The 205,678-nt window shown below is 43.5% G+C and overlaps 1 protein-coding gene across 1 annotated transcript; it reads right to left on the bottom strand.

Annotated features, from left to right (window-relative positions):
* Nucleotides 1–12,625: 12,625 nt before the first annotated feature.
* On the bottom strand, nucleotides 12,626–140,324 carry MBOAT2 (membrane bound O-acyltransferase domain containing 2). Its single transcript, XM_030311689.1, has 13 exons — nucleotides 140,222–140,324; nucleotides 90,021–90,166; nucleotides 84,503–84,580; nucleotides 51,649–51,744; nucleotides 39,369–39,424; nucleotides 37,773–37,827; nucleotides 32,012–32,195; nucleotides 27,209–27,401; nucleotides 26,738–26,841; nucleotides 23,058–23,122; nucleotides 21,251–21,383; nucleotides 18,920–19,071; nucleotides 12,626–16,942 (listed from the first exon to the last, which is right to left on the bottom strand). Exons 1-13 carry the CDS (start codon nucleotides 140,294–140,296, stop codon nucleotides 16,717–16,719), a joined length of 1,563 nt encoding a protein of 520 aa, XP_030167549.1. The 5' UTR covers nucleotides 140,297–140,324; the 3' UTR covers nucleotides 12,626–16,716.
* Between the last annotated feature and the right edge of the window lie 65,354 nt (nucleotides 140,325–205,678).

The following is a 205,678-nucleotide window of genomic DNA, read 5'->3' as shown; positions in this document are numbered from 1 at the left end:
ACGTAGCAGAAAACGGGCCAAAAGGCACTAAAGATCTCACTGAAGTGTCGGCCAGGGAGATGATGACTCAGGAAGGCAGGGTTCTTGAATCCTCATGCGCCTTCCCCAAGGAGCTCCCCCGCCTGTGATAATCCCGCGTGGCACCACCACGCGCCACAGCCCCTTCACCCCATAATTTCTGGAAGTGCAACGGGCCTGCCCGGTTAGCACAACCACCGCTTCCAACAAGCTGGCGTTAGACAGGCCTCAGCTTCTGTATCAGCTGAGCTCTGCCCACCCAGCAGGTGTCAGCCGGGCTGAGTGCCAGTGAACCGCCTCTCCAGAACACCTCTCTGGGGGATACTGGAATATACAACAGCAAGCAAGGTACGGGAGGTGGGGCAGGAAGCTCTGGTCCTCCAGCTTTGGTGGTCCCAAGCACCCATGCACTACTGTGGGGATTTCTCAGTTAAGAGCCTGGCAAATCCCATTCTAGAAGTGCGACGTTCAGTCCCAGACGCCAGAAAGACGATTGCCGATGCTACCTGAATGCCCTTCCTTCCTCTTTCACCCCCCCTCCCAAAAAAACCCTGAAGATACTCAGTGTACAAGTGGTTCTTTTAAGAATCATTTTTAAAACAGTCCATATAACAGCCTGGAAAGAAGCTACTGGAAACAGGCTTTACTCCAGCCCAAATTTTAGTGGAGGATGAGAGGAAAGTCAGATGACAGCAAGGAAAGCAGAGAGGGAGAAGAGAGAAGCACTGAGGGAAATGAAAGATCTTGCCAGCTAGGGTTCCTCCTCCCTTGCAGATCTGACCTGGGGAAGGGAGAACCTTAAATTCAGGAGTTTATTATTATCCAGGCCATGCATTTAATTACCAAAATGAGAATCTTTAAACCAAAAGTGAACAGATAGTTTTATGATCTAAGAGGGAGGAGAAAATTATTTTTTTTAAAGTTTATTTATTTTGAGAGCAAGCGAGAGAGAGAACGCATATGGGCGCATAGCAGGGGAGGGGCAGAGAGAGAAGAAGAGAGAATCCCAAGTGGGCTCCACACTGTCAGCATAGAGCCCAGTGCAGGGCTCCAACTCTTGAACTGTTAGATCATGACCTGAGCCGAAATCAGGAGTCAGACGCTTAACCAACTGAGCCACCCAAGCCCCCCAAGGAGGAAAATTGTTAAGTGATGAGCCCTACTGGATATTTCATCCGCTCCCAGGGGTGGGGAGCGAGGCGTAGCTGTAGAGTTTGTGCAGGTGCGGTTCTGAGGAAAAGAGAGTTATTTTATAATCCTGCCATATCCCATTCTCCTCTATCAACGCAATGGTTACATTTAGGAAATTACATCTGTTTTGATAATAAATATGCCCTAACTCATGCCAAATGTCGTTTATTCCTTTCATGCTTAGGGATTCTAATACTCCCACCTTGCTACAATGTAACTATTGCAAAACAGAACTGAAATTCCTTCTCCTCCGTTTTCTTTCCAGCCTCTCTCTTTTTCCACTTCCCTTGATCTTTTTGCAGTTTATACAGCTTGCCTAAATCTTTCTGGCAAACCCATCTGAAGGCTTTCCTGCTTCAGCAGAAACATGTCAATCACTCTAAGAGTCCAGCCTCTCTACGTGTCCTGTGCCATTATGTGCAAGGAAAACTATGAGGTATCGTTCCACCCCTCACCACCCTCCCCATCAACACTGTAATTTTAATCACCCTTCTATCTTTTTTAACAGTATCAGCATATCGGGATGAGGATCTCAGCAGCCCAATCTCCTTACATGGCTTCAGTTTCATTTTAGATCATATTTTCCATAGAAATCTTAAGAAGTTATACACACTATGTTGCTTTTAAAACGGCCTTCCTTTGGGGTGCCTCTTGGTTTCAGCTCAGGTCATGATCTCATGGTTTGTGAGTTCAAGCCCCACGCCTAGGCCCTGCACTGACAGCTTTGCAGCCTGCTTGGGATTCTGTCTCCCCCTCTCTCTGTCCCTCCCCCACCCTCTCAAAAGAAAAAAATAAACATCTTAGACTGCTTTCCAGGGGTGCCTGGGTGGCTCAGTTGGTTAAGTGTCCGACTTCAGCTCAAATCATGATCTCACGGTTCGTGGGTTCAAGCCCCTGTGCTGACAGCTCAGAGCCTGGAGCCTGCTTCAGATTCTATGTGTTCCTCTCTCTCTGCCCCTCCCCTGCTTGCGCTTTATCTCTCTCTCTCTCTCTCAAAAATGAATAAACATTAAAAAAATTTTTTAATGTTTTTAACTGCTTTCCTTTGATTATAAAAGGAGCATGTGTTCATTATGAAGAATTTGGAAAATGCAAAAAACCTGAAGAGGTATCTCTGCCAATCTCACCACAGAGAATTCTTTAACTTTCTAAATAGATTTGAAACAAAAACTTTATTGACCAAAGTTATTACCTGTTTTTTTTTTTGTAAGTTATCATTTATTTTGAGAGAAAGAGAGAAAGAGCACACACGCAAGCAGAGGGGCAGAGAGAATCCCAAGCAGACTCCATGCTGTTAGCACAGAGCCCAACATGGGGCTCGATCCCACGAACCATGAGATCATGACCTGAGCTGAAATCAAGAGTTGGACACTCAACCAACTGAGCCACCCAGGTGGCCCAACCAAAGTTGTTGCTTTAAACATCCATTACTGAAAAGGAGAGGGGATAACAGGGATGTTGTTGAGATGTCATTTTTTTTTGCCTTAATTAATGATGGTGTCACTGTCACTTCTCTTAGTATCTTTGCCAGCTTCCTCCCTGACTAATTAGTATGTTCCCTCTACATTAAAACACACACACACACACACACACACACACACACACACACACACACACAGAAGGAAGTCTCCTTCACCCTCAGATGCACCAGAAAGAAAAGGAATACTCTGGAACACCGCATTAAGAACAGAAATGAGAGGCAGTGCTGAGGGGCAAATGTAAAACCCTGTGTACAGATGGAGTGGGGACAGAGGGAGAGACAGACAGAAAGAGGGACAGAACTGGAGGAAAGAAAGTTATAACAGAGTTCATTATCAGTTCATATGAAAAAGACTTTGAGTTTTAGTTGTTTGCAGGGCAACTAAAGTCAAACAAGAAAATTAGCAATTCAGGAAACAATAAATGTTGGTGAGGATGCAGAGAAAGGGGAATCCCTTTGCAGTGCTGGTGGGAATGCAAACTGGAAAACAGTATGGAGGTTCCTCAAAAAATTAAAACTAAGACTACCCTACAACCCAGCAATTGCACTCCTAGGTATTTATACAAAGGATACAAAAATACTGATTCCAAGGGGCACGTGCACCCCAATGTTTACAGCAGCACTTTCAACAATAGCCAAAGTATAGAAAGAGTCCAAATGTCCATCGACCAATGAATGGATAAAGAAGATGTGGTATATATATTCGATGGAATATTACTCAGTGATCAAAAAAAAAAAAAAAAAAAAAGAAATCTTGCCATTTGCTACAATGTGGATGCAACTAGAGATATATTATGCTAAGTGAAATCAGTCAGTCCGAGAAAGATAAATATCACATGATTTCCCTCAGGTGTGGAATTTAAGAAACAAAACAGATGAAATAGGGGAAAGGAAGGAAAAATAAGATAAAAAGGGAGAGGGAGGCAAACCATCAGAGTCTCTTAAATACAGAGAACAAACTGAGGGTTTCTGGAGAGGCGTTGGGTAGGAGGATGGGCTAAATGGGCAAGGGGCATTAAGGAGGGCACTTTTGGGATGAGCACTGGGTGTTATATGTAAGTGATGAATCCCTACATTCTATTCCTGAAACCATTACTACACTATAGGTTAACTAACTTGGATTTAAATAAAATATAAAAATTATAAAAAAAAAAAAAAGCCAAACTAGGCTACCAGCAGGGCACATCTTCATGTTACCAATCTAATAAGTTTACTTAAAGGGGCAACAGGAAGAAGAGAAGAGAGAATTCAAGGATGTGGTTAATCTGCAGATCAAATAAGCCATACGTTCACTGAAACCCACTCCAGCCCATAAAAACAGAAAAGAAGTGGTCAAATTACATTTATCAGTGTACTCAAAGCAGTAAGAGAGTGAATCACTGTACTTCTCTTCTATACTGGTGCACAGTCTTTTCCTGAAAGTAATTTTCCTCCAGGGGCACAGGTAGGCCATAAACATATAAAATTAATTAAAACTTTTATTAACTTTTATCAAGAATAACAGAAAAGTAGACAATAGAATGATTCAAAATACCTCCAATATAAGGAAACGGCCCAAATGACTATCATCTGACTTTCTGAATCAGTTTGCTCAAAGAGAAACTGACTAATAATGAAGAACTATGGAATTTTATTCCAATAATCATGTGCTCCCGACATTTTATTCCATTAGGAATTTCGACCCATAAACCACAATGTGAGTAGGTATTTTTGGTGGTGCTTTTTGGTGTAAATTCCTGTACAAATGGCTAAACAATCCAAACTTCATGCTGCCACAGTGATTGCCTGGAAGTTTCTCTCATCTAGAAGATAGCGTTTCAGTATATTTATGTTTGCCAAATCATCTCTGTTTTCATCAGTATTGGAAGAGGAAAACTTGCTATCCCCATGCCGCTCTGTACTGCCTCTCTTCCACACCCTCCCTCCTCCCCCGAAACTGCACTGTCCCGGAATTTATGGCACATTGTTAGTAAAATATCCCCTATTTCCTCAATTGCTTCCCTTCGACATTTGCTCTAATGAAAACCCTTCTCTCTCTTAAGATCATACCTGTCCTTGCAGACATCTTAAGTGTTAGCTGGTTTCCCTCTCTCATCACTGACCCTGGAGATGAGGAAGGTGCCCTCCTTCCTCCTCATTGTCACCTGCAAAAAATTGTCTCTGCTTCCTTCCTAAAACCCTAGCGTTTAGAAGCTCATGCCATCCCTCCTTGCTGCTGACACCTACAGACTCCCCTGGGTCACTCCCTACTGAAAAAAATTGGAACCTGATTATTGTCACTCTCTCCACCACATGATCCTTGATGATTTCAATATCCTTACAGAAGAACATGCCCACACTCTGGCTTCCCAGGTCCCTGGCCTGCCTTCCAACAAAGATCTTGTCTGCCGTTCTAAGTCAGGCCGCCAGGGGGCGTGCTTCGGAGCCTGTTACTCCCCCAGGTATACAGGTTCCATCTGTTCTGACACCACCTTGCACTTTTTCCATGACCTTAGCCCACGTTCTTACTTCTGGTCTGTAATCAGTACTGGAGCATTGCTACAGTTAAAGTACTGTCCTAAAAGCAGAGGGATTTTGATGAATTCTATGTTGTATGATCCAGAAAAAAAAAAAATTCTAGTGCATGATAGTGCATTGGTAACTCTATGCTAAATCACTGAGAGACTCTAAATCTCAGTGATTTAGCATAGAGTTACCAATGCACTATTACACACACACACACACACACACACACACACACGTGTGTGTATGTACATATAAGCTTTTTATTTTAGAATAGTTTTTTTTTCAAGTTTTAATTAATTTACTTAAGTAATCTCTACCCCCAACATGGGGCTCACACCCACGACCCTGAGATTAAGAGTCCCCACATACCCCACATGCTTCCCCAACTGTTAACATCTTATCTTAGTACATTTGTCATAACTATAAACCAATGCTGACACATTATCATTACCTAAAGCCCACACTTGATTCAGATTTCCTTAGCCTTTCTTTTATCCTAATGTCCTTTTCTGTCCCAGAATCCCACGCAGGATATGTGACATTTAGTCGTCGTGTCTCCTTAGGCTCTCTTGACTGTGACAATTTCTTAGACCTTTCTTATTTTTGACGACCTTGGCAGTTTTGAAGAATACTGGTCTGGTAGTTCGTAGAATGTCTCTCCACTATGATGTGCCTGCTGTTTTTCTCTTGAATAAATTTTGACCGGAGAGAACTTCCTTTTTGACCAGGTGTAGATCTTCCGCTTACAATTTTACATGTCTAAGGATGGGAAGAACATTTCAAATACTAGCAAGGCAAGCCAGCCAGCCAGCCAGCTGGCTTCAGGCAGCTCCCCGGCTCACGCCTTGGCCCAGAGAGAAGTGGCTCATGTCTGAACGCTTAGTCCTCATCATTCTGTCTGGCACGTAATATTAGCTTATCGAACATATCCTGACTAGTGACAACGAGGCTGTATCCTGATGATGAAACCAGAGTTAGCTAGGCAGCACAGGTCGGGGCGGTGTGGTATGGAGGGGAATCCTGGGTAAAGGGAACAGCAGGTACACAGGCTAGGAGGCAGGAGAGAGAGATTGGAGGAAGAATAATTATCCAACAAGGCTGAAGCATAACAAAGGTGAGTGTCTCAGTCGATGGGGCTTTTAACAAAATACCGTAGACCGGGTGGCTTATAAGCAACAGAAACTTCCTTCTCATAGTTCTGTAGGCTGGAAGTTTAAGATCAGGATGCCAGTGAGGTCAAGTTCCGGCGAGAGGCCCTCCTGCATGTTGCAGTCTGCTGACTTTTCACTGTGTCCTCCACGATGGAAGGGGCCAGGGAGCTCTCTGGGGTCTCTTTAATAAGGGCACTGATCCCATTTTGAGGACCCCACCCTCATGACCTAAGGCCCCACCTCCTAACACCATCACCTCGGGGTTAGGATTTCAACGTAAATCTCATGGGGGACACCTTCAGTCCGTGGCAGTACGTGTGTATCGGGAGGGGTGTGAATCAGGAGAGAAAAGCACAGCGCAGGATAAGCGGGGGTTGGATCGCAGACTGTATGCCATACTTAAGAGTTTGAATTTATCATAAAGGTTTCGGGGAACAGTTTCCTTTTCGAGGAACATAAAACACGTGTTGATGTTACAAAGACGGCCCAAGGCTGCGCTTTAGAGGGCGGATTGGAGGAAGGCCTGCCTGGACGGTGCAAGATCAGCAAGGTTACCCCCTAGGTGGGAAACGGGGAGGCTGGGGCCTCGGGGAGTCAACTGCGCAGGAGGTAGCACACGCGGAAGTTGCAGACATGTGGCGGTGGGTAAGGAAGGCTACGGGTTGTGCACGCGTTCCTGACTTGGGTAGCCAGGGAAATGTCTGTGATAGTGAATGGGACAGGCATTACGAGAGGAATCACAAGTTTCGGGTGACGAAACTGGGTGACGGATTTGGAGGTCCTAAATTTGAGGTGCCTGTGATTTTGAGGTGGGAGTTGCATGCATATTGGCCAGATGCGGGAGAAGGAGGGAGGGAGAGGAAGCTGGGAGACAGACCTGCCCAGGAGGCGGGACAGGCACTGAGGAACTAGAGTAAACAAGGGTGCGAACGGGGGAACAGGGCGTGGTATCTCAGCAGACAGCGGTCAGCCAGAGGCAGAAGCAAGAGGATAGAAGGTGAGAGATCTTGGGGCGCCTGGGTAGCTCAGTGGGGTAAGCGTCTGACTCTTGGCTTCAGCTCGGGTCGTGATCTCACAGTGCATGAGTTCAAGCCCTATGTTGAGCTCTGGGCTGACAGTGCGGAGCCTGCGTGGGATTCTCTCTTCCCCCTCCCGCCCCCCCACCAGAGAATAAATAAGTACGCTTAAAAAAGCAAAACAAAACAAAAAAACGCAAGAGATCTCAAGAAGAGACTGGTCAACAGAGCCCAATGCTGCAAAGATCATGTGATACCAAAATGGAAAACCAACTACCACAGTCAGCAACAGAGATCAAAAATGACCCTCACATGGTGTTCAGCAGAGGGTTGGGAACGAGTAAGGAAACACAGGTCCTATGTTGACCGCTCTCTTAAGCTTTATTGTAAAGGCTGTGGGTCATGGGATGGTTTTCCAGTACTTGTGTGTTTTTTTTGTTCTTGGCGGGGATGGGAGTAGCAGCTCAATCCTGAGGCAACGTGTTTAGAACATTCTTCCTGAGAGCAGGCGACTCATGCATTTAAAAGGTGTGGGGTGACAAACAGGAACTCAGCTTTCCTGAGGGGCTGGTGGTCCAGTTGGCCAGCTGGAGGGGCCTCGTGGTCGCAGGAGCCCTCGGTCTCCAGGCGGGGGGCGGTGGCCTTCCCCACTGACGGTAGCTCAGATCTTAGGCTCGTCTCGTCACAGTAGTCTCTTACCCACCCCACGAAAAAGGACGGCAACCAGTGAATGGCATCCCTCTCCTGGGCACAGCGCACCCCGCTCAGCCCTGGCCGGCAGATCTGGGCCTGCCCTCGGCTGGTGGCGAGTCTCAGCCTATGCTAATGGATGCCACCGGAATTGCTCTGCAGGACGTGAGCTCAAAAAAAGAACACAAGCACAAAACAAAGCACATTTGAAAAAGAAATGTAGTAAGAAAACAGAAAAGAGCTTACCGGTAAAGAGAAATGCAGTATTTTAATGACAGTAACAATCTGAGCCGACATCTGCCTATAGCAACAAGCTTGAATGAGCCAACGCCACCGTCTTGCTATAGACACCTAGAAAAGCATACAAAATAGAACGTAAATTTTTTTTTAGTATTTTCATATTTATTATTTTTGATAGAGACAGAGACAACATGAGAGGGAGATGGGAAGAGAGAGAGGGAGAGCAAGGAGCCCAACGCAGGGCCTGAACCCACGAGACCGTGAGATCACGACCTGAGCCGAAACCAAAGAGGAGGACACCTACCCGACTGAGTCACCCAGGCGTCCTGAACATAAAAATGTTTTTAAAGCCATGTAGCTAGGTTTACAAGAAAGAAAGGCAACCAAAAAGCTGACAAAAAGAGGCTCATACTGATGTAGCTGTTACTTCTAAAGGAGGGAGAAGAGAAAGGTATGTTGGCCTTATGTGCAATGTGCTTTTTATTTAAGAAAAAAAGAAAAAAAAAAAAGGTTGGGACGCCTGGGTAGCTCAGTTAAGTGTCTGAGTTTTTAGAAGTGTTCTTCAATGTTTGTCCATTTTTGAGAGACAGGGACAGAGCACAAGTGGGGGAGGGGCAGAGAAAGAGGGAGACACAGAATCCAAAGCAGGCTCCAAGTTCTAAGTTCTCAGCACAGAACCGGAGGTGGGGCTCGAACTCACCAACTGCAAGATCATGGCCTGAGCCAAAGTCGGACGCTTAACCGACTGGGCCACCCAGGTGCCCCAGCATCTGACACTTACTTTCAGGTCAGATCACGATCTCACGGTTCATGAGCTGGAGCCCCACGTCGGGCTCTGCAGCCGGCAGCATGGAGTCTGCTTGGGATTCTCTCTCTCTCTCTCTCTCTCTCTCTCTCTCTCTCTGCCCCCAGCCCCACTTGTACTGTCTCTCAAAGTAAATACACTTAAAAAAATTTTTTTTAAAAAGACAAATTTTGAACCTAATGTGGCAAAGCAAAAACATTTGTTCAACGTCAGCAGTGGGCACATGAGTGTCTATTAATTGTGTTCTGTAGTGAACTATATGCTTGAAATATTTCATAAGGTTTTATTTTTTTATTTTTAAAAAATGGTCTAAACTCCATGTCTTCCTATTATTCCTTTCCTAATTGTGGGAAGACAAGTTAGTGTTGGATAGTTGGCACGTAGTGGATTTAACCTTGTTCGTTTTCGTCTATGGGTGTGTAATGCTAGAAAATTCTCCACATATGCTTTTTTTCTTCCTCTAGTTATTGCCCCTCCCACATCTTTCTCCGCCAGTAAAACACTTCCTCACAAACCCTGTGCACAGCTGTCGCAGACTGTTCCCAAGCTCCCCCCTCCTTCTGGTCCCAGAGGCCCCTTTGTGCATGCCTACAATAAAGCTCTTCCTGTACTATATGGTAATCACGTATTAGCTTCTTGAAGCCAAGGGCCATGGTTTAGTTTTCAGTTGCCCCGCAAGTGGTAGGAACTCATGAATCATGGAATGAATAGTTCAAAGAACGAATACAAAATACATTATTACAATATTCATCCATATAAAACAGGAGCCCTTCCACGGGCCTTCCTTCCCGCAAAGCATGTTACCCAAGCTGTTGTGTTTGGGAGGGATGTGCTGGGCTGGCAGGCAACTCCAGGAGCGGTGCCCCTACCACTCGTGGTCGTGGCCCAATGTCAGCACAGCCCTAAATCTCAAAAGGGAGTCATTAAACCTGCCATCACAGTCTAAGGCCTTCCCAGTGAGCAAGTACCAGGACGGGCTTACTTGGGGGTGTCCAGCCTGGCATCTTCGTACGAGGGTTAGCGGAAGACGTTTTTCCCATGGTGGTTCACGACAGAGTCTAGAGGGGCCTCTGGACGCACAGTTCCCTGGAGTCTGAAATCAAGGCACAGAAACCCAGTGGGAGCCCTGGTGCTCTCACTTGAGAGGTTTGTGTTTTGAGGTCTCACTTGAGAGGTACACTCACTTGAGGGGTTTGTGTTTTGAAGCAAGCTCCATGCCCGACGTGGGGCTTGAACTCACAAGCCCGAGATTAAGAGTCGCATGCTCTACTGAGACAGCCAGGCGCCCCTAACTTAAGGTTGTTTTAATTGCCTTCCAAAGTGTTCATGTGACTACAATTTAAGTATTTTTCTTTTCAAATTTTTATTTAAATTCCAGTTAGTTAATATACAAGTGCACTGTTTCAGGAGAATTCAGTGATTGATCACTTACATATAACACCACGTGCTCATCCCAAGTGCCCTCCTTAATGCCCATCACCCATTTAGCCCATCCCCCCACCTCCCTCCAGCAACCCTGTTTGTTCTCCATCCTTAAGTCTCTCATGGTTTGTTTCCCTCTCTCTTTTATTTTCCCCCCTCCCATATGTTCATCTGTTTTCTTAAATTCCACACGAGTGACATCATATGGCATTTGTCTCTGACTTATTTCACTCTGCATAATACATTCACTCTAGCTCCATCCATGTCCTTGCAATGTTTTAAGTCATCTGTAAGCGATTAAAGAGTTAATGATTCCTTAGAATATAATCATCATGTTGAAGAATCCCCTAGTAAACGAAAGACCATGATCTCTCCTGAGGTGAAAGGCCTGGAGTTCACTTCTACAGATGGAATTTAAAGCCTCAGAAATTAGCAAACACACACACATATTTTTAAACTACCGTTTAATCAGTTTTAAAGACACAGAAATTAGAAAAAAAACATTTATACGCAAGTTAAAAACATCTGTAAAACCCAGCAATAAGCCAGCAGCGCCAGGGACACGGACTGGAAAGGAGGGGTTATGAAATCATCACGTCACAGTGTAACCGACACAGCGGGAGTTCAAACTGAGAACCATACAACAAGAAATAGTTTACGGATCTGTTGAAAAATAACCCTTCTTTAAAAAAATATTTTGGAGTAACAAAAACAAAAAAGCACAGAACGCCACATTCTAGTCTTACCCGGGGAAGGCAGACGACAAAAACCGGCTGTTACAGCTGGGGCCCCCTCCCCATGTTCGGGCGACGATGTCCGACCGCTCCTAGGCACAGGTCAAGATACGACTCTTCAAGGAAGGCAGGAATGAGCTCATTCGGTCTCCCTCTGCACGTAGAAGGGTTTCTCTCGTTCCACCTGAATTATCTCTAGTGTCATTCCTACTGCTTCACGCGGTGCCTTTCTGGTTCCGAGAGGCGGTCGTGCATAGGTGACAGACGAAGCTTGGCTTGGAACATGTCTGTGTGGGGTGTTTGATTCCTTTCTCCTTGTGACACAAAGTCAGGAGCAAAGGTACTTTGTTGACCAATCTGCACATACAGAACCAAAAATACTTAAAACTGGGAAGGAGGCAGATGTTGAAGTCTGTCAAACTCTTCACGGGTGTCCTTTAGCGGTGAAGGACAAAACAGCGATATTACCAAGTTAATTTCTCAGAGAAGTTACCCCAAAATAGAGACTGGCCAGGGCACAGTCATTTACGACTCCAGGAAAAGGTAGCTACTCTTTCCACTTGAAACATGTTATTAAGAAAATGGCTAGTCATTGTGTTGGGTGTTGCTCTGTATCTTTTGGTTTTTCATTTTATTTCCATTTCTTTCTGCGGCAGCAAAATCTGACGAAACGTGAGCGGAGAGATGGCCGTGCATCACTGCCTTCAGCTTTAGACAGTGATTCCGCATGGATCTTTCTTTATGTTGTTATTTCTAGGACATAGAGTCTTGGGGTCATTTTGGTTTGGTTTTGCTTTATAAAAGGTTTTCTAAAAGAAGACAGGTATCATTAATTCTAAAGGCGAGACAAATCAGTCGGCATAAAAATGTGTCTTCAGGCGCCATTTCAGAAAGTCTTCCCAATCAATAAACTATAGAGCTTGTCAGTTGTTTACTGGGATTTCCATGTTAAAAATCTATTAAAATAAATATTATTTTAAAACATATAAAAACATTAATAAGCAGCCCACTGATTAAAATGTAACTGGCTGCATCCTCTATACAATGAGAGCCTCAAAAAGCAGCCTAGTCATTGATTATAAGAGCATTCCTATAAAACACCAACATGGAAAATTTCGTTGTAAATTCTCTTCGGTAACGAGAGTCACTATACATAGATTTGACTACACGGTGCTGCAGAAACACACTGTGGAGACCCTCTACTCTCTGATCTTTCCAATCCCAATTTCAGGTACAGTTTAGCCAATCTTTTCCTTCAGCATTAGGAGCGTGCACTGATACGAACCCACTCTCACGAGGACGGCTGCAGAAGGAACTTTCTGCATCTAAGGTACTCGTATAAATGATCAGCCATTCCTTAAATGTACACTTGGTTCAGAGGAAGAGTTTAATAAGGTACTTGAGGGCAGTTAAGATTACATTTCACAGTGTTACATAGAATTCCGCACCTATGTGAAATCTGATGTACTCAATTTCAGCCAGGATAGACCACCAGTGGGTGAACGAAACTCCATCAAATACCGGTTTAGATGTAAAACTCCGGACAAGTCCTCCATTGACGCAACAGCAGGCACCATTCTGAAACAACTATTCTCTCAAGTAATTTTTTCTTTCAGTTTTAACGGAGAACCCTTAACATCAAGTAACTAATGATTTTGAAGTTTATAATAAGGAAACAAAAAAGTGTAAGTGTCCAAGTGGTTTGTGAATATACAAACTAAAATTTACAGGGTATGAATTTTAAATAGGAAAGACTTTTTTTGTCCTAAACACAATCTAGTCCTTGAATAAAAGTATAAATTTTATCATTATTTTCACGGCCGAGTTTTAACATGTCTTCTGTAGTTTAAAGTGGTAAACCCTGTCCAGTAAACTCGGTGGGTTGCACTGACATATTCTAGGACAGATCACCTTCAATTTCACACGGCACAAATGAACAAACAAGCAGAGAAAGCAAAAGGAAGATCTGTTTCCTTCGCTAGAGACTATTTCATGATCAAGGATTCATGTGAAGGGCTATATTCAGTAGAAAGGTTATGCTGCCACGCCTTCTGATTTAAGGGATTGAAAGATTTTCCTCGGTTGCCAAGAAAACCTTTTGAAAAGTCTGGGCTTGGAGCTGCTCAAGTAATAAAAGTAAATGACCATGACAATAGTTCTGATTGTGAATCTGCCTTTGTCCGGGACTCCTACACATCTTGCTAATGGCTTCCATTCATTACAAATCGACTGGTCCTAAACTTTTAGAACTGATCCTTTACTTTCTTATTAAGAAACTCTGACCCAGAGGACAGGCAACTTGCCCAGATCCTAAGGTTCCTTAATAACAGAGCCAGATGAACATTCAGATCTCCCAGGACAATCAGTGTTTCCATGTGCGTTACCTTCACTCTTTAAAAGAGAACCACTCTTTGTACTACAAAGTTTCCTGAAAACTGTCATCTGTGGAAATCCTGCATATGCCTGTCACACACGGCAGGGGTCAATAACAAAAATACTTCTTAACCAAAAGTATGGTGGTGGCGAAAGTGGTGGCTGGACATTGTTGAAGCCAAAGAAACCTTCTCCACTATGCTGGATGTTTTAGAAGCTGCATACATTTCTCCAATTACCCTGAGTTCCAATAAAAATGCTCATTTTTAAAACTGAGATTAAACTACTTGTAAAATGGTGATCACTGAGATACATCAAATTAACTGTTACTGTTTCAAGAAAATGAAATTGAGGGAAGAATAATGTTTTTGTTCCCTTTTTTTTTTTTTTTTTTTCCCTGAGTAGTATAATAATGATGTTCACCGATCATCTCTGGAGTAGTTTCATGACAACTGAAGAGTGGAGAAATAATGTAAATATGGACTGAATCTTACTGTGTTGATTAAAAAAGAAGCAAGCACATAGTACAATGAATCCCTTTATACTTAACAGTAGTAGAGATATACCAGTTTCCACTTCAAGTAGAAGTATTAATCCTTACAACACTCCAAGTAGATACAGTCATTTCACACAGCACAAAGTGTTTCTTCTTGAGAAGAAAAGTCGAGAATTAGATTTCTTTAGTTTTTCTAGATTACATACTTATGAGAATTTCTACAAAATTAGAGAAAAGCTATCCTAAAACCATTTCATACAAAACCCAAAAAACTAGTTGATCCAAACGGATGAAAATCAGTCAATCTGTATAGATAATGTATCATCTTCAAAGTAATTGGAAAATTATTCAATCATCTTGCTTCCTGGATGGCAACACCATGAGGACATTCATTGAACAAGAAAACAGGTAACAATGATTTTAGGTTTACAGGCAGAGAAATGACATAGGTGATAAAAATAAAGTTATTATTTATTAATGGCTAGAGGTGGGCTGAAAAAAAGTTTTATTAAGCTTTCTTATTTTCATTTATGACATGCCTAGACTCGTCCTTTAAACCCTGAATTTGTTTACTTTTGAAAAATAGTGATCAGATTCTCTGCAGCAGTAATTAAACTAAGGAGACCTTTCGGGGGCAGATATTTTCCATGATTATTCTTTTCCATCGTCTCACGTTACACAGCTAGCTTAATTTCAATGCATGGGAAAACAGAGAAAATTTATTTAGCTATCTGTCCTTTCCTGGGAAGTAAGTAGCAGGGTATGGCTGACCTCAGCAGGTGGAAAAATTTTACCTTTAGAAAAATAACCACATTTGCTATAAACAAAGACCAGGATGTTTCTAAAGTTCCAAAAAGATACGCTGATGTTTTTGCTGACTGAGACCTCACCAGTTCCAAGGACGCTTGCTGTTTCTCTTTAAATGAAATGCTGCGCAGCTCAAGCCAGACAGGTGTTCTGCTTTAACTTCACTTACAAACTTACTAACGACAAAAATAAAAGACACACCACACCTAACCAATTTGCATTGCATTAAAAATGTAAGGCAGGAAGGAAATGAACTGGTCAAATAAAGGTGAAGTCAAATCAAAGATTGGTCAAATAAAGGTGAAGTCAGAAGGCCGTGTCCCCCGCTCTTCTCTCAAACCCCATGATCCCGTGATTCACTATCTGCGGCCGAAGCCCTACACTCCAGGATGGCCTCGCAGTCCCCTCCTCTGCTTTCAGCTTACCACGCCCGTCACCAGACTGTGGCATTAAAGGAGACATCTAGTAATTCAAGGTGAGATCAATTATGGGGAAAATGGCCTGTAAGATAAAAGCATACTCTTCTACTTACAGAACCTAAAACTCATTAAAAAGAGTGAAGACAACATTTTAATGTAAGGATTTAAGAGTCTGGAAACTGATTTATTTTATTTTCTAAAAATGTGGGCCAGACCCCACGACTTTAAGCTTTCATCTCCCCCCAGAACTTTCCCAAATAGGAAGTAAGCTGTTAAGGATAAGAAAGTGACTAGACAGTCACCTTACTCAGTGATTTCTCTTCCATAGCCCTCACACAATCCACCACTATTGTTTCATGATCCCTCTAACAATCCTATATAATTTATGCTTGATAAATTTCATTTCAAAGTCCACCACATTAAAAAGTTATTACATTTTGATGTCTTACATAATCACAAAGAACTCAGATAAGTAAAGGTGAAAAGCACGTCTGCGGAGCACGTGGTACCTACACTGTGCACCTGTGCCCCATCCCAGCAGGCTCTACGCCAGTCCTCGTGGGGCCTCCTTCATTCATGCCTTCCTTCCTTCCCTTGTCATCTTCTCTTGCTTTTTTTTTTTTTTAAGAAAATAAACTTAAAATATCCCATTACCCACCTTTAATTGTGTTGAAGAAATTCTTCCTTGATGGGCTCTGACTGACACAAAGTAATTAAATTCTCCAGGAAAATAAGCTACGTATAATTTGGCATCCGGTCCTGTTTGCGGCTTCGCTACGTACTGTAGTCATCTGAGATACTCTAAGAAAACCCTTCCAATACTGAGATGTTTATTGCGTTTTTAAAGTATCCACATCTTAAATATCCTGTTTCAAAATTCCTCCAGAATTCCTTTACAGCATATAACATCAAATATTGAAATAGTGTTCTCACAATATTACACTTGAAAATACCATTTAGGAACGATATTTCAGGAAATAGAGGGTTTAAGGCAAGACATTCATTTGGAAAAGTTAATTTCTCTCAATCATCCAGATTGACACAATTACCTGTCCACCTCTTCGGTGCCTTGGGATACGCAACATACATTCAGCAACAGGGCACGCATATGACCGTGTGGACATATGCTGAGGTCCTGAGTGCCCATTGAAATAATGGAAATATTTTTATATAAGGCGTGGCCCACAGGGACATGGCCTGGGAGGGGTTATTCACTCCGTTTCCAATCTGCTATACAGGAAATTCCCTACCTAGATCTGTCAGATGTCCCCCCACTTAATCTCTTTTCAAACAAACACAAATCCCTTGAAAGGTGCTAAGAGTGGTTTCTGTTAACATAGAAAAAATAGCCGTCAGCATATTTTCCCCTTCACTGTTTTAATGATGAATGTCTAGAGGCTATTTCTTGATTCTGATTGCAAACATTGTTTGTTGTGGAAAAACTATTCTGTCCCAAGGAATTTTCTCTTTCATCAAACTTTTTGGATCGTGCCAGCTGAACATTTTCCTGTGTATTCTTTCCTCTTTGAGTTTTTTTCACCGGCAACAACAATAATACTAAGATACCAGCAATGTGCAGGCCGTAATACCAGGAGCTAGAAGAAAAAAAACAGAATTTACTTTATTAGATTTTGATCACGGATGCTTAGCAACTGCACACTCGTCAAAATGTTCCAGGCCCCACTCAGGATGTGTGCATTCACCACATCTCTTGCATTCCTGTCCCACCCCTGCCCCATGAGATGCAGCTCTAAGGCGTATGCTAGTGGGTTTTCAGAAAGCAGCATATAAGCCCAGACCGCTTCGGAGCATGACTCTAGGCATCACATTACATTCCTCTGTAAGGGTCATAAGTCCATGGCTACACAGAGCAAAAACAAAAAGGTACTGATTAGCAGCTGCAGCGACCTAAGAATAATCTCGCAAATCCACAGAATCGAACACTGAGTGAACAAAGAGAAGGCAGAGATAATAAAGACCTTAAATGCTCTGGCCTCTTCTGCTGTTTACGGCCCCTGATTAAGTTACAAATATTCCAGTGATGTGAGTAATAGATAATACTGCCTCTTGATGGTCACTGTCATATAATAAAGGAAAGTCACATTACTAAGAATATTATTAGAGGCATTATTCCTGAAATTAAGTATAAATCAAGCGTGACCGAGGCCACTTTTTTAGCTGTAAGTTCAAGTGATCATGAACAAAGTACCTGGGATAGAAAATCTAACCAACAGCTCGATCACATTCAAAAACAAGTAATCATTCTGTGAAAAGGGGACATTTTAGTGGAGTTCCTTAATGTCTGTCCGTATGTGTCGCCATATTCCATTCAACAATTTTTGACCACGCGTTCTGTGTTGCCGTTTCTAAACACTGGGGTAATGAGGACTTTATGAAAGATGAAGTGTCTGATCTCAAAGACCTCGCTAACACAGCGAGAGCGGAATTTGGTGGGTGAGGGAGACAATAAAGAGATAAAACATGGAATTTAAGACAAGAGTTTCCATAATACAGAGAAGACAAAGTACCCGTGAAACATAAAAGAGTAAGAAGGGAACAAATTCATGAAATACAAGTAATCTATTTCCTTTTGACTAAAGCAATGAAAAGGATTAACAATCCCCTGTTAAGAACAAACTACGTTTTAAAACCGCTCTGTCCTATTTTTGATTGTTCATCTTATTTCAAGTTCGCCTATCCTCTCCTTTTTGGAGTTAACAGTCTGACAACCCGAACTCTTGGTGCACAGACTCAACCAATACTTACTCGTGATTATCTGGAAGATATTATTTTGCTTCCACCCCCAGAATATCCCGAGAGACACAAAAGCCTTTGCTTCAGCTTATAAACTCCTAGCCCTTGACCCCAGGGCAGGGGTGAGCAAACGCCAGCCCACGGGCCACATCTAGCGGGATGCTGCTTCTTTTATTTGGTTAAGTGAGGTACAGCTGACCTAATACGTTACAGTAGCCTCAGGTGTGCAACATAATGATTCGATACATGTACACATCGTGAAAGGATTCCCACGGTGAGTCCAGTTACCATCCAGGTGTAAAAGGAACAGCTACATTTTCTAGTTAAACCTCTGCGAGACCTGAGGCAGCGGCTGCCCAGCTGGCACATCTCTTAAGTCATATTCGTCTGAGGGTTAAGTGGTGTGAATCATTCCATAAAAATCTTGGGACTGCTTGGTTTAAGATGAAAAAGTTAACTACAGAAAGTAAGGCTAGGGCATGATTTTTTTTTTTACGCTACCCAATAGCAAAGAGCTTGCTCTTAAAAATAAAGTTATTCCCGGGCGCCTGGGTGGCCCAGTCGGTTAGGCCCAGTCTGACTTTGGCTCAGGTCACGATGTCGCGGTTTGTGAGTTCCAGCCCCGCGTCGGGCTCTGTGCTGACAGCTCGGAGCCTGGAGCCTGCTTCGGATTCTGCGTCTCCTCCTCTCTGTGCCCCTCCCCTGCTCATGCTCTGTCTCTGTCTCTCAATAATAAATAAGCATTAAAATAATAATAATAATAATAATAATAATAATAAAGTTATTCCCACTGGTATATTTTTAAGAGTGACACTTACCTGTAAAACATGAATGACGGTTTTACAGACAGAAGTACAAATGGCACAACTGTGTAACTTATTGCTATTTGAGTCACTATCCACGTTATAACATCATACAATAATTTAAGCTGGGGAGGTTTGATGAAATAATGTCTAAAGTTATTTCTCATCTGAAATAAAGAAACAAAAATATGTGCTTTATCTTCAGTGTTGCTACAGAATCACACTGACTACATCCACTGCTTCAAGAACGTGCAGTGGCTGACATTCTCACGCATTGCTGGTGCAAGTCTAAGGTGGTGCTGCCATTACGGGAAAAGTTGGTTTGGCAAAAACGAATACATGTATCTGTGAAAAATATGGAGAGAGCAAAATGTGGGAGTGTGGGTAAAAGGCATGTAGGAGTTCTCTGCCACTCTTCTGGAGATTTGAAGTTGTATTAAAATTAAAAGTTTCCCGGGGCGCCTGGGTGGCTCCGTCGGTTAAGCGGCCCACTTCGGCTCAGGTCATGATCTCGCGGTCCGTGAGTTCGAGCCCCGCGTCGGGCTCCATGCTGACAGCTCAGAGACTGGGGTCTGCTTCAGATTCTGTGTCTCCCTCGCTCTCTGCCCCTCCCCCACTCACGTTCTCTGTCTCTCAAAAGATGAAATGAATAAACGTTAAAAAAAATTCTTTTTTAAATTCCCCCCAAAGTTAAAAATAACACTGCCTAGAGCTCTTTAAATCATATTTGGTATAGTATATAAATAAAGTTCTGTCTGTTTTCAATGTTTTCTACTATGACTTAAAGAGACACCCTTCCTCTTCTTGAAGCCCTGGGTTTGTGAAATACAAGTGAAGATCATACACTGAGCTCAGGCCAAACACACTTAGAATAAATGGCAACGACACACATTCTCAAAATAGGTGTTTCCTAATAACCACTATTCAAATATTTTTTTTAGCTTCCAAAAAAGTCAAAACATTTCAGTTTTGAAATGTGCAAACTTAACCAAACATCATTTCCTCTTTTCTACGATCATCTTCCCTGCTTTTCTTGTCTAATATGTTCAGAGGTGAAACACGGCCCCGTGAGGATACCACCGAGTTTCTCAGAAGTGACCTGGTGTGTGGTTAACGGCTCTCCCTACAGCGAGACCATCATTCGTAGTGGCCAGAACGAGTCCCGACACCTACCACATTGCCTGGTTCCCCGTGCAGCACCTACCCACCCTCCCCGCCCCCGACCACCAGGGGCAAATCCACTCTCCTGAAGCACGGCTTTCCACTGGTCATCTCCCTCCTTGGAGACCTTCCCGGACTCCCCGGGCTGCAGGCGGAATGAGGGTTGGGCCCTCTCCTCGTCTGTCAAGTCCTTCTATTATGCCATCCTCCCTCCGCCCCCTGCACTCCTTTCCCCTTCCAGAATTATCCACTATTTAGGGATTCACAAAGTCTCTGCTTCAACCAGATTTACTTTTCGTTTCCAAACACACTGGGCACTTCCAAACTTGGTTTCAAGAATGTCATCTCCTGGCCTAGCATGTCATGTTCTACCCCCACCAAACTTGGCTCACTTTTAAAACGACCTTCATCTTTCAAAGCCCTAATCCAACCACGCTTCCCTAATGAGGCCACCTCTGGTCAACCCAGCCAAAAGGGATTTCTTTCACCTCTAAACAACTATGTGACTTACTATCTATAAAGCCCACGGGATCTATCATATATGCCTCGTGCTGTACATATGCACATATGTACCCCCACCTGAAAATTGACCTGAAAATTGACTAAATCTCTGCTAGTTTGTTAAATGAGGCCTCCTCACCTGTACGTGCTGGAAGAAGCCTGTTCGAGCGCTGTTTTGGTCACGTCACTTTCAAGGACTCACACTGAACTGTCCTTCCTTGCCCACCCATGTCACCAACCTGATTTCTCAACTGTTTCCCGAAGTATGACTCCAGGTTCCAACCAAGCCAACACTCTAAAGAACTGTGTCCTGTCTCTAACGTTGGCACCCGCCACCCGGGGATGGCCCACCGGCTCTGTCCATGGTCTTCGTGCTCCCCTCCTCACCTAAAGGAGGATTCATCGGGGACAGCTCTCGGGAAACGTTTGTGAAATGAACCCATCTTTATTTAACACAGGTTTTAGCTCTCGTTCAGAAAACCGCGTAAAGACAACCAACGCTGTGCAGGTCCCTCCCTCAGGAGCGCTGGACAAACACGCCAGGCGCCCCCCTCGCTTCTAACCAGAGCACGGCTCCATCTGTGGCCACACGAATGAGGCCTTAGGGGAGAGGGTGAGCTCCGCCTCCTCCTCCCACTCACGTGGACTCCCCCTCGAGGACGACGTGGGGTTCTAGATACTCACGGCTCGTGCTGCCAGTGTCATCACCACTCCCGTGAGAAACGTCAGGTAATACCCCGGGTAAACCCCGTGCCAGATGGCGGACAGAACGAACGTCTGGATGGTTGGACTCAAGGAGGCTCGTTCATAACACACCCTGGAAACCATGAACACCACACTGAGTGGTTAGAGTTCACACAGCCCACAGGGATCATTCTTTTCTCAGCCGACAGGGCCCAGGGCAACCAGGAAAACAACCGCAACTTAGCGGTGGCAATAACTTGACCTGTGACCTCAGGGAGGTGAAGGCTATTAGGTATTCCTATTGATCTAGGAAAACAAATTTGATTTTCATCTTTTTCTGGTACATGTAAAGAAATCTATACTATTTACCAAAAAACTTCAACGTGCTTAGTCTAAAATTTCCCTGTAACATGATAGAGAACTCAAATGAAAGTAAGATTTTCTAAAGGTAGAGAACTGAAATGAAAGTAAGATTTTCTAAAGGTGTCTTTCTTATTTATTTATTTATTTATTTATTTATTTATTTATTTATTTATCTAGTAAGTAAGTAAGTAATCTCTACTCCCAATGCGGGGCTTGAACTCACGACCGTGAGATCAAGAGTCACATGCTCCACTGACTGAGCAAGCCAGGTGCCCCCAAAAGTTATCAAATTTAAAATACAACAAAGGGGTACCTGGGTGGCTCAGTCAGTTAAGCCTCCGACTTCGGCTCAGGTCATGATCTCATGGTTTGTGGTTCAAGCCCCGCATCAGGCTCTGTGCTGACAGCTCTGAGCCAGGAGCCTGTTTCAGATTCTGGGCTCCCTCTCTGCCCCTCCCCCACTTATGCTCTGTTTCTCTCTCTCAAAAATAAAGAAATAAACATTTTAAAAAATAATAAAATAAAATACAACAACAACAACCACACAACAGATTAGTTCAGAAAATATGTAGCCACTGGGGAGACTGCAATGTACCACAAAGCGACAATGTCATATGGTGGGTATCTCAAGGCAGAAAGATACGCAACTTGCCATGAAATAAAGGACACTCCCAGAAAAGGCTGCTTTACACAGTGCTTAGAGCCATAACGTTTCATGAAATAAACTCGAGATACAGCAACGTATCTCACTGGGAACAAGGAGACAGAGTCCCTGGGAGTTTCTGTGCAACTCCCTAACTTCATCTTTTACAAATGTTGCCCCACTCGGGCTGCCTGTGGCTCCCCCTCGGCCGTGTGACGAATTCCTCGTCACGGATCCTGGCACCAGCACTTCCTCTCCCCCTGTGCCTCGCTGCTCCTGCTCTCTCTCTCCGCTCTTCCTCACTACAGGGAACGCACAGGTGACGCTGCTGTGTTTTTAACAAGATCGTGAATTCTTTGACTGCAGAGGTTGGGTCTTTCTGTCTTACTCATCGTTGTATCCTGTGCCTAACATACAGAAAGATCTGTCAAATTGAAATATGTTTGCAACTGGAACTGCTGTGGACAATCTAGGGCATCTGGACAGTGGTTGTACCGTTACTCTGTTTTATTTAACCAAATCTCCAACCAATGAGAGTAGGAGGACATTGGCGATCTTGGAAAGATGCCTGGGAAGGCGGACTGAGAAGCCCGTGATAGAAACATTCACCACTCAGGCCAACACAGTTCTCAGATTCGATAGACTCTTGCGTTGGAAGACGTTAACAGTATTTCCTGGTTAACACCAAGGTCAGTGTCACTCAACACACTGTTATTGAATCAAGAATCTGAACTCAGTGAAACTCAACCTGAAGTATTAGACAACACAGCACAGCTAAAGACTGTTCTTGAAGGAACATACCTTTTGAGCCAAAGAGCTGTCTGAATATTCCAATTATCAAGAAACATCTTGAAACTTGTTGACATCTGAAAAACAAAAGAACCTTTTTCTTTGGCCAACAAAATAATGAAGGTTTAGATACAAGCAATAACATGTGGTTGTGCTAAAAATCAAGTACTTGATGCTGACGGTGTACTGATTTATTTCCTTAATATTTGCTTTTCTAATACAGTAATGTGCTTGTATAAATAAAACTTGCTTCTCAGGGAGGACAACTACGAGATGATCCCCATTTTCTCCGATATGTTAACATTTACAGGCGTTGTCGTGGAATTGTCCCAAAGGCATTCCTGATATGTAAATGACCTTTCCATGACCCTTCCGCGACGCTTTCACTGGGGACTGGACGTCCCATCGAGCCACAGCCTCTCCATTCCGTCACCCCCACGCCTCTTCAGCCACCATTTGTGGCTGCTCGGAACCTTGGCCTCACCCAAACTAGTGCCATCTATCCACGTTCCCAGCCTCTCCACTCGAGCCTCTCCCAATGAAAGCTTCCTTCCTCGACCTCAGAAGGACCGTCTGGTCTCCCATCTCTACTTCTTCCCTAAGCAAGTGTCTCCTCCTATGTCTTCACTTCCTTCTCACCATTTAGACTGGTGCAGTATTTATTACGCTCATCAAAATTCTTGATGCGTTTGTTTCTTCTTCCTTTTAATTCATCTGCTTATCAAACTCCGAGTCCCAGATCAACCGTACTTTCCGTCTTCTCTACTTATAACCTCTGAATCCAAGTGCAGAATATCACATAACACTTGAGACTTGTCTTAAATCCATACTTTTTTTTTTATTTGAGAGAGTGCGCACGCACGTGCACACAAGCCCACATGCGAGCGTGGGAGGGGCAGAAAGAGACAGAGAAAATCCCAAGCAGGCTCCACACTCAGCCTGGAGCCCAACGCAGGGCTTGATCCCATGAACCATAGGATCAAGACCTGAGCCAAAACCAAGAGTCAAGACACTTAACTGACTGAGCCACCCAGGCACCCCTCAATCTCTCCGTTTTAAAACAAAATTAAACAAAACTCTCGCCTTCACCTGTTCCCCTCAGCTATGGCCTGATCTCTACCCTCCTTCCTTGTACAGGTAATAAATGCCTAAGAGTTGTAGCATCTGGCTTCTATAGCTTATCCCTCCCATGAAACCGTTACCAAAATCATCACTCAACCGCCAGGTGTTACAGCTGCTGGCATTTGAGTCCTGCTCTTACTGCCCGTATCTCAGTCGCATCCAACCCTGATCACCCTCCCCTCCTTTAGGAAACTAGCTCCTTCTTCGTTATTTTTTCTCTAAAAAAATTTTTTTTAATGTTTATTTATTTCTGAGAGAAAGAGAGAGAGAGAGAGCACACACAAGGGAGGGGCAGAGAGAGGGAGAGAGAGGATCTGAGGTGGACTTTGCGCTGACAGCAGAGAGCCTGATGTGGGGCTCGAACTCAAGAACCGCAAGATCACGACCTGAGCCTAAGTCGGATGCTTAACCGACTGAGCCATCCAGGCGGCCCCTTCTTTACTTTTTCTTAGACCATGCATTCTCACCAAGGGCGATATTGCCCCCAAGAGGATGAAAACTGGTTCTTGGCAAAAAAGGCTTACTCGTTTTATGTATAAAAGCATATGTGTATATACATGATATATAAACGGACATACGTGTATGCAGTATTAAAGTTCATGGGGGGGGGTGGTTGATGAGGTGACACATGTCTCAAAACCTCCTCAGGGTGGCGGTAATGAACAGAAAGTTAGAAACACTGCCATACATACATTCATCACTCAATTTCCACACTTTACGCTTTTCCTTCCCCTTCCCCATTTTCATTACTGACATCGTAGGAAAATTTCAAGGCAAGTATCAGACATCTTATTTCACCTGTACATAGTTCAGAATTTACTGGACTTTCAAAAAACCAAGATCGGACCTAACAAAACTAAGTATTAACTCCTTAATATAATATCATTTAACGCTCATTTTGTGGCCAAATATCCCGACTGTTTAAAAACATGGTTTTCCAGTTGGTCTTTTCAGAGGGTGCAAACAAGTGTGCAATGATGTGTTTGGCTCTGCTCTCTGAATCTGCAGCGGCCCCTCCCTGCCCCCCACTCTTCTGTGGCATTTACTTGTGGGGAAAATTGGGTCCTTTGTCCTGTAGATTTCCTGCTTCTGGATCCAGCATTTAACTTACTTCTCTATACTGCACACTCCCTCTACATTTAGAAAGATCTAGGGACCTAACCACGTTGAACTGTATCGGCAAAGTACTTGAAAGACGGTGCTGTGTTTCCTATGGCATCACCTCCACAGGCGCTTAATGACTGACTGTCCCACTTTTCGTGATGAACGTTCGGTGACGGTAAGGCTCAGCGGCGGGTCCAGCCTGACCCATTCATTATCAAGTTGTCGGTCAACTTTTCACCTTAGGTTTTGGTAATCGCTACTGCTGGAATAATTCTCTCAGGCTTGCAAAGCAACGTCTACTTTTGCTTTTCCTCTCCTTTCTCTGGCTCCTTCTCCTGACCTGCCTTCCTCTGCCCAGCCAAAGGCACAGGTGCTCCTTGGGGGTTCACATCCCTTCTCGGTCTCTCGCTGCTCTCTCATGGCTACTCTCGTGGTTTCCCCCCAAAACCTGAAATGCTATACGCTTCTAGTTCCCCAATTAGGATCTCCAGCTCAGATGTTGCAGCTAGTGTCTGATCATTGGTTTGTCTGCTGGACAACTTAGTTAAGTCTGAAATCTGAACACACAGTCTCTTCCCCTTCAAACCTGTACCTGTTCTTTGTTCCTTCTCCCAGGAAAAGGCATCGCCATAAAACTGGTTTAAGCCAGATATCTGGTCCCGATTTATAACTCATTCTCTCTTGCTGATGCCAGCATATCACCGGGTTCTGCTGAATCTCTGGAACAGTGCTCCAAGGTGCTTATGTCTTTCCGGCCCCACTGTCCCTACTCTAGTTTAGGTCACCATCACCTTGGATTAACACAACACCCTCCTAACAGACCACTCTGTTCCACGAGGGCAACTCATTCTACCTAACATAGCCAGACCCTTCTAAACCACAGCTGTGACCACCTCACTTGCATAAAACCCATCCACCACACTCCATCGCTCTCAGGAGAGCTCAAAACTCTTAATACGGCCTCTGAAAGTATCTCGGCTTGGCTTCTGTGTCTCCAGTCTCCAGTCACCACTCCCTCTGTTATGACCCAACATGAGCCACAAATCCTTTCTCAGGTTGATCACCCTCTACTTGGAGTGCCTGGCAACCTCCTCCTTATCATTTAGGACTCAGCTTAAGACTATTTCCTTCAGGACCCCTCCCTGAGCTACCTCATCTGAGTTGGACCTTATCTTGTAGCCCACACACACCCTATATCCCTCTGACCCCAATCTACCCTTCTGTAGCACCCACTAGATTAAAGCCCCACGATCGAAGGGCCCAGGTCACACCAATCTTACCCGCTAGATCCCCAGCGCCTGGGGCACATGATTGACAACCCACAAATATTGGTTGAATGGAAAAATAAGTTATTATTGTTAAAAAGCCTTCAACATCACTCTTGGGACATCGCGTCATGACCTGTAAAAGCAAAGTGGGGTACGTAAAATATCATAGGGTAACTGACTTGTTAATGATTTACTAACCTCTATTTGCTGAATTCTCAAGTTGGAAATTAAGTCCCAACGAGCCGTTCCATTTTCATCATATCCTCTGAAACCAAAGCCCGCAGCATTATTAATAGCATCCGCTGCAATAAACAAAGTGAAAAAGAAGGTGAAAAACCTATGTAACAATCTACCACGTTCTCTCAGAAGGTACATGTTTATCATATACTAGGATCTTTTATTCTTAAACAGTAAAAGTAGATTTATCCTCATTTTTATCTGATATTATGATAAAATGGGCCTTGAGCCAGTTTTGAGGCCATCCTAACAGTTTGTAGGATATATCCTTGTATTTAGGATACGAGCTGCAAGGTTTGTGTCTTCCAATAGATGACTAATGTTTCTAATTGGTCTTTAACTGTATCTCCTCAAGAGGGCACTCTGCTGGCTAGCCACTGGGTAAGATACACTTCAGCACATGAACAGTGAGGTCTACCACATGTCACTTACCTAATGTCCACGCAAAATAGTATTTGGGTCGGGCAGCCAGAAGAGAGACGTAAAGATAGATGACTTTTGTTGGCCATGAAGCGGTAGCTTGAAAATTCTCATCGATGTTATACTCCACAGGTAAGGTGTTAGAGATGGTCAAGTGAAATAGTAAGGAAAGTCCACAGACTAAGAGCTTCTGAATAACTGCAACCTGACAGAACCAGACAAGACTTCATAAACTTAATCCATTTCCCTTTTCATTCGTTCTACCCACTACTGCTGGATTCATCTTCCCAAATGCAGCATTAATTCTAGAACTTTCCCGGTGAAAAATCATCAGCTACGCTGTGCTCGGCATTTGAAGCCTTCACGGTCTCACAGTAGGACCATTTCCAGCCTTCTCTCCAACTAACGCCTCCGGAGTATGGCTCAAATCACTAGAAATATCAATTTGTATTTTCAAAACTTTCGGTTAAAAAAAAAAATCTGAAAGCAAACACAGGCGCGTAGGTGTGAGTACACGAAAATAGTCACGTTAAAAACTTTTGGTGGTGGATTGTACATTTAATATACACACTCATACGCAGTTGATTACTCCATTGTGCTTTTACCCTGTATTTCCCAAATGCTACGCATCTCATGAGCATTATTTTTGCAACAAACAACTCATACATCTCTTTAAATCTGAAAGTTCTTGGATGCAATTTTGTTCACAAAACTAAAAGAACCACACGCCCGAGAAAACAAAAAAGATCTGCACAGAAGACTCTGATGGGGAAAAGAAAGAAAAAAAGCCATTCTTTACTGTATCCTAGAAAGGCGAAATCACCGTAAGAGAACCCAACTCGTGGTGTTTTTGGATTATTAGTAGGCCGGAATATTTCAATCCGACTCGGTGTAAGGGAGGTGACGGCCCCTGCCGAGGGAGGGAAGCAGGTGGAGGAAAGGAAGGGCTGGCTGTACCCAGGTTATGGGAGGTAACAAAATACTTGCATTTTGAGTGTCCTGCTCAGCAACCTAATAATATTCAAATTAACTAACCTGCAAATGAACGTTCACATGTGAACACTTTCTGTAACACCACCAAAAGAAACGGCTCAGAGGCAGGAGTCAAAGCACATGCCCGGCTCACTGCACTGCTGGAAGAGCGTTATTTGTTCTGGGGCTGGCCTTGCGAGGAGGTGCTGAGTGGTCAAGGGCTCCTCGCTGCAGCTCGTATTCTTATTTCCTCCATGTCTTTGAAAGCCTCCTCCAGTACGGAAAAGGCTACCTTTTCTTCACCTCTTCCCAAAATATCTAACCTATACATTTGAGAAGAGATTTAAAGCAGGTAATTAGAGAGAAATTATAATTACAAATGAGGTGAGCTGGAGAAAATGGCCTGACACATTAACCTAAAAAGTGGGTGCGTCATCTCAGGGACACAGTGAGAAAGGCTGCGGCCTTCCGACTACGTGTGCAAGTTTCCAGGTCTCAGTCTCAAAACAAAACTTCAAGTAGCACACATCGGATCGCAACCAGCGGTAGGCACACTCGCCCATGAGACTCCCCAAAAAGGCTGAGGCAAAGTGAGATCAGGGACCCGGGGAGGCGGGGGTGGGGGCCTGGGAAGCCGGGTACAGGCCCCGGGGGTCAGAGTCTCCTGCTCAATAAGGGGGCACCTTCCATCATTCCAGCAGGGGGGCCAGACGTTAGCTCTCAGAGAAGCTGAGCCAGAGAAGATCAGGCTTAGGGGCACAGGTCCAGGGTGGGGGGCGGGGTGAGTGCTGGGATGGAAACGTAGAGACTCTGGAGGAAGTCTGCGTCCTGAGAGGTGAAATCCTCAGCCCCCTTGACCAGGCCAGCTCCAGAAACCAGCAGTCAACTTTGTATCTACCTCGTGAGACTGCAGAAGACTGGAGGATCCTTCACTAAGAAACTAAGCAGCCTCAGAGAAAAGCCCTACAGACGTCATGGCGGAGGCAGACAGGTGCTCCCCGGAAGCCACCCTCCCCTTCTTGCACAACGATGGAATGTTTACTTGGGGGCACTGAACTCTAGCTGAAGACCACACAGCACAGTCCGCTTCGCAGCTGAGTGTAGCCACGAGGTCCACGTGATGTCGACACAAGTAACGTGGACAGCTCCTGCGGTGAGCCAGCTTAAACCGTGTAAATGAGGGCAACACCCCAAGGATGGCAAGCACAGGGGAGAGCTTAGATCCCCCACCCCCAGGGCCTCCACATTATCCACAGACCACTGACACCAGATGTCCTACCTTTTTAAGCTGCTGTTATCTTGGCCCTTGTTTTAGTACCCAAACCCGTATCTTACCTAGATAAAGACAGTTGGGAGGTCCCCAACAAAAGGGCCACTGGCTACCTGACCGCCCTACTTTGGATCCCAAGAGTCTACCCACGCCACTGATGCACAGAGAGCTTCCAAATACCTTTGAGTGATCTGTAAATCACCACCTCCGACTGTGTAAATTTTATGCCTCTGGAATTTCAATTCCAAATACATTAAGACAGTGAGATCATACATTAAGAGTGTTTGCCATTGCCAACAACCTCTGATTTATGATGTCTATAACCCAAAAAAGGACAGTGACATTTTATGAGAGTGCATCCCATAAAAATTCAGAGTGAGGTGACAGAAGGAATGAATACATTTGTATTATTCTTTGTTGGGTGTGATTTACTACTACTCACATGTTTGAAGCGCTTGAAATTTTTCTAGTATTATATAACATTATGTCCAGGATCTTGAATCCTAGCTTTTAATACTCTTTCTACTACTCCAGGGTAAGATTCTGGAATATCAGAGCTATCTATAATTATCCTTCCTTTCTCTGATGGCAATGAGACTGCTAAAGGGTCAAGTGGTCAGCCTGGAGACACCAAACAGTCAATGGAAGAGATTTGAATGTACTCCATGTCAAGCCTGAAATTCGATCCCGCTTGATACAACGTTTATCAATTAATATGTAACCAGTAATAGAAAGTGGGAAGACAAAAGCACCTTTTGGTATAAAACACGATGGGTCACATGGCAGAGAAGAGACTGGGTGTGCTTTTCTTCATTCACACTTCAGTTTACAGAAACTCAAAGGAGGGTGATCCTTTGCTCAAGCCCCACATTCAGAAAAATCATACTGGCTCCCTTTTTTGTCTCAGACTTTTTGACTGGACTATTTCTCATGGGACTTTTAGATTCTACCAGATCAGCGGCACCTGGGGGGCTCAGTCGGTTAAGCGTCCGACTTTGGTTCAGGTCATGAGCTCACGGTTCATGGGTTCAAGCCCATGTTGGGCTCTGTGCTGACAGCTAAGCCTGGAGCCTGCTTAGGATTCTGTGTCTCCCTCTCTCTCTGCCTCTCCCCAGCTTGTGCTCTGTCTCTCTCTCTCAAAACCAAATAAACATTAAAAAGATTTTTTTTCTAGGACCAAAACAAAAACAGGCAGCTGAGTGCATTTGGCCCATGGGCCATAGTTAGTTTGCCTACCTCTTGTTATAATAACGTCATTCTTTTCTTTGAAACCAACATTAAAAAGGAAGTCACTTTTAATAAAGACAAAAATGGTGCCTGGGTGGCTCAGTCGGTTAAGTATCCGACTTCGGCTCAGGTCATGATCTCACAGTTTGTGAGTTTGAGCCCCACATCAGGCTCTGTGCTGACAGCTCAGAGCCTGGAGCCTGCTTCGGATTCTGTGTCTCCTCCCCCTCTCTCTGCCTCTCCCCAGCTCATGCTGTCTCTATCTCTCAAAAAAAAAAAAAAAAAAAAGTAAACATTAAAAAATTTTTTTTAAAAACCACAAAAGATTCTACCAGATCAAATCCAGAAACTCAGCTGGCACAAAGCCTGAGAGCCCTTCTTGATAAAGGAGCATCACTCCCAGCAGTTCAGAGGAAATAAAGTTCATGCTCCGCTGTGAGGCAATTTAGCACGGACTTCATAGTCAGACTGCCTGGGTTTGAACCCGAGTTCTCCCACAGCCAACCTGGGCAATCCTGGTCAAATGACGTGGGCCTGGTTTCCTCGTCCATTCAGTGGTGAGAGTAACAGCACCTGCCTTGTGCTGGGGGGCTGAGAGAGCAACCGTGAAGTGTCCACGGCAGGACTTGGCACATGGGAAATGCTATCAAAGTGTCAGCTACCATTAACTCTTTTAAAAAGTTTATTTACCTATTTTGAGAGAGAGAGAGAGAGAGAGAGAGGGGAGAGACAGGATCCCAAGCAGGCTCCACACTGTCAGCACAGAGCCTGACTCGGGGCTCAAACTCACAAAGCGTGAGGTCGTGATCTGAGCTGAAATCAAGAGTCAGAGGCTTAGCTGAATGAACGACCCAGATGCTCCATTATTAACTTTTTTATTGTGGGAATCAGGAAAAGTTTTATGGAAAAGGTGGTATTTGATGTAGGCTTTTAAAGAGGAGTAAGATTTCAACTAGCGATGATCAGGAAGAGGACAGGGAAGGCAGGGGAGGAGAACAGGGGAATTAGGGGAACATGACATACAGGTAAGGAAAGAGCCTAGAAAATTAGGTTGCATCAGTTCCAGGCAAACGGCTCTCCTGGAAAATATCCCGTAACTATAAAGCATCACTCTCACTAAGGATCTCAGCATAGCTTGTAAAGTAACCTTCATTTTGTTCTTTGATCATGACTGTACTTCTACTGGGCATCATTACTAGGCACAGTGTGAAGGGTCATTTATCTTAGAAAAATATTTTCAAAGAAATAGATGGGTAAGTTCAAAACTTGAAAACAGTAGAATCTTTAAACAAACAACATTAGTCAATACAAGCTATCAAGGCTCCAGATAAACCTCATGACCTTACATTTGGAGATGGCTCTGCTCTCTGGTTCTGCATTTCTTCTTTTCCGTTTTCGCCTGACCGTGTCATGTGGTACGATCTGCCTTCGATGAAAGTAATGTAGTCTTTGTAGGAGCAGAGTGGGCCTGCCAGGATGCCCATGAAGTTACAGTTGTAACTTAAGTACTCCAGGAGGCTTGGCATGCGTCTGTAAATGGAAAACGCGCAGCTTGTGAGATGTGACATAAGCGTTCAGAAAATCTGATAGGAATAATCATCTTCCTCACTGCCCTTACCATTTCCAAAATAAAACGAGCTTCAATTTTCAGTTGCATTCATACAATAAGAATTTTTTAAAATGTTGACTTATTTTTGAGAGGGCGAGAGAGAGGGCAAGCAGGGGGAGGGGCAGAGAGAGGGGAACAGAGGATCCCAAGCGGGTCCCGTGCTGACGGCAGACAGCCCAAGGCGGGGCTCAAACTCACAAACCGTGAGATCACCACTTGAGCCGAAGTCGGACATTCAACTGACTGAGCTACCCGGGTGTCCCCAAACAGTAAGAATATAAAAGACCAGGATGTAGTGATGCTCACTGGTGTTTCTGGGAAAGGGAGCCTTCATACAGGCCTTCATGACCAACTACAACAGGTTTCTACTTAATTTCTTCATTATAAAACGAACCTAAGACGGACAAGACGTGGCATAAAGAATCATCCCTGACTGGCTAACCATTCAAGCACTCGACAAATCTTATGTGTGCCCCGAGTATATGCCCACCTGCTCTAGGGTCTAGAGATACTGCAGTGAACAAAATAGAGACATATTCTGCATTCACATAGAAGATGCAAAAAACAGATACTTTAAAAACATGTATGAAGTATTTTCAGAGATGCTAAGTACGACAAAGAGAAAGGTTTCTATTATTACTTTTACTATTGCTATTACCATTGCACGAACAAGTCAAAGAAGGCCTCTCTCACAAGACAACATCTGGGCAGAGCCCGGAAGGAGTGAGACGGGGAGTCCTGTGAGTATCTGCGACAAGGATCAGGGCAGAGGGAACAGTGTGTGCAAAATCACTGAGCTGGAGCGTGCCCCGCAGCAGGGAGGCTGCTGTTGCTAGAAGGGGCTGAGACGTGGAGAAAGTCCGAGAGAACCCAGGGGAGATCATATAGGGCTTGCCTTCTAAGCCATGGTAGGAACTTTCGGACTTTATTCTGAATGCGATGAAACACTACAGGAGGGTTTTTAAAAGGCCTATGCTGCAAAAGAAGCCCTGTAGCCCCTGAGGGTGGGCAGGACACGAGTGGAAGCCAGAAGACCAGCCGGGAGGCCACTGGGATCTCTAGGCAGGAGAGGACAGTGGCTGGGAGGCAGCATTGGTGTATGTTCTGGCAAGACAACCTAAGGGTTTGCTGATACACTGCATGTGGGTGTGAGAAAGCAATGAGGGATGCCTTGCAACATTTTCCATTCAAATGCTCTGAGGTCTGTGCAAATGGCACGTGGTATCTAAAGTTTACAGAGCATTCTAGTTCTTACTGCAGGTAACCGGGTAAAAAATACATACGTTATCATACGGGTGACTTTGCAGTCTGCATTTTATTGATTTTCTTTTTTTTTTTTTTTTTTAAGTTTATTTCTTTATTTTGAGAGAGAAAGCAAGCACATGCACACACGTGGCACAAAGAGAGGGAGCTCCAAGCAGGCTCTGAGCTGTCAGCGTGGAGCCCGACGCGGGGCTCGAACTCACGAACCATGAGATCGTGACCTGAGCCGAAACCAAGAGTCGGAGACTCAACTTACTGAGCCACCCAGGCTCCCCTTATTGATTTCCTAAAAGCAGCTCCATTTATCAAGTCTGCTGTCCACTGACAATCATAAACTACCATAAATAAAAGAACAGCTGGGGCACCCGGGTGGCTCAGTCAGTTAAGCGTCCAACTCTTGATTTCGGCTCAGGTCACGATCTCATGGTTCATGAGTTCGAGCGCCACCTTGGGCTCTGCTCTAGCAGTGCTGAGCCTGCTTAGGACTCTCTCTCTCTCTCTCTCTCTCTCTCCCCTTCCCCCACTTGTGCTCAGTCTCTCTCTCAAAATAAATAAACTTAAAAAAGAGAGAGATTTTTAAAAGAACAGCTACACCTGGGGACAGGAAGCAGGCTTCTGGAAGATGTTACCATCCTTCCTTCCTCTCTAAATGTGAGAAGTGCTTTCCTTAAAAAAGCACGCTCTTTGTGGCCAAGAGAAGTTGACAGAACCCCCCTCATATGTGTCTTTATTAAAAAAAACCATAAAAAAGAAAACTGTGCTTCCTGTCCATCTGATACTAGCTAGATCACCACGGAGCCAAACTCCTTTTTAGATTCTTCCAGAATTATTTTTCCACATTTAAAATTGTTTTGAGCTTTGCGTCTTTTCTACTGAAGGCTCAAAATTGAGGCAAGAAACATGCTGCTGGCAGATTTTCTCTTGTCTTTCTTCCCGTAATGCTGAAAGAGAATGCTTTCTCACTGCCTCAAACAAGAGTGCGTGCCCTGCGATCACGAAGTGACGAACTTCCTGTGCTCCCCCAAAACAGCTCCATTTCAACACTGAGTATTTCAAGCCCCGAAACAATGCCAGGTTATCAAGGCGTGCAGCTCAGTCCTCCCAAGTCAAACAGTGTGTCACAATTTGCAAGGACAGGAGATAACTCTGAACCATGACATTTGCTGAAGTTGTCCTGGCTCAACTGTCATAACAAATGACAAGTCATTTTACGTCCTGAGTAGCTAATTATAATATTTGCTACTTGAAATGAGAGGCATGTCCTTTATGACATGAAATGACAGAATCATTTTTCGTTCCATAGGCGTTTATTTGGGGTCAACTGCACTGGGTCCTCGGTTCGAGCTTCTCAATCTCAGCATTACGGGCTTTCTTGGACAATAACTCTTTGTTGCAGGGGGCTGTCCTGCGCACCGGAGGGTGTTTAGCGGCATCCTGGCCTCCACCCGCTAGATGTCAGTAGCGTCACCCCTCTCCACTGTGACAACGAAAACTGTCTCCAGACATTGTCTGATGTCCCCAGGGAGGGCACGCAAGCACCCCCAGTGGTGAGCTGCTATCTCGGCGATGAGGATATAATCATAAACGAGCTCAACTTCTCTCTGCACACAGCTGTTTCATTAAGGGGGCAGAAAGAGGGACAATCGAAAATAAATCTATACTCTCAGACAATAACATATACTGTGAAGAAAAACAAAGGAGGGCCAAGGGACAGAGAGTGATGGCAGGGAAGGGGGGGTTTCTGACAAGGGGGTCTGTGTAGAACTAGGGCCCTTGTCGGGCCCCGTACCTGGCGGTCCTAAGTGTGTTAGTCCACCCCCAGTTAATTCCATGAGGAGCCGCTGTGGGCTTTTCCTCAGAAGAGAGGAATAGTATGATCCGACGCATGTCGGAAAGACCCGTGGCTGCTGAGTGAAATGCAGACTGTGGAGGGCAAAAAGGGAGAAAACTGAGCCCTGCTGGGGAGGCTTTTCCAGTAGGCCCGGTAGAGGGCGAGGTCCGGCTGGGGCGATCTCCGTGGGAATGGTGAGAAGCCAGTCTGATCAGGGACGGTCAGATGTCATGGTCAGATGAGAAACAGGTCTCCAAGGAAGAGGTTAACTTGCCAGAGAAGTGGATTTGCAGTAAGAAAGCATGAGTTTGCCTCGGTTTTTGCCCTAAGGGGCTAGTTTCAAACGGTACTGCTGTTAACTAAGCAGGTAGTGGGCCGGGGAGAGGGAAGAAGGAGACGGAAATCAGGAACTCTTTTTGGAACTTGTCCTATTTGAGACACCTGCTCAGATCCACGCCAGGATGTTGAAATGGCAGATGAGGGTGAGGCTGGAACTCAGAAGAGAGGTGCCGTGGGAAGACAGTTACAAGACTTCAAATAGGTGGACTGTATTGAAGGCCAGTGGACGGCACGTGATCCCCAGAGAACACGGAGGAGCCCGAGGATGGCCTCAGAGCCCACGAGTCTTTAGTGGTGAGCCTCAGAGGGGGAGGATTCAGCAAAGAAGACAGACGGAAACAGCCAGAGAGGTGGGAAGAACACAGGAGGGTGGCCTCCTGGAAGGCACGTGAGGAATGTAGTTCAAGGACTGACGGATCGGCTGGGTCAGATGGTGCTGGGAGGCTGACAATTACATCTGCCGAGGGTAAGGCCACCTGCAAAAACGCTATCAGACCAGTAGTGGGGACACACCCGAGTGCCGTGGGCTGAGGAGAGCAGGGGGGTGGGGAAGGGGAGACGGCGACACAAATCTCTCACAGAGGCTTGCTCTACAAGGCTGCAGAGTACTGGGGAAGCAGCTCGCAGGGAAGGTGAGGTAAAGGTGTTTCTCCTTTCAGTGCGAAAAGACAGGGAGAAATGACGAGTGACAGTGCCCGGGCTGGGGCGAGAAGCAAGATCCTGGAGTTAAAAGCAGGTGGACTCAGGGAGAAGTGAGAAGTTGGCCTTGGGCTGGACTATGGGCAGCGCTTGGGACGGGACAGGAAGTGGAGCATGGCGTTACAGACACAGGCAGCTTGGCAGCTTTAGTGGTTGCAGAATGAAGTAACTTCGCTGCCACCCTGAGTTGGCGGAGGGTGTGCGGGGCGTCTGAGGAAGGAGAGCGCGCTCGCGGGAGCGGACCGGAAGACGCACCGCGGCCACTGGCCACGCTAAGGCCCTAATGTTAAACGTGGGGCCACCCCGTCAAAACAAGTGCAGTCAACGGGGACGAACGTTCTTCCAGTCTGCTCCCTTCCACGGTCTGGGTAGGCGGAGAGTTGAATTTAATAGCGTTTGGGGTTTTGCTAGGTAGGTGTGTAGGGGGAGGGCAAGGCGGAACTGGGAGCTGAGTGTCCATTAACGAGAGGTGGCAGGGATGGGCCGAGGACTTCTAAAGACCCCAGAATCCAGATCAAAGTGCCCGCTCATCAACTGTCTGTTCAAGTGTGTGTTTACTGATATGTAAATACTGACTACGGAGAATATCAAAATGGAGTAATTTTAAAGGTGGGGAAAATGTAAGAAGATTCCCAAGATATGCTGCCAAGAGGGAAGCCTCAGGGTAGGGTCTATCCACTATCACAAACTTAACCTCATTCTTCTGACAGCCAGGCACCTGTTAGTTTTTGATTTACAGAAAGCAAGGGGCTTCCAAGGAATTTTTCCTTTAGGTAAAATGAGTTTTTGATGTCTAATTGTATTAAGATAGACCCTACCCAAGAAATTAAGCTATTCCTTAGATAAGACAACAGAGTACTATAATAAAGGAAGTAGAAACCAACCCAGAATGAATTCCTCAAGGAATACTGAGAATATTTTACTGGTTCTTTGTTGTTTCAAAACATGGCATCTATGTGCTATATTAACATATCTTAACTCAGTACCTGCTATTGAGTTATTGGTCTGTAAATGGAAGTGGAGATTATCACTCATTACTATATGGCAGACACGAAGACTATATGATCTTGCTGTCTTCAGGAACTCAGAAAGTCACAGGAGAGACAGAAAATTTGGTGATACCCTCATGGTACACAGGAGGCACATACTATGTGATGATATATCCAAGGTGCTATGTGAGCCTTAGAAGAGATATGTAGCCTCACCCAGCCAGATTTGGTGGAGGGAGGTGTGCGGAGGGAGGAAGCTTTGGTTTTCACGAAGTCGGTACCTCTAGGAGGACAAGGCAGCCTTAGCCATGAGAGTCGAGTATATCCCAGGTAGAGACAGCGTGAGCCATGGCGGGACACCACGGAAGGGCACGTACCTTACAGCCAGACCTCTCTGTGATGCAGTCAGTTCTTCATCCTTTCGAAACATCCCTGGGAAATAAAAACAGGTACTTTGGTCAACTGTGATTTCCCCCAAGAATGGCATTTTCCCCCATTCTCACTTCTACCATTTTCTCAGTGGAAATTCATGCTATAATCCCAACTTTCGGTGTAACTGGTTCCTTTCTTTCTCATTGTCACATTGGTTCAATCACGTCAAAGGACCACCATGGAACCCAACATGTCTAGGTCTGTATAAGATAAATAACACACATCAAGGCACAAATCCGAGACTTCTCTAGAGGAATTATTATTAACTTAAAAATTCCATGGGTGTTATATGGAAGTGCTGAGTCACTGGATTCTACTCCTGAAGCCAAGACTACACTGTATATTAACTAATTTGAGGATAATAAAAAAAAATTCTAAAATGCTAGCATATTTTATAATAAACACTCTGATTTTCAAAAGGCGGCATTTAAGGGGCACTTGGGTGGCTCAGTCAGTTGAGCATCTGACTTCGGCTCAGGTCATGGTCTCATGGTTTGTGGGTTCAAGCCCCATAATGGGCTCTGTGCTGACAGCTCAGAGCCCGGAGCCTGCTTTGGATTCTATGTCTCTGTCTCTGTCCCGCCTCGGCTGACGCTCTCTGCCCCTCTCAAAATAAATAAGTAAACATTAAAAAAAAAACAGAAGGGGGCATCAAAATGTTTCCATTGTTAGATGATTGACTAACATCAGTATTACGAACCAGAAGCTCAACATAAAGCAAGAAATGATTTCCCTACCTCTCTGACTGTAATGAATGAAAACTGTATACATACATCATCTTTACCTTCTCTCCCCAAAGAGGAGGCTAGGACTTACGATTACACATTACTAGATTCTAAGCCCAATTTAAAGACCAAAGGAGAACTAAATTAAGAAGCAAACAATATACTTAAAACATATCTGTAGGTGTTCCTTAGCAGATGGCACAGGATGGGTGCTCTATGCAGTGGGGCTAAAAACCCCACGTAAAAAGCTCTGTGGGCCACTACGGATGACCAGTCTGACGGGGATGTCCCTCCAGTATGGGAAGAAACCAGAGTCTAATTCATGACTCACAGCCCAGAGTGTTAGCATTTCCTATGGCAAGGTGTCCATTCACTGAAGATTGAAAATATGAATATATAAATATTTATGCTAAAAATACATGTAATTGTGTGTGCGTGTATTGTATACATAAGGGATGAGGGATGGGGGAAAAGCATTCAAATACTAATTAATAAAAATGTAACAAAGACGAAGCAGGGACCAATAAAACTTGGATTGAGACCAAATGTCTATTTCTTTTATATTTTATACTGCCACTAATGTTGGTCATATGACGGACCCCACTCTTACTGTTTTTGTCACTAAATCAGGTGTGAAATTAAGATGAAAAACTGCAAAAAAAATAGTAAATAAACACACTTTAATGAACCTAAGCAGAGTTGAATATTCCTGTCTCTTACCTCCTCTAATGCAGAAAGTTAGGGTCTTATCTCAAGTGAAAGTATATTTGAATAGGATTTCTTTCGGTGATGAAAAGTTAATTTCTAAATTCTTACCATCATGAATTTCATAAGCCAAACTAGTGATCTTCTGGGTAATTATCATCATTGGGCTGTAATAGAATAAAAAAAATAAGTATTTAAAAGGAGAAATTTAAAATAATACTGATGACGTATTAGAGAAGATGTGGTTTATATATACAATGGAATATTACTTGGCAATGAGAAAGAATGAAATCCTGCCGTTTGCAGCAACGTGGATGAACTGTAGGGTATTATGCTAAGTGAAATAAGTCAGGCAGAGAAAGACAGATCCCATATGTTTTCATTCATATGTGGATCCTAAGAAACTTAACAGAAAACCATGGGGGAAGGGAAGGGGGAAAAAAGTTACAAACAGAGAGGGAGGGAGGCAAACCATAAGAGACTCTTAAATACAGAGAACAACCTAAGGGTTGATGGGGCGGGGGGGGGGACTGGGTGATGGGCAGGGAGGAGGGCACTTGTTGGGATGAGCACCAGGTGTTGTATGGAAACCAAGTTGACAATAAATTACATTTTTTAAAAAAAGAAAAAAGAGTTTATTCCACTTATGCAATCACAAAATCCTGACAATTTTTAACATTAAAAAAAAAAAAAAGACCTCCAAGGGATTTCAAAGAGAGAATTCAGGGGCTGCTATGTTTGGGGAAGGTATAGGGGCTAAGGGAGTTAGGGCTTCTCCCTTGCTTTAAAAGGCAGGCAGGCAGGCGGGAAGGAAGGAAGGAAGGAAACAGGGCAGGGAGGGAAGGAAGAGAGAGAGTGAAGAAATGAAAAGGGAAAGCGGCAGGCAGAGAGAGAAAAAGAGAAAAGAAAGGAAGAAGGGAAGAAAGAAGGGAGGAAGGGAGGAAAGGAGGAAGCAAGGGAGGGAAAGAGAAACGCATGCTCATCCCCCACGAGGCCCTGTGTGAGCATCACCACCCGCCTCCTCCCTCACGCACTAAGAGCACTAGGACGTGGGGCCAGAGGGAGGCGAAGGCAGGCATCAGGCTGGGTCCTGGCTTCCCGATCTTGACTTTTCAACACGCCACACTGCTGCCCTTTGGCTCGGCTGACTTAAAGGTGAAAAATGAGTTGGGAAAAGGGGAATAGGTAGAAAATTAAAGTAGACTGGGTGAGAAATGTAGAACAAAACAGGAGAGATGGGGCACGAAGAAACAGGACAAGGTCCACCTCACTGGTCTAGGGCCCAGGGACCAAGGGTCTGGGAGAGCCACCCCAGAGATAGCACCTAACGCGCACGTTATGGAGGGCTTTAAGTCGTGTTACAACTAAGAAAACGGCAATATTTCCCCCTGTTTTGTAATCTCTAATTGAATGGATAACTTGGAAAGGAAAAATAAATAAATCCATGTTAAAAAAAACCACCGGGACACATCTTTATCCTTTATTACGGTAGCTTACTGACGTTTGTATCAAAGAACAATTAATCACAAGTTATTTATTTATAGTTTTGGAATATTCCACCAAAACCAGAAAATCGCGTTTTGCCGAGAGGCAGAGGGTGAGCTCAGGCTCAGATATGTGCAGCCAAGGAAAGGCCTTCAGGAAGGCCAGCCCCACAGCCCACATGCGGCAGGAGGCGGCTCAGACTCCGCCACAGAGACCCCGTGCCTTCCACCTGTCCCCACTGCTCAGAGCACGAGACCGGTCAGCATCAGCTCTACCCATCAGCTCTACCTGTGGCCGAACACGAGCATCCTTCAACACCTAAAAAAAGGAGAATGCCTTCAGGCATTCAGGGGCAATGCGACACACAGACCCAGACCCCTGAGGACTTACAGCTCACTCTCCTCACCTAACAGGCAAGATCTCAGAAAAGAAAAACCTGTCAGATGGCAGGTGCTCTCAAAGTGCAGAAGGGAGGAGATTCCCCGTGGGCTCCCTTAAAAGTCAGCTCCTATGTGAACGCAACTCACTCTCAGGAAATGATCCCTCAGCCAGCCTATCCCCCAGGCTTCTCTGAACACCCAGCTGCCGTTTTAGCTTTCGGGATGTTTTATGTGCCTCTGAGGATTGCAAAAATAATGATTTCCACTTCCTTGGGGGAAAAGAATCATTTTTCTCATCCTGCCTAAGTTCTCTTCATAATATAGCTCAGCAAAGAATTATATAATACTCTTCGGTTCTAAATGCTAATTCCCACTTCACCTCAAGTCATAATAAAAACCGCTGATAAAATAATTATTAAATTTATCAACTCAGTGACGGGGTGCCTGGATGGCTCAGTTGGCTAAGCATCTGACGCTTGAACTCAGTTCAGGTCTTGATCTCAGGGTCCTGAGTTCAAGCCCCACGCTTGGCTCCACGCCGGGCGTGAAGCTTACTTAAAAAAAATATATATATATATCAACTCAATGACAAACTGCTAGGTGCGTATATATAAGATGTTCCAAAAATGCAAATATGTGCTTTGTGAGTGCATGCCCTCCTTGTGCCCTGGCCACCGGGCCTCCCCGTGCAAGTGCTGTGCTATGTGCCGTGCAGGCTGCAGGATGGCTCGTGAAAGCCCTCGTGGTGGTGAATGTGACAGGGCTGAATGCCCCAGGATCTTTCCAAACGCTGCTCCCTCCACTTAGACCACTCTTCCTGGAACTGTTTTTGCAAGGACAGCTGAGGAATCACTTTGCCCAAGAGGCCCGTGGACAGCTCCACCTCAAGCCCCTCTGCCACAATGCCCACACTCGCCCTTCACTTAAACCCAGCTTCTTGTTTTCCTCCTCCAAAATATTTTCACGTTCGTGGCTGTTTCATTGTTGGTTTAAAATCTGTCTTTCCTCTCCAGAAAGTCCACGAGGTAAGGAACCAACAGTCTTTTTCACCACTGAACCCACAGTGCCTAGCACAAGAGAGGTGCTGAGTAAATATTTTAGAAACACTAAATAAACGGACTCCTCTAAGCGTCCGGTCAAGATCTCTTACTCCTTCTACAGGTTGGTCGGACTCCCTCTAGCCTGTCCATTCTCATCTGTGCTTGAAAGCATTTACCATACTGTTTGTCATTTTTCTGTTTGCTTTCCTGTCACCACAAAAAACCCTGGGCTACTGAACACCAGGAACGCCGACTTATTTATCTCTGCACCTGGGGCACTAGACATATACACGGGTTCAAAGGACCGACTGGTTTGCAAAAACGTCTCGGCATCTTCTTGTTCCCTTTACTGGTGATGGTTAGCCCCGACTATTCCCTTTGGTTTTAAATGGGTGGCAGTTCCAGGGCCTCTGGTCCAACCTGTCACGGGGTGGGGTCAGGGGGTGGTGAATGTGACAGTAAAATGCTAGAAGGCAGAAGTAGCACAGAGAGACCCAAAAGGAGTGGGTTATAAGTGAAAGTAAGCCAGTACTACAGTGAAAGTTCAGCAAGGCATGAACAGATCACTGAGAGCTGAGAAAAGTAAACCAGAGGGGGAAATGGACACACGAGGCCAACACGGGCCATGTGCCTGACCAGGAAGCCGACCGGAGCAGGACCAACTTTACCTCGTTACGGCAGAACCCAGGGTGTGGAGAAAACACTTGTAAACGAAAACAACTCCACTGTTCTCAGAGAGTATCTGCTGTGGGTCTTCTTGAGAGGGCACTCTGTTCACAAATACCTGTTTCAGTGACTCACACATTATTTCACTTGGACCTTTACTGACATTTTAACTACTTGCTGACTTCTCATCTACTGGAGTCTCCAAATGCTAATCGCTTCCAGGGTCCTGGGAAGTCTGAGATCACCTGACACGAATCAGAAAGACCCTCTGAGGGGCGCCTGGGTGGCTCAGTCAGTTGAGCGTCCGACTTCGGCTCAGGTCACGATCTCACGGTTCACGGGTTCAAGACCCATGTCGGGCTCTGTGCCGACAGCTCGGAGCCTGGAGCCTGCTTCGGATTCTGTGTGTCTCCTCTCTCTGCCTCTTCCTCGCTCATGCTCTGTCTCAAAAATAATACATAAACGTTTAACAAAAATTTTTTTTAAATATGTAAAAAAAATTTCAAAAGAGACCCTCTGCCTTCCCTGTGGCAGTCAGGGATGGAGGAGGGAGGGGGTGGACGGCCTCAGGATCTCCAACGGGGGAGCTCAGGGCCGCAGACAGAGGACCTGTACCTTCCACATGATGACATCGCTGTATTTAGGTGGAAGTACACAGATTTACTCCCCGTGGCACTCGGCTAGGAATGTGCGGAAACGTGGAATCTAACGTTTCAGGAGAAATACTTCAGCTGACGAGACAGTTTCAAGTAATATTAAACAAGGAAAACAAAAACCCTACCTGCTACAACAACTAAAAGCTCTACACTTCTTGAAATTTAAAAAACAAAAGGATACAAAAATTTAAAAAACATATATTTTTTTGTCTCTACAGATAATGAGAAGAGTTGGTTTAGTTCCTTCATACAGTACAATTCAGCTGTAGTTCAACAGTATTAGAAACTGAATGCTGAGGAGCGCCTGGGTGGCGCAGTCTGTTGAGCGTCCGACTTCGGCTCAGGTCACGATCTCAGTTTGCAGGTTCGAGCCCCATGTTGGGCTCTGTGCTGACAGCTAAGCCTGGAGCCTGCTTCGGATTCTGTGTCTCCCTCTCTCTCTGCCCCTCCCCCACTCATGCTCTGTCTCTCTCTCTCTGTCTCTCTCTCTCAAAAACAAATAAACATTAAAAAAAATTAAAAATAAATAAAAAAGAAACTGAATGCTGAAAAGAACAGTCGCTGCCTCAATTGCCCATTACCTCCAGGAGAGGCTATCTCTAGCGCCATCAACCGCAAGCACCTGCCGGGTCAAAGGTCAGCTTGCCACTGGGTGCAAGTCACCTGACAACAGAGCCCAACTGTCAGCTCTCCACTGTGGTCCTCTCTTTCCTCCACAAACAGCAAAACCCACCGAGGCCAAAATAAGCCCCACATACCGAATGCCAAAGAAAACGCAGTGAGTCGTCACGGAGAGGGCCACGGGTTTCTGAGCCACGTTCATTCGTTCACTTTACTCCCTCGTTCAGAAACAGGTATCTAACAAGCACCTACAAGAAACCAGATGCTGGAGACACAACCGTGCACAAGGTGAAGTTCTCGGGGCCGCGGACCTCACGGTGCATCGGACAGAGAGAGATAATGAAGCAGTCAACAGGTGAACGCATCCTACGCCAGATGCTGCCAAGTGCTGAGCGCAGGCACAAAGCAGGGTGGGGGGAGGAGGGAGGAGACCTGGCCTCACCCTGAAGGTGACACTTCAAGTGAGAACAAGGCAGAGAGCAGCCTGAAGGGGTAAGAATGTTCAGGAAGGAGGAAAGCAGTTCAACAGCAGTTCAATAGAAGCGCGACTAGCACGTGGGGAGACAGAAGGCCACTGGTGGGATGAGAGGAGGTGCAGAGGGAGGATGGGGACATGCAGGGGCAGCGGTCAGGGTCAGACCCAGCAGGCTTCTGGAGCTGAGTGACCCATGCGAGGGAGGGTTTCCGCACGGAAGTAACTTGGTGTTAAATGGGTGAATTCTAGGGGCGCCTGGGAGGCTCAGTCGGTTGAACTTCTGACTTCAGCTCAGGTCGTGATCTCACGGTCCATGGGTTCAAGCCCCGCGTCGGGCTCTGTGCTGACAGCTCAGAGCCTGGAGCCTGCTTTGGATTCCGTGTCTCCCTCTCTCTCTGCTCCTCCCCCATTCCTGCTCTGTCTCACTCTGTCTCAAAAATAAATATTTAAAAAAAAATTTTAAAAAAATGGGTGAATTCTGACTCTGGGCTGAAAAGACTGAGGAGGAGTGCCTGGGTGGCTCCCTCAGTTGAGCGTCAGACTCTTGGTTTCGGTTTAAGTCATGATCTCACAGTTAATGAGTTCAAGCCCCATGTCAGGCTCTGCACGGAAAGCATGGAGGCTGCCTGGGATTCTCTCTCTCTCTCTCTCTCTCTCTCTCTGTCCCTCCCCTGCTCACATCCTCTCTCTCTCTCTCTCTCTCAAAATAAATACAGTTAAACAAAATGAGAAAACCAAACTTCTTAAAAAAAGACTGAGGAGCCACAGGGGGATAAGTGGGCAGGAGAGGGTGGTGGCTCAGACCAGGGTGATAGCACGTGTGGTCTGATGTGGAGCCTGGCCACCATGTAACGGTAAAGACGACAGGATCGGCCGACGGTCTGACAATGGATACGAGGCAGGGCTCGAGACCCGATGCTGCCAAGGTTTTTGACCAGAGCAACCACGCAGAAGGACGGAGGCAAGGGAGAAGGATCACAGGAGGGGCAGAGAGGGCATCAGGGAGTCTGTTTCAGGCGTGTCCAGTGAGAGCTGCCTCCTGGACACTCGGGTGGAGATGTGGGCAGTGAACAGGCAGCGGGACAAGAGTCGGAAAACCCCACTTAAATCCTGACCCCACCACTGATCAATTTGGAAGACTGGGAAGCTATTTCAGCCCCCCTCCAAGTTATTATCTAAAAAACAGATAAAAGTAACGCTGGGTGGATTAAATAATGCAGCAGTATGACAAATACCTCGAACAGTATCTGAGAGACAGCAAATGTTTGATAAAACCTTCTTTACTAAACAGTGGAGTTGCTACTAAAGCACAAGGCCCTGGGGGGGACACGATAATTAGCTGTAAAGTGCAGTCTCTGATGAGGCTTTCTCACTAAACCAGGAGATGAACAGGTATGTGAATAACTATATAAAAAAGTGTCACGAGCCAAACGAGACATCTGAAGAAAGGCGTGCAGGGATGACAGAAAATTCAAACCCAGGGGAAAACCTCGAATTGGAGTCCTGTCATCTGGGCCCGTAAGATTAGCCGTGGTGGACAGGCACCGATGGCTGGACAGGAAGGGCGCCCTGAGCACAGGGAACGGACTGGGCGCAAAGGCAAATGTACTGACAGGAGAGCAGGGCCGTGGGCATCAGACGACTGAGGAAGGCAGCCGGGACGGGGCTGCGGGGCAGAGCCGGGCACACACCGTGAGGGCTCAGAGTCCCAAGAAAACCGAAGACTTCTGATAAATCTCATTAAAGCACGCTGCTCTGTGAACGGATGTAACGGTAGAAAAGGCCTGCGGAGGGCAGAAACCAGACAAATCAAGCCACAGATTATTAGCCCGTCTACTCTTGGTAACTGGACCTACGTTAGTAGCAGCCAGACAGAATGTTTCCTCCCAACAAATGTAGGTCAAGGTGTGGGAGATGCTCCCACGGGACGAAACAGGGTCAATGGAACACTGCCGTTTAGCGGTTGGGCTGAATAATTTACATCCATCCCACTTGCAACACGGTTACTGGGCACAGCGTGAGAGGAGGGAGATGAGAGCGAGAGGCCTTCCAGAGCTCGGCACGCGGCACAGAGAATCTACAATCAGACTCAAACGAGGCTTTCTAGGAGTGCGCGCGACAATCGCACCTGTAGCTCTTAGACCAAATGGTCTGTCCCTTATGCTGGACAGGACTGTCACTTACAAAAGTACTGAGCACCTCGCAAAAGGTAGAGCGTGTGCTCCATAAATCGTAGCTGAACGGACACACAGGAGTAAGCAGTAATGAAACGTCTGCTGAGCATCTGATACCACGTGGTTAGCTCTAAAACACAGCCTTAATTTGAATGGAAAATTATGTCCTGTACATCTCTTTTGGTGGATGCACTCAGCTACCCCTTCAAAAGTCAACATACTCCAATCAGAACTCATTACCTTTCTGCCACACAAGTTTGCTCTTACTTCCGTCTACAAGTTCTTTACCTGCATAGAAGGAAAGCAGTTACCTTCCTTTTGTCTCAACACCATTTACTTAATAATCGAGAAGGGCTTTCCCCACGGATCTATTCTCCCACCGTTTCTATTCCGTCCCTGTATTTCTTGTATCAATGGGTCTGCTTCTCTCCTCTGGCTTCACTGTGTTATCTACTCCCGTGTCAGTCCCGTAATAGTTAAATGACGGCTACTTTACAAACAGGAGTGTGTTTTGTACTGAAATTGCTACTCTCGAGCATTTCTACTTCTAGAGGAACTTTTCAATTCATCTAATTTCCCTCAAAACCCCACCTTGAACTGCATTACACCTACAGATTAACTTGAGAGGAATTCCCATCTTTATAATATTGAATTTTGCCGTCTGAATAACAAGATATTTCTCCCGTTAGGGTTCTTTTATATCCTACAGTAAAGTTTTACAGTTTTCTACACTGAGGTCCCGTGCATTTCTTCTTACGTGTATTCTCAGATAGACATTGTCATGGTTTTCATTGCTTGTGAAGCTAGGATCCTTTATTATACTTGCTAACTGGTTATTGCTAATCTAAAGGGAAGTTATTTAATTATTTTAATGTCTCCTCTATTTTCTAAGGCTACCACGAAAGTCAAGACTACAGTGGTTTTCGACCTTTCTGCAAAAAGGAACTTCTGTTAAGAAACGAGTCCCTTTAATCTGATCAACATTTCAAATGTATCTTGAACTCATGTCCCACTCCCCACCCCAAACACACAGATGTTCACATTCATATACAGGCACAATATCAGTTTCCTGTGCCTCAGGCAAGAAACACTGCCCCGGACGGAAGAGTTCCCATGCGGTTCCTCAGCAAGAGCCTGGTTCCACCTCCTGTGCCGCCAGCTTCAAGGCAACAGCACAGTTCAGGACAAAGGATGGCCACTGTATTCAACTCTACCTTCTTCAGACGCCCAACATTTTGGATATTTACCCTAATTAGGTTCAAGTTAGGATCTTTTCCGCTTGTATTATAACACGCTCAAGGCTTCTAGATGCCTAAATATTTCATTAGGGGGAAAGTCTGCCTCTAGATGGCTTCTTCTCTGTCCTGTGTCCAATAAGAAAAAAAGCCCTTCAGCTTCGTTCTCCCAGAAGGCCTCTTTCAGCTAATTTGTCTCTGCCTAATCTTTATCAGTTTACTGATGATGATCAAATGTCTCCTCCTAATGGATAAAAATTACACATTAAACTAGGAGTTTTGTATCAGGTTTATATTTAAAATGCTATGTTGTTTTCTTCCACATACTTAAACATTTGTAAATTATATTTAAGTATTTAAGTGAAATTTTAGGGGCGCCTGGGTGGCTCAGTTGGTTGAGCATCTGACTTTGGCTTAGGTCACATCTCATGGTTCAAGAGTTCGAGCCCCGCGTTGGGCTCTGTGCTGACAGCTCGGAGCCTGGAGCCTGCTTCGGATTTTGTCTCCCTCTCTCTCTGCTCCTACCCTACTCATGCTCTGTCTCTCTCGAAAATGAATAAACATTAAAAAAATTTTTTAAATGAAATTTTACATTTCAGCAAAGTAAAGCCACACCATATAAAGCTATTTTTAAACACGCGTTTTGCTCTTACTGCAAACTACCCTCTAATTTGTGGGCCACATAAGCAGTCTTTTCCAATCGGGGGTGAGCAGCAGTGGTGAGGAAGCATGCTCTCTCCCTTTGCTCCCCAATAGCGTCTCCATCAGCGTAATCAAGAGAATTCCAGGGGCACCTGGGGGCTCAGGTGGTTTAGCTTCCAACTTAGGCTCAGGGCATGATCTCATGGGTCATGGGTTCAAGCCCTGCGTGGGGCTCTGTGCTGACAGCTCAGAGCCTGGATCCTGCTTCGGATTCTGTGTCTCCCTCTCTCCCTGCCCGTCCCCTACTTGTGCGCTCTCTCTCTCTAAAATACACATTAAAAATAATCCTTTTAATAAAAAAAAGGATTCCAGAGATGCTGACGGAGGTGAAGCCCTAAGAAAGAAGCTTCCCTAAATGACTGTGTGAAGCAAAGGCTCCCTATTCAGTGGACCATCAAAGTGGCTGAGAAATAAACACGTATTATGTTAAGCCACTGAAATTATGATGTTTTAACAGTGTGAGCCTATCTCCAGCTAGACAGTAACAAGTTTAGAGTATCAGGTTTGAGAAATCAGAAAGGTGATGACTAGATCAACCAAAAGAGCAGTTGTGAGGGCCCAGTAAACACTGTGTCACGCACATCTGTACTCACAAGAACCGCATCAATGAACTCAATTTAGCTATGTTAGACTGGTTTTTAAATCTAGCAGTTTAGGGGCGCCTGGGTGGCTCAGTCGGTTAAGCGTCCGACTTCAGCTCAGGTCATGATCTCACAGTTCGTGGGTTCGAGCCCTGAGTCGGGCTCTGTGCTGACAGCTCAGAGCCTGGTGCCTGCTTCAGATTCTGTGTCTCCCTCTCTCTCTGCCCCATCCCTGTTCACACTCTGTCTCTGTCTCAAGAATAAATAAACACTAAAAAAAAATTAAAAAAAAAAATAAAAATCTGGCAGTTTAAAAATATAAGCAGCACAATATTTGTTAAATGAAGTATATGTGGAATCCCAAAATATAAGCTAGAGACACAGAGCAGTTGTGGCTGAAGTGAGACTAGAGGGGACAGCCTCACCTGCTTAGTGTCCCTGGAACATGGCTACAGTGTCCTGGCACTGAAGAAGGCCATTTGAAAATTCGTGATTTTACAGTATTAACTTCTAGCTGCTAATGTTCACATTTCTGTTATCTACATGCATAAACTGAATTAGTCAAGAGTATTCTTTTTGTTTCTATTTCGTACTAAAGGCTTAATTCATTCATTCACTGTAACACAAGCACTAACGCTCTGAATTTTTTTTTTAATGTTTATTTTTGAAAGAGAAAGAGAGAGACAGAGTGTGAGCAGAGGAGGGGCAGAGAGAGAGAGAGAGAGAGAGAGAGAGAGAGACAGAATCTGAGGCAGGCTCCAGGCTCTGAGCTGTCAGCACAAGGCCCAACGTGGGGCTCGAACCCACGAACCACGAGATCATGACTTGAGCTGAAGTCGGATGCTGAACCCACTGAGCCCCCCAAGGTGCCCCAGTAAGCTCTGAACTTATCTTGGATAGCACAGCTTTGCCTGCACTGCTCAGGTTTTCTACTCTGTGTTTGTTGGTTTCCCCCATTTTTCTCACTGTATTTTCTACTTTCCTCTTAACTGAGGTATTATTATTATTGATCCAGTAAGGGTTTATTCAATGTCACCATGTGCTAAACACTACGGATACCGCGATGAACAGTAGGGTAACTGTTCCCAGGAAGATTAAACTGTCTAAGTGATCTTGACTCTTGTAAACATTCACAACTAGGTCCTACTCTCATACCCTAATGACAACGTGTGACCGGGCTTACACCTTCAAGTTCGTGAAGATTTTCAGTGCCCAATATGTTTACTGATTCCATCCATTAGCTCTTTTTGTCCAAGAATATCCATTAGTTATAAGCTAGACCGCCAGCATCTATTCTCCTTTTCCAAATTCCGGGTATATTTCTCTATTCTACCCAATATATTGCTAATTTAACTAGTTTGTAAAGTGTACTTAATCAGTGTGTTTCGGCTTGATTTGTTTGTTCTTTTGCATGCGATCCCCTTTCATCCAAATCTATTTTTTTAATCTGTTTTAAAAAAGTAAAATCTACTTGAATCCCATTAAGGAGAAAAAGAAAATTTCAACTTCTAAAATTCTCTTGTTTCATAGCAGTAATTTTTCTCTAAGCTCATACAACTTTGGTCCATTTCTAACGTTGAATAACTTTTTTTCAGAGATGCCATGACATACTTTATTTTTTCTACTTTGCTTATCCTTCGCAGAGGTCCCTTTATAAGGATGGTAAGCAAGTCAGTCCTTAAGGATCGGCCCATGTTTATTTTGGAACAGACATTTCATCAGCCTGTTGCAGGACAAAGAGTACCGTGGAGCAACCAGGCTACGGTCCCTTTGAAGGAACAAAAAAGCCAGAAGTTCTTTCCGCTACTCGGTTGAGTGCAGACATAAGAAAGCAGAACATTCCATGAAGGTGAAAATGCATGCAACCAAAATACATATTCAAATGTCTGCTCTAGAAAATTCAGAGGACCTCTGGCCCAAAGAAAAGTCTCAGGGGCTGTTAAGAAGCAGAAGTGACCAGATCTTACAGAGAAGCTGGTGAATGACTGTACAGAAAGGGATTCGCTCAAGAGATCAAAGAAAGAGACTCAAGGATACAGGCTGAAGGGGGATGGTTTTCAACAGTTATAACTGATGGCAGAAATTTCTGTAAAATTAGAAAATACTTTCAGATCAGAATGCCATACGACAAATTCAATTGCTACATATTTGGAAATTTTATAGAAGTCAACTTAAAAGGACAGGTTATTTTTGTGACTTATAAGCACTACAAAAGGCCACTTTACATGAAGAAAACGTCTCAGCTCATAGAGGAATTTTCAACAAAAACGTTTGTCAATAGCTTTTCATTAGAACTACTAAATGCAACCATAGGCTGTCCTTCCACCAACGTGACAGTAGATAAAACGGGCTACTGAATCAAAGTTTTACTCTTACCCTGAAAAATCAGCAGAATATTGTCCATAATCAAAGATATAGACTCTAGTAATTTGGCACACTGTGAGGTATCCCAAAGCAAACACAAAACAATATCTGGAAAACAGAAACAAACTAGATTAGTGAAAATAAAAGATTCATTTTATTAGAGAATACATTTTAAAATACTTTATTAACCATATGATATGGTTCAAAAATTAAGTATTTCTAGATCTACTCCACAAATAGCTTTCTTCAATAAATTGTAAAAACTCTTTACTAGTACCTAGTTTACTTGACTTCTGTACCACCTTCAATGGTAAATCCATTTAATCAATGCTTTCATTATTTTTTTTCCTTCTGAAAGACCTCCATAACCCAAATGACAGATTTGAAAGTCATGTTCACAAGTATAAAACTGTGAGTATTGGTAATTTTTCTATTTATTCCTCCTTTTTAGAAAACACAATTTGGCACAAAAATGTGTGGCTAGATCATACATTAAATAAATTCTTGTTCTCAACAGTTTAAAATCATACATCTTTAGTGTGGATCAGGTAGCATTTACTCACATATTACAAGCATGAACATTTAGTGATTTTCACATCTCAAGGTGCTTGGGACAGTTACAATATTTAAACACACAGTATGGAAAATAATTTACATATCAATAGAAGAGACCAGAAACAGATTCTAGAACACTTAACATTGCATAGATAAAGGCTGCAATGCAAATTAGCAGGGCCGGATTATCATCTAAATACTTAACAAGATAATTCCAGATGAACTAAACAATTAGATAATTCCAGATGAACTAAAGAATTACTGTATGACATTAAGGGGCGCCTGAGTGGCTCAGTTGGTTAAGCGTCCAACTTCAGCTCTGGTCATGATTTCGTGGTCCATGGGCTTGAGCCCCAAACTGGGCTCTGTGCTGACAGCTCAGGGCCTGGAGCCTGTTTCAGAGTCTGTGTCTCCCCTACCCCATTTGAACTCACTCTCTCTCTCAAAAATAAACATTTAAAAAATTAAAAAAAAAAAAGAATTACTGCACAACATTAAAACCAAAACACACAGGAAATGTGGATAAATATTCAAATGTTCTCAAATTGGGGACATACTTTCTAAAACATTGATAATACAGAAGGAACCGATAGGGTAAAAAACAATATATTTGGTTAACTTAAAATCTTAAGTTTCTTGTGTAGGCAATTTAGGTAGTTTTATGAAAGAGATCTTTTAAACTTTAGACAAATAGGTAATTTGATCTATTTGAATTATTCCTGAGGTCGGGGGGGGGGGGGGAAGGAGGATAGCTTGCTAATTGAAATGTTTTACAAAGCTAATATACTCCCAATAGCTGTAACTGACAAAATAGCACACACACATACTCATGCACACAGAGTCCACAAATCACAATTTCTAAAAATCATGTGATTGATTGACATCTGGCTACAATATCTCTCATTTCATATGGTCTTCTACAACCTGACCTTTTGCCCCTCCCCCCGTTAAGAACGAGTCTACTTCTCTACCCACTTTGAACCCGGTTGGCCTTCAACTCCTCTGACCAGTAGATTACGGCAGTAACACTGTGCTAGTTCCGAGGACAGCCCGCAATTGGCCTGGCACTTTCTACTTCTTGCCTTTTGGAAGCTGGTGGTCAGGAAAGAAGGGTGACTATGGGGAGATCACCACATGCAGAAGTTCTGGAGGATGAGACACCACGTAGGAGAGAGAGTGAGACAGACACCACGTTGTGAGATGTGTGGGTGACGACGCGGACGCCCTATCAAAAAGAGACGATCTATCCCGTTGAACCTTTCCAGAATTCCTGACCCACAATGTCATTAGCAAAATAACATACCTACTTGTTTGAGGCCACTGCAGTTTGGTAGAGTGGTATAATCAGAAGAGAAATCGGTAAGTGAAAATGGGGTGCTACCATAATAAAAACCTGGAGCACACAGGACGGGCTTTGGGATGGGGTGGCAGGTGGAAGCAGTAAAGGCCTGAAGGGAATTGCTAGTGAACATGTAGAGCAGTCAGGAAATTGTAATCGGAAGCTACAGAAACACTGCTGCTCACTCTGATGTGGAAAATAGAAAACATACCTTCCAGAAGCGCTAACGGGTTCCTTTTAGGCGCATACGACAAAATATGGATACAGAGCAATGAACTAAAAAAGAGAAGTGTTCAGGTGTTTAGCAGAATTTGGAGAGCTCAGGACAATCTTTCCGGTCACAAAATATTCCTCAAGCAATCACAGTGAAGATGAGTCGAGAGGTGCTGTTCCACATGGCACCTCAGGGAGACGTAAGGGCACACCTTTAGAGAACCTCTCAGAAAAAAACAGCAGTTGCCACGAATCTCAAGGTTATGCCTCTTAGACACTCTGCTAGACAAGAACCTGGAGGGTGCTGTCCCACAGCACTTCAGAGCAAAGAAAAGGGAGACTGTCTGAAAGAGGTCTGTGGGTCAAATGCAGGAGATTTCTAGTTGGACGCACGGGAAGCCCGCATCAGTTTTCAAGAGAGTTACACAAGACTGGACTCCAAGGGAGAAACAGTTCAAAACGAAGAGATTTTCACGTCCCCAGTTATCTAGTGGTAGGTAGTGGGCTGAGAAAGTTATTCAACGGCAAAATCTGGCTACCTCTTGTATAAAAAGGAAGGACAGCTCAGGGTGTGGATAAAGAGCCACTGAGACCAACTCACAGGGACTAGATGGGGGCACCACTCAAGGCACGGGTAACAGGTGTCCATCTGGATCCCACAGTTACTATGGACCAGAGACTGCTAAGCGACTTGCATTCTTCTCCTTTTTTTTTAACAGAAGGATCTACTACAGGTATCCTATCACTGTTCACCACGATCTACTGGGTACTGGGGGGAGGGGTGGCCCCATTAGCGCACTGGTCCTCACATGGCCAAGAGCCGTCCTTGAGGAACCACACTGAAGAAGCCTCATCCATAGCAGACCTGACTTAGACGACGAGATGGAGGGGTCACGCCAGATGCCGTAAGGAGGTGACGCTCTGGGGGTCTTGAGAGGAAGTGAGAATATTGTTTACGCAGGATGCATTGTAAACTGCACAGGCCAGAGTACAGGTCGCTGCCCCCAGTAAAAACCCTACTGCACATGCAGCTCTGAACATGAGCTGGAATAGAATTCTCTTCCCCTAGAATCCGGGCTGGACTTAATAACTTGGTTTACCAAATAGAACATAATGGAAATGACTTCCTGAAACTTCAAGGCCCGGTCAGAAGAAGCCTTGCAGCGTTCTCCATCTCAAATGCTTGTCCTTAGCACTCTGAGCCCCACCACCCGTGTGAGCAGATGGCACCCGCGTGGAGAAGTAACAATCCCCGCTGATCTCCCGGCCCACAGCCAACATCAACCACCAGCCGTGGAAGGAAACCACCTGGGATGTCAAGTAGTTAAGCTTTCAAATGACTGCAGTTCCAGCCAACAGTTAATAGCAACCACGTAAGAACTCAAGCAAAAATTGTCCCGCCGAATCTAGCCAACACATAGAACCATGAATAATAATAATAGGGGCATCTGGGTGGCTCAGTCGGTTAAGCGTCTGGCTCTTGCTTTTGGCGCAGGTCATGATCTCATGGTTGTGAGATCAAGCCCCACACTGAGCTCTGTGCTGACAGTGTGGAGCCTGCTTGGGATTCTCTCTCTCCCTCTCTCTCTCTGCCCCTCCCTGACTTGTGCATGCATGCTCTCTCTCACCACTCTCTCAAAAATAAATAAACATTAAAAAAAAAAATCTTAAAAAAAAAAATCTACCAAAACACTAAGTATTCTGTTGGCCTGAGACACTACGGATTCCTGGGAGAAAGGTTATGGAAGTTTTTGAAGTAGGAAAGGAATGGTGTATGTGTTACTATAGATTAACTTAATTTTAGACTTATTTTGAAAATTCCAATAACTTAAAGCCCATTCTTCTGAAATTAATCTCTAAATTTAACATCACAATCCCAATCAAAATCCTAACAATACTTTGGGTGGGACCTGACCAGCTGACTTTCAAGGACTTCTGGAACACTGAGTAAACACGCGGTGAGGAGGACGCGCCGGATCCCAGCAGACAAAAGAGCACGTCACAGTGATTTATGAAGTAGTATTGTTTCGTAAATAGATCAAAAGATTAACCAAACAGACAAGTTCAAAAAAAGACTCATCCAACTAGAAGTTTCTGTTTATGACTATAAAGCTGGCATCAGAAATGAGTGGGAGAAGGAGGAATGAGGTAAAAGAGGTTAGAAAGTTAGCTCTCCTTTCGGAAATAAAAAGAAAATCGTTTCCTGGTTCACACTACACGCACACGTACAAAAATCCAGATTATGAACAGATCTCACTTAAGAAATCAGATTTCACTTAAGAAATGAAGTGAAAATGGATGAGAATGTGAATGAGTAAATTATAGAGTTAAAAAAAAAATTATAGGGGCGCCTGGGTGGCGCAGTCGGTTAAGCGTCCGACTTCAGCCAGGTCACGATCTCGCGGTCCGTGAGTTCAAGCCCCGTGTCAGGCTCTGGGCTGATGGCTCGGAGCCTGGAGCCTGTTTCCGATTCTGTGTCTCCCTCTCTCTCTGCCCCTCCCCCGTTCATGCTCTGTCTCTCTCTGTCCCAAAAATAAATAAACGTTAAAAAAAAAAATTTAATAAAAAAAAAAAATTATAAAGCCAGTCCATTTAGAAAATAAGTGAGGGGTGCCTGGCTGGCTCAGTTGTTGGAGTGTGCGACTCTTGATCTCAGGGTTGTGGGTTCAAGCCCCATGTTGGATAGAGAGATTATTAAAAAAAAAATGAACTTAAAAAAAAAAGAAATGTGATTCAAGATAAAGAATGATCGGGAATTCATAGGAATAATCCAGAAATGCATATTAGAATACTATTTGCCCAACATCACTGCCCAAAGTTTAAAAATAGGCAATATCCAGTTTGGGTAGGGAAAACAGGCATTCTTAGATGCTGTTGGTGGGACAAAATGTTAAACAGCCCTTTTTTGGGCAAGTGATTTTGCGGTACACCTCAGAATCTGTACATGCTCCCTGAACTACCAATTTCACTTTCTGGAGTCTATCCTAAAAAATAAAAATACTTACATATATTCACAAGGATATACGCATAGATATTCACTAAAGTACTATAAGTAATATGAAATTTATACTTCATATAAATATATAAAAATAGAAAACCAACTAAATGTCTCCAATTCAGTATTAGTTAAAATAAATGGAAATAATAAATAGAAAACCACACTATGGAATTCGGTAATAGTGATTAGAGACACCTATATGTACACATAATGAAAGTCACTTAAGCAGAAAAAGTGAACTAAAGAATAATCCCACTTGAGGTACCAGAACCCCCTATGCAGATGTCCATATATACACACATTTGTGTGTATATAAACATATACTGATAATATCATGGAAAAAGTTCTAGAACAAAACTGGAGTAGACATTCTAGGCTGATTTACTCCATGTGTATTTCCATCTCCATTGTCCCCTGCTTTCCTCTACTATAGAGGCCCAAAGGCTAAATATCCAATCCCCAGCCTCTCTTGCAGCTAGAGTGGCAGGACACACAGATCTTGTCTGTGAGACACGTGCAGAAGTCGGATGAGGCTCCTGGAAAAGTCCGAGATCTGTGCTGCCCAATATGGTAGCCACTGTCCTAGATTGGGCTCATGTCAGCTCCGAAAGGCTGTTAGTTTAAGAATTTTTGTAAATTGGTTGTTAAACACAGCCATCATTAAAAATGAAGTGATAGAACATAAAACTAAATAAACAGTATTACAAAGGCATTAAATACTCAAAATTCGTCACTTCTCTGTTCCATCTTATCATTTGCTATTTTCTGTGCTCTTGAGGCTATTTACATCTCCTGCATCTGCACGACAAAAATACTATCTAATGGTGAGCTATGGAGCATTTCTTCCCAATCCCACGTTCAAGGACTCCAAGTTAGTCACTTTAAAGCTACCGTGGTGAAGCATTTACACTACAAAAACTGGCAAATGATATAAATCTTCCTGATCATTGAAACCAAGGATCAACAAGCTAAAGGCTGTAGACCAAACTTGGCTCACCGCCAGCTTTGTAAATAAAATTTTGTATTTGGCCACACCCATGCCCATTTGTTTACATGTGTCTAGGGTTGCTTTCACCCTATAACAGTACAGCTAAACAGCTGTAACAGCAACTGTAATGGTCCTTAAAGCCTAACCAATTTATGGGCAGGTTTACTGACCCAAATTAGAATTAAAATGCTGAACAAAATGATGAAGGAAATGCCCATTAATCTTTTAGAAGGGTGCCATGACTATAGCCATTGTATTGTAACTAACAAAGAAAGAGGAAATACTCTTCCATTATGCAAAACCTATTATTCAATGCAGCAAAAGAAGTTGCTCACATACGGACAGATGAGTGAAATTCCAACATTCATCTTCATGGTCTCGTTTTCATCTTATTTGTTAATATAAACAGAAATAGCAAGCAACATTCCTGGTAGAACGACATTCGTTTGTCCACGACATAAGCAACTTCTTTACTGAACTGGTCGGTAACCAAACATTTATTTGTAGTCTGATTACGTCATATCATGGTTGAACTGCAACCAGAGGTGGTGAGTTATAAGAGTTTGGCAAAAATCAATGAAAGAATTCTATAACAATCAACTGGCTCTATGAAATTTACAATAAAGAGTATTGCATATTTTATTATTTGTAAGTTATGAACTATATATCCATTATATTAGTAACATTTATAGTTAAGTTGTGCACGTGTATTTATGCATCTGGCATCCCTAGAAAGTACCACTGACCAGCCACATGTGATTACGGAGCACTTGAAACGTGGCTGGTCTAAATTGAGATGTTCTGTAGCTGTAAAATACACTTTGCTTTTTGAGGCCTTAAAAAAGAACTTCAGACACACTGTTAATAATTTTTACACTGACTATATTTTGAAATGATTATATTTTGGATACACTGGGTAAAATAAAATATATCATTAAAATTAATACATTCTTTTTTACTTTTTCAACTGTGTATATTGGAAAATTTAGAATTATATCTGTGGCTCACAATGTGTTTCTTTTTATAAAAATTTTTTAGTGTTTATTTATTTATTTATTGTGGGGGAGAGAGAAGCAGCACAGGTGGGAGACAGGCAGAGAGAGAGGGAGACACAGAATCCAAAGCAGGCTCTAGGCTCAAGCACAGAGCCCGACGCAGGGTTCGAACTCATGAACTGCGAGATCGTGACCTGAGCTGAAGTCGGCGCTCAACCAACTGAGCCACCCGGGCGCCCCACAATGTATTTCTAATGTACAGTCCTAGATAGCTTTCCTGAAAGCAGAAAAGGGGACAGACACAGCTGATGTGGCTTTTCACACTTTTGAATTCTTTCTGCCTAGAAAATGGATGTGACGGCTGTCGTAGCAACCCTCCTGCATCCTGTGAGGTGGCAAACAGGCTAAGACAGCATGAAAGAACAAGAGAAGAAACCTGCTTCCTCAATGACACGTTGACCTGCTGCATTGATTCTGAGTAGCCTAATATCCAGAAAGAATCCTAGGTGGTGAATTCTTTTTCCCTATTATCTGCAACTGAAATGCATTCCTAACTGATGGAAAAGCACGGCCAACTTTTGTTGTTCTCTTTTGAGTCAGATCACACAGGGCAAGGTGCTGGGGCAAGCCTCTGACTTTGCACACTCACACAGCAGCAGAGGAAAAGCAGACAGGCCAATACGTGTGTGTGCAGCGTTATCGTAAGTGCTATGCTCAAGGTAAGAATTTCAATGAATGTCTTCAAACGGAAACAGAGACAGGCAAATACACTCCGGACAGAACTGATCTAGATGTAAATGATGGCTCCGTCACTTTTTATTACATCCTGTGTGATGGTAAGAGAGTTACCTTACTTCTGACCCCGATCCTGAGGACTCTAACTCAATCAACTGCAATCTTGTCTTCCCTGCTGGTTTATGGGTAGGCATACGACTTAGGTCTGGTCAGTGAAACCTGACACGGTGCTTTTAGAAAGGCTTCTCTCTGTCTACGGCCATACCACCCTGAACGCGCCCGATCTCGTCCGATCTCGGAAGCTAAGCAGGGTCGGGCCTGGTTAGTACTTGGATGGGAGAAAGGCTTCTCTCCCTCTTTAAGTATGACACTTGCTACTGTCATATCTGTAAGTGCAGCAGCCACCTTTCACCTGTAAAAGCAGCTAGCCGAAGGACAAATCAATACGCCAGGAAGGCAGAATAAAAAAGTTAAGTAGAACTTTTCGATGCCCTCATTGAGACTGAGTTGCTGAACTAATCAAAAAGAGCTGCCTTGCCTCACGACTTCTTGCTCTGGGAGGTAAATCTTTCTACACTGTTTACACCATCGTGCACCAGGAGTTGGGATTTCTGCTCGTTGCAGCCCAGAGCATCCTGATACGATTATTACTCGTATCAAATCAACCGCATTGGGAGAGTTATGGAACAGAACATTTTCTTCTTTTTAGAAATATAAATGTTGGGGCGCCTGGGTGGCGCAGTCGGTTAAGCGTCCGACTTCAGCCAGGTCACGATCTCGCGGTCCGGGAGTTCGAGCCCCGCGTCGGGCTCTGGGCTGATGGCCCGGAGCCTGGAGCCTGTTTCCGGTTCTGTGTCTCCCTCTCTCTCTGCCCCTCCCCCATTCATGCTCTGTCTCTCTCTGTCCCAAAAATAAATAAACGTTGAAAAAAAAAATTTAAAAAAAAGAAATATAAATGTTGAATCACTGCCTCATTTCAAAAAGAGAAGTCACATCTAAAATAGCTATTCATTTAGGTATCAGATAGAGCGTGGAGACTGTTCAGGAAAAGCTCAGAACTCAGGGACTATGGGATTAATGAACCAGAAGTGCTGAGGGGAAATGAAAAAGAATTCTTCCGAAAGGAGGAAAAGAGGTAACATCATCACCAAAAGGTTCAAAATTCCTATCGGGAATAAAGACAAAAAAATCTAACAAATGAGTAATTGTTTTCATGTGCTGAAATCAAATTAAACCGTTCACTTTCCCAGACGTGTGAGCTCAGATGACCTGAAGCTCAGCTTCAGGGAAAGGCTCGCGTATCTGAACACTAACTTACTGTCTTCTTCTTCTGCCTCCTCCTCTGCTTATACTTAGTCTTGAAGTCAGGTACTTACACTGGGTTGTGAAACCTCGAAATGCGCTCCTCTTTCAAACACACTGTTGGCTAATCTGTAGCCTTTGCATTTCTATGCAATTTTTGAGACAGCTTTAAAAACACAGGGGACGCTATAAAATAAAAACCATATGACCAAACAGGGTCTTGGAAAGTATAGGCAGAGGGGGAGGGCAAAATAAGAAGAAAGTCCGTATTCTGATGTGTGAGTCTTATGTAAGGTCAGTCACATGGACCAATGAGCAGAATAGTCTGGAAATAAAGCCACAACATACAGGGTGAGTTGCAATCCAATACAGAGAAGATGGTATCTGCAGTTAACAATGCTGGGACAAGTGGATCTACATACAGAAAAAAGTTAATTTCAACCTTTAACTCATAACACACACAAAAATGAACTCAGAATGGATCAGTGATCTAAGCCTAAACAATACAACTATAAAACTTCTACAAGAAAATGTTCACATATTAGGGCAGATGAAGATTTCTTAGAAAAGACACAAAAAGCTCTAAGCTATGAAACAAAAATTTGATAAACAGACTTCAAAATTTCAAAGTTCTATGGGGCACCTGGGTGGCTCAGTTGGTTAAGCGGCCAACTTCGGCTCAGGTCATGATCTCATGGTTCGTGGGTTCAAGTCCCGCGTCAGGCTCTGAGCCTGGAGCCTGGATTCTGTGCCCCTCCCCCACTCACACTCTGTCTCTCTGTCTCTCTCTCTCTCAAAAATAAATAAACTAGAAAAAGAAATTCAAAGTTCTGTTCTTTAAAAATCACCACCGGGGTACACTTATCATGATGAGCACTGACTAATGCATGGAGGTGTTGAATCACTACATTGCACACCTGAAACATATTAATATAACACTGTTAACTACACTGGAATTAAAATTAAAAGCTTAATTAAAACAAATCACCACTAAGAAAATTAAAAGGCAAGTCACATATTAGGAGAAAATACTCCTAATTCATAAAACTGACAAAAGTCTTCATCCTTTGAACTATAAAATGATAATAAAGTTCAGGTCAAGAGATTTGAACAGACACATCCCAAAATAAGGTGTACATCTGGTCAATAAACACAAGAAAGATGCTTGACATCATCAATCAAGAGAAATCTAAATTAAAATCATAGTGAGATACCACTACGTGTCCACTAGAATGACTAAAATTGAAAAGAATGATAAAACCAAATGCTGGTGAGACTGTAAAAGCAACAGGTTCATATATCACCACTTTGGAAAAGGTTGGCAGTTTATTATATAATTAAATATATTTTTACCCTGTGCCCCAGAAATTCCTCTTCTGCTGCACAACATGCAGGAGAAATGAAAACATATGTTCATAAAAAGACCCGTGCAAAAATGTTTTAGAAGTTGTATTCATAATAGCCCCAATTTTGAAACATCTCCAATGTCCATTAATAAGTAGGACAAAGGATACATAAATTGTAGTACACATATTCTATACAATGGAAAGCCACTCAGCAATAAAAGGAACAATCTGGTAGGTTGTGATCTGATTTTTTTCTTTAAAAAATTACAGTATCTAAGGACCACTTTTGCTTCCATCATGGAATCCTTAATAATTGAGAAGACGGACTCTTTCCATCTGGTGTTCCTTTTTACTTCTAAAAGGTAAGGGGCGCCTGGGTGGCTCAGTCGGTTAAGCGGCCAACTTCGGCTCAGGTCATGATCTCGCGGTCTGTGAGTTCGAGCCCCGCGTCGGGCTCTATGCTGACAGCTCAGCGTCTGGAGCCTGTTTCAGATTCTGTATCTCCCTCTCTCTGACCCTCCCCTGTTCATGCTCTGTCTCTCTCTGTCTCAAAAATGAATAAACCTTAAGAAAAAAATTTTTTTTTAAAGATAAATTATAATTGTTATACTTTGGGGCTCCTGGGTGGCTCCGTGTTTAAAGTGTCTGACTCTCGATTTTGGCTCAAGACATGATCTTGCAGTCACGAGATCGAGCTCCGCATCGGGCTCTGTGCTGAGCATGGTGCCTGGTTGGCATTCTCTCTCCCGCTCTGTCCCTCCCCCACTTGCACACTCTCTCTCAAAATAAACAAACCCTTAAAAATAATAAGTGCTACACTTTGGATCTTTTAAATGCAATTAAAAGTCATTAAAACACATATACCATGTAATACTTCAGATTGAGTCATATCATAAGATTGCATTTTACTACAGGTTATATAAGAAAATTATATAGGAGTGTCTGGGTGGCACAGTCAGTTAAGCGTCCGACTTCGGCTCAGGTCATCATCTCATGGTTCATGAGTTCAAGCCCCATATCAGGCTCTGTGCTGACAGCTCAGCCTGGAGAGCCTGGAGCCTGGAGCCTGCTTCAGATTCTGTGTCTCCCTCTCTCTCTGCCCTTCCCCCACTCACACGCATGCTCTCTCTCTGTCTCTCACTCTCCAAAATAAATAAACATTTCAAAACAATTTTTTAAAAAGAAAATTATATATATTTATATATTATCTATGTGTGCACATATAGAGAAATAGACTGATAGATATGGATCATAAATATATATACATATATAAAATATAAACACATACATACAATTGTATCTGTATATACAAATACAGGCACATGTACATACACATATACACACTGATATATTCTAAGACAATTATGCCCATGATCATAGTACATATTTTAATATATAAATATATTTTAAGTTCACTTTAAGTAAAAACCTAATTAAGATATTCACAGAGTCAGACTTTCTATTAAAAAATAAAGTACAGGGGCACCTGGGTGGCTTAGTCGGTTAACCGTCTGACTCTTGATTTTGGCTCAGGTCATAATCTCACAGTTTGAGGGTTTGAGCCCCATGTCAGTCTCTGTGCCGACAGCATGAGCCTGGTTGGGATTCTCCTATTCTCTCCCTCTCTCTCTCTCTCTCTCTCCACAGCTCCCCCCCCCCCGCCCTTTGCCCCACGCACATTCTCTCTCTCTCAAAAATAAATACAAATAAACACTTATAAATAAACAACGTTACAAAATGAATTTCTTGTTGGTAAATTTCTGTGTAAACAGAAACATTTCCTATGTAAATGTCTTATTAGAGTGTGCTTTGTCTCCAGTTTCTAATTCTCATTAAAATTAAGTAACAAATTTTTTTTAAAAAAGGAACAATCTGTTGATAAACACAATTGACACAGGAATTTTAAAACATTAAACTGAGTTTAAAAAAAAGAGGGGGGCAGACACAAAAGATTACTTACTATATAGTTCCATGTATACAAAATTCTACAACAGGCAAAACTCCTCTCTAGTGACAGAAAACAGATCACTGGCTGCAGGAACAGAGACGGACTGATCACACAGGGAGAGGAAGAAACTTTGGGGATGAGTAAAATGTTCTCTAACTTGATTTGGACAGCAGTTACAGTTTATTTGTTTGTCTAAACCCATTGAACTGGTGGTTTTGTTTTAGGTAAATTACACCTAAAGTTGATTGAAAAGTATTTTGGAAATAAACACATTTTATACAATCTCCTTTGCATATTCCTTCTCAGCCTGGGGACCAGGGCTTGGTTTTCTTCTCCGGTTTCTGATTTCCAAGAGGATGTCACGCTGCCCCTGATTTTATATACCCATTATGTACTGACAGCTCCCAGATTCTCAATTTCCAGCCTGGCTATGCATCCTCCTCTCCAAAGTCAAACAGCCAACAAGCTACCTAACATCTCTAGGTGTTGCCTGGAAAGCATCTGGAACTTAATACGTTCCAAGTAGAAATCCTGATCCCACCAAAACCACCTTTTCTCGAGTTTTCTTGATCACTGTGAATGGCACCATCTTTCAGCTTTGCCAAAAAAACCGGAAGTCATTTTTGATACATGTTTATGACTCACACCCCATATCCCAAATCTCCAAATCGATCTTCACATCGTACATCAGATGACTCATATCCATGCCCAAATCTATCTACAAAATAGACACTGGTTTGGGGTGCCTGGTGGCTCAGTTGGTTAAGCGTCTGACTCGATTTCGGTCAGGTCATGATTTCACAGTTTATGAGTTCAAGCCCCACATCAGGCTCTGCACTATCAGTGCAGAGCCTGCTTGGGATTTTCTCTTTCTCCCTCTCTCTCTGCCTCTCCCCTGTTCATGCTCTCTCTCTCTCTCTCTCTCTCTCTCTCAAAATAAAATAAATAAATAAGTACACGTATACACACACACACACACACACACGACTGAGTAATGCCCATTGGGAAAAGGTCTCAAGTGGGACCAGCTCCCAGTGGGCATTACTCAAGACTCCCCAACAGCTACCCACCACACCTAGAACAAAGTGCACGTTTTTTCAAGAACATCCATTGATGGAGGAGTTAATTAAAAACAGAACAAAACAAAAACCTCTTTGGTTCTACGGGATGAATGGCATGAATGATACACATTTACTAGACTTCTATTTTGATTACAACCATGGAATAAGAATTATTTTAATCTTTTTAATGTTTATTATTTTTGAGAGAGAGAGAGAGAGACAGAGAGCAAGCAGAGAAGGGGCAGGGAGAGAGGAAGACACAGAATCGGAAGCAGGCTCCAGACTCTGAGCTGTCAGCACAGAGCCCGACGTGGGGCTCGAACTCACGGACTGTGAGATCGTGACCCGAACTGAAGTCGGACGCTTAACTGACTGAGCCCCCCGGGCGCCCCTGGAATAAGAATCATTAAAGACTCACAGCATCAGGACATGACTGAGCTTCAAGAAACCTGGCAACATCCAAAGCTCTCATCACGTGCACACGGGCAGATCACAGAAATTCCAGCGATTCAGGGCAAGGACAAGTTAGTTACCATCAGTGTTGGCTCCAGTTGGTCATGATTTTCCATTGGTGCTATTTTCACATTAATTACTTTGGTGAGATAGGGCTCTAGTTCACTTTAAGGATAATTTTGTTCTTATATAACAGTGTGTTGCTAAACCATCCATCTGGATGGTTCTCTCCCTCCGTTTCCTTGGCACCGCTGGGAGGGACGCAAAGCTGAGCGCAGTGAGCTCAGGTTAAACCTGCCAGTGCGTCACAAGAGCCTTTAAGTCAGGGAGCAAGTTTTATTCAAACTGGCACCTGCAGCAACCCTGACCTCTACTCTCCTCGTTGGCAAATTATACTGAAGCCCATAGGATATCGCTGTAATTTTGCAGAGAGATGCTACTCAAACACCTATAAGTAAATAATTCTCCAAACCTGCATTTCAAATCTATTTCTCTCAAAATCTATCCGAAAGCTTCTATCCACAATTGCAAACTTCCATTTCTAGAATATACCATTTCACATTAAATAATCAAAACTACAATTTTCCCAGTCTGCCTAGCCTTTTTTAAAAAATCTAGTTCAGGGGCGCCTGGGTGGCTCCGTCAGTTAAGCGTCCGACTTCGGCTCAGGTCACGATCTCGCGGTCCGGGAGTTCGAGCCCCGCGTCAGGCTCTGTGCTGACTGCTCAGAGCCTGGAACCTGTTTCGGATTCTGTGTCTCCCTCTCTCTGACCCTCCCCCGTTCATGCTCTGTCTCTCTCTGTCTCAAAAATAAAGAAACGTTAGGGGCGCCTGGGTGGCGCAGTCGGTTAAGCGCCCGACTTCAGCCAGGTCACGATCTCGCGGTCCGGGAGTTCGAGCCCCGCGTCGGGCTCTGGGCTGATGGCTCAGAGCCTGGAGCCTGTTTCCGATTCTGTGTCTCCCTCTCTCTCTGCCCCTCCCCCGTTCATGCTCTGTCTCTCTCTGTCCCAAAAATAAATAAACGTTGAAAAAAAATTAAAAAAAAACAAATAAACGTTAAAAAAAATTTTTTTAAATAAAAATCTAGTTCAGTAGGAATAAACATAAACCAAGAACTAAAAATTAAATATTGGCAGGGGGCACTATATTTAACCCCAAAGATGGCACTAAAAGAAATATAGTCTGAAAAGTACTCAATAAATAATTTATAGGAGCTTAAAAACTGACTTTCATAACAGGTAACCGGAAGAATGGTACAGTACTTACAAAATTAACTAACAAGAGACACAATTTCCTAAAATGCTCAGTATGTATATATGTAAAGTTTTTCACGAAAACCACAACAGTCCTGTAAATACACTATAAATTATTAGGCATAATAATCTATTCACCTAGGAATGAATGAAATGAACAAAACAAACTGCATGTGCTATTTCTGAGTATATTTCAAACGAGATCTGAAGTCTAATAAAGTCAGCAGAGACTTGGAAAGATCAGTGCTTAAAAATTCTTCATATTTCTTATTTTAAAAATTTATCATTAAGCAAGTTTTTCCGTTTTCATTTAGTGGTTTTTAAGTGGAAGGCAGCCTGAAGAATCATTTTTCTATGCGACAGCATCTGAAAGTGGCCCCCGGAATGGCATGCTGATAATTCCCAGGTCAACATCCCACAGGGAGCTCACCTCGACTTTCGTCCCCATTTATATGAAAGTCATACATGCGCAGAGTTTCAGTGGCAAAAGGTATGACATGGCTCATGATGACAGAGCCGCGCGCAGTCCCAGAAGGACCCCTGCCCGGGCAGGACAGCTGGGCCCCGACAGGACCATCCTCTCTGCAGGTGCTTCAGGCATCTCCAATTCTCCATCTCTGACTTCATAGCTCTGACATTTTACTCCCGTTTCAGTGGAGTTTCAGGTAAACGTGGGTGTTCAATCTGCTACAAACAACTGGCAGTCTCGAAATGGAGTCTGAAAACCATCGTCAACACGTCAGGCTTCTAAAATCTATTTGAGGGGCGCCCGGGTGGCTCAGTCGGTTGAGCGTCTGACTCCAGCTCAGGTCACGATCTCACGGTCCGTGAGTTTGAGCCCTGCGTCCGGCTCTGTGCTGACAGCTCAGAGCCTGGAGCCTGCTTCGGGTTCTGTGTCTCCCTCTCTCTCTGCCCCTCCCCTGCTCATGCTCTGTCTCTCTCTGTCTCAAAAATTAAAACAAAATAAATTAATTAAAAATAAATAAATACATAAAATAAAATCTATTTGAGAATTTCCTGAGTTTTATTCTAAGAATCCAGTTATAAATGTAGTGGACTCTTAACAAATGTGATACTGTTCTCATTCTTTTTACTGTGTGTGCAGTAACACGTGCTGAGATACGGTGTTTCTGCAGAAGTATTACAATTAACAGTTTAATCTATCCTCAAATAACCAACACGTGATCAATCAACTATCTAGCCACGTGGTCTCTCCAAACCAAGTTTAAAAGCTCCTTCCCCTAATGGGGCGCCTGGGTGGCTCAGTCAGTTAAGCATCTGACTCTTGATTTCAGCTCAGGTCATGATCTCGCAGTTCATGAGACTGAGCCCTGTGTGGGGCTGCACTGACACTGAAGAGCCTCCCGGGGATTCTCTCTCTCTCCTTGCTCTCTGCTCCTCCCCTGCTCTCCCTCTCTCAAGATAAGTAAATATTTAAAAAAAAAAAAAAAGACAAAAGCTCCTTCCACTATTACATTTATAAGCACACCCGCTTAAAGACACACAATAGCCATTCTTCACATTTTAAGATCGCGTCTTATGTTTTCCTAGAGTTGGTTGTTAAAGATGTCATTTTGACTCAATACACTTGCCTTTTATAGAGCAACAGAAAGAACAAAAGATACAACTTCTCCAGTTGTATCTGCCTGCCGTCAAGTCAGGGATATTGTCACAATGTCTGACAGCCAATCGCTGAGTAACAGTGTCGGGTTTTGCAGGATTAGCTCTAACTGCAAGTCCTCCTATCCCAAGAGATACATGGATCTCCTCTCAGAATGGCTTTCCCACCCTTTGTAAAAACCGGTTTCTCAGATGTCCACATCCTCCACCACACCGAGCTCCTCGAGGACCTCAGCCATCCGACTCCCTCAGTGCGTAGCACCGAGCTTGACCAAGAGAAGGCGTTCTGTACGGTTCTGTCGTGTGGGACGTGTGCACGCGAGTGAACGGTACCAAGAAGATGAATACGGGGTACAACAGAATTGGTGTGAAAAGACCACCACAGGCCAGAAAGGACTAACAGCTCCCAGGATGACAATGCGGACACAGGCCCCAAACACAGAACAAGAGTGACACAGAGAGGATGGTGCTTCCCAGCTGAGCTGATGTGTACAGCCAAGAGTCAGTACGTCATGCTGTGGCCAGAATGGCACCCACCTAGCAAAACCTGGGAAAGACAACAGGAAATATGCTGACTTGGTAAAACAGGGTTCAAAGTATTCTGAAGGGCATGAATTTCTTGAATGAGTATTTTGGTCATTTTTCTGCGGGGATTCAAAGGTTTTTGAGCCACGAAGTAATAGGATGAAATAGTTATTCAGATCATAATTAAGACTAATTGATGTACATGATGGATTATAAGAGAAAGGTCTGGAAGTCACACGAATAGTTAAACAGTACGAGGAAATAAGCCCCGGCTCAGGTAGAGAATGTGAAAGAAAGTGCTAAGGATTTCCAAGGAAGAGTAAAAAACAAAACAAAACTCCAACTTCCTATAACATATGATCCATAGAAACTGAGAAGGAAAGGTCAGGTTTTTAAATTAGGGTGTCTCAAGAAAACACAGAAGCTGATTCCGGAGTAAAGAGTGATACCGGTTGGAACACCAGCTTGACCTCTTACCGGCTGTGACTTGAGACAAGTTCAAAGGAAGCCTCAGTCTTCTTTTATGAACAGTGTCCCCCCTGGATGATTACATTTAATTCCAAGGCTCAAGAGCCTTCACTCCGATCGGCAGGCCCATCTGACTGCCGGCCGGACACTGCCATCTCGACCGGCCTCTGCTTCTCCTCCATCTCATAAACACCACCACCCCGCCAGCGGCTCGAGCCACAAGCCAAGTCCTCCCTTTTCTTCATGCCCCACAGCCAACCCTCAATCCGGTCCTTAGTCTTGCCTCTAAAGTCCACCCCTCTGTGTCCGCCTCTCTCTTCGCAGTCCCCTCCCGGGCCAAAGCTACCAACGTGTGTTGTCTGGTGGGGTCTCCCGGTCCCTCTGACCTCTGCTCCTGCTACACATACCCTCCCAACAACCCCAGCTACACGGCTTCGGAACCACAGTCTGATGAAGTATGTCCCCCTGATGGGCTCCCACGGCACCTACAACTACAGTCCGCCCAGCCTGTCCCTCTGACTTCATCTCACACCACTGGCGCTCTTGCTCACAGGCACCAGCCAGACGGGGCCTCTTTCGGGTGTCCGACCACACCGCATGCTCCTGAGAGCCGGGCATGGGCCGCTCCCTCCTGCCCACGGGCTCTCCCCTGGTTGACGTGCATCATCAGCTCTCAGCTCTCTCCAGTGGCACCCATGTTATTTCACTCCTATCTCTCTCTGAAATAATTTCACTTCCGTATTTGTTTACCGGCCTATTGTCTGCCTCCCCCCTGCCCCTCTTTACCTTGAACTCCAGGATGGCAGGAACGTCACGGATCTTGTTTAGAGCAGACTACGGCACCAGCAGGTACGTGGATGTTGAGTGTGTTTGTTGGCTGTAGCCCCATACTACTGATTTTTAAATTGGGTTGTCTTAGTATTGAGCTGTAAGAGTCTTTATATACTCGGGATGCAAGTCCTGAATCACATATATGCTTTGCAAATATCTCCCAGTGACTTGCCTGTTTATTGTTTTGGAAGCGTCTTTTGAAGAGAAAAAGGTTTTCATTCTGATGAAGGACAATTAGTGAATTTTCTGGGTGGGCCATTCTTTGGGTGTCATAGGTAAGAAGTCTTTGCCTAACCCAGAGTCATAAAAAGCTCCCATATTTTCTTCTGAAGCTTTATAGTTTCCAGTATCACAGTGAGGTCTAGGATACATTCTGAGTGACGTTTTATGTATGGTGTGAGGGAAAGGTCTATGCCTACCTCTTCACATTTCAATTGTCCCAAAACCATGTGCTGCAAAGACCATCCTCTCCCAACTGAATGGCCATGGCGCTTTTGCTGAAAATCAACTGACCATAAATATATAAAGGGTTTGTTTCTAGACTCCCAATTTTGACTTATATGACCACCCTTACGCCATTTTCACAGCACCTTTATGACTCTACCATAGCGTACATCCAACTTCTGTTGTGCCTTTTCAAAAAAATTTTTTGTTATTCAAGGTCCTTTGTATTTTCACATAAATTTTATAATCAGCTTGTCAATTTCTTTTTTAATTTTTTAAATATTTATCTTAGAGAGAGACAGAGCATGAGCGGGGGAAGGGGCAGAGAGAGAGGGAGACACAGAATCTGAAGCAGGTTCCAGGCTCTGAGCTGTCAGCACAGAGCCGGACATGGGGCTCAAACTCGGGAACAGGAAGATCATGACCTGAGCCGAAGTCCGATGCCTAACAGACTTGTCAATTTCTATTTTAAAAGCTTTCTGAAATTTTTGTGAGATTGCATTAAATCTGTATATCAGTTTGGGGAAAACCACCATCTTAACAGTGGAAGTCTTCCATCCCATGAAGATGAAATACCTCTCCATCTATGTATGTGTGTATGTATGTATGTATGTAGGATGTATTTATGTATGTATATATTATGTATGTATGATGTATTTATGTATGTGTTATGCATTTATGCATGTATGTATGGTGTATTTATGCATGTATGTATTATGCATTTATTCATGTATGATGTATTTATGCATGTATGTATTATGCATTTGTGCATGTATGTATGGTGTATTTATGCATGTATGTATTATGCATTTATTCATGTATGATGTATTTATGTATATATGTATTATGTATTTGTGCATGCATTTATGATGTATTTATGCATGTATGTATTATGTATTTATGTATTATGTATGCATTTATGCATGTGTGTATGATGTATTTATGTATGTATGATATATTCATGTATGTATGATGTATTTGTGCATGTATGTATGATGTATTTATGCATGTATTATGTATTTATGTATTATGTATTTATGCATGTATTATGCATTTATGCATGCATGATGTATCTATGCATGTACGTATGATGTATTTATGTACGTATGATGCATTTATGCGTGTACATATGATGTATTTATGTACATGTGATGTATTTATGCATGTACATATGATGTATTTATGTACTATGATGTATTTATGCATGTATGCATGATGTATTTAGGCATGTATTATATATTTACGCATGTATTATGTATTTATGTATGTGTATTATACATTTATGCATGCATGATGTATTTATGCATGTATGTATGATGTACTTATGCATTGTGTATGATGTATTTATGTATGTATTATGCATGTAAGTATTATGTATTTATGTATTATGTATGCATTTATGCATGTATGTATATTTATGTACGTATGATGTATTTATGTATTTATGCATGTATGTATTATGCACTACGTATTTATGTATGTATGATGTATTTGTGTATGTATGTATTATGTATTTGTGTATGTATGTATGTATTTGTTTGTTTGAGTATGCTCTACGCCCAACATGGGGCTTGAACTCACAACCCCAAGATCAAGAGTCACACGCTCTCTGGATGGAGCTGGCCAGGCGCTCCCATTTAATCTCCTTTAATTTCTCTCAGAGATGTTCTGTGGTTTTCAAGTGTTACTGCAGTTCTTTTGTTAAATTTATTCCAAAATATTTTATTCTTTTTGATGTTACTATGAACGGAATTGCTTCTGTACCTCCCTTTTTGGACTATTTGGTATACATGGTGTTACCCCGCAGGACTCAGAAGCTGTTTTTCTTCAGTATGTTTTACATCGGTGCTACAGGCTGGCTAATATCTATCGACCCATCTCTAAGTTTACGGACCCTTCGGCCATCGCAAATCACTGTGTAGCACATCTAGTAAGTTTCTTCATTTCAGTTATTGACTTTTCAAGTCGGTTCAATCCGGTTCTTATTAATACTTTCTATTTTGTTAGTGATATTCCCTATTTGTTGACTCATGGTCATCATATCTTCTGTTACGTCTTTGAACGGATCCGTAACAGCCGCTTCGAAGTCTTTGGTAAATGCAACATCTGCATCTATTTAGAGACAGTTTCATTTGACTGCCTTTCCCTTGTTTGTCCTAAGTTTTTGTTTAAAACTGGCCATATTAAATAATACAGTAACTCAATTTTGATTGCCTTTTTTCCTTGAGCACTGCTGTCGTGCTGTTTTTGGGTTTTTTGCCAGGACTTCATCTGCTGAATCTTTCTCACCCATGGCACGTAGCAGCTGACGTCTCTGCTCAGTTTTTCAAAGACTTGGGTTTTATTTTTCAGCCTCGCTCTAGGGGTCACCCCTGTGTCCGCATAGCTCAGTGGTCAGCCAGGGCTTAGTAAGCGCTTAAGTCCAAATACCTTCAGCCAGCAGGGCACTGCCCTCTGCCTATGTATCTACATGTGGGTTGGAGAGCTCATGCACCAGTCCAGCACTTGTGAAGTCGCCTCAGCTTTTACTCTCCGCCAGGCCCTCTCGGGCCTCCCCACAGTGAGCGTCGCGTGGAAATCTTCTCAAGTCCCCTGATGGCTCTCTTATTTCCAGGATCTCCCTGTTCAATGCATGCCCCGCATCCGCAGGATAGCAGGGCTGGAGGAACAGCCACTGTGCGGGGTTTCTGCCCTCCACTCCAAATCCAGTCGGCTGCCTCTGGCCAGCCCTGCACCAGCAGAGTTACTTTGCCAAGGAGCGAGGAGTGGAGGGAACCTCAGACAAGAAGAGCACAGATCCCCACTATGCTGACTCCAAGTTTAGCAGTTTCTTTCAGTGGATAAATGCTTCTCAAAATGTTGTTTGTTTTGTTAAATTTCCAGAGCCCTAAAATGGTTTTGGTAAGTCTGTCCCGTCTTCTAACCGTTTTGGGGAGGGAAAAATTTGCCAACCTCTCTGTTCCTCCATAGCTGGAAGCTCTGTCAGTCAGGACGGGGTTTGGGGAGGCTGGCACAGAAACGCCGTACGTGCGGGAGGTACATCAAATCAAACTTCCAACACAGACCCAGACAAGAAGAAACCTCCCCATACCTGGCGAAGTCTTCACGGCAAGAGCAGATTGCCAGACCTCCCTGAGGACAGTGAACTGAGTTCTGTGCACAGGAGATCATCTCCAGATCTGCTACTCTAAGAGAGGAGTTGTGAAACACCAAAAACCCCACCTGCTTTACAAGCAAAGGGCAGCCGTACCACGTTCACACAGGATTCAGAGGTAGTGGGCACTTCAGATGCTGCTGTCCTCCCGAGGGTACAGTAACCCCGCTAAGGGGCACCAGGTTCTGGTGTCTGGTGACCAGAAGACACTCTTGAGTCCTCCCTAGAGATGTGCAGGCACTCTTACGTTCCTTGAGAAAACTTCACCATCCCTTGGGAAGTCCGGCCTTGCTGGGTGATCGCCCTGCTTTCCTGACCAGGTGTTCTCTCGGCCAGAACAAAGAGATCTCACTGAGCTACAAATGTAATAAAAGTCATGAGGGATTTGGGGTGTTCTTTTACAGAGCCTTATTCATGAGAAACTGGAAAGGAGCTTAGCTGTATTCACTGGACCAGATACAAATAGTGACACTGATATATGAAGTCACCCAGTTCTTTCCTGTCCTCACACTGTTTACAGAAGACTGAAATGAACCAAACCACCCCACTGTTGGTTTGGTTTGTAAAATCCAACTTTTGCTCCCACACCTGGCTCAGTAACATAATGAAAGTCACTTAATCGTTCTCAAAGTTGACTCAAATATACAAGTAAAATTGGGTTTTGGCTGCTGGCATTAAGCGAGATTCTCTCATCTTTCAAAATATAGACTTTTATAGTTTATGTCAAGATTTAAGGCCTTTGGGGGCTAAGTCGGTTGAGTGTCCAGATCTTGATTTCAGTTCAGGTCACGATCTCACGGTTCGTGGGATCGGGCGCCACATCAGATTCAATGCTGACAGCACAGAGCCTGCTTGGGATTCTCTCTCCCCGTCTCTGTCTGCCTCCCTCCCCCACTCACACACTCTCTCTCAAGAATAAATAAATATTTTTTAAAAAGATTTGAAACCTTCGGATTCTAGTTCAAAATATTATCTGATTAGTAGTCCCAACTCAGCCTGTCCTAGTAAGTCAATAATTATGCATAAACTTAAAGCTTTCAATAACATCAAGAGCTACATCTGGCAAACAATGGAATGACAGAATCTTGGGAGCAACTGAGAAAGACAATTATCTACAAAAAAACACATCCAGATTTCAGTCTGTTCTCGTTGCTACTACAACCAGGACTCTGAAAAAAAGAATGCTTGGAAAAGGCTTCACATCACCCCTCCCCGTCCCCAATTCAAAGATCTTGGGCCTCTACCAAGCAGAAGATTAGGAATCTGTCACTCTCTGTCCATCAGGGGCTGCATTTTAACACCGGGTCCCGACCCTCCCCTTTCCACCAACACAAAAGACCACGCATCTTTTTTCTATTACACTTTAGGGTGAAAAAATTTCTGGGAGAAAAGCAGGAAAAGGAAAACAAGTGATTCAATTAATTCTTCAAAGCTCTTAAAAGCAAGAGAGACTGTGAATTACAGTTTTCCATAATCCACATTTTGGCTCAGAATGCCAAAGATCCAAGAAGTGGGAACGGGAAGAAGGCACCACGAGAGCCGAGCCAGAGCTGAGCCGGTCAGGACTTCTCACAAGCGGGGACCTGGAAGGAGAAGTACAGACTTCAGCCTGCCCTCTGGTTGTAGGTTCGAGAAATCGGTCAGCTCGTGCCCAGAGCCCACTCGGCTGTGTTCAAGTACACATTTGGCTCGCTAATCTCTGGCGAGATTCTGAGGTTACAAATCGAAGGCGGCTCAGTCCCTGTGTTCTCAGGTTCCAAGTCTAGCACGGGAGGCAGACACGCACCGGCCACCACGTGCCCGCCACTCGCCCAGCAAGCCGCAGGGGCTCTGCAAACTGTACCTCACTGAATCTGATATGCCTGCATTTTCACGTTTTAACGTCTGTGAAATCAAGAATGCTCTCCCAACCAGCAGCAAGTAATCTTCTTTAGTGGTACATAAAATAACGGTATAATGGCATCTTGTATTTAATGAAATACTGTATACCTCATTCAGTCTCTGCTACGGTCCTATGAGGTACGAATTATCATTGCTCCTAAGGTACAAATGAGGAAAGCGAGGGTAGAGACGGGCTAAGTAACCCAGACGGTGCGACCACGCTACCGAGCGGGTGAGGACGGGGCGGGGTGGCTCTATAGCCGGGACCTCAAGCACAGCGTGACCCTGCCTGTGAACAGATCTGTACAGCACAGCACCACATGCGACCTCACAGGGGCCGTTCAAGGTGAAGAGGGCCTAATTCTGGCAGGAAGGGGGGAAGAGGAAAAGGGGAAAGGGCTTCGGCCCAGAGCTCACACGCTGTCTGACCGTCAGGAACGCAGGCTGCGGTGGGGGCTCCCGGCAAACAGAAAGGAACCGAGCGTGAGATGGCAGAATGTGTGCTCCAACTACGAATGGCTCATCACATCTGGGCCCGTCCGGGTCGGGGAGCGAGAGCCATGACCCAGAGCGGGCAGGAAGGCAGGGCAAAGGCACCGAGGCGCTGCCAAGTGGCCCAGCTGCAGAGAGCCAACGCGGAATCCGAGGCAGAAGGGAGCCACGGTCGGGCAGACAGTTAAAAAGGCCGTCGCGGCAGGAGAGCACGGGCCAGAGCAGAGGGCAGGCCGCCAGCGGGCAGACTAACGTGAGCGTCCAGGTCCAAAGCTGAGGAGCAGGATGGACTTGGGCATCAGGAGGGAAGGGACGGCAGTTAACGAGTGCTCATGACGTGGCAGGTGCCGTTTTAAATGCGTCACAAGTGTGTCGCCCCCAGAACAAGCCAAGAGGAAACCAAAGCACCAAGAGTTCCTAGTGACGGCCACGCGTGGAGGTGACGAGGAAGCAGCAGGGATCCCGGATGGGCCTGGGCTGCTCAGCCGGAAGACGACGCCAGAGAGAGCGTCAGCGAGGAAGCAGGGGGCCGAGGCCCACGAGGCCCTCCGTGCTAACGAGGGCTGGGTGCGGAAACGCACAGGGCAGGGGAAGGGCCAGCACCCTTCTCTGGCCGGGGGTGGAGGGGGGACACCTGCAGACAGCCAGCTCACGCCTCCTCCTCGTAGGGCTCGATCCCCTCCTCCTCCCCCTCTTACTACTTCTAAACACCTCACCCTGCATCCTTAAGGATCATCTGCCAAGAATTATCTTTACCTCCATCTCAGAACTTTTATTTATTAAATTTATTTATTTTGAGAGAGAGAGAGACAGAGAAAGAGCAGGGGAGGAGCAGAGAGAGAATCCCAAGCAGGCTTCATGCTGCCAGTGCAGGGCTGGAACCCATGGCTCGAACCCATGAACAGTGAGATCATGACCTGAGCCAAAATCAAGAGTCAGACACTTAACCAAGCCACTCAGGCTTCCCTCAGAACTTCTAATTTTTTTTTTTTTGATATTTATTTAGTTTTGAGAGACAGAGATAGACAGAGCGTGAGTGGGGAAGGGGCAGAGACAGAGGGAGACACAGAATCCAAAGCAGGCTCCAGGCTCTGAGCTGTCAGCACAGAGCCCGATGCGGAGCTCGAACTCATGAACTATGAGATCATGACTTGAGCTGAAGTTGGACGCTTAAGCGACTGAGCCACCCAGGCGCCCAAAACTGAGAATTTTAAAAATATTTAATTTAAGAACAACGATAAACCTATTACATGCCAACATAAACATTTTTGTGACAAATATATTTTCTAAAACCAAAATAAAATTAACGAGAAGAGTGGCAATGTTTTACGCTTGTGCAAGTCTCTGTAACCCCTGACTTAACAGATGACAGCTGAATCCGCAAGGGCTCTACTGCGGTATCACACAGCAGGCTGGAGAAAGCCCCATCCTGCACCCGTGAGAGAATGAAAACGAAAAAGGCAAATCACATCTAAATGTCGTCACAGAAACCGTCCTGACCTTCCCACCTCCTAGAAGGGTCTCAAGGACTCCTGGGGTCTCTGGACCGCACTCTGCAAACTCCTCATCGAGAGGGGGGCAGACAATGGCAGTCCAGAGGGACAAAGAGCAGAGCAGCCAGGTTAGCCCCCAGATCGGAAAAGAAGTGGGGACGCAAGAGAATCTCTGCCGCGTGTTAGCAGACACGAAAATTAGATCAAATAACAAATTCTGCTGGTGCCAGTTTCGTTTCATTGTTTGGTGGGGGAGGAGGGGTGCAATATATCAAAATCATGATCTCATTCCCCTCAATTCTGATATAACCTCCCTTTATCCGTAAAAAACACTGCTATAGAAAATATTATGCTAATAAACATATGTTCTATTGGTATTGGGGGTAGGAAAAATGACTTACTTACAGAAGCCATCAGATGAAGCCCAGGTAAACTAAGAAACTCACCCAAGAATTAGAATTACAAGCGTTAGCTTCCCAATAGTGTTCAAACGAAGATTAAATTATTTTACTTTTATACACACAGGTTAACAATGAAGGAAAACAGCCCTGAAATAAAATGGGTGGGGCACTGATCATTGCCCATAGAAAATCCACACACATACAGCGGGGGAAGAGCGGGGTTTAGTAGCTGGGTGCATAGGCTCTGGCACCGAACAGATTTGGTTTCAAACTCAGAGCCTGCTGAGGACCAGGGTATAGACCTGGGGGAGGTATGTAGCTCTGGGAAGCTGAGCTTACAGTCTGAGAGCACAGGGCAGTTGTGAGGACCAAATGCGAATTCACTTCTGCACTTAATGTGTATCTGACATAGAATTTGGATTTAATAAATGTTAGCTATTCATGGTAACTTAGCTATTATCAGTTTATTAGCGATTAAAGTTCTGTTGTCCTTTGGGGATTTTACCCTATTCACTTCTTAACTTTTATTCTTCCCTTTCATTGGATTTTATTTGCAATCCTTTAAAGTTTGTTTTCTAACCATTTTAAAGCTCTGGTGTTTAAGAAAAAAGCTCTGCATAGTAATCTAAATAACAGCTCTCTAATCACTGGGGTTTAAAAATCTTTTTTTATGTTTATTTATTTTTGAAGGAGGGAGAGACAGAGCATTAGAGGGGGCGTGGACAGAGAGGGAGACACAGAATCCAAAGCAGGTTCCAGGCTCCAAGCTGTGGGCACAGAGCCCGACGCGGGGCTCGAACTCACAGAGTGCGAGATCATGACCCGAGCTGAAATCAAGAGTCAGACGCTTAACCGACTGAGCCACCCAGGTGCCCCCTTCATGAAATTTACACAAAAGCTCAATTTTCACTGTAAAAAATAGATGCCCATCATTTTTATTACCCTCTATCTTTCCATAATTGCTCTAAAATGAATTATTTAATAAGCTAGCAACAAGTAGGAGGAGGTCAGCACTTTTTTCCCTACACAAATCAATTATTCAGAAGTATTTTAAAATTCTATTTCTTGTCACATTAAAACAGCATTTTAAAATCTGTATTTATTATGTACTTTATAAAGCCATTCACAATACAAAGGCTCAATGGTGGCTGCTATCCTTCCAAAAAACAACTAGGATTTTTGTGCTGTCTGCTAAACAGGTGAACGATTTTTGTTTCTCCAAGTAAAACACACACACACACACACACACACAACCTTGAGCAGAATTTCGGTCAATAAACAATCTAACAACATCCAGGAATTTCACAGATCTCCACGCGTGACAGTTACTGGTTTTGTGACTGTGTTCTAGTGAATTGGCCTTCTGGAACCTCCATTTCATGGTCTGTACATAAATTACACCCTCCCAACCCCTGTTGGGCGGTTAAATGGGATGTTTATAAAAAACACTCCGCAAGGTCACTGGCACCTGAAGCCGCTCCATCATTCAAATGCCAAAGTCAGAGTCCAAAGGCTCGATTGCATCACACTGCTTCTGACACCGTGAAGACAATGCTCACACATGTCAACACATGTATGGTAGAAACGCACCACAGGCGGTTCATCAGTTAGCAAGCCCTGATTTTCCAAAACCACTTCCCCATTTCTTACCTAAAAGTGAAAAAACAAACAACCCAGTCTCTAAAGCTTTTATCCTCACAAAACTTCAACAAGGACCACCTATTTTATGTAAGTTGCATGTGTTATGACGCATAACTGAATGAGTTTGCTCACCATTCTAATACATGGTTATGTGAGCTTTTTAATGTTTCTTTCAACATTCTGGCAAGGATTAAGATCTTAATGTAAAAGTAAAATTAGTTTTTATATTGGGAGGGGGACAAAACAGAAGAGACTCCTAAATATGGAGAACAAACTGAGGGTTACAGGAGGGAGTGTGGGAAGGGGGAGGGGGCTAAATGGGTAAGGGGCACTCAGGAATCTACTGAAATCATTGTTGCACTATATGCAATTTGGATGCAAATTTTAAAAAATTAAAAATAAAATTAAAAAATAATTAAAAAAAAGTAACATTAGTCTCCAGAAGTACCCAAAACCAGAAGATGAGTCCTTACACTTTGCCAATGACAAGCACTCTTATTTTTAATTATTATAATTTTCTAGTTATTTTTAATAATGCAAGAATTATTTTTTTAAAAAGAAGAATATATTCACCTAATTGGATAATATCTCCAAAACTTTTGTTTTTTAACTGATTAATTTGGAATAAGATATTAATCTGACATTTTAGACAGACCTGATGTGGCAGAACCTCATCGAACAAGCAATCTGTGCACATTTCTCTTTATTCTAACACATTCAGATGAATAGCACCACCCAAAGTAACACCTTTATTTACTAAGGGAGGTGTATTAGTCTCATTAGCATCCCTACATTGATGTAATCCCCCTACTTTATATAAAAACCCTGCGTAAGCCTAAGAAAAAAAAAAGCTTCCCTTACTTGCCCAAGGATGACTGAACCATCTTAACAGAGAGATCCAGTTTACGATTAGAAATAAACTTGGACTTCAAATACCTCCAAAAGAGACTGTATTGGTGAAATGGTATAAAGGGATCTGAATCACAGCCTTTCCTGAGTGCAGGATTTTATGGAACGATGCTATGTCCTCAAGATTCTTCAGAAATCCGACAGAACCTGGACATCCGATTACCCATCACCAAGTAATAATTTTTCCTCCCTGTGAGAACTGAGCATACTTAAAATCCTTAGACCCTAAGCACAATATGCCACAAGGCCACTGCACCTTTGTAGATAAAGATACCTGCAACTTTCTTCTACAAAAGAGTAACAAACACACAAAACTCACCCTTTGCTGGGGACCCTCTCCCTGTTGGCTCTCACTACTTTTCCTCAATCAACTTAGGGTATTTCTTTTCTAATGTTGCATCCTCATGATCATAATGCTTAGAAGCAAAAAGTTTGAGTCCCAGGTGCAATCAGACCCACCCACCTAGTTCTAATCCCAGATCCATCACTTACTAACCTGTTTCCCTGTGAAACAGATCTGACACAGTACCTCCAAAGGCTTAAGTGCCGGTGCATGTGCTTTGCACAGTGACTGATACACAATAATTACTGAAGCATTACCTATTATAAACAGAAGGTAACATAAAAAACCAATTTTGGGGCGCCTGGGTGGCTCCATCGGTTAAGCGTCCGACTTCGGCTCAGGTCATGATCTCGCGGTTTGTGAGTTCCAGCCCTGCATCGGGCTCTGTGCTGACAGCTCAGAGCCTGGAGCCTGCTTCGGATTCTCTGTCTCCCCGTCTCTCGGCCCCTCCCCTGATCATGCTCTGTCTCTCTCTGTCTCTCAATAATAAATAAATGTTAAAAAAAATTTTTTTAATAAAAAATAAAAAATAAATCAATTTTAGAATTACTTATGGTTTTACAACTGAAATTCAACTTCTAGCCCAGCAATACCAAAAGAGCCTGTATCTTTATCCCAAACCACTACAAGGCTTCCAAACATGGTCCACAGAGAGCATAAAAGAAAACATCTAAGAGTCCAGTTTCCTTCCTGCCACATGTTATTCCCTCTCATGGGAGGATAAGATTGTCCTCAGTGAAGTTAATATTTTCCCCAGAGTTCCTGCTGAGCCACGAACCACTGCTAATTAACTTCATGAGGACAAATTTTCAAGTGACTTGAGGTTTCTGCCTGCCAGATGCCATTTCCGAGATCATCATTCCTTCCTCATAGAGTTGGGGCAGTTCCTAACGACATTTTTATCCAGGAATCCATGCTGCAGGAGTCTTGTTAGTACTGGCAGGTAATAGGTGGAAACAAACCTGGACGGTCTGCTCTTTGGGGTCCTCCTGGACTGAGATAACAGCCAGAGCAGCTGTAACTGCCTCTTCTTTCCCCAACCCCACCCCGACCCCCGGGGCTGCTGCTCTACAAGAGCCTAAGGGGCAGAAGGACACGGAGGAAGGGGGCAGGAACCAGGAAGAGAGCTGTAAGTCAAGCCGTGGAGCGCTGTAGCAGGAACGAGTATAATCTGTCTGGAAATACGAAACCAAAAGCAGATGAAAAAAATACTCAAAAGCAAGAGTCACAAAATACTTATTCAACAGAACAGAAAAGATAACCTCACCTACCGAGAGCTTCTATCATCTATATGCTCAACAATGGGACCAAAAAATAAGTAAAAGATCCCCACCGAGTTCATTTTCTGGGAAGAAGACAGGATGAATTCCAGCGCACAGCACTCAGCGTGATGGCATTGAGCGCTTACAGCAAGCTCTGACATGGTATCAGGAGGAAAAATCCCCAGCAGAATATCTGTAACTAAGAATGACCTCTGAGAGCAGATCGTCCAGAATGTGAACAACTCTTCCTCCTGGCCGAACCCTGTATGCAAACAAAAGCTCACCTGGACACCCAGAGTACGAAGCAGGGAGGCATGTGCTCTTTAGCTGAGTCACCGGTTTAATCTCATTTAGACCCCAAAAAGTGAAGTGACTTGGCCAAGGTCCCAAAGCAAAGAGTCTGAATTCAAACCCATACTCCAAACCAGTGCTCATCCGGTCAACCACTAAGGCCATCCGGTGCAAGAGTCCGAATTGGGTCCCTGCTCATGACCTAGCCTGCTGTTTGTCATCATCCATAAAGGAGGCAGCTGAGGAAAGTATTTGTCAATACGTCTCAAGTCTTAAAAATACACTTCCGCATAATTTCTACTTAGCACCAAATATCTGTACTGTTTCCAACTGTTTCATTCTACTGAACATGTAGTGAATGGGTGACGCACACACAGTCTGGGTTTGACTACTTTCCAAGCCAGCCGCTCCCCCCTTTATGCTTCCCCAGCCCTGAGTACATTCTTCTTTTCTAACACTCATCGCAGTGCGATTGGGAGTGTGACAGTAAGCATCTCGCTGAGACAGAGCACGTCCTCGTGTGCAGCACTGGGTCCCAGCACAAGCAAACAAGTATCTGTTGTGCGACTGTCTTAACATCTCCAACCCAACGTGCATTTCACAGGGTAAGGACCCTATCTCCATTATCTGTAAGTTTCTGGAAACATCGAGGCAAACAAGATATGTTTGTTCAAATTGGTGGGGGAGGTGGGGCGATATAATGGTAAATTTAAAACTACTTTCCTACACCTCTTACGATATAATCCCATTCACAGCTTGGCAACCCGTCAGACAGGTACAAGTTTACTGTATATATCTACACCTTTTACGTTTTTTTCTCTAGATCATTTGTTTTGTTGAAAATTACGCGCCAAGTTATAACGAAAATACTTCAGGTGAACTTCTCTCAGTTAACGGGCTTTTCTACTCTTCCTGTTGTAATCATCCCACATTTCTGCTCTTTGTATTTAAATAATGGCAGTCCCTTTGTGCTGTGTTCCAGAAGTCTGAGAATTTTCAGAACTCAAAATAAGTTTTCCCATAGAAAAGTTAGAAAACAAAAAACTAACACGAAGGGCGCTTAGGTTCCCACGCCTGTCCACAAAGGCTTATTTAGCACATCAGAATAGCACAGAGCCCAGCCACACAGTGCTGCCTTCTCCGGGAAAATGCCTCCCTAATTCCAGGCGGGTATGCCTGAAACACACTTCTACTGCCCTTCCTCTTCTAAGGCCTACACCCACTCCCCCATTCCCATCCACTGTGCTTCCCTCCTCCCATTCCGCACTCCCCTCCCACCCCGGGGACAGAGATGGAAGGGAAGTCCAGCACCTATGTCCAGGTTCAAGAATGAGATCCGGGACTTTGCTGCAGGTAGAACAGGAGACAGAGCTACTATGCTGGCAGCCGCGAGGTGGAGGCCAGGGCTCTACAGGAGGCAGAGGCTGCAGCCCAGCAGCAAGGGCTCGAGGAGACTACTGGGAAAGAGCTTGCTGTCATGCAGAAGTCACGGTATCATTCATTCATTCATTCACTCATTCATTCATTCCATAAATGCTTACTGAGAACATACAACCTCCTAGGTGCTGCACTATATTCAGAAAACAAAACAGACACCATGTGCCTGCTGTTTTGCCTCCCAAGGGACATTTGAAACTATCTGGGAACATTCATGGGTGTCCCAACTCGAGGGGGAAGGTGGTACCAGCATCTAGTGGGTGGGGGCCAGGGATGCTACTCAACAGCCTGCTATGCTGCCCCCATGTCAGCGTTACCCAGCCTGAGGTGGCAGCAGGGTGGAGGCTGCCGGCTTTAAGCAATTTAGGACAGCTCCTCTTGAGAAAATTATCACAGTTTAGAAGGATTTTTAATGTAACAGAACTGAACTGTGATCTGATTCTATCAGAGTGAAATGAGCATTGATATGTACAAAGAGGGACACTTACTTGTGCATGTTCTCCACTCCTATGATGATCATGATACAGTAGGAAATTCCACTTTGTACGAGAAAATGTAAGGCATACCTATAAAAATAAGAGCACCGTTAGAAGAGGGACACCCACCCGCAGACATCAAGCTGGAGCCATTTAGGCTACAAAGTGCTTCTGTTTAACACGAAACATCCCCAGATAAAGAATAAGGAGTCTCACTTCCGCGGCCTAAAATTCTGTGAACACCTTAGAGGGAGTCCCACATCACAAGCCCCAGAAGAGCTGGGAAAATTAAACGAAACCCCATAAAGGCGCACTCAGTGCCCTGGCATGCCGCGTTTCCTAGCTACGTGAAAGCACTGTAGGGTTATGTGGCTCAAGGATTACAGCTTTTTCCATAACTCAAGGCACAATGACGAAAAGGTAATAAATCTGGATTTCAGAACAGTCCCGACAGAACATTAGTTATTTGTTTTCCCAAATACCTAAACTGCTTCTCCTAAAGCAACAAAAAGTACCAAATGGTAGTATTTACTACAAACCAGGTACCCCCAAATGTATTTATTCTGAAAACACGATGGCTCTAATCAAATAATCTTCTAATCCTTAACCTGCAGTCACCTATCCATAAAAAAATTCTGGCTAACGTGACACAGAAGTCCCTAGTGTTCTAATGTAGAGATCCACCACTGAATGAGAAAACTAACTTATCCATTCATTTCACAACATTCAGGCAAAACATGATGAACATCTCGGTTGCAAACTCAATCCAAACCATCCCTGAGATCACGCATATATGGGCACACACACAAACTTACAATTTCCTTTCCCCATCGGTGGCATGAATAATTTATGAAAAAAATTTTCATACCCTTGTATACAACTTACAATATAAACAAGGATCTTAACCTGTGATTAAAATTACTTTTTAACCTAATCATTATGGAGTCACAGGCACCACCAATGTGGAAAAGTTACTTAAATTTTTGAATAAATTTTTCCATAGATATATTATGAGAAGTAGGCGCCACGGCAGGGCCACAGAAGAAACATATTTTATCCTCTATACAGAGTATGCCAGTCTGTCTGTCTCCACTTCCATCTAACACACACACACACACACACACACACACACACACACACACACACGAAAATGACATCGGCCTGGAATACCACTCTAACTAGAAAGTCATAAGAAAGCAGAAAAACACGTATGAATATAAACTGAAACAGAAGGAAGCTTTAAAAACATTAAAACACACACTTTTCTATTTCTAATTAATTATCCACCTCCTATTTGTGGCCAGCATTGACAATTCACTGACACATCTAATGTGGAAATGCTGAAGAGGACTGCTAGATACATTAAGGGCTTTATTAACTGAGAGTAGAACTCAGTAAAGACATTCGTCTTGGGGTGCCTGGGTGGGTCGGTTGGTTGAGCGTCCGGCTCTTTCGGGTCAGGTTACAATCTCACTGTTCATGAGTTCAAGCCCCACATCGGGCTCTCTGCTGACAGTGCAGAGCCTGCTTGGAATTCTCTCTCTTCCTCTCTCTCTCGCTCTCTCAAAATAGATAAACTTTAAAAAAAAAAAAAAGACACTCATCTTAAAAAAATTTTTTGAGGACTCTTGGGGAAATATGTATTTTTTTCCTTTTCTATGAGTAAATTTCCTTGGAGCATAGGGATAGACAACAACTTTAGAAGCTAAGGGTTTCATTTCTCAAACAGCACCATGGTTCCTTATAGCACCTTCAGATGCCCCGTCCCCTGGCATCACTGTTCAGAAAATGTGCTTGGCGATCTTCTGGGGTGCAACATAACGCTCTGCCAGCCTCCTGTTGTACAAGCTTTTATTACTGTGACAGTTCAAGTTCATCCATATGAAGCAATCTGCGGTCGCCTCTGTTCCATCCACCTCCACGACAAGCATCAAGGTGCTTTTCCACTCACGTATATGGCACTGGTGGACTTCACAAGCACCCACATGCGCTCACCCCACTTGCTCTCCTTAGTAAACTGAGAATAAATACAGAGTGGCCACTTAGTATTTTTCAGGCTTAGGAGGTAATAATGAAAGGCGTTGACTGGGGAATCTGGCACACAATAAGCACTCAACTCTTAAGTATTATTAGTAAAGTAGAAATTCCAGATGGGAGGTATCTTAAAAGTCTATTATAATCCAACCCTCATCATTTTAGAGCTGGGGAAACTAAGTCCTAAAGTCACATACCTAGTTAATACCCTAACTGATGGTAAAACTCAAGTTGTTTCTTCCTGGGCAACTCACCCACTGGCTGACTCTTCAAGGGGCGGGGCGGGAGGGAACCCACACACTGGGCTTCATAGTCTCTCAAGCTGCCCGAGGACTTGGAAAACAAAGGGATCCTTTATCTCAAAAGTTCAGTTTGTTTTTAGATCTCACATCTTACTCATTTTGAATTTCAAATCACACACAGGTATAAATTTTACTTCTAGCAAAAAAGGACACAAGTTGAAAAAAGGTTGAGAAACGCCTCTCCCGATTGTTCAACTGATCTATACTGAGCATGTGTACTTTCTGACAGGCACCGTCCAGGGCACTAGGAATACAGACTCAATAGGACACAGCCTCTGTCCACGGAGAGCTTCCAGTATAGAGAGGAAGATGGGCAACTAACAGACGACGTGATCAATAACATACTGTGTGGTAAACACTAAAAAAGAGATTAGGAAACCTAAAATTGCCAATCTGGACCACCAACTGCACGATAATGACAGATGATAACTATGATGACGGCCTTGACCCTGGGTGATTCTCCAGGTTCACAACGAGCTGGCTACTGGGCTAATAAGCTCCTCTCTGTAGTATTACACCTTTGGGGTCTCATAATAATCACGGATTCCCTTTCACAGATAAGGAAATGAAGCCAAAAGGGTTTGAGTAACACGTCCAAAGTAAAGGGCTCCCGGTAGAACCCAGGTGTGACTTCAAAGTCTAAGCTCTGTTGCACTACCCTTCACGGTTATCAGAGAGGGTTAAATAAAGTGTAAGCAAATTCTCAACTTGCAGATGATGGTTTAAAAAAAAAAGCTGTGGGGCGCCTGGGTGGGTCAGTCGGTTAAGCGTCCGACTTCAGCTCAGGTCACGATCTCGCGGTCCGTGAGTTCGTGCCCCGCGTCGGGCTCTGGGCTGATGGCTCAGAGCCTGAAGCCTGCTTCCGATTCTGTGTCTCCCTCTCTCTCTGCCCCTCCCCCGTTCATGCTCTGTCTCTCTCTGTCTCAAAAATAAATAAACGTTAAAAAAAAAAAAAGCTGAGAGAAAACAGAAGTAGGTAAAGTAGCCAATGATATTTACAAAGTACTAACGTATGTCTTCCGAAAGGGAAGCCGTCAAAATCAATAGCAGCTACGATTACCGTTGAGCCTAAAAACACAGGGTGTTGAACTGCAAAATGAAAGGACACTCGACTACTTCCCTCACATTCCAGTTAGCATACAGTTATGTGAGCCGGGTGCAGAGACTACAAAAACTTCTCTTGGGGCGCCTGGGTGGCTCAGTCGGTGGAGCAGCCAACTCTCGATTTTGGCTCAGGTCATGACCTCATGGTTCTCGAGATCGAGCCCCACATCAGGCTCTGCACTGACAGCACGGAGCCTGCTTGGGATTCTCTCCCTCTCCCTCTCTCTCTGCCCCTGCCCTGCTCACTCTCTGTCTCTCCTGAAATAAATAAGCAAAATAAATAAATAAATAAGTTAAAAGAATTTCTCTTCCCAAAGAAAGGAATATAAAACATTTTTTCCTGCGAGAAAAAAAAAAGAAACAGAGAACTCTATTTTTAAAAATCCTGGTTATCACATGTAATTTGAAATACTAAAGAGTATAAATAAAGTCAGGCTCCTCGTGGCCCAGTGTGTGAAGCATCTGAGAAGGCAAGAAAACACCTGCTCAGCCCAGACCTCGGACGAAAGAGAGCATGCTTCCCTTGGTGGCGCCGTGTGTTGCAGGGCCCCGAAAGATGCTACTTACATTTCAATTTTCTACTCTGTTTACACTGACCACAACATGAATGGTGTCCTTGGACTTGGCCGCTCCGAACTACAAGCCTTCCCCAGCCCCTCTCTAAAATGTGTCACCCAAGTACTGAAGCACTGATGGGTGAAATACGTAGACTGGGATATAATTTTAATTCATCCAGAAAAATAAGTCGGGGAATAAATGAGAATGGAGGAATTTTCAAAAACCGCTCTAGCCGGGTGATGGGTATACAAGGGCTCATTATTCTCTGTGCGTCTGTACTTGAAAAGTTTCACAACAAAATTTTAAAATAAAATATACGGAAATACTACCCCCATGGCACGATTTAAGAGAAGTTTAAATTGAACCCCCTGAGAAACGAGGAAAACTTTGATGATATGTATTTGATGGCGTCGAGGAAGTGGAAAAGGCCACGGGGGGGAATTCAGAGGCCATCTCTATACCTCAAGACTGCACACAAGTGGCGGTGCCTAGCAGAGGACTGGCCACATGGCCGTAAGGTAGAGACTGAACAAATGATGCCTGTCTGATCTGTTATTAATTTCTAGGACACAACTGAATTGCCAGAGGCAAAAATCAGATCAAGAGATACCAGTAGCTTCCAACCCTCACCAGCATCAGAATCCACATCCTAGCACAAAGGGCCACGGATCGCACGCCCCACAACAGAGACTACAGAGCACACAGTGAGTGGGTCCTGCCCTCTCAGGGAATTTCTATCTCCGACAAGCGTCTGCAGAAGAGAGAGCCCGAAAGCCTCCTCCGTGAGCGTGTTAACCATGCGGCAAACGCACAAGCAGCGCAAAGCTCTCGCGTAAAAAGGAAAATCCAGATGAGATCACCAAGAAGCCCTTCCGCAGAGAGTCTCTGCTGCCTCGCCAAGACTGTGTCTCTCCTCCTGGTTTTCTCCGTCACACGACCAGTCACTGACGACACACGGGAAGTATGGTGTTTCTGTGCTTAAGGCTCTCAGGGAAGCCCCGACAGCTAAGAAGGGAGTGGACTGAAGGGAACCCATACATCTGACAGGGCAGAAGTAAAAGCTTTCCATTATACAGAACTCTTCCCCGTCAGACACAAACAAAATAAATGTCTTTTTTACTAAGGGCAGAATCATCTAAAAAATGGTAACAGAGTTCTATCAGTGGGTTTTTCCGGACTCTTCAAAGCCACTTGCCCAGAAAGAAAAAACTATTTTAAATGGTTTGTTTGTCTTGGCCTAAAAGATGTGCAGAATAGGTGAAAAGAACGACTCGTGACAGAAAAATGTGTCTGTATGTCTTTTTCCTTCATCTGTCCTATGTCATACATTATAAATAGCAAATTGCCCTCCGAGCCCAAACTGAAGACAGAGAGCCCATTCTCCACTCTCTGTTTTTTCTATGAAACATACAAATATAAAACCTGACCTGCAACATATAAGAACAGAACCCCACATGATGTATCTCTGTGCACACTCAATTCACAACGCTCTCCCAAGTCTTCATTTAAAGACCATCAAAATAATGACTTACCATCCAAAGCAAAAAAGTGCAAGATAAAGGCCCAAAAGGGTAGCAACGACATGTCTTATAAAACAGCTAGTTTTGCTTGAATGGAGGTAAGTTCGAAACCAAACGGCTGCTAGCAAGGCGAAGAGCTGGCACACGACAAAGTTGACCTGCAAAGAAAAATTAAAATTTCGTATTAGCAACACGGACTTGAATTCTTCACTCGCCACCACGCTTAAAGTCTCAGGCCCAGATCTTCTAGAGTTTACAAAAGAAACGAAACCAAAAGCAAGAACCGGGGCCTTCTTAGAGAGGACAGCCTCAAGGGCAGATGGGCCCGCGTGCACCTGCCTGTGCTCCAGGGCCAGGTGGCGTCCGGGGTGGAAAGGCCTGGGGTTGGGGGAGGCACCTGGAAGAATCTAGAAGATGTGGGGGTACAGACACAGAAAGAGCACAGGGTGCACCCTGTGGTTTAAGGGAAAGAGAATCTGGTCTTTATGACACAGGCAAGTTTCTCCAAATATGCCCTGGGTCAAGAACTGGTCAAGGCCCCTGAGGGTCTGGTGGAGTGCATCTTCTTCCACGTGGAGCTCCACCACTGAGGAACACTGGGAACCAAGTGCCTCAGCTCTGGGGGACCTCAGGGACGGGTTCAGAAGGCGAATGGATGGATGGAAACAGAGAAAGGAGGCTTCAGAAAGCAACAAGAAAAACACGGACCCTCAAGTCCACCAGCATCAGATTTTTGCTTCGTAACTCGCGGTGATGCTGCTCTTGACAGTGGGAACAAAGCGCAGGTGGCAACATCAGCCCGTAACACGCCTGCCCTGGCCAAACAGGGCAGAAAAGGCTAAGGAGAAGAATCTCTTACGTTATTTAAAGACTCAAGGGGCACCTGGGTGGCCCAAGGGGCACCTGGGAAGCTTAAGCGGCCAGCTTCCGCTCAGGTCATGATATGAGTTCACAAGCTCAAGCCCCACGTCGGGCTCTGTGCCGACAGCTCGGAGCCCGGAGCCTGCTTCGGATTCTGTGTCTCACCCGCTCTCTGCCCCTCCCCCGCACACACTTTGCTTCTCTCTCAAAAAATAAACATAAAAAAATTTTTTAAAAAAAGACTCAAGAAAAAAATCTCCATTTTTTTCTTATGAAAGATATTCTCAGAGACTGTTGAGGAAAATAGGTCTTTAAAAATCCATCTGACGTTAGGAACTTGCAAAAAACACAAAACAACAACGAAATCACTGTTTCGGGCCCCTCAACCAGGAACAAATCACACTATCTACATGTAGATGCTGCTATAGATCCATAGAGATGTCTCTGCTAAAGACACAGACAACTATGCGCTCTTTCTTGCATTACAAGGAGAAAAACAGTTGAACATTGTTGTACTTTGTCTAAGAGACCATTGTTCTTTGAAACAGTTAGACTCAATACAAGCAAATTGTCATTCCAACAGGTTCTAAGCACTTTTTCCCTCCTAAAAGGTTCTAACAATAATTTCTTAATTAAGCAAAAAGTAAATGCATCAGAAAAATGAATATTTTTGGAGGCGCCTGGGTGGCTCATTTGCTTAAGCATCCAACATCAACTCAGATCATGATCTCACGGTTCATGAGTTCAAGCCCTGCGTTGGGATCACTGCTGTCAGCTCAAATCCCGCTTTGGATCCTCTGTCTCCCTCTTTTCTCTCTCAAAAATAAATAAATATTGGGGCACCTGGGTGGCCCAGTTGGTTAAGGTCATGAGTCCAACTTCGGCTCAGGTCATGATCTCGCGGTTTGTGAGTTCAAGCCCCGCGTCAGGCTCTGTGCTGACAGCTCAGAGCCTGGAGCCTGTTTCGGATTCTGTGTCTCCTTCTCTCTCTGCCCCTCCCCTGCTCACCCTCTCAAAAATAAATAAACCTTAAAAAATAAGTAAATAATTAACATTAAAAAAAAGACAAATATTTTTGATATAAAAAACTAGTCATATCTGCAAAGCTTCTCACAGTTTAAAATTTTTCTTTCAAACATCCTTTAATTCAACAAAAATTTATAAAGCATCTACCATGGGCAAAGCATAGGAAAATCAAAAATGTGCAATTCCTAGTGCTAGGCCTGGATAAATTCAGAATCTAATGGGAAAAGCAAATCAGTACACAAGGAACTTCACCTCAATGATTAAAAAATCTTTTTAAAGGTTATATAGAAAGTGCTTTAAGAACACCCCACCAAAGGAAGGAGAATGAAGGGAGCATGAAGGAGCATGAAGGCAGGTGACATGAGTTCCTAATCATAGCTGATATCCACAGCCACATGAGCCATTGATCCCTGTGTCCCTACTTCCTCCTCTCTCCCCTCCCTTTCTGTCTTCATTTGTGTCTAATATAAAACAAAGCATGATAAGTATCACAGAAGCATCCTAGAGCCACTGACATACAGTGTTGTATCTTTGTGAATATCCCTTTCAACATTGTCATCTTACAGATAAAGAAAATGAGATCCGGTCTCACTCCAGACACTGAATCAAAATCTATGGGGGTAAACCCAAAAGTTGATATAAAAAACAAAAAACAACCCACATGTCTTGATAATCCTCAAGGTGTAAGAACCAACAGTGTTGGAAAATAGGGAAAGGGCATGTTAAACAAATAAACACCCAAACAAACAAACAAACAAACAAAAACAATGTGAAGAAGCCAGTGAGAAATGGAAATGAACACAATGTGGAATCCTGGGAGAGGGGGGTCTAAAGGGAGAGGGGGGTTGGAAAGCGAGGGCTTTGCACATCATGCTGAGGCATTTACAGGTGAGCCCAAAAGTACTGAAAAAAACACTGAAATTTTTTAAAATAAAAAAAGGGATGTGGTCCTGCAAAGGCAGGAACAGAATAAGGATAGGAGGCTACACATCCAGATGTCCAAATACCCGTCTTGAAAGGTCTTAAAGGTAAAACTTTCCCAAACTGAAACTGTATCTTAGTCATTCTTTCATGGGTGGGGAAAGGCTGGGGAGACCAGTGATTACTGGAAAGGGAGAGACAGCAAGAAAGAAGGAACAGAACTACAGTGTCTGAAGATCATCATGCACTGGGTACTTGAAACTGATTGTCTCATTTAATCCCCAGAACAAGGTGCCACTTTCCATTTTACTCAACCAACTCAACATCATTTATAATAACAGGTGGTACCCCCACACTCAAATCCAAGTCTGACTAGTTCTAGGCTATACAATGGGCTGCCCCTCCACTTCCAGAGAAAGTCTGAAGGTTAAGCTTGATCGCCACAGGCGAGACTTTCAGACACGATGCTATCTGCAAAATACCGCCATCCTATTTAACAAAACATCTACAACGGGCCACTTCCCATAGCTAATAAACTCAATTAAAAAGATCCTATGTGGAGTTCACACCCATTTGTTTTGACTTGTTACAAGTCAACCCTTTATACAAGCTTTCTTCTAGATGGAAAGAAAGACAAAAGATTTTATGTTCTTTTTTCGAAACTATTTTATTGAAATATACACACATGACCTGATGTGTCCTCAAAGAAACTGGCCCCAGTTATTTGGGAGTGGGGGAGGGGGTGGGAGGGCAGGCAGGATACAGGAAGAGAGAAGGAAGCCAAGATGGATAACCTTAGCTAACTTAAGACTTACTGGTCACATACCTCACCGGATACAAAAGAAGCCTTTTTTGAAAAGTTGCACAAAAAAAGCCCTCATAAAAGCAACAGCTGCAAACCTTCCCAAGGATGCTCTTTAAGGAGTGTGTTTTACACGAGCTGGTGACAGGAGTATTTTCTTCAACACCAAATGACGTGGCTTGACCTCACAATTAAGTGAGTGTCTAGGTGTTCAACTGCAAAGCCTACTGCTCATTTATGCCACTCCAGTGTAACAGCTACAAGAGTAACTTATTTCTTACGGACATCCAAAGAAATGCTTAATATCCCCAAATAAATCTGCAAACACGTTTAGGGAGAAGGGCCCGAGACGGGGATGTAGGAGGCTCCTGGGCTCGCCTCCTCCCGCCTGACACACGGCCCCTCAGAATCTACCGCTACACTCAGAGCGATTTATAACTGTGTGAGGTACTGGATGGTAACTTCCAAGGGTGATCATTTCACAATATGCCTACACACCAAGTCATTATGTTGTACACCTTAAACTCATACAATCTCTTATGTACTCATATCTCAATAAAACTGGGGAGAAAAGTAGGTCATTTAAAAGCTGTTTCAGGGGCGCCTGGGTGGCGCAGTCGGTTAAGCGTCCGACTTCAGCCAGGTCACGATCTCGCGGTCTGTGAGTTCGAGCCCCGCGTCGGGCTCTGGGCTGATGGCTCAGAGCCTGGAGCCTGCTTCCGATTCTGTGTCTCCCTCTCTCTCTGCCCCTCCCCCATTCATGCTCTGTCTCTCTCTGTCCCAAAAATAAATAAACGTTAAAAAAATAAATAAATAAATAAAAGCTGTTTCAAAGATACAGGTGCTACGAAAGAAAAGACTGGTAGATGTTACCATATAAAGATTGTTAAACTATGTATGGCAAAATGCAGAAAGAAAAAAAAACAAAACTCAAAAGATAAAGGAAAAGTGTGAAAATATTTGCATAACACGGGATAGAAAAAAAAAAAAGAGTCATTTACCTAATATACAAAGAACTTTTACATATCCACAAGAAAACTGAACTACTTAATAGCAAATTAAGCAAAAAGCATGAGCATTTACAAATGTCAATGTCCAGTAAAGATCTGAAAACTCTTCTCTCAACTCCAGGTAAGGCCATGCAAACGAAGGCAGGCAAGGAGGTATGGAGCCCTGAGCCGGCTAAGGGACCAGGGCAGTGGGCAGCCGTCACTGCGGGCACACTGCAAGCTCCTGAAAGGAAGTTGAACGGCTATCATCGAAACTTAAAATGCACTACTCTTTCCTCAGAAAGCCACAACGTGATCCCAGACAAAGGGCATACACGAGCACCCTTCAAAACAGACACGAACGGTGTCTGTCTACAGGAGGCTGTGTGTTAAACAAACGGTGTATTTCCCATCTATAGAAAAGAAGCATCTCCTGTCAGTAGAAAGCAAGCTAGACGATTCAGTTAACGTAACCGGGGGAAAGGACTCTTCTTCGGGAAAAACTAAAGTCACACCCATCTCATCAACTCTGCTGGTAACACCGGGCTGCATGTCTAGTGCGACACCGCTCAGGTCTCCACCTGACTGACGGTCCTCGCTGCGCTAACCCATCACAGGGCAGGGCCTGCCAGGGCTGCTCCCGGGGGCGGGGGGTGGGGGGGAGCAGGTGGCAGCAAAAGGAAGGCAGGCTTTCGTCTTAGGACACAGGGGACGGGCTTTGCAGACCCCGCCACAAACTCAGACCCGAAGGCTCTCCCACCTTCTCCCGGGCCCCTCGCTTTCTGTCCCAATACTTCCCCAGGCAGATCTCCTCTAACTGCTCCCCGGCATCTGCTCCTTGGGGACCCAAACGGACACAGCCATTCTAGGCAATTTACAATTACCTACCTGATCCTCACGTAAACCCTCTAAGATGGGCTCTACGGTCTATCTTAGAGATGAAGAAACAAGAAACCAATGTGCTGCCTTCCACATTTAAGAACAAATTCCCAGGCACCTGGATGGCTCAGTGGGTTAAGCTTCCCACTCTCGGTTTCGACTCAGGTCATGATTTCACAGCTTCGTGAGTTTGAGCCCAGCACCAGGCTCTGCACTGACAGTGTGGAGCCTGCTTGGGATTCTCTCTCTCCCTCTCTGCTTCCCCCCTGCTCACGTGCGATAAATGAATGAGCATTAAAAAAAAAAAGTTCCCGAACGAATGAATGCTCAACTGTGGTGGCCATTAATGCTATTCACCTACCTCTGCTCGTCTCCTTCTGAGCACATGAAGACAGTGTCCCGACTCCCTGTCATGACCAGCCATGGCCAGTGAGTTGTGAGCACAGTGACGTGTGTCACTTCTTAATTACCAGAACAAAAACCTTCCAAGTTATCTTTCTATCTGCAATGTTCCAGAAACGATGAGCAAAGCCCCCCTGCCAACTCATAATTAGACAAGTGGCAAGACAGACCTTTGTTGTTCTAAGCCCGTGCGATTTAGAGACGGTTTGTCAGCCCAGCTTCATCTACTTCATCCTGACTGCTAGGATTACTAAAACTGTGTATGTCCTAGACAAGACCGCAAGAGATTATGTAAGCTTCTTATGTAATATAAATAACGTAACAAATAACATTAATTTTACATGAGATTTGCTACACAAAAATTAAAAACTTCTACAATAATAAAAGAAGACTAAAAGAGTATCATAAGTAACAATCTGGAAGAAAAAAATATGCACATGAGATACATAACAAAGGGCTTTAATACTCAAAATGAAGGGGCACCTGGGTGGCTCAGTCGGTTAAGACTCCGACTTTGGCTCAGGTCATGATCTCGCGGTTCGTGGGTTTGAGCCCCGCATGGGGCTCTGTACTGATGGCTCGGAGCCTGGAGCCTGCTGCGGATTCTGTGTCTCCCTCTTTCTCTGCCCCTCCTCGGCTCATACTCTGTCTGTCTGTCTGTCTCTCTCTCTCTCTCAAAAATAAACATTTTTTTAAAGTTTAAATTTTTTTGAAGTTCAAAATGTACAAAGAACTAAAGTCAATAGGAAAAAAAACATAATTAAAAACTGGGAAAAGAAATAAACCATTCTCAGAAAGAAACTAAAAGTTAAATTGGATTTTTTAAATGTGGTTAAAAGAACTGCATAGATCTCTTTTTGATCTAAGTTTTGATGTGGAAGATCCCCAAGATATACTAGTAAGTGAGAAGCGCAGGCTGCAGAACAGGAGAAAAATCCAAACTATTTAGGCATGCGTTCATTAATTTTATACGTACATAAACACAAACACACTATATAGTTACAATGTATATTTACATTAATTAATTCCATATTTATTTATTTCCTGTACTAATTATGAGCCTGCTAGGCACCCACGATGTGCCAGACATCAGCATGGTCTCCATGTAATCTATTTAAGAATGGCACACTTCATGGGGCGCCTGGGTGGCGCAGTCGGTTGGGCGTCCGACTTCAGCCAGGTCACGATCTCGCGGTCCGTGAGTTCGAGCCCCGCGTCGGGCTCTGGGCTGATGGCTCAGAGCCTGGAGCCTGTTTCCCATTCTGTGTCTCCCTCTCTCTCTGCCCCTCCCCCGTTCATGCTCTGTCTCTCTCTGTCCCAAAAATAAATAAACGTTGAAAAAAAAAAAAAAAAAAAAAAAAAAAAAAATGGCACACTTCACTAATCGTAGGTGCTCAACAAACACCAGCTGCGCTCCAGGCACAGGCCATGTGAGTCGTAGGCCAACCTCATATAACTCTCAGGACCATCTCGTGGAAGCAGGCACCTTGACCTCCAGAGCCCACGCTCCTCGCCACACGCTGCTCTGCTTTCCTGTGCGCGTGCACAGAACCTGGCATCCAACTGTGGGACTGGTTACCCCTGAGAAGGAGATTAACGGAGAAGAGCTGGATTTGAAATACCCCAGGGTTGCCAATGCTGCACGTACAGTGAAGCCCCCTGTGCAAAGCCCTCTTTCTGACTGTACTCCCTCCGTGTCCCCTGCCAAGAATAAACTACCGGCCTTAAGCTGTAGCGCTCTCATGAGTATTGTCCTACGTCTACCACGTGTGTAATTTACATATTGTATTGCTTTGGACATTTTGAATTTTATAAAATGGTAAAAGACTCAAAGGATCTGCATTTTTCTTGCACTTAAGATCGGAGGCGCCTGGGTGGCCTAGTCGGTCGAGCGTCCGACTCCTGGTTTCAGCTCTGGTCGGGATCTCACGGTTCGTGGGTTTAAGCCCCATGTTGGGCTCTGTGCTGTGGGTATGGAGCCTGCTCGGGATTCTCTCCCTTTCTCTCTCTGCCCCTCCTTGCTCTAGCTCTCAAGTAAACTTTAAAAAAAAGATGCCACTACCACCATTCCGGTCCCGCTGCCCCATATTCTCGACGATAGTTGCTACTGTCAGACTTGTACTTTTTGCCAAGCTAATGGATGTAAAATGTTATCTCATCGTTTCATTTGGCTTTCCCCTGATCACCAGTAATCGGTAAAAATAAAATAGCATTTTTCATGTTTATTGGACATGCAGTTCCTTCTTTATATCCTTTGCTCATTTTTCAAATCGGGTTGTTTTCTCAATGACTGTTTTAAAGACTTAGGTATTTGAAGCTGATCTTTGCAAATAACTTCTCTTGGCCTACGGCTTGCCTTTTATCTTTGTTTGTGGTGTCTTTTTCAATACAAATTTTTTTTTTATGATTTGTGTGGTCTTCAGTTTGGGGTTTTTGTTTTTGTGTTTTTTTTTTTAGTATGGTTGACATACAGTGTTATATTAGTTTTAGGTGTTCAACACTGATTCCACAAGTTTATTCAATATGCTACATTCACAAGTGTTGGCTACCCTCTGTCAGCATACAGTGCATTACAATTTCACTGACTATGAAATTCCCTGTGCTGTGCCTTTTATTCCTGTGACTTATTCATTCCATAACTGGAAGCCTGTATCTCCCACGCCCCTTCACCCGTTTCGCCCATCTTCCCACCCCATCTTTAGCTTTTGTTTTCTGCACTACACACACAACCGTATTTATTACATGAATACACAGACACGTATCTATCAATTTGTGGAGTCGGTATTTTTAAAAAACAGAAAATAAGTTCAAGTGTGATAGTATCACTGAATTAGATCAAACCCAGAATTCTGAATTTCCTACTGAAAGGCGTTCCAACATTTATCTGTGTCCACCTCCTACAAATACCTTCATGCTCCCAGCACTAACGTTTTCTGATTCTATCAAATAAATGTTGTCACGTTTCACAAAACTTAAGTTATCCTCACAGAATTAATGTGAGATAAATGTTCTCTACCTTAAAGGAAACAGCAAGCATGGGAGATTAGGAATCCAGACTTCTTGGCTGTGTCTTATGCTTTTTTGTTTAGTCCCAAAGTTGAACCCGATCCTACCATCTTCCCATTTTTACTAAGGGTGTCTACACTTCAACTAATGCATAGCTAAGAAAATGTTATGCTTTAAGTTTCCTCCCTTCCCTAGAACATGAGGAGGGAATTTCAGAGGTGTTTAAATGCATGTCAAGGGGTGCCTGGGTGGCTCAGTTAGTTAGGCGTCCGACTCTTGATTTCGGCTCAGGTCATGATCTCGCGGTTGGTGAGTTCGAGCCCGGCATCGGGCTCTGCGCTGACAGTGCTGAGCCTCCTTGGAATTCTCTCTCCCTCTCTCTCTGCCCCTCCCCCGCTTGTGTACTTGTGCTCTCTCTCTCTCTCTCAAAATAAACTTTAAAAATATTTAAAAAAATAAAACATATGTCAAGTTATACACTTATCATCGTGCAATCTTCTGGACAGATCTGTGCTGTCCAATAGATCATCAGCTACATGTGACTATGAGCACTTACATTGTCTACTCAAAATTGAGATCTCAAATACTCACCAGACTTCAATGACATAGTATAAAAAGGAATGTAAAACACCTCATTAAGAATTTTGTTTGTTTTTTAGTGAAAGAGAGAGACAGTGTGTGTGCAAGAGCGGGGGGAGGGGGAAGAGACAGAGAGAGAGAGAGACAGACAGAGGGACAGAATCTTAAGCAGGCTCCACACAGCGTGGAGCCCATCGTGGGGCTCAATCCCACAACCCTGGGATCATGACCTGAGCCAAAATCAAGAGTTAGAAACTCAACTGACTGAGCCACCCAGGCGTCCCTCTGTAATAATTTTTATACTGATTACAAATCGAAATATTTTTAACACGGGGATTAAATTAAATACATTATGAGCATTAATTTCACCTGTTCCTTTTTACTTTTTTAATGTGTCTACTAGAAAATTTTAAATTATCTATATGGTTGGCATTCGTGGATCACATTGTATACTTATCGCACAGCCACTGGCAAAGCTGATATACTGCACTTTTTTATTTTAATTCCAGTATAGTTAACACACAGCGTGGTATTAGTTTCAGGTGTACAAGACAGTGAGTCAACAATTCTATACATTGCTCAGCGCTCACAAATAAGAAACGTTCTCTCTGCCCCCTTCACAGATTTCACCCATCCCCCCACCCACCTTCCCTCTGGCGACCACCAGTGTGTTCTCTGTAGTCAAGAGTCTGTTTTCTGGCGTGTACTTCTCTTTGTTCATTTGTTTTGTTTCTTCGGTTCCACGTGAGTGAAATCATACGGTATCGGTTTTTCTCTGACTTATAAATAAATAATAAAAAACCTTAAGTTTAGAGTAAAAAAACCTAAATCTCAAGGCGATTCAAGAGGAGTACAATCCTCTCAACATATTAACAAAAGTGGCCCAAAATATCAACCACTACCTCCGTATCTCTTATCGATGGGATACAAAATATGCTTTGACGTTACTTTTCTATAGCGTAAGTGGCTTCTGGATAGCGTGTTTACATCCTCCGCCAGTGGCTTACAAGGTAAACAGCCAGCCTTTGGGAGACCCGTAGCGGTGGGGGGGAGGGGGGGGGACAGGGCCACACGGGCTGTGGTCAAGGAACAAAGGTCCTCCAGGCTCCACAGATGGAACGACCCTTAGGCATGTTCGGTGCTGTGCTCGAATCTACGTGTGAAAGTCCAGCTGTACAATCCTCACCCAGACAGCCAGTTAGAAGCGGAGTCTTGGATATTGGCCCCAGAAATTTTATTCCCCTAGTCTAAACCAGGACCTTGAATTTTTTCTTTTTTTTTAAATTTGTCCCCAGGTAAAACTTGTGTGCAGCTATGTTTGGGAAACACGTCCTCAGCAACCAACCTCAAATTCAAGTAGCTACGATGGGCCCCAAAGGCAAGACAAAAAAAACACTTTTTAAATCTTCAGGAGATAATACAAATTAAACCCACATAAAATACCATTAGAGGGGCACTTGGGTGGCTCAGTAGGTTAAGCGTCGGACTTTGGCTCAGGTCATGATCTCACAGTTCATGGGTTCAAGCCCCACATCAGGCTCTGTGCTGACAGCTCAGAACCTGCAGCCTGCTTCGGATTCTGTGTCTCCTTCTCTCTCTGCCCCTCCCCCACTTGCACTCTGTCTCCCTCTCTCTCTCAAAAATAAACGTTAAAAAAAATTTTTTTTTTAAATATCATTAGATACCCATCAGATTGCCAAAGTTTTAAGACTGACAATACTAAGCATAGACTACTATGCGGACAATGGGAACTCATACACTGCCAACACACAACTACTCTGGAAAACAGCCTGCATTTTCTGACGGGACTGTTTCTGAAGATATTCCTACCCTACAACTCAGCCACTTCCCTACTTACAGGTATAATATGGGAACCAGGAGACGTGTACAAGAATATTTAAAACAGTGTTGTTCGTTATAGCCAAATGCTAGAAAAAACCCAACGCCCATGAACAATAAAATGGCTAAATACACTGTGGTATATTCACACGATAGGAGGCTACGCAGAACAATGAAAATGAAAGAATTACAGATTTTTTTCACAACATATGGATTAAACTCAACACGCAATGTTGTATGAAAGAAGCCACACATCTTTTGAATCCACTCAGAGGAATACACACAACATAAAAACATATATTCACAGAAAGTTCCCCCAAACAAGCAACAAACCGCATTGTTTTGGGGAAGCCTGCATGAGTGGTAAAGCTATAAACAGCATGAAGTGACTATCACTGGAGCCATGAGAGTGATCACGATGGAGGAAGGGGTCCGGTTACAAGGAGGAACGTACAGGGTGGTAATATTCTATTTCTTGGCCACGGTGGTTACAAAGATAACGATTTTTAGTTTTTTGTTAAACTTTACGTATCAGCTATGATAGCATTAGGTGCCGTAATAAAGAGGCACACAAAAATGAGGTTCAGGTAACAGTCCAAAGCAGACATTCCTGGCCAGCGGGCAGCCTTCCCAGGCAGGCGACATAGGGGTCCTTGCTCCCTCCATGCTGGGGTGCCATCATCCAGAACCTCATCGTTGCTTCACCCAGCCGCGGGAAGGGAAATACGAGAGCATCAAAAAGGCACACTTCTTTCTCAAGAGCCCCAGCCTGAAAATGGGGCACAGATCGCTGTGGGCAGAGACGGTGGTGGACCCTACCACAGTGCGAGGCCGCCAGGGCCCCGTGGCCGGGCTGTGTGCCAGGACAGGGAGACACCGACTTCTGCTGGAGAGCTAGCCGTCTCCACCACCCTGTCATTATGTCTCATCTACTTTCCCATGTGGATATGACATTTCACAATTAAAAGAGTAAAATGAAACACTAGCTGTATCTGCCCAAGTAGTCATGAGTCTGCCCCAAGAAATGAATTCAAAATGTCACTTTACACACACAATTAAATTAGGAGGCCAAGGCATGAAACTGATAGCATTAAATTGTTATGCATGTATCTACGCCTTAAGTTTACTATGAATGTTTAAACCTATAAATCTTCATGTTAGCAGTGTCCTAAAAGACCAACTGGTCCAGCCCTCAGTCCATAGAGTGTTTCCCTCAGAAGCCGCCTGTAGATAGATGGTCAGTCGTCCATCTCGTGACTCCAGAGACAGGACAGGACGCTCACTACTTCCCAAGCCAACCGTTCCATTGTGGGAAACCACTAACTTTTCCAAAATGCTTCCCGACAGAGGCCTGAACTCTTCCTCCAAGAAGTCCTCCTTGCCATCCGTCTGGCCTCTGTCCCCGCCCAGGCCAAGTCAAGTGTCCCTCGATGGTCCCACAACACCCACACACACTCAGTGTGCTCGTCTATCGTGTGCACTTCCCCACGTACACCTCTACGCTCCTCAGTGGGGCACAGAATCTGGTATAAGACACACAAACTTTCTTTCTTTCTTTTTTTTTTTTTAAGGAATTGGCCCTATCTGTGTCTTCTAGAAAGACACAAAATAAGCCTAACTACCTTTCCACGAGGATGACTCCTTTGACGATGTGCCAACTTCTTTCCACAGTAAGCCACAGCGGCTCATCAAATGCCATTTGGAGAAGAGCATTCCAGACTTTTGACCAACTCTGTCCAATTCATGTACACACTACTCAAATACAGAAAAACAGGTATTTCCCTGCTTTTGATATAACAATTTCTGAATCCTACAACACCAACATACAGCTTTCTTAAAGTCACAATTAGATACTTCGTTAACTGTATTTTAGATGACAAAAAACTGCTTAGGAATTTATTACTTGCTCTGACACCCACCAGGAACATTAAAAATCATGAAAAAGAATTCCAGATAAAAAGTTCTAAGGAAATATAAGTGGGAAAAAAAAAAGACTTAAAAAGCATAAAGTTTAGCTTAGTTAAATATTTTCTTTGGAGAACAGGTTAAGAAGAGAGTTCAGTCCTTGTTTCAAATGCATCCATTCTCAGGGAGTGGGGAAATAGAACTTTCTATATACTCTCAACACTAATGGCTTTTTTTTAATGTTTTATTGATTTTTGAGAGACAGAGACAGAGCACGAGCAGGGGAGGGACAGAGAGACAGGAAGACTCAGAATCTGAAGCAGACACCAGGCTCTGAGCTGTCAGAACAGAGCCTGACACTGGGCTCGAACCTACGAACCATGAGATCATGACCTGAGCCAAAGTCGGATGCTTAACTGACTGAGCCACCCAGGCATCCAACACTAATGGCTTTTAAATGTTCAAATTAAAGTCAAGAATTACATAATATCTCCATAGTAAAGAGATAGAGAATACCTCAAACTATATATATAAATTTTTTTAATGTTTTTTTAATTTATTTTTGAGAGGGCGCAAGTGGGTGGCGGGGGGGGGGCAGAGAGAGAGGGACAGAGGATCTGAAACAGGCCCCGACAGCATCAGCGAGCTCGATCTGGTGCTTGAACTCACAAACCATGAGATCACGACTGGAGTCAAAGTCGGACGCTCAACCAACTGAGCCACCCAGGTGCCCCCTCAAAACAAACTTTAATAGATTGCTCTTTTTCTTTATAAACCTTAGTTAATTAATGATCTTATTAATTCTAAATATTAAACACCATTCCTGCTCACAAATGATTGTGCTCAGATGGAAAAACTATCACATAAACCCAATTTCCCAAATTGTGAACTGAAATAGTCTATCAGAAAACAAAAACTTGATGGCTTTTTGTGTAGCAACTAAGCATCAGGTCCAACGTCACTTGGCGGAATATATCATGACTATACAAATAAATTAAGAGGAGAGAAGACTTCAATATAGACTCAGGAGCAAAACATCACACTCAACTCAACTAAAAATACCTATAGTTTTCTAATGACTAGGGGAACAGGAATTAAAAATAACTGCCCAACAGAAGTTTTTTGCTTGAGATTTAAATGTCATCCTGAATACACCAATATAATTCCCTTTTGTAGCATGGGTGGTTTTAATGCTTTGGAGGTTCCGAAGAGCTAAGCAGAGCATCAGAACCCAAACAGAGCAAGGGTAGGAAGATGATAAGGCAAAAGAGAGTCAAGTAGCTTAACAGGCTTTGGAGTCCAACTGCTAACTAGCAGTATGCTCTTGGACGATCTGCTTAACAACTCTTAACTTCAGCTTAAAAACCATCTTCATAGAGACAAACAACAACCAGCTAGAAGATATAATGGAAGGAAAAAAACCCATATACAACAGCATCCAGAAACACTAAGTCCCTAAAAATAATCTTAAAAAGAAATGGACAATATCTACATGAAGCAAATTTTAAAATGCCATACAGAGGAAGAGATCCAAAAACCACTTGACTAGAAAGGGCAGCCATTCTCAGAGAGAAAGACTCCAGCATCATAAAAAATGTTCATTGCTCCCTACGTCAATCAGTAAATGTAAGTCTAACACAACAAAAATGTCAGTAGGCTTTTTAGAAAAGAAGAAGATGATCTTAAAATTAATACAGAAATATAAACAAGTGAAATAGCCAGGAAATTATTTATAATGAGAGTGGATTTCCCCTGTCAGAGAGTAAAGCAAATTTAAAAGCTAGAATGAAGACCAGATAAAGAGACAGATCAATGGTACAGAAATGGAAGTCTAGAGACAGATTCAAACACATCACGGGCATGCAGAATATGATAAAGGTAATGTTTTAAAGTGTTCTGAAGCAAAACCAATAAAAAAAATTAGATGCAATTCTGGTACATAAATATAAATATAAAAATTTCCCTAACTGCCAAACACTATAAGCAAAGTAAAAAGATAAACAACAAACTTGAAAGGAATACTTACAAATCATACCATAAAAAGCTACTTTCCTCAATATATACAAAGCTCCTACAAATCGATAATAAAGAGAACAAAATAATAGAAAAATGGGCATGTATATGTATATACACAGTCAGTTCTCCTTCATATGAAAAGATGCCCAAACTCTAAAATAAGGTAAATGGGAATTAAAATCAGAATAAGGTAACGTGTCACCTATCTAATTGGGTAAAATAAACTTCAAGAGCACTCTGCATTGTCACATGTATGAGGAAGCATTGCTGGTGGCAGTGTATACTCACAGAATCCTGATGGAGAACAATTTGGCAATGTGGGAGAGGATATATTTAATGTTATGTATATGTATTGCAGCATTCTATAATGGGAAAAATTGGAAAAGACAGAGACTGGTTAAAGTATGGTACATTAAATCAATAAAATGCTAAACAGCCATCAAAAAGAATAAGGCAGCCCCATAAGTACTGAGATGAAATGATCTAGATTTCCTGTAGCAGCAGACCGCTGTCCCTGCCAAGAACACCCTGATTTGGTTCAGTTACCAGGCAGCCACTTGCCTCAAGAAAAACTAGACCCTTTTCTAGTGCCATGGGGTGAGCAGTGACTGATCTCAGACAATCACTGCCAACAACTAATTCAGGACATGTACATGTGCCGCAGTTCTGGTCCATGAGAAATGAAGCTGAGGGTTCTTGGGAAAGTCTTCCTTACACGTAAAAACGACACGACATAGATATATGGGCTTTGCCCGGGGCCTCTGCAATTTACATGAGACCCGCTGAATGGGAAAGGCGCCTGGAAGTTAGTTGGGACGCTGCCTAAGAGAAATAAGGAGGACAGCAGAAGAGAAAGACCGAAGAAGCAGGCTTTGATAACATCATTACGCTGCTGAGTTAACCGATCCTGGAACATGCTATCCCTGAGCTTTCACAAGATCACAGACATCCCCTGGGGGATACCTCTGGAAAGATACCCCCGGAAATGGTAACACTGGTTGCCCTTCAGGGTAGAAGACAGGAGTAAAAGGAGACTTTTCTCATCGTATATCCCTGTCTACCTTTTTATTTTGCACCATGGGCATTTATTGTCTGTCCCCAAATAATTACATTTTTGTAAAGTGACACATGCTTGTTTTCGAATTTCCAAACATAAAAATTGGGCACCAAGATTTAAGATAATTATCTTCCTACACTGCCTCTGCATCGCGAGTTTCATCCCACAAATGTCACGTCATGGCAGCCAGGTCTCAAAGGATATAAGCATTTTCAAATGGGATTAGGTCACTGCTATATACAAACAACCCTCTCATCAAGCATAAAGTAACTTAAACTCCACTACTGTCAGAACCAACTTTAGTAAGGTAATACAAAGCTCTTCAATTGGAGAACTACAACCTCCTCATACAGAGTAAAAATAAATTCAAACCAAAAATCTGGAAAGTTGGTTTTTATAAACCACCATAAAAATCTACAGATTGCCCAGTAAGAGTAACATTCACGGGGCATCTGGGTGGCTCAGTCAGTTGAGCGTCTGACTTCAGCTCAGGTCATGATCTCACACTTCGTGGGTTCTCAAGCCCCACATCGGGTTCTGTGCTGACAGCTCAGAGCCTCGGAGTCTGCTTCAGATTCTGCGTCTCCCTCTCTGTCTGTCCCTCCCCCACTAGCACTATGTCTGTCTGTCTGTCTCTGTCTCTCTCGAAAATAAACATTAAAAAATGTTAGAAGAAAGAATAATATTCTTCACAAAACTCAAATTGGACGCGTAAAGTGAATTCTTTACTGTACCCTCTTCGGCCTCATCATTCTGCCAAACCTGCCCCTTCCCTCTTGGGGCCCCATCTTAATTAACGGGATCACTTCCACCCAGCTCCTCAACTAGAAACTATGGAACATTTACTCATATTTTGGGGCTCCCAAAACTTTTTAAAATTTTTTTTTTCAACGTTTATTTATTTTTGGGACAGAGAGAGACAGAGCATGAACGGGGGAGGGGCAGAGAGAGGGAGACACAGAATCGGAAAGAGGCTCCAGGCTCTGAGCCATCACCCCAGAGCCTGACGCGGGGCTCGAACTCACGGACCGCGAGATCGTGACCTGGCTGAAGTCGGACGCTTAACCGACTGCGCCACCCAGGCGCCCCGAGGCTCCCAAAACTTTTTAAACCATTCCTACACAGGGGCACCTGAGTGACTCAGTCGGTTAAGCGTCCGACTTCGGCTCAGGTCATGATCTCACGGCTCTTGAGTTCGAGCCCCGTGTCAGGCTCTGTGCTGACAGCTCAGATTCTCTGTCTCCCTCTCTCTCTGCCCCTCCCCTGCTCACGCTCTGTCTCTCTCTCTCTTTCTCTCTCAAAAAAAAACATTAAATCATTCCTATACAGCACTTGTCACTTGTCTGACTTCCCTTGAGACTGTGAGCTTCTCAAGGCTTGAGAATAAATTCTGTTCACCCCTGCGTTCCCGCCTGTCCCCGAGTGAAGTGTCTGGATCCATTTGTGCTGCTAATTCACTGAAAGAAAAAGTAGGGGGGTGGGGGGGGGGGAGTCATGCCTCAGTGTTTGCTTAAAATCCAGGAGAGCAGACCATTAAGAATATAACAGCTCATATTTATCTTCCATCCCTCTTAGGGGCGTAAAGCTCTTCCTAGTAAGTGCTACCGTGAGAAACTTCGTAACCAGAAACTTAAAAATACACATAGAAGCACAAGGATGACTTCTATTCCACATTCAACAAACACTGTTCAGGTACAATGACCAACGCAGACATGGTGGTTCTTGCACTCACACAATCTACAGGCAGCACAAAGACAAATGAAGAATGGCGATGGCTGCAAAGAAGGGTGGTGGGTCGAAGAGTGACGTCATGAGAACACAAAGTAAAGGGACTTATGTGGCGTGCCTCTCTGGACTATATCTTATCTCCTGAATTATATGGCAACTGCCTGAATTATATGGCAACTCCCACATAAACAAACACACTGGGCTTAGGCAGCAAAGCACCCTGCTCTACTGGGACAGGCACACACCTAGATACAACATTCTTTCCTCTATCATTGCCAGGCAAGGGCACACAGAACAGTAAGGCAAGAGCCAGACCTCCCACATCCTCCTACTCCACAGTGAAATCCAACATCATTAAAAACAGCCAGACTCCCAGGGGTTTATTAACTGACAGATCCTGAAGCATAGTCTCAGATCATCCACAGAAATCAAAAAGCAGTAAGCCTTTCCAAATGCACAGAAGCAGAAAGCAAGCGATTTAATCAAGACCTCAAAGAGGTGAAAAGTACCTGTCTTCTACCTACCAGGTTAACGTGAGCTTATGTCCTTTAATTTAACTCTTAACCATCCATGTAAAACTCCTGGTAACTAGTTAAAAGGAATTTATTTATATTTGCCTATGAAATCAAAAGGTGCTAGATTAACGCATCCACAGCTGCTAGATTACAAAGCTCAAGTAAAGGCAATCTGCTGAAACAAATTTAATCCAGATAAAAATAAATAAACTCACCACACACACATCCCAAAATATCACATGAGCACAGACACAAAGAAAGGGTTAGTCTGCTTAACATCTACAACACTTGTCAAACTTACTCTGACATATGACTAATAAGTTGCTCATCCCTGAAGAAGAGAAAGGGGATAAGTACAAGAACAAGGAGCTACTGCCCCCTTTTATTAAGAGGGTTTAGAAAGTGTGTATCTGTGTGTGTGTGTGTGTGTGTGTGTGTGTGTGTGTACCCCTTAGTATCTGTCTCTTCTATGGTCACAAATAATATTAGCAAATCGGAATACTTGTGACGGGAAAAAGTAAGAGTCTAAATTCACAACGACTGGATAAACAAATCGTACTGTATCTTACAATAGAATGTTACTTAGCAATAAAAAGGAATGAACTATTATGACACACACAACAACATGGATAAATCTCAAAATAATTATATTGAAAAAAAAAACAATGAGGACTATGTGCGGTACAATTCTATTTATATAAATTTCTCGAATAGGCAAACCATTCTACAATGACGAAAAGCAGATCAGGGGGTGCTTGGAGATGCAGGTCAGGGGGAAGCAACAGGGAGGTGTGACTAAGGGGCACTTCAGGAGTGATGGGTATGTGCATTATCTTTATTGTGGTGAGTTGCTACGGATGGGTACTTGTGTCAAAACATCCACTTTTACATGTTAAATATGCACAGTCTACTACCTGTCAATTATACCTCTCAAAGGCTGTTTAAAATTTTTTAAATAGGGGCACCTGGGTGGCTCAGCTGGTTAAGCATCCAACTCTCAGTTTCAGCTCAGGTCATGATCTCACCGGTTCATGAGCTCGAGCCCCACATCGGGCTCTGTGCTGGGATTTTTCTCTCTCTCCCTCTCTCTGACCCTCCTGTGTGTGTGCACGCGCTCTCTCTCTCTCAAAATAAATAAACTTTAAAAAAATAAAAATTTTAAAATAAAAATCAACTCACGTTGACCATCCTGGCGGTTTAAGTGAAAACGTGGTCGTGCGATTGAGATTACCTTTACTTTTAGAAGGCTATTTCATTTATTTCACTTACATATCATGCTTGTGGACAAGCAGTTGACAACAATATTGGAATAAATACAGATAGGGAACACCTACAGGCTTGTATTTCCTCCCTGTTCATCACTGTCATGATTCAAAAGGCTAGACACATTTTAGTGAAAATTCTTCAAGTTTCTCAGAGAGTCTCTGTGACTCAATAAATGTCTGGTCTTCAGAAAGAATGGAGCTTAAAGATCATCCAGCCCAACGTCCTCAGTTTACAGACGTAAACTGAACATTCCATCCACTCCTGGGGAGTTCATCTCCATGTTGCCGACACTTCCCTTTGCAGTCATTTTAGTCTGGACCTCTCCGTTAGGCTTCTGACTCATTTAGTCGACTGCCCACTAAACCACCTCACCTCAATATCTAATAACTCTCTAAAACCGGCTGTGGTCCAAATGGGAACTCTTGATCCCACCCCTGACCCCAACCACCAACTTCTTACTCCAAAATTGACACATCTCAGCAAACGCACCATCACAAAATCAGTCGTTCAATCGGAAGCCTAGCAATGAACCCTTGACGACTACTTATTCCTCCCCTTTCACACTGAATCCAGTCCTAAATCCTTGCAGCTCTCTCTCCAAGTTCTACCAGCCACGCACGTCCTAGCTCCATCTCCGCTGCCGCCCATGCCTCCCGCCTGAGCACCTACAGGTCCCCTTGTTTCCGCTCTCGCCTCTCCAAGTCAGCCACCGCACGCAGCCAGTCATGTGACCACATCAGTCCCCAGCTTCAAATAAGCTAGGCGACTGCCCATCACAATTCAAATAAGCCTTTTCTCTGCCCTCCAAGAACCAGGCCCCCTTCTCCAGCCTCGTCTACCACTACTCCTCTCACTGACCATCTCTAAGCCCATCTCCAACACAGCAAACTCATTTCCACCTCAAGGCCAAAGTCCCCCACCCTAACCCCACACCTGGAACGCACAAAACACAGATACTTCACCAGTGACATCTAAACTCAAACATCACCTTCCAAAGCTTCGCAGACCTCACAGGCTAAAGCAGCATCCCCAGTTGGCTGGGATCATATACCTCATTTGATTCACTTTAGGGTACGTTATCACTAAAACTATCTCCTAAATTTGATTGCTTATTTATATTTGCTAATAAAATTTATTTATTAATGTATTCATTCCTGCTATCTATCAGAAGCGTTAGCCCAAATAAGAATAGTGGTCCTTTCCCAATTTAACTTGAAAGCACTCATATCCAGGGACCTACGCACTACTGGGTAAAAAGCACCCACCCTAAAAAAAAAAAGTCAATTTCAATACTATTAATTTTATACAGCTTCGAATCATGCAAAAAACTCACTGGGTTCCCCTGGGATGCCTCATTAGCACCAGATTTCACGTCAATACAGTATCAGCTTACACATATGTTGATTTGATTTTGAAATTATACTGCCAACCACCAAAATCAGTATACTTTTCATTAAGGCCCACGTCAATATTAAAAGTATTAACTTTTCATGATTAGCTTGAGCTCTCAGATGCTGCCCTTGGAATACTCAGCCGTTAAGCACTTATATAATACATTATCCAAATGAGCCAAGATAAGCATTTTTAATTTCTCACTTTTTTTTAAAGAACTTTTAAAGGTTTCAGACATTGCTATCAAAAAAATATCACAAGTGATCTGTAGGTCTCTCAATGTCATACACTGTACATTATTCTACAGTAAATCTTTAAAAATAACCCCAGAATATGGGGCGCCTGGGTGGCTCCGTCGGCTGAGCGTCTGACTTCGGCTCAGGTCAAGATCTTGTGGTTTGTGAGTTCGAACCCCGCGTCGGGCTCTGTGCCAAAAGCTCAGAGCCTGGAGCCTGCTTTGGATCCTGTGTCTCCCTCTCTCTCTGCCCCTCCCCTGCTCATGCTCTGTCTCTCCCTCTCTCTCAAAAATAAATAAACATAAAAAAATTTTTTTTAATTAAAAAAAAATAATAATCCCCAGAATGCACATTTCATGAGAACAGGGGTTTTTGTCTATTTTGTTTACTGTAACCCTTAGCACCTATTCCTGGTATATGAGCAGCACTGAACAAATATGTGTTGTTAAATATTTGCACACTACTCACATTTGGTCTTACTGTAATCAGATCACCATATCATTCCAAATGTATGTATAAGCTCTTATTCCTATTGCTTGATATAATTTTAATATTAAGCGTGCACCGAAAAGTAACTCTTTGATGCAATCACAACCAAAATGGACTTCCAAATTATGTGGTGATGTCTGGAGAACTGATCGCAAGGGACTGACATCTGTCCTCGTCACATAGGGTACGCAGAGGAGGCAAGACTCCACACAGTAGCGATACACGGTCTCTGCCACCAAACTCCTAACACGACTTTCTGCTCTCGGGCCGGGGAGGAAACACAGCTGGAAGACCATCTGTACATCCCAAATTATCAAATATTTACACCAACTCCGAGGTGAACGTTAAGCAGCTCCACACAGCTGATAAAGTCAACACAATTAAGTAGTCAAAGGCAGCAATTATGAACCATAGGAAAGTTGCTCAGTTTCGAGGTGTGTCACTAGTAATTTATTACTAATGAAAGTCAAAACAGTCCCTCAAGGTTGCAAACAATTTACTTTAATAAAGGTTATCCCCAAAGCATTACTCTTGCCCTCCCGTTTCTAAGAAAACAGCAGCAGAGATGCAACCGGTTTGCCGGGAACTATATGTGACACACTGTACGGAAATGGGAATGTGTCTCATGTGAATGTCACCCAGCATATCATAGCGGGCTGACAACTGTGGATCTAAAGAAAGCAGCACATTACTACCTAATAAACTATAAATACAAATCCTTGCTCCAGCCATAACCAAGTAACCTCTGGCATTTCTAACCTCTTTATGTCATGTTTCTTAATAGGAACGGAAGAATAACCTCTATCTACATTTGTGGATTATGAAATTTACAAAGAAAAACACACAGACATTACACACAGTTCCGATCCTTTACCGAACACGGTCTGCCTGCCTGGCCAGCTGAACTGAGTCACAGCAGATTCAGAACCCACTAGGGGAGCTCCACTTATAGGAGGCATCTGGAATGGTCCAATTCACAGAAACAGAAAGTAGAGTAGTAGTTACCAGGGGCTGGGAGAGGGGGAGATGGAGAGTTGTTGTTTAAGAGGTATACGGTTCCCATTTCACGAGATGAGAACATTCTGGAGATGTGCTGCACAACAATGTGACCACACTTCCCACTACCGAACCATACAGTTAAAAATGATTAAGGTGGTACATTTTACATATTTATATATGCTATATGTCATCATAATTTTAAAAATTTTAGTTATTTCAAGAAACAATCAAGAACTTCATCAAAAGACAGCATAAAGAAAATGGAAACTCAGACTACAAACTGGAAGAAGATATTTTACAACACATATAATGGACAAAGAATTCAAATCTAAAACAGAGAGAACCCCTAAAAACATTAGGAAGAAGACAAACTACCCAAATTTTAAAAAGTCAAAAGAATGAGCATTTCACAGAAGAAAAATACAAGTGGCCAGGAGCTAAAAATACTAATTTTCTTGTGTTCAGAAAAAAAATGAAGTAAAAATCACAAAATATCTTTTCATACCCAAAACACTGGCCGAAATGTATCAGTCTGCTAACGCTATGTGCTAGGTGATGGTGAGGATGTGGAACAGAATTTTAATACACTGTTGGTGGGGGGTTTATATTGGTATAACCACTTTGGAAAACAGTTTGGCATTGTTTAATATAGTTGAAGATACATTCCCCATGACCATTAATTACACCCTAGGTAGATAAACCTTAGAGAAACTCTTGCATGTGTGACAGGCAGACAAGAACAAGAACTTCACTACAGCCTTATTTATAAATAGTAAACAACTGGAAACCACCCAAATGGCCTTGGTCAGGAGAGCACAAATAAGTTATAGCATATTCACACTGGACAGAAGTAGGAACAAAAGAACTGCAGCTACGGCGAGCAAAAGAAATCTATCTGGCAACCATAATATTGATTTAAAAAGCAAGACTCAGAAGAAAACATACAGTATAAATCACTTAAATAAAGGTCAAAAGTCAACACTGAGCAAAACTAAACACCATGCTGTTTAAAGATACATACACTTATAGTTACCACTATGAAAAGGAAATGATGAACCCCCAATTCGAGAAGGCACTCCTCTCTTGGGTGAGCTCTGAGGGGCACCCAGGGAGCTCGAAAAGGTCTCCCGAAACTTGGAAGTGTCGGTAAGGATTTCAAAATCAACTCCCCAGAAAAGGGAGGATATACTAGGACAAAAGGCTCTAAAAAGAAGTGAAGAACTGTGGGGGATGGAAGGGAAAAGGAGAGAACTAGAAATCCCCCAATATTATTAACTTTTATTTTCTAAGTAATAACAAACCAACTTCTAAATAGGAACTTAAACTTGACATCACCTGTAGCACTAGTCAAATCTGCTGTAATTTTAATGTGCTAACGGCCAAATGTCAGTTTTAGCTTTTAAAATTCCTATTATGGCACCAAATAGTATAAATCCTTCAGCCTCCCTATAGTCATTATCACAAAGAGAGACATCAAGACAGGAAAGCCAGTCGCCGCCCCCCTGGTCACAGAGGGAAGAGCAGAGCAGGAGCGGAAGAGCAGGGAGAGGCTCCTGTAGACACGCCGCCCGAAGGAGATGGAAAGGCTGGCAGCTACGTGAAAATGCAGCTTGCTCAGAGCCCTCCCACTCCTGACCGGTGTCCCTCTAAGAAAAAAAAAAATGTAATACACTGGCAGACTGTCTTCGAGGCTCCAAATACATGGACACATATATTTTTCCTCGGGGAAAAAACCTAAAATTTCCTATTTCTTTTCCTGATAGCTTATAACATCCAAATCAAATTCTGAGTTCTCCACTGCTCAACTAGCTGTATTAGCTGGGACCTGAGGTCAGACACACAGAGCCACTGATGCTGACTGAGCGATCACCTGTTTTCTTCTTTTTATTCACAGTGCTCTCAGAAAGGATGTGCTTGTTTGATTTTAGTTTTTCTCATCATTCTAATCAAATTACCACAGGCTGTTTATTCTGTCAAGCCAAATTCTTAGTCTGAACGCACAATGGAATTCTTTAACTGAATCCTGAGCCCTCCCCTGTATTCTGAACTCCAGACTCACAGTCAATGGTCTACTCAACATTTCTACTTCAAAGTCTAGCAGACCTCTCAAACTCAACGCAGCCAAAGGAAAATCCTTCATGTCCGTCCTTTCCCACGCTCCAAAGCCACTCTCTTCCCTCCTCCCATCATTTGCCCAGATGCTCAGGCCAAAAACAGGAGCAGGCGTCATCCCCCCTCTTCTCTCCTGTGCATTTTAGATCCATCGGCAAGCGCACGGCCGGCCACGCCCCCCCAGCACAGGCCAGCCCCGCCCCTCCAGTACCGGACGCCGCCGGCCCCACCCCCAGTGCAGGTCCCGCCCCTCCAGCAAACCACCGGCCCCGCCCCTCAGCACAGGCCAACCCATTTACCCCCTCTCTCCCCTCCCAGCTCCCCCTCTCTGCCAGCACACTGCACCCCTGCAGCCCACCCTCGTGTGCGGGCTGCTCAGAATGACTTCTTCCAATGAGCATAATGTGGAAAGTGGGGTAAAAAAGAAAACTCAGTGGTGAACCCGGACAAACACTGCCTAGCCTGTGATCAAAATTACACCAAAGGTGATAAGTCAAGTTGAAAGCAGGCACCTTGATAAGAAGTGATGAAAACAACACTGCACCTCGGTGCCCTTCCAAACACCCACAGCCCAGGCTGACTGATCATGAGGAAAACATCAGACAAATCCCACTTGAGCATGCTACAAAACGACCAATACTCCCCAAAGCTGTCAGGTCATCCAAACCACAGGAAGTCTGGGAAACTGTCCCCATCTAGAGGGATGTAAGGAAACACGACAACTAAATGTAACATGGGAAACTCTACATAGGATCCTGGATCACAAAAGGAACTTCTTACGAGCTGCCATCTGCCAGCCGGGAAGAGAGGCCTCACCAAATCCCCACCAATGCTGGCACTCTGACCTCAGACTTCAGCCTCCAGAACAGTCTGTTGTTTAAACCATTCAGTCTATGGTATTTTGTTATGGCAGCCCACGGTAATATACACCTTAAGTAAAAACCAAGGAAATCCAAATAAAGTATGGAACTTAGTTAATAATAACACACCAATATTGGTTCACTAGTTGTGATAAAGGTTCACACTAATATACCATATTAACAACAGGAAAAAGTAGATGTGAATTATATGGGAACTTTCTGTACTATCATCACAACTCTCTATAAATTTAGAACTGTCCTAACATGAAATTTATTTAAGAAAAAAAAATTCAAATGGCTTCCCATCCTATTTAGATTATAGCCATATTCCCGCCAATCTCTTTCAACTCATTACCTAACACTCTGGTCTACCAAGTTCACTTTCATGAGGGTTAGTTGCCTGGGATATAGGTCACCTAAGTGTATATGCATTTGTCAAATCAGATCAAACTATATACACTTTGGATCTGTCCATTTCACTGTATGTCAGTTATACTTCGATACACTTTTTTTTTTTTTTTTTAAAAAACACGTGATTGACAGAATGAGAAATTTGACAACATAAAAACTACCCCTAAACTTGGTAGCTTAAAAGCGACAGTATTTCTTTTGCTCTTGAATCTGCAATGTGAGCAGAGCTGAACAAGGAGAGCTCATCCCTGCTCCGCCTGACATCAGCCAAGGACTGAAATTATCTAAAGGCTCACTCACTCATGTCAGATCCTTGGCGCCTGCCATCTGAGACCTCAGCCGGGGCTGTAGGTTAAAACACCTACACCCGGCTTCTGTGTGCCCGAGGCTTCCTCACGACATGGTGGCTGGGTTCCAAGGACAAGCCCTCTGAGAAGGAGAGAAATAAAGACAGAAACAGAACCACACATACTGAAAGAAGTCGTAGCCTCTTAATGAACTAATCCTGGAAGTGAACTATAGTCCAGTGGAATATATCGGAAGCGACGCTTCTAACATATTCCGTTAGCTGGAGCAGTAGTAATAGACCTGTCCAGGTTCAAGGGGAAAGGAACTAAACTCCATCCTCGATAGGTAGTGACAATACTGGAAACAGTGCTGTGACCATTTCTGGAAAATAAAAATTACCACAGACTGAAATATAAAATTCAAGGAAGTCTCCGAAAGATACAGATAGCAAGAGAGAATATCTAGACTTAAATCATCCAAGATGTCAATATTTAACCAGTCAGAGTTCCAGAAAGAAAGAAAAAATAGAGAGAGAGAAGGAGGAGGAGGAGGAGGGGGAGAAGAAGAAGTTGTTATCTTCAAAACAATTCCACAGGATTTCCCAGAGTTAAAGAATATGAGTCCTTGGGGTACCTGGGCGGCTCATCAGGTTGGGCGATCGACTTCGGCTCAAGTCACGATCTCGCAGTGGGTGAGCTCGAGTCCTGTGTCAGGCTCTATGCTGACAGCTCGGAGCCTGGAGCCTGATTCGGATTCTGTGTCTCCCTCTCTCTCTGCCCCTGCCCTGCTCATGGTCTGTCTGTCTGTCCCTCTTTCAAAAAGGAATAAAGATTAAAAAAAAAAATTAAAAAAAAAAAAGAATATGAGTCCTCAAACTGGAACAGCTTACCAACAATCCACACTGAGATAATGTGAAATTTAAGAACATGAAGAAAAACAGAAAATCCTACAAATCTCCAAGGGAAAAAAAATCAGGTCAACTACACAGATAAGAGAACCAGACTAGCATCAGACTTTTCATCGGCAATACTGTATGCTGCAAAGTAACAGCACGATGCCTTAGGGGTTATGAGGGAAAGTTATTTTCAACCTAAAGTTCTATGAAGATATTTTTAAATATGTAAAGACTCAGAAAGCTGACTTTCCATGTACTCTTTCTTAGGAAGTCAGTTGGAAATGTGCTTCAGCAAAATAAAAGTCTAAACCAAGAAAGATGGCACAGGATTAAAGAAATAATGAATCTGGCTCATCTATGTGGTCAGAAAAGCTGCAGAATGACAACTGTGCATCAGGCCAATACAGCCATCAACCCAGATTGGAGGTGGAAAGTGGAAGGCTCCAGAAGACAATTATCCACGGAAAGTAAAATAAATTCTCAAAGTGTAGATGTTATTCCTAAGGATTTGGAATTCAAAATTTGTCAGCAACACTCTTTCCAAATTTCCACAATAGGCAAGTATTCTTAATTTTAATAAAAAAATTATACAAAAATTTTCTTAAATCACCAATGTAAAGGACAGAAAGCTACTAAGAAAAAAAGGCTTTCAATTTTTAACTTTAAATTGACTCCCCCTGCCTAAAACTAAGTCTTTGAAAGTTTTTTTCTCCCCAAAGTGAAATAATGACCATTAAAATCTTACGCTCCCCAACCCGCAAAGTCATTTTCTGTTTAGCTGCCAATGAAAATTTCCAGTTTTTAATGGTTCCATCCTGTGTCCTAGAAGAAGCAATTTACAAAACATACATAATTCTAAAAAAAAGTGAGATTTTATTGCTTTCTAGCTGGTACATCCACACAAAAACCATTTCCATCATATGTTTACGCTCATTTTAGAAGTAACCACCTGTCAAAAGCACTTATGTGTCCACGTGCACACGGAAGGGAGAACCACTCAGTACAACCGTCCTTGGATCCGAGTTCTCCAGCCCCACTGCGCACCAGCTGGGAGGGCCCGGAGGCATATGGACGGTGGACAGCTGCACCAACACACCCCAACACAAGTGAGCTTTGTGGTGCTGTTGGGAGGAGCGAGGGGGAGACCTGAGAAGAACGAGCCTATCTCACTCAACACAGAACGCACGCTCCCTAAGGGGAAGAAGCCATTTCACACAATTTGCTCACATTCTGAAAGGATGATCAGTGGTAACTGCCGTTTGTTGGGCAGCTACAATGTACTGCGGCGTCTCATAGCCGCCGTTACGGGAATAATAACCTCAGTAACCTGGAAAACAGTTATGAATAACCACATTTTAAACACGAGGAAACGGAAGCTCAGAAAATGCAAGTAATGTGCCAAAGTCCGAGAGCAGGGGAGCCAGATTTGAAACTGGGGCCAAAAGGAAAGATCACCCTCAGTCCACTCCCCCCCCAATTTGCATATGGCTAATTTACAACAGTTTGGGGGAAAGAATGATGAAAAAACATCAACATTTTCCAACATACAAATGCTAATTCTGGACTATGAGATTTAAACTGCCAGTATTATAGGCCTTGTGACCCAGGGCCCCCCCTCACCCAGTAAAGCAGGAGGATCTCTGGGCTGGTATCCCTTTCCCACGGCCATCAGGGTCTCAAGGCCACACCTGATTTTGAGGCTCCGTCTTGACTGTCTGCCAGATGACATTTTAGTGTGCAAGTGACATCACGACTGGAAAAGACCGGAAGGGAAGCTCCAGGGTGAACGAGGATTGCCTCTGCCCGAGTTATAATAAGTAATATTCTCCACACTGGAAGGGAGTGCCAACATCATTACAACTTTTGCCTTGTCACCACGCACATTCAGAACAATACGTGACAAGGTTGACAGGGTGCAGAAACTGTTAAAATAGAAGCAACGCTGAGGACAACAGCGAGTTTAGAGATTCAAGGCAGAGAAGACAGATGAGATTGACGACTATCTATTAATGATTCCTGCCACTGACCAGAACTTACTGTCTTCTTAAATTTTATCACCATATATACATTTTTCCACACAGTATTTACTGACTGTTCACGTGAATGACATATATCCAAAAAGACTTCACTGTATTTTTTCAGTGTTAATTTCTCCTACTTTGTCTTTACTTTTTAATTAGAAAACATATTCTAATATTAATATTTATCCATCACTCTGCAGGAACTTAACTTCTTTACCACTACCTATTGACGAGAAGAAAAGAAACACTGTAAAGCCTAGGTAAGATGAAAAATTCAGGGTCTGTGTTATTTCACTTAGCTAGGTTCTTTGGTGAAATGGAAATTGTTTTAACTACTATTGTTAAAACATATATCTATCTATCTATCTATCTATCTATCTATCTCCACTTTCCTTTCTTGGTGTTTTCTTTTTCCTCTCTCCTCCTTGGTTTAAAAAGAATTTAAGGGGCGCCTGGGTGGCGCAGTCGGTTAAGCGTCCGACTTCAGCCAGGTCACGATCTCGCGGTCCGGGAGTTCGAGCCCCGCGTCAGGCTCTGGGCTGATGGCTCGGAGCCTGGAGCCTGTTTCCGATTCTGTGTCTCCCTCTCTCTCTGCCCCTCCCCCGTTCATGCTCTGTCTCTCTCTGTCCCAAAAATAAATAAACATTGAAAAAAAAATTAAAAAAAAAAAAAAAAAGAATTTAAAGCAGATTCCTTTTTTTCTGACTCCAAAACCCATGGGCTTTCACTATGCCACTGTTCTCAAATCAGTATCTAGTCACTGACTGCTACAAACCAACACGAATTCGTCTAGCACTGGAGATTCAAGAGGTAATGAACCGTTCTTCCACCAGGAGCTTACAATCTAGTCTAGTAAATAAACAGAAAAAAAAAAAAAAAAAGAAAAGAAAACAAGATTACAGTCCAGTATGATAACTGCCATGAGTCATGATATACACAGGTGCTGGAACAATAATAATGGCTAAAAGTTACTCAGCACTTACTATGTTCCAAACTCTACACAGAGGAAAGATCGGACAGAAGTCCTCACCATAGGATCGCCTGGGTGGCTGTTGGTTAAGCATCCAACTTGGGCTCAGGTCACGATCTCACGGCTTGTGAGTTCAAGCCCCGCATCGGGCTCTGTGCTGACAGCTCAGAGCCTGGAGCCTGCTTCAGATTCTATGTCTCCCTCTCTCTCTGCCCCTCCTCCGCTCGCCCTCTGTCTCCCTCTGTCTCTGTCTCTCTCTCTCTCAAAAATAAATAAAAACATTAAAAAAAAAAAAGTCTTCACCACAATACATCCTACTTGTTAGGGGGACCCTCAGTTCCCTGGGTGCCCTGTTTCTCCTAGTAATGCTCTGGCCCCACTCCCCCTACTCCTTCCCATTGGGGGAGGAGCGATTTCACTCAACCTTCTGGGCTGAAAGCCAGCCTACAACCTGCTTCACTCTGTGGGAAGTTTACTGGGGAGCAGTGTTTCTTCTGGGGGAAACCTGTAGGCTCCCGGCTCTGCCTGCGTTGGGGGAGTTGAGTCGACCCCCAAGCAGCAGGGCTCTGGGAACTCCACATGGTGGCACGTCTAAGTCAAGGCCTCCAATCCAGCTTCCGCAGAAGGGCTGACAGTCCAGCCCACTTTGGTCTGACTCTTGCATCTCTCTCTCTCTCTCTCTCTCTCTCTCTCTCTCTCTCTCTCTGTCTCTTGGCCGGGTCTAAATTTGGCAGGAGGGGTTATTAGTGACTAAATCCTCAAACTCCAACACTACCATTATCTTTTTGACATACAAGGGAACCAGGACTCGTCCCACCTAGAGGTTAAAGGACTAGTGGCAAGTTTCCCACCTAAAAAGCAGCACTGTCCCCATTTTACACCACTGCCTCTTAGCAAGAAAAAAAAATTCATTTCTGAACTGGTGATGCATTACTCTTAAGGGAGAATGACAAAAAGGAAGTAGAAGTTAAGGCTAAGAAAGGTCATCTGTTCTATCATTTGCTGCTGATAAATTATATTCAGTTAGCTTTAGGAAACAAAATCTAAAAAATACATATAATTATCAGGTTCATAGTTCATTATTACAACAGACAAATATTTACTGAGCACCTGCTACGTATGTGCCAGGCCCTGTCCCAGGCACTAGTGAAAAAACAAAACAAAACAAAATGTCTGCTCTCATGGATATTACATAGTGAGAAAAACAGACAATAAAGAAATGAATATATAATGTCAAAATGTATCAAATATATTTTTAAAAGTGCGACAGAAGAAAATGTCAGGAGGTTTTATTTTCAGATGGGGAGATCGGAGAAGGCCTCCTTTAGAAGGCCTTGAGCAGAAAGCTACTTTAAGTAGAGAGTAAGCCATACAGACATCTCGAGCACGAATATGAGGTGCAAAGGCCCTGAGGCGGGAACATGCCTCAAATAGTCAAAGAACTATGAGAAGGCCAGTGTAGATGAAATAGGAGAAAAAAAAAAATCATAGGAAATGGGGCTGGAGAGGCTGGTGGGGCCCAATCATGGCAGGAGTTGGGATGCTAGTCTCAGGCAGAAGAGAAGTCCCCGTGGGGCTCTGAGCAGGGATAGGACCTATGACTTGCACTAAATGTCTATCTTCCAATGTTATCCTCCTTTACATTTCCTATGGTAATATGACAATTTTTTGTTTGTCCTTCATGTACGGGTAGAGAATCAAGGAAGAGTGGTCCCTATTATTCTCAGAAACATGAGGCAGGACTCACTGAAAGAAGGAGGAAGGAAAACTGCAAGTGTCTGCTCAATTAACCATGACACCTCATTAGAGGTGGCTCAGGATGACAGGTGAGCACAAGGCAGGAAGATATCCAGCCTCCAGCGCCCCTCACCCATACCATCCAAGCCACAAGTGGTATGGTTCCAAATGTTGGAACATTATATAGGTTTTGGAAAGCAATTTAATAAAATTGGAAATGACTCTCAAAATGATAAGTAAACATAAAAGGTTACAAAAATTTAACATTCCAGAATGCACCCAACTTTATTTAAATACATACATATATGTGTATACACACAACACATACATGAGTTAGCAAAAGTAGTCTGAGTTGAAAAATAAGGGGTGATATTTTAATTTTCATCTTTATACTCTGTATTCTATAAACTTTACACAGCGAATTACGTGTACCGTTTTAAATCAGATAGACAATACACAAACTAAATTCAGTTCCCTATTAGAGAACATAATACGTCATCGGTAAAAATACAAATGAAATAAAAAATGCGCAAATGTCAAACATATTTACAGGTAATATAAGAAGCAGCAGCTCCCAAAGAGCAAAAGAAATTTGAGATGCCTTATTTCACCCACTTTTCAAGTTACAGATGAACTGAAGTGTGGTTCTGCCCTGTCATCCAGCCCAAAGCCACTGCTCTGCTTTGGTTTGGGTCTTGGCCTGTTAAAGGTCAAAAGGCCTGATGCCTATTTCCTGGTCATTTCTCGCAACCTTGAACTTCCCACTTACCTCAATTTCGTCTCGAGAGAGCCTAACCCATCATTATTTCCGACGAGCAAAGTCGCACCAATTATACAAAGAGAGTATGTCGTTCACGTTTATTCTTCACGACTATTAACCTTCCAATATATAGACAAGCATTGTGCATTAACCTCGGAGAAATTCACCCTATAGGATTTATATATTACTATTCTATCACGTAAAATAGAAGTACAGGTTTCTTTTTTTTTTTTTTTTTAATTTTTTTTTTTTTTCAACGTTTTATTTATTTTTGGGACAGAGAGAGACAGAGCATGAACGGGGGAGGGGCAGAGAGAGAGGGAGACACAGAATCGGAAACAGGCTCCAGGCTCTGAGCCATCAGCCCAGAGCCCGACGCGGGGCTCGAACTCACAGATCGCGAGATCGTGACCTGGCTGAAGTCGGACGCTTAACCGACTGCGCCACCCAGGCGCCCCTAGAAGTACAGGTTTCTTATCGCAAGAGTAAAGTGCTGTTGTAATGAATGAGTATGAAAACTATTAGCTATCTGGTTCCATTTAAGTCATGAAAAATGACCTTTTTTTTTTTTTAATGAAAATGCTCTATTTGGGAATTCTACACATCTTGTGAGGATGAGTTAAAACCAGAATAATCAGCTTTGCCATCTCAATTTCACAAGCAGAAAAAACTCGAAACTCACACACAGTAATAACCACAATGAATCATACATACACAATAAAAGGATATCAGGACTATGAAAAAAAGGGAGGCGTGAAAAAGAACTGGGGTATCCAAAACATGTTTTGTTCTCACTAATTAAACCTGAAGTCAACAGTCTTCATAAGAATGTTTAGGAAAAGAATTCCTATTGTTTTGAATCCACAGACGGAAACAAGTGTTTGCAGAGATAATTAGAAGACACTGTCAATCATTTTCAGGAATTGAAGACAAATTCTTGAGATTTGCCTGGATAATATTCAGCTTTGACCCAATGTTGATTTTAACCATTCAGCCATTAGACATTTGACCAAAAATGTGATCTGACTGACCCCCGTTTAAACACAATCTTAGATGACACATCTCCAGCATTTCATCCATGTTCTTCAGGTACACTCTTTTTTTCACACCTGAATACACAGTTGGCCAGCTGTGTACAATGAGTCTGCTGAGTCTAAACAAGTGACATTCGGGGCATGCCCAGTGGTTCCTATCACTGTCTCAAAAGTATCACTTATGCGAACATGCTCCATTACTCAATCAGTAATTTTTCTTAATTTTTAAAAATATTTTATTTATTTTTGAGAGAGAGCCAAGACAGCGCGTGACCAGTGGAGGGGCAGAGAGAGAGGGAGACAGAGAATCCGAAGCAGGATCCAGGCTCCGAGCTATCAGCGAAGAGCCAGACATGGGACTCGAACTCACAAGCCGCGAGATCATGACCACAGCCAAAGTCGGATGCTTAACCGACTGAGCCACCCGGGGGGCCCCAATCAGTAATTTTTTTTCTTTTTTTAGTATGTATTAGTAAATAATAGAGGCAAAAAGCAGTAAATCTTCAAACAAGTATACCCTAAAAAGGGCACCACTGGAAAATGTGGAACTTCCAGATGTGTGGCATCCATCCCAGGAGAGCTAGAAGTGTTCACACATAAAGCCATGAATTCCACAGAAGATTTAGGGGTACTGATACCTAACTTACTGAAGCGTAGTTGTTCACAAGCCAACCATGTAAAGAATGAATGGAATGTCCCCAACGACCTAAAAGGTGACCACGAAGAAACGGGCTTCTTCAGAGCATTTCTGGATTCTTTCAGAAAGTTGGTGGGCCCCAGGATGACAAACTCTCTCACAACTACACTTATCCAGAAATGGAACTCACTGCCCAAATAAAGGGAGCAAACTCTCCATCCAGAAGCACCGAAGAGTAGAAGCCAGAGGGCCGCTCACCAGAGACTTCCCAGCGAAGATCCGATTTCACACGAGCAGCGCCCACCAAAGGTGCAACAGAGGCGACCGTTCATGGGGTGCCTGCTCTGTGGTACAGGGGGAGCGAGGCTCAAGCGACTCACGTGGCTTGTGACGCTTCATGGCAGAACCGCAGCTTGACTCCAGGCTGACTGCTGCACCTATGATCTTAACCACTGGAATCTTGATGCACGAAGCATGTTTGCTTTTTAAATAGCTACGCCATCACACCCTGCCCGTCTACTCTAATCTCTGCCATCCGAGGCCTCGCACCAAAGCCCGGCCAGCATTTACTGAAGGACTCGGTCGGCCCTGCTTCCCTTTGCGAAGTTTCCTCGACCGCAGGCTGCACAGCCTCCCTGGGATGCCAGGAAAATTCATCCTTCAAGATTCTGCCTCAAACGTTACCTTGCATGACCAATCCAACCCCAAGTTACGGCTGTTTTTCCCTGGATGATTCCAGACTGTGACGGAGCCTGTCCTGTTCTCCCGCAGTAAGAGAACCGTAGCCGGACAGGGCTGCCCACGGAGGCGCTACTTACCAGCCCCCATCCGCACCCCCAACCAGCTCCTTGCTGTGACCTGCGGCCACGTGACGAAGCTCCAGCAGAAGGAATGTGAGTCACAGTGATATGTATGTGCCACTCGGGGCCAACAACTGCCACCGCAGGGGTTCTTTCTCCTTTTCTGCTGGAAAGACTGGAGGACTGGAACCTTCCAAGTTCTCAAAGTACGGTCGCCAGGGCCGCGGCAGGAACATCACCCGTGAACCCACTACACGTGCAAACTATCAGGCCCCCACCCAGACCTCCTGGAGGAGAAACCCTGCGCACAGGGCCCAGCAGTCTGGGCCTTTCTTCAACAAGCACAGCAGGGGATTCCCAGGTGACCTCAAGCTGATGGACCACTGTCCCGGGCGAACTAGCCTCAACCCGGCTGACGATGGGGCGCCAGGAGCAGAACAATGTGTTGAAAGGAACACAGGTCTTTGTACGACCAGGTGGTGCACAGGTCTCCCCCAGTCCGGACCAGCTGCATCGAAACTGCTTCCTGAGGAAAACAAACCACTATCTTTAAGTCACTGACTTATTGTTGGGATTCTCTGTTGAAGCAGCCTTTTCCGAGCTAATTCCAACATCTCTCCTCCGACACTCACTTGCGTGCTGTAAATATTTGTCCGTCTTTCTCTCGCTGCTACTCGAGAAGCTCAGGAGCCAGAACCCTTCTGTCCCATCTTCCCATCCAGGACCCGATAACCCCCCGGCCCGTACGTACCGCCTATTCAGGACACCGTGCCGTGTACCTACCTCTGTGCTACCTGTCCTACCAAAGCGGTGATTCCTAACATCTGAAGTGATACCATAACCCAGCTTTCATAAAACCCAACTTTTATAAAAATGTTCTAGGGGTTCCTGGGTGGCTCAGTCGGTTGGGCACCCAACTCTTGATTTCACCTCGGGTCGTGGTCTCGCGATCTGGGAGCCTGAGCCCCGCGTCAGACTCACAGACAGTGCGGAGCCCGCTTGGGATTCTCTCTCTCTCTCCCCTGCACTCCTCTCTCCCCCTCAAAGTAAAATAAACTTAAAAAATGATTTATTAAAAAGAAAATGTTCTGAAAGTACGAACATTCACTGCAGACGACAACCCTGCAACTATCTCCAAATTTCCACAATCATTCTCAGAACGATGCCAATTTGTCAAAGGTTTGTCTTCTACAAGCCGACTACTTAGTTGACTTCATTCCCAGTTTCAGAGATAGCTCTGGATTTTGGTCACGGTCCACCTGCCCGGGATAGGACTTACAGTAATAGGCAACACATGTGACTTTCCTTGGCTGCGCCTGACCCTGCTGCACTCTGCTGTCCAACAGGGACGGTTAATTCACTTGCTAACCCATGTCACCAACCTGGCCAAGGCACACTGACCTATAGGGCCTTTCTTCAATTTACAAGAGCTAAAACCTCAATATCATACATTTACCAAATCTAGAATTAGGGAAAAAAGAGGGAAATGAAGTTTAATAGTTTCATTATTTTCCAGAGGTCCTTGCTTTCAATCAAATCAATACAGAAAGGAAAATAATCCAAGACCAGCCTTGGGCACTATTCCAATTTATTTTGTCTGCTGAAACGGTCCCAGCATCCTCTTGTCTTTAATATTCTGAGGACTTTTTTTTTTTTTTAAATCGACTCAAGTGTTGGCTACCAAAGTTACTTGATAAATTACTTTATAGTCCTATGTGGTAAACTCTGAGTCTGTGCCAAACACCTTCTTGGGGCAGCGTACTTCTCCATTAATTTCTATTTCCTATACTTACAAAAGAAACCTCTTTAGAATGGAATCCTTCCAATCCATATCGGAAATTGTAACAAATACGCAGCTTGACGATATCCACAATTCTCTTCAATTTTAACCAGTTTATTAGAATTTCCATTCAAATCTAGCGGAAGGCTGAGGCTCACCGTCACGATGCCAAACATACTAAGACTTTACTATGTGACTTTAAAAATACTCTACAAGAGCAAAAGGAAAAGACACACTAGGCTGACACTACAAGGAAGGTACAGAAGCCAGCTCAGGTGGGAGCATCATCTTGGACTAAGAACCCCTGAACCACCTCCGAAGACACAAAGCACTAATAAGGGTAGCTTCACCCTGCCCTCCACCTTCATCAGCTCGGCTCTACTCAGACACCAAAAGTCTTCGTCATTTCTATTCTTGGTAAGTAGCTAACATGAGCAGCTGTGCTGGTCCTGGTATTAGAAACGGCACGCTAACACTCACAGTGAAGCATACTGTAGAGTAAGCTTCAACTCCAAAGCCTAAACAGCTATCGCAAGACAGAATACTCTGGCCAAAATTCAATGTACACTCTAAAAAAAAAACTAAAAACCTGATAGGGGCTTATAAAGCAATCAAGCCCTTTCCAAGTATTACTTTATTCTCTACTAGCTAGATCTTTTTTTAAAAATGTCACACCCCATAAAATAGCCTTGACAACTTAGATCAACTAATAATTGTAATGCTGGATCTGCAAAAAGGAATGAAACGATAGTAATGTGAGATTCCAACGTTCCCACCAAAAAGGGATATTAACTTTCAAGATTATTTCCAAAGATGTGACCCACTCCAAAGGAAAGGAACTAGTCAGGTGAAATTTAATTTGAAATTCTGTCGGCAAATTTAAGGATGAAGTTACCAAGCGATGAATATAAGAATTACATCTCCAACGACTGCATGGCAGGCTTTGCAAGCCTTCTCTACCGCTGACTGCCTGCTACAGTTATTATCTAGTCCGGTATAGTTATTACACTATGCCAGGGCAATATACTTCAGAGTGGACTGACCACCATCAACTATAATAGAAACTGCTACCTACTTCTTAACGGCCAATAAGCTAAATCTGTCCTACATGTGTTGCTCGAGCTCAAAAAAAGAAAACTTCAGAAAATTTTAGCCAAAATTAAAAAAAATCATATTTTCACAAACAATCCAGCATTCCAGCTGCCCTTGAAAAATCAGCTTTGGGAGGGCACCTGGGTGGCTCAGTCGGTTCAGCATCCAACTTTGGCTCAGGTCATGATCTCACGGTTCATGGATTCAAGCCCCACATGGGGCTCTGTGCTGACAGCTCAGAGCCTGGAGCCTGCTTTGGATTCTGTGTCTCCCTCTCTCTCTGCCCCTCCCCTGCTCAAGCTCTCACTCTCTCTCAAAAAACAAATAAGTATTTTTTAAAAATTAAAAGAAAAAGAAAAATCAGCTTTGGTAACCATCAGCAAAAGTGAGTGAGGGCTTTCCTTTTAGACTGGGCATAGACTTTCCAGATGGCCAGGCTGTCCATGCCTCAGAAGATGGCTGAGTCTACATTTACATTTATTTACCTTCCTTGCCTCGTGCACTCTAGACATCTGAATCTGGAAAGACGCTGGCATTGCTATTTCACCTAACCCGTGACCTGGTCAGCTGAACGGCACCTTCCAATAAACAAAAACTCCCAGGGGTTTACTCGTAAACCTGAATGCTGCTCTCAGGCAATTCTCTTTTTATACAATCAATTTCTAGAACTTCACTGAAGGTCTTTACACTTATCTTTGAAGTTTAATACTGTTAAATTAGATGCATTCAATTCAGTCACTATTTATTGAGCACCCACAAGACGAGTGGTTTTGAAACTAGTGGTTTTGCAAAAAGGCAAAGCCTCTTTCCATTCAGTTTTAACAAGTATCACCTAAATGTCTTTCATGTGCACAGATCTACCTAAAATTTAGTGTCAAAAAAGAGAAGGATTCAGAGGTTTTTGTTTGTATAAGCAGGGAGCTCTTTATTTTATTTTAATATGCATGTAGCTGAGTAACTTAAATATGTCCAAAATTAGATATTATCTGTAAGCCTGACCTTCCATAAACACCAAGTTTGGCACAGAAACACTCTAAAAACTAAGAAAGCTTCTAAGGGATTATGGATTAGCACAGAAAGTATGTTACATTTTTGTCCACTGCCTAGACAGGAGCAAGGCAAGCTGGTCAGAGGCCTGGGCCTTCACAGAAGAGTGAGGTCCCCCTGGTTGGCAGCTGGGGGGGGGGGGGTCCCCTTGGCCTCCTCTCTCCACAAGGACACTGGCTGCCCGGAAAGGATCCAGTGATGACACCTGCTGCTGGCAGAAAGCCAGGCTTCCTGGGATTGGCTTGGGGGAGGTGGCGGAATATCCCAAAGGAGCCTTCTGGAGGGCCCAAATGAAAGGGGAGAGGGCGTGGCACCACAAGCTGCGGCCCTTTGTTCTTTGTGAATAAAGACAATTATGCACTTGGAAGGATTCGTTTTTTCTGAATCTCTTGATAACAGTGCTGATAAAGCTTCTCTTTTCAATCACCCCTAATCACCCCTCATCACCAGACACCGTAATCATTTAGCTGAGAATACTGGGACCTCTCCTGGTTATCTTCATTTCCCTTTGAATAATCATCACAGTCCTCCAAAATTCTTGGGTGCTTCGCTAGTCTCCGTTTAAGTCACCATCTAGAAGAAAATAAAAGTTGGCCCAAAGGGTTGATGTAGCTTCCTTCTGACCTCCTAGCTTCCTTCTGAAATGCTGTGCAGTCTTTGGTCAGCCTCACAACACAGGCCCATGACGCTCAAGGCTATGCACCTGCTAAGAGGCACCACGGACCGGCAGGAGACCAAATCCCAGGGGGACCTGAACCCAATTTGGGGAGCTTACCCAGCTGGGCTGCAAACACAAGAAAGCACCTCATCCACTGAGGTCACCACTGATCTCCAGGTCCCATGATCTGCCCTGTAGCTGGGGAGGGTGTGAGTGGCAAGGACAGAGTGAAAAAGTGAAGTGGTCGCAGGACAAAGAGCCCTGAGAACCGGGGCACAACTGCACAGGCCCTCTGCCCGCTCACTCAGCATCGGGCCTGTGTGACCCCCTCAGCCAGGACCCTCCACCCCCGCCTGGTCAGCTGTTCCTTCCTACTCGCGGCTGTTCTGAAACAGTCCTAAAACCACAGCATTAGCCTGCAGCCGCTTTCTGCGTTGTATCCCGCACGTCTAGCGCACGGTCAGGTGTACGATGGGCACTCAGACACTTGCAAAGAGCGTGGCTGAAAACGCACTGACGGACAGACGGACCAGCCTCAGGGATGGGCTGAACCCCCGCACAACACCGCGTCCTCCACAAGCCCTGGGAAAGGACCTCGGTAGTCATTCACACCCAGCCCTGAGCTGCCCTTTCTCAAGGCCAACCACACCCCCTGGGGCGGCCCCCCACCCCACCCCATCTGACAGACCAGGACACTGCTGCTTACAAAAGATCAGCGAATGCTAAAACCACAGCAGCTAATAAATGACGATCGTTGGTGCCAATCTGTGCTTTTCACCACACCAGTTCCGCTTCCTCCAAGCAGTGTCTAAGCCAATGTGGGTCCTCAGCATGAAGGACAAGAGCAGGAGTAAGAGGAAGCCACTATTCCTTTTTTGTTGTTAATTTTTTTTAATGTCTATTTATTTCTGAGACAGAGTAAGAGTGTGAGCGGGGGAGGGGCAGAGAGGGAAGGAAACACAGAATCCGAAGCAGGCTCCAGGCTCGGAGCTGTCAGCACAGAGCCCAATGCGGAGTTCGAACCCACAAACCACGAAATCATGACCTGAGCCAAAGTTGGATGCTTAACCGACTGTGCCACCCGAGGCCCCTATTCTAACTCCCAGCAGGGAGAGTTGTAAAATCAGCAGATAAAATAATTTTGTTTTAAAGTGCTGCAGGTGCTATCAGAGCGAGTTAAAGCAGGAGGGGGCATGAGGCAGTTGCTTGGGACGCCCTCATCAACAAGGGGGGGGCAGATCACCCGGAAACCAAAGGTGGATTCTCCTACCACTGCTTTCTAGGGTTGGAAGGATACTCACATTTGAGAAGCAGCCAGTGGAAAGGGGAAAGACCCCACGAAGCACCCATTAACTCCTTCCTAAGAAAGAAAGATCTGGATAAGAATGGGCTTTTGCTCTGAAGACAGGGACGGGCCAGTGGGAGTCCAGAGCCTAGGAGAGAGGTTGAGCGGGCCCACTTCAGGCAGAGGAAACAGCTTAATCAAAGGCAGGGAGTTAGAAGACAGGAGAAAGCACGGAGGCAGGGAGCGGGGCAGTCTTAGTAACTGAGTACAAAGTACTTGTAGCAGCAGCAGACAAGGGTTTAAATTCCAAATCTAAATGCATGGCCTTTGGCAATATACTGCTCCGGTCTGGGGGTGGGGGTGGGGGGCTCTGAATAATAAAAAAGGAGCTGGCCTCACAACACAGAGATTCTAAGCCTACCCTTCAGGGGCCAATGGTTCGCAAAGGTAAGCAGATGGTAGGAACCAGGGCGAGCAACGCCTCTCACAGGAAGGCCTCCCATTCAGGGAAGACCCCGCCCCGCGTTCAGACTCCTCACACCGTCTACACCAGAAGTTACACACACAGTCACTGGGCATAAATGACAGGACTGAAAGGGCACGTTACATCAGTCAACAAAACACTTGTTCCATTTCAGGGCCATACCTTGTAGAGTACACTACGAATTTTATTTCTCCAAACCTTGTGATCATATTGCCAACAGCACCATTACACTGCATTCTATTTCGAGCTTACATGTTAAAGGATTAAACACAAACATGTAAAAAGTACATCATAGGGTGCCTGGGTGGCTCGGTTGGTTAAGCGTCCGACTCTTGGTTTCGGCTCAGGTCATGAGCTCACAGTTTCGTGGGATCGAGGCCCACATCAGACTCTGCACGGGCAGCACAGAGCCTGCTTGGGATTATCTCTCTGCCTCTCTCTCAGCCCTTGCCCAACTCGTGCTGTCTGTCTCTTTCAAAATAAATACATAAACTTTAAAAAGTAAAAAAATACATCACGTTTTTATAGCCCTTTAGTAATATGGAGAGCCTTAAAAAGCTCTTTAACTCTGATGGTGGTTAGGGTAGGAGACTGGTCACAAACACAGGTTCCCTGGCCCTCATTCAGGAGGTCTGGGGAGACACTGAAAATATCTATTTTTAACAACAAACCCAAGTGACTTTTGATACAAGTGGCCTCAGAGGCACACTTTCAAAAGCACTGCACAGGCAAGCGTGGACACTGTGAGAAGTTAGGCAGGGAAACAACCGGGCATTTCTCGAAGTCTGCCGCTGGATGTGGCTGTTAGTGCTGGAGGCAGAAGCCTGATGGCAATAGTTGTAAGAGCGAATAGGAATTGGGAAAATGGAAGCACCAAGCATCAACTGTTCTTTCAGAACGTGCGACTGAGAAGAGACAGAATGACAATGTGCAGTATGGGGTGTGCCCAAAGGTTTTTACTTGTAGAGAAACGAGTAATACCGCACAGGGCTTATTAGTAACCATGTTGTTCTGGATATTTAAATGCCGTCCAGGTCCACCTGTGCCCCCGAAGCATCAACTTGCCCTGTGGAGGGGACAGCGGCAGGGGATGGGAGGATGAGAAGGACGTAGGGGTATTCGTCCCTCCCAACGCCCTCCCTCAAGCTCACCGCCGCAGGGAGCAGCCCCTAGGGCTCCCCCCTTGGGGTTTGCTCCTTCCTCCCCCTGGCCTCTCTAGCCCTAGCGGAGCTGGTACTGGGGGACTGTCCCATTCCTTGCTGATCTCCCTAACCCTGCACTGATCTTAGTAAATAGTTCTTAAAGGTCTCCCCGGTTACCTAGTTCAATCTGGCTCCCAGCAGACCCTGACTGATGCGCAGATCACTAAGCAGAGTAAGTGCCAGAACAGCACCGAACCCAAAACGCTTTCGTGGTTCGAGTAAGGAATCAGTCACAGTGAGACGGGATTCAGAAACACACTGACACGCACGGTGTACTGGACGCAGAATTGGAAGAACGGTCAGGACGCTGGCAGCAGAGGAAGCAGAAGGGGCACGTCATTAGCACCGGTTCATCCCTCCTGAATCCCGGTTCTACCTTTTCACACATTAGCTACCCCTCCCTCTTTTCCGCGCTCTATGCATTGACCAAAGCATGACTTCAGGCTTCGCCCGTGTCATTCATAAAATCTTTAAGTGATCTCTTCTGAGGACTGTGTTTATTTTATTTTAAAATGAAATAAAATTGTGTGTGTTTTCTTTTGAAGAAATCTTGTCAAGTTCTAGCGCTGGGGAATCCCGCCTGTTAACTGAGTGCAGGCAAAGGCTGTGTGTGAGTTGTTTTGATTATTTCCCTGGAAAGTCAGCCCCGACGGACCACAATAAACAGAGACTAGGGTTATGTGTACCTGTCGAGGTAGTACCGAACACACGAAGTTTTAAAGCAGGGGGACAAAGAACTCTTGAAGCATTAAGAAGCAGAAAAACCACTTCTGATTCCAAACTCCAAACTGGATTTTAATCCTAATTTAATCACTGTGTGGGCATATGACTGAACCTGAACCTCCTATTTCCCTTCCTGAAAAAGAAGTCCTAAAGATTAAAAATGGAATACATGTGAACAGATGTTAACTTACATGCACTCCATAGTTTGTGGAGGAAAAGCGTATCAAACATGTGCTGGGAGCCAGGCACTTCACCCAGACTACGTGTTTTCATCTTCACCAACATCTACAAATAGGTTATTATTTATTTTACATTTTACAGCTGAAGAGACTGGGGCTTAAAGAAAAAGACGGTAATTTGCCAAGCAGCACAGGGCTGGCAGAGTCTGGCTACAGACCCAGTCGTGCCTGTTCCGCTCTCCACCACACTATGACTTCCTACAGACCAAGGGACAGAAAACGGGGAAACCAGTGTGAACTGCAATTGTCAGGGCGTGTGGCATTTTGCTTAGCTGCCTCAGATCAAACAGAAAGGCAACTTCGAGTCTTACTGTTAAAAACTTCTTCAAAATGTATTAGTCCCTTCTCCTCCCTTGAGTTTTTATTTATATTCCCTCCAACTCTGGCCAAAAAGAATTTGGGGCAGCTTCCTCAGTTAATGAAACAAACACAGGATCATGGAATTTTAAAACTAAGCACAACACACATTTTACACAGAAGGAAACTCATTTATGTAAAGTGACATATCTAAAATTAGTTAACTGACAGGGCCTAAAATACAGATTCAAGATTCCTAGTCCCATATGCCTTCCTTATTAAAAGGAATCTTCCACGGCAGATTGTCTCAGGATTTTCTGGGTTCTCGTGATGAAGACTGGTGCTCATTACGGGTGTAAAAGTAGACAGGACAGACAAATGAGTTAAATATTTATGTCCTAAACCGAAAGCATTCAAATGGCGGCTTTAAAATAAAATTAATCCTTGCTTTGCTTGTTTCACTGCCACTCACCTTCTCCCCCTTAAAAATCATGTTCTTAAAAAGGCTCAGTACTGAAAACTCTGCTGATTTCTTCATCTATAAAATGGGGTTCACCATAGCACAGAACCCTAGGAGGATTAAGTAAGTCAATGTTTTAAACTACTCTTTCCCTGAACACATTCCTTCATTTCATTGGTTGCCTACATCGTACAGGGCGAGAATATACAGAAAAGGTCAATCAACAAACCAACCGACCCCAAAGTAAACAGGATTTTATAAGCCTCCACACTTCTTTCTTTCTCTCTCTCTCTCTCTCTCTCTCTCTCTCTCTTTCACACACACACACACACACACACACACACACACACACACACACACACGGTTTTCCCCTATTCCAACCACTACCACCAGCCTCCAGTGTTTGGGAAGTTCTTTATCTCCATTCTCTCCTCCAAAAATCTACTGGCAATCCGTATCTACAACAGTGATGTTAAGACTTTAAATTAAAATTGACCTTTGGAACAGCCTGGGTGGCGCAGTCGGTTAAGCGTCCGACTTCAGCCAGGTCATGATCTCGCGGTCTGTGAGTTCGAGCCCCGCGTCAGGCTCTGGGCTGATGGCTCGGAGCCTGGAGCCTGTTTCCGATTCTGTGTCTCCCTCTCTCTCTGCCCCTCCCCTGTTCATGCTCTGTCTCTCTCTGTCCCAAAAATAAAAATAAAAAACGTTGAAAAAAAAAATAAAAAAATAAAATAAAAAAAATAAAATTGACCTTTTACTCAAATGCTTAATACCATATCTATATATACATAACACATATATAAAATATATACACATATCACATATATTGTATGTATACATATACCTAAAATACATCAGACCTTGAATCTCACCTGACTTCACAGGGTACTGAGAGGACAATTAAATAATACAACGCTGTGAAAAGAGGTCTGTAAACTGTAACGTGTTATCCGCTGTAATTATTGCCTAACTTCGCAGGATTAGCTACAGACAGGTCATATGCCATTCCCCACCCATCCTTTTCTCCCTCCTTCCAAACCTTTCAAAATATCTTGAGCCTCCTTCTTGCCCTCTCCCCCCCCCAAAACAGTTTAGTCCATCATCTCTGAAACACTAATCCTGTCCCCAAACAGGACTGTCTTGATGAGGCCAACTGGCTGCCAGGAAGGCCAACCTGGATACCACGTTGCTAGGGAAATTTACTCAAGTTTCACGGTATTACAGCATCATGGGAAATAAGGACAGAAAATGGTAAAAGGGAAAGAAAAGAGAGTAAAGGGAGGGAGGAGAGAGAGGGCAAGAGAGCAGCCTCAGTCTAGTAACTCAGAGAGGTAAATCAAATGGAATAGAACATACATACGATGAGATTTACACCACACACACACACCACACACACACCACACTCTCTCTCTCTCTCTCTCTCTCTCTCTCTAAAAGGTTGATTTGGGACATGTACTTATTCTCTCTTGCTTGTTACTCCTCACTTCGGGGTCTTTTAAAAATTCACCGCACCAGCAACTAATCCAGAACATAATTATATTCAACGACATCTGGTGCCTTCTCCACAGCACTTTTGGCCCTTGTCTCGGTACAGCTCTCCCTGCGTCCAAATCCTCCTCAAAAACCCGCCCTCCGTCTATCCCCTTCATGATAACCACCCAATAAAGTCACCTGGAATGCAAGGCCTAGAAAGGTGAAACCCCACAGGCTTACAGCATCATTTACCCTCAGTTCATAGCGGAGTTAGTATTTTCATTTAAATTTAAGGCACACTTGGGGTGCCTGGGTGGTTCAGGCGGTTGAGCATCTGGCTTCAGCTTGGGTCATGATCTCAGAGTTCGTGAGTTCGAGCCCCAAGTCGGGCTCTGTGCTGACACCTCAGAGCCTGGAGCCTGCTTCAGAGTCTGTATCTCCCTCTCTGCCCCTCCCCTACTTGCACTCTCTCTCTCTCTCTCGAAAATAAACAAGCATTAAATTTTTTTTTTTTTAATTTAGGCACACTAAACAAATACTATGGTTACCTCAAGGTCACTCTGCAATTCTCAGGAAAGATTAAACAGCCCAGGAGTCTAAGACAAGATCTGTTCCTTTTCCTTGCCTGGTCTTACTACAAAATATTTCTCTTTTCTCTCTTAACTTACCCTGCAATGCACATTTGTATATTCCATACAGGCCAGTATTTTCTATTGTTTCAAAAATTCTACACTCACTCTAGTACAAGAGATGAACTAGTTCTCTGGCCCTACGGTTCTGTTTTTCCTCTGACATTAAACAACTGCTTTTAGGGGCGCCTGAGTGGCTCAGTCAGTTAAGCGCCTGACTTCAGCTCAGGTCATGATCTCACAGTTCGTGGGTTCAAGCCCCATGTCCGGCTCTGTGCTGACAGCTCAGAACCTGGAGCCTGCTTTGGATTCTGTGTCTCCCTCTTGCTCTCTGCCCCTCCCCTGCTCGCACTCTGTCTCTGTCTCTCTCTCTCTCTTTCAAAAATAAATAACATTTAAAAAAAAAACTGCTTTTATAATTTCCTAAATTTTCAAAACATTTTTAATTAGCACATACCAAATTAACAAACTAACAAGTTATATTTTTACACTTTTCATTTCCTGATTTGTCTTTTTCCTGTTGAATCACACTATTTGATTACAAGTAATTCTTAGGCTTCCTCTCAACTTGAACTCAATTATTTACATGTTACAAAAATTAATTTCTATTTCAAAATAATGATTAAATGACTCTTTATTCATCCAATTTACAGTAAGAGTTTGTAGTTATTCCAAGAGTTTTATCAGCAAAAAAGTTAATTCTTCACTGCTTCAAAGAAATAGTTCAATCATCACCATAAAAAGTTAAGACATGTATGGTTAGTAATCCAATCTTAAGATGTGCTTAGAAAAGAGGAAACAATTCAAAATACAAATGGCTGCAAAAATTCAGAGCAGTCCCAAGAGAAGGAAGGTTGTCCAAGATAACAAATCAAGACCTACAGATAATAAAGAAGGAAAGCCAAAATCTCAAGTCCTGTCACCTTCCCTTGAGTTTCCTGCTTATTTCAGTACCGAAAAGAACTTGCTCTGGATTGCTGAGATGTTTAAATGATTTCATTAATATCAAATCACTTTAAAAAGTTGTTAAGCATTACATAAACTAAAAGAGGGGTGCCTGGGTGGCTCAGTTGGTTGAGCGTCCGGCTCTTGACTTCAACTGAGGTCACGATCTCACACTTCGTGGGTTGGAGCCCCACATCGGGGTCCATGCTGGCAGTGTGTAGCCTGCTTGGGATTCTCTCTCCCTCTCTCTCCGCCCCTCCCCTGCTCGTGTGCTCTGACTCCCTCTCTCTCAAAAATAAACAAACTTAAAAAAAAAAAAGATACTAGCATAGGGGTGCCTGACTGGCTCAGCTGGTTAAGCTTCCAACTATGGATTTTAGCTCAGGTCATGATCTCACAGTTAGTGGGATCAAGCCCCGCAGGCTCCGTGCTGACAGCTGCTTGAGGCTGCTTGAAATTCCCTCTCCCTCTCTCTCTGCCCCTCCCCCACTCGCATGAGTGCACAAAGGCTCTCTAATAAATAAATAAATAAACATTTTTTAAAAATAAAAGGTATTAGCACAGGAAAAAAATATATTTCATCATGGTAAGCAGAGAAAGAAAGAATACACCTGTTCCCTAAAATTAACGAAAGGTTACATGGTGACAGATGGTAACTACACTTATCTGGTGAGCACTGTGTAATGTACAGAATTGTCCCATTACTGTGCTGTATACCTGAAACTAATATAATACTATAAATCGACTACAATTAAAAAAAAAAAAAGTTCGAGGCCTATCTCCCTTGCTCCTCATCCTCAAGAAAAATCTTAAGCAGATACCCACCCTGCATTTGCCGATACCCTGGCAGCAACCTACTTAAGTCACGGGTGTAAAAACACTAAAAGGTCACACAGTGTAGTTCAGTTTGGAAAAGTGAGAATCCTCCACAGGGCTGAGAAGATTAAAAAAAAAACCCAAAACCCTAAGTTCTGATAAGTTTATTAATAAACAGAGGAAACTACTTTCTTATAGTACATGATTAATTTCTATTAAATTAATTTCTATAAATTAATTTCTATTAAAGTCCACTGGCACTTTATTAGCATGACCTACAACTGTTGCTCAAGATTTGTGGGGGATAGGCATTTTACCAGGAACCAAAAATTATGACTGAAATAGAAGTAAGGGATTCAGATGTGAACAGAGGTAGAATTTTTTATATAGTCGCGCACACACCAGTCTTTAAATTAAAAAAAAAAGAAAAAACAGTAAAGCACAAAGTAAGTTAATGTCCTAGTATCAGGCACAGGAGTGGTTTCCCATCTGGCTGCTATGAAACCCAGTCTGGATACAGAGGAATCCTGTCTTATAAACGAAATCCCTGATGACATCAAAGGACAGCAGCACTCTCAAGAAAACGGCAGTGAACCAGGATCCTCGTAAAGCCCAAACACCTCTAGATCACAGTACACCTGAAATAATTGTAAGCAAAATTTTCAGTTGATCTAGCCTGGGGCTACAGCAATTATCTATCTCTGCCCTCCCCCCCTCCGCCCCACTTCCCCAACAATGACCCTAAATGTCACTATCCTAAATGTCACTCTGAGAAAATACTTCCAAACTTTTTCGGAATAAAAATGGCGCTGCTTTTCCCATCACACTACTGTTTATTTCTCAAAAACCCTTAGGCCTTTCACACAAGCTCAACTGGCCTCCTTTAAATACCTCCCTTCCCCAAACAGTGTCATATGGGGATTTTTTTTTTTGTTTGTTTTGTTTTTTGTTTTGGAGGGGTGTGGGAGAGAGGGGTAGGGTGGCTTCTTCCAACCACAAGGTTGCAACTTTCTCAGCTAGAAATCCTGGGATTATTATCTGACTTTGACTTTTCTTCATAACCTCTGCCTTCCCCGCAAACTGTTGCCTCTCTGTTCAATAAGCCACACTTCAATGCAAACTGTCCCAAGGTGCAGGTCGCGGAGCCCTAAACTGGCCACCCCCACGCCACGCTCGCGGGTCTAGTGCACTCTCCGCTGAGGTCCATCCATCCTGCTTCCCCGTGGGGCATTCGCTGCCACGCGCGCAGGGCACAGACACCAAAGCACAGCCTTTCTACACCGTCTACACCCGTGCCCACACACACTGCAAGTGGCTTCGGGACTCCGGATCGCCGAGTGCCCGGCGCACACACGACCCGGCTCGGGGCGCTGCTGTGGCGGGCAGCAGGGCCAAGCATGCACGCGCGCACGTCGGTGCCCGGAGCCCCCCCGGGCTGCACGGGCACGGCCGGGATGGGGGCTGGGTGGGCACGCCGGGGAGGGGCGGCTGGCGCGAGATGGCGTGCGGACAATAACAGGCGGGTCGCCCCCTCCCCTCAAGGGGCGGCCCCCGCCGCAGCCCGTGCCCGGGGTCCCGGCTCCCGCGCGGATGGCACACCGCCGGGGAGGGGGCGGCGAGGGCGCGACGCCAGCAGGGCCTCCTCGGGTACCTGGTCGATGGGCAGCTGCACGGCGTTGCTGAGGGGCTGCAGCAGGGTGGAGCCCGTGGTGCTGGTGGTGGCCATGGCCGGCCTGGCGCTCCGCCTGCCGCGCTCCGGCCGCCCGCGCCGCTCGCCCGCGCGCCGTGCCGGGCGACGCCGAGGATGGGGATGCAGCCGGCGCGCCTGCCCCCTGGCCGCCCGCGGTGTGAGAGGCGCGGGGCGGGGCCAGGGAGGGCCGGGGGCGGTGACCGGCTCGGCCCTCCCCCGGTTGCCCCCGCCCGCGCCCGCGCGCCCGCGTTCCCGCTCGCGCCCGCGCCCGCGCCCCCGGCCTCCCGCCCGCGTCCGCGCCCGCTCCCGCGCCCAGCCCCGCCCCCTGACTTCCAGCAGCTTCCAGCGCCCCCTCCCCACCTTGCGCGCCCCTCGCGCCAGACAGCCCCGCCGCCCAATCGCGGCGCGGCGCCTCGACGCCCGCAGCCAATCAGAGGGCGCTGGCCGCGCCGCGCCCCGCCCCCATCTCAGGCCTCGGTGAGGGGCCGAGGGGCGGTCGCGGCCGAGGGCCGATCGCAGGCGGCCTCGCGAGGTGCGGACGTGGCGGGGTTTTGCCCGGTCACCCTTTTCGTCGTCCTTCCCGACAGTCGGCGGACAGCCACCCTTCGCTAGGAGGAACCGTGGACAACAAAGGGGAACGGGGTGGCCGCCAGACAAAGGGAACGACGTGAGGGTCGTCGTTGAGCCAGGACTGGGGGAAGTTGGGGACAAAACCAGGAGGCTGGGAAGAGGAGGGCGACAAACCAAAAAAGTGACCTGGATAAGATGTCCCTTTGTCTTCAGGAGTGCGGTGGACAAGCCCAAACTTGAAGCCAGTTTCAGTTGTGTGTGCCCCTCAGTGACCTCCCCCCCCCCCCCAGCCCGGGGCCCTCAAGGGGCAAGAGACCCCGGTGCAGCTGGACGCGCGACCCCGGGCTGGAGGCCGTTCTCACCTGAACTGCTTGCTCTTGGTGGCCAGCAGCTGCTCCCTGGGCATCTCTGCACCCCTCGGTCACCTCCCCCCCGTCCCCACTGCTGTTGCTTTTGCCGCACGATGTGTTTGGTGGTTCGTGTGTGATGCGTATATCGAATCTATTTGCCCAGACTTAGTAAAAAAGGGAACCATTTGAGTTCCTTGGAAATGCAAGTATCTGTTCAGAAGACTTTTTCAAAAGGACTCCTGGAGGTGAATATCAGGAAAGGTCAAAATTCAACGGTCTGAAATTTTTCGTAGAAACAGCTAATGGTTCATGAGCCTTCAACCACGGGTTAAATGCTAATTTGAATGCTTTAAAGGTATCGATCGGCCAACCACGTGACATAAGTACAATTCCCACCCTCAAAGAAATGGAGGCACAGAGCAGTTTGGTAAATTGCCAAAAGAGCACAGCTAATAGGGAGCAGAGAAAGGATTGAGAGCCAAGTATTATACCTTTAGAGTTTATCTCTTGAACGCTAGGCCCTCTTCTTCCTCGCACTGAAACCCAGTCCAGAAGTTCTCATCAGCCAGCAGGTGTTCCCTTTATTACATTCCTACTGGAGAGTCTTGGATGCTGAGACAGCGCAGATACAAATACACGGACCACTGTAAATTCCCTGGACCTCAGTTGTCCTCCTCTGCAAAGGAGGGCAGCCGAAGTACTAGGTTCAATCTCCTGCTGCATAACGTTCTTTGGTTGTTGGGTTAACTTAATCCTAACAACCAAACTGATTAAAGGACAGAAGGAAATGCCAAGGCCTTCGTTCTGCCTTGGGGTAGTGGTGTTCCGGTGGGAGTTGTAATCAATTAGAGAGGAAACCTGTTCAATGGGCTGCTCATTACAACATACCAATAATCTGGAACTCTCTATTAATATAATGTTAAAAAATGTTATTCTTTTCCTTTTCTCCACTTGGGGGAATCGTAGAGAAAGCATACAGGTGTCTGAGCATAAAACTGAAGGAGGAATTGAAATACCATTTAAAAAACTTAAAAGGTGGGGGTGTTGGGAACATATTGCAAGCTAATAAAGTAGCGTAAGATACAGTCTCAGGTCTAGAACAAATAATGTCTACAAAAAAGAGTTTCCTTAGATTGAATTTTTATCTTAGTAGAACATGAAACACCTCTACTTGGGGTGCAAATATCTGAAATAGGGAGGGTTTTAGCCATCCGGAAATTTGCGTCAGAGTTGTAAAGCTATAGGTAAAATATACTGTAATATTAATACTCAGATTTTGAAGTCAGATCTAGATTTTTGGCTGTCTAGATTTTTGATTCACTGCAAAATCTTGGGCTACTCAAACTTTCTAAGCCTCAGTTTCCTCGTGTATAAAAATGAGCATAATAATAGCACCCAAGCCATGAGTTATAACGTTAGAAAGCTCACCTAAATGAAGAGCTCAGAGCTGTGCTGGGTACATGGTAAAACTTAAAAAATATATTACCATCCAAGAAATGTAATTCTGAAAATGGAAACTATTTTTCTCATATTAAAAATACTACATTTTCATGTTTTTAATGAAGAAACAGGCCCATATTTTGAGCTAATATTTCAGTGATGATTGCAGAAATTTGATGCAAGCCTTCTGCCCAGTATCTGCTAATTAGACTGAAAGCTATTAAACTGTGATGAAAGGGGAGAGAATTGAACTACTAATATATAATGCCTCACTATCCTACCTCAGATAACATCCATCTTATAAAAGTGAGTCTCACTATCTTCATTCTTAAAAAAATAATAAAAAAAGTTTATTGAGTACTTGCTATGTCATGAACTTTGTGGGGCTATAATCAAAAGAAGAGACAGTCATATACAAAATAGAGAGGGAAGTGCTGTAAGAAAGTGCCAAGTAAGGTCCTTTTTCTAAATCAAAGAACACACCCAGGAGAATGTGTTGTCAAAAGACCTGAGTTTTGGGGCGCCTGGGTGGCGCAGTCGGTTAAGCGTCCGACTTCAGCCAGGTCACGATCTCGCGGTCCGTGAGTTCGAGCCCCGCGTCAGGCTCTGGGCTGATGGCTCGGAGCCTGGAGCCTGTTTCCGATTCTGTGTCTCCCTCTCTCTCTGCCCCTCCCCCGTTCATGCTCTGTCTCTCTCTGTCCCAAAAATAAATAAACGTTGAAAAAAAAATTAAAAAAAAAAAAAGACCTGAGTTTTAGTCCTGACTTTTCCACCAAATAGCTGTGAACTTGAGAAATCTGCTTAACTTTTCTGTGCCTCAGGAAATGTTGCTCATTATCGAACTGGGTAATATAATTTCGTCCTACCTCACCGAAGTATTGTGACTCTGAACGTGAAGTTAATAATAGGCTAAATTATTTTTAGAGATATTAGTAGAGATATTAGTGTTAGAAATAACAACTAGTAGGAAAGAGGTTTCGATACAGCAACCACATTTTAACAAGAGTAACTTAGACCAAATTGTAGGAGCACTGAGCAGGGTTCACATATGATAAAATGACTGTCTGCCTTGCTCTCCTCCACCCCTGCCCCCCGTAAAATGGCTATGGTAGTTAAAGATTGCTAAAATGAAACTTATTTTTAACTTTGAATAAACCACTCACAAGAAATGAATAATCTGCCAAGCTGCTTTTGTTTCATAAAAATGGCATGTGTCGTGAAATGAGCGTTCTCAGGCCAAGTATCCTGCCTATTCTATGTCCTTATATCTTAGAATAACCTGGCTGATGAAAGGCACTGGACCATACACACAATAAAAGCCCCAGTTAACTGGCATTTTCGAGCACTTACAAGCTAACCCTACCAGACCAAACATGAAATTCAGGAAGTCACCCTTTAAGACCTAACATGCTTCCATTAGGACTTCGCAAAGTACACTGAATAAGGCGTAACCAATACAGGAAACCGTCAAGGTAGGAGACCTTCACTGAAGTCCTTGGCTCAGCAGTCTTCTGGCTCTGCCTGAACCAGGCCCGTAACAACAAACAGATCTCTTCAGTTTCATCCGTGTACACATTAGGAGATTTAGAAACTAAATAATTGCATGGGTGGCTTCTTCCTCTAAAATTATATGATTCCCAAGAATTTCTAGATTTTTTTCTGTCTCCCTGAGACTACATCCAGTCTAGGTTTATTTGACTAGAGGTATAAACAAAACTATTACTCATCAGCTTGAGAATTGCATTTGCTTTGCTGGTTTCAGAACTAAGTCTCATTTATTTTATCTCTAATCAAACTTTCTTCTTCAAAATGTCCATGATTTTCAGTGACCTGTGATGACTTCTGTGTTATATCTCTGCATCTTGGGGAAACGATCCATTTTCCTCACAGATTTGTTCAGCTTTTTCACGTTTAGATGAATGAGTCAAGTCTCAATAAAAAGAATACCCCCTTACAGCTTATTTATCATAAGTATGCCATCTGAAACCCTTTGGTCTCAATGTACAAACTCTCAGGCTTCCCCATGTTTGCGTAATGGCATTTGTGTCCAAATGATGAAACGTGTTAAATGTAAGTCACAGTACCTACCCCAGATTTCATCATAATTACCATTACCATTAGTAACATTTACCACATCTATTTGGGGTACTACGCCGCATAGGAAGGTTTCATTTTCTCAGTTCTGCCTAATATTTCAGGTTATTTCTGTTTACCTACAATTATAAAAAGAGTTCCCTTCCTTAGAAATGTTGATATCTCACTGCTCTTCTAAATAGTCTGGTCTGACTAGTGGAGAGGAGTTATACCCTCCTCTTCTGTTGCCAGCTAGGCAACAAAGAGAAAGCCTTTGGTGATTCTCCAGCCCACCACGTTCTGTGTAGTCCCCCAGAGGCCTAACACTTTGAGCAAATTTCCCTCTTCGTGGGTAAATGTGTCAAAGAACATATTGTGTTGTAGGTATTTTCTGCTCAAACCCTTCCTCCATTACTGTCGTTTTTCGGATGCTGGGTTTTGCTTCCCAGATTACAATACTGATGCAAGAGCCCTAAGCAGTAAAGAATTAGGAATGAGAATCATCTCTACATATACAGTCTATGGTTGTTACCACATCTAACCTAGTTCCCTTGCCAAAGAACTTGCTCTCCTGTACAGATGGTTCTTCCGGTTAAACATGAAGTACTTGATAAGGAATGCCTTATAAGCAAATAATGGTCTGGTTTCAGTTTCATAAAATTATCTTTTAATTTATTTTCCATTTGAAAGCTGATAGTTATTCTCTCTTATTTGTGTTTTTATATGTAAATTCTGATCTGGGTTTTAAATAGTGTATGCCACAAGACAATTCCTATTAAAATCACAACACATTAAAATTAAGTTGGGAATCTGGGGCGCCTGGCTGGCTCAGTTGGTAGAACATGTGACTCTTGATCTCAAGGTTGTGAGTTTGAGACCCACATTGGGCATAGAGCTGACTTAAAAAATGAAATTGAGTTATAATTGACAAGCTATTGAAAAAAATCAAGTGGAAATCTACAATGAGATACCAAATGTTCCCAAGGTAGCTTAAACCAATTGTACTATTAGATTTATAAATAACGAGTTGACATTTCCAAAATGAGAATGTAGAGCAGGTGAAAATACCACCAGTGGGAGCTCCTTTCTTAGATTCTTCATTTGAAATTTTGGGAAGGCATTGGGAGGGTAGAATTATCGAAAGTTCTAGGGAAAGAAGTTGGGCACTAGAACCAGATTTCCCGAGTTTGAAGCCTACTTGTTACTTGTTTAATTTGGGCAGGTAATTAATCTGCTGGGGCCTCAGTCTTCCCATCTATAAAATGGGAAAAATAATGATTTGTGCTGTTCAAATCACTTGATGTTTGTCACACTGTAAGCTCCCAGTAAACATTAGCCATCATCATCATCATCATCATCGCCATTGTTATTACAGGAGTCACAGGTCTCTAAGTATATGGTCACATTTACAATGAGAACCATAGACCAAGTAGAAGTGTAGATTAACAACAAAAAGTTAGTTTAGTCAGCATATCTCTCCAAATTGAGAGGGAAAACAAAACCGCCAAGGACTAAAATTTGGAGTATAAAGAGAACATTAATTTTTTTCTCTCCTTTTTTTAAGTTTTATTTAAATTCCAGTTAGTTAGGGGGTACGTGGGTGGCTCGGTTGGTTGAGTGTCTGACTCTTGATTTCAACGTCAGGTCAAGATCCCAGGGTCATGGGATTGGGCCCTACATCGGGCTCCACATTGAGCATGGGGCCTGGCTGGGATTCTCTCTCTCTCTCTCTCTCTCTCTCTCTCTCTCTCTCCCTCTGCCCCTCCCCTGCTCATGTGCATGCATGTGCATTCTCCCTCTCGCTCTAAAACAAATTCCAGTATAGTTAACATACAGTGTCTTATTAGTTTCAGGTGTACAATGTAGTGATTCAGCACTTCCATACATCACCTGGTGCTCATCACAAGTGCACTCCTTAATCCCCATCACTTGTTTAACCCATTCCCCTACCCACCTCCCCTCTGGCAATCATCAGTTTGTTGTCTTTACTTAAGAGTTTTTCTTGGCTTGTTTCTCTCTCTCTTTTTCCCCAACATTTGATCATTTGTTTAGTTTCTTAAATTCCACATATGAATGAAGTCATATGGTATCTCTCTGTCTCTGACTGACTTATTTTGCCTAGCATTATATTCTCTAGCTCCACTCATGTCATTGTAAATGGCAAGATTTCATTCTTTTTTATGGCTGAGTAATATTCCATTTTATATATATATATATATATATATATACCTCTTCTTTATCCATTCATCAACTGAGGGACACTTGGGCTGTTTCCATAATTTGGTTATTGTAGATAATGCTGCTATGAATAGTGGGGTGCATGTATCCCTTGTAATTAATGTTTTCATATTCTTTGGGTAAATACCCAGTAGTGCAATTACTGCATCGTAGGGTAGGTCTAGTTTTAACTTTTTGAGGAAATTCCATACTGTTTTCTACAATGGCTGCACTAGTTTGCATTCCCACTAATAGTTCAAGAGAGTTCCCCTTTCTCCACACCCTTACCTATTGTTTCTTGTGTTGTTGATTTCAGCCATTCTGACCGGTGTGAGGTATATTCCATTGTAGTTTTGATGCATTTCCCAGATCATCAGTAATGTTGAACATCTTTTCATGTGTCTGTTGGCCATCTGGAAGTCTTCTTTGGAAAGATGTCTATTCATGTCTTTTGTCCATTTTTAATTAGATTACTCATCTTGTGGGTGTTGATCTTTATAAGTTCTTTATATATTTTGGATAATACCCCTTTATCAAATATATAATTTGCAAATATCTTCTCCTATTCCATGGTTGCCTTTTAGTTTTGTTGATTATTTCTTTTGCTGTGCAGAAGTTTTTATTTTGATGTGGTCCCAATGGTTTATTTTTGCTTTTGTTTCCCTTGCCCCAGGAGACATATCTAGAAAGAAGTTACTATGGCTGATGTCAAAGAAGTTACCACCTGTGTTCTCTTCTAGGATTTTTATGGTTTCAGGTCTCACATTTGGGTCTTTTATCCATTTTGAATTTATTTTTGTGTATGGTGTATGAAAAGTTGTCCAGTTTCATTCTTTTGCATGTTGCTGTCCAGTTTTCCCAACACCATTTGTTAAAGACATAGTCTTTGTTTCATTGGATATTCTTTCCCACTTCGTTGAAGATTAATTGACCATATAATTATAGGTTCATTTCTGGAGTCTCTATTCTGTTCCATTGATCTATGTGTCTATTTTTGTGCCAGTACCATATTGTTTTGATCACTACATCTTTGTAATATAACTTGAATTGTGATGCCCCCCGTTTTTTTTTTCTTTTTCAAGGTTGCTTTAGCCATTGGGGGTCTTTTATGGTTCCATACAAATTTTAGGATTGCTGAGAACATTAAATGACTAATCACAGTCCTGGCCTACCTCACCTGAAAGCACTTACAGAGCTTTATATTCACAGAAATTGATAAGAGGATGACTATTTTTAAACTTTATCTTCTTCATAAATGCTGTAATATACTGCTGTAAACTGGACTATTTTGGTTTTTAACCATCAGTGTCTATTCCAAGCCTTTACAACCTACACAGTAGAAAATATGAAGACAAAGGCAAATAGCAATTAATACAAGGATTTCATGGAGAACTAAGCAGATGAATGTACAGTTTATAATTTGGAGTATTATTTTGCAAGACATTTAAAAATTATTACTCTGAGTGATTATTTTGAAAAGTCCAGGTGCCGGTAGATTTCATCCTCTATAATACTATTTCTTTAAATACCATCCCTCTGAACCCACAAATACTTATCGTTTTGTTTTTGTTTTTGTTTTTTTTGGTCAGCATCCAACTGATAACCAATGAAATGATCTTATGTTATTCTAGGACAGGAGCCAGGAATTTGATCTTATTGCAAAAAGCTACTCTATTCCTCTTCGTGTAAAACACATTCAGCTTCTGGTCCCTAGATACTTATCTGAGAGAGCACTTAAAACTGTTCCCTATGGAGTTGCTTGAGTGTCATTGAGAAATAAATTAAAAGAAAAGGAAAACCAACTCAAATATGTCTGACACAACCCAACAAGTCAGTGCATCTCAGAGGCTTAACCAGAATCACCCAGGACACTTGTTTAAAATCCAGATTTCTGGACAATACCAAACACATAAATAATCAGAATTTGAAGAAGAGAAAGCAGAAGGAGAAAGAGAGAGGGGATAAGGGAAGGATTTAAAAGTTAGGGCCCTTGTATCTGTATTTTACCAGTGTCCAAGGGTAATTCCCAAGCACACACTGAAGTTTAAGAACCATTGCACTAGGGTCTCATTTTGTTAACAACCTCATTTTAATTAAGCAAATACAGAAACAAGTCACAGATGCTGACGCTTATAGCAGAACAAGTAGTTTAGGTCTTATCATCATTCAAATTTACAAATAATCAACCCATAACCCTTTTTCTATGTCAAAATGACTGGATTCACTAGTGCTAAGTTAGTAATGATAACTATGAAAACTAACATTATCAGACTCATTGTTATTTAAATGAAATCAAAATGAAGCGCCTTGAAACACCTGGGTGGCTCAGTTGGTTAAGTGACAGACTCCTGATTTTGGCTCAGCTCATGATCTCACAGTTTGAGAGTTCAAGCCTCACGACAGGCTGTGTGTTGACAGCATGGGACCTGCTTGGGATTCCCTCTCTCCCTCTCTCTCTGCCCCTCCCCTGCTCGCACACTCACAAGCTCACTCTCTCTCTCTCTCTCTCTGGCTCTCAAAATAAATAAACATAAAAAAATGAAATGCTCTGAGTAAATTCTTGATTATATATGTATATAAAGATATTATATTCTTCTATGCTTCTGATAAATGTGGTTTCCTACAAATATCAGAAATCTGCCAACTTTGAGATCCGGCATTTGAAAGCCAGTATTGCCCAATATACCATTCAAATGATAGAATGTTGGGACCAGGAAGAGAATGTAGGGAGGAAAGGGAACTCGTTTACCACAGTGTTCAGTGTTAAGAGGTTCATTTAGATCAAAACCTATAAATAATATGCATATCTAAAGTCTTTGCAAAGGAATGCTATATCTGAGGACTTCTATGAAGAAAAAGCAATTATAGAAAAATATTCACAAGATCATCCAGGGAGAAAATGAAAAAAGAAGCAGTGATGAGGTCTTAGAACAATGCAGGCTTTTTTTGTTTGTTTCTATTTTTTGAATTTCACTTCATTTATCTGTACATAAATGGCACTACACGTACAAGTTAAAAATCAAATAGCAATCTAAGACTTTAACAAGAAAGGAAGGTTCCCTGTCCTACTTCTCCCCACTCCTGATTTTTACTTCCCATGGTCAACATTTGCAATTCTTAAAACTGTTCTTGGGGTGCCTGGGTGGCTCAGTCAGTTAAGCATCCGACTTGGGCTCAGGTCATGACCTTGCAGTTTATGAGTTCAAGCCCGGCATAGGGCTCTGTGCTGATAGCTCAGAGCCTGGAGCCTGTTTCAGGTTCAGAGTCTCCCTCTCTCTCTCTGCCCCTCCCCACTCGTGCCATGTCTCTTGTCTCTCAAAAATGAATAAATGTTGGGGCGCCTGGATGGCTCAGTCAGTTAAGCGTCTGACATCGGCTCAGATCACGATCTCGCGGTTTGTGAGTTCGAGCCCCGTGTGGGGCTCTGTGCTGACAGCTCAGAGCCTGGAGCCTGTTTCAGACTCTGTGTCTCCCTCTCTCTCTCTGACCCTCCCCCGTTCATGCTCTGTCTCTCTCTGTCTCAAAAGGAAATAAATGTTAAAAAAATTTTTTTTCAATGAATAAATGTTTAAAAAAGTTTAAAAAACTGTTCTATTGTCCTCTGAATTTACTTTTTTTAAAGTTTATTTATTTATTTTGAGAAAGAGAGAGAGAGAGGTAGAGAGAGAATCCCAAGCCAGAGCTTGATGCAGGGCTCGATCTCATGAACCATGAAATCATGACCTGAGCAGAAATCAAGGTTTGGATGCTTAACCAATTGAGCCACCCAGGTGCCCCTGAATTTACTTAAAAAAAAAAAAAAAAAAGTTTATACTGCTATTTCAAGACTTTCTCATTTTAAACATTATACATTGACCACATTATTTTGGATGATGAGAATACAGCTCTTTTCCCACCCTTCCCTCAACCCTATCCTCCCCAAATAATTATATCACTACTGTGGGTTAAAGAAATATTCAGAGTTTCCATATTATAACCTCCCTCATAAATGCTGTTCAAAGATGAGTCCCATAGTATATGTACTATGATTATGTTTCCATTTCGTCACTACTTTGTATTTATCCTGGAGTTAACATTCACTTTCTTTTCCTTCATTCAGTTTTCTGTGTAACTGTCACTAATTCATCCCCAAATCTGAGTACACAACTCTAAAACACCCATCAGCATGGTTGAAAGCATGGGGTAAGCTTTCGGTTCTGTGCTTCCCCAGGTGCCCTGGCAACCTCCCTTCTCCTGCTCCATTTTGGACTGGCTGCTTTCTGAGCTCCAAAGCAAGCCTTCAGCTTAGGGTTTTCCTTTGGTGTCATGGAAGGATTTCTTTCATTGATCTCCCATATCAGAACACCTGGATGTTACACAGCCAGGAACGACATGCGATCATACCAGTTGGCTGTTCAAATAATAATCCAACTGTCACTGCCACGTGCTGTTTGATACTTAGGGTTCTAGGGACCGTGCAATACATGCTTTCTCAGCAAGAACAATATTGCCCCGAAAGGGGCAAAAATTGTTTGGGGAGGGAATGGGTGGGACAAAAACACTCATTCTTTTAAAATAGAAAATATACATATACACATATATACAGCACATAAATGGATATACAGTATATCTGTAGTATTAAAATTTCATAGGTGGTTGTAATTAGGGGGGAAATGTCTAAAAAGGCCCCTCAGGGGAGCAATCATAAAAAAGAAAAAAGGTTGAGAAACACTAAGATACCACAGCCTTTGCCGCAGATGCCACAGCATATCTGATACCCAGCGTGGCTAGTATGTCAGCTGTCTCCACCTTCCGAGGCCCCTATTGGTGGGCGTGCTTGATGGGACCTTTGTAAAAAACAGCACTTTTGCTGCAAGGGAACCTGGGAAGTACGGCTTTAGCTTTGGAGTATTTAAAGCAGAGGAAGGTGCTTCGGAAGAGGAAAGAGGGCGGGTGGCTGCTCAGTGCACCTGTCTGTAACATCTGCCAAAGCTGGGTCTGGAATTTTAGGTCGAAACCTTTTTGCACTTAGAATTTCAAAGGCATTGCTCCATTTTATTATTTTATTATAAGTTCCAATGATGCTGATTCTTTGTACATGACCTGTTTTTTTTTTTTTATTCTTTTTCTTTATCTGGAAACTTTTGGGATATTCCTATTTTTTTTTTAAGTTTATTTATTTTGAGAGAGAGAGAAAGTACACTCAGCAGAGGGGAGAGAGACAGAGAGAGACAGAGAGAGAGAGAGAATCTCAAGCAGGCTGGGTGCTAACAGTGCAGAGCCCAATGTGGGGTTCAATCTCACCAAGAGATCATGACCTCAGCCAAAATCAAGAGTAGAGCGCTTGACCAACTGAGCCACCCAGGTGCTCCTGGATATTCTTTTTATCATTAACATTATGAAATTTTAATTTTTTTTAACATTTATTCATTTTTGAGAGTGAGAGAGACAGAGCATGAGCAGGGGAGGGGCAGAGACGGAGGGAGACACAGAATCCAAAGCAGTCTCCAGGCTCCGAGCTGTCAGCACAGGGCCCGACACGGGGCTCGAACTCACGGACTGCGAGATCATGACCTGAGCCGAAGTCGGACACTTAACCGACTGAGCCACCCAGGCGCCCCAACATTCTGAAATTTTAGTGACGTGTCTTGGGGGTCTTCCTATTTCTCGTCCTGGGTATTTTGGGGGCCCATGCATTTCTAGAAACACACATGACCTTCAATTCCGGGAAATTCTCTGAGATCTTTGATAGTTTCTCTGCTTCATTATCTCTGTTCTCTCTTTATGGAATTCTTACTTGTAAGCTCTTGGACTTCCTGAATTGATCCTCTCATTGAATTTTTTTTTCTATTTTCCGGCTCTTTGTCTTATATAACACTTTCTCAACTTTATCTTCCTAATTTACTGGTTTCATTCCTTCACACATTTTTTATTAGATCGGTCACAAAAATTATACACATCCCTCACTGCAAATTCTTGCAATGAATAAAAGTAGCGAAATGAGATAATAATGAAATGTTTTACACATTAAAAAATGTCATGTTGCGAGAAAAGGAATTTGTACAACAAAAGAACACAATCACTCCCAATACACCCAGATGCATGGCCAAAGGTGGCACACCCATCAACTAACTCACTATGTCGCACTGTTGACATAATTACTGAATCAACCACTTGTGAAATGTAAGTGAGAATGTGAAGAGGTAAGACATCCACTCCATGTTTCTGATTTTCACAGTATCAGCGCTCAACTCACAGTAACATCTTTATCAACCCTAAATATTCAATGTTTCCAAAGTAAAAAGCAAACTTAATTCTTAAAGCCTGCTGGGCAGGTGTTGTTACCGAAATAGTGGATTTCATGACACATACGAGGAGAATCTGACTCAACGTGGTAAAATAGCATGACTAATTAAGAACACCAAATAAATATCACTAAGAGTCATGCTTACACATATTAAAGTATTCGTATGACTGTGTTTTAATGGGATTTAGTGTCCATTAAATTAGCCAACTTTACATATCGTAAGACATAGCACCATATCAAAACACATGAATTCACCCATCAGCAGTTTCCAAACCTAAATTCCAAACCTAGTATACCCAACCCCAAATTAATATTTGTACAGTTGGAATAGTTGTTAAGAATTACAGTTTATTTAGAAAAGGAAAACAGAAACAGACATATATGCATCTTTATAATTTAAAATACTTCAAGTTACAAATGAACAATGTTCAGATTTAAGTACTGAACCAAGATTTAAGTTTTGAACCAAGTTTACCAACTTTCCGAAGTTATATTTAGGAATTAAGCCTTTCTTACAAAGATAATTCTTAAGTGTATGAATTAGACAAACTTACAATAGCCTTTCCAAGGCTTGATTTGTTCCTATTGAGAAGTGAAAGTATAAACCTATTCTGAATTCAGATGTTTGTCAAGATTTGAGGTGTCGACATTCTGTCAGGCAGGCAAACAATTTAGTGGAAAAAAATTAATCTTCATCTTAAAATATATGGCATACAATAGTAAGACCCTAGACTTCGGAGTTGAAATACCTCTTAGATTTCTAGAGACGACACATACTTTATTCAAAAGGAGGAGGGCGAGTTATAAACTCATCAATGTATTGAAAATCAATTACTTTTAGAGAAACCAATACTGCTTTTGCAGATGTGGGCAGTGGGTTATAACACGGACATGAATTTCACATAATATTACTTCTCCCCCTTCAATGGTATCCCTGTAGAAGGTGAAATACATCTTTGACTTCAGGTAGTGGTCCCATTTGATGGTCTGTGTAATATATTTGAGTATGTATATATGTATATATATTTTATATAATATATGTGGTATATATACTATATATGAAGCATTTCTTCCCCAAGATATCATATTCACAAAGTAAAAAATTGTATTTAAAGAAGTAACAATGAAGGAGTGAAATGGACCATCACTCTATGCTGTTGGCAAGGTAGAAATTCTGAACAATATTTTCACCACTGACCATTTTGATATCTGTAAGAGTTATGGCACAAGATAAAATTCCTGTCAACCTTCAAAAAGTACAATGCGGGGGGGGAGCACCTAGGTGGCTCAGTCAGTTGAGCATCTGACTCTTAATTTGGGCTCAGGTCACGATCCCAGGATTGTAGAATCAGAACCACTCAGGTGGACCCTTCTTAAGATTCTCTCTATCTCTCTGCCCCTCTCCCACACTCGTGTACTCTCTCTCTCTCTCTCTCATAAACAAACAAATAAATAAATACATAAATAAAAATTTTTAAAAGTATAATGCAAACAACAGGTCATTTGTGGAAAGTTTGTGCCATTATTCCCAATATAAGGTCAATTAACCAACATAAAACACAAACACAGTAATATAGTGGAAGAAAACTAGGTCTCGGAGGTGATACAGAATTATGCAGGACAATATTTCTTCTGAGGTCATAACTACTCTCATTCAGCACAATGTTCCCAACTGGAGAATTAAATAAATCTGATTCAACCTGAATGGATAAGCAAAATTAGCATGAATGGTCCCAGTATTAGACATTTTAGGAATCCCAACTTCCACAGATGACAAAATCAGGATGAAACCAATTCACGGATATAACTGGGCACTAAGTGAGTGTTTTGAAAATATTTAAAAATTCATATGAAGTACATGAAATTAATATACATTAGTTATTATAGTTATACTATAGTCATAGTTATACAGTGTATAACTATGTAATGTATACATTACAGTAATGTATACATTAGTAACAGTAATGTATACATTAGTTATACAGTTATACAACTGACTTAGTTACTGTTTAATCACGAAATATTTGTCTTTCTGAAGAGATCATAGAGACACATCTAACACATCTAACGGTGTTTCCATGGGCTGCAAACCCTCTTTACTATGTGTCTGACCTCAGTGCACACACACCTTTCACTTAATCGTCATACGCATTATGGGAGTTTTGACAATTGCAAAACATGATGCTCAACATAAATTTTTATTAGCTGCAATTTTGTTTCTACATATAAATAAAACTTAAAGTATACTTTGATACTGTGCCGATGGATCAAAATATTTTCCAAAACAGCTGATACCTTTTAAAATTCTAATATGGTGGGAGATTGGTTCGCTATGAAACAGGCGACGATCAAATTAAAAGAGAGAACATCCTTCAATCGGTAAGAGAGAGGGACTCTTTTTTAGGTCCATTATTTTAATCTTTCAGTAACAAAAGTGTATTTGAATGAGACTTCTTATAGCTTCAATCTGAAAACTGAGCAATTTTTGGCCCTGAGTGGGAGAAAGGAACAAGACTGAATTTCTATGGGCTTCTGCTCAAGACCATTAGCATCAGTAATAAAGTAAGAAATGCAAAATTATTAAATGAACATCAGACTGCTGAGGGCATCAGACACACTTAATCACCTCCACCAACTATCTTACCAGTGTGTTTTATTAACCATGGGGAAGCTGGGTAGAATGTGGAAACATATAAAACCAATTTAACTGCTGAAAAAGACCATTCAGGGAAATCTGCTTTCTTAGTGCTTCAGTCCACAATTATTGCGGTATTCGTGGTAAAGAAAAAATGTCACCGAAATGAAACAAGTAGAAGGATCTGTATATGGTTCAACAAAAGTGCCCAAAGTGTCACTTTTAGGATTTTGAACTCCCAAAATTATTGCATTTTTAAAAGTTTATTTATTTATCCTGAGAGAGACAGAGACAGCTTAAGGGGGAAAAGGGGAAGAGAGAAGGAGGGAGAGAGAATCGCAAGTAGGCTCTACACTGCCAGCACAGAGCCCGATGTGGGGCTCGAACTCATGAACTGTGAGATCATGACCTGAGCCAAAATCAAGAGCCAGACGCTTAACCGACTGAGCCACCCAGGTGCCCGTAGAAACTAGTATTTTAACTCTTTATGTTTTTACATGCTACTTCTAGAATATAAAGTTACTTCAACATAAAGCAAAAAATTGTAACCACTAGCTTTAAAACAGGAAAAGCCACCTATAGTCCTCCAGTTAAACAAATGGAAGCGTGGAGACACAGAGACGTACATTAAGTCGCCCAAGTTCACAGAGCAGTTGAGTGGCAGAGCAGAGGTGTGAAACCAAGTCTTCCTGGCCAGAGCCCTTTCCAGATGACACGGGGCTTCTACTCTGTGCCAATGTTCCGTCGAGGACATGAGGGTGACAAAGAGTGTGCCAAGGACTTCACATGCACTGGGGAAGATGAAATGCATTCTTCCATACCCGAATCAGCCTGAAACAACTGAGTAATAATGCAAGGCCGCATGTGAGGATTAAAAAAACAGTAACGAAAAGGGCACCTGGGTGACTCAGTCAGTTAAGCATCTGCCTCTTGATTGCGGGTCAGGTCATGATCTCGTGATTCCTGAGATCGAGCCCTGCGTGGGGCTCTGCACTGACAGCGTGGAGCCTGCTGGGGATTGTCTCTTTCCCTCTCTCTCCCTCTTTCTGCCCCTCCCCTGATTGCGCTTTATTTGTCAAAATAAAGAAACTTTATTTATCAAAATAAATAAACTTAAAAAACCCAATAACAAAACAGTAAAGTGCTACAGGTGTTCAGAGATGGGAAGGGAGATAGTTTAGGTTCGAAGATGGAGAAATGATTTCATGGACTCCATCTCAGAAGAGTAGAACTGCTTGCTGACTTTTTGTTTGGAAATAATTTCAGCCTGAAAATAATTACAAATATAAAAATTGTACAAAGCACACTTGTGTACCCTTTTGTTGGACTCTGCTGTTTTTTCTTTCTTCCTTCGTTCATTCGTTTTATACACGCATTTTTTTCCTGAATAATTCAAGATAAGTTACATACATTACGGCCCATTACCCCTAAAAACTTTAGTGTGTACTTTTTAAGATTAGGGTTTTTCTCTTTTTTTAACGTTTTTTTAAATTTTTTTATTTTTTTTTTATTTTTGAGACAGAGAGAGACAGCATGAACAGGGGAGGGTCAGCTAGGGGGAGACACAGAATCTGAAACAGGCTCCAGGCTCTGAGCTGTCAACACAGAGCCCGACGCGGGGCTCGAACTCACAGACCGCGAGATCATGACCTGAGCCGAAGTCGGCCACCCAACCGACTGAGCCACCCAGGCGCCCCAGGGTTTTTCTCTTAAATAACCAAAATACGCTTATCAACTTCATAAATTATATTAATATGTAATGCATTTATCTAATCTCTCATCTACCATCATACTTCAATTTTACTAGATGATCTAATAGCATTTTTTAATCTTAGGGCATTTTTCCCAGTACAGGATCCAGTCCTGAGTCAAGGATCACGATGGCTTTTCAGGTCTCTTTAGCCTTGTTCAATCCAGGACATTTCCACAGCCTTTCTTTGTTTTTCGTGACCTTGATGCTTTGGGAGACTACAGTTCTAGCTTCCACCAACTTTTCTTTTTTTAAGTACAGTACTCCTCATTCTTGTGCTTACCTGACATTTCTTTCGTGATTGGATTGAGGTCACACTGCATTACGCCGTTTAGCATTCTTTGGGCATGTTATCAGTCTATCCCTCTTAGGTGATGTGAATTTTGATCACCTGGTCAAGTGGTTACCCAATATCTCCACTCTGTAATGTTTATTTTCCTCCCTTACAACTAATAAATAATTTTATTAGAAGGTGACACATTAAGACCTCGCAAATATCCCGCTCCTCATCAATATTTCCCTAAAACTTAACAGCCACTGATTACTGGAGTCGATCTTGAGCATAATGGTGGCAAAATGCACTCTCACCACAAATGGCGAAGAGTAGCACACTCTGGTGTAAAAGTAAGCCCTCCCGCCTTCTCACCCATTTTTGACTGATTGATTGATTGGCTGATCTTTTTCTTTCCCTCTTCCTCTCCTTGTCTCTTATAATCTGATAATAATGACTTTTTTTTAAATGGTTTCTAATTCATTATTGGATTTAATGATTTTGATGGGTGAATTGTCCCAGCTTTGGCCACTGGGAACCCCTTCAAGCTGGCATCTGTGTCCTTAGGATATACCCCTATAATTTTGGAAGGCACTTCCTTACTTCCTGGCATACGGAAAATTTTCTGGGACAATGTGTTCCAGGCCCATCTCAAACCTACTCTGTCCTGGCTCTGGGTAAGAAATAACCTGGAAACACCATTCTCCTGAACTTTTGAGACCTTTGGGTAGTTCTGAAGATGGGTAGAATTTTGATAGGCAAAACAAATAGAAATTAGCATTCTAGGTTCAAACAAGGAATATGCTGAACACAAGATTTCACCTTCCCCCTTTATATCCATTATCTATGGCGATAACAAATTACCCACCAAAATAGTGACAACCATTCTGTGGACCTTCTATTGGGGCAAGGTTCAATGAGAATGGCTTGTCTCTGATCCATACAGTGTCAGCTGGGCTCAAATCAAGTCTAGAGGAACCAAGATGGCCCCACTCGTGTCTAGGAACTTGATGCTCCCTGTTAGCGGGGGCATTGCTGCTCTTCCACATCCAGTAGGCTAGCTAGACTTCCTCATCTTCAGCCCAGGGCTCCAAAAAGGGTGAAAGCAGAAGCTGCCAGGGCCTTTAAGACTTTAGCCTGGAACCGGCAGAATGACATTTTCATAACATTCCATTGATCAAAATAAGTCACAAGATCAACCCTGTTTCAAAAGGAGGGAAAATACACTCCACCCCTTGATGGAAGGAGCAGCCAGGAATGCGAAGAATTATTGGTAGCTATCTTTTCAGACAATCAACCACACCCCCTTTTTCCTTTTCAATTTCTAGAAGTAAATTAGTAGTGTTTGAATCCCAATGTGGAAAGAAAGAAATGAAGGTTTTCAGGTAGCTGAATAGGAAAAGCTTATGTGACTGGTACTTGAACAATGTCCTAAATAAGTGATCAGAAATTCTTTTCCCCTGCATTGAATCAGTTTTCTTTATGAACGGTGAGGCATAATATAGTCAGAAGTTGTTGGAACAGTTTGTAGAAGGATCTTGATTTTAAAAATTTCAGCTTGAGGAAGATTGGAAATCTGGAAAAGTTCCAAGGCAAATACATAGTAATGATTTTTGTAAGTAATTATTCCGAAGGAAAGCTTAGAAATCAAAGCTTGGTGGGCAGAAGGTGGGGGGCTATGGAAGAGGATTGGATTACTCTTTTTTTATTCTTTTTTTTTTTTTTCAACGTTTATTTATTTTTGGGACAGAGAGAGACAGAGCATGAACGGGGGAGGGGCAGAGAGAGAGGGAGACACAGAATCGGAAACAGGCTCCAGGCTCCGAGCCATCAGCCCAGAGCCCGACGCGGGGCTCGAACTCACGGACCGCGAGATCGTGACCTGGCTGAAGTCGGACGCTTAACCGACTGCGCCACCCAGGCGCCCCACTCTTTTTTGATTCTTTTTAACACTGTTTTCCATTTTTGGTAAGGGCAAAATGACATCACCACCAACAAGGACAGATTTGCATGTCAACATAAATAAAATTGTGGTTACAGGTACAAATGAGAAAAATGTTTCTCCTGAAAATCCATTTCTGTATCTGGCGCAGATCAAACACTGTTCTATGGACCAGGGAGAGGAAGATATAGCCTCTCTGCCCTTCAAGACCTTCAATGGGAGGGACGTACAGGCTGAAGGATTATCATGATGCAAAGTTCAGAATAGAGACCTGTCAGAGATACCACCTGTCAAGCAATGTTTGAATGCTGTTCAGTAAAGATGTAGGACTATAACTTTAAAGAGAAACATCACCGGCTAAATGATCCTTTTAATCCTACAAAAAAAAAAAAAAAAATGGCACAGAATGTATGTGTACAGCCTATCATTCGTATTGTGTTTATCTTACTTTTTATTTTCACCTTTTTAACGAAGATTTTCAAACACACATAAAAGTAGAGAAAATAGCGTGATGAGTATCTGTCACTTGGCTTCAATAACTACCAACATGGATCAAATTTTCTTTCATCTATACAACCCACGCCCCTGTCCCTAGCTAGAGAACCTCAAAGCAAATCTCAGACATTATGTTATTTAATCTGGAAATACTCCTGCCTCTATCTCTAAAAGATACACACCTAAAATTAGTAAGAATAGAAACTTAATAGCGTCTAACGTCAGCCAGTGTTCAAATTTCCTTGATTGTGCGAGAAAAGGCTTTCGTCATTTTTGTTTGTTTGAATCAAGAGATAGTCAAGGTGAAGGTTACATTTGATTACTATCTCTTATGTTTCTTTTAATATACAAAAATCCTCCCTCTCTCTTTTCTGATTTCTTTCTCTACTCTTCTTATTATTTTGTTGTTGTTGAGGAAACTGGGTCATCCATTCTGTAGAATTTTTCAGTCTGGATTTGGCCCGTTGTGTCCCTGTGGTGGGGTTTAATATAACCTTCTATCCTCTCTCTTTCCCTTCAACCGGTAGTTAGATCTAGAGCCTTGATCGTATTCAGGCTTGATTTTTCTGACAAGAATTTCCCGTGGGCGGTCATGTGTATTTCGTATTGCATGGCATCAGGAAACGTATAATATCGGGGTATTTCTTTCTCGGTGACGTTAAAACTGCCCAGTGGATTCAGGTGTTAGTGCCCTGACCCTGCCTTAACGACGCTCCCCCATCAGCCCTTGAGTTGATAGTTTTAACAGCTGCGATTTATTTGTGATGCTATGCTTTGATAATTTGATGACGTCAGATCTTTCATATTCTGTAAGCAAAAGCTAAATTCTACCCCCAAAATACACATACGTAACACAGCACAGGAGGAAGGGCAGGGACTCTTCATAAACGAGTCACTCTCGGGTCTCTATAAAAGGAGGGAGCTGCTGGATGATTAAGTTATGTTCTGACTCTGAAATTCTGTGGCTGCAATTTCCCCAGATTGTATTAGGAATGACACTGGCTTTGGAAACAACATCTGGCCCTTGCCCGTGTGTATACCTGTCCCACCCACTGCCCTGTCTAAATAGCTCCGAGGGTAAGAAGTCTGGACTGAGAATTTTTGTGGTTCCCGTTGACCCATGACTACAATTTCGGTACTCGGGCTGCTGAGACTGCAGTAATCATTCCACAAGTTCTGAGTGGTGAAACCAGCATTGCTACTCTTCAGGCAGGGGTAAAAACAACTCTACCAGGTAATCAAGCTTTATGGGGCTTTTCTGAAGGATATTGGACATGTAAGTCAATTATGAGTTTCAGAGATTTTACAAGAAAACAGTCTTGAGTTGTACTTGGTCACAGAGAAACCTCTTGGCTAACTCTGAGTTTTGCGTGACGGTAACTACAATACTATACAGTATTGTTAACGTCTTTAGGTGCCTGAATTTTTCACTCGTGACGGTTACCTTACTTCAAAGGCTGTTGCCGTACGGCCTGTATTTGGTGAGGTATAAACAGAAGGATGCATTTTATTTACCTTATACGCATATGATTTGCTGTATGAATATACTTACAGTATATATCAGATAGCCAACAGTACCCTCAAATAGTAATTCAACACATGCAGACAAGAGAAATCTTAAATCATGGCTTTCAGTTAAAAGAAAAACCAGGGGCGCCTGGGTGGCTCAAGTCGGTTAAGAACCGACTTTGGCTCAGGTCATGATCTCAGGATTCGTGAGTTCGAGCCCGTCGGGCTCTGTGCTGACAGCTCGGAGCCTGGAGCCTGCTTCCGATTGTGTCTCCCTCCCACTCTGCCCCTCCCCTGCTCGCACTCTGTGTCTCTCTCCCTCTCAAAAATAAATGAACATTTAAAAAAAATTTTTTTTAAGACAAAAGAACAGATGTTGAGAAAACCATAGGAAAGGCAGCCAGATTTCTTCTGTCTAAAGAATGCCTGGGTTTAAAAACTGAGCACAAAAATACCCACCTATGACCCATAGACGTGTCTGCATTAAACCTAATGAACGGTCTGCTCACCTTTTATGAACCAGAGTCAAGTGTCCCAGTGACAGCCAGCAACGTATCCCTTTGTTTCATTTTGTGGATCTAGGCTCCCTGAGAAGATGTGAATTTAAAAAATCTCAGGGTGAGAACTTTCCTTTTATCATCTAGAAAGCAGGTTATAGTTCACGTTTCGTTCTGATCATCATGAGCAGAACGAGAACGGTGTTCAAGCAGAGGCACGAGGTTCAGGGAAAAGTCTGGATCCTTTTTGTGAGCTGCCCCAGATGTAAACATGTTTTGGCCGATGCTTTATTGCTTAATATATAAGTTGTTCTTTTGAAACATTTATAGTTAATTGCACGTTAAAGAAAGTAAACCAGCCTGAAGTTAAAAATTGTTTTCCACTCAATCCAACAAAATATCCCTTATGCCAACATGGATTTCTTTCTTTCTTTTTCTTTTTTTTTTTTTTTTTTCCTGACGTTTGCTCACAAGGAAGAATACCTTCTGGAAACAACACTCTTGATTAAGGCTTTTTGGTTGAAAAGGATTTTAGCTGATACTCTGGAGGAATACAGAAGAAATAGAAAATCTTGAAAGGCTGGGCCACAGGGTTCTCATTTTGGCTGAAAGGGGTCCAAGGCTATTTCCTAAAATGGGATGTCGTGTGGGATGACGCTTGACATGTTGGTGTAGAGTTGTCTGTCCCCCAGTGACACTGTGATGGGGGGGTGGGCCGGGCAGCGGTTTGCAGGAGCGCCGTGGAAGAGAAGGTGCACACTTACTGCGCTCTTAGTGTTGAACCCAGAGTTAAAGAATAAGAACTCTTAGGCACCTGGGTGGCTCAGTCAGTTGAGAGTCCAACTCTTGATTTTGGCTCAGGTCGGGACCCCAGGGTCGTGGGATTGGGCCCCGAGTCAGGCTCTGCACTGAGTGTGGGGCCTGCTTGAGATTCTCCCTCTCTCTCTCTCTCCCTCTGCTCCCCTCCTGCCCGCGATCTCTCTCTAAAATAAAATTTAAAAAGAATAAGAACTCTTAAGAAGGTGTTCCAATGTTTTTAGGGGACAAAGGAAGGAAGACAAATCTAGTTCAAGCAATAAAAACATTCTCTTCAGGACAGTTGAAGTAAAAGAAAGATCTCGGGGCAGAACCTGGCTCAGTTCCGAATACAGAAGAAAGTGGGACTTTCTGGGGAAGGAGAAGGGTAGGGGTCAGCGGGTGGAAACTCACTGACCCCGGGGGAAGGGGCAGGATTACAGCTACACTGACCTAGCTGGGCTCTTGCCAAGACAGGAAGATGCAGAGACAAACGCAGAAGCCAGATATTCGAGGCCTATTCGAAAAGCTTAGGGGGATTGAGTAGAGTTTGGTGAATCTTTGTCACCCCTTCCAAAATGGACTTGGCGTAGACTGCCATAAAAATTACGACTGTAGTAAAACAATTAATGTAGCAAAAATAAGATGACCAAGTATAAATGATGGAAGATAAGGAAAAATTATAGTAGAAATGTTGGGCTGAGAAGATCTCTGGGCAGACAAGCACGTAACCAGCTCTGAGTTTCTTGGGGACAAAGAGGGAGACAAGATGTATTTTTCATCGCCTTAGAAGATGAAACATTCCAGTTCATCGTGCAACCAGCACTTCCTGGCTCTGGAATCTGAGAGAAACTTCTCCAGTGGGTGGCGTCATGAGGGGCACACGGGACAATGTGCTCCCAGTAAGTTCACACAGGAGGCGCGGAAGTTCTATTTATGGCTGTTTCTTATGTGGCCTTTGATACAAGCTGAGACATAAATACCGAGTTTTCTTCGATGACAAAGGTTCCAAGGAGGTCCAGCTGAGCCCATGCTTTCTAGAGATCTGATCTGATACAGGGAGAAAATGTGGAGACCCTTAAGGAACAAGGCCCTTCCAAATAACGTTTGTCTCACGTGGGCTTTGGTCCGGATAACTCATAACTCGGGTCTCTCACAGGTGGGTGCGGAACAGATAACCACTACCGTAACCTGAAGGGAGATCTGAATGATCCAGTTACTAGGTGTCATGTGGCTTTTGTGGCCACCGAGGAGGCTGTGTCATATTCTTACCAAACGGAAGGCCGTGTGGAGATGAGCGACAGGACACAGGCAGGTACTTCAGTCACACAGATTTGTTGTTTTTCAGTTTTGGCCTTCTCTGCTGAAACAGTTGAAGGTCAATTTTACAGCCGAGTTGATCCAAACTGAATATCCCTGGAGGTTATTTCCCATTTTTCCATCATTATGTAAAGCGTGTCTTCCCAAACCTTCCTTTCTGTCTCTGATACCAGTCTTTCCACAAAGTGGTTTCATGTTCTATACTTAAATAGTCCGTTTCCTCTGTAACACACCCAGAATTATCTGTTTTCTTGTTTTTTTAATGTTTATTCATTTTTGAGACAGAGAGAGACAGAGCATGAATGGGGGAAGGTCAGAGAGAGAGGGAGACACAGAATCTGAAACAGGCTCCAGGCTCTGAGCTGTCAGCACAGAGCCCGACGCGGGGCTTGAACTCACGGACCGCGAGCTCACGACCTGAGCCGAAGTCGGACGCCCAACCAACTGAGCCACCCAGGCACCCATGTTTTCTTGTTATTAAGAATTGCATAAAGAGCTCATCAGAAAAGTATTCAACGTGATGTATTTTGAAGAGATATTTGGTGATCAACAATGTTTTATGCATAGTGGGAGTCATTGTGGCTTTACCTCGTTGACATGACTTCTGCCCTCTTATTTCCTCCCTGGACAGACATACAGGACCCACTGAGACTGTGCTGTCCAATGGGACGGCCGTTATCCATATGTGGCCACTTAAATGTAAATTAACTAAACCTTAGTAGGGCGCCTGGGTGGCTCAGTCAGTTGAGCGTCTTACTCTTGATTTCCGCTCAGGTCGTGATCCCAAGGTCATGGGATCTAGCCCGTGTCAGGCTTCGTGCTGACAGTACAAAACCTGCTTGGGATTCTCTTTCTTTGTCCCTTCCCAATGTGCACACCTGCCCGCTCGCTCTCTCAAAATAAACATTAAAAAAAAGATTCTCTGTCTCTCTTTCCCTCTGCCCCTCTCCTCTGTTCATGCTCTCTCTCTCTAAAATTAAAAAAAAAAAAATAGGGACACCTGCGTGTTAAGTGTCAGACATCGGGTCAGGTCATGATCTCAGGGTTCATAGGTTCCAGTCCCGCATCGGGCTCTGTGCTGACAGCTCAGAGCCTGGAGCCTGCTTCAGATTCTGTGTCTCCCTCTCTCTGCCCGTCCTCTGCTCATGATCTGTCTATCTCTCAAAAACAAGTAAACATTAAAAAAATGTTTAGTAAAAAAATAATAATTAAAACTAAATAAAATTAAAAATTCAGCTCTACTAAAAATCCAGTGGCACTATCCACATATAAAGCCAAAGCATAAGAGACTCTTAAAAACTGAGAACAAACTGAGGGTTGATGGGGGGTGGGAGGGACGGGAGGGTGGGTGATGGGTATTGAGGAGGGCACCTTTTGGGATGAGCACTGGGTGTTGTATGGAAACAAATTTGACAATAAATTTCATATATTGAAAAATAAAAAAAACAAAAAAATAAAGTGCTCAATAACCATGTATGGCCAGTGGCTGGAGTGTTGGACCTAGCAGAGAGAGAGGAAGAGCAATTTTGTCATCACAGAAAATTCCACTGGACAACACTGCTCCAGGAAATAAAATGTATGGGCTGTTAGTACAAGAAATAGTGTCTGTAAAGGCATAGCTAAGTGGATTAATGGAATTGGTGATAATCAGAATGTACCTAAGCCCCAAAGAGAAAGGAGTTTGGTCTAACAAATAAAAAATGATTGAAACAGTAGTTATTTGGGGCTAGAGGTGGAAGTCATGTGTACTAATTATAAGGATTTGTAAATCCTAAAGATCAAGGTCTGGGAGAAGGACAATCATCTGACCAGAATGGAGTGTGACAGGAAATGCCCAGAAGGGGAAAATTGGTGGAACTTTCTATTTATTGCACACACAAAAAAATTGTTTTGCAGTCCAGTCATTCCAGAAAGTGTGGGTTACACGAAGTCAGAAGGATTAATTTTCAGGACTTTCCTGAGTCTTTTGCATCCCAATAGCCCTAAGGTTTGTGCAGGGTTCCTCAGTTTTACTTGAGTTTGGGATCTTTTTCTAAAGTGGGTCATGTTCTGGGGAAACCCTCTGCTTTAGCACACAGTTAAGGACAGGCTTCTGTTTTGATTCTCTGACCCGCCCGGGGCCCTGCTCATCCCCAAACGACTTTATACCAAAAATACCAAGCACCATCTCGACGGCACTCTGTCAGTCAATGACGTTTCCCTGCTTTGAAGGTGCTTCCTGATCGATTTCTTCCCCTGGTGTGATCTCTTTGGAGGTCAGTATTCCATGTTCTGGTGACCAGAGCTGCCCAGAAATGGTGTCCCCCACAAATAATAGTGCTGCAGACAATGCCAAAGCATCATGCAAGCATCTCAAACTGGCTGTCAAAAAGCAAGTTTTGCACCAAGGAAGAGAAAAAAAATGGTGGAGAAGACAGAAGTTCATGATCAGCAGGCCATTAAGGAGGAGCGGAAGTCGCCTTGAAGTATGTGATAAAGTCACTGTGGCCTGGGAGGACTGGCCAAGTACATGGATAGTAACCAGAAGTACCGATAGCCTGGGTGTGCAGTAGCTTCCAAGAGTTTAAGGGACTAGAAGAACGGCAAAACTCATCTTCATGAGGAATATACAACAGCTTACAGCTCCCACTACCAGGCTTCATCTCCTGGGCTCAATGTGGGTGCAACTCGGGCCGTATAATTGCTCCCGTTGACAGAGTACTTCCTATGTGCTGGGAGCAAGGCTAAGCACTTTCCATGCACTATCTTGTTTAATCCTCACGATACTAGAATATTATTTTTTAATTATTATACCCATTTTAAAGAGAAGAAAACTTGAGGTGTGGTGAGAATCAGTAACTTGGCAGTGGTCACACTTCTCGTAAACAACCGTGGTCATGCGGCCAGTAAATTGTAGAGCTGGGACTCAGAGTTTGCCTTCAGAGTCTGAGCTTTTATTTAGCATGATATCATAGTGTCTGGTATATTATATATGGTTTTTAAAGTCATGCCCTCAAGGGGCGCCTGGGTGGCTCAGTCGGTTGAGCGTCTGACTTTGGCTCAGGTCATGATCTCCCAGCTCGTGAGTTTGAGCCCCACATCGGGCTCTGTGCTGACAGCTCGGAGCCTGGAGCCTGCTTCGGATTCTGCGTCCCCCTCTTTCTCTGCCCCACCCCTGCCTGTGCTCTGTCTCTCTCTGTCTCTCAAAAATGGATAAACATTAAAAAAATTTTTTTAAGTTGTGCCCTCTGACTTCCTTCATGCTGTGGAGGAGAATTTTAACATAACTCTGAGCTGGATCATGGTGGGCAGAATGAGATAGAAGGGAAAAGAAAGTGTTGAGTCTTTGATTACACTTGATCGTTCTTGTAACTCTGTGGGTGCTTCATAGCGGCACAATGACCCTGGTGAGATAGTGATGGGGAATGGGCCAGAGCCTAGTTTATCGTGTCCCAGGCTTCTTCCAGAACATCTCCATGTGAATGCTTCTCTGACACCTGAAACTTAACACTTGGAAAACCAGGCTCATCATCTTCCCCTTCAAAGAGTGACAGGAAATTCTCTGTCCTTCACTTTAATACTAATTCGGCTTTTTGACATCACCTTCCAAATTCTCCAACCAACCTATCATTTTTTTGGTCACTTCTTTTGTTGTTAATATCTCTAAAACAGTGTTTCTTCTTACCATCTGCACTTCATCAATTTAACCCAGGTCTAATCAGAGGTATGTCAGCCCACCTTGCACACGACATGGGAAGGCAAACCCCATTTTACATGTTGACTACAAGAACGGGTATCTCAGGACTAGCATCTAGAACCACTTTAGCCGTAGTTACCGCCTAGAACAGCTTACGATCAATTAAGTCAAAGTCATGTTCATCTCGCTAACATTCAGATAGTGAATGCCAAACGATTCTACTCAGCAGATTAACTTGTTGAGCTGGAGGTTGTTTCCTGAATACCTTCTTGAGACCCTCCCAATAGCAGCCTGGCTCATAGTTATATATATATATTTTTACAAATGTGCTGTATTATATTAAGAGTTGGTGTTTGATCAAGTTCCCTCCTAAAAATCCCTTAGGCCTTTCCTGCTTTAAAGGGAGACACCTGGGGCACCCGGGTGGCTCAGTCGGTTGAGCGTCTTCGACTCGGGTCATGATCTCGCGGTCTGTGAGTTCGAGCCCCGAGTGGGGCTCTGTGCTGACAGCTCAGAGCCTGGAGCCTGTTTCGGATTCTGTGTCTGCCCCTCCCCTGCTCATGCTCTGTCTCTCTCTCTGTCAAAAATAAATAAACATCAAAAAAAAAAATTTTAAGGGAGACACCTGGACTTCAATTTAGTGATAGTTGGAACATTTGAAGAGATTCAGAATAGCAGAAAGTTGTAACTATACCACAGGGGAAATGCTACCTAAGTACAGTTGCTTATTTCTAATATTTATTGTTGTAGACACTTGGGACTCATCAGTAAATAAAGTCCCTGATCTTATAAAGCTTACATTTCAAGGAAAAACTAAAAATCACAAATTGGAAAGGAACTTTTTAAATACCAAAGCCAAACATGAAAAAAAAAAAATTCTAGGAGTTTTCTATCCAGCGATGTGCTTGGGAGTGTTTAACAATTGGTTCTGGAAAAATTAAAGAGACCTGACTTGTAGTGTTTGCTGATTTCCATGGTGTAAATACACCCACTATGGCCAATTTCAACTATCAACAAGATGTCACTGAGTGTGGAATTAGGAACACATGTGCAAACACAGCTCTCAGGAACTGCTATGAGCCAATGCCAGCACACCATTGGATCTGAATCAACTCTGTTATAATTTAGATTTTCAGATGGCTCGATAAAGAAAGTTAGGTTCAAAAAACGTGAAATTGGACAAGAACAAAACAAAACCCGCCACAAAACCTAAAATATACAAAAGTTTTACATCTCAGGTAATGTATAAAACAGAATTCCCCTATTCTTTTAGCATCTGATACAATAAGGAATAATAAAATCCAAGTAGCAGGTCGTAAGTTCTATAAAGTTTCTATCAGTTTACCATTTGAGCCTTTAAAACTGGAAAAGCTTTGTCAAAGACCTTGTTATCATCCTGAAACCCTCAGATTCATTCTTATCTAAATTGTGCCGTTAGTGGGGCGGCTGGGTGGCTCAGTCGGTTAAGTGTCCGACTTCAGCTGGTCACGATCTCATGGTTTGTGAGTTCGAGCCCCGCATCAGGCTCTGTGCACAGAGCCTGGAGCCTGCTTCGGATCCTGTGTCTCTCCCCCCTCTGCACCCCCCACCCCCATGCTCATGCTGTGTCTCTCTCTGTCTCTCAATAATAAATGAACATTAAAAAATGTTTTTAAAAATAAATAAATTGTTCAGTTAGTCACAGAATTTTAGAAATACATTTTCATCATGGGTAACAATGGCCATTTATTGAGCCCCTAACATAGGTCAGGTATTTTTATGCATTTTTCGTATATCTGCAAAGTAGCTACTATCCCATTTTAGAGATGAAGAAACTGAGGCTCAGAGATTAATTAAAAGAACTAACGTCTCCTAATAGTAAACTCTGGGATTCAAATCAATGTCGCTCTGATTCAAAAGCCTGTGTTTTTTCATGTTGAATGCCTTTGGTTGATGAACAGCTTCAAAATACAATCGGATTTTCAGAAATACCTGATATATTCATGAATTCCCTGAGCATTTAGGGCTTAGGACTCTCCTGTAAGGTAGGCTGTAACTTTAAAGCAATGGAATCAGGTGCCCTGGTATAGGTTTATACTTCAGCTCCTCCCAGAGCACCATGGTAAGGAAGCGCACCTTTCTAGGCCTCCAGGTAGGACCACTGGTGTTTATTTGTTTCCTTATGGCTCCTAGCTTGTTAAATATTCTACTCGGTGCGCAAGGCCAGCTCTGGGCAGTAAAACAAAAATACTTCTCCTTAACCCTGCCTCGAGGTAGTTCAGGGCTTCTGTGCAATTACACGACAGCCCCTCATGTTATGTGTGACACAGAGACTCTGAATCGGTCTAGCAAACCCTCAAAGGGAATTGATATTTTATTTTATTTTATTTTATTTTATTTTATTTTATTTTAATGTTTTTTTGTTTGTTTGTTTGTTTGAGAGAGAGAGAGAGCACGAGCAGGGGAGAGGCAGAGAGAGAAAGAGAAGGAGACACAGAATCTGAAGCAGGATCCAGGCTCTGAGCTATGAGCACGGAGCCCGACATGGGGCTCGAACTCACAAACCGTGAGCTCATGACCTGAGCCGAAGTCGGATGCTTAACCACCTGAGCCACCCAGGCGCCCCGGAATTGATATTTTAAACAAATACAAAATAATCTAATTTTCTGACCGGGTAGGACTTTAAATGTTATCTGGTCCAACCCCTGACGTCAGAGACAAAGAAGTCCGTGTCAGCGACTTCCTACAAGTCATATGAGTGGTCAGCAGTCCAACCTAGGTGCCACCTGAGGTCTGATCCCGAGTCAGGTGCTCTTTGCACAGAGTCGTGTTCCCTGATGAGGAAAGCAGCGCAGGCCCAGTCCCCCCAGGAGGACAGAGTTTGATACTTTGGGTAAATCTGGGGCCCCCGGGTGGCTCAGTCAGTCAAGCATCTGACTTCAGCTCAGGTCATGATCTCACACTCCGTGAGTTCGAGCCCCACGTCGGGCTCTGTGCTGACAGCCTGGAGCCTGCTTCAGACTTTGTGTCTCCCTCGCTCCCTGCCCCTCCCCTACTCATGCCCTGTCTCTCTCTCTCTCAAAATAAATAAACGTTAAAAAAATAAAATACTTTGGGTGAAGCAGATGAAATAACATAAAAAGCTCTCTGGAATCCCACGTTTTGATAGCATAACTTGGAAAGGGCACAATAATGGTACTTATGGAACATTTTTACATAATTGAAAATTCCCTTCTAGGCATTATGTTTACTACTGATAATACCTTACGTGTTTATAACATTTTATAATTTATGGAATACCTTCTCGCTTATCATCTTATGATTGTAAAACTTCTTAGGAGCCAGGGATTAGAATCCCCACTTTACGGACAGGGAAACTGAAGTTCAGAGGAGTTCAGATGTCTTGCCACATGCTAAGTGACAAAAACAGGACAAGAGCCCGCGTCTGACCCCTGATCCAGGGCTCTTTTCTCATGTTATCGGAGAAGAGGCATCAGAGCAGCGAACTTTGATGTATTCGCGTTCAAGGAAACTGAGGCACAGGCCTCTCCTTTGGGGACTTTATCCAAGATGATAGCCTTACAACATAGGTCTTCCCTCACCTCCGGGGTGATCCTGCGGACAGAGCACTATCGGTATATGCCAAACGCAAGCCGGCCTCTCCAAATTTGGCAAATTTCATTCCGCTCGGCAACGCAACTGGAAAATCTAATATCTCAGAGGTCTCTGTGCTCCTGCCAAATTTAAATCACGTGCCTGTGCGGCTTTTTCCATCCTTTGTGTAATGAGTTTGAATCTTTTGGAAGGTGCATCCTCGCAAGCAGAGGTAGTAGAGATTCTTTCTCTCCTGAGCCTCGTGATGAAGTAATTACTCGGCCGTTAACCAGCGAAATCTTTCCTGCCAGTTTGGAATGGTACCAAGAAAAGAGCTGGGGGAAATTCCAATATGCAGATCAGAATTTGACCCTCAAAATATAAATTATATGAGATTATGGTTTAAAGGAAAACATTCTATTTTTGTGAGGGTGGGTGGAATTTCAGTGTATCTGCTGGAGAGTATGCTTATTTTTCTGTCTTGTGTCTGGAGAGATTAAGATTTCTTTTTCCTTTTTAAGTTTACTTATTTATTGTGAGAGAGAGAGAGAGAGAGAGAGAAGAGAGAGGGGGAGGGGAAGAGAGAGAGGGAGAGAGAGAGAATCCCAAGCAGGCTCCATGGAGCTCCAACTCTTGAACTGTGAGATCACGACCTGAGCCGAAATCAAGAGTCAGACGTTTAACCAACTGAGCCACCCAGGCGCCCCAAGAGATAAGATTTATAGTATTCATCGTCAGGAGATCATCACAGAGCTGGGGCTGGAACGATCCAGGTTAAATGTCAGAAGAACTCGTTGCTCTTCTCTAACTAGATGGTAATAATTGGTTTTACTATCTGTGAACGTATCAGAAATATTGACTGTTGTAAATTCCCTTACATTAATTTATACCTTTTGGATTGTCAAAGTTTCAAAGTAGAATTCATTAATCCTGATGCAACTATTACAGAAACGCATAGACATGCCACATAGAATACGTGGAGATACAGAAGAGGATCAAAAAGAAAAACATCACCCAAAGGCATTTGATATATTCTGAAGGGTACGACTGAAACGGTTAGATACACAGTCTTTCATTTTGATTCTAGTCTTTTTGGAGAAACCATCTTGCCCTAGGCCAGCAATACAATGGAAATTCTTCTAATTTGCCTCCAATCCAAGCTGTGTGGCCTCTGCCAAATAGTATCTCAGCATATCCCAGAACCTTGGCTGCGTCATATGTAAGGGATTTATCTCATGGCTCAACTGATCATAATGGCCCTCCCATACAAAATTTAGTTTTAGATTATGTAATGTGGGGGTTTTCCTGAGTGCCATATTGCTTTTGGAAGCTCTCCCCATAGAGAATGTAGGATCCCTAGAGACATCTTGAACAACTTAGGAAAAGCCATCCTAGATCTGCTCTGGTTGCTTGGGACAAAGCTGCGGAAGTCACTTTGACTAGTACGAGTCTGAAGCTCTAAAACATTTCTTACGAAAACTCTAAGTAGGCAAGGAAGCATGTAAGTTCATGAGATTGTCTCCATGAAGCAGGTGGATATTAGATAAGGAATGAACACATAGGGAGAGGCAATAGTTGAAATAAGTAATTGAATACATTTAATCCACAGTTTTCAGTTGATGATATACGAAGACACATCCGAATACTTCGAGGAAATCTATTATGCCAAGCAAAATAATTTAACAACCTGTATAGAAAGCTGGCGTTTGCATTGTCTCCACATGCCAGGAGGCAGCCAAAGAAATCTGCTCGTCTAAATGCTCCTTGTTGAATCACACAGCCTCTTTCTTTTGGCCAAACTGTTTGCCAAGCTTGATGGATTCCTTGAGATGGCTGTTTTCATCTCTAGCTTTGGAGGTTTTCCCTGTCGATACATACCACCTGACTTTCCAAGAGCTTCTTCACTCAGCGTTTCAGGTGTCATCAGGCTATCGGAGTTTGTTTGAGAGTGAAAAGACCCAGAAAGATACGTCTCTCTTTGCTACGAAATGGAACTCCTCCCAAGATCAGTGAAAAGCCAGTGGCATTTCACCTGCAGGAAAGAGCGATTTCTGACTCAAGAAAGGTCGGTGGGATGTGTTAGACTGTTCTCCCCAGAGGATGAAGTCCTGCAATGACTCATTATACTGGTCGTGTGACTGTCACTTATGGTAACACAGTCTTGAAAATAAACACCAAAAGAAAAAAAAATCACAGATTTTTGTATACTGACTTTCTTCCACTGGACCTCTTTCTTTTGTGCCAGTCTCCTTGCTTTGGGAAACACTATAAAGAAAAACACGGGACTTCCTGTTTTAAGATGACTGGAGGATGTTCCCACCTCCTTCTCCTCTTGCAAATCATCCAAAAACCAGAAAGGGAAATAAAAATTAGAAACACAAATTCCATCTTTGATAAAGTCAGGAGAATTCTGAACCCCCAAACCCAAACCCTCCCCTCCCCCACAAAGTAACTAGCTTACCACCTGATCACACGATGGTGAGGCCCAACTCCTCTTCCCAGTCCTACCCCACCCAAGCGCGCACACACACACACACACACACACACCACATATACACTGCATACTCACAGACTCACACACGTAAACACATACCACACAGACATACACCACACATCTACACACAACACACCCACACACACTCAACTTTCAATCAGCTTTTTTGTGTCCCACTCTTTTTTTATTTTAATTTTATTTTTTATTTTTTTAAATATACATTCAAGGGGCGCCTGGGTGGCGCAGTCGGTTAAGCGTCACCTGGTTCAGCCAGGTCACGATCTTGCGGTCCGTGAGTTCGAGCCCCGCGTTGGGCTCTGGGCTGATGGCTCAGAGCCTGGAGCCTGTTTCCGATTCTGTGTCTCCCTCTCTCTCTGCCCCTCCCCCGTTCATGCTCTGTCTCTCTCTGTCCTAAAAATAAATAAATGTTGAAAATATATATATATATATATACATTCAAATTAGTTAGCATACAGTGAAACAATGATTTCAGGAGTAGATTCCTTAGTGCCCCTGACCCATTGAGCCCCTTCCCCCTCCCACAACCCCTCCCGTAACCCTCAGTTTGTTCTCCATATTTGTGAGTCTCTTCTGTTTTGTTCCCCTCCCTGTTTTTATATTATTTTTGTTTCCCTTCCCTTATGTTCATCTGTTTTGTCTCTCAAAGTCCTATGTGTCCCACTCTTAAACATGAAAATTAAGGACTGCTAGGCATTTGAGGAAAGGTTTCAATAAACAAGAAGCTAAAACTGACCAAGAGAGAAAAAGAATTCAGAGGAAATGAGTCAATGTTAATATGAGTTAATGTTAATATCCTGAGAGAGATAAGAAAAGATAACGCATCCACAAAACAAGAACAGAAATGTATTTGTTTTTAAAAAGGTATCGTCAGAGTACAAGAAAGATCTCAGCTCTTGGAAATTAAAAGTAGATAGCCAAAGAGATATTTTAAGTCAACTGAAAGGATTGAAAAATAAAGTTGAAGAAATTCCTCCAAAGTGAAATAGATGGAAGTGGAAAAGGAAAAAGGTATAACATTTTAAAGATTATCTGAGAAGTCTATCACCTGAGTAATAAGAATTCTACAGAGAAAAAAAAATGAGAAAGAAATGATCAGAGGAGTGTGACGAAACTTCCTCAAACTGAACCACCCAAGTCCCGAGAATAAAAAGACTCATTAAGTACCCAGCACAATGCATAAGGAGAAGACCCAGAGTAAGAGATATTACAATGAAAGTTCAGAGCATCAAGTGAAAAAGATCACAAAAACTTCTGGAGAGACAAAAAAAGGGCAGGTACTAAGGAGTCAGATGTCATATCAGAATGGCATAGACAATTCTTTTCACTTTCTTAATGGTATCTCTTGAAGCACAAAAGTTTTTATTTTTCTTTCATTGCTTGTGCTTTTGGTGTCATATCTAAGAAACCATCGCTTAATCCAAGACCACAAATATTTACTCACATATTTTCTTATGCGAGTTTCATAGTTTTATTTTTTAAAAATTTTTTAATGTTTATTTATTGAGAGAGAAAGAGCACAAGCAGGGGAGGGGCAGAGAGAGAGGGAGACACAGAATCCGAAGCAGGCTCCGGGCTCTGAGCTGTCAGCACAGAGCCTGACGCAGGGTTCAAATCCATGAACCATGAGATCATGACCCGAGCCGAAGTCGAACACTTAACCAACTGAGCCACCGAGGCGCCCCAAGAGTTTTATAGTTTTAGCCCTTATATTTAGGTCTATGAACCATTTTGACTTCATTTTTTTGAATAGGGTATAAGATAGGGGTCCACCTTCATTCTTTTCATGTGCATATCCAATTGTCCTGGCACTGTTTCAGTCAGTAGATGCGACTCTCGATCTTGGGGTCATGAGTTTAAGCCCTACATTGAGCGTAGAGCCTACTTTTAAAAAGAAGAGAGTAAAAAGACAATTCACAGAATGGGAGAAAATACTTGCAAATAATGTATCTGATAGGGGACTTGTATCCAGGATATAAAAAGAACTCTTACGATTCATACAACTCATCACAATAAAAAAAGTAACTCAGTTTAAAAATGGGCAAATGATTTGAATAGACATTTCTTCAAAAAAAGATACACAAATGGACCATAAGCACATGAAAAGATGCTCAACATTATTAGTCATTAGGGAGATGCAAATCAAAACCACAATGAGATACCACTTCACAGCCACTAGAATTTCTAAAATGAAAAAGACAGACAAGTATTGGCAAGGATGTGGAGAAATTTAGACCTTCATACATCACTAGAGGGAATATAAAATGGTGTAATTACTTTGGAAAACGGCCCGGCAATTCTTCAAAAAGTTAAAAACAGAGTTACACTATGTTACACAATTCCACTGCTAGTATATACCCAAAAGAACCAAAAGCCTGTTCACAAAAAAACTTGTTCATGAATGTTAATAATTATTTATAGTAGCCCCAAAGTGGAAACAACACAAACATCTATCAACTGATGAATACACAGAATTGTACAAGACAAAGTCCTCTTGTTTGAGTCAAGAAGATGCGGGCCACCTGGGCAACCTCTCTGGGCTCTGATTTGCTCATCTGTAAATATGAAGTAATGTATTATCATTCCAAGGGCCATGTATTAGGTACCTTGTTGGGTTGTTCTGGGGATTAAACAAGATAGTGTGTAAGATAGCAACAACCACATAAGAACCAATCAATAAATATCAGTTTCCCTCTTCTGACTTTTTTACAATGCACCTCAACAGGTCTTAACTCTCAAAGAACCTAAAAGATCTTCCTTGGGACGTTTTTGTGTTATCTCAAGCTCTTTCTTCTCGCTTTGAGGGATGTTTGACCATCTGTCCAGATAAATGATCTCTTCTCCTACAATTAACTGGATGGCCTTCCTTCCACCCTCCCCTCCCTTTCTGTATTACAAATACACAGAAAGGAAGTGTTTTAATGTAACCATTTCCTTCGTACCACCTACAAAAGTCTTAATATTTTCTCATATTTACCTCAGATACATTTTTTTAAAGTCATATGATAGAGTTGAAGCCTTTTATTTTGAAATTGGAATACATTATTCCCAGCCGTGTGTGTCTACAACGCATGACATTGTTTTGCCAATTTTTAAAGTTAAAGAAAATGTGTCGCGCTTTTTGCAGCATTCTGTGACTTGCTTTTTTTCAGCCGGCATTGTTTTTGAGACTTACCCCAAAATGATCCATTTTAGTTTCCATATGTTTCCCTAGTGCGAATATACAGCAACTTATTTGTCTATGCTCCTGTGATGGACATTTAGAGTGTATCCACATTTTTACTGTTACCAACAATCTTGCAATGAATGTTTGTGAATAGCTCTCCTTGTCTGTGTGTTCCAGAATTTCCCTGGAGCAGTACTTCTCAAACATTTTTTTGTATTAGTACTTTACAGTCTTGAAGTTTTATTTATGTGTATTAGAGCTACTGGTATTTGTCAGATTAGAGATGAAAACTGAGAAAATTTAAAAATATTTATTAATTCGTATGTTTAAAATAGCAATAATAAACGAGATATCGTCAAATTCTTCTCCAAAGTGACCAAATGCATACTTGCATCGAAGTATGGAAGATTCCTTTTTCTTTACATCTTCTCCAACACTTGATCTGATAGGGCTTGTCAATTTCTGCCAATCTGATGATTTGGAAAAGTTATCTCATTGTTGTTTTTCCAACAGCAACAGGATCCTTTATTAACTCTCCTCAAATTACCAAGTTTGAGTATGCTAGGGTCCTCCTATAGGCTGCTTTACAAAATTTTATAATTCACTTTACAAAATTTTTTATAAAATTTACACAGAATACATTGTCGTCATCATCATCATCATTATCATATTATCATCATTAAACCTAAAGATATGTTATAAACAATGGTCAATGTTCCAGAATAGCCCACAACATCTGAGTTCCCCTATAATATGGAGGATTAAGAGATTTAAAGACTCTCATAGCACCATTTAGTAGGAAGAGAGTCATGCTCAAGCTCTGAGAGCTGTCCCTAGACCCCAATGTTACCTCTCAGAATCTCTATTTTCTCAGCTATAAAATGGGGATAATAACATATTTTGCCCACCTCATCGTGTTATTACGAGGATCAAATGAGACACGTGAAAGTCCATTGAAACTCTAAGTGATGGTATGTCAGCACAATGGAGTACTATGCAACAACAAAAGAGAAATATGGAGGATAGTTAAAAGTAACATGGGGTGATTTCTGCTAGGATGCAAGCAGAAAATAAATCAAAGGCCCAAAGAGTATATTTGCTATCCTTCGTGTATGGAAGATGGGTAGATAGATAGATAGATAGCTTCATCGGCTTATTTTTGTAGAGAGAGAGAGAGCATGGGTGAAGTAGAAATTAATGAAGTTAATTACCTATAGGGATAGAGTGGAAGGAAAGAGGAAGGGAATGTCACACCTCGGAATGTAACTTTTCTGTACAGTATGAGCTTTTAGAGCCATGCTTATGTTTATATACTCCTAAATTAAATTAAGTTTAAAGTCAATATGATGGAGGAGGAAAAAAACCTACAGTGGAATACAAGCAAATGAACTTCATTGTGTTTAAAACGGAGACCACAACCACATTGAAGGGGAGGGGAACGAACCCGAGTAACTTTCGTAAAGAACATTTTTGTGGAGACGCAATTCAATACCATGAAATTCATCCCCCCGCCCCGCCCCAAGAACGGTTTGAACATAGTGCTTTGACTCTAACGACAAAACTGGATGCAGACAAATCTTGAGCCCAACTAGGAAGGTTTGTTTCAGTAGGGATGTGGCTTAGTAATTCCGAAACAGCTTTCTGCACGCTGTGGGACTGAACGAATGAGGACGCGTTTCGTTAATGCCTGAGAAGGGACGTACAAACACGGGACGGAGAGGCTGAGAAGAGGCTACGGCGCTGGGCTGGAGTCAGAAGAGCAGGATGAACTCATGGTCTTTAAATCTGCAGCAGAGATGTGGTTCCATTTGCAAGCGTGTGCGTGTTCTCCAGTTCTGTCTGCCGGAAGGACCTAAACACCCAAGAGCCGTGAGCATATCTGGAGCCCAGATGTCAGTCTAGATACTGTTTTCCACTAGAAAGAACTGGAGCTTCTTGAAAAAAATGGCTGATTACAAGGCTGAGGCAAGGGGAGTACAAGATGAACCTGAAACGCTAGATTAGGCCACAAAATAAAGAAGTGTCCAAAGTATGACGGAGGCATGTTGAGGGAACACATTGAGGGACATAGGAACCGACCTAGATGAGCTCCCACGGACCAAGCGCTGAGCATCGAGATTAAGGATGGTAATAACGGATTATAACCCACTGAGTAAAATAAGAAGTCATTAGTCCACACCGATTAAATAGCAAAGACGAAATGAGGGAAAGGCTTCCTGATGGAACTAACAAAGTTAGAGAGAATAGTGGCGTTGTGGGTTGTGGTTTGCTTTTTGTTTTGTTTTTAATGTTTATTTGTTTATTTTGAGAGGGGAGGGGAGAAAGAACGTGACTGGGGGAGGGGCAGAGGGAGAGGGAGAGAGAGAGAATCCCAAGCAGGCTTCACAGGAAGCAGAGGCTTGATTGGCGCGGGACTGGATCTCACGACTTCGGGATGGTGATCGGAGCTGATATCAAGAGTCAGACACTCAACCGACCGAGCCTCCAAGATGCCCCATCAGAGAATGGTGGTCTTTGAAAATTACCATTGTGCAAGTATCGTACAAATAATCGACTTGGCAAGACTCGTCAATGACACTGTGGAATGTCACCACAAATTTGAGAGAACCTTGAGAGAACACTTACCATGCGATAGGCAATTTATGTTTAATCCCCTCAGCTCAGTGGGGTGGCTACAGTTGTGGTTGTCCCCATTTTACAGATGAGGAAAGTGAAATTTACCAGAGCAGAAAGGAGATCCAGCCAGAGCTGTCCCTGCTCCCCCAGGCCCTGCAGCCTCCTACTGGGCCCGGCAGTGCCCTGGGGTGGCTCCGGCCACAGGGTCACGTGGTCTCTGGTGTCCTGAGCTCCGGTGGGAAGAGATGGGAGGGTGAGGGTCCAGTCTGTGGGGAGGACACAGTGTGGTATGGAGGCCCCATCGCAGTGGCAGTTGGTGAGGCGAGAGACGTGCTGTGGTCAGGGTGACAGCTGTTTGTGCGGGCCCATATTTAGTTGTCCCTCGTTCCTCTAATTCAGGCTCAAGTCTCTTGCTTTGCCTTTAAAAGCAGTAAGGGAAGACATGGCCTAAATTACCCAGATATTCATCTCATCTTTCCATTTATCAAGGCCCATGTAAACATGGACTCAAACCACCCCCAGTCAGCAGAAATCTTGTGTATTTCTCTTCCGGAAGTGGCCACTAAGACCAGGGATGATCTCTTGTATTATCTGTTTACATCAGGGCCTATTTACACTTGGCCTCAGATTCAGCTGTTCCATGCTATCTCTGAATAGGTTTTATAAATAGCTACAGAGATACAGCACTGGAAGAAAAGAAAATTTCCATCCTGCCTCTTCAATGGTTAAGTGCAAACATCAAAAATGTTCTACACTTTTCGTGATCCTGTTTTGAGAATGCTTATTGTGATTTGTTTTTTTTTTTCTTTTATTTTAAATGCATTATAAAAATAGAAGGGGTATAAGGCCTCTGTCTCTCTTTGGATAGTCCCAATTTGTCCGTTTTCTGCTTGAGAAGTTCTTTGCCATTATGAGACCACATGGTGGCCAAGGGAGTTTTTTGAATTTTTGAATCCTTATTAGGATCTTAGGCTCTCAATTTTTCAATCGACAGATTGCCAATTTTAGAGGCTCTGGAAGAAATAAGGAGACAAACTCTTACAGAAGTACAGCAAAGGGAAGAAATTGTAGCAATAGTCAAGATGACTAGCCGGCTTTTGGCCGATTTGATTATTTTTGCTAAAATGTCATTTTTTTCCAGCTTTTCAAATCATCTTTCTTTTATTTATTTTCTTTTTTTAAGTTGATTCATTTATTTTGAGAGACAGAGAGCACTCACACACACACACACACACACACACACACACGTGTGAGCAGGGGGGGGGCAGAGAGAGAGAGAGAATTCCCAGCAGGCTCCTAGCTGACAGCAGAGATGTTGGGGCTCAATCCCACGAACCATGAGATCATGACCTGAGCCAAAATCCAGAGTTGGACAACTGAGCCACTCAGGCATCCCTATTTATTGCCTTTCAGGCTGCTTTATTTACCTGGATTTTTTTAAAGCAAGTTTTTAAAGTTTGTTTATTTATGTATTTATTTAAGTGATCTCTACACACAATGTGCGGCTTGAACTCACAACCCTGAGACGAAGAATTGAAGGCTCTTCTGACTGAGCCTGCCAGGGGCCCCTATCTGGTCTTAAAGTGGCATGTTTAGGGGCACCTGGGTGGCCCAGTCGGTTGAGTGTCCAACTTCAGCTCAGGTCATGATCTCACGGTTCATGGGTTCAAACCCCACGACAGGCTCTGCACTATCAGCATGGAACCTGGAGCCTGCTTCAGGTTCTGTCTTCCTCTCTCTCTGCCCCTCCCAACTCGTGCTGCTGTCTCTCTCCAAAATAAATAAATATTTTAAAAATTACAATAATTGGGCGCCTGGGTGGCGCAGTCGGTTAAGCGTCCAACTTCAGCCAGGTCACGATCTCGCGGTCCGTGAGTTCGAGCCCCGCGTCGGGCTCTGGGCTGATGGCTCGGAGCCTGGAGCCTGGTTTCCGATTCTGTGTCTCCCTCTCTCTCTGCCCCTCCCCCGTTCATGCTCTGTCTCCCTCTGTCCCAAAAATAAATAAACGTTGAAAAAAAAATTACAATAATTAAAATAAAGTGGCATGTTTAGAGATTATTTAATGGTATTGTAAGTATCTAGTTGAATATCAAAAAATAGATTAAGTTCTGTTTACGACATTATCCTTGTTCTTAATGGGTAGTTTCATGTTTTTCTCTTGGAATAAAAATGAAAGAGTATCACTTCTTAGAGAAAAACAATTCATCACAGCAATTAACAGAAAAGGGTAGGACACACCTAGGATGATCTTCCCTTGGAGCTCAATGTCACTGAGAAGTACTATGTATCCCTTTGATGCCATAGACTGTCACTATGTCTGAAATACACACTCAAAGGTACAGGAAGGACTTTGGGCAAATCTATAAAGCTTTGGGCTTCTATAATTTAAAATATGTTTGCTATAAACCCTCCCCCATCCCAACTCCTCCCAAATTCTTATATTTTTATCAGGTGCTAAGGAGAAATTAAACCAAACTAGATGTGTTTTCACTCCTTTCCCTAAGCCCGGAACATATACGCTTCACGTTAACTAATCTCTACAATAGTCTCTTTGCAATAAATTATTGTTTTTATTTACTATCACTTTGTTACCAGAAAAGGAATTATTTATTTAATCAGAAGTTAAGTTTAAAAATCAAAACTCCACTGAGATACCGCCTCACACCGGTCAGAATGGCTAAAATTAACACTCAGGAAACAACAGATGTTGGTGAGGATGTGGAGAAATGGGAACCCTCTTGCACTGTTGGTGGGAATGCAAACTGGTGCAGCTGCTCTGGAAAACAGTGTGGAGGTTCCTCAAAAAAATTAAAACTAGAACTACCCTACGACCCAGCAATAGCACTACTAGGAATGTATCCAAAGGATACAGGAGTACTGATTCATAGGGGCACACGTACCCCAATGTTTATAGCAGTGCTTTCATCAATAGCCAAATTATGGAAGGAGCCTAAATGTCCATCCACTGATGAATGGATAAAGAAGAGGTGGTTTATATATACAATGGGCTACTACTTGGCAGTGAGAAAGAATGAAATCCTGCCATTTGCAGCAACCTGGATGGAACTGGAGGGTATTATGCTAAGTGAAATAAGTCAGTGAGATTTTTTTCACTCATATGTGGAACTTGAGAAACCTAACAGAAAACCACTGCGGAATGGAAGGGGGGAAAAATAGTTACAAACAGAGAGGGAGGGAGGCAAACCTTAAGAGACTCTTTTTTTTTTTTTTTAACATTTATTTATTTTTGAGACAGAGAGAGACAGAGCATGAACGGGGGGAGGGTCAGAGAGAGGCAGACACAGAATCTGAAGCAGGCTCCAGGCTCTGAGCTGTCAGCACAGAGCCCGACGCGGGGCTCGAACCCACGGACCGCAAGATCATGACCTGAGCTGAAGTCAGCCGCTTAACCGACTGAGCCACCCAGGCGCCCCTTAAGAGACTCTTAAATACAGACAACAAACTGAGGGCTGATGGGGGCGGGGAGGGGAGAGGAAAATGGGTGATGGGCGTTGAGGAGGGCACCTGTTGGGATGAGCACTGGGTGTTATATGTAAGCAATGAACCAAGGGAATCTACCCTTCCAAACAAAGAACACACTGTATACACTATAGGTTAGCCAGCTTGACAATAAATTATATTAAGGAAATAAAAAATCAAAACAATGAAAGTGAGACTAAAAAAAAAAAAAGTTGAGTTCGAGACCCAAAAGGCATCTTTAAAATGAAATTTTTAGAAATATTTTTTGAAGATCCATAATATACTGGGTCTATCTTTATAAAAACCTTGTAAGGTAAGATTCCCACTTTATAGATGAGGAAAAGGACACTCTATGAAGTTATTTGCGGGATAATACAGTGAATAAATGACAGAACTGGCATTTAAACCCAAATCATTCTGCGTTTCATATGACCCTGCCTTTCATAATTTCCTCCACTCCCCTCCTCCTCTGGAAGTGCCTTCCCAGATGGTAATGTGTTGCCAGAGGAGGGCCTCCCTGACTCCCCAGAGGCCCAGAGAAGAGCACAAAATGACGTTGTGCATCAGTGTTTTTTAGAAGCAGAGGATAGGAACTGTGCGTGACCTTTTCTTTTCTTCCCCCAAAGTCTCACAGGCTAGAGGCTAACTTGCTTCAGGTCCTGGTTTGCTTTCCAATAACGCGGTGAGCTTAAGTGAGCAGCTTCTGTGTGCAGGTGAGGCCAGCCGTTGGTGGGGTAAAGTCAGTTCAGGGGAACGAGGGCACTGCACTTGCCACAAATCTAGGTCATGTCCTCCTCTCTCCTTCAATCTGGTTCTCTGGTCCTCAGCTGAATTCAGATTCTGGAGTGGAGGAAAGCACTGCTGTGTATCCATCCCTTCCTTCTCCCGAAAGCCCCAGCATGTATGGAGTCTTGCTGGTTCCGTAAAATGCCTGGAACTGACAGCCTTTGACTCCTGAATGTTCTCTCCCTCTATCAGCTCAGTTTTCTTCTTCTTTTTTTTTAATCTTTTTTAATGTTCATTTATTTTGGAGAAACAAAGTGTGAGCAGGGGAAGAACAGAGAGAGAGGGAGACACAGAATCCGAAGCAGGCTCCAGCCTCTGATCTGTCAGCACAGAGCCTGACGCAGGGCTCGAAACCACGAACCATGAGATCATGACCTGAGCCGAAGCTGGATGCTTAACCGACTGAGCCACCAAGGCACCCACGTCAGCTCAGTTTTCTTGTGCTCTCCGTCCTGTGACAGTCCGTGTCCCTTATAATTTGGGCTCTGGGTTTGGCTCCCTGTGACCCATTTGTGTCATGACTATCAGCTGTGAGGTCTGCGTTGTGTATCTCATCAATACCTAGCATATAGAATGCCCTGGATAAACACGGTTTAGTAAATGATTTTAAGTGTTATATATGATTCCCTTGGGCAAAAATGAGTGTAAGTTTTAGGAATGACCCAGCATCACTAGTGAATCGGAAAATGTTTGTTTCTGCTTCTCCTTCAGAACACCAACAAGCAAAAATGTGGTTTCTGACCCCAAAGATCTTACAGTTTATTCATATATGTACAAAAACTGTTTAAATTAATCATGATTCAGGAGCACCTAGGTGGCTCAGTCAGTTAAGCACCAGATTCTTGATCTATTCTTTTGAGATCAAGCCCCATGTCCAGCTCCACACTGACAGCACAGAGCCTGCTTGGGATTCTCTCTCTCCCTCTCTCTCTGACCCTCCCCTGCCCGAACGCTCTCTCTCAATCTCTCTGTCTCTCTGTAAAATAGACTTTAGGGGCACCTAGGTGGCTCCATAGGTTAAGCGTCCGACTCTTGGTTTCAGCTCAGGTCATGATCTCACAGTTCATGGATTTGAGCCCCACGTTGGCCTCTGCGCTGACAGCATGAAGCCTGCTTAGGATTCTCTCTCTCTCCCTCTCTCTGTGACTCTCCCCCACTTGTGCTCTCAGTCTCTCTCTCAAAATAACTGAAGCCTAAAAAAATAAAAAGACCCACGGAGACTTTCAAAGCTCAACTCCATTATTAAAAATAAATAAATAGGGGCATCTGGGTGGCTCAGTCAGTTAAGCGTCCAACCTTGGCTCAGATCATGAGATCGTGGTTCACGAGTTCGAGCCCCGTGTCGGGCTCTGTGCTGACAGCTCAGAGCCTGGAGCCTGCTTCAGATTCTGTGTCTCCCTCTCTCTGCCCCTCCCTGACTCATGCTCTGTCTCTCTGTCTCTCTCTCACAAATAAACATTAAAAATAAATAAATAAATAAATAAGCTTTGAAAAATTCTTTTAAATTAATAACGATTCATGAGACTATATGACAAATGCCAAATTAATTGCACAAATAAGAAGTGTTATAGATAATCAAAAGAAAAGTAATCTCCATTGTAAAGGGAGATTTGAAATAAGTGGGCTTTAAAAGGTGGCTGGGATTTAAAGAGAGAAAGTGAGGCAAAGATATTTAAATGAGCAGAGGTGTGGTAGGAGAATGAACAGGGCCAGGTGTTTAAGAACACAGAGTGTGCCTGGTGGTTTGGAGAAAACGTTTTAACTAAGAAACAATAACAAATAAAGTTGAAAAGGTGAGACAAAGCTACATTATATAGACCTTACAAGCAGTTCTTAGGAGTTTGGACTTTGTTTTATAAGGAATAAGCAGGTGTAATAGTTAGGATCACTTTGGCCGCATATAACACGACGAACTCCAACTTGCTTAAAAGGGAAAAGGAATTTTTTAGAGAATGTGGGATAACTTACACATGGCAATCACCTCGTATATAGCTGTTATGCTGAGCTGAAGTTTTAGAATAATGTTACTGTAAGATGGATGGGAAAAATAAAGAGAACAATAGTATGAGAAGAAGAAAAAGATGGGCCTCCTGGGTGGCTCAGTCAGTTAAGTGTCTGACTCTTGATTTGGGCTCAGGTCATGATCTCACAGTTCGTGAGGTCGAACCCTGCATCGGGCTCTGCACTGACAATGCGGAATCTGCTTAGGATTCTCTCTCTCCCTCTCCCCTGCGTGCACACTCTCTAAATAAATAAGCAAACAAACAAACATAAAGAAGAGGAAGGAGAAGGAGAAGAAATTTACAAGAATTCTATTAGAGGACCCTGAGCTCAAGAAAAGTTGAGGTCATTCTAATGTTTTGAAATAATGTTTTGCCTTACTCTTCATTCCTCAGCATCCCTTGATCATTCCCAAAAGGCATCTTTATGATGGAGAAAAGAACTGAATCTTCCTGGCTGTTTTCTCTCTGCCCTTCTTCAACCAGAGACTGAGAGTGTCCTATCAAAGAAAAACATTTTCACAGGAGGAACTTTTTCCCTTTCCTCCCTACTTGGTACTATCACCAGGCACACACAATACTTTCATCGTGTTTCATTCTGCACAAAGAACGACAAAGTCAGGCAATGTTAGTTCTTTAAAAAAAACAAAAACAAACAAACAAAAAAAAAAAAAAACAGGAGAAAGAACAATTGTCCTAAGTTTAGAGGGCATTTTCCTTAATTGTACATCTCAATCTTGTTTTATTTTGAAAACTAATTTGAAGGCAAACTCCCCTCAGCCTGTTAATATTAGAATAAGCAGCTGTGAAAGCATGAGTTGTTTGAAAAGCTGTGAGTCTAGGTCAGACAAGACCAACAGTATTTCATTTGTTCAAAGATGATAAGGAAAACAAATTCAAAGGCATGTTGAGATCAGAGAGGACAGCAGCCTGGGAAATGTGAATGAGCAAATTTTCTCATATCCTATTTTCCCTTTTAAGAAACAGTTACAAACTTAGGCGACGTTTGAGGAAGAAACACTTAATGTAGTGCCGACCTGCAGCTACAATCATCCCAAATCTATTTACAATATTCCGGCCTTATTTGGAATCCTCTCTGTACAGTTATAAGATTTACATTATAAATAAGGTATACCTAGTATGTTGTGTCCTTTTTACGATTGTCTATAAACATGTCTGGGCGTTGACCTCCGAGGGTACCCCTGACGTCCGGATATCCCCATCGCGTTCGATCGCCTTGACATAACCTCTGACTGCTTGGAAGTTGGAGAAAGAGTTAGCGGATTTCAACAGTGTTGGGAGGCTTTTCTCCAACTACAATTTGATTCGGTGAGCGCGAAAGAACAGCAAAGTGGCGCCTTATGAAGGGGGAGCAAAGGGATTGCATGAAGGAATTTGTCATGATTGTTATTTTAGGAGTAAGGTCTTCTTAGTAACCTCTGCTTGCGAGTTTTTCTTTACCACCAAAAACGCACTCCGGCAAGATGATCATGCATTTCCGAGTGCTGGAAGAAAAGACTGAAGAGATCTATGTGCCAGAGTTACTGTCGACTAGCTCTGCCCTCACCTTTAATCCTTCACTTCGCGATCCCAGAGCTGGGTCTCCGCGGACTACATTTCCCTTTTGCCAGCGGCTCCGTGTTTGGCTCAGTCAACAGGAATACTCAGGGGAGGCTATCGGACTGGAGGGAAGAAGGGACTTATTTTCTTCCCAGTTGTTTCCCGGGTGATTTCTGTCTGCCATGTGTGACTTCCTGGCTACTTCCTGGCTGACTTCTGTCTGTTGCGCGTGGCTTCCTGTTTACTTCCGGGGTGACTTCTGTCTCTATGCAATTTCCTGTCTACTTCCTGTGTGATTTCCGTCTGCTGTGTGTGACTTCCTGTCTACTTCCTGGCTGACTTCTGTCTACGATGTGCCTTCCTGTCTACTTCCTGTGTGATTTCTGTCCACTGTGTGTGACTTCCTGTCTGCCTGCTGTCCCTGTGAATGTTACCTCACGACACTTCTCACCCTTGGGGCAGCGGTTCCTTCCTCTAGAATCTAAATCCAAGGGCGACTGGGTGGCTCAGTCGGTTGAGCGTCAGACTTCAGTTCGGGTCATGATCTCGCGGTTTGGGGGTTCGAGCCCCATGCCAGGCTCTGTGCTGACAGCTCAGGGCCTGGAGTCTGCTTCAAATTCTGTGTCTCCCTCTCTCCCTGCCTCTCCCCTGCTCATGCCCTCCCTCTCTCGGTCTCTCAAAAATGAATAAATGTGGGGCACCTGGGTGGCTTCATCGGTTAAGCGTCCAACTTCGGCTCAGGTCATGATCTCGCGGTCAGTGAGTTCGAGCCCCGCGTCGGGCTCTGGGCTGACCGCTCAGAGCCTGGAGCCCGCTTCAGATCCTGTGTCTCCCTCTCTCTCTGCCCCTCCCCCGTTCGTGCTCTGTCTCTCTCTGTCCCCAAAATAAATAAACGTTAAAAAAATTTTTTAAAAAATGAATAAACGTTAAAAAACCTTTCTTTAAAGAATCTAAATCCAGTTTGCAACCTAACACTTGTGGAATCTGCTCCACTGCCTCCCCTCACCCACCACGCCAGCCTCAGAGACTCCAGCACCGGCTGAGCAGTGTTCTCACCTCAGAGGACTGGGTTTCCACTTGTTATTTCCTTTACTTCTCTTTTGTTCTTTTTACCCGCCTTCTGTTGAAATAACATAACACTTTAAAATATCTTTTCAGGGGCTCCCGGGTGGCTCAGTTAAGCGACCCACTCTTGATGTCTGCTCCGGGCATGATCTCGAGGTTCGTGAGTTCGAGCCCCATGTGAGGTTTTGCACTGGCAGCATGGAGCCTGCTTGAGATTCTCTCTCTCTCTCCCCGCCTCTCTTTGCCCCTCCCATGTACACTCTCTCTCTCAAAATAAATAATCAACTTAAAAATAAAATATCTTCTCAGAAATGAACAGAGCCTGGCAGAAGGGGGAAGTAGGGATGTGCTGGTCAAAGGGCACATAGTTTCATTTTAAAAAAAACAAGTTGAACTATGGCATAAACCTCGCTTTTTGTTGTGGACTGAATTGTGTCCCTTGAAAATTCATACATAGAAGTCCTAACTCCCAGTACCTCAGAGCGTGATCATACTTGGAGACAGGGTCTTTAGAGAGGTAATGAGTTTAAATGAAATTATTAGGATGGACCCTAATTGATATGACTGGCGTCCTTATAAGAAAAGGAGACTGGGACACAGATATGACGGAGGGCAGACCAAGAGAGGACACACGGAGAAGACAGCCATCTGCAAACCAAGGAGGGAGGGGTCTCAGAAGAAACTAATCCCGCTGACACCTTGATCTCCGACTTCCAGGCTCCAGAACTGGAGAAAATCATTGTGTCGTTTGCCCGGTCTGGGGTACCTGGTTATGGAAGCCCCAGCTAACTATATACTGAGTAGTAATAAATATTTTGATAGGTCATTAAATTTGATTTAGACCCATCAAGCCTGATGAACTTGAGCATCTTAAGATTACACTAGGTTTAGAAAACGAGTCTGTACAACTTCTGCCTTTTCTTGGCATCCACCACAGAAGGACAAGGTCAGGATTACACAGTAAACACCTGTCCAGGAAAGAGTGGGATGGTGATGGAGAAAAGGGTCTTCAGCAGTTGCTATGGCCCTTGGTTCGGGCCAGAAGATTCCCTAGGCATCCATTCGTTGAGCTTCCCTTCCCCTGGTCATGGAGGGGTTTCTTGATTGAGTTTTGGCCACTGGAAGCATTTGCTTGTTCTAGTTTACTTAAGCACCACATCTGAAAGGGGCATTGTAAAGAACTACCCCTTGGCTGGGAAAACGTGAGCGCGTGAGTGTGAGCGTGTGCGTGTGCAGCACACGTGCGCCTGTCCCTGGCAGACCTCTTCCGCTTATTCGCTCTTTGTAGCTGGGTCTGGGCAACGGCGAAACAAGCTGAGCTTCTCTTTGGAGACGGGCGTGGATCTCTCCCCACCAGGACTGGATGGCAAACTCCTGGAGAACCTGTGGGGTGTATGTCGGTTTCATCTGGGGGACCCGGTGCCGGAAGCAGTCAGCGATTTCACCTCACTGATCTCGGACTGTCCCTCGGGGCTGAGGGGCCACGTCGTGTCACAGTGAAGGAATGGTACCAGCTCTCAAGTCACACCCACCCGATTTGGAATCCTGGCTCTTCCTAATTGTGTGCCCTTGCACACGTTTGCGCTCTCTGACTCAAAGTCGTTCGTGAATAGACCACAGAAAACCTTCAGGCACGGCGAACACAAAAAACCGAACAAGTATATTGTTTATGACGGTTATTGTGATGTTTATTAGGCTTCTTAGCAGCAACACCAGTAAGTCTCGTTTTCATGGCTCCTCTTACTTAACAATCTGGGCCCGGGATGGGTTCTCTTAACACCCTGGGCCGAAGCACACGGACGGGGAATAGCAGGTCAGGCCAGTCCGGGACTTTGCCTTTGTACATGTGGCCTCATGCTGTCTCCCCAGCTGCGACTGGAAAAAAGCTTTGGGGAGTTTGGAGGGATCCGAGATCCATACTTCATCACCTCACACAGATGGCTCCAGTCCGTCCACCAGAACGCCCACTCCTGTCCGATCTGGGCGTTACCTTTAGACCGTAGGGCATTAGCTGACACGATTCTAAAAGGCACACGATTAATTTCTTAGCTCTGGCCCTCCACCCTCTCAGAGCAATGTCCCTGCTTTCCTCTGTCCCCTTTGGAAAGACACCTCTCAATATCCATAAATCGACTGCCTTTCGTGTCAGGAATATCTTCTTTAATAAGTGCTTAATTGCACTGTCTGATTTCTTTGGTACCAATATTATTACTAGGTTGACTCTTATTCAATTAGCTAGGGTGGTTCATTTCCCTGGTATCCTTATCATGTGTTCACACGATTCAGCTGTAATTTGGGTTTTCTCTGCTGGCGGATTGTCAGCCCCACTGTGTCTTTGCTGCAACAGCTCTGCTGTTGACAACTCCCACTGATGTCTTAGGTTTCTCTAGAACATTTATAGTCTCTCCAAGGTACAGAGCATTCCTTGTTAACAGGCTTCCTTTTCTCTTTTATAAAAGTAGTTGGTATCGGTTGAGTCAAGGCTCCTCAAAACGATTCTGTCGCTTCTGTAATGGTATGTGTGTTGTCAGGGTTAATTTTCACTGTTTCGAACACTTTTGTTGAGGCTTTCTTTGGTACGGTTAGCTTGGTACGATGTTACTTTTATCTTTCTGGCAAATGCTCTATCATTTATTAGAGTTAAAGGAGTACATTTATATAACTTGTCTATCTCGTTATGCTACGTATGGCTGATCATGGCTTTCTCCAGTCTGTGGAAACATCATTTTCTCTATTGAAACAAGACAGATCTGGTTTCCTTGTCCTTTCCTTAGCAAAGCACTAATTTTATTATAAATCTATTTTGTCTAATTTCATCTTTAACGTGGCAACATATCCTAAATATTGCTCAATTTTCTAGTGCTATGAGAAAAGGAATTTCAGCAGGAATATGACAACATTAACAACATCAGGGAGGGGACCATTGATCATTACCATCATTGGAAATTCTTTCCCACAAAGAAATCTGGAAGCAAAGAGTGGGTGACAGAAGGGTTGGGATACTGACAAGAACCCATGTTTTATTTATTTTGTTTTTTTTAAATGTTTATTTATTTTTGAGAGAGAGAGAGAGAGAGCACAAGCAGGGGAGGGGCAGAGAGAGAGGGAGACACAGAATCAGGCTCCAGGCTCCGAGGTGTCAACACAGAGCCCTGCGTGGGGCTCAAACTCACAAGGCGTGAGATCATGACCTGAGCCGAAGTCGGACGCTTAACCGGCTGAGCCCCCCAGGCGCCCCAAGAGAACCCGTGTTTTAAACAGACGCCACTACTGGATGGGTCTGAGGGTGTCCTCCAACATGGAGACTGTGCTCTCTGAGGAACACAGAATTGTTCCTCTTCTATGCAAGGCCAGAGTATCCTTGCTTCTGCTCTCTGGCACCTCCATCATCGTTATCGTGTTATTTGTAAGCAAATACCTAAGAGGCAACATGACCAAATAAAGAAACACCGGTCGGTAACTCACGACATCTCAGAACCCAAGCCAAACCTACTCTTAGATTTTTCCTACTTAAAAAAAACAAGCAACCAGAAAAGCGTGGACGTGCCAAGTGCCTCTCTCGCTCTACTTCAAATCACCTGACTCCAGCCACGGCTGCTAGACCAGCTTTGCTCCGGTCTTGGCCAGCTCTACACAGACACAACCGACAGACCGAGCCAAAAGCTATGCACCTCACCTCTCCCTTCCTGCCCTGTGCTTCCTGGTCAGGGAGAACTGTGAAACCCTGCAGGCCGGCATGCACGCCCACAAGTGTGGGGGCTCAACAGCCCCCTTGAGACCAGGGGGTGTGAGAGACTATGAATAAATGCTCCTCTCCCTGAACCCCATCCAGAGTTCTGGGGCGCATTTCTTCAGGGCTCCCATGATCGCAGCGGACCGAGAGCTGGTCGCTTCCGGCGGTAGCTGTTCAGGGAGATAGAATTAGAAACAAAATCTTCTCCCAACCCAGAAATCCTCTCCACAGAGGTAGCAGAGAAAGAAAACTCTTTTATTATTAAAAAAACAAAAAACAAGAGCATTAAACCAGAACGTGATGCCCATCACAGGTGATCCACTGAGAGATTGCCGAGACAGAAGGGAATCTCACCTCCTTCTACAGCCGGCAGATACACCCCTTTCCATATCTGCTCCCAAGGCAGACAAGAGCCAGTTCTCAAGTGTGATAACTTGGAAGGACCATGTGTCACATATGGTTCATCCTAACTTTACCTGGTAACTGGAGGGACCATCTGCGTTGGCCTACTGGCTTTATCCAGTGGGAAAACCAGCTCCTTCTACCTCTATGACAGGAAGTAAGTCTCCCACAAAGTCAGGCTCCTCCCTTCCCACAGAAATTGGGAGATAAGGAACTAATTCCTTCCATGCTTGTATTTCAAAGAGATGGCTCTAAGATGTTTGCCTTCAAAAAAAATTTTTTAATGTTTATTTTTGAGAGGGGCAGGGGAAGGGCAGAGAGAGAGAGAGAGAGAGACAGAATCTGAAGCAGGTTCCAGGCTCCCAGCTGTCAGCACAGAGTCTGATGTGGGGTTTGAAATCACAAACATGAGATCTTGACCTCAGCCGAAGTCAGAGGCTTAACCGACTGAGCCACCCAGGCACCCCTTGATGTTTGCCTTTTAAAGAGACCATTCCCAGGGACACTTGGGCAGCTCACTCGGTTAAGCCTCTGACTTCGGCTCATGTCATGCTCTCATGGTTCATGAGTTTGAACCCCGCGTCGTGCTCTGTGCTGACAGCTCAGAGCCTGGAGCCTACGTTAGATTCTGTGTCTCCCTCTCTGCCCCGCCTCGGCTCTCACTCTCTCTGTCTCTCAAAAATAAGTAAATATTAAAAAATTTTTTTTCTTAAAAGGGAGAGAGAGAGAGAGAGAGAGACAGCTCCCAGGCTCTTGAGAAAGACATTCCTGGGTCATAAAGCTAAAAGAAAGAAAGAAAGAAAGAAAGAAAGAAAGAAAGAAAGAAAGAAGAAAGAAAAACAAGAACAACCACCACAAGGTCCGCTGGCTAAATACATGTCTAGCCTTCAAAGCAATACATTTTAAAGAGATGAGAAAGTGCTTATATATTTTTTAACATAAATGCTCTGAGAAGAGGGAGAGGGAGAAATCTCTTTCCCTGTTTTCGACAGGGAGACATAAGCCACTTAGTTTGAGTTTATACTTGTCTCTGCTCCGCCCATGAGGTAACACCTCCCGTGCGGCCTTCTCTCCTTCCTTCTCACTGTCCCTCCCTGTCTCTGCTCCTTGGATCTGATCCTGCGTGAAAATCTACTCCGGCAGCAGCTACTTCTTAGGACCACCCCCCTCCCCCACCAGTAATAGATTCATAACAAAGGCACGTTATAACAAAAAGTACTCGAGAGCAAAACATCATAATCAGAGTTCAAAGGCAAACAAATCGGGGAAATATTTGTTACGAATGAGGAACAAGGAACCAATATTCCCCAAATAGTTTAAAAGTGCTAACCCTCTCCCCAAAATTGCAAATTTAAGTGAGAAGTATTTTTCCTACCCGTTATTACACAATTTTAAAAGGTACTGCTGTATTTGGTCAAATCTAAGGTACTTTGATTATATAATGCACCATTGTCTTACGAACCATAAAGAACTCGTATTTTCAACCATAACCCATAGCCCATTTTTTTTCACTTGATGTATAATTTTATTTAATGCAAAGTAAACTGAAGGCACCAAGCCTCACGTGGCTTCCGCAGTGTGAATCTCTGTTTTTTGTGAGTCAGAGATGGAATTTGAACTTAGAGTCTTTCTTCTAGAATTTTAATGATTGCAAGGTTTGCCATGGCTTGAATGACAATTTATATTATAGCTATCAGCTAAACGAGCACTAAATGAAGAAAACAGAAAACCAAGGATAAATTAAACTCCAGCTACTACAACGCTTTAATGGGTTGAGTATCAGCAACAGACAAGTTTTGTCTTTGTTTTCTTTCCTAATAAACTTATTTTTTTAAGTTTAGTTATTTATTTATTTTGAGAGAGAGAGAGAGAGCAGAAGCAGGGAGGGGCAGAGAGAGAGGGCGAGAGAAAATCCCAATCAGGCTCCACACCAAAGCACAGAGCCAGACTCGGGGCTTGACCTCATGATCTCATGACCTCATGACCTTAGCTGAAATCAGGAGTCGGATGTTTAAGTGACTGCGCCACCCACGCGTCCCTAATAAACTGATTTCAGAAGAGTTTTGTATTTATGGGAAAACTGCAAAGATAGTACAGAGGGTTCCCATATATCCCATACCCAGTTTCCCCCATTATTAACATCATACATTAGTAATGTACATTTGTCACAATTGAGGAGCCAGTATAGATATATTGTTATTAAGTCTATACTGTATTCATATTTTCTTAGCTTTGACCTATCGTCCTGTTTGGCTCTAGGATGTCACATTGTACTTAGGTGCCACGTCTCCGTAGGCTCCTATGAAAGTCTCCCAGACGTCCCTTGTGTTGGAAGACCTTGACGGTTTTAAGGAGTACTGGTCAGGCCACAGGTGGAAGTCATCTAATGTTTTTCCCATGATTAGACTGAGGTTTTAGGTTCTGGGGAGGAAGACCACGTAACATATAGTTAAAGGGGTATACGATAAATATGAGTTAATCTTGGTTGATGTTGACCTTGGCCACCTGGCTGAGGTATGTTTGTCAGGCTCCTCCACTATAAAATTACCCCCCACACCCCCCATCCATACTGTCCTCTTCAAGAGGAAGTCACTCTGTATGGGTCACACCTAAGGTGTGGAGGGTCGTGCTTCCCCTCCTCAACCTCCACATGAACCATTTGGAATTCCTTTGCACGAGAGATTTGTCTCTTCTCGCCCATTTATTTATTCAATCCTTTATTTATATCGGTATGGACCCATGGATGTTTATTTTAGATTCTGGGTTATGGTCCAATACTGTTTTATTGCTTTGCCCAAACTCTTCCAGCTTCGGACACTGGATGCTCTTTCAGCGGGTCCTGTGTCCCCCTGACATGCCCCATCCTTGTGGGGTTGTATTGCTTTTGTTTTTGTTTTAGTTTTTAGCACTTCCTTATTTTCTGACATGACCAGATGCTCCAGCCCTTGTCAGCTGACAGAGCAAGGAAATACAGACCCATGTAGACACACGTATCTGTAAACAGTTCTGCATGTAACCATCTGTCTCTAGATTATGCTAAGCATGAGCTCATACTGAGGACTCCAACTCTAACCCCATACCACGTGGATCGTTCTGGCCTTCTTCCCTTGTGCATTTATAAGCTACCACTCCATGGCTCCCACCATGATATCTACCTACTGAATCCTTAGATTCTAGTATACATATGTAGCAATAGCAGAGCTGTTACTCAAACCCCCACGGGAAACGAGTCTATCAACTAGAGTTCGGTATTTACATACAGTCCATTTTGCCTCATTCCTATAGATTCCACTCATTTCCAAAGTCATATACATTCCTATGATTACGTCCTTCTTGTCACATTCTGCTTTCCATCCTGGGACCCCATGGCCCCCTAGCTTTTTGGCTGCATACCTTCAGATTCACTCTCTGTGCCGTGCAGCTCTCCGGGCTTTGACAAACACATAGTATTACGTATGTGTCACTGCGGTATCATACAGAACAGTTCCAGCATCCTAAAACAAATCTGTGCCTCGTCTATTCAACCGTCCCCTCCCCTCAGATCCCTGGAAACCACTGATCTGTTTATCTCCTGCACAGTTTTGCCTTTTCCAGAACATCATATAGACGGAATCATACGGTATGCCACCTTCCAGACTGGTTTCTTTCACCTCACAGTACGCCTTTAAGATTCATCATATGTCTTTGCATGGCCTGACAGTCCATTCGTTTTCGTCACTGAGTCGTGTCCCGTAGACTGGATGTACCCCAGTATATAAATCCATTTACTTGTTGGAGGACATTGGTGGTTTCTAGTTTGTAATAAAGCTGCTGTAAAAATTCATGCGCATGTCTTAGTGTGGATATACATTTTTATTTAATTTAATTTTTTTTAATGTTTATTTACTTTTGAGAAACAGAGAGCATGCTAGGGGAGACAGGCAGACAGAGAGGGAAACAGAGAAATCTAAGCAGGCTCCGTGCTGTCAGCGCAAAACCTGATGTGAGGCTCGAACTCACGGACTGTGAGATCATGACTTGGACCAAAGTCAGACGCTTAACCAACTGAGCCACCCCAGCGCCCCTGAACATATGTTTTTAAGTCAGCGGGTAAATACTTAAGGACACAGTTTCCGGATCCTAAGGTAAACCTATGTTAAGCTTTAGAAGAAACTACAAACTGTCGTCCAAAGCAGCTGTACCATTTTGTATTCACACTTCCCTTAAATTCACTCTTGACTGTTTAAGCCAAACTCGATTTTCTTACCGGATAGTAGAAAATTCAGAGAACTCATCCCTGAGAGTGCCAAACTCTGGGGTCTGTGGCTCACAGCCCGGAACAACGTCTACTTGTGCCACAGAAGCTGCTCTGGTTGAAACTTGACGGCCACCACTTCTCAGTGCGAGGTGCACCCCGATGAAGCCTTGAAATCCACATGCTGTCACCACCCTTGCCAGATAATCAACACCTCTGTGGGAGGCAGCCTCACAGCGTCTCCCACCCACCAGGGCTAAGTGTCACTGGGTGTATCTGAGTCTGTGCCCTAGCTGCAACCGCAGCCTGGCAGGGATCTGTGAAGGGGAGCCTTCTGGCTTCTGCCTTGCCAACGAAGGGCCCAGAAAGTGGGAAATTACCAAGTTATCCTAAGGATGGCACCTGTTCATTATAGACCATCACTGCAATGTGTAATGGCAAAGACAGTGAGAAACAACCTAAGTGTCCAATAAAGAAGCAAATGATCGGGGCGCCTGGGTGGCTCCGTTGGTTGAGTGTCCGACTTCAGCTCAGGTCATGATCGCACAGTTCATGGGTTCAAGCCCCGCGTCGGGCTCTGTGCTGACAGCTCAGAGCCTGGAGTCTGCTTCGGATTCTGTCTGTCTGTCTGTCTCTCTCTCTCTCTCTCTGCTCTTCCCCCACTCATGCTCTGTCTCTCTCTCTCTCTCTCAAAAATAAAAAAAAATAAATATAAAAAATTTTTAAAAAGCAAATGATCAAATAAAATACAAACTATGACATGACATCCTGCAACCAGTAAAGATCCCAGGTTTCAAGAAGTTCTCGTGATCTTGGAATTTGTATATTCGTGCTATGATGTTACAAGAAAAAAAGCAGGATGTAATTCTGCCTACACAGTTAATCCCAACTTCCAAAATAAAGCTGGAAAAACATAATGCAAAATATGGACGGTAGATTCTTCTGAGTTGATTTTACTTTTCCTCTTCATCATTTTTTAATTTGCAAGTTTTCTATAAAGCATTATATTTTTCTTTGAAAAAGCATAATGTGTTCTTTATATCAGTATGAAGTGTTCTCCTCCCTCTGCCAAAAAGGTTTCACATTCTAGTCCAAAAAAGTTCCCATCTCTCATTGAAATATAATCTACTTAAAGGTTTTCATAGGCCTAAAAACAAAATCATTTAAAAGTGATTTTTTTTTTTAAGGAGGAAGCAGTTTCAGGATGCTTTGTCAACATATATTATTGGTTTGAATTTCTCCATGGGATAAAGTCTGACTCAAGTTCCCACTTGCTAGGTCTAAGATAGGAGTATCAGTTAAGCTGCTACAACAAAAAGTTTCTAACACACTGTGGTTTTAAAGTTAAATTTATTTCTTCTTCAAGTAACAGCTCAGAGGTGAGCAATCAGATTCTAAGGCGGCTGTGCACGGTGGGGTTATTCCGTGACCCACACTCCATTCCTCTGCTTTCGGTACTTCCGGCCAGGGCGCCATGTGCATTGTGCAGTCAAAGCTGACTCACCTCCAACCATTTCCACGTTCCCACCCGCACCAAGGAGGAAAAGGAAACCCCAGGGTCACACGGCCTCCCATCCAGCAGTAAGGAGGCTGGAACTGTGGTATCTACTTGGGTGGCTCTGTGCCCTGATAACATTCTGAGAGGTTCCATCCCTAAATGAGAGAAGAGGAGGATGGGAGTTGAGGAACAATTAGCCGCCTCAGCCACGCTCAGTCCAAGCCGTTAGTGTTGAGTTCTTGCGGGCACATGGGCCACTGTCCCACCCACCCAAGTGCCCCTGTAACATGTTCTTGCTTCTTACCTGCCCTTCCCAGTCTCAGAGAACCTCACCTTGTCTGTGGAGACCCCTCCCTTCTTAAATCCTCACATCTCAAACTCGGGGGATTCTTCTCTTTCTTGAACGGTACAGCTAATTCCCTGTAGGGCACAGACCTTCCAAATACAAAAGTCTGGGTTGAATGGTCTCCAGGGTATCCTACTCAGGCCTGGAATCTTCTATTCTTTTCAAACATCAAAAACAAACAAGTGGTTCTCCCTCCGAGGGAAAGGAGAGCTCAGGCTTCCAGAGGACGGGAGAAATATTTTTGCTATAATATTTTCCAGATGGGTCTACCGCAGCAAAAACAAATTGTGTAACACTGTATGTTAACTATACTGGAATTTAAAAAAACTTAATTAAATAAACCCCAAATTACAGGTTGAATCAATAGATCTCCATCCTACAGTAAATTGCAAATAAATCTCTAAGCTATGCAAGTGTTATGAGCTGAATTATGTCTTCCTAAAATTCATGTGCTGAAGTCTTAACTTCAGCACCTCATAACGTGACCTTCCGTGAACATAGGGTCTTTAAACAGCCAATTATGTTACAATGAGGTCATTAGGGTGGCCCTAATGCGATATGGCCAGTGTCTTACAGGAAGAGGTTAGGACACGCACGCATGCACACACACACACACACACACACGAAAGCATGTACGGGAAGGCGGCTGTCCACAAGCAAAGGGGACAGGCCTCTGGAGGAGCCAGCCCTCCAGACATGTTGTTTAGGAGTTCCAGCCTCCGAAGCTTCGAGAGAGAGAATGCATTTCTGTTGTTTAAACCATTCGGCCTGTGGTGCGTTGTTATGACAGCTCGGGGGAAATGTGACATGATTCTGAGCATAAGGCAGGTATTATAGCCGAAGATCCATCAGCATTTGCTGACTTATAAGCAGTAGGGTTTAGAGTAAGGACTATGGACTGCAAATTCGGACTTCTGTAATTTAAAAAAAAAGTTTTTTTAATGTTTATTTTTGAGGGGGAGAGAGAGAGAGAGAGAGAGAGAGCATGAGTGGAGGAGGGGGAGAGAGAGAGAGAGGGAGACACAGAATCCGAAGGCTCCAGGCTCCCAGCTGTCAGCACAGAGCCCCACACGGGGCTCGAACTCACGAACCACAAGATCATAACCCGAGCCACGATCGGATGCTTAACCGCCCAAGCCACCCAGGCGCCCCTAGGACTTCTGGATTCTAATTCCAGACAGGCCTTCACCCCCTGCCCTGCCTGGTGCCCACCGTGTAACTTCGCTAAACCGTAGGTTCCTCCCCTACCTGAGTAGCCCCTTTGCCAGCTTTGACAACGTGTGCTTCATGCAACACGAGAACTCAAAGATACCAGCACCTCCAGGCAAAAGGGCATCTAAAGGGCAACTCCAGGCAAAAGGGCGGGCAACTAAATCTGGGCATCTCCAGACTCTGTATCCCACTTCGGAATGCCCTAAGGCCCATTAGCATCCTGAAGGACCTAAAAAAGTCCTGCAGGAAAGAAAACTGTTGGTTTACTATGTATTTCCTAAGCCGACGGGAGTGCAGGACCCTTTCCCCCAGCTCTGCCACACTCATGAACTTCCAAAGGTGCTAATGTCTCACAGATCTGGCTTGAACAATGCTGCGCCGTCACTTTGCAACATCAGAGAAACATTCTGACGCTTGTTAAAACAGCGAGGTAGACTTCCTTCAGGACTACGGCCAGGGAGGTCAACTCTGTCACAACAGGGTGAGGGATGGGGCTCAACTCTGAACATAGCGAGGACGAGGGGGGATGATGGCCAGGGTGCAGAATGAGGGGTCCGTGGGTAGAAAATTACTGAGAGGAGAGATCAAGATTTGAGGAGTTCTTGCTCACCCGACCCAACAGGGTCATCAGGGAAGGCGGGCTGGCATGATCAGATATTAAGAGTAGGGCGCCGATGAGGGGGGCGCCTGGGTGGCTAGGTCAGCTAAGCTTCTGACTCTTGATTTTGGCTCAGGTCATAATCTGATGGTTCGTGGGATAGAGCCCCATGTCGGACTCTGTGCTGACAGCACAGAACCTGCTTGAGATTCTCTGTCTTTCTGCCCCTCCCCCCACTCAAATAAATAAACTAAAAAAAAAAAGGAAGGAAAGGATAAGGAACCTGACCGAAGGCTGTCAGACATCCAGAGTGGGGCCATTGTTGCTAAAACTGGGTTGAGCAGGTTGAAGACAAGGCCCAAGGACAAGGTGTCATCAGAGAGGCTCAGAGGAGGCTGACTCAGGCTGAACTGTCACCACGTCCACCTGCCACCTGTCATCACAACAAGAAGCTGCCATGAAACCTTTAGCACTTCATCTGCTCCTAATTCCTCGGTAAATAATTTCAAAATAGTCTCACTTTACGAGAGGAAAGAAGGATGGGGCTCCAACAATAGGATTTCAGCCATGTTGGTTTCAGCCTAATTCTTTTCTCGGCCTAATTATTATACACGATCTTCAGGGAAACAGAAAACATGTGTGAAGTCGCACCCACCCAGCATCCCTGGTCTAGGACTTGACCTTGCCCAGCCCTCGTCCTACCCAGAAGCCTTCCAGGCACTTTCCAACCACACAGAGGAGTCACACGGCAGAGGAGCCCCTGGCCAGCTGTGGCCAAGAAAAGTCCGAAGACTATTTCCATCCACAGCGCGACCACATCCGCTGCTTTCTCTGTCTGTCACCTCTCTGTAGTCACAGCAGCTGTAGGACATTTCTACGGTGAGGTGACAGCATCGTGTTTCACTGGAACGTGGATTTGTGCGAGGTGAGAATTCTGTGTTCACAAAAAATGTGGCAAAAACAGTGGCGGTATGTTTTCCCCCAAAACTTCACTATTCCTCAGGGAGCTATTTATGACAAAGCCTCCGTCAACCGGAGTGAGACTGGTTTACGTAAACGCTTCCTTTGCACCGATACTCACCCCTAGGACTAAAACTAAACTCCAAGAATATTGAATAATGATAAAAGGGGAGTGAACACGAAACTAGGTTACAATCACCTGGAAGCTTGAACATCGACACATGCCGGGGTCCTGAGATTCACTTGATCTAGGGCCATGGAGAAGGAGGGGTACTCTGAGCTTTTAAAAGAAAACATATTAAAAATCTCCCCAGGTAACTTTGATGTCTGACCAAGGTTGAGACCATTGATCTATTTCAGCTTCCTCACTTTACGGATGAGGAAATTCAGGCCCGGAGAAGGAGAGGAACTTGTAGAAGATCACACAGCAAATTAGTGGCAAAGCCAAAAATAAAAACTGACATGATGCGGTGCTGCAGGTGGTAAAAGGTTTGCTTCCCTTCACCTAGTGACCAGCACACATGTTCACTTACAGCCTTGGAAAACTAGAAAACAAAACCGAGAATCTATTGACTAGTGTTCATCTGAATTCCCTCAGGATTTGCATGTCCTGATTCCAAGAGTATGCAGTTGATTAAGAGTAATTGAGGGGAAGCATTATATTTCAGTGCTTGTGAGTACAAGTTTCTGATTTCATATCTATCATTATGTCCATCATGCATTATATGCATCACAACAAATACATATCACCATAATCTCATTATCTCATAATCTCATAATCTCAAGGTAATGGATACCGGGAAAAGTCACAATAGAATAAAATAGGGACTCAATTTTTACAGAAGGCCATGAAGAAAAGGTTGACTGGGACTTTCTCTCGAAAAATGGAAACATATCTTCTATCTACCGTTGCTAGGACAAGCTACCTCGTAGAGTGAACACAAGAGGAACTAAATATTTATTGTTTTTATTGGCATTATTTCCCCAAACAACCAACCACATCCTTCACTTCCCATTTGACTTTCAAAAAGTGATCTTTAAGAGAGGCACGTCTGCAAAAACATTCCAGAGCTTCGGGTGAATTTTCCCAAGGGTTTCTCTTAACCCTCTGTTATTCGCATCCTTCTCCTCAAGCAGTGTTCTTGTGTTCTACTTAGTTGTTCACTGGTCTTTGCTGGGACCAGCCATTCACCGACCTCACTTCACCAGCTTCGTGAAAATCCCACATCTTTTGAAAATGTTACAATATTCCTGCACAAACAATTTGCATGGGTTCGCATTACATTTCCAGATACAATTTGTGAGAGATTGGTGGAGATGTAACTAGAGTTATCCGGGACAGATATCAATATTAAGTGGGAAAGACATTTGAATGGGGACTGATTCCTCAAGGGGTCAGTTCTTCAGTGAATATCTCCTGACATGACACGTCTTCTCCATACAGATATTTATAACTGTGGAGACTTGGCTCATGATTGCTCAGACAATGAGCATACCCTACGGTAGGTGGTAAGCCCAGTGGATTAATGGTGTTCTTGGAAATGGCTCCGGCCATCTTTGTGTGGGAGAAAAACAGGATTTGCATCTCATCCAACCATGGTAGCTATTCTTTGCCTAGAATACCTCTTAGCTTCTTGTGATAACAGCCCCCTGATTACAGTGGGAGACACATGTCCATGCTGGGTCAATTACTGTACCCCGTGCTCTGAGGTGGTAACAGCATCTTCCTTCCTCCATAAGTGAAAATTTCATTTCTACACCTCTAGTTTCTCAGCTAGCTTCGTGGCCAGCAGCAGTCCATACAGCCCAGGGCAGCCTTAGATGCCTGGAATCAGAATTTGTGAAGACAACTTTCTGAAGACAGAAAGATGATGCTGGTGATGTCTTCTCCACCTTAAGGACTTGTTATCTTTAGATGTCATCGTCTTGCTCGGATCTATCTACTAGTTGGCATACACCTGTCTGACGTCTTGATGGCTCCCCTTCTGTGCTGTTACCGCAGGAGTTTGGGCAGTGGCCTTCCTCAGGGAAAGGAGATGGGAGGGTATCCTGAGGACAAAAACAAGAGGCTCACACACTCAAGCTTCCTGACTGTATGCTGAGGGGACAAAGCAGAGACATGTAGGCCCCCACCCCTCAGTTCAGAATGATCTGAGCTGACAATTGATCTGCTGCCCAGCAAGGGGTTTCAGAGGAAAATACACTTTGAACTGAAGTGCAAGAATGGACCTGAGGCAGGTCTGACTCCTGGGTCTGCTTAACCGTATGATGAGCTTGGAATTGACTTTCAGTCAACCCAGAGTCCTAGTCAACATTCTGTGTGTGCTGGGGGAGGGGGGAAAGGTGCCACTTGCTTACGTGTGACAAGGACATAGGCATGTAGGCAGTATCCAAAGTCAGCTGCAGTGGTGCAGGGGATGGGAATTTAAGCCACACCTTCCCCACGAGAAGAGCAAAGAAAGTCACTTTCCCTGGTGGGGTTCTCATGCCAGGCAATGGTACTACCGGTCGGGCACTGCTTGAGGTTCTGGGAAACCTCATTTACGTCTGTGTGGTCTTCTGCCTTATATTATGATCCCCAAAGAGTTTTTTACCAGCCACCATTAAACTCCCTTTGTAACCTCTTCTTACCACGTGTCTTTCACCCATCACATTGCCACCCCTGTGTGACAGCCGTGTAGCAAGATTGAGACCACAACTGGGAAAAGACTTAACTGTTTCAGTGTGTCTGACCTGAGTCCAGGAGTCCTTGGGGAGAACCCTGGCCTTCTGGGTCAGTTAGGTCACAACGCTGTAAATGATTGCCTGCAGGGAGCCCATTAGAGATTCAAGGTTACCACAGACACATGAGGAATGGGCCCTTTTACTCTTTTCCTTTCAGAAAGGCAGATTCTTACTGAATACGCCAGCAGCCTCCACTCGCCTTAACTCTATTAACCTTACGGTACCATAAAGTGAAATTCACAGTGTAAGCCAGTCCACGTGACCAGCAAGTTCAGGAGCTGGCTGGAAGGGTCTGGCAGTAAATGTCGTAATACAGTTACCTCATACCAGAGCTGCTTTCAATACTTATAGCTCACCTTGGAGACGTTCCAAAGGTTGTGAGTCCAATTTTCCACTTTGACATGTTAAAAATCATCATGGGTAAATTGTTCCAAGGATGGTGTTGGGTCTTATGCCAATGTAATTTCCTGTGAACTGAACAAAATTGCTCTTATGGCACTGAAAGGCTTATATTTTATCAGTGGAAATAGACTTGGAAATTATTCCTTCAACCTGGGTTGTATGGAACTTGCTCTATTGGCAATGTGACCCCAGTTACCTTGATCCATAAAAATAGTACCCAGTTCGTTTCTACCATATTTCAAGAAATGGCTCCACGGAATAGATTCCTCCGTGCATGGTGCCTCCAAAGCCCTGGGAGAAATTCAAAAGCTACTCCCCTCCCTTGAAGCCACATCAGATAACTGCCTTCCTGTGGGACTCTAAAGGCTCACACTGACATTGCATTATAAACTGTGAAACGTTAACAGCATAAATGGCCATCTTGGGAAGATATGTGCTCTAATAGGCTAGGAACGGTGTGTAAGTGTCCCAGATAATTCAGTCATTATTAATTAGGACATAAAAAAAGATTGAAGATGAAATAGCCAGTCTTCTAAAGACTCATGCCACGAGACAGACTTATTGTGTGCTTTGATTGATTGTTGGTGGTTTCAGAAGCTCATGAAGGTGGGTGGTGCTTTTATGTTACTGAGCTTCTAGGGTTTCACTTCCTTCCCTCACCTGCTTAAAAAAGACACAAAGGGGGCACCTGGGTGGCTCAGTCGGTTAAGCATCCAACTTCGGCT

Source organism: Lynx canadensis, chromosome A3, assembly GCF_007474595.2.
Source record: "Lynx canadensis isolate LIC74 chromosome A3, mLynCan4.pri.v2, whole genome shotgun sequence".
NCBI lineage: Eukaryota > Metazoa > Chordata > Mammalia > Carnivora > Felidae > Lynx > Lynx canadensis.
This window is presented reverse-complemented; position numbering and strand designations above follow the sequence as displayed.

Excerpts from the sequence above, each read along its gene's own strand:
- MBOAT2 (XM_030311689.1), bottom strand. The coding sequence starts at position 140,296 with ATGGCCACCACCAGCACCACGGGCTCCACCCTGCTGCAGCCCCTCAGC. Across the intron at positions 90,167-140,221 it reads TGCAGCTGCCCATCGACCAG|GTCAACTTTGTCGTGTGCCA; the intron begins GTACCCGAGGAG and ends TTTTCTTTGCAG. Across the intron at positions 84,581-90,020 it reads GCACTTTTTTGCTTTGGATG|GTATGCCTTACATTTTCTCG; the intron begins GTAAGTCATTAT and ends TTATTTTTATAG.